This window comes from Pithys albifrons, chromosome 6, assembly GCF_047495875.1.
Source record: "Pithys albifrons albifrons isolate INPA30051 chromosome 6, PitAlb_v1, whole genome shotgun sequence".
NCBI classification, from domain to species: Eukaryota; Metazoa; Chordata; class Aves; order Passeriformes; family Thamnophilidae; genus Pithys; species Pithys albifrons.
This window is the reverse complement of record NC_092463.1, coordinates 24,625,213-24,912,227: the sequence shown is the minus strand read 5'-3', so window position 1 is coordinate 24,912,227 and position 287,015 is coordinate 24,625,213. Positions and strand designations below refer to the sequence as shown.

Genomic DNA, 287,015 nt, shown 5'->3' with positions numbered 1-287,015 from the left:
TTACCCAACCAAAATGGACAATTTCTTTGAACACCAGGGCTTTCCAGCATCCACAATAAGGAGAACTTTCTAGTTTGCACACTCACACAGTCAGGTGGGTAGTCAGGTGTGGTGGTTGTCATGCTGGGCTCAGGGCATGTTGGAGGCTACTCTTTAAACTGCATTTCACATTAATGGGTCTGTAATCACAGCTTTAAAGAGTACATGGCAAAAATATGTATTGTTGATATCAGGAGTGATAGAGATGTTGAAGACAGAAAAACAACTAATTAATTGCATGCAGATCCATTAATACTAGAAGACATATCCCTGGCCTGTTCCTCCATCAGCAAAGTGAAGAAAGTGCCTACACACAAAATCCAAGTGAACGGATGCAACATGCTGGTCATCTGTGACAGGTTAAGACAAGGAACAGTAAGGAAAAAAAATTGTACATGACACCCCCAAGTAAACTAGCAAGACTGAGGTCAGCTGCTATGAGTCACTGAAACATTCCTCCCCTGAAATTCTGGAGGAGATAGCCAGCTTCCCTAATGGGAAAGGGAAAGCACCTTTGTCTTGAACAGTTAGGGCCAGACCAATCACTTAAGGCTTAAGAATCTCGGTTTTAACATATCCAGAGGCCTGTGTTCAATAAATGCTGCTTTTCAGTGAGTGCCCAGCACACTAAAGGTTAACAGTGTTAGTGTCTTGTTAAGGACAATGTGCAATTTTCCTGTCTGAAGTTTCCTTACTGTTGGAGCATATGATATTAGGAAGGAGAGGGCGGGTAGACTTGTACTGATTAATTGAATTAATTTCCGGTTTAATTAAAATACATTATGTACTACATATTTTATTGCAGAACTACAGAATGACATACTCTCAACAAACACTCTTCTATTATAAGATTTCCTCCAATTAGTGCCAGCACAGCCAGCTTCTGAACACAATGTACAGCCAGAAAGGACTTGCTGGGAGGAAGAAAGGGGGAAAGCCAGGATGAAAGACACTGTGCCTGGCACAAAATAGGGTGATCCAGTGTGCCTCTGGCTTCAGGAAGAAAACTGAAAATGGGTGGTTGTTCATTGTAGGACTGACTTAGAGCAGAAGACAGTGCTGTGAAGCTATGACAAGGACAATATATTAGGGTGCTGGCTGCCTCCTGACTACCAGGTAATCTGAACATAAAATCATAACTTAATCCACAGACCTCATCTTTATTCTAAATGCCAGCAGTGCCTAGGTGAAAGAGTCAATTATTACATCCTTGTCCTAAAACTGTACTAATTCCTCATCATCAGATTTTGAGTCCTTCCCTGCTCCAGCTTCCCACAAAAAGTAAATGCTGAGTTTTACCTCAAGCTGCCTTCGTGTTCATGATTTCTGACACATGAGCACATACACACTGAATTAATGACTCCGTTCTACCATCCACACGAGCAACATTAGCATCCTCACCACATTATGTTGTTTGGATTTCGGAGAACGATATTCCCTCACAACTCTCGGTCCTCTGGGGATAACTTTTGCTTTTGTTGAACCAGTTGAATGCAGGCTAGAAAACAAGACTTGTAAACAAAAGCATAGTACTTGTATAGATTGCAAGAACTGGAAAGCAGGAAGGAACTGAACATCACTGCATCTCAGCATTTAAACACAGGAAACAAATGTTCTATCTGTGTAATTGCAGAGCAGCTACAGGCACACAGGTAGCAGACCAGGTGGTCTGAGCAATATGGGAGAGCAAATGGAGACCTGCCAAAGCACTATGCAATGCAGACAAACATAAGCATGAAATAATAAATCACAAGATGGAGTTCACTGCTACTTCTAAGCAAAAGAGTATGGCATTACTTACAAGTGAATTGCCCAGTGCAAACAAGAAGTTTTTATTCAAAACCACTCAGCAAAGGAAAAGTTCTGTTGTGCAGCAAAACCCTTAGACAAGAGGTAGCATGCCAAAGAACTGCGAATCTCATCCTGAAATTTTTAGTGAAGTTATTTTACAACCTTATGATATTCAACACTTACTCTTTTCTAATTTAAGAGGTTTAAAGAAGTATCTTGTATAGGTCACAACCTGACAGCCATGCAGTGGAAAAAGAAGTCATAGAAATATCGCAAAATTTTGGATTTTCGTCTAAGTACTACAAGCTTGACCCTCCATAGGTTCACATACTGTAATCATGTAGATGGTTATTCAACTTGAATATTACCCAGTTCTACTGGTTACCCTCTCTTCCCATACAGATGCAAATAACTGGAGACAGGGAAGAATCAGAGCCCTGTATACTTTAATGCCTGTGTTAGAGAACATATCCAGAACTGTTTCTGCTTTCACAAAATATTTGGAATTTTATTTAATTTGAAGATCCATTCTGTGAAAGTTGAAAATCTGAATGTAGTTATTGAACCTGTGCAGCCATCTCTAATTTAAGAATTATAAAGCTGTGAAAAGTTGATGCCAATCTTCCTTTCACCTATGCTGTTAAATAAACAGCAATTAGCATCATGTTGGGCTATATAAATCACAAAAGCATGTCATGTAGGAACAGCAGTACTTTTGCTTCCTCCCCTTAAATCAGCTCTTGCAGTGGTTATATTTTAAGAGCAGGCTGCCCAGAACAGAAAAGCAAGACAGTAAATGCTGAGACATCAGAAACACATGTAGAAAGAGTATACAAATAAGCACATGAACTTCTTCAATAGTGGGACAAATTCAATTCCTCTATTATGTAGCTGCACAGATCATATTTCATACTTAATATTATGTAAGAGAAATAGAAAAAATAACTCTGAGAGATATAAAGCATTAGATCTGAATGCTAATCCAAAAGGTGGGTGGGTTGTAAACCAGATCTCTGCACTAGCAGCAGAGTGCAATATTTCTCTGCTTTTTTTCCCTCTTCTTATTCAGCTTCCATATCCTTAACTACTTACTTCAATTTGTGTTTCTGACCCAAGGCATCTCACTCAAGGCAGCAAAAAGTAAACTGTCAGGTAAGCAAAAAAGGGCAGTCAGATTTAAGCCAAACATTTGCCTAATGAACCCAGATCACCTAGAATTTTGCTTTATATTATGTCTTTCACACACAGAGCAGCTATTCAATATAGAGTCACATCAGAAAGAGAACAGCTGTCTTCTGTAAAACCAGAGATGCTTCCTCCAGTGCCTACTCATTGCCAACAACCCCACAGTTGCTGCGTTTTGGCTGTCACTCAAAATTCTACCTTTGTAGTACCCAGGTTTTTTTACTAAAGCTTCAGTTCAAAGGCCCATAGCTCTCCTACAGACTACTATGTGTTTAGGGGTCTGAGCAAGCTTGAAAAGAATGCCTGAATATGAGATTTTTGCCTGGACACAGTCACATAAAGCTCTGGAGAGGATAATTTATCCTCTTTCTGTGATAAGCCTTGTGCTGATGCAACAAGATTTCTACAAACACCAAGTTTACCTCATTTAAAGCTAGGGTGGGAATCCATAAGCAATACTGAAATCTGCAGTCTCGGACTCAGTTGCATTTTCTTGGATGGATTATATACCCACAGTATCTAATTGCCAGAGGAAAACACAAAGGCAGAAAAAAGCTTCCATCATTAAGTATTTAAATCCTTAACAATTCTGTGGCATATTCAGGCCAGGTCACTCCAAGAACTCATGCAGTGAATTACAATTTTGCTGTTAAGCTGTTAAACACAAAACACTAAAGCCACAAGCAGGCTTCAACACTGCTGTCCTCTTGGGGAAGAAAAGTATTGGTAGTACTTAATGAATTTACTTTGTGTTTGAGGACTGAACTTTCCTTCTAAAGTCTGCCCATCTCAGTGTGATATTTAAACAGTAAAAAGACTTTCACAAAACACTTTTTTCAATCATGTAGCCTTCTAGTGCCTCATTCAGTGACTGAGGAAGGTAATTTTAATGTAACTACAGACATACACCTACACATACATCTCTGTCACATACACACACCTGTATAGGTACAAAATGAAAGAGACTGTAATTGCATCCATAAAGGCCCTTTGCTGCAGAAGTCAGTGGCAAATGCTGCAAATGCCACAAAGTGTACATTTAAATGTAATAGCGAGTGAGCAATTAGCTGCATATTGATGTCAGAATTCAAGCATATTTTTGTACAAAGGGAGTTTCTGTTTCATTTTGTTTTTTTAAAGACACAAAACTATCTTGTCAGTTTGCTAAGACCTTGCAAGTTCTCCTATGCGTTAGAAAGGACACATTCTCAAGCACTAAAGACCTGAATTGCCAAATACAAGGTATTTTTCAGAATAAGATGGTGTCATCCTCACAGATGAAAATATCAGTACCAGCAAAGTGTGTGGGACATAAATACTGTAGGGTATTATGCAAGGTACTGTAATATTTGCATTTTATATTATTTAGAAGTTCTTCGGAAACTGAATGGGATTTTCAGAAGTGATTACAATATACTTAGTCTGCTCTCTCCAAATGAAAATAATTATACCACTGGTTGTATTCATAACAGAACTAAGCTATGTTAAAGCCTCTTGAAAAATCTTTTAAAGCTCTTCCCACATACAGAATTTACAATCTTTTCGACGTTTGCTGCTGACAACACAGATTGTAAGAATCCCTACAACTGTTTCACTACATCATAGCTTGAAATACTCAGAAAAACAGGGTCCTGTGTTTGCTATTCTGGTAGGGTAAGACAAACATAAGCCTAATTTTTTTTCAACAAATGTAGCATCCCTCTGTTTTTGGTGACTGCAATAGTCAGGTAGGTGTTAACCAAGGAGCTGCATCATCTTGAGCTACTTTTTGAGCTGGAACAAAAGCCCACTGGTGGCTGTAATCATGCAGCATATGGTGGTTATGCATTCTTTGATGCTTTCCTATAGCATCTTCTTCAAGGAGATGAAAAGCATGGAGAAAAGCTCCTGCACAGGAAATCTTTGGCAGAAACTTTAAACAGAACTTGGAAACAGCTGAGAAGCCACAGCATGGAAAAAAAGGCTGCAGAGAAGCAGATTGTAACCAGGCAGCAAGAACCCACCTAAGCTTGCAAAGAACAGCCAAATTTAGACAAGGCTGTGTGAGTCTAAGGAGTTGTTTTAATCTTTTTGCTTATAAAACTCCTATGAAAAAACAGATCACATGCTGCTCTGTGCAAACAGTTCCCTGTGACTGTACATGGTGGTTCATGACAGCTCTGCAAGCAGAGCTATTGCTCTGACCAGTGAAAAGCAGACCAAGCAGGTCAGGAAAACAAAGGGGTCAGTCACAGAAACCCATCAGGAAGAAAGGGCATGCCTAGACCAATGCTAACAGGGTATACTCAATGAAGAGAGAAAAAGTAGTTTTACCTGATCTGTTTTACTGATTTACTGAAAGGCATGTCCATGAACACCATGGGAACCATCATGGAGCATCAGAGGTTAATTAAATTTCTCTCAGAATTTCTTTCAGACCATTCCTTATGAGAGTTCCCTTTCACAAAGTAAATCCTTCTTCCAGTAAACCAAGATAACAGATTTTCTTGTGATCTGTTTATCACCTAGGCATTGGCCTGCAGGTACAGAGCGCTCCAACAACAGCATTCTTTGTCCCTGCTTTGAAGATACCAATATCCTGATTAAGAATAAACACAGTGGGACTGGAAACAAAGGCAACTATCACACAGGTGACACTTCCTTGGTGGATGCTTCCATCACACTACAGCAAGCACTTCTTCCATATATGTAGCCTGCTGCTAGGAGGGAAACACAAAATTGTGTAGGACTTGAAAGCTGGGATCTCTTCGTAATTTGAAGTATTTATCATCACTGCCTGTAATTTCACACAGCAGTGAACTGCAAGACAACAGCACTGAACCATTTGCACTTTTATCTCACTTTCTGTCAATCACAAGTTTGGATTAATAATTTGACAGTTCCAAGTACCTTGTTACAAGCAAGAGCTGTGGGTGTTCATCATTGCTGTGAATGAGGCAAGTTTTAATGTCTTCAGTTTAAGATCACAACCTTTGGAATATTGAAGAAAGGAATTCTGTCCAGTGTGTAACACAGATAATGGAAGGCAAGCAAATCCCTGATGTCTTATTGCCATACTCATGCAAGTGACTTACCATAACTTGAGAGGGACTGACATAGAGCCAGTAAAGAAAGAAACAAGGAAGATGGCTGTAGTCCAAAGGACTAATTAAGGTCTTTTCTGGTTAATAAGAGAATGACATGAAGATAGGAAAATTTACAAATATGGCATTTAAAGACAAGAAAAAAATCCCAGCAGGAGCCACCTGTAAAGAGGAACACTTCATGCTGGGGTGTGGTCAGCATGACCAGCAAGCCAGTTCCACTGTCAGCTACTGAAGCAGTGATTGGTTGGAGAAAATAAAAACAGACCAGCAGCCGAAAGAATTCCTCTCTGAGGAGAAAGGAAGGAATACTCTGCAGTTCTTCTAATGCAGGTCTGTTCCTATAATAGCAGCTGGACTGTGACAAAGAGGTCTTTGCCAGTGTATAGCAATATTTAACTTTTACATTTTCCACAAACTCTTTGGCGTTTCTGAAAATTAGTCTAACATCAACCAGGATATTTTCCTTTTATAAATATGAAAAACTTAAAGCAAAGAAGAAGATGATTAGAATATAGTTATTTAAATGAATATATAAGTAAGAAAAAAAAGCTATTGTCTGAGATCCTCTTTTTAAGTAAAAAAATAATAATAATAAAATGTAAACCCATCTAACAGCAGCTTAAACTTAGCCTGGAAGGACAGTGCCCTCTGGTGACAAAAATGCCCTGTTATTTGAAAGTATGAAGTTAATCCCTTGGTTTTTAATTATGACCCTTCTAAGCAGCTTCACTAGATTTCTCAATTGCCAAATCTTTGGGTTTGAAATATACTTAATTAAGAAGCTTTCATTTGTAGCAAAGATATCTGATTGTGCATGATTGCAAAAATCTAAAAATTTAACATTTTCTTACCTAATGCAAGTAGCTGCTGACCAATTCTGCTGCTCTGCAATTCTCAAAATTCCTCAGAGTTCACAAAAATTTTATAGATGCAAAAGTTACACACTTTCTGGTTGTGCCATTTGAGAATGAAGAGAGGTCTCACACTCAGTCATTGATCTGCTCCAGTTCCCAGTAAGTTCATCTAGTTAACTACAGGAAAGAAGGCAAGGATATGGTCACATTTGATCCTATTTACAAAAAATTATTCTACCCTCTTAATGTGTTCCTCTGAATATATCACAAATTCATTCAAGTAGAAGTATATATGTAAATTCAAGTGAATAAAAAACAAAGGCAAATATTCACAATTTGAAGAATCTTGCTCAAGAAGTGCTGAAATAATGAACTGTGAAAAGGACTAAGATATTGATTATATTACCCGCATCTTATTACCCTCATCATATAAATACTAGCCAGTATTAGTCAGATATGCTCCTCCTAGAAAAGTAGATAGAACTTAACTAAACACAGTGCAATTGCTATAATCTTCATTTCACCTCATATCATAGTGTATTGTTCTCTAAAATACCTAGTTTGCTTCAAATATTCCTGCTACAAGTCTACATCCTTAAACAAGAAAGAAAAAAAAGGGGATGAGCTGCTGAGGGAAGTGAATTCCTTCAGACAGCAAGACAGATACTTTAGCTAGAAACACAGTGCCTCAGAAAGTATAATAATTTATATTTCTGACCAAAGTCAATAGATACAACATTCTACTCACCCATGACAAAGGAATTCAGTGGCCAAAAGGAAGAGAGCAGCAGGAACCTGACTCAGTTTCTCCCTGTAGACGTTCCTGCAGTTACTTGCTATCCCTTATATTGCTACATCGTACTTTCAAATGATGACAATATTATAAAAGTATGTGCTAAAAGAGATATGCTTAATATCTCTGCTATGTTGGAGGTGGAAGTTCAGTAGAATCCTGCTTAAATCTGATTCTCTTTTAGCATTTTCTACCAAGATGAGATTTTTGTGGCCAGTTTGGTCTATTTACAAATATTGGGAAAACTTATGTGGCCTTCTCCTAAGGCTGAAGACTAAAAATGTTAGAGAAAGAGCACACAGGAGGAAAGAAGCTAGTGAAAGTCTTCATACCAAGTTGGTATCTTAAGCCTATAAAAATATTGGAAGCACAGGCTAATTCACCGTATTGAGGTTCTCATATCCTAGTGCCAGGTATAAGGAAAACACATTTTGAACTCCTTATGCTAACAAGCAGCAGCAGCTAAGACACAACTATGTGAATGCTGATGTGAACCTGACTGCATTCACAAAGAGGGAAGCTGAGTGATGGAGAAATCCCATGGTCTGTGCCAGATATGACATTTCTAAACACTAGCTGTGTCTTATACTGAATATTTCCAGGTATTCAGGCTGCAATTCCTTAGAGATTTTTTGTTAATATTTTTCCATAGCTGTGTGCCCAGAACAAGAACCCTCCTTGGAAAAGGGTGGAAGCATGACAGTGAATAACAGGAAAGCCCTGGAGAGGTGAACCACACTGCCATGGCAATTGAAGGAAATATTACCCACCTTCTCACACACTGGAACAACAGCAGCAGCTGCTCTTAAACTGTTCAAGGACTACACACTGCCTGTACCAGAAATTTTTGCTACACAACACAATCTAGTGACCCTGTGCCTGTACTGTATCACTGTTGCTGGTTCTGTAGCAGCATGCATCAATGTAACAATGCAATAAATGGTCTAGAATGCCCCTAAAACCAGAATACATTCAAGGTCTTAACTACCTTCCCTCAGAGCAACACTTGACAAAAAAAAATAAACAACAACAACCAAACAAAAACAAAAACAGCAAATGTCCACTGAAATGAAAGGCGGTTTGGTCTCATTTCCCTTTCCCAATATGGGTCTATCCAAAATTTTGGGTAGATGTATCTGTCCTAATGCCTTTTAAGAACTCTGTGTTTTATAACAGGTTTAGTTTTGAGAGTTTGAGGACAGGGATAGTAAGTAAGCCAATTTTATCTAAATCTATGCTAGGGAACATCTTTAAAGTGGCGTTCATGTTCTATTTACAGTTTATACAAAATTAAATCATTATTAGTTAGTTATAGGACTTCCTGAAAATTGCCTATCAACATTGAAGCAATGAATATGTGGGGGAAGTGGACATAGAATGCAGTTTAAAAGTTGGAAATTAAGTTGCCAATAGAAATGTTTATACTATTCCCGGAGCAGAAAACTGTTTAAGTGAAATCTGCTATCAGTTAACAAGTACTTCTTAAAAATAATCTTTGTGAAGCAAGACCCAGTTCTGCAGCTTGGTCTGGACACTGTCTTAGATGTTTGCATTTTTATAGAAATAGTTGGGTAAGGGGTTTATAATGTTGAACAGTCAGGATCATAATGTTAAAAGATTTAGCTGGTCATTTAAATTTTCAGTGAGCATTTGGTATTACCAAAACTTCTCAATGTTGAAAGGATCAAGTAAAAATTACTGTCTTTCTCATTAAAATGAAATCAAGTACAGGAAAGAGAAGTATTTAAAATTAAAATCAAATCAGCAAGATCAAGTAATAAGCCCCAGAGCTACCATAAAGCTTTTTACATCCACCAGTCATTTTGCTGTAAGGACAATTGCTACATACTTCTGAAACCTCGACATTTGCTTGCATCTGCAGGTCTTCGTTTTGGAGTAGCTTGGATATATGGAACAGCAGCCCTTGCCAGATTCAAGCTACCTACTCCTAAGAAAAGGAACCATCTTCCCTTGGTCCCATTGCCAGCAGCAGAAACAAAGCAACTCTGTGTGACTCCTCTACTTGCTCCTATTCCCAGAGCAAGGGTACAGGTTAGATCAGGTCTTCAGCTTTGATAGCACTATAGCATTTTCCACTGACCCTGTTATTCGCTGGCCTTTGTATATGCTAAACAGCTAATAGTGAATAGCTGACAACTCAAAAAGAAGAGCAGGTCTCCAAAATTAAGACTCGATAGTGCAAAAGAGAACAAGGCTTGTAGACCTTGATCTCACAACACAGACAACAAATGTGAACAAGAGTTACCAACACTTTAAGCAGCATCATTGTATATTTCATGAAGAAATTCTTTGAAACAACAATTTTAATGGGGAAAAGATTGCTGTCAGTAAATAGATGAGTACACCAATAAAGGGTGTTCATATAGACAAGCTTCACTATATGTGAACATCATTCTGCAGGATTAGAAGAGCAGAGTAGAGTACTTGAAGCAATCTAAGAAGTTTGTTTTGAAAGAAGTACATCACTGACAGGATTGGTTTAAGTTACTATTTTTTTTATTTGTTACATCATTATCATCATCATCATTATGTGCGGTGGAATCACCATCCCTGGAAGTGTTCAAAATAACACATGGATGCAGCACTTGGGGACATGGTTTAGTGGTGAACACAGCAGCTCAGGGTGAACAGTTGGACTGATGATCTTAGAGGCCCTTTCTAACCTTAATGATGTTGTGATTATCATTCCACTCAGGATAACATTTGCATCAGATGTTATAAGATCTGCCTAAGTACTAATCTTCCAACTATGACCTCTATGATTTACTATGTCTCAGCATATCAAAGATTTCAGTAATACAGGACACATTCATTTAGACAGAAATCAGATTCATGGAAAAACTGAAGCATGGAAATTATCATAGAATTATAGTCCGTTTGATGTGCTACTTTAAAAGTTGCTACTAACTGCTACATAGTATGACTCGATAGCAAAGGAGATCAAGGAAGAACTTTCTGCTTGAAAAGTTATTTTGTTAATTTGAAAATGGAGATGGGAAGGAACTGCAGTAAAACTATAACAAAATATTCCTCTGGTGTAGTCTCCAAGAATGTCATAGGATACTAATTGTAGTTCTGGAAGATCAAGAAGTGTTGAAATGTTTATAAGCTCTACTTTTGAAATCTTAGCTTATGCCTCAGACTTTTAGTACCTGTCAATTCAAGCATATTAGAGTAAAAAGTGCCACTGCTGTAATACACACTTCTAGCAGTGGGGAGCATAAACCTCCAGAATATCACAGTGGAGATCTAAGGGAACAAGGTTTCTTTCCTAAGTAGGAATTGAACAAGTGAAGAGGGTGCCTAGAAATTTGTACCCAAAATACAGCTAAATAAACACATCAAGTAAGTAGATTCAACAAGAAGGAGATACAATTGAGTGTGCCTAATTTTTAGGTGCTCTCAGAACATTCTGCTAATTTGTCCAGTTTGTTTGAATTTATGCATTTGGTTTGGTTTGGTCTTTACAGAGAAAAAGTGTTGCAAGAATTAGCACTGCAAAGTCTCCAGACTGGTCCCAGAGGAGGACATTAGGCTGTGTGGCCCAGCAGGAAAACATGATACAGGATGAAGAGGAAGAAAGAAAGGAATGGTAATACTTGAAATTGTCAGGGTACCAAACAGCTCAGGACAGAGGTGGGATAGCATGATGTGGGAACAGCAAAAGAAGTGTGAAAAAGAAGTGGAAAGGGGGAAAAATGTATTTTTAATTATGGCTAGTAATTAATGCAATTAACATTTTTCTCTGCAAATGGAAAACTTTTCCAGCAACTGTTGGATGAAACTGCTTCTTTGGGAGTACAAGACTTCTTTTCTTCTTCCAATACAGGCATAAAACTCACTTTAGCCCTTTGATTCAATTTTCAAATCTGCAAAAGCCATCACATGAGTGTTAAAAGACATTTAGATAGCAAATGTTGATAGCTTCATCTGTAGATTACCACCAGCAATCTGTCCACTGTCTCACTACCTTGCACTGCACCAGACAAATATATTAACATGGATCAAAATGACTGCACATCATCATCATTCCACTCTGAAGATTTTTCATGCCACTTTTGCATGCTTAAGTAATACTTGAGGTTAATGATGTGTTCAGCTATTGAGGTTTTATTAAATTTCACTTTGTTTTGTTTATCTGGCATCAACATTACGTCACTTATATCTATGCTGGTTTTAAAACACCATTGAAGATTATTGTATCATTATATTGGATAGTTCTACTAAGTTAAGCTATGGCGCTGTGCAGTTTGCATATACTGCTATAACCATTGCTACAACACTCATCAACATTACCTTCAAATGTATTGTTTAAGGGCTATCACATCAGCAGAACTAATTACTCATTGTTTGAGGGTAATATGTGTGTGACTTTTACAGCAAATAAAGTAGAAAACATTCAACATTTTTAAAGGTTAAATACTACTCCAAGCAATTCTGCAGAAACTATAATTATGATTAATTTAAATTAAAAATATTGTTTAGTTATTTATGCCAGTGAAACAGCAAGAAACTTATACCAGCTTGGTTTCCTTCCCTGAAACTGTTTCATAATAAACTATCAATATTTACATATTTGCTTGTCATAAAAAGAGCATATGAATACTGATTTAATTGCTGAGAGACAGTATGTTCACATATGCTCTGGACCAAAACTGAGCTGTTTTTCAACAGAGACTATCACCATCAGTTTTCCATAGCATCCACAAACACAAAATGCTAAATTCTACTCTTCTTAATATGAGTCAAATGAAATTTTTTAAGAGATGATTTGTACTGCTCTGCAATCTTCACTAAACAAAATAAATCCTAAGTACGTTCTTTTAGGCACTTTCTGGTTTTTACAGCACTAATTGAGAGTATATGCATATAGCTAGCACAAAAAAAATAGATTGCTTTTATAAAAAAAAAGTTATATTCTCCCAAATATAAAACTGCATAAAAGAATCCCAGTGGCTATGCAAAAAGACAGAGATTGGATTGCCAAGAAAACTTCAGAAAGGAGCACTCTGCATGGAGTTGTGCAGAGTCACTGCTTGGCTCCTGCATCCATAGCTGCTCAGCAGACGCCTAACATGAGGCACAAGGGGCTGCCATTCTTCAGCTATAGGACGTACGTGCAGAGAGGGCATGCCACTGAAACAGCCAAAAAGCACTTTTCACACCTAGCCACAATAGTTCTGCCTATTGAGGTGTAGTTGCTTGCTTCAAACCTGTCCCTTCTTTTTGCTGTCCTTCGTGGAGTTTCCTTCCTTACATCTTGGACCCCACCCTTTCCCTGCCCACCATCAGTCTTTGGCACAGCAGCTCCATTTTTACTGTGTGTTTTTAAGTGAGCAAATACTCTCCCTTCACATTCAGAAAACTATTTGATGTTTGTGTGTCATAGCCTTCCTCTCCCTGTGTCATATCAGGATAGTCTGACCTCAGCAGCAGTATCTGGCCATGTCCAGGACTCAGGGGAACAAAGGAAGCAAGCTATATTATGCAGTCATAGCAGCAACTGTGCTTTGCCTCAGTGATAGGCAAAGGTACCTGCTGTGTGTGCTAAGTCCTGATTCAAAACCTCAGCCTGCTGAAGGTGTTAGAAGTATTGGAGAGCAGAAAACTAATCTTTCCTCCCTCCTGATCCCAAAGCCCATTTTCCACTCCTTTTCAACAGCCTAGGTGTGTAAAAAGAGCAAGCAGAAATATCCAGTGCTTTGGATACCCTTTGCTCTGGCAAGAGGTGTTTCCCCATCTGTTCTGTAAAGAAAGGAGAGATAACAGTTGGCTGTACTGCCCAGCATCTGCATTGCAGGGCTGGGTGTAACAGTTCTAAGCTGAAGGAGGCTCAAGTTTCTTCTCTCTTACCCACATACTTTACAGAAATGCAAATGTCCCGATGGATTTGGCCTCAAAGAATAGGGTTGTAATGTAAATTTGGGTTTGTAAACACAAAAGGTACAAGTTTGCTAGAATTTAGATCGACTCTTTAGGAAAAACTTTGACGCACACAGAAATATACATGCAGATATAGGCTTTCCATATTTTCTAAGATACTTCTGCTGTTTCCTTATAGGATAAAGCACACAAAATTGCAGATAAATAGGAAATACACTATCTGGCTATAACATCCTCACACTCTGTTCAGCTTAACCTGGAAGATGCCCATTGTCTCTGTGACAGCAGTATTTAGAAAGAATTTCCTTCTATCACAGGATCTATGAAGTAGGACAGGGTGGTGTTCAGGGGTTTTAAACATTTTCCTCAATCTTCTTTCACCTCAATTCATTAAGTGGAGATGAACTGATTCACCAGAAGCCACCTCTGACCACCAGCTCCCAGGAGCAAGTGTCTGTAAGAATACAATAGCTAAATGATATCATTTTGGTTTGCAGGCCAGAGACTGTAGCATTGTGTTAAACAGAATTTGACAAATCTTTCTAATGTTGATTTTCAGGATTGCCCTTGCCTCTCCTAATGCCGGGAGTCCTGTGGAAAATCTTCCTGAGATATCATACGTAAAAATTCTGCTTTACTCTTGGTTATTTAAACCTGCTGTTGGATAGTCCTTATACTCAACAGTGGAAGATTACTGGTTTCACATCTTCAAAACACACAGAATTTTTTTATCCCTTTCCTGTATCTACCTCCTCTTTCTTCCCTCATGGAAGCCTCATGGAAACGCGAGAACTATACTTTTTCCCATAGCTTGTCTTCCAACTAATAAGAGTTGCTGTGGTGTATAGCATAAAAAATGAAAGAAAATAAGCCTTCTTATGGTTAGTAGTCAGGTTTCAGTAAGGATTAAATCTGGATTACAGTAAATCCTATGAATATGAGCAAACAAAGTGGAATTAAGAAAAATGTTTTTATTTAATTATAACCCCACTGTCCCAGATGCAAGAATTTGTGGATCAGGGATTTTCTATACCAGAGATAGTTTCTATGTATTTTGTAACTCCACAGGTTCCTCTTCCAATAATTTGTCTCATATCTCCTTAACTTTAAAGCCTCCAGCTTCACATGAAGATTGCAGCTTTTCCAGCAAGTTTTCCATTCAAGACATGTGTCCAAGATTGTGGATGACGTTCAGTGTGTCCAGTACAGTAATGCATGACAGACCTTTTTAAACTGCTTATAATCTAGGTAAATACAAGGCCAGTAGGTCAGCAGAACAGTAAGAGTGTAATGTTAAATAAACAGATGTCAAAAAATGCTAGAATTCATATTGTCAGTGCAACAGAAATTCATTACCTCCTCCATCAACACATAGTGTCCTCACAAAGAGATAAATTGGTTCTATGGTTAAAGTAATTTCACTGCTGAAGTGTCTATCCCTGCCTCTAACACAGATTAACCAGAAAAATCCTAAAATACTGAAGTCAAAATATTATTTCTCACTTTCTAAGTGTCTGACTTCAGACATATATATACACATATTTCAGAAGAACTATGTGTTTCAAACTGAAGATAACTGAATATGTGGTTTCATGTATCATACCCAATATAAAGCCTGAGGCTTTATCTCATGCTGGGTATGCCTGCTAATAGATATTAGACTGTAATCAAAACTTCCTAGGAAAGATTAAAAAATCCCAAACAAAAAAAGTTATAATGTTGATGATACTAAATTTCTGAAATTGCTAATTATCAACAGAAATGAAAACTCTTGTGTCAGGTTTACACAAAAATTTTGTTTCATTTCTGCCTCACTGTGTATCACTGTCAGTTGCTTTAGAACTTCTACCCCAGAAGTTTGCATAACCCTGCTGGGGCCCTTTGAGTGAACAACTGCTGTCCCTGGTGCAGTCCCACTTCTTGTGCACTGCAGGCAACTGACTCACACTACAAAATTGCCACAGCCTCTGACGGAGGGAGAATAAGTGCACATAGGCTATGATGTTCATATGTATTAAACACAGTAAGGATATACAGAGCTTTCTTTGAAGTTTTTTTTTCCAGAAGACCTTTCAAATGAGAAGTCAAGAATTCAATGATAAATTCATAATTTCACTAACCGCAACAATCAGATGTTCTCAGTCTCACAAAAATTAGATCACTCTCTTTGTGATTCTAAAAATTTAAAAACCTTTCCTGGATATTGAACTATTTAACCTAGACTAAAATGCAAGAAAAGACTATTAAAATCAATCATTACACTAAATAACTTTCAAGGCCACTCTTTGTAGGAATGAGAGATGGAGAAATACAACAAATAAGATCTACAATAGTAAAGCTAAACAGAAAACAAGTCAATATAATCAAGAAAGGTCAAAACCAGCATTTAGTCTACAAGCAAATGTGTTACATCTGAAAGTTGTTGCCCTTCGGAAGAATATTGTGTCTAGCTAAATACATGAAGTGGGGGAAAATAGAATGAAGAAAGACTAACTGAATACATAATTTAATTATCAATTTTCAATTTTTTTTATTTAGGATTAGTCTTTTGGCTATATAGAACATATTGTATCTCATATTACTGTGAGAAAGAAGAAAGGGATAAAACATGATAAAATTTACTTGCAAGATATGGATAAGTATGCCTTTCCAGAGAATAAAAGAATCCATTCAGATTAAGTAATTAGCTTTTCTTTACTTTTCTCGGTAACAAACTGTGCAATTTTTAAACCCATCAAATACATCTGGAATAATGTTTGCTTTGTTGGGTTTTGAAACTACTCATATTAAAGACAGCAACAGGAATTTAATAGTTGTTATGCTTAGATTGAAATACATCACCCCTGGGTTCAATCTCACTCAACCCCAATTCTCACATGTTGCTTCCATTGCTTATCAGCAGGGAGTCCTGTAAATGTAGCTACAAAACTTCAGTAAGAAAAGTGAAAATTAATCCTTTCTATGCAATAAGGCAGGAATCACCTCAACCAGCCTAAAATTCTCTGAAAATAGACACCCTAAAAAAAGCACAAGGAACAAACAGTAGTTTGGGCTCTGAGAAAGCTCCACTACCAAGGGCGGGGTACCCTACATACCCATACACAGAAGAGTGTATTTTTCCACATACAGAAAATTACCATTTTCTACATGTTCTCTTAGCAGAGCACTTAATGTTTTGTCATTTCTCCACTAGTTTCGCTCTCCCTTCTTCCTTTGAAGGATTTGTTTTGGTTCTGCCCAGACAGGAAGGCGTGTCCTGCTAATGGACTAAGATCATGAAAGAATCACAATAATAATCTTTCTGGGGGAGGAAGTTGGGGGAGGTGGGGGGGAATCCTCAACCAACAACTTTTGAGGCTGAGAACTGTCTGAATGGCAGATCCTGTACGGTTGTAATCAGTGGCACAGGTTCTTATTGGAGGCCTGTCATGAAGGTTCAATGCTGGCCCCAGCATTGTTTAACTTATTCCTCATTGACTTGGATGAAGGGGCAGATGCTTCCTCAGCAAGTTCACTGATGACACAATGCTGCAGGAGTGGCCAGTACCCCAAAGGGCTGTGCAGCCCTTCAGAAGGATCTCAACAGTTTGAAGAGGTGAGCAGGGAAGAACCATCTGAAATTCCACAAAGACAAATGCAGGACCCTGGACCTGAGGAAGAATAACTGCACACCAGTAAAGGCTGAGGACTGACCTGCTAGAAAGTAGCTCTGCAGAGAAGGATCCTGGTTGTGTCCTGGTGGACAACAAGCTATCCATGAGCCCACAGTGTTCCCTAGTGGTCAAGAAACCAAATGACATCCTGGAGTGCAGTAGGAAAAGCATTGCCAGCAAGCGAATGGAGGTGATGAGGCCTAATGAGTCCACATCTGGAATGCTGTGTCTAGTTCTGGGCTCCCCAGTACAAGAGAGATGTGGAGCTCCTGGAACAAGTTCAGCAGATGGCAACAAAGATGATTAAGGGACTGGAGCATCTCTCTGATGAGGAAAGGCTGAGGGAGCTGGGCCTGTTGAGCCTTGAGACAACTGAGAAGGGACCTTATCATAGTATATATGTATCCAAAGTGAGGGTGTCAAGAGGAACGATCCAAGCTCTTCTTGGTGGTCCCAAGCAATAAGACAAGAGGCAACAGGCAGAAAGTGATGCACAGGAAGTTCCACCTGAATATGAGGAAGAACTTCTTTACTGTGAAGGTGATCATACACTGGAACAGATTGCTCAGAGAGGTTGTGGAGTCTCCCTCACTGGAGGTACTGAAGAACCATTTGGACACAACTCTGTGCCATGCGCTCTATGATGATCCTGCCTGAGCAGTTGGTTGGATCAGATGACCCACTGTGGTCCCTTCTAACCTTAACCATTCTGTGATTCTGTGATCCTGTGATTCTGTGATTTACTTTTATGATTTTCCATTATACAACTATCTTTTTTTCTTTTTTGGGGGGGGAGGGGGCAATTACAGGATAACTAGTAAATTGCAATGAATTTTTCATTAATGTCATTAATGCTATGCTTTTCAGGGTCTTTGCTGTCTTTGCATAATCTGACTAACATCAAGTGGGCCATGTGTAAGTTATAAGAAACACATATTCAAGTGTCTTCTGTTTCATATGATACAGTATCACTGTCTGTGGCTATGATAAGAAGATCTTCCCTTATTATATTACCATTTTCATGTATGCCTCATTATTTCTTCATGCTGATTACTCAGTGGAAGAGTTGGATTCTATTTAAGGCTATTGAAAAGGTCACAGACAAAAGGGAGCTCGAGTCTTTGCTTGCTATTTTAAAAGAAAACTGCCACACTAGTGTTAATATTTGCTTCACAAATCATGGTGGGCAGTGTGAATGAAAAAGTACTGAGGTAAAGTTACTGATCTCAGAAGAAGGATGTAGACATATAGTGATTGATTCTTTTTTCAACAGAAAGCTCTGAAATATTTGGGCGTTTCTTGTTATAGTTAAAAGATGTTGAAAAATCAGTTGCTCACTGCAAAAAAGAGAAATGGCATTTTTTGGTATGTGATATCCAGAGAAGTAGAGTAAGTAATCAGAACATGCAAATTAAAAAAAAAAGGTTGTTACAATAACTTAAAACTGAATGCAAAATAAAAGCTGCTATAAACAAAACATCTCTTTCAATTAAAAAATTACATTGACACAGGACATGAATGACTTCTGGGTTTGATCAGCTGGTTAATTATTTTTGGTGGGCAGAGTGAAAGCATTTTGAGAAGAATTTTAGCTGCAACTTCACAGTCTTCATTCACCAGACAAGCAGACATTTCTAAATGCAAATATTACCACTGCTTTCAAGGATGGTGCCAAATCAGGTTTTTTAAGAGATGATAAAGGTCAGGATTTGAGGTTTGCTGCCTAGACTTAATTATAACGTTTCAAATGTGTTTTATATTGTGAAAAATTTTTTGTTGAGAGACAATATTTCATAACTTGTAGAAGTGTTTGCCAGCTACAAGTGAGAGTTTGCACAGTCTGTAAAAAGGGCTCAGTCAGGTCAGGAACTTCAAAGTAGCCACTGACAGACACAAGTGTTACTATGTCTGCTCTGCTTTGACATCTGTCTTGATTGTCAGAAATTATCAGTGCAACATATCCCTTCCAGCATGAGACTAGAGCCTTCCTCAAAAACTTTCATCCTTTTACCATCAAGGTACTGTCTTTAAGAAAATTGTGCAGTTCAGTACACAGAATTAATAATTTAAGTCATACTAAGTGATGAAAAAGCACAGAGATGGTTTTGAACTCTGCAGAGCAAAGGTATATAAGTTGATTTTACTAAAGATGCGACATTATAAAGTCTGGTATCTTTGTTTACAAGGAACATAAAAATACCTGTTTCTTTAGATTACCAGAGAACTCAAAAGGAAACAGGAAGTCTTTTCTTGCATCTTCAGCTTTTTATCCATTAATCAACACCAAAGCCTTAACATTGAAACCCAAAATTTCTTTCAGAGGCTCTGTATTCTGTAGGTATACTTTAATTTTTCCTTTGTTATTCCATCTGTCTCTTACCCACACTTTCTTCCACTTCTACAGCAAAGTGCCTCTGCCTATACATAAATAATAAATAACATAAATAATAATTTTTGGAAACTCAGGTTAGAGAATGAACACCTTCTCACCATGTTTTTAGAACAGTTCTGCCTTAGATAATAAATACATCATGTCCATTACCTGTTTGAATTTCTACTTAGGAAACATTGGCAGTGAATTCAGAACTCATTTGATCACAAGAAGGTCATATGAGAATTCTAGGAATTTATTAGCTTATTAAACATTATTGTACCAATAAGTTCCTTTAACATCTGTTGTAAGCTGAAATCCTCATGGTGCATCATTGAGCTACTTCTGTTTCATTGCATTTTTGTTTATAATATGAGGCTGTATTTTCAAGTTGCAGCTGAGTCTAGAAACTCCACAAACTAGAAGAAAACCAAGCAACATAAAACACTGATTTAAAAACAAACAAACAAAACAAAAACCCCTCCCACTGACAGCACAGCTCAGTTTTCCCTGTCTCTGTCACATAATATTTATTGATATCTTACCAAATTCCTTCTAGATATGACAAGTTTCTATAAGGAAATACGTACAAGCAGCACTCCTTAAAAACTAATCTAATCCTATGTTTCTCAACACAGGGCTATTTTTTTCCAGAAACCACTCAGCACTTTTTCTGCACCATAACAGAGCTGCTTGGTACAGCATAGATGAGATAAAAGCCTCTGGAGTTGTGGAGCACTTCTGAAGGCCCGACGTCCTTGTAGAGGACATTCTGCAAGTCTGTTTCAGCAGCAGAGTTATAGAGTCCTAGGGAAGTGCCTAGGACAAGCTCTTCTACAGTACTGCAGTTTGCCCCTCATGTTTTGCTGTAACCCTGGCACAGTTCTGACAGACTGGAGCTAGAGCTTCCCAGTACAAAGCACAGACATAACTCGGAGCTGGCATATCAATGCCAAGATCCACTCTCAGCTAGCAGCATGGACAGGCTGCATTAGGTTTGGCTTCCTCCTCCTCTAAGACTATTTCAGACAGCTTTGCACTCCAAAGCGTTACTTGTGTGGCATTTCAGACAGCTTTGCACTCCAAAGCATACTTGTGTGTCCTTGTGCCAAGTCCCGTGTTTTCATGCTACAAAGACATGTCACTTCAGAGGCTTTGAACTCATCACTTCTACCCTGGATTATGTTTGAGCAGAACTGAGGCTCTGCTTGCGAGACATTTATGGCAACTAGTGCATCATCCAAATACCTCTACACCATGGTACTTGGCCCCAGTTCACCAGCTCAGCTCCTGGCTCCATTTCACCTGGAACAGGCATCAGTTCAGATTTCTTCAAGCTTGTAACAGAAAGGCAAGAAATTCAACAAGATTTGTCTCTCTTTCAGAGGTACCACCCTCATTCACACCAGTTTTCACCTACACCCTCAATATTTGTGAAGTATGACAGACTCCATGTTTTACCATCCCTCATATTTCCACCTTCATCTATGTCATGAACTGCTTTGACAGGTCTCAGGTGAACTGTCACAGTTTTGCACTGACCAGTACAATTGCCTTTACCACAGTTATCAGCTCAGCTATTCATTCCCTACAGGAATAAACACGTATGTGCGTTTTGTCCTTTACTCCATCAATTGGGATTTTAGCTGTTGAAGCACTCCTAAAACCACATATAACAAAATGAAGAAATTTACCAAAAGCCTTAAGGCACAATCTCATCATATGTAAGAAATGTGCCTATAAGAAAACAGGTTCACCACCTGCAAAACAGGCAACAACACTGCCAAAACAAAAGGATCTATTGTACCAAATAAAATCATAGTAAGCTCCAGTTACATCCTTTCACTGAGATTAAGTACAGCACTGGCAAGCTAATACTTAAAATGCCAGCATGAAAAGTGCATAAAAGGTTGGAGTACTACTTTTAACAGGAGTTTTTTTAAGAGAAATGTTTTCCTTTATCCTCACATGAGTATTTGACATCCTAAAACAAAGTTGGAGGAGGGGGAAAGAACACAAACACTCAGGGAGAAGAAAACCTGCCACCCATCTTCAAAAAGGCATAAATAAATCTTGCTACTTAAAGCAAAATATGTTGGGGAAACATATAGCTGAAAACCTTTTCAGTGTTAGCCTAGAAAAGAAGTCTGAGAAGGTCTGCTCCATCTAGCACTAGCTAACCATATAAGGTTCCATGACTTCAAACAGGTACCTCTGACTGATCACAGTGGAAGTGGGGGAAATGTACTCATTCCACCACTTCTACCAGAATTGACTGAACCTGGCACAGCTCAGCAGTACTGGGGCATTGACTAATTGAAACAAATTAATGGTGATTTTATTCCATTTTCTACAGCTCTTTTCAATGGCTTGCTTCCCCAGGTTCTGCAAGTACATAGCTCTGCTTTCTAAATTAAGCAGTTTTATAACACTATCCCATAATAATTCATATTTTTAACACTGGTTCCTATAAAAGTTGGAAGGAATCATTACATAATCATTTAGGCTGGAAGAGACCTCTACAATCAGAGTCCAGCTTTTGACTGAACACCACCTTGTCAGCTAGACCATGGCACTGAATGTCACATCCGGTCATTTCTTGAACACCTTCAGGAATGGTGACTCCCTCACCCTCCTGGCCAGTCCATCCCAATGTTCAACAACCCATGTCATGAAGAAATTCCTGATGATGTCCAGCCTAAACATCTCCTGGCACAGCTTAAGACTATGTCCTCTCATGTTGTTGTGCAACTAAATGCCAGGAGACGAACAGGGATGGCCAGAAAATACAAACCAGCTCATTTTACTGGCAAGTGCAGAGGGCAGTTGGTAAAGGAGGCAAATGCCAATCATACCTAACATCCCAGAAACTCCAGCCCCAGAGGTCCCCATCAGCAGCACAGGGTAATCTGTGACAGGCAGAGCAGGTAAGCCAACATGCTTGCTCTTACATGGCGCTACATGGATGTGCAGTTCCATTTCTGCTGGTGCTTTGACAGAAGGGACCTACCTACCTCTGACACAATCCACAGAGCACACAGTCATTGCCAAATGCTTACACAATCTTATCAGCCTAGTTACAAGCAGAAAGGTCGTTTCTGTTTAACAAAGATAAAACCAAAGCTGTTTTTAAGCGTAAGTGAAGGGAAAAGAAGAAGTAAATACACCTTTTCTCTTTGCCAAGCTAGGAAATAAAAGACGCTTGTAACAGCATGATTAATAGATCGCTTTTCCTTGTATTTCTTGGGGGAAGACCAGAAATAGCCACAAATAGATTTATAGACAGACTAGCCCATTTAATTGTTAAATTGCAATCCAATCTGGCATGAGCTAGAACATTAACACCTGGATTTCCTATCAGTTGACACCTCACACAGCAAAATCTTTGAACTATTATGAAAACATTCACCAGTGCTAACTGGGGGCTGTACACTGACATGAGCAAACAAGCACAAGTCTGAGGAGTTTCTGTGTCCAAAGAGCCTTCTCTGCCTCTGTCAGTGTTACACTGGGGACAATTATTCTGTTCACCCTACATGGTGAGTTTAATTTGGGCTATTTCCTGGACTCACATGCATACCAGAAAACTCAAGAGCTGAAGAGCAGCCATGGCTCAGGGTACAAAAGCACAGTAAAACAATTGCCCTTTTTGGCAATAAGGAACTCTAAACTGCAAAGAGTAGCAGAAATTTACAAGTTGTAAAAAGTCAGAAAACTTCTAACATTCAAGAGAGGGACAATTCTCTTAGGGTGCCTGACTAACATTCAGGATATGAGAAAGCCACGTCTGGTGACGCCGTGACTTGACATAGACTACTGGTTAAGCTTGTTAACCCCTTGTATCCCTATCTGTAAAAGAAGAATAAGACCTCTTGGAGTCGGAAGGAAGTTGCAACACACACATCAATGTTCCTAGTATCTTCAAATGCAGATGGTATTTTCTGTTCACTGATCTTTAAGGTCCCTTCCTACCCAAGCCATTCCATGATAACTGGAAGCTGTACTCTCACAATGTCTTTTAGCTGGATGTTGAACCCGTGAGAGAGCTCAGGAGTCTCCCCTTTGTCTTTCTAGTGTCATTTGGTGACTAGGACAGAAATTCTCAAAGCACTATAACTAAGTGGCATTTACAAGCGAAAACAGAACAATAAATACCAAAGTACTGAGCCATAACAGCACCTACTTTTAAGTGTCTATTCCACCAGTCCTTTTGCTAATCTTACTAGCCTGTAACTTCATTTAACTCAATAGGATTCCTTAGGTTAAAACAGTGACAATACAAAAATCTAGCACTGGGTCTCTTGAAAAAGTTGTTTCTGTGAGCACTCAGCTAGGTAGAAAGCAGTAAAAGTTACTCAGAAAACAACTATAGTTTTTCCTAATATTTCTACCTTTTCTTTATTTGGCCTCACCTAAACTTACAGCTTTTGTTGTCAAAGCACAGGATTACTGCATTGCAGAAATGGCTAGGCTACTGCCCTTTTGCACAACCTACTGGGAAAAATTAAATGTAAATTAAGCTTTTATATAATCAGTTTTTGAGCTAATCACATTTAGAGTGGGTTACTTTTTCCCTTCTGCAACAGCTTTTATTATGTAAAATAACAGTGTGATAACAGAGACACATTTAATAAAGGTTTGTGATATGTTTTAGAACATATATTTACTGGGCGGGGGGGGAAAAGAGAAGACTGATGCAACACAGAGGTCAACACTGTAAGCCCAAGCATTCTCTTGTTTAATCATATAAAATACTTCTGTGAACATGCAGATAAAGAATGTATTTAGTAAATATAACATACGCATTTTAAAGATTTAGACTCTTTCAACTCATAGTGGTAAATCTAAAGAAACAAAAATACATCCCTTGAGCAGTTATTCCAATGTGGAAGTGCTTTACAGCATTCTACAATTTGAATCTGGACAAAAAACCTCAATTTTAAAAAAAGGAAATTAGTACAAGGACATGACTTTTGAATTTAGCATCTACACGTTACTAAAATAAAAACTGTGTCATGAGAACATTAACAGATCCCCAGCAACAACTTAGTGTCCTTGGTTATTCAGCTAGTCTTAATTAAAAGATTGCTGTAGCTTCCTAAATCAGAAACTTTGAATAAAGCTTCTCCTCCAACAAAGAACATTCGCTGGCCTTTCTCCCAAAATATTTCTGATCAACTGTGACCACACAACAAACAAATTCTATAATGTAGAATCATAGTCCTTTAACCATTTCAGTAAAACAATATACCACCACAACAAATAAATATCCACATTAGGCCCAGAGACTGCAATGCCAGTCTACTAAGATATTTGGCATCTACAAACCAGAATTCTCCAGATAACAGGCTTTGGCCTGTTAGGAAATAATAACTCAAACTCATAAGCTGTTTCCAGCTCTGCCTTGAGAAAACAGTTTTGTATCTTGTCAGATCATGAAAACAAATCTACTGCCAGTTTTGCCCAACACAACTTACAGAATTCTGCTGAAAAATTTATGTGCACTGTGCTGCCCAACAAAGTCAACAATGTCTACAAGGGCTTTCTGGCTACAGATGCGTCTGGTGCTCATCCACCTGGAAAAGCCAAAATAATAATGTATCACTTCATAGACTGTGTGCCCGCAATTAGTTAAATTGCTTGGAGGAATAAAAGTAATCAGGGAGAAACATATCAGTTGGCCTGACTCATCTCTGTCTGAGACCTCATGGGTTTTCAGTTGCTTCTATGTTTTACCATAAAATAATGTACAGACAACATAGCATCACTTATCTCCATTAATTTTTTGATCATCTATCTGTATTTCCAACTCATAGACTGCTTAGGGCAGTAGTTTTAGGTAGGCAAGAGGTCTGTAATCCTAGATGCTTAGTTTTTTGATGTATTGTCCTATTTATTTCAAAAGCATCTTAATTCCTGTCATTTATGACTGGTGAAAACCTTAGATAAGGGCAATTCAGACCTCCATTGCACGACTCTGCTTTTTATTTCATTTAAAGAAAGGACTGGTCATACTATATTCCCAAAGCCATATACTCAATTTACAAGGAAGTAGATGGCTTTGATTTTAACCAGCACGGCACTTTCAATATGCCCTCATCTAACCCCCTTTGAGGATGCAGTCACACTGAATAAAGTGCTCCTGGAGTGAACAGGGGACTGTGTTTGACTCCTGGCAGGGCCCCCCAATGGCTTTCCAGCAGAGAGGGCATTTTTGTGGAGCCCAGGACTTGGCTCAGAGCAGGAATGTACCCACTGCAGGCCATGCTGAGGGAATGGGATTTCCTGCATTTCATTGTAGAGTGGAGAAGACAAATACCTCGTTTCTGACAGGATGCCCTGGCAAATGCTTCTGCCAGAAAGTGAAGCTAGAGCAGCCAGGCCCATGCCATCCTCCCAGCGAGGAGGAAGGTGACAGCAGGGTCATGTCCAGGCCATGGGAAGGTCAGGGCAGGCGCCTGGCCAGGCTGAGCAGGAGCAGGGAGACAGGCTGGGCTTGAGCAAGGCAGGGAAGGTTGGCAGCAGCAAAGCTGAGAGACCAACAACAGCAGACATGTCTACAGCAAGTTGATTGCAGCAATCATGGCCTGATGCAGGGAACAAAACTTTCAGTCAGCTCAAGTGCCCACTTGAGCAGCCACAGGCCAGTAGAAAACTGCATGGCTTCTAAAATTCACGATCCTTTTCTTTTTAATTAAAAACACACTAATTCTCCAGTTGTCTGTCACTGAAGTTGTCCTTACCTGACGCAGTAAAATTCTTGCAATTGTCTTGAAATTTCCTTTCCCATAGTGTTGAAGAAGGCTTGTCTTCTCTGACAAATGAACCTTTACTGGGAAATAAAAGCATATAAACAGCTCAATTTCAAACCAAGCTCTTGATGCAATACAGTAAACAGAAATGAGGTATTAGGCAAAGCAAGTGTCTTACTGTCTGTTCCCAGAGCTCTGTGGTTGTTCACGGCTCACTCCTTCCAACAGATGTTTCATGCTGTAAGGCCAGCCTGAGCCTCTACATCTGCAGCCACAGCTCATAAAATCAGCTGATTCAATCACACAGTGGGAACTGCTGCTTCATGGCGCAGCAACTCCCTTCTGCAGTTCAACCCTTGTATGCAATAGATGCTCGGGAAGAGAAATCAAATCCTGCCCTCACCAAAGTCATCATTGGATGATCCTGTAGTGGAAGGTACTTTCACATTTTCTGGGCTTGGGTGGCTTTTTTATTATATCATTTTCTCTGTTTTGAATGGAAAAGAAAACAAACAAACAAAACAAACACACAACTTTTCAATCTATTTCCCAAAACAGAGTCAATACATTGTTATTACTAGCAATGAATTCGAAAACTAATTCAGTGATCACAAGTTACCACTATTGCCTTGTTCACATAGATTTTTCCTTCTGTCAAAACCACTCTTTTTTCACTGCTGAGCCCAATTTCCCTATTACTTTTATTGTATGGAACAAGTCTTGACTTCACACTACTCAGTGTGCTGACCTTCAATGCCTCTTTTCCCCCCAGAAAAATCTTCAATTCTGTTTGACATGGGAAGAACTTAACAAGGTCTCTGTAGTCCTCACATACATAAAATCTCCTGCCAAAATGAAGTTCTTGTGACATAAGCCTTCCAAGCTGATGACAGACACTCTGAGATTTGTGGAAGAAAGACTTTATTTTCCCTGTTTGTGCAGCTTGAGTAATGTGTTCAAAGATAAAAACATTGTTTTATTAAAAACTGAGTCTACCAAAAGCTATACCCTTATGCAATATGCATGTACAATAAAGACATTCCACAGTGTATGACATCACGGACTTAGAAATATTGCAAGTACGCATTAGTGATCTGAATAAAGATAGGTCAGCTGGATCTGAGCTACATTTGCTTCTTGCAAAGGTTACAACAGAAGGTCATCTTAATTACATTAAGACAAAAATTCCAAAGAGAAGGATCATTCAAATTAAAAATGGTTCCTGGAAGGCAGGATTGTCATAAAAACTGGGTCACAAGATCTGTGAGTTGGCAATGGCAGAACTTAGACTAAAAATAATAAAAAGATAAATGTACTAGTAAAATATCCTTGAATTCCAATTAAAGACTGATTTTGTATGCAACCAAAAACTTTGGCAGAAGGCCCAACTGGCAAAGCAAGGACTTGTTAATGAATTAAAATGGAGGGGGAAAAAAGAAAGAAAAAAAAGAAAAATCCCAAGAAGCATAAACAAGGACAGGCAACAAAGGAGGGGTATAAATTATTGTTTAGGCAATTAGTGTTCGTATTAAGAAAACCAGAGCCCAGTTGGAGCTCAGGTTGCCAAGGGGCATAAAGAGTAGAAGGAAAAAAATTCTGTAAGCAGGCTAGTAGTAAAATGAGGGCAAAAGGAAATGTGAAATTGATGTTGAATGATGAAGACGACTGGAGTCAATATAGTGAGTGCTGAAATACCAACTGCCTTTTTTCCTCAGTCTTCAAAAATTTTCAGACCTCAATACACACCTGCAGTTTGAGAAAGGAGGAAACACAAAAGTAGGAGAGACATTGGGTATATTCACATCTACAGAGATAGATGAAATCCACGGGAGCATGGTGAAAAAGCTGGGTGATGTGATTGTGAAGCCACATCATCCTCAGAACATGTGATGATCTGAGGAGGTCCACAGAAAAGGGTCTAAATTTTGCAGCCCTCTTTAAGAAGGCTTCATAAGAAGACCTGAGGAACTAAATGCTAGCCAGCTTCAACTCAGACCATGCAGCACAACTCCTTAGGAGTTTCCAGAAAATGAAGCACAAGTAGGCAGTGACGAAAAGTGTGCATTTACAAAGAGCAGATCAAGCTGACAATCTGATTGCTTTCTTTAATGAAATTACTTGCTCTGTCGAAGAGGGGGCAGTAGTGAATAGGATATACAGGCCTCAGGGACTCCACACGTCAAAGCCACTAGTTTTACAATCAAAAGAACTTCTCACATAACACCTACAAGTCAAAAGTACCATACCCCAGCTGCAAAGACACCTGTGGCTGCTCAAGCCTTCCGCAAACATTTGTACTATGCCTTTCCTGATACTGAACCTTCTTCTCAGGTTTGCCTGTTCTCACAGAACCACAGAATGGATAAGGTTGGAAAGGACCACACTGCGTCATCTGGTCCAACCTCCCTGCTCAAGCAGGGTCACCCTAGAGCACATGGCACAGAATTACATCCAGAAGGTTTTTTTTAATATCTCCAGTGAGGAAGACTCCACAACTTCTCTGAGCAACCTGTTCCAGTGTGCAGTCACCCACATAGTAAAGTTCTTCCTCATACTCAGGTGGAACTTCCTGTGCATCAGTTTCTTTCCGTTGCCTCTTGTCTTATTGCTTGGCAAAACTGAGAAGAGCCTGGCCCCATCCTCTTGACATCCACCCAGGGATATTATATACTCCTCTCAGCTTTGTGTCATGAGTGAACTTGCCAAGGAGGTGTCTGCCCCTTTATCCAAGTCACTGATGAATAAGTTAAACAATACTGGGCCCAGTATTGAACCTTGGGGGACACCACTAGTGACAAGCCTCCTACTAGATGCTAGTTCTACCTGTTTCATGCCATGAGACAGCTTCCAGCTACCCCAGTATTCTGCAGAGCTGCTTAACTCATTTGTACAACACCTAGGACAGTGATTAGGTGCATTGGTTCTCTTGTTCTCTGAACTAATAATTCCTTATATATTCCTTGCAGGGCATTTTTCCCAGTTAATGAACCTGGAGTTATCAGAAGCTTTCATTCAACACTAAAAATCCTAACTTAACAAGTTTTCTTCTAGTCATTTGACATCACCAAGGTAATTGTCTTCTCACATTAGTTACATTTGGGTGGGCATCTTGGACAAGTCTTTGTCCAGCCACACAGGTAAAACAAATCTCATTTCCTTTAGTCAATCACACCCTGCTTTCCTTTTTTACAGATGAAAAAAAGAAAAAAGAAAGAAAAATATGTATGCAAATCAGTGTCTACGTATTTAGTTTCTGCTGATTTTGTATAAATTGCCATGGTTTCAGCCAGGATAGAGTTAAATTTCTTCTTAGTAGTGTTCTGTTTTGCATTTTCAGTGTGAGAATAATGTTTGACAACAGAGTGATGTCATAAATGTTGCTAAGTAGTACTTAGCCAAAGTCAAGGACATTTCCGGGTGCACAACAAGGCAGGAGGAAGCATGGCCAGGACAACCCACTGAACTGGCCAAAAGGATATTCAATACCATAGAACGTCATGCCCAGCACAAAAACTGGGACAAACTGGCCAGGAGCTGCCAACTGGTGCTCAGGGCCAGGTTGGGCATTGGTCAGCAGGTGGTGAGCAATTAGACTGTGCATCACTTGTTGTTCTTGGGTTTTATTCCTTTCTCTCCCTCTCCTTTTCATTACTATAATAATTTTGTTGTTATTATTGGTTAAAGGAAGATGTTATCTTCTGAGAAAAATATGAGTACTTAATGATAACAAATAAACTCTGGCATTTCCTGCAATTACGTGTTTTTACAGGATTGTCAGAGCAGGCCAATTTCCATTTTATTTTTTTTCAATTCTTAAACTGTTCTTACCTCAAACCACAGGTTCTATCTTTCTCCAGTTCTCCTCCCCATCCCACCAGGGCCATGGAGGGCTGTAAGCAAGCTGCTGCCTGATACTTAGGTACTATCTGGGGTGAAACCACAACAGGATGTAAAAGAGGAACAGAGACACTTGATTACACCCGTAACTAAATGGAACCAGAATCAGGGCAGAAGTCTCATGCATCTACTGCCGTCTTGAGGTTTGCCAAAGGTAATGCAGCAATGAAAATATTCCCACTCACTGGGAAGGTGCAAATCCATACTACTATTTTCTCTGCAGTTGACCTGCTACTGCAATCCTACAAAAACATGGAACAGTTGCCAAAGCGCAGTAACAAGGGCTTATCTGCTAGCATTAACTAGTGATACTCATCTCAGAAGACAACATTTCTTTGTAACTAAAGCTCTGATTCTGCAGGAGATTAGCACACACATTAAATCCACACAGAGAGCAAAGTAACTGCTTATTTCACTGGGATCAAATTTGCAAAAGCAAATTATTCAATTTCTTTGAGAGACTGGAGGCAGAAGCTGTAAAGTGTTCTTTGCTTTTGGTAAGGACATGGGAACTACCAATTGCAATGTGCAATGCAGTATTTCAAAGCATCCATCTTTTTAATATATATTTCTATCAGTAAATGAGATGGTTGTGTCTAAGATTAACACATCGCAGAAATCTGACTAAAACAGATGTCCTATTTATTCTGTTCAGCTTAATTCCAAGTTATTTCAAGCTCTGCTTTGAATGGCATTATGTCATCCATTACCAAACATAGTACCTCAAAAAATAAATCCAGACTTATTTGTACCTATTACTTATCTAGGACAAAGGATATTTTTCATACAGATGCAAGTGGCTTACTCTGAGGACCTGTCACTTTGTGCTTTTCAGATACTTATATACAGGGAACAATTTAAATTTTTGTTTAATCTGCAATCTACTGATTAAGATGTATTTAGTCACTGAACATGTCCTGCCCACATGTTATCTTTTCAGTTAAAATCTTCTCTCAAAAAATACTCTGTGTTTATGCAAGTAGTTTTGCACAGTGTCAAAAAGAACACAGGGAGCAGAGAGCTTTTGGTCCACCTCCTGCAGTTTATGGGTGGATGACTTCCATTTGGCCTATGATTGAGCTAGAAACAAGTAGCCTGTGGAAGGACCTGCCTTTAAATTTGTTAATTTTCAACTCCATTTCAAGACAAAAAAAGCCATCTATAGAAGGTCCTGGGCAAACAGCTGTATGTGGGCCTGTTTGATCAGGGGATTTGGACAAGATGGTCCTTTCCAACTCCACCTTTCTGTGATTCTATGAAAAGCCACATAAACTCTCTGTCCTGTAGCAGATCAGATGCAATTACCAAATCCACCCATTTTCTATAGTTATCTATCAGGGTTTTATTCTTCCTTTCTCAAGGAAAATTCATTCATACCACTTAGCCAGAAAGAGGGTATTAGGTTAATAAGTCACTTAATCACTTTGATCTGAAAGATGCAGCCATCAATGTGTGCACCTCTGATCAAAAGTATTCTGTCAACATGTGACTAACATATCTCACAAGTACAAAGCAAAGCAATTTCAGTCATTCACAAATTAAAAAAAGTAACAGCAGTACACTTATGTGACAAAATCTCAGCACAACTATCTTTGTCATTGTAGTCAGCCAAATTATAAAAATAGCAATCACCGTATACTTGACTCAATTTGCTTTTGATGGGCCAAAAATCAGAAAAGATATTTGAGTCAAGATCTGTTTTCCATGAACATACCGGATCACCTATTCTGCAAGGGCTGCAATAGTCTGCTCCAGGGCACAGATTTGCTTCTGGGGCAAGAATTTTTCTGCTCCACTTAGATTGGCAGGGACCTCCAAAATACTGCATTTCACATGGCCAACTTGTTCAACTAAAATTATTTGCTATTGCAGAGAACCCCAGACACTGGCATATGCTTTAGAGCTCTGCTGCTTTTTCTCCCATGACACAGAGCAAATTTCAACTTGCATTTTTCAGAGAGCAGTTCTTCAATAGATGTTAAAATATCTTTTGTGGCTGACATCTCATTCACAGAAGAAACAGCACAACATAGACCAACCTAAGCCAAGTCTCTGTTATGCAAGTACAGCTGTGGGGAATTAGCTGACAGTGATCTCTCTTTCTAGACCTGCCTGCACTCCAGTGAAAAAACTCTGCATGTTCTGCAAAGTTTTAGCTTCAAGGAGACTGCAATAAAATCCTCATTTTCTAAAGAACAAAATATATATTCCATTGAGTTCTGCAACAAATTAGCTTTCTCATTTTTTGCTTTTACAGGGCCAAAAATGGAGCACAGTTCCATTGTCTGGTTCTGTGCCATCATTTAAAGGGTGTCATCTCCACTTATCTCCTCTTCTGGCAGGGGAGTGGGAGCAAGTCTGAAATGAGAATTTACAACCCCTCATGCTCAAGCACTGCTCATACCATAGAGCTAGATCCATCTGGGCTATTTTTCCCCTCAGTGCAATGTGCAAAACTAGAGCAGGAGGAAATATTACAGCAACTTGTATGGGAGGGTCACATTTGGATCCCAACTAGACTGGCAGCATTGCCTGAAACCACGAGCTCTGCCACAACTAATATCCCCAGTCTGGCCCATGAGTGCCAGCCTGGCCAGCTGCCTCACAGATTGTCTTGCACATCTGCTCTTGGACAAACTGGAGGGGAGTACAGCAACTGGGCTTCCATGCAGGCACCAACTATGGTAACAAGAAGAAATCTGAGGGTCATTCACTGCTCTTTTAATTCTTTCATGGCACACCAGAAAAACACAGCAAGTAGTATTTTGCCCACCTATAAACTTAAGTTTTCTAGAAAAAAAAATAAACACATGTCCTCTAACAAGCAGGGCTAACAAAAGTACACTCAAGGATAAATAAAGACAAGTAGTGCTACAAACCACTTATAAGACCAGCTTAGGAGAATGTCTAACCTACCAAGAACGGAAGAAATACTACAAGAAATGGGTTTATGAGGATGACAAGGAATCAGAGGCCCTGCGATCACCCAAGAATAATAAGTCTACTATGCTCAATGTTATGGATGTTTGAATAAGGACTTTGTGGTGGTTTCTATTGTACAGTTTTTGGTTTTACCGTTCACTGGTTGTTACCCCCCACCTCTTCTTTCAAAATGGATTCCATAGCTGTTTTCCCTTAGTCATGCTCTCCTTCCCATAAGCCCCTGGGTTATTTTCCACCTCTGTCCTGTACCCTGTTCTCTTTTTGGCCTGTTGACCACCATTCTCCTATTGGCCAGTTTGTTGTCTCGTTACACGCTCCACCTCTGGATTTGTTCAATCCCATCCCTGACACCTCCCAGTTTCCAGCACCTTCCCCGACCAACCTTATAAAAGCTTGTGTTCCCTTTAAGTTGCTTCTTTTCTCACCTTTCAACCGTGTGTGGAGTGTGTGACTGGGAGCCATCCCAATTGGTCAATGGCCATCAGACTACCTCATTTAGCCAGATGTGACAAGTCTGCAGATTAGGACAGCTCAGTTTTAACTGTGCACATTTCAATTAATAAATCAAGCCCTTGTGTAATGCTGTCATATCCAGCAGGAAGAAACAGAACTTTAAAAAAGGAAAAAAAATCCCTGTGTCATGGAAGGTCTTGTTTCAGGTGACACAGAAAAGGGCTATAAAAGGTTCACATCAATCCAGAGCCAAGGCTCAAACACATCTGCGGTGCTCACTACAGGAAACAGTGAAATCCACATAAGGCACTGGTGTTCAGATGAAGAGGAGCTCACAGTTGAATGTTATAAAATCCTCTTCTTTGGTACTTACTAATTACATGGGCTACTTCATACAAATCCAGTGCCACCTAAACTTTTCTGGGTCTCCACCAGGCTTCAATTTTTCACACATGGCTATGCTACCTTTCTCAACTTCTATTAATAACCCCATAAAAGCAATGCAGTTCCACATGCTATCTGTAGACTATAAACTGTGGCCCATGAGTCACTGGCATCTCTCCTCAGGTTGAAAGGTTGGCAACCACACAGAGGTGAGTTCTAACCCAGGAGGAAGTATATGCTCAGGAACCTCAGGGGCCATCCCCACACTATTTTGACCCTGCTCCAACAATCATTATGGTCCCAAAGTTTCCCTGATCACATAATTTATACCCAGGCTTTGGAAATAGTTAATCCCTCGAGGAGTTGTCTGTTTCCAGTATTAGGGAAGAGAGAATATTATAGGGCTGCCATGTTTAGATTTTGTGAGATACAGGTTCTTTTACTAGTATTTTATATTGGTCTTTGGCCATTCTGCAGCTAGAGAAATATCCCCTGAATGTGCACAGTTTCAACCCATTAAGGTGACTGCAGATCATGACACAATACATTTATTTGTCCCCAAGAAAGCCAAAGGACAGCCTACTGCTAGTTCCACACACATTAGCTTGAGAGCCAAGTCTTACGGCAAGTGTACCACACTGGATACCTCCAAGCACTCATAGAAGAGGATGGAAGGACACAAAAAATGGACAATCTACAGGAACTGGGGACAGCCTCCCTTGTTAAAGTATGCAGTGATTATTTTGCCAAAAATCAGTTTATGGACATTGATTTAATTGTTTCTCTTTTAGCATCACAGTTCTTTCTTCAGACAAATGCTTACACTATTAGGCACAATCTGCTGTTTTAAACAAGACTTTAAATTCAGAGCAGAGCAACAGCTTCATTAATTTTTGCATCTGTTCTGTTCAGCCCTGTTGGCTTTCATGTAACATTAGTGTGAACACAAAACGCCAAAAGCTAAACTGAGCTCAATTCTATTGTGCTTCACAATCTGACAGGGGAAATAGAGTCATTTGCCTCAGATTTGGTAGAACAGGATAGGCTCCTGGTCACTGTTCATTAACTATTCTTCTTAACCAAGGAAGAGAGGGAATATTGGGAAATGCAATTTTCCTAACACACCCCTGAATGTTGGTGGCAGACTCAGGACCACTCATCCATGTCTCAGTCTCACAGACCAAGATGTGAAGTTCTAGAAATTTGACTGTATTTGTACTTCTAGGCAAATCCACATGCCTTTAAGCAATTCAACATGCCTTTTATCAATTCAACATCAAGATTTGGTTGAGCTTGTTAAATCTGTGTCTAAACCTGAGAGTGATAACATCTAAGCAGGCAAAACAGTCTAAAGTTAACAATCTACTACCTTTTCCCAAGCAAGGGAAAAACAAATTATTAAACAGTCGACATTAAAAAACCAACCAAACAAACAAACCCACTAAACTCCACAAAATAGGAGATCCTCAAGCTGTATTGCACCAGACTTAATTACTGTCAAGTATTTCCAAAGACTCTTAACACACTGACCGTGCCTGTGCCAGTCCCAGTCTGTTAAGCAGGGGCAGATGAGAGGCCAAGCCAGGGTATTTGCCACAACAGCTCAGTCAGCAAGAAACCAAACAGCAGAGCCTTGCTGTCTTGTCAGGGAAAGACCAGAGTTCTGTCACAGTTCCGACCTTCTTTCCAGCAGACTTACATCTGTGTGTATGGCAATCCAGATAGAAATAATGAAGAGTTTCAAGGTTTTTATAACATATACTCAATCATCATCCACATTTTGGATGGCGGTTTCTATTGCTCTAAATGCCTTGTTCCAAACTAGAGCTTAACCACCATTTCTCTTATTGAACAAAAGGCAGGTCTCATGCTTCCAAGATACAAAAGTTTTACAGTTTTACCTAATCTTTAATACACTACCAATAAAAGTTTTGTGCTGTGGGCTGATCTAAACACATGAATGGCATGTGGATATAATAAATGGGCTCTAAGTACAGGACTTAAGGCACTGAAAGGAAAAATTTAGATGCTTGTGTAGCATATACAGCCTGAAAAGCTGCACAGAGACAAAGACAGCAGGCTAGAAATAATCACCTTATAGACCAGGCATTATGTAAGCACTGCCAATCACAATGTGCTTTTCTATATAATGTCCAAACACCGGAAACAAGAATATCAAAGAGCACGAACAGCTGTTACATTCCTATGAGGCTCCATCTGACTTCATGATCCTCACAAAACTTTACCCTCAGATTCTCACCGACGTAGCTCTCTGAGACAAAAGGGATTTTCCAGATGGCAATGCTTCAGGCCTATGTATGTCCAGTGAGGAAGTTTAAATAAAGAACAGATCTCGTACTGTTTTAACACTCAGACTGCGTAACAATGCGGAGAACACAGCACCTGACTGCTTGCTCCCATACCTCTAATTGCTCATGAATAATTTTCAGTTTTTAACTTGCCAGTTCTTAGCTGAACAGTCAGTAAATGTTTTATTCCTTTTTCTGCTGAAGGCCACATCTGCCAAGTCTAAGGCATTGTGTTTTTGACAAGAATGTTTAACCAACTCTGATTTCCAATCTGCCTCCAGCCAAAAGCAAACATTCAAAGCAATTACTGCAAGTCCTGCTATCATAGTTAAATAGGTCAATCTTGAGTGTCATGGACACTGTAGATTGGTAGATTGGTAGAAGCATCTCTTCACCAAGTGCACCAAGTAATACAGACACTATCAAGGACAGTAAATTGTAGCAATTTATCTTTTTAAAGCACTTGCTCCCATAGCACAACCCTACAACGTATTATTTTGAATGTTTACTGAACAAACAACTCCCTTCCCCTGCTGTAGCTCAGCTGATCTGTGCCAATGTGCAAAAGGTACTTGTTCAAGTAGAAGAAAGATGTTACAAGTTACCAGGACTGGATGGCCTTCACTAAGGAGTTCTGAAGGAAGTGAGATATCAAAGGGCAGAGGTGCCAGTGAACATTTGCAACTACCCTTACAGTTACCATGCCAGATGACTGGCAGAGCACGGCCCATGTCACTCTCATCCACAGAAAGGGCTGTTGAGGGAATCCTGCAAGTTACAGACAAATAAGCCTGATCTCAATCCCTGGTAAAATGGTAGAGGCTGTAGTAACACCTCGGAGCCTATGGATAGATATGGACTTCTGGAAAAGAGTCAGCATGGTTCCTATGAACAAAAATCCTGTCTCACTAACCCACAGTGTCTCTGGAAGAGGTGAATAAGCAGGAGGAAAAAGGCAATACATCAGACATATCTGGATTTCCAAAAAGTCTTTGGCAATGTTAAATACCCAAAGTTACAAAATAAGATAATGTTGCCAAAAAACTGGATTAAAAATATTATTAAAATGTGAAAGCTGGTTAAAGGGTAGGAAGGAAAGCACAAAACCCCCCACCCATTATCATGACTTGATGAATTTCTTTACTAGGCAAACAGTACTTAACTGCCAAATAAATTGGACATATTTAGTATTGAAAAAATTAAGCTGTTTATTAGCCAAAATAAAACAAAGTCAAAAGAGCTACTGAATTATTATCTTCTAAACTGCCACTAGCACAAACAGTGCAGTACCTCTGAAGTCTGATACCAATTATTACACAAATAAAAGTGATTAAGCTATTCTAAATTTTATCACTACTACCTTTATTTCCACATTTCAAGAGCCAACAGAAACCAGCGCAATAAATACAAAAGTCAGAGAAAAGCATGTATTTTATTTGTATTGAGGCAAAAGGAGCTCATCTCATTTAGATGAAAAAAATGGAGAGGAATTGATTTAATCGAATTTTTAAGAATTTACAGAAAAACCACCCTCTTGCTTATCACACCAGTAAACTTCTGAATTTCGTGTGTGAAAAATCCCTCTTCCTTTAAGCTTGGCACAATTTTTTACTGCCCACTACCAAAATTCACATCTTTGCTTGTCAAAATGTTACCTATGTGAACATGTGTTTTATGGGTAAACTTCAACAAGTAAATGGGAAAGCCTACTAATTTATCCACCAAAAAAAAAAATCAAGTATGAACTAATTATCAAATTAATTACATCGTATTCTGTTGTTTCAATAAGAACTACAGCCTGTGGAATTCATAATAAAAAGGATGCAGAAATAAAAAGCAGATGTGTGGTGTCATGCGTTACTGTAATAACATTATAAGGCAACAATAAAAAAGGAATTTTTAAAGTATACTTGCCAAGACAAAAATCAAGGCTGTACTCGTAGTTCATTTTGGAAGTGAAGGATTTATTCTTAACTCAAAGTAGAACTGTTAATTTTTGAGCATATTCACCTGGTAACTGTGTGTGACAAGATCCTTTCGTCAAAATACATGTGGATTTAAATTTTGTGCAACAGCAGATTTTTTATTTTTTCAGTTCAAATTCTTTATGTTGAAATAAAGAAAAACTCTGTTCCCAAAGAATCAAGTAGGGTAAATGGGAAGAAATATTTGGAATTAAATATCCCTAAAATAAACAATACATGAACATTAATATCTCTGGGAAATAAAAGTTCGGCAGCCTAAGTCAAAAGACTGAGTTACTATTACTTTTATATGCCTTTTATTGCTGTTTTGTTCACTTTGTGCTCAAATTAAGTAAGCAAAAGTAATCATGTGGCAGTCTAGAAAGCCCAACATCACCAAATATTTCCTTTATTGTTTAATGTGTCTCTGTAGTGCAGAGCAGAAACAACCCCAACCGTTTAAACATGAAACTGAAATCACATCTCAAAGTTGTTGCAAATTATTTCGAAGTAATTATAGTATCACAGTAATCAAAATGACTGTTCTTTTTCCTCTGCCTCTAACTTGATTTACTACCTGTCATTTTTACAAACTGAAGTTCACATTAAAACATTTGCTGATAAGAAAAGCTTTTCTTTGAAAACAACACTGCTTTACATCTTGTGCCTAACAGAGCATTCTGTCTTGTGAGACATGGAAAAGGGCAAAGGAGAAAAAGCTGAAATAGGACTGCAGTTTATCTATCCTTTTACTGCACTGCAGAATCTCAGGCAGCACTGGAGACAGCAAGTTTCTTCAGATGATCCATAAATACTTGCAAGCTGACATCATCAGTAAGAATGGGTGCTCCAGACTCCTATAAAATACAAGAAACAAGGAGAACTGATTATGCATATTGTGAAGAAAAAGCATTTTAAGACACAATATGTTCAACTGAATAAACATTTTATAAATTTAGAAAAACCTAAGAAGCATATTGTTGCTGTAATCCTCTCACAAAAAAACAGCAGACTGTACATTTACATAAATTTTCATATGTTTACATGAACTCAGGCATAACCCACAACTACACTCTTTCATATTAATGCATACAGAAATGAGCTGCTGTATAGCAAGGTACTTACATCAACCATACAAACTCAGGAGTTTTTGACAGCTGCCAAGTAGTAACTTACAAATTTTTAGAATTAAGTAAAATTCCAATGGCACAGCTCCTATATGATTTCTACCTCAGTGGAGCAAAGGGGAGAGAAACAGTATTATGCAAGGGACACAACTAACAAATTACTATCTGTCAGTGAAGCTCAGACATATCAAAATGATGAAAGAAGGAAACAAATCCACTAAGGGTCTAATTTGAAACCGAGTAAAGATCAACTGGCTTTCCCAAGGAGAGCTGGGCCAACTCTCTCCTCTGTGCCACCTCAGAGAAAGACCAAAAACATCTGAAAGTCATGAAAAATCAGATCACAAAAGAGTTGCAAAAACCTTTTGGGTAGATTCTTTCCATTTACTTTTTGGCCTCAGAAGTATTTTCAGAAATCCAAGAAGTTCATGTTTTAATTATTTTTGAACTAATTTACAGTCAAAATAAAACAGCATTTGGCAACTTTGCAAATGTTACACAGTAACTCTCTTAATACTTTTGAGACCAGTCTGCCACTACTTCCATTTATAGATGTAGGAAAAATCCCCATAAATGTCAACAAATCAACATTTTCAAAGGTACTAAGCACTCATATTTACAAATTAAACCAGAGCTGTCCAACCATTAACTCAGCACTGCCAAACCCACCACTAAACCATGCCCAAAAGTCTCTCATCTGCATGTCTCTCAAATACCTCCAGGGATGGTGACTCCACCAGTTCCCTGGGCAGCCTGTTCCCACACTGTTGACAAGACTTCCTGTGAAGAAATTTTTCCTAATATCCAATCTAAATCTCCTCTGGTACATCTTGAAGCCATCTTCTCTTCTATTGCTTGTTACCTGGGAGAAGAGACCAATCCCCAGCCTGGCTACAACATCCTATCAGGTAGTTGGAGAGAGCAATAAGGTCTTCCTAACACTCCTTTTCTCCAGGCTAAACAGACCCAGCTCCCTCAGCTGCTTTTCCTAAGACCTGCGCTACTGACCCCTCACCTGCTTCACTGCCTTTCTCTGAACACTTTCCAGCACCTCAGTGTCTTTCCTGTAGTGAAGAGCCCAAAGCTGAACACGGGATTCGAGGTGCAGCCTCACCAAGTACAGGGGAACAATCACTTCCCTGGTCCTGCCAGTCACACTATTTCTGATACAGGCCAGGATGCCACTGGCTCTCTTGGCTCCCTGGGCACACTGCTGGCTCACAGTCAGTCACCTGCTGACCAGCAACCCAAGGTCCTTTACTGAAAATTTCAACTGCATTTTCAGTGACCAACCAAATAATAGAGACACATGAGAAGTTTACCGCTATTTCTGAAAATACTTCCCATACTATTAAGGCACCTTTCTGCTAAAGTTTAAAGAAAATCTCTATTCAGAATATTAAAAACCAAACTAGGCAATTCATCAGCTCCCGAAACACAGTTTCTGTGGTTTGTGGGTGCCCTCTTCAGGCCAATGTAGACTTTCAGTTGTGCACAAAATAAAGTTACTTGAAACAATCCAGGGAGCTCATGAGAAAAAACAGAGTAAAATGCAAATCAGTTTTAAATTTTCTCCCAACAGTTACATTTCTCATTCATAATTTGTACTTGAGTCACTCTTGTTAACAAAAACCCCTGCAAGCACAAGAGCGTATTATGTTGAGCACACGCACTGCAGGAGATTAATGCACCATTTCTTATGTTACCCTAGAACTGAGTTCTTCTTAACATTAAAAGGAAAAGCTGTCTTTTGTAAGATGTATCAAAGATTCTCACCTGCCTAGCATGAAAAATTTTCTTACAGATCCGTTAAGGAATTGTTTAGTATTTGCATTTACATTTGGAATACTGTTTCCATTTGCTTACTAATTAAATGAGCAGAAAACAATTCTCCTGTATGGTTAGAAATGTGAAAACTTCAAAAATTTGCAGGTAATGTTTAGATATAAACAAGACCTTCCAAACTAAAGGATTTGTGTGTATGTTGTGGGGAAAACATGATGAAGAGAGCCACTAACAATTTGCTGGTTAGGTTACTGACTTTGGACACAAGGGAATTTGGGATTTGGGTTCAAATCATGCAATTTTTAAGTATTCTCACTCTGGACCTCAGTGCTCTTCACTGTCAGAAGCTTCATTAGAACCAATTCACCCTATGAAAATGCACCCTGATAAAACTTACCTGACAAAGATCACTGCCATGAGATTGCTACAGAGCTTTCTTACTCATGACTTCAACACTGTCAACTCTTTAGCAAAATACTCTAAGAGCACAGTTAATATGTAGCTTCAACTGTCTGACATTCCATTTGCGTGAGAAAATGGCACTGCACTAGCATTCACCCACAGGAGTGCTTCTCTTCCCACTACAGAAGCTGAATGTAGATGGAGAACATGGAATAGAGATGCAACAGCTCCAGAACATTTAACTTCTGAGCTCTTACATAACTTTCTTCCCAAAGACAAGTTCTGTAAACTGATTCCTGGTCACCTGGGCCACAAAAATTCTGGAAAAAATCAGTACACTGATGTTCTTGGTCATAACTGCCTTCAACATTTATTTCCCCTACGGCAAAAAGGTCCCTTAGTGTTTATGTGGGGTAAGCACTCTCATTTTCACAATTTTGAAGGTATTTAAAGGCATGAGGTCTAAGGCTCTATGAGACAGGTGGCAACAATATATGGCTGCAACATGCTGACTGAAGAGGAGGCCACCAGGTGAAGGTCAAATAGGCTACTAATGGCTCAGCTGCAGAAGGAAACAATACTAAGGTGTAACAGTTCAGTTCTGCCCTAGAGCAAGACATGCACATTTTCACCGGCATGCCACTTAGCTCAGCCCAACCAAAACTACCTAAACCCTCATTGTCCCTCATTTACATATGAAAAACACATTCACCAATATGAAATTATCAAGTGGCTCCCCTCCTAACATCTTTTATAACAACAACAGGGAACCAACCCTATTTGACTATAGGAGATATAAAATTGGTATTTTAAGCCCTCCAAGGTGTGGACAAGAATACAATCCTACCTCTCAGACAGGCTGATGGGCTTACTCCCCTCTCCTCCCCAAAGCAGGAACACCTCTTTGGGGCCTCTGCTATTTAGTGGATAATACTGAATGAAACTAAACAACTACTGATCAAGTTACAGAATCACAGACTATTCTGAGTTGGAAGGGACCCACAAGGATCAAGTCCAACTCTTAAGTCAATGGCCCATACAGGAGATTGAACCCATGACCTTGGTATTATTACAACCAAGTTTTAACCAACTGAGCTTAATTAATTTGTAAACATAGCTTAAACAATCATTGGCTAGCCTTAGCATATTTAGTGCTAAGGAAGCAAGTGCATTTATCAATGACTATTCCAAATCTTTCTAATTCTTGCCTCACTAATACATCTATTTTTGACTTTGAAAAACTGTGTCAGTGAAAGTCTTTGAGGGGATCTGTCAGGCAAACATCAAACCTGTACTGTTAAGATGACACTACCTAAGAAGGTTGGCTAGACATGAAAGCAGCCTAACAGAAGCTTAAAATAGCAAACCAGGTAATTTTTATCTGAAGAAATTAAACCATTTTCTTAACTTTTGTAATTTTGGTTACATTCAGTTTCAAAACTTGGTATTATTACTTATTTGTACACAACATAATCACTTCACTTCCGAAATAGAAAAAAAGAAAATCCTGTACCAGCTTCATCAGCAGATTCATACTGACCTGTCCCCATGCATACATATTGTTATGAGTCTGTGAGGGATTCACTTTTGAAAGCAGGAAGCGAGCCTTTAAAAAGGATAACAAAGACAATAAATTAATCCTATCAAATAGAATCTTCTTGCACTCAGAAAGAAGTTGCATGTGCATGAAATATGTAATTTCTGCTATTTGGAGATGCAGACACCTATTCAGAACAGCAAATAGCATCTCTATAAATAAAGCTACTCCCCAGACTCTCTAGTCATAATGCAGAACTCTAACAACTTTATGATGCAGCTGAAAGTAAGCTTTTGTCCTTTTCTAAGCACAGCAAATGAGAATATCAGCAAGATATTAATGTTGTTTTTAAAATAACACAAAGAATAATTTTAGTATTTGTTCAGAGACCCAGACAATTACTGTCTTTCCATTCTACATACGTTACTCAAACAGAGTCCAAGTCAGTATGATAAAAATAACTAACAGGATTCACAAATTAGAGGAAAAGCTCCTATTAAGTACCTGGCTCTGTAAAAGCTTTAAGACCAAAAACATTCACTTGAAATTTATATATATTTTAGCATAGAAATGCATGTTTACTGCTAAAAAAACTCATGACATTTCTAACGCACCATTTCCTAGATTATATAAAACATACTTCACCATACCTGACTTCCTCCATGCTCTGTGTCAATGTATCTGGGCATTGGAAATCTGGAGTGCAGAATTTCTTGGGCATCATCTATTGGAGCTTGCAGCAAGTGGTGAAAATTTTCATATTCTGGCATATCTTGGTACCCCGACTTACGCCACTGTGCTATGGTCTGGGGACAGGGGAAAGAAAGAAGTTTAGAACTGATTCACCAATCTTTCTTAAGAGGATACACAGGATTCTTCTGAGGAGAATGTGTCATTGCTGGACTTTTTTCCATCACTCATCCCTTTCTGCCCTGTAGTACACAAGTTAAATTTTAAAAGCAAGATGCGCAAGTGACATGACACTAGATTTTTTTTTTTTTACAAATTCTTAGCATTTTATTATCCATCTGTCTTTCCTTTTTAGTCATCTTTTGTAAGGTAAATACTTAGTTTGGGATACTATTTACACTTCTCTAATATGCAGGTCTATGACACATAAGAAATAAATATTTATACTGATATTTATCTTGTGGCACAACCTCCACACCTTCTAGGAGTGAAGCTTGGCTGCTCAAGGACAGCTCACTGATACAGGCTGTTGTTAGGAAAGACCTGGAGGGACCCTCAGGAAGGGTTCCTCCCTCCTCTGCTTGGCAGCTGCTTTTAAACTGAAGGTCTAATTCCTGGCACCTGGTCATGTACCCTGCTCATCCTGATATCCATCCAGGTACCTGACTGCCTGGCTAGAACTTGGACTTGCCTCATCCCCATCGACTTTGGTGACAGGGACTAAAGACTGAGACTGGATACTGACCACAACTGCTCTGCCTGCCTTGCTCAGGCACAGTGGGGCCAGGCCCCTGCCTGCCTTGCAGTGATGCTCATTCCCTTTCCCTCGTATTTTTATTAGTGCAGCTCTGAGGCAGAACAGTGTTTTTCAAACTCTCAGCTGTGGACCATTTACAGTTGCAAAGGAGTAAAAAGCAGCAGCTCAATTCCTCCAGAGAAGTAGAGAACTAGTAAGTCACAAGTGCTTGTATTTATATTACTAAGGAATGTCTATCTATCTACCTAACTGCCAGTAGTAGTTCCATTCTTCAGGACAGAGCAGATGAAGGGTGTGTATAAAACCTGGTGTTCCCAGTGAAAACTTGGGGGTAAAGGAGGGGGCAGGGAATAACACTTCTTAAAAGTAGGAAAAATACTGATCTAAAACAACCTGCACACTGAAGTTAATTCATCTTAAACTCATCTAAAGAAATAGGACTAAAACATCAAATAATGTCAGATATCTGTGTACAGGCATGTCAAACTACGAAACTACAAACATTAACTAGGACTCTGCTATCAGCCATGCAGGGGAGAGGGTCAAGCACTGAGGTGCACTGAAACTGGAGCCAGACTTCCTAATGTAGCACTCCTACAGAAAAGGAGTGTTTAGGGAAGCAATAACAACTCTTACCTCTCCATGATAAATAAGGATTTGGAAAAAGGTGTCCATAAGGAGAATGCGATCTGGTAAAATGCTGCTGCTATCCAGAAGAACAGGCTAAGATTTAAAAATAAATAAAAAATTACCAACTGATGCAGAACTGGGCAAGCGGCATTGCCAGCTTTTTGAATCAGTAACAATGTTAGGAACTTTTTCAATCACTTACTAAAGCTCCGTATTTGCTCCTTTTCATGTCACACATCTGCAACCCACACAATCTCATTCTGAAGTTATCCAGCCTGACTCTGAATATATAACTTCATGAAAGTAATAAAAATGTATTCAAGACCTGAAACTCCTTTCATTATTATGCACTTTTCAAGTACCTCTATATTTACCTATACAATGCCATTAATTTGAATTGTATTTCAATGTATAAAGATTCAGTAGATATTTGAGTGTAAGATTTGGAGACTGAGTTGTTTGGGGGTTTTTTAATCTTGTTTCTGCAGCTATTATTACTATGCCTATATGCCCCCCAATACTGTATATAGTAAATACTCATGACTTATGAAATCTAATGTAATATTTAAGGTTTTAATTCACCTTTTTAATGGTAGTGACACCATATTGGCACTATATGGTTTAATTCAATCAGTACCATATGATTTAACTGAATCAATACTGCAAGGGATACAAAAAACATTAACCACCTCAAGAATCAGAAAAATATTACACATTCTACAGTGAGACATCAGCCCCTGCTTCATCACATTTCTCCTTTGCATCACCAATGTGACAACTTGTTTTTCGCACATGGGAGAATGACTTTACACCAGTAAGCTGCTCTTCATAAACCACCTTATTAAATTAAACTCCACCTTTAGAAGTCTTTTTTTGATCCCCTTGAATAGTCTAAGAAAAAACCTAACAGAAGTCAGAATTCCAACCTGCCAAGATCCTTAGAACGTTTGTTTCACTGTCTCACTCTCTTTTACATAACAGGCTACTTTTGTTGCCTCCTATCTTGTACTTCTTTCAGACTACTTTTGTTGCCCCCTATCTTATAATTCAGAAGCTTGGAAGATCAGCTTTTTATTTTAGGTTTATACATAACATGCTATGACAAAGTCAGCTGGAAGGTTCTGTATCAAATCTACACATAATGCAAACCACATCAAAATTATAAACTTTGGATTAGGGGATTAAGATAGAGAAAATTTTGTACATTTCAAAAAAAACTCAACTTTTCTTTCCAGCTGGATAGAAAAAGTATATTTTTAAATAAAACCATTTTTGTTTATATTTACTTTCTGCCACCACCAAAATAGAAGCAAAACTGCTACAGCTCTCAAAAAATAACAAAACCCCACCATTCCTTTGTTTAAAACATCACCTCTTTAAAAAGCGACTTTTGTTCTCAGGACTTCTACATCACTATTCTGAGATATGCCTTGTTCATAGTATGCTCTGAATTAAATATTCTTTCTTATGAAAGAAATTATAAATGAAAATTTTATAACATGCAATAGTGAGGACAACAATCATCTTCATCTCTCCCTCAAAATAGCATCTCTTAACCTACTATGAAGTTATATTTCCTGATACCTCTGGAGGTCCATTGAAAGAGTAGGCATAAAGAATTGGCTGAACCATGATAAGAGACTGGGTTAGATCTTGACGCATAAAATGATGACGATAGTATGAGCTCTCATCTGGACTGTTGTTAAAAACTTGTAAGAAAGGGGATCGTCTCAAGTGAAACATAAACTGCAAAACAAAAACCATTTGTTTGAATTTTCATAGATAAAAAGGACAATTGTACAAGGAGAGAAATGTTTTCCACAAATTACATGAGACCAATGCCACAACAAAATTGAATTCCAACTCCTTTAACATTTCTAACTTGTATATGCAGCTTTGCCAGTTTTTATGTACTCCCTGACAGTAAGAGAGTAAGAGGGGTATCAGAATGGATGAACCTACAAAGCAGCTTTGAATTAAGAGAAAAATTTAATATTTCTTTTTCTGCAGTACTAACTGATAAATAGTATGACTGAGTATTGTCAAATCCTTTCTTTAAGTTAATCTGTTCCTGTGAGGGAGGTTGTTGTGCTGGAATAAAGTTATAGCATGTGTACAGAATAAGGAACATTAACCACAGCAAAGCTGAACTTTGCTAGTAAAATGGAAGAAGTATATCCTCTCATTGCTGAATCAAATTCTCCACATGCTGAATCAATCTCTCCACAACCTTAAGACAGACTGGTAGGTAACTCAAACAGAAATGTTATAGAGGTCTGTAAAGAGTCTCAAAGTGACGTATCTGGAGCTATCAGAGTGGAATAATTTATCAGAACGGATTATTAGCAAACAAACTATTCAAAGTTTAATATAGCCAAGGTCAAGTTCACTTCACAGGGGAGTGCTTCTTTTGTGGTATCATAAGTGAGAAAGAAACAACATAGCAAACCCATACATTTCCTTAAGTTTTTCATAAAAACTGTAAAAAAGTTTCATTGTATAAATTAAACTTCAGATAAGATGAAAATTTCATTATAGGAGAAACAAAAATATACACAGTTAGACAAAGTTTACCTGTAAAGGCAGAGGACAAAACGGGACACAGCAGCCCAGACAACAGAAGTGACATGCCTAATGTCACATGCCACAGTAGCTGGGGGCAGAGGATCTGTTCATTCTGATACCCAGTGTAGTGCCTTACTCTACTCTGTGCTACACGGCCTCTTTCTTCACTGAGTGTTCTCCTTTCATCACTTACAGACAAATCTTCCTATATACAAACTCACCTGTGGGTAAAGTGAAAAGGTTTCTGAGAATCTGAAAGAGTTTGGATCGTCCTTGTGATATTCTCCAAATTTCTGACACTGCAGTAAAGGAAAAATTATCTAAATTAAGAAATATACTTGCTTGGTCATACTATTACTGTAGCTTTGGTTTTATCAGACACATGATTTGTAGTGCTTACAACTCTGTAAACAAACACAAACCCAGAAAAAAGACTGACAGAAGTTCTCTTCTTAACAAGGAATGATTCTTGCTTATGAGGCCTTAATGGTCTGGTTTTTTAACTCTAAAATCACTAAGCAGAGTTAGATGATAAACAGCTCCAAAGAACATGTTTAAAATCTAATTATTAATAACTACTTACTCACAAGTAAAAAGCAAAATAGATTAAAAAATCCAAACAGAAATTTAAACTTTTGAAAATAAAATTCCGCGTGGTTTCCTCGATACTTTGTCTCCATTCTTTCCCCCTAAAAATATTTAAACTGCAGTACCATTATAGGCAGCAGAAGGAAGAGAAGGTTATGATTTCTGCAAATCTCATGCTACAATGTCTCTTAATTGCTGGAAATTACCATGTAATGAGGAAACATTAATGAATTAACTGAAAACACACCTTCTCATTTAAAATAGAAATTCTTGTTAATTCTGCATACCCTCATGTGGAAATGAAGCATTCAGTTCATTTTTTTGTTTTACTTTTAAAGAAACAATAAATGAACAGTAGTCATGTAAGAATTATGTATGTGCAAACAAGCAACCAATCTAACTCTTTCAATACAGCTCTTTTTACCAATCGTATAAGTTGTCTGTCCAGCCACCTAAGCACGTCAGGCCCCTCCTCTGTCTCTGCCCTGTACACTGCCAGTCTAGCCATGAGAATTGCAGCAGCTTCCTGGTCAAAAGAGGCAGCAATGTTTTGAATCTGGGTCTGTGCATCTGCCCAGCTGCAAAAGAAAAATACCAGGATTTTCATCACAGGGAAAGGAAAGATGTCCATCCTCAAAATATCCCTTCAAAATGAAGGCAAAGAAAGCAGTCTTAGCAGTTTGATAAACTCATACTGAAGCTTCAAAAGACCTGCTGCATGTAAACAAACAGCATCTCAGTTAGCCATTCTTTAATTAGAAGTGTTCTTTATTGTACAAATGTCATGAAATCAGTGAAATAAAATATGTCACTAAGACCAGTTATTCTACTTTTAAAAAAATTAACTATAAAAAGTTACAGAAAACACCATCCATGAAGCTTAGCCCATATTCCCACACTAGCAACTTTCTTGTGCCCCTTGCTTGTTCTTTTCAATTCACAAGGTGAACTATTAATCTGACTTATTATCAGTCACCAAGATTTTACTAATAGACTAATTTAAGTTAACAACATAGTCATATCAACACTTAGGGCAATGTTTTTTTCTATAAACTGAATTTTGAATCAAATTAACAAAGCAATTATATTCTTCAGCTTAAAGGAAATGTCATTGGATATTGAAAAATGCCTTCATAATATGAAACATCACTTCCTGAAATTGTGAATCAAGGAAACTGCAGGTAAAGGTTACATGGAAGAAGAGGTATTTACATTCCCCTAACCTGCAGCTAACCCTCTCAAGTTAAGTAATGAAGTGATTGCTGCTATTCCGTAAGTCCAACCATCTCCTCAGTTTAAGTCACAGAATTTCACTCAAAGCTTCCCCCTCATGTAAAACCACTTGGGTTACTTCAGAGCACTCCCGTAACATCAACCCCTCAGAGAACAAAGAGCCCACTGAACAAGAGAGGCAACTGTCTCAAAGGTATGTTCATGCCTTCACCGCCTGGGGCACTGCACATCCCAGAATGAGTGACTGGTTACAAAATCAACAGAGCAAAAGGCAGATATAGAGATATATAGATATGTACACACACATATCCCGGTTTTTCAGAAACAATTCCTCAAGTAAAACATACTTTCTGGCAACTGTGGTCACTCTGATACGTCTCTGTCCACTGGAATGCTGGTACTGAGTCACAAACTGGATTGCACCACGTCCTCCTTGAGGAATGGGGGCATTGTGCTAAGTACAGGAGGAAAAAAAATTGAAATGAAGGGGAATCCCAAGATTTTACAGTATAACTTGAAAATGTATAACTAATTACCAGAAAATCATAAAATTCTTTGCAATAGGCAGCCCAAGTTATATAAATGATGCTTTGATTATTTTGAGTACCTTTCCTAAACATGGCTAATAAACTTGATGATTGTTAAGGGATGTTAGAAGCAGCTGTGGTCTCCACCAGATACCCTTAAAGCAACCAATGTTCTCTCCTTCCACATACCCTTACAGAGACAACATTTTCCAAGGGGCCTTACAACTGCTGATTTCATTACATTCTATTTAAACACTTGGAATTACAGGACAAGAAAACTGATACTAGTCTAAAATGTTGAACAATCAATCTCCAAAAGTGCCATCAAAACACCTTGGAATTCAGGTGTAAACTGAAATTTCAAAACACTGGTCAATGTCTGGTCAGTCGGGTTACACACTAAGTAGATAAGTAATGCAAAAGAGAAAGAGTTGAAATCAATTACTACACACCATGACCAGGCCACTTTTAGAGCTACTAACAAAGTGAGATCAAAATAAATTAGCAAAACGTAAAATGAAATATGGCTGAGGTAGTTCAAGTTTTCAAACCTTTGCATAGATAACGAACTATGAAATACAGAATATTAAATATATAGAAACTACAGCCAGCTCACGTAGTTCCTGAGCTTCAAATATTTAGAAGAGAAAGTATGAGGAGTGGCACATCTGCTCCTCATATTTTCATCCTCTTTCCTAGCAGCCCCTCAGGGAAACAGGAAACCAGGCTTTATGCTCCTGAAGCATTACAATGACACCAATCTTTACTTGGAAATACTGAGCAATTAAAGCATAAAATAAAATGTAACATTATGAAGCAATTACCTTGTAACTAAAACATCATGGAAATACTGAAAAGCACATTTAAATATACAAATGACAGTATTTTCACATAATGCACTTGGAATACATTTAGTAAGTAACACTCTGAAAGGAAAAATTTGAGCTAAAAATATTATGACCTCTATCCAAAATTTGCAGAGCTCTTTGATTCTCAGTATCTTATTCAAGAAATTAGCTCATCATTAAGTAGTAAAGTGTCCATCTCTAAACTCTGACAACACAAAATAGCAGCATCATTTGTATCCCTACTACTGTGCTTGGGGGAACCACACAAAAAAATACAGGCTTCAAGAAGTACATAAAATAAAATTACTGTGTTTAGCAGACAAATATTTATTACCTGGTTTACCACCTCAAAGTACAGTGCAAGTGTTGTAGTAGGATTAAGACCACAAATCTTCCACTGACAAGTGCCTCCTGTTCCAATCTCCTGCAGAAAGATTTTATAACACTTTTACAAACCAGAAGTATTTCCTTGTTTGTGAAATACAGCACCCACCCATTACAGGCAACTGTTTACAACTACTCTGCCAAAAGCTTTCTTCCCTGCTCACTTTGTCACCTTTTCATACACTTTTGCAAAATAACTGCAGCACTGGATGTAGGAATAATGAAAGAAAGAGACTGCAGTTTTAAAAGATGAAAATGTTAGAAAGACAAGGCATTGGCATTAGAAAAAAATGAAAAAGCAAGTCAGAAACAGAAAAAAACCCCAAACTTTACTTAAACAGTCCAAAGGTTAAGAGGAAAGAAGCACATGGAAGTGGAATGACTCTTCTAAGGCACAGCAATAGAACTTCATGTAAGAGCTTACACAGTACACTGTATGTGTTACAGAGTCTCTAATAACCCACAACATAACTGTATACAGATAGTAACCTATTTCAACTGAGACTTCCTTTTTGGCATCAAAGGAACATAAATATCCAGCAAAGCCAATTAAAATAATCCATCATCCATAATGGACACGGTGACACTGAATAAAACATTCGAGGAAAATTATACTGGCAATATTGCTACTCTGCTTGTACTCATTTAAAAGCATTACAGCTACAGGAACTGTCCAGGTACCACTGAAATGAGCTGCATCAACTCATATGTTTTACCTCAACATTTTTAATTCAGGTAATTTCAACAAAAAGGTGTTTGGAATATAAATTAATCATGACATAACTGTAAGCCAAAAGAATGACAGAACAGGCATGAATTCACAACTGAACTTCCTATCATCTCCTATGAAATAGATATGCAGCTTAAATAAGGAGATGTACATTCACTTCTTGGGATTTTTAATTTTTATTTTAACATATGTGGTCTCTTCAGGCAGTGAAATAAAAAAACCTGTACTAAGAAAAAAACCTGCTGATTATATTGAGATTTTAATTCACAAAGATGCAATCATAAACACAAGGAAAATTTAAGGAATGAAAAAATGCTTGATTAAAGCAGGACACTTGTGAGGGAAGGGCTCTATTGTGCAGATTGTTCGGAACAAAAGTTAGACTCCTCAAATACAAGACATTATGGTTACTTGCAGGAATTGTTTTTTATTAGTAATCAGATGCTGATAATATTATCCAATAAGAAAATAAACAATGATTTATGTCTGTTATACTTGAAATTCTTCAGGAGCCTGCAATAGTTGGACCTCCCAATCAATTAATTAAATGTGCATTTGGTGAAACAGCCACAGAAATGAAAAGACAAAAATCAAGATAAAGGGGATGTTCACACAGTCTTGTGCCCTCTTGCCTCTCAAACCTTTCGAAAAAATGTATTTTTATGGTTCACTTTGGATAAAAGTACATAGCTGTGGTTTTAACAATAAAGCATACTAAGTCACTTTCTACTTCATTTCTGCTACATCAGCACCTTCTGTGTAATAATTTTAAAGGAACCGAATCTAAACAATCTGAACAGATGAATAAATCTAAACAAGTAACAAGGAATCTGCAAGGTTTAATACAATTTGAATCTGATCAAGTAATGAATGTGAGCTTGCATATATTGAATTTAAAACTGGTGAAAAGCAAACACTATTTCTTCCATTAATGGAAAAGTTTCAGCCTCTCTTCAAACCCAAAAATCTTAAATCCTACTTTTCTACAGTTGGATATTACCTTTATTTTCAGAGCAGTTTACTTACATTTTCTGAGACACAAGGTCCTTTAGCATTGAGAGAGACACAGGGTCCAATTGCTCCAGAAATCTTTACTTCTCTTGAAGTCTTCATATTTAGAATAAAAACATACATGAACATGCCATGCTAAAGAATTCAGTCTTATTTTATCACTAGCTAATTACAATCTCAATGCATATCAGATTATTGATACCTTCAGGAAAGGTTATACATATAATAATGCTTGATACACTTAGAGAAACTTTCCATGTGCTTATTTTCTACACTTAATTACATTTGTTTGCTGTACCAATTAGTACACCTGAAACAACAGCACAAACATAAATTAAAACATGGAGAAAAGCTGCTTTATTTATAAATGCAATAGCCTATAAAGTATGCTGGGTAAAGACTCTTTTCTAACCAAGTGATTAAAATATTTACAAGATTAAAACTGAAGACTGGTAAGATAAGCCTACACATAGCCCACAATGCATTTATCTCCTAAATACAGCAAAAGTAAGATCCAGTTATTTTCATCTTCCAATGTCATTTTCCTGTTTTGAAGCAATTCATACATCCCTCTAGAACTGGAGCTCCCTTTATACATTTCCCAGGATCTTCCAACAAAATTCACAAAAATAGGTATATGGGAAAAAAAAAAGGCTTGACCATTTCTCCCAATAGTAAAAATTTTTTAAAAAATTTTACCAAAAATTAAAATAACCTCATATTCTTCTACAAGGCAGGATTGCAATGTTTTGCAAGGAACATCATGGAAGACAGTACCTGAACCTACAGCACATTCAACTGTAACCTTCTCTCAAGGGTGGAAGTGAAAATGAACATTGTTGAAGTGCCAGAGTGGATTCTAAGAAGGATGGAAAATGATGAGAAATCCACCCTGGACTAGGTAGCAAAGCTGGACCTAAAACCACAAAACACTCACTGCTGACATAAAAATGTGAGCACACAGCATTGTGAGTTTTTAACAGAGACATTAATTTTAGTTTAGTCTCTCTTTTAGCTGCCACTGACTGCAGGGTAAGAAGGAATTACCCCGATACCTAACTCAAATTTACAGAATCATAGAACTGGAAAAAGATAGCTAGCCAGTGAACAGCTATATCCAAGCCAACCTTAACACATCTGTTGAGCATGTTCCTAAAAATTCCTTAAAAGGAAGAAGATTCCACAGTTTGTAGCCATCCTATTCAAAAGTTTCACTAACCGAATTTTTGTAGGCTTACCTTGATTTCTAATGTGCCACCAAATCCCATTTTAAATTGTCCTTGCATATCTTTAGTGAATACCCTCTGAAAGGTTTGTTTGAATAAAGATGTATTGAAAGAGTCTCCCATTACCATGTAGCCTCTAGACAACAACAAAACAAACAAAACCCTTGAGTTAAAATTGATTACTTATTATGAAGTACTTTAGCACATGGGATTCATATAGATTACTCTATTAAATACTAAAACTACAGACAGTTCATTGTGAGGCACATTTCTGCCTTCTTAAAATAGACTAATATTAAATTAGTATTTTGCTACAATGTTAGGGATGAGATTTTCAAGTGAATGTCTTGCCCTATGCATCTCAAAACCATTAATGATTATAACACGTAACAAAATCTTTCACTGGCAAAACACTACACTGGACTTCAACGCTACAGATGTCTCAAAACAGTGTCATGCAAAGTCAGCTTACTTCTAACATTTATTATTCCACACTATATTATTTTGTGTAGTTTACTCATTATTTCAGGCTTAAATCTATGCTCAGGAAGCATGATTTATTTTTATGCTTAGCAGTATTCTGTGGATGTAGCTGCAACATTTGCCACTTATCAAAAAATATACACTGCATTTAGAAAACACTTATTGAAGATACTATTTTCATTCATCCAAAAATATAAATTAAACCCTATTAGTAAAATATGCCAATAGGGTAAACACTATACACAAAAGAAGTTTTCAGGTGGATACTCAAAGAGGGAAAAGGATAGGCAGAATCAGAAACTTCTCTCTGTATGTAGGATGTAATCAAATAGAAAATAAGAACAGCTGTAGGAGAAACAGACAAACTACATATTAAGGTTAGTTTTGTTGAAGGAATGGAAATAGGATGAGTCACAAGAGCAGTCAGAAAGAAAAAAACTACACCACAGTATATAGAAAAAGCACAGCTTGAGCTTCATGCAGAAAAGAAATAGGTGTCAAATATGCACATTACATCATAAATTTAAACATAAAGATCTTGAGCAGTGAAAACTCACAAGTTAAGTCTATACATACATCTCTGAAAAGAAGCAATCCAGCAGTGACTGGAATGGCCAAAGCTGGCCTGAAACTCAGTGGCGTATGCTCATCACTACCTATGACTGCACTTCTCATTCTTGCTTGGTATGCCTAGATACGTAGCACGTGCTTAGGATCCTGCCATATAAATATGTTGACAGACAACTAAGAAGGCCTGTTACTCAGATATAACAGTTATTAAACTAAAAAACAAAGATGCTATTTTACCTGTGCTTCATACCAACCAAGCTAACAGCAGCAAGAAACAGGAATGAGTTTCGCACAGGAATCCAGACTGAATACAGAAGTCTAGCCCAAAACTCAAGTAGCACATAAAGCTTATGGCTATACCAGAAAAGATGAAGTATTCTAAGTGTAAAATAGGCTTTAAGAAGGACAAAGAAAAGACAGTATTTGAAAAACTATGGACAAAGACTTGGCAGGATTTACAAAATTAAAGAGGTATTTAATATGCAAGCAACAGCAAGAAGCTGTACCAGACTGTACAACTGTGTAACAGGAACAGTAAAGGTTTTACCCACAGTGACAGAAAATAGGGGAATGGTTTCATGGGAAGACTAGAACTTGCTCTGATCATATCAAAGTGAACTGATGGCAAGACAAGCTGGAGGGAATACAAGACTATGTCTGAAATGTAGATCTGACTATGAGGAGCAAAAATCAGGAGCAAGCAATGTACCTGATAATCACCTAAACCACTAGTTGACCCCATAAAAAACACTATAAAATAAAGTATGGCATAAACAAGACAGAAAGAATAACAGAGGGTATTGTACCACTCTGAAGAGCAAGAAAAGTAAGGATGACAGGTTCTCATCTTTACTGAAACCTGCAGCTTACATACACACACATTCAAAAACAGAAACAGTGCATATGATAAATTGCCTGTTTAAAAGACACTCATGTTATTTAAGAGCCCATTAAAGGAAAAACAGCAAACCTCCTTCTTAAACCCACAATTGTGGTGACAAATTTGCCAGAGGCTGAGAAATTCAAAAATTCCAGTAAAAATACAACCATCACAGCATATCAGAGTGTGCTTGTGCTTTCTTTCTTTTTTAATAGCAGATCATTTTTTGTAAATGCTTCCTGTTAGGCAATTTAAAAACCAAAAAAACTATATCTTCATATACTGCTTAAAAATTAACAGAGACATACCCAGTGTAGTTGGGACAACATTTCATCTCCAGAAGACCAGTCTGATCCAATGCACATGCATAGATGTCAATAACATGACCATTTGTTGCAGCCCGATTAGCCAGGGCTTCAAAATGCTAAATCCAAGATGAAAACACAGTTCATAGCAATTTACAATGTGAACTCTCCTCATCTTCATATTAAATCCTAAACCCCCAGAATTTTACTGAAACATTATCAGACTTTATTCACATAAAAGTGTATTTTTTTTAAAACTAAGACTGGAATTTTCAACACTTGGGGGTTTTTTTCTGATAAGTTGAGAGCCTGACTTACACTAGAGAGAGCAATTACTGCTATTTAATCTAAAAAATCACCTTGATCTTTTTCTTTTTAAACTTTGCATTTAGTACTAGATCCAACATAGAACTGAATTTACCATTCCAATCTCAAGTGTTTATAATGATAGGTGTCTACAACTGAGCTAATTGTTTAAGCTCCCATTATAATCAGTTAGGATGAATTCAACAGGTTTTGGATGCAGTTCACCACTCCAAATGTACATTTTAGATAAAAATACCTATGCCTATACTCCACAGCCCAATCCTTCCCCAATCACAGAGGCAGTTTTGAGCAGCTGTCACAGAAGTACCAGCCTTACATCACATATACCACTTCTAGTCACATAAATTTTTTCTGACTTAAACCACAGATATACTCCAAAAAACTTGAATGTAAGCTAGAAAAGTCCTACCTCAATATACTGAAATTTCTGAAGACATTCTTAAGACACACCACTATTCAGACCCAGGTAAATAAAACCACACAATTCCCATCCCCTTATACATTTGCTACTACTAACAGCATTGTATGGTGCCAAGCAATTTAAATGTTTATTTATTGGTGAGATGTATGAAATACCACTCATGAGCATCTCTTACCTTAGTACCCTTTTTAACATATTTTGCATTGTCTTTTTCAATGTCATGCCATGATCTTATGGGCAACTTCAATTCATCCCCAACAACCATGCCAGGTCCCTGAGTAGCTGGACCTCCAATGAACATCATTATACGTGCACCAGTATTGGGAAAAGTGCACTGTGGGAAATAAAAGACAAATAAAACCATCAGGTTTTGCTACAAATTGAACAAAATAAATAGCTATGTGGGTATTTATCCCACTGATAGGATTCTAATATAACTGCCCTTTTTCAAAACTTAATTCAAACACCATTAATTCAAAATCTCAATTTTACCTTATTAAAACGTCTACCCTAAGCTAGGTATGTAAGGGGTGATATCCATCAGATCATCCGAAGAATATAATACACATCAGCTAGTAAGGTTTTTATTATATGTTGAATGTGGCAGCTTTTCTGCAAGAAAATTATCTCCCTATTAGCACAGCTGCAGTTAAAGATATTACCTCAAGGAGTCCTACGGCTATAGAAAGAGCCACTCCAGAAGAACGTAAGGGCCGTTTTCCTTGTGGAACAGGCCAAGGATCCCGCTGCAGTTCACCCAAAAGATCAGTAAGATTCATATCAATTTTCTGCACTGGTTGCAAAAATCTGAAAACAAATACATGGAATTAGTTTAGATTGTTAAATAAACATTTTATCAGTTGTTTATGATGCAATATATTAGACATATACTAGCAATATTTAATTCTAGATTCTAGTCTGGATTCAGAGCAATGTTTTTGCCTCACCAAGATAAGAGTAGTTTGGAATTGCTACATACACACTCAGCTTAGTAATTTCAACAAAGAGCACGTAAAACTAAAACTTGCTGACTGATACCAACACTACCTAGGAAGAACCCTACCTGGTCAAAAGAATAGAGCAGGTGATGACTAATGAATCTCAAAAAGAAACTGAAGTTTCAATATTTCAGTGAAAATTCAAAGATCAGGAGAAAAGTTAACATATAAAGTATCTTTTGTGCTGCTGCAGGCAGTCTATAAATGTAGCAACTTTTTGGAGTGCAGAAACAGGAAAACTGTCTTTCTTATTTCATAAATTTCTTCTATGTCATATTGGAATATACAGGAAAATCAAACACCAGGCTGTGATTTCCAAATGAGACAGAAGGCGAGAGGAGTAGAAGAGGGAGTAAAAGAGAAGGCACAATTGGATATACACATAAGAAAGTGGCACTAAAGGAGCTATTAACACTTTCCAGAACACCAACCAACAGAAGCATTGTTATTTATGTATCTGTAACATGCCTCTGAGAACACTTCCAATTATCATTCTGATAATTTTACCATTACCCATTAAGCTGATTGTTTTCATTGTCAAAAACCACTGGTCTTCCAGTTAATCAGTGCAGTCAAGGTTTGCGTTTTAGATGTAGATTACCTGTTAGAAGGTGGTGGCTGCTGCACTTGAGGACCCCGACCGACTTGTGAAACAGCTACTTTTGTAAGTCCCAGCATTTCCTGCAAATACACAGGATTTTATTACAAAATTTGTTTACAGACTATTTCAACATCATCACCTCAATGATTTCTTTTTGTTTGCTTATGTGCATTACCTGAAGTTGTTTTGCAGACAAGTCCTTTGTTCCTCTGAAGACATAGCTTTTGGAAATTCCTTCACAGCCAAGCTCATGAACTTGCACCATTCGGCCAAAGGTAATGAGACCCACTAATGCAGTTGGTGGCAGGAGACTAAGTGACATCTGCATGGATTCCTTCAGAGCTTGCAAGTCTTCATCTTCCATGCATGTGTCCACAACATAAAGAAATATCAGCGGCATCTGAGGACCACGCTTTAAGAAACACAATTATAATCACATGAAAACCAAATCTTGCAATATTTACAGATCAGAAATGAACAAGGAAAGCACATTTTGTAAAAGTTTTAATTTTAATCATACCAAGAAAGCCAATGTTCAATATAACTTAAATCCCTCTCAATTAGTTATCAAGATTCAGAACAAAATCACTACTATAATGAATTCTGCACAAAAAAAGAAATGCTTACAACAGAAGAAAAAATCCTTTCAGGGTATCATGACAGTTTTGAAGCATGTGCCAATTACAATGAGGTTTCGCTCCAAATGAACGTAACAGTCATAAAGCTAGTCACAATCAAAATATTTCAAACTGATAACATTCCATGGCATTCCACCTCATGATTTTACTCTAAAGATCATCAGTTCTTTCTACTCTAGCCAAACTGGTTTTGCTGTGTTATGAGCCAACATCCCATTTACTTTGCATTGCAAGAGTTCACAAAGTACAGATTCCATTTAGTGTTCGCTCTTCTTTTGATTAAAATTTGTAAGACTTCAGTGAGGCAGTTTATAACCTGAATCCTCACCGAAGTCTCACAAATTTTAATCCTCTGTCCTAGTTCAGCAGCCAGGACTATTACCGTGTGGGTGTAACCAAAACTGTGTATTCTACACCCTCTGTATCATTTCTAACAAATTGTTAATAATGGATCGTTTGCAGCAGCTGCCCAGAGCACACCTGACTCCTCAGGCTACAAGCTGGGTGTTAGAGAACCCTGTGAGATCACATCAATTACTCAGGTGTGGTAACTCCCCTCTGGGGAGGCATTACACCTTCACACCCAGCATGAGGGGTCATGTCTGCTAATGGGCCATCAAGGATTCCAAAAATATCCCATGATTCACAGTGTAAATCACCCATTGTGAAACTCCTCACCCTGGGGGATGCACTGGGCATTCCCACTTGAACCTGAGCATATGTAATCTTGGGGTTTGGGGGCTTCTGGTACCACTTGTCAGATCCACAAGAGAATCAGAACCTCAACAAGACTGCGACCACCACTCTTGACCACTGTCACCACCATCTGCACCAACAGGCTTTTCCTGTCCTTTTACTTTGTACTCAGCGGCACCACGTGGGGCTCAGCACAGGGGCCAACAAACACCATTCAGTTTGTGCCCCAGGGTGCTGGGTTATTGTCCTGGTTTGAGCTGGCAAAACACCAGCTGTCCAGGACAGAGAGAAAAGGTTCCTCCTCTCCCCAACCAGATAAGGAAAAAAGAAGAGGGAGAGGGGAAAAAACTGTCAAAACCAGGGTTATGCTGAAACTAACTACATGTACTTATACAGAAAAGAGAAAATTAAGAGAAAAAAAAACATAAAAGAAAGAAAACCCGTAACAGTTATACATGTGTGTTTTGTGGGTTAAACCAATTTCTCTTTGTATCATTGCATTTATTGTAATATTTTTATTAAATTGTATTTTATTAAATTGTAACTGACATATAATCTCTTTTGAATTGGGTTCATTTCTCCTGCCAGTTTACCTTTAAACCAGCACATCCTCAAAACTGGAATTTAGAGATTACAAATTTGCAATTGCAAATGTTTGCAATTTAGGAGTTTGGGTCCATTTTTTATTTCTATTCAAGTAACCTCTATGCTAAAAAAAGGATAAATATTAAAGTTTACATACCTAAATTGAATATGTGTTAGCTGTTGCCTGTAAACCAGCTAGCCCTAAATCATCCAAATACAAACTTCAACTCAAATGATTAATGACAAGTGAAGGAACAGTCAGTCAAATTTGAACCACAACTGCTTGAGCAATCAACAGCAGTGGGCAGCCTCTTGGCACAAACACAAATTAAATTCCTTGTAAAGAAACAGGCCTAATAGACATATCACCTGTAAAACAGACCTCCCTTTTCCTTTTTTTTTTGTTTTAAACCAACTTTATTAGTCATCCTAGTGTTCTTCTACAATGTTATGTTTTCCTTTTCCAAATGATGGCATAAAAGTTCAATCTACTGACAAGCACACATATACTCACAGTCATTAAAAGGCAGTGAGGAAATAACATGGAAATTAATTCTTTTTGTAGATTGCAAGGTTACAGATGTTAAAGATTTTATTTAATAATTTTACCTGAACTACATATTCAATGCTGGAGAATTGAGGCAAAAGCTCAGCGGGCTGATTCATTTCAGATATGCCAGCATAGGTAGGAGGAAACTGCAAATAAAAACATAGAAATTAAGCATAAATAAAAGATTACAACTTCTAAAAAAGAAAATGCAACAGATGCTTACAGACGCAATGTCTGAAGATATAGTTGCACATTCCTGCTCTTGCTGTCGGTTTCAGTTTGCAATTATAATCAAGATTTTCATTTTACCTTATGGAAGTGTTTTCTATATGCTGAATGTTTCATTTTCTTACCTGATTTCTTTGGTAACAGAAGTTGCAAGCCCAGAGTTTTGCTCGATAATCCACTTGGCTAGAAAAATACAATAAGAAAAGTTTATATAGCATCAACAATTAATTTTCTTCCACTGTCCCTAGAACACATTTCTTTTAGTTTTTCAAAAACACACTGACTTTGAAAAGGCTTCCTTCTAATATACTTTTTCCTAAATACCCAAATGACAAACTCAAAATAAGTGTAGTCTTACACAGACGTATCAGGCAAATTATTGTCTTCAAGGAGGAGGAATGGTCTTCAAGAAAAAGAAGCAAATAAGAAACTTAAAAATACTCAGTCCCTGTATTAGAGACTTTCTCCATGGTTTTACTAAATCTTTTTAACTCTCCCTACAAAATGCAATATGTATAGTTCCAGAAAAATAACATCCCTAGTCAATAACTGAGTACACAGAAAAGACTCCTTAAATAAAGTTATGTCTTAGATTTGCATGGGTAACATATATACTTATGTGCAGAACCTCTCAGGTCTGTAAGTTTGAGCTGTACATACTCATGTGCAGAGTACTTGAACTTGCACACACCAGGTCTTTTGCACAGTTCAACTAGCACTATTCCTCAGGATTTTAAGGCAAAATATTGGAATAACATATGCATGAGGTTTACCATAAGGGATTCAGAACAGCTCGACATGTGGTCCTGCTGCACAAAACCGGCTCATACTGAATAGGAGGCAAGTCTGGCCGTTCCTTCAGTGGCGTGAAAAGGGCAGCCACTGGGACTACCATTCTTGTAGCTTCAAGACGACTTGAGGGCCAAACATTCCAGCTGAATCTAACTCCATCTCTGTCCTCATTCTGCTGGATAAATTCCAGGAAGGTTGTCATGGTCAGCTTCTCTGTTTATCACTAAAATAAAAAGATAACCATTAGCAGAATGTCTAAATACTAACTGCACTTAATAACAGTCACTGTAATTGAGTTACAACCAATAAAACATTAAGTAGTGCTTCCTAAAAGCAGCACGCAGAATTCTGAGGGGAAACAAAAAGAAATTAAGACTCCTAGGATGCAGCAACCTCATCAAAATAACAAATAGATAATATACTGCAAGTTATATAGCATTAAAATACTCATCTTCTGATCCTTTCTTGACTTAAGCAACAAACTCAGGCAAGGAGTGTTGTAACTAAAGCAATAATTCTAGGCTTGGTCAGACTAGAGATTATACAGTACAGTAATACCATAAAAAAAGACTTGCTTACCAAAAAATACACAGAACTATGAGGACTTTCACTAATGCATTTATTCATTCTGTTTATTTGTCAAGAATCAGTCATTCTTGAAAATCCTTTAATTCTCTAACTTTTTCTAAGAATGAAATAGCAAAAACTACTTCTCCTAAGAGTACTTGTTTTATGTCTTCTGATGTATAACATTTTGTAAGAGTGTTCTGGCCATATTTTCGGTAACAGAGGATGCAGCCTACATGCAAAATAAAGGAACAACAATGTGACACTCCACAGGAGTACTTTCCTACAGCAATGCTAGGAAATAACTTCATAAGAAATACAAGTGCCATATTCCAATACATTGTCCACCAAGGAAAACTTCAACAATTCTTCTAATTCAAATCTACCATTTTGGGCACTGACCTAAGGCTTTCAAAATTTGCAGCTACAATTACTCAGAAGCTGGAGCACTGGGGAACACAGATACATCTGAAAAGCCCAGCAGTAACTGTGAACATCTGGAAAAGTCAGCAAGGAATGCACTCCCTCCCCTCCAAGGCAAAAACTCTCAGCTATATATACACCCTCTTCTTGAATATCTGCTGCAGGATTCACAGTACCTTTTATACTACAGGTTTCTTCCGGAACTAGAATATCTCGACTCACACTGGCTAATAATTAAGAATTTACCATTAAAGTCTATATGGACCATCTAAGAGGAGGTAGAAATGCTCCTAAGTCTCCATTTAGACTGTACTAAGCTTATGAACAGCTATTACGAACACTGGAATCCTCCTAAATTGGAATTTAAATCAGGAATTTTCATAAGCACACTGAAATTCTTATCCCTGCCATTACAATATGCTACGGGAGACTCCTAGAAACTCTCCATTTATCAAAAGATACCTCTATTTACCAAAATTATAATAGCATTGTACCTTTAATTTCTATGACAGTTAAAAACTTTTCATATTATTTTAAATTCTAGTTTAATTTAACAGTTTTATTCTAAGGCTGACTTTTAAGAAAACAGATTAAGAAAACACATAAAACAAAGAGAAGCACCACATTTCACCATTAATATCTTTAGGAAATAATCAACTGCCAACATTTTAATGTGTATGTCTTACTGATACTAGGTGCAAATCTGCTCCTATCTACACATGTCATGGCAATTGCAACACAAGGAGCATGTAGGACTTTGTGCATAAGAGCATTTCCACCATCACTTTTACTCAAATTGCTGCAAGGCCATCGGGCAGGGGACAAAACTGAGCAAAAGCAAAGGGAAAGAGTTTCTGAAAGTTACAATTACTAATTCAGCTAAGAAAGGAAAGAACAGGCTGATAATTCGAAGAGGATATAGAATTTAATAAATTTGTCTCTTAACAGATCAAAAATCAATCAGTGTTTTGTAAAAAAGGTGAAGGAGCATTATCTCTGAAAAATTAGGTATTGATTCAAGAATCTGCATGAGGCAACTATCTCTGCTATAACCACAAACTGAATAATCTCTCCTTTTATAAAAATGATCTCCTGAGAAGACAGAGAAAACTGTAACTTAAAGGCAATTTCAGCCACTCACTGGCATCAGCTACAGAGTCCACCAACTCTAGCTCCAAACACTGCAAGGTGAAGTTACGCTTTCTGTACTGGACTTCAGACTGTTTTCTCCCCATTTTACTCTACCAATGTTAGAAATGGCTTGACACAGACATTACATTTACTACTCAGTTACTGCCCTTCAGAGGGCCACGCACAGCACCACTGCGCAGTGACTATTAATATGTACATACATACATAAAGGGTTTGTTGGATTTATTGAGTTAAATACTGTTACTTTCTAGTGTAGTAAAGCATTTTCTATTCAGAAGGCAAAACTTGCTAATAAGTCATTTCTTCTCCATCTTTTCTTCCACCCTGTTCTTCCTTTTCAAGAGCCAATAATGCTTACCTATTTCATCATTCATCACATGCGGAACTCTTGGTCTGACAAGTTACATTCAGTACCATTTTTATAGCTATGCAGGCACATTTTCTGGGATAGGTGTGGAGATGTACTGCATTATACAAGAACAGCAACAGCAAACCCTCTTGACCTACAGGGTACTCACCAAACTTCAGACACCTGAATGTCAAAAAATACACATTGACCACCTCAGAAAACCACAGAGAAGGGATTTTCAGAACAGCTGAAATCAACAGCTCCCAAGTTGGAGTATCATTGCTTTACCTTTTCCTGTAGGTTAGTATATCCAGACAAAACCAGCAGTCCTTTCCAGATTGTTTAGGAAGACCTCCCACTGCTAAGGATGAATGTGCCTTGCGTCCCTGCACCACCACAATCTCACTCTGTGTCACTAAAGAAGCCACACTTGCAGCACTGCATAGAAAGTCACTGGTTGACTACCAGCACCTTTAAAGATTTATACATCCCAGGTAAATACAGCCCAATACAGAAGACCCCGAAAACAATATCCACTAATGCTTGGAAGCACATACAAACAAAATCAGTATTTTTCTCTTCACAGCACTCTAAGAGTTACAGCATAGATGGACCTGAGCCACTCATATGGCCGTATGTTTAAATACCACTAAATCAGTGACAGTTCATTGTGCACTTTTCTTACAACACACCTATTTTCAGTTTATTATGCGCTAACAATCTTGTAAAAGAGATTAATAATAAACTTTCAATTATTTTTTCACATCCAAATCACACATCAGATACAAATCTATTTCAGTTCCAAGAAGGCACTCAAATACACGAGGAGAATGGCTAAATAGTTATCTAAAGCAACTTCAAGTTGTGAAACTGACATTTTCACTACTCAAACACAGTCATCCTCCAAGCCTGCTCTCCCAACCCTCTTACGGAGGACTTCTTTAACAGCCAAGGTATGTCATAACCCATATAAAGTGAAAAAGAAACATATCCAAATGCAGCAGGGCCTGCATTTTGTGCAGCTTTACCTACACCTGGGGGCACCCCCGCCAGCGGGATATCGCCGCGGGTACAGCAGAGCCGCGGCACAGGAGCCGGAACCAGCCGCCCTTTACCCCCGGCACAGCGGCCGCTGTACAAAGGCCGTGCCCGCCGGCCCGACCCGACCCGACCCGAGCGCCAGCCGAGCACGGGGTTCTCTGCGGCCGCTTCCCCGCCCCGGGGTGCTCCCGCCGCTCGGCAAGAGCGCCCGCAGCCCTGGTCCGGGAGGCCGCGGGCAGCGCTGACCCGCGGGCGGCGGTACTCCCGGACCCTCAGGGCCACCAGGGACCCCGGGAGCAGCAGGGGCCGCCTGGGGATCCCCCAGTGCCACGGCGAGGATCTCCCACCACGCGCGCCCCAGGCCAGGCAGACAGGCCGGGGTCCCCGCACTCCGCAGCGCGGGGAGCGCGGCTGCCGCCACGGCGCCGGCAAAGGGCTCTCGTCCCCGCGGCACACCCAGCTCGGCCGGCTCGGGCTTCCCGCACCCCGCGCTGCCCCCTTAGCCCTGCCCCGGCCGCTCACCCGCGTCCCGGCCGCCGCCGCCGCTCTCGCCGTGCCCGCTGTCCCCGCCCGCTCGCTCTGCCGTAGCTGCCCCGGCGCTGCCGACGCATCAACATGGCTGATGGGAGAGGCCGCGCCACGTCAAGGGGCAGAGCGCGGGGCGGGCCGAGCGCCGCTCCAGCCCCGGCACCGCCACTCGCCGTGCAGCGGCCTGGCCTGAGCCATCGCGCTGGGCTGGCCGACGCTTCGCCGCACTGACGGCTCCTGCTGCGCGTGTGTGGGGGTGTCTTCTCTCCCCTGTTCGGCTTTCAGATTTCTTCTAAAGATCGATCGTCTCCATCTCAATCTCAAATCCATTCAGGAAAGGAGGCATCGCGGCCATCGGGGCAGTTTCGCTTTCTCCACCCCCCGGCAGCGCCTGTGCCAGCAGCAGGTGTTGGGGCCGCCTCGCCTCCACCGCGGGATGTGCTGCTCTATCCCGCAGGGAATTCCTCGGGACCGAGCCAGCCGGGCTGCCGGGAGTCCTGGAGCTCGCCCGGCTCCTTGCCCATCTTCCACCATGTGTACTTACTGCAACTTACGGTAAAAAATTGTTTATAGGTAGTCAGCAACAGGACAAGGGGGCATGGGCTTAAGCTCTGCAAGGGGAAATTTAAGTTGGATTTCAGAAAAAAAATTCTTTCCAGAGTGAGTAATCAGGCATTGGAATGGCCTGTCCAGAGAGGGGGTGGATTCACCATCCCTGGAGGTTTTTAAACTGAGATTGGACGTGCCACTGAGTGCCATGATCTGGTAATTGGACTGGAGTTGGACCAAGGGTTGGACTTGATAATCTCAGAGATCTTTTCCAACTCAATCGATTCTATAATTCTATGATTCTATGTTTCTTTTCAGACTTCCTGGTGGAAAAAATATATTAAAATTATATTCCTGCTGGCTTTTAGCCTGAAACAATACCTTACTCACTTTACCTATTTAAAAGTACTTACCATACATGTTTATTTACCATCTGCACACTAACTTTTACACAGACATAACTGCATGGATTGTTTAGATATTTTTGTTAGTGTAGTTATCTTTTTATTCACCAAACCCAGGTTATAGAGATGCTTCAGTTTCAGGAATCGTTAACAAGCCTGCCACGAGTTCCTGAGAAATCTCAGCAACCATTTCAGACGTGGGGGAGGACTGAAAAATACTCTGCTGACTGACTACCCCATCCTACTTCATTGCAACTCAAGAACATGCTATGACCATCAACCAAAAATAAATGACTAAAACATCCTTAGCCTCTTATACGTCAAATGTGATTATGATAGGATCTCACAATAATTAGTCCGCATGCTCAGTCTTTCTCTTCATTTTAGTCTGTGGATTTCTCAAGTTGGTGGTCACAATCAGCCCCTGCCGGAATTACCTTTTACTCAGTCGGAGCAGAACCAGCACCGTGACTGAGCTGGCTTTATTAGTTTCTTTCTTATCTCGGGAGTTCAAGCAAATGGCCTTGTGGCCCATACATTCTCATTCTTTGTGTCCACTCTCAGTGGTACATCCTTGTTCTCGGGCTCTGTTAACCTCCCCCTAGGCCTCAGACGTCCAGTCCTAAACCTTAACAAGGCAATTCTACCAAGAAGTTTGCCTTTCTAACACCTGGGCATCACTTAGAGCTTGTTAGCTGCTGTTTCACGGATCAAATCTCCCTTCTTTTATGTTAAAATTTTACTTTCTCCACACTGTGCAACAGCCAGCCCGGTTCGACGGGCACTAAATTGGCACAACCCCTTTCTGCACTGCTCTTGGGCCAAATTTCCTTTATTTCCCTTACGGGGTTTTCAGGGCAGCCGAAACGCCCAGAGCGGGTCGCGACACGTCACAGCGCAGCGCAGCGCCGGGGCTGCCTCACCTCAGCGGGGCGCCGTCAGGGCTCCCCCAGGGCACCATCACCGCTCCGGGGCACCATCACCACTCCGGGCACCATCACTCCCTCCGGGCACCATCGCCCCTCCAGGGCACCACCTCTCCCGCAGGACACGATCGCTCCGCCGGGGCCCCATCGCCCTCCCAGGGCACCATCGCTCCCCTGGTGCACGATCTCTCCCCCAGGGCACCATCGCTCCCCAGGGCACCAGCTCTCCCCCAGGGCACCACCTCTCCCGTGGGACACAATCTCTCCCCCGGCACCATCGGCCCCCAGGGCACCATCGCTCCCCTAGTGCACGCTCTCTCCCCCAGGCCACCATCACTCCCCTAGTGCACGATCTCTCCCCCAGGGTACCATCGCCCCCGCCGCCCCCAGTAGCGACCTCGCCCCTCCCGCTGTGTCGCGGCTCTCGCGAGAGCGGCGCGGGGCGGAGCGGGCCATGGAGGGGGCCGTGGAGGAGCTGATGCCGCGGCTGCTGCCCGTGGGGGACTGGGACCTGACCGAGGACTTCGACCCCACGGTGCCTCCCAGGACGCCCCAAGAGTACCTGAAGCGCGTGCAGTGAGTGGCGGGGCGGATGGGCCGGGGCGGGCCCGTCAGCTCCCCGGGCCAAGCTCCGCGCCGGGGCGGCCGCCGGTGCTGCCCGCGCCGGTAAAGCGGAGAGTAAAGCAGGAGCGGCAGGGTCCGGTCTCCGCTCTAGTGACCAGTGACAGGACTCGAGGAAACGGCATGAACCTGAGTCAGGAGAGGTTTAGGTTGGATATCAGGAAAAGGTTCTTCCCGCAGAGGATGGCTGGGCACTGGAACAGGCTCCCCGAGGAAGTGGTCACAGCACAAACCTGACGGAGCTCTAGACGCGTTTGGACAACGCTCTCAGGAATAGGGTGTGATTCTTGAGGTGTCCCGCATAGGGCCAGGAGTTGGACTCGCTGCTGATAGATTCCTTCCAAATCATACTATGATTCTAGGAGTATTTCAGAGACATCCGGCATATATCCACCTGTTACAGAACAGAAACAATGCAGCCACTTGATTTTATTTTGTAGGATCGAAGCAGCTCGATGTCCTGATGTCGTCGTGGCAAAAATAGACCCCAGAAAACTGAAAAAGAAGCAGACAGTAAACATTTCAGTAAGTTTGAGAGCTTTTACACGTTTTGAGAGGGAAAAAATAAAGGATAAAAATATTAATATGATGCTTGTACTAATTCTGGGGAAATGTGGGCTTGACTAAACAGCACTGCTGAATTTTAAAAGCATCTACAGAATTAAATGTCTAGGTTAGAAGAAACACCTGCTCAAGTGCTGATTAACAGCAATCTTTATAACTGACTAAGTGGATAATATGTATACTATATGATACACAACAGATTATTTTACTGTCTGAGGAAATCAAATGTTGCATTAAATTTTACAAGTATTTAATCACAAATTTAAATTAGCCTGCATAAATTTTAGAGGAAAGATGTCTTCATGCCTATCTTTGGATTTAAATTTATATTTAGGGTAAGGGTAGTAAGCGCAGCTGAGCTTTACTAAAGTTAGATGAAATTCTAGCACCATTTTTTCCTTTTTGGTACAGTATTTATTGGAATTTTTCCTTACTGCCCAAGCAGACCTCTCTATTGTCACACTGACCTGCCAGCTTGGTTTTTAATCTACTTTTAAATAGTTCAAGAGACCAAGTTTGCCTTTCTCTATGTAATCTTAAATTTCACTAATAGATTGCTCAAGGAAAGTTTCTGGTAGTGACATGGCCATGTAACTTCTGTGACCATTCTCTTCATCTGTCTGTCTGTAGTGGCATTCTTAAACACTTGAAAAAAGATTTTAAATTTTTTGTTAACTCTTTCATGCTAATCTTTAAAGATCTTATATCTACTTAACTGTTAATTTCCTGGAAGATGCTTTTATGGTCTTCTGTCTTCCTGAACTGACTATCTTGACAAGTAGAATGCCTAAGATTGATAGCATCTGTCCAAGGTAAGGAAACAGCACTCTGCTTTTTATAATCAGGGAGGTTAAAGGCAGAACAATTTCTAAAAGAAAGACCTTAAATATTGACATTGTATTTTAAGTACTTTGTTTTCTTTCTTATGTACATATGAGAAGAGTCAGACAAAAGAAATTTTGTCTAAACCAACTCTTAAGTCAGTCTTGGATGTCATGAAATTACCTTTCTTAGATGAAGATTTAAAGGATATTATTTACCTGACAGCAAACATTTACTGATTCTCGTGTTCTTAAGGGTTCTTTTTATAAAGCTCTCTTTACATTATAATTATTGCCAGTGTCTTCTCAGATTTCTGGGTGTCAGCCTGCTCCTGAAGGATTCTCTCCAACCCTCAAGTGGCAGCAGCAGCAGGTGGCCAATTTCTCAGCTGTTCGTCAGGTACAAAGTAATGTGTGTGAGGGGTCTGGCACAGTCTAGATAGAACACACCTGTGCTTTATGGGGGGACAACTTTCCATCTAATATAGAAATACTATGACTTTGTGGTAGGATAGATGTTTGTAGGCAAATGTTTTAAGTTCTTAAAAAATAACTGAGTATATACTGTGTGGCTTTTAAACCCCTGATAAAACTCTTGAGAGTCACGTTTAAAAACATCTTCAGCTTCAGCAAAAATATCAGTATTTAGATTAAATATGCAGTAGTTGAGGAAGGACAAAAACCTCTATAATGTGATGCACTTGTATTAAAACCTAGTGCTAACAGGAATGTTCTGCAGAACTCAGATGAAAAAACAAGTGCATTCTAACCCACCAGGGGATTCGTAAAGTAGAACACAGTGTCCACTAAGGAATCTGCTGACTGGAGTGGCACTTATTATGAGGTGAAATATTGATTTGGTAAAATATATTTGTAAGGTTGTAGTGTTAGTGCAAACTTAGGTCTTTCCTAACACATTTGCACCCTGCTCTTAAATAACAAAACCAGAAAATAAAGCAGTCTCAAAGGGTAAAGGTTCTAAGTTCAGCTAAGCTTTACTAAAGTTTTAAACTGAAAGAGGATCAATTTAGGTTAGATATAAGGAAGATTTTTTTCACAGTGAGGGTGGTAAAACACTGGCAGTGGTAGATGCCCCATCCCTGGAAATATTAAAGGTCAGGTTGGACAGAGCTCTGAGCCTGATCTAGTTGAATATATCCCTGCCCATGGCAGAGGGATTGGACTAGATGGACTTTAAATGTCCCTTCCAACCCAAATCTTTCTATGATTCCATTAATCTCTGTTCACAGTTCAAACAGGGTGAAATGGAAAACATAATAAATGTAGGGAGAGATCATTTGTGTCCTCAGTACTGCGGGTGTTGATGCTGCACTGTAGGAATATCTTAAGTACTGAGGTATGACCAATTGTGCTGAAGTTGCTGTAGCACTGAACTCTGCATGAGCACATTACTGTGTTTTTGTCATGGAGGAAAATCAGTGAAGGTGGAGATGTGTACTACTGCATCTACATTGTAAACATTAACTGAGCTACCCCCCACTTCTGCGAGGGATCACATTGCATCCTATATATTAGGCATAATCTAAGGCTTTAGGAGAACTAAGGACTCTGATATTTAAAGGTGTATTCACTGTGTGGGATTTCTTCAATGCACAAATTATATTATTTCTTCAATGCATAATTGTCTTCTCATCTGTGGCAGAATTAACAATGTGAAGTAAGAGACCATCCTAAAAAGTATTTAAAACCTAAAAAGAGCATCAGAATTCACGTGTTCAAACACTGCATCCGCTGCTGTTACAGCGTGTTTAGCATTCTTTTATATGGCTACAATAACAATTGGATTGGGAGGCAAATTTCTTCTGTTACAGAACATTTACATCTCTCTACAGGAAACTATCAAGCAGGCCAATTTGTCTTACATGGCATCCCTATGAGGTAGAAGAAATGTGCTAAGAAAGCACACTTGCCTTCTTTCAAGCAGTCTGCAGACCTTCAATGCAGATACAGGCCACTGCTGGAAATAGGATATTGGCGTTATGCATGGTTTTGGATTAAATCAAAGTGGGTTTTTTCTTAAGCTTGATATACCAAGAAAAGTCTAGAAGACTGTTAAACCTTATAATCTCAGCTTAATATAGTAGACTTCCAAATTCCTTCAAGTTTAACATTACTTTCAAAAACACAGCATGAGCATCTTAATTACACTCTTCTAAGAGGCATGAGAAATAGCCAGTTGTGCTGGCTATAAATGCATTGATTCATAGAAAGTCATAAAATATACTTTTCATACATTTTAAGAATAAGGCTAGGATAAAACAGTTGCAGAGTTAAACTGTGATTTGGCTTTGTTTTGCTTACTCAGAGCCTGAACAGGCACAGAAATCACTGGCGGTTGCAACATTTGGACAGCAATGTTATTATGGTGAGTAGAATTCATAACAGTGCCACGTGGTTTGTGTTCCCCGTCATTAAATCTGTGGTTCATCTTGCTTTATTTTTTCATGCAACAATTTAGGAATATTATCAAGTCTTTTCTCCAGTGTCTCCAACGTAGCAGTATTAACACAGTTTTCTTTTTTTTTTTTTCCTTCAGCCTAAATCAGAAGATGAAGAAGGCTGGAAGAAGTTCTGCCTGGGTGAAAGAGTATACTCAGAAATAGATGCACTATCAGATAATGAAAGTATAGGAATTGATTACGTGAAGGTGATTATAGGACTCATATCTAGTTTTCAGCTGCTAATTTGTAGAACAACTGCTAGAAACAATTCTACTGTTTCTTACCACTTTGGTAATATGTGGTAATAATGTGGTAAATAGAAAGTAGGCTCTCTAGTGAGCCCAAAGTCCTGGGTTTGTTCCTTTTAAGCAGAAACTAAGTGAAGCAAAGAACAAGTCTATCTCTTCAGTTAAAAACTTGAAGAGTTCCCTTATCTGTTATCACCTAAAGTGCACTACTTTGTTGCTCACTGAGCTGAATGGAAACCTTTCTGCATAGTCTGCTTTAGTGTTATGTTGCACAGTGATACATGATTACCCTCCTCATACATGTTACAAATATGCCCTTCACTGCATTATTTTGGAAAAGCAAAACTTTAACAAATAACAGTAAAAGCAAAGTTCTCTGATGCCAAATTTGACTGGACCTTACCTTCAACTTGGAAGTGTCTGAATATCACCTTAAAATCTTAGTATGCTCTAAATTATAACAGAAATGTTTATAATAATGTTTGCATTTTCCAACTTGATGTTTTTCAGGTGGGCTTTCCCCCTTTGCTAAGTATTGTAAGCAGGATGAACCAGGTAAGCCCACCTCTCAGAATATGAGAAATAGTGATGTAAGCAATGTCACTATGTGATTATATCTGTTGCAGAAGTCTTACCTGTTTTTCTGTGCCTAGATTAAGCAATTGTTTATCACAATTTCTATTTATTGTACACTTAGATGGAAAACACATAATTGTTATCTCACCTTTAACTACAAATAACTTTACTAGGGAACATTTTTCATTACTAGTTCTTACACTGTTTTGTAGTTGTAATTTCTCTGTAGAACATTTAGTGTTTGAATTTTTGCTGAATGCTCCAATAGGTGTTTCACAATGGTTTAAGATTTCTTATTTTAAGTGCAGTCCTTCAACTTGATTGTGAACCTTTATGTACATTGCAAGGCTAGAAGAATCACACTTTCCTTTACTATGTTTCCCACTAGTCATCTTTATACAGAAAAACCAGTCAGTGTGATGTCTCTTTGCTAATCTGTAGCTACTTATCTGTAACCTTTTGTTAACATAGAAAATTACTTCATTTTATATAAAGTTCTTCCCAGGAAGTGGTGCTTTAACACTTACTTCACAGTTATATGTAACCTTGACCTGGAATAAATACCATGTAGTATCACAATGGAGTAGAAACAAATTTTATATCATAAAATCCTTCAGGTAGAAGGACAACAAAACAAAACATTGCAGGTATTGTATTGTGTCTTTCTGTTCCTCTTTTGAAGGCAACAGTAACCAGTGTCTTAGAATACCTCATAAGCTGGTTTGGAGAGAAAAAGTTTACTCCAGAACTGGTAATTTTTAATTTATTCTGACTACTTGCACATGAATTCATTAAATAAAGGATTCATAGTTTATAGTTTTAATTTCCAAAGAGTTCTCTAGATGGATATATTGAGTTGTTACTTTCAAAACTTTCTTGATTAGACATTTAAGTATGCACAGAACTTTTTGGAAGGCTAATTGCAAAACGTTAACAGGTACAGACCTAACAAGTACTGCCAAAACCCCTCCCCTTTTTATCGCTCCCCACACCAAGTTAAGCCACAAGGCTTGATGAGTATCAGCACTGGGGAGAGCAGAGGGTCAGACTGCAGCAGCTTCAGGTTGTCAGGGTGCTGCACACTGTATTTACCAACACCTCCATTTTAGTTTGGAGGTGTGTGACAGTGTGCTGGCAAAGGCAGATTTATTCCACATGCAGCAGAGACCAGAAAGCTTAGCTGCTTAGTGTGGGTCACAAACCAAACCTATTAAGAAATCCTGATTGGCAGAGTACATTGGCAGAGATTGGCCATAACTAGACTAACTGTGTAATGGCACAATATCTACCTCAGTGGATGCATCTTACCTCCTTCAGTGCCACAAAGCAAGAGAGTAATGAAAAATTATGTGCATGATACTGAACAGAGTTTCACCATTTTTCAGTCACTATAAGGCCTTTCATGTTGTCATTTTCTGCAGGCCTGTTTTCTTTTTAAGCAATATGTTGCAGAGAATGTGCACATTTTAAGTCCCACAATGTAAGCCACTAGACACTGGAATCAAATTAAGAAGTTAGACTGGTAGCAGAAATGGTGTTTGTGAGAATGCAGTAGAATTCTATGAAGTAAAACACAACATGTTTTTACAGTGGTATAAATCGTCAAGCAGATCTAACCACTAATTCCACAAAGTTCTGTCTTGATATGTTTACTCTTCAGTAATGTTTTTCCACAGATTGTGAAGTTAAAAATTAATAGCCAAGTAATAATCTTCAGATGTTACTAAAAAAATCCTTCCCTCAGACTGTAACAGTGTAAGTTGTATTAATTTATATCTTGGTCAGCACTCGAAACAATATTAGGAAACCCAGAAGTACTGCTCACAATCTTACCTAGAGGCACAAAACTCTTTACCATGTAGGGTCTACTTTGGTTTTAAAAATTCAGTTATGGCATGTAGCACTTAAGACAATTTTGTTCTGTGACCTACACTCCAGTCCTGCTCTGTATAACAGTAACAGATTGAATGTTCAAGGAAACAGTCATAATTAGAACTTTGTTACTTGAATCCTCACAGGGTAGGTGGCTTTATGCACTGCTGGCATGCCTTGAAAAACCTTTGCTACCTGAAGCTCACTCCCTTATTCGACAGCTGGCAAGACGATGTTCAGAAGTCAGGCTACTAGAGGTAAGATTATTTTAACATTGTGCAAAGGACTTGGTGAATTTAGCAGATTTAAGAGTATAATTTTTTATTCTCAATTATTAACTTCATTTTCAAGCAAACTTTTCCTAAGTTTGCTTGAGAATAAAGGGAAGACTACAAATACATATAACATGGCATGTAACAGGTTTTCTATTTGACACGGATAACAAAAGACCTATTCTGGTATTTATCTCTTTTTCAGGAGAACAAGAATGAAGAACAAATATCAGCTCTGAACTTGATAATCTGCTTAGTTAGCAGGTAATGCAATTACATCCCTAAAACAGTAATGTATGTCCAGCATAAATGTGTGATTATTTGTCCTAATCTAGATTGTTTTAAAAGTGAAAGTCAATGAAAGTACCCTGGGCCAATGTAGCAAAAATACTGAGCTAAAAGGACGCAAGATAAACCTAAGAGTAAAGTAAGCACATTCCTTTCCTCCAATGAGTGCCCTGAACTACAAAGCTATAATTATGATACAAACAGTAAAAGAAGAGCTGGAAAGCAAGGGTTCTAACAACTTCAAGTAAGAACTGTTGCACTAGAGGTTTCTTACCATATTCCACTTCATCCCACTAGGTACTTCGATCAGCGTGACCTGGCTGATGAGCCTTCCTAGGCTGTTTCAAGAATATCCAGTGTTTTGCATTGCCACAGTGCAAGCAGGACTATCAGAGTTAAAAAAGACACTGCACTGTTCAGACCTAAGTACTAAACAGTCCCTTCAAACACCCTCACCCTACTGTATTTGGAAGAGCTGTGAATACCTTAAGCTGAACTTTAGCATGAGATTGTTGTCTCCGATACCATCATCACCATCATCGTAAAATGGTAAATGAAGTGTCTGGCATCATCTGTCAAGCTCCTGTTTTTGTAAACTACATTCTTGGTTAGAAATTTCTACTGTCTGAGTAATCCTATGGACACTGCTATTAGGTGAAGTCTGAGGTTACATTACAATTTTTTTTTAACAGACCTGTTAAGGACTTTTTAAAATAAAACTAAAGGATTTAGAAGAGTGTTCTAAACACTGTGGTTTTTCTCAGTCTGTACTATTTAACAGCAGCCTTAATATAGAAATGTATACAGGTAGGACTGAAGGTGTTTTCAAGTTTTGGTGCTTCAGCTTAAGCACTGCTAAGCAGTTGAAGTATAGCCAGTATGTTACTGAAACAATTGTTTTAGTAAAATACAAATATTACTACTTCCTGAGTAGTAATACTATTTTTAGTAAACAGTTGCAAAAACCAGTGAAAATTACACATCTGTATTCAATGCTTTTAATAGAAGCATTTATTAATAAAATGAAGAAATTTATTTTCTGGATGGTTATCCTGACAAATACGTTAGCTCACTTATTTACATATGTATTTAACATGGAGTGCTTTGTCAAGAGGATCAGCATCTGCTTGGTACATACATGACTCCCACTAGTTCTAATTGTCTTCAACAATTAGAAATCCATCTATAAAGGAACTATGAATTCAGCCCATAGCAGCATATTGATATACAGTATTAAATGACATTTGCTTTCTATGTATTGTGGAATTTAAGTCTCTCCCCTCGCTATTAAAAATAATTACTAGCCATAACCAGCTATTGATACATCTTTAATATGTCTTTGAATTATTGGCACTTTTGCATCTGGAACGGTAGTCTTAATGTCAAGTGAAAAATCAAAACTAATTACAGTAACTACTAGTGTTGCTGCTGGAGATGCAAATAACAGATTCTGTACATGATGATGCCATGATGATCCCCACTGCAGATGCCTCAATGTGATGACATTGAAATATCCATCTATTAGACACACAGTGCAAATTATTTCTAATCTCTATAGTAACATTTTCAGCAGGTTGAAAGCAGAATGAGTTGGCAACTGAAAAACCCATGAAAGGCAAGAATACTAGTGAGCTAATTCTCTACTCCTTCAAACAAATCTGAGTTACAAAGGTGAACAACCACCACCACCTTCCTCTGAATTACGTCTAAGAACCCAGTGTTTTCAATCAAACTGCAAATCCCCACTGAGTACTGTATTACTGTACTTTCTTTCACCTCTGCCAGAAGTGGGATGGCATTCTGCTGGTTCAAATTCTGCTCTACTTGTTTCAAGAACTGTTATATTATTCAGCTACAACTGATCTGGACTGGCATTCACAACACCTGAAAAGATCAGAACTTAGTCACATCTTAAGCTCAAGTATAATGAACCCCTGGTTATCACATTTATAATGTCTAGCTTGCCAGCTTATGACAGCTTTCTAGAAAAGTCTCGATCCATTATAAGCTTTAGACCTTTCCTAGGACTTAGGGAGGAACAATTTCCACTGTTCTTGCCCACCATGCAACTGGACAACATATACTTCTCCCAACACAGAAGGTAGTTGTGTATCAGAAGTGCCATTTTGACGTGGGGTTTTCTAATTAGCTTTTTACTTACTGGTCTCAAAAATAGAAACTGAATTATTATCACAAGGCATTCTCACACTTGTGAATAAACACCATTTCTATTGCAATGCATTTGAAAGTAATTGTAAGGCCTGAACCTGCCAACAGAGAAGTTACAGCAAAATTCATTACACGTTGACAAGATATTTTCATGCTTAGCTACAGCAAGATATGTATTATTATGCAAATCTTGTAACAAGTAGTACCTAGCAAACCCCAGCGTCCTCAAGAGTCCTGGTGATACCTTTACAGCTTCGTTCAGGTCTAATCATCTTCCTGCACACACTCATTACAGAAGTGATCCATAGATAGCAATTAAAAACAAGTACATTAAGTTTATGCACAAGGTAGAACACATTGCCTTCTTTGGCCAGTACAGATAACCTTATGTGTAAAATCATTGACACAAAAAACAGCTGCTAATTCTAAGGAGGTAGGAGAAACTGCTCAGCTGTGTAGCAGTAAGTTCTTTTCTACTGCACCGTACCTACATTCCTATGTGCCACATGTCCCATGCCTTCACATGCTAATGGACTCCCTCAGAGAAATACAAAGGCAGTTGCTGCCTTACAGTTCAGAGTGGACAGGGAAAGGTAGCAGCTGGGCATTCACATTTGGCAACAAAACACATTAGTTTCTTATCCCAGTTTAGTCTTGGTCAGGCTTTTACTCTGTTCTTAAACTGTGCCTCTGGTCTTCCAGATGTGCTCTCTTGGTAATTGAAGTATTTTGATGAAAACTTCTGAGTACACAGTTCTTACCATGTGGAATAGAATAAATTTCATACCAAGACAGACACAAGAATAGTGTTATTTCAGTGAACATTTATTATATATTTTGGAATTGTGCTGCACACTGCTATAATTTACAAGTTATATACAAGACTGAGTCAAGATACTGAATCCATACACAACGGATTTTTAACATAGATATCCAGATTTGAATGTGCTCTACATCTTCTGTATCATCACCTGAAATTTACCTGCAAAAAACGCAAAGTCAGATCACACTATTACCATTAGTTATTTCTTCAAGTAACTATTTTGTTATAGTATTTTTTTAAGAAAAAGTAAGGGATGTTTCAATCTTATGGTTTAATTTTAAGCAATTGAGCCATTATTTACATTTAGCTTTTAACTGCAGCTTTTTCTTTCTTTTCTCTTTTTCTGTAAGTTAAGCCATTCCCACATCAGAGATGTTAGGTCAGCCAAATCTAAAATTTGTGCAGTCTGTGGCAAATTTTTCACGGAGCAGCTTAGGTAGTTACAATAAACTTCACTTACTTTCTTAATGACTCCTGCAGAGAAAGGTCTTCACTTACTCAAATAGCCTTCTGGACATACATCCTTATGCATTTGATGCTTCCAAATGTAAATATAATTTTTTAGTTTTGCGTTCCACTCAACATTATGAAGTTTATCCTTTGTCAGTATTTTCTAAATACTGAAGCATTTCATGGCAAGCCAAATCCTGAAGTTCATATAGATTCCTATAGCCCTGCACCTTCAAACTTATCCCACCTGGATAAATGCTTTATACAGCAATGAAGTCAGTCAGGAAAGTTACAAAGTGAGCTACTAATTGAATATTCCAAAAAGTACTTACATGCAGGCATTGATGAAACTTCAGCTGTTACAATACTCTTTATTCCCAAATTCGATAGGCCTCCTCTGATTAGTCCACAGGTAAATGCTAAATACTAAATATAAAGTTGCTCTTTAGGTAAGTGTCAAGGCTGAAGCTTGTTCATAAAGACTGAGCACTCAAGAACAAGACGTAATACTTGGATAATAGAAAGCCATGGAGGTTTTGTTACCATGCCTGCGAGACTTGGTCAGGTCTCTAATAGACAAAAGCTCCAGTATTTGGTAGAGCAGAGGTCACAACACAAATTGCTCTTGTTAGAGGCACTATTTTTTAGTTACTTGTTTCGATTTCCATTAAACCTTTAGGAACTTAATTTCCTTAGAACAGTATGCCCAAGACTTGGCTGAAATTAGCAACTGGCATTTAAGTCAGTGAAGGAGAAACAGTCCAAGACAGCATTTTTGCACAGGCCACATTGCAGAATACAAAGGCCTGCAGATATTCCAAATATATGTTGCAAAACAAAAGAAACATCTCCCCAAACACTGGAAAAATAAGCCCCAAGGGCAGTAGCCACTAATTGTGAGGGTTAAGATGATCAAGAATTAAGAAACCATAAAATGGAACTGAATGTCCCATTTCTTACATCCACCTGAACCAAAGTGCTCTACAATAGGATCTGCAGAGGCACTGATTTCACTTACAGGAACTATTACCCTAACTCAGCATCTGCACTCCAAACTGGTTTTAATTGGTGGAAGACCTTTCTGAACATTGCTATCATTTCAGAAGCTTACTCTCTGTAACAATAGTACCTTCCAAATATCTTTTGGAAATTTTAAAAAGGCTTCTGAAAGCACGTGCTCTCCCAAGACAGTTTGTGCAACAACAGCAGACAGTGGCAGAGAAACTTCCACCATGAAGTAACTGAAACACAACAGCAAGTTCCACAACAACCCTGACCATTCCTTGCATACATCAAATCCACTCTTCTGAAACAAGGTGCATTTCTAAAAAGCACACAGGTTCTGAAGACTAATCTTTAGCTTCCCTTTTGAAGAGTTTGTATCCATTCAATTACAAAATTTAAAGTTGTTATTATCAATAGATCAAGGCAATTCAAATCAAACTGGCAGACCCCCCACATAAAATTGAAGAGTACCTTTGGTGCATGTTCTAAATACTGCTTTCCTGCAGACATTTGGGTCAAGAGACGAAATTTATTGTCTTGAAGGACATAAATACCCTGTTTAAAAAGAAAAAAAAAATTATTCTTTTTTAGTTGAATGTGCAGTAATTTAAAATCAACATTTTATGTGAATGGATTTGATTTGTAAATAAGTGTTATCTTCTTTGTTTACCTTTGTTCTCAGGCTGAAAAATTAAATTCTGGATTAAGGCATATGTGATTGAAGTTTAAATTGTATTATTTACTTACAAGGAATATCAAACGAAAAGGTATTTATTTGTGAGTTTATAGCAAACCCCTAGATAATAATATGACCAGTTAACCCTAAAAAATGTTTATGTACATTTCTTCTTGGAAGAGTCCAAGAAGTCCAACAATAGTCCCATACTAGAAAGTCTTTGGTAATATATCAAATGCGCACTTTAGTTATCAAGTATTTTATCGAATTTATCAAGTTATCAAATATATGATTTTTACATGCAAAGCTCAATCCTCATCTGTATGCAATTCACTACTCTGATTCTCAAATTCAGTGGGAATTATCTTCCTTAAGTGCAGTACAGGTGACACCCAGCAGACAATCCAATTAGAAGTCTGGTATTTTCTACATTACAATTTTGTGCAACAGTATTAAGCTATTATAATAAACAATATAAACAAATATAATAATCAATAAATTACTTAATAAATTATGAACAGAGTATAGCTGTATCTACACCTGTCATTTTAATTTCTTTGTTATTAACTGTGCTACTTTGGAATATAACAATTAAGATCTTAAGCTCATTGCTGCGGCTTTCTTTGAATGAAAAAGATGTTAAGAGAGCAACATCAGTTTTTCCCTAGTTTTCTACTAACATTTAGAGATATATTAAAAAGTTCTTGTTTAAAAATGCTAATCAACTGTAACCACTACTGCCCACTCTGTAACTCTGCAACAGTGCATATGAAATTCAGAGCATTTGGTCTTTTCAAACAGGGTGATAATAAATACACCAAAAGACAAGCAATCATTACATTGTATTCCGAAGCTACGTGTGTTGTAGTTTGGGATTATTATGTAAATTCTCTCCCCTGCCACTTAACTGCCCAGGCCAGCAGTTAACAAAAGAAGTAGTTAACTGTTGATCACTTGGGTGGGGGCAGGTTTGTCTCTTTTGTTTTTGGGGTTTTTTTGATATTCTTTCCAGTCTTGGCTTGGCAGAACGCGGGAGTGGGGGTTCAGAGGAGGCAGGCTGCCCTGCTGGTTACTGCTGAGGTTTTCCTGGCTGTCTCGCTGCCGCTGTACCCGGACTGCTTTCCTGGCCGCGCTGCTGCTGCTGCTGCCTGCCCCTGACTGCTTTTCTGGCCGCGCTGCTGCTGCTGCCTGCCTTGGATTTGCTTCTGGTTGCTCGTACCTTTCTGCTTCTTGGACGAGGAACACAGGGGGAAGAGACTGAGTCCATCTGAAAGCTCACTGCTTGTCTGTCTCGCTGGAGAGGGACTGAAACTCACTCTGCAGCCAGCCGGGCTGTGACATTGACACTTAAGTATAACCTTTTCTCCCGGAGGAAAACCTGATGGGTTTTGTTGTTGTTTGGTTTTTTTTCTTTCTCTTGTGGTGTTGGGGAAGTGGGTTGCACTAGTCTGTTTACATACATATATATCCTTCTTGTATTAAAATTCCTTTTCTTAAATTTGATAGAGTGGTGTGATTATCGTGGAGGAGGCCCCTCCCCTGCTTGTGGGTAAACATTTTGGGTTTTTTCCCCTCAAACCAAGACAACATGCTAACACAAATATCACAAAAAACTGCTTTATAAACAAAACAAAGAACATTTTGAGATTTTTATCAGGTAATTATTTCCAGACCAAGGGAAAAAAAACATTCTTGCAACTCCAAACTCTTACTGATTTTGTAAGTTAAATCTTATTCTACAGCATTAGTACCTGGTGATTAGTCCTTAGGTTATCTATTTGTTTTTTGAATACAGTTGTCCAAAAATCTTTGCAAATGAACTTCATAATATCTAATTCATCCTTGAACCTGGCAGTATCTTTTGTAAACCTAAGAGATAAGTGAGAAATGTATCAGTAATGACGGTACACGCGACTTAACCAATTAAGCAGAAAAATAAATTTTAAAAAATGGTACCATGCAACATAATTTTTGAGGCTGTTATAGAAATTAGTTTTCCAACCATTGTACTGTATCATTCGAGCATCACTCTGCGTTCTTGAAGTACTTTAAGAGCAACACAATGTTATTTTAATATCCACAACACGACGGCAGAATAAATTGTTTTAATTCTATTATTAAAGACAACTAACGTACAGAAAAATGCAAAGAGCTCCATCAGGTTTATCTTCAAATAAATATCTAAATAGAAGATAAACAAAATGCTCACATTTATACTATTGCTTGGAAGGAGTCCTTCAAACATGCAAAAGAGCTATAATAATTCAAAAAAGCACCTAACACTTGTTCCTATTTTTCAAAAAGGGACATCTCCCTCTTGTGTATTTCAGATTTCACTCCCTTCATCCTCCTTGAAGGTCTTTGTCTGCCACTAAAGCAGCACTTGGATCAATGAAAGCTTCACTTCAGAATATCCGGAGTCTCCCCATGACCCTGGAACGAGGACGCTGAAGTTGCGTCGCGGGTCCCCAAAGGGTCCGACAAAACACGGCGGCAACGAGCTCGGTCGCCAAGTTCCAAGGACTGGGAGTGCTTTACAATAACGAATTAGGAGTAGCAGCCAATCATAAAATTATGTGTAAGAAATAAATCGGAATAAGATCATAAAACCTACCAGAAGCAGGAAACACGCAAAAATCTACACAAAGTGGTACTAAAGATGATTATAGTAAGTAATCTTACAACTTGACTCAGTTTTCTGATGGGAAGCACCTAAGAAAATACATACTCCAAAACTGTCCCGTGAAGCTCAAACACAGGTGCCCACAAGAATGGGATGCCAAAAAAAGATGCCAGAAGGGCTAGTGAGATGCGGAACAGCCGCAGCATCCCCCTCTGCCCACGGACAGCAGCGAGCGGGCGAACACGCCGGGCCCCGCCGGGTGTTTCACGGCCAAGGTGAGGAGTCCCGCGCAGGAGCAGCGCCCGCCGGGGCGGGACGAGGGCGCTGCCCGGGACTCACCTCTCGATGAGCCCCTGTCCGACGCGGAAGCCCATGCTCTCCAGCTTGGTGGTGCAGCGCCCGTTCTCCTGCAAGACACAACGCGCCGCGTCAGCCGCGGGCACTGCGGGGCGGCCCCGGCGCGGCCCCGGCGCCACTCACCCCTTCGCCCTGCTCAGCGGCGCGGTACAGCCCCGCCACCATCTCGCTGTGCAGCAGCAGGAACAGCGCTTCGTCCGCCATCGCCCCTTCCGGACCGGCTCGGACACGGCGGGAGCTCCGGGCCGAGCAGCGTCGGCCGGGCCGGCACTCCCCGCCGGGGAAGCGCTGGGAGCGGGACTCCCGGCGTACGGGTCTGCAGAGCCCGCGGGCTCGGGCGGCGTCAGCCCGGACAGGAGCCGGGGGAGGGGCAACGCGCCTCCTACTGCGGAGGTGGCGCCGCCCGCCCTGCTGCCGGCACCGGGCGGGGCGTGTCACAGCGCCCGTGCCTTCGCCTGTCTACCGCGGGGAACCGGCAGCGGCGCCGGCTGTTGCTCCGGAACAAGGCGTTTTAAATCCTCGCCACCGCCCCGGATGCCGGAGCAGCGCGCGGCACGGACCTGCCGGGCCGGACCGGGCCAGGCCAAGCCGGGCCGGGCCGGGCCGGGCCGAGCCACTCCAGCGGGGGGACCCGAAGGCAGCCGCGCATCCCGCCCCGGCCAGCACTCAGTAACGCCCCCGCCTATTGGCTGCCCGGGCCCCGGGGCCCTTGGTACGGCAGCGCTGATTGGCCGCCGCCCGAGCCCGCGCATGGCGGCTCGCGGGCCCGATTGCGAGCGCGTCCCCGAAGAGGTTTTGTGATTGGGCTACAGGAAAGGGACGCACTGAGTTCTCATTGGCTTTACGTCATGTCACTCTGGCGGCCCCTGCCATTCATTCGTGGCGCTGCCAGGCAGAGCCTCCCGTTGATTGGGTGACCGGGATGCCAGTCTGCTTCCAGCCCTGCGATTGGTGAGCGCCTTTGGCGACCCTTCCCCTCGGGGCGTGCCCTTTTCTCTCGTGCGCGGTGATTGGCCGTCAGAGGGGCCGCCGAGCCGCGATTGGCTGCGCCGGCCCGGCCACCGCCCCGGGTGGGCGGAGCGCTCCCCCCGCCTTTCCCAGCGGTGCCTCGCGCAAGGCCGGGCCGGGCCGCGCGGCGGGCGCGATGGCGGTGGCGGTGCGTGCGCTGCAGGAGCAGCTGGAGAAGGCCAAGGAGAGCCTCAAGCACGTGGACGAGAATATCCGCAAGCTCACGGGCCGGGACCCCAATGACGTGAGGTGAGGCGGGCGCGCCGCTGTCCCGGAGGGAGGGCCGGAGCGGAGCTGCCCGCGGGCCCTGCGCCTCTCTGCGGGCCGGGGGGACACGGCCGCGGGCACGGCGGGCTGGGCGGGCACCACTAACAGCGGCCGCCGTCTTTTTCAGGCCCCCCCAAAACAGACTGTTAGCCCTCACAGGCCCCGGTGGAGGTAGAGGGCGCGGGAGTTTATTGCTGAGGTAAGGAGGGGCACGGCGGGCGGGGGGCTCCCTCCACGCTTGCCCTGGGGGCGCTGCGTGGGCCCTTGCGCTGGGGGTTGTGTGTTTCTCATTTGTCCTCGTTGCTCGCTGTGTTGCTGTTCGGTGAGCACCAGAGCTGCCTCACAGGACTTAAAGCTTTGAATTTAAAGTGTCTTTTCATTCTGAGTTCCAGCAAGTTTAAATTGGTGGCCCAACACTTTTAACTGTTAGCCTTAAAAGTAAGGGGGAACATTAAGGGTAAGGGAGGCGTTGTGTGATGTCTGGGACTTGGCTCTTTGAAATCGTTCAAGATCGGTCTCTTGGTAATTAAAAAACTGGTAGGTGCTTCAGGAGGAATGCAAAAAGTTGAAGTGGGCAGAAAATTTGAAATACGTGTAGATGAAACCACTAGTCTTCATCTTCCATTGTGGCTTTTTCCTTATCTTTTTTTTTCTCTCTGTCTCCATCCTCCTTATCCCCCCAAGCAGAATGAAAAGGACGATTTTTGTTCAGCAGTTCTTAATGGAGCATGTAGTGGATTGTTTTTGAATTTCAATATTAAACCGCTGCTTAAGGCTTAATGCATTTTGAAAGTTGTTGCAAATATGATCATTTGAACATAATGAGGGTCCTTGTTTCATTGTGGCTACTCAGCAAGCAGCATGTTTGAACACGTTATTGCAGTAGCAACAGTAAATGTTGATAGAGCTGGCTAAAATTGTTGTTTATATCATGACCACAAAGACAAAATACAGTTTGATTGTGCAGCCTTAAGGTGGCCTTGGAGTTAACCTCGCCTGTTCTGAGATCACAAGTGTTTTCCTCTTAGGCGTGGATTCTCGGATAGTGGAGGAGGACCCCCAGCCAAACAGAGGGATCTTGAAGGTGCATCCAGTAGGTGAGTGCAAAAACTGATGCAGAGAACTTGCTTTTCAGAATAAGAATTTGTGACAGTAAATGGAAAACTGTTAATAACTGGTGACTCACTGTTTTCCTCAGAGATAACACATTCAAGACTTGTCAGAAATAATTTGGGTGATAGCAAATGATGGTGAGCAATATAAAGATGATGATAGCAATAATATAAAGGTGTAGTAATACAAAGATACTTAGAATTTTCTGGTTTAGTTGGTGTGCAATCTTCTATATTATAGTCTGCTTAGCAGCCATGTTTGTTTACAGTAGACACAACCTGAATTACAGCTGAGTTCAATAAATTGAATGCAAGCAGTGTGACAACGGACTCAAATTTTGAGCTTTCACATCTGCATGCAAATCCATCAGATGTGACTGATAATAGTGAGCTTAAGTGCTGGGTGCACTTAACATGCAGTGGTAATTCTTGATTAAAGCAAGGCTTGTTTTGGAATTTTTGAGTTAGTGGAAGATAAACACTGGGAAATAGGAAAGTGCAGTGCCACAGAGCTAAAATTTGTCTTTATGCCATAAAGCCAAATAACTTCTACTTAAATTATGTATTTTTATTTTATTTAAATCATTTATTTTGAGTTGTTCTTTGTTAAAGCCTTAGTTCATGCACGTTCCCAGATGCTAAGCACTCTGCCCCTCCTAACTCATTTTTTAAATATTTGGCCAGGTAACTTAAGTAGCATTTCCCATTTGAGAAGTCATACTAACCTTTCTACCTTGATGCATTTGAATCTGCCGAGTGATCCCTTGATACCAGTTGCCATTTTAGAGGTTTTGGGGAAAAAAAAGGTGCAAACATTTAAAACAAGAAATAAATGCCAAATGTATTCTACAAAGTCAGATATGGTAGTGTTGTGGACTCCTCTGTTTTGCTTTACTGTGCAAACTATCTTAAAGTTTAAACTGTTCTGTCTCACTGATTTTCACCAACAGTAGCATGTCACTTACTGGTTGTTGGAACAGTGGGGAGATTTTTACTGGAAGTGTTTGTTCTTCTAACTAAATATGTTGACTTGTATTTTTCTCCTGTTAGGAGAGATGCTCTCCTAAATATGAGTTCTCTAATGACCACTGACACTATTTCCTGCTCAGGCTGGGTGGAGAACGCCGGACAAGAAGAGAATCACGCCAAGAAAGCGACGCAGAGGATGATGATATTAAAAAGGTAATATATGATGAAAGGAGCTCTGCAGGAAGAAACTTATCTGCAACATGATGAATAAAGTAGTTTGTTTTTCCTTGTAGCCAGCGTTGCCATCTTCTGTTGTTGCTACCTCCAAAGAGCGAACACGTCGAGACCTTATACAAGATCAAAATATGGATGAGAAAGGAAAACAAAGGTATGCAGAAATCTATTTTAAATACTAACGTGATACTTCTGAATGCTAGCATAGAAGTGGCTTTAGATTTAAAAAGTATAATGCATAGGCTGTTACGTGTCAAAGATTATGCTGAAGAGTTACCATAATGATGTAAAATTTATTGTAAGAAATACTCTTTCAAAACACTTCACATCCTTTACTTCAGGTAGGTCACAGGGATTCTGCTTCTCAGGCCCCCTACAGGAACAGGATTGCTAGCACTGTTGTAACATCATCTTTGAGTAAAACAGAAATCATAGAATCAGTTGGGTTGAAAGAGACCTCTGAGACCATCAAGTCTAACCCTTGGTCCAACACCACTGTAATTACTAGATCATGGCTCTAAGTGCCACATCCAATCTCATCTTAAAAACCTCCAAGGATGGTGAATCCACCACCTCTCTGGGCAGGCCATTCTAATGCCTGATCACTCTCTCTGTAAAGAATTTCTTTCTAAATCTCCCCTGGCAGAGCTTAAGCCCATGTCCTCTTGTTCTACTGCTGGCTACCTGGAAGAAAAGACCAACCCCCACCTGGCTAGAACTTCCCTTCAGGTAGTCATAGAGAGTGATGAGGTCACCTCTCAGCCTCCTCTTCTCCAGGCTAAACAACCCCAGCTCCCTCAGCCTCTCCCCATAGGACTTGTGCTCCAGACTCTTCACCAGCCTCGTCGCTCTCTCTGGACTCGCTCCAGCACCTCAGTATCTTTGCTGGACTGAGGGGCCCAGAACCGAACACAACACTCAAAGTGTGGCCTCACCAACGCAGAGTACAGGGGAAGGGTCACTGCCCTGGTCCTGCTGGCCACGGTACTTTTGATACAGGACAGGATCCCATTGGCCTTCTTGGCCACCTGGGCACACTGTTGGCTCATGTTGAGCTTCCTGTCAATTAGTACCCCAAGGTCCCTTTCTGCCTGGCTGCTCTCCAGCCACTCTGTGCCCAGCCTGTAGCGCTACAGGGGGTTGTTGTGGCCAAAGTGCAGGACCCGGCACTTGGCCTTGTTGAACTTCATCCCATTGGAATCAGCCCATCTCTCAAGTCTATCCAGATCCCTCTGCAGAGCCCTCCTGCTTTCCAGCAGGTCGACACTCCCTCACAACTTGGTGTCATCAGCAAATTTGCTGATGATGGACTCAATCCCCTCATCTAAATTGTTGATAAAGCTGTTAAACAAAACTGGGCCCAACACTGACAACCTGGGGGACACCACTAGTGACCGGCCACCAGCTTGACACATCCTCGTTCACCAGCACTCTCTGGGCCATCCAGCCAGCTCTTGACCCAGCAGAGAGTGCCCCTGTCCAAGGCATGGGCTGCCAACTCTTCCCAGGAGCATGTTATGGGAGACAGTGCCAAAGGCTTTGCTGAAGTCCAGATAAACTACATCCACAGCCTTCCCTTCATCCACCAGGCGGGTTATCCCTCCTAAACCTGTGCTGGCTCAGTTTATCTCCTTGTCCATCCTGTAGGTGCTGTGTGATTGCACTCAGGATGATCTGCTCCATAACCTTGCCAGGCACTGAGGTCAGGCTGACTGACAGGCCTGTAGTTGCCAGAGTCCTCCTTGCAGACCTTTTTGTGGATTGGGGTGACACTGGCCAACCTCCAGCCATCTAGGTCTTCCCCAGAGAGCCAAGACTGTTGGGAGATGATGGAGAACGGTTTGGCAAGCTCTTCTGCCAGCTCCCTCATCACCCTGGGGTGGATCCCATCTGGTCCTATAGGCTTGTGAGGATCCAGGAGACTCAATAAGTCACTATTTCCTCCTGGAACACAGCAGGGCTATTTAGCTCCCTGTCTCTGTCTGCCAGCTCAGGAGACCAGTTGTCCTCATAAGTATATATGTAACTTCATTGGTCGCTTAAGATTCTGGACTACTACAACTGTCTTGGTCCATCGTTTATTTGGTTGAAGGAGGCTTGTGGGTATACATTCCTCTTACCCCCCAGCTTTTTTTTTTGTTTCAAAACACGGTAGTTCCATCATGTGGTTGGGGTTTTTTCTCTTACTACTTTCAGACTTACTGAGTGTACAATCTGACCATTTTCCCCACTGTTTTTTAGATTTCTGCTATATATATCTCCCCTTTCTCCTATATTTTATTAATCTCAGGGTAGCTTGTTAAAATTCTGGCTGAAATGCAGTTCTATTTGTAAGAGATGTTGGAGAAACAAATTTGCAGCTCTGTCCAGCCTCTTGGATTCCATCCACTTCCGACTGCAAGTCACCTGGTGCAATAGTAATCCGTAATTCAAATAAACAGAAGAATGAGACCTAGAATAAGGAACTATTGAAAGCTTCTCTGATAAGGCCCACAGATCAACTGGTACAGAAAATTGGCACTTTGCTTGCTTCTTTTAGTTACACCACCACTACTGGTCTGCCCTTGCTTCCATCACCAGTTTCTAACTGCTTTCCCCTCACAGGAAGACTTTCAGAATTCTTAGTGAACTTCCTATAGCTTCAGGCACTAAAAGTTAGTTCCCCCAGAATTGTAGTTCTACTACCTTTTATTTCAGTAGTCTCTATGGAGATGATAAAACCAGTATTGGTCTCTATGACTTGTGGTGGAAAGAGGTTCTTTAAAAGGGCAGCATCCGCTGACCTCTTGATTTTGTTCAGTGTCTTCTGGGATGTCACTCATATACAAATGCACTTGGAGTGATCTCTGGCTTGCTATTTTTCATTTGTTCCTGTTTCTACTGTTTAATATACAAGTATCTTTCCTTTTCCATTTCAGGTTTGTGTCACTGTAGTAGAGAGAGTGGTACTTAGTGAAGACACAGTATCATTTCCTTTCTCTCTTAATCAGGAAAAAGTTCAAGGCAAATAAGAGAGTCTGCCTCTTGTTAATTTGAGATTAAAAGGAAATAAATAAAAGGTGAAAGTCAAGAAGCTAGTTCTTGTTCAGAACGGAATTTGTTGAAGAATTTACTTATTTTTCTCAAAACAACACCTAATTGGATGAGAGCAATTCTGGCTTTATCCCACAGTGCAGCGTCTCATTGTTAGGCAACTGTGATAGATAAGCCTTCACTCCCCTGTGACTCCATTTCTCCTTAATCTTCTAAGCAGGTTGTGGAGAGAGGAGCTCATGTTTTTCAGAAAGCCCAGTGACCTTCCAGTTTACTGCCCTATTGATAGGTCATGCTATATTTACTCAATTTTTTTTTATTTCAGTACTCTCTGCTTGAGGATTTTTTCATAATATTTCCTTAGTGTCATTATTTCCAGATGAAAATGTGCAGGCTTCCAGTTTTCCCAGCTGTGCTGTGTTGTAGCTAAGAGCTGTCGTACCCTTGAGCAAAATGATATGTCACTGTAAATTATATCTTTGACTGCTGGCACAGTCAATCTGTCTTCTATTGCTAATGGCCCTGAGTAATACTGAGGCTTTAAAAATAAATACCTTTGAGGTGGAAAGTTTCTCTGATTGTTTATGCAAATAAAAATCTTAGTACTTGAACTGAATCCCAAATACCTGTTTGTTGTTGTTTTGTTTTTCCAGGAATCGACGTATATTTGGCTTGTTGATGGGCACTCTTCAAAAATTTAAACAGGAGTCCACAGTTGCTATTGCTTCTGAGAAGGTAGTTAATTTTATGTTCTATCAGATTGTAAATAAAAAAGCAAATTTGTGTGGTTAAGCTACTTCACTTAGGAATGAAAATTCCCTTGCAGGTGCAGCAAAGAGGTGAGAGTGCATGTAGATTTTTGGTTGGCTTAGGTCAGGGAATGAGGGTGGGAGGCAGGAAAGGGGCTCTAACTATGACTTTGTAACACTGCCCTTGCAAAATTGAAAAGGCAGTGTTTGGGTGATTCTTTTTTTTTAATTGCTGTACATTTTTAAAACATGTAAACCACAAAATAGAGTATCTTTTTTCCTGATCTTGTTATTGAGGGTAATTTCAAAGTAAATGGAATTTAATCAGGTAGCTATCTAAGAGGTCATAGGGTATGTGGGGAAATAATGCTGATGTGGTATTGCTGAAGCAGTGCCTTACCCTAGTGTGTTTCAGATATTTAAATTATAACCAAGTATACAGAAATCTGTGGTTGTATTATGCTGTCTGTTCGTGTCCAAAAATGCATTCCCTTTTCCAGTACAGATAACAAGGATTTCTGTTTTTCAAAATAAGTGTGTGATTGCACTGAAGCAAAGGCTTTGTGTAGCTTAATGGTTACCTCTAAAAACTTGTATATAGGATGGTGGTAACTTTCTTCCTAGTATGCCCTTTTAAATTATAAAGGATATGGTATTTGTTTCTGGTGCCCTAAATGGGTTATTCAGTTAATCCTAATAACTTTTAGATTAAAAAAAGTGTTTGAAAGTTCTCCTTTCAGCAATCCAGTGGAAGCAGGTCTTTAAACTTAAAGTCTTCTCTGTGTAGTGTTAGCATAGCTGATTTCCAGTGCTGGTGTTGATTATTTTCAGATTCAGTATTTGGGTGGTTTAGCTAATTTGTTACATGGCACATAACCAAAGTTGACTTTTGCCTGCTTGCTTTAGAACAAGAAGCTATTGGTTAGGATAGTCTAGAAACATGGAGTCCTTATCTATTTTATAGTAGTATGTGTTTTCACAAAAAGACTTTTGAGGAGTTCTTGTTCTTTGCAACATTTTTCTGACTATAAGCACTTTTCTCTTTGTACATATAAACTTGCTATAAATTGAAGTAGAGGCCTAAGGAATTTTATGACACAGCTTTTTGTTGTTCAGGCACTAAATTCTGGGGTTTATTAGACAACTATTGTACAATCTGAGTATATGGCAGTCTAGGGCATTACAAACAGGGCATTCCTGGATTATAGTAATATATCTAATTAGCAATTAATTTATCAGAAGTGCATACAAACTAATTTGTTTTGCTGGTCACAAACACCAGTCTACAGTCCTTCGTTTTTTCCTGTGGGAGTTGACTTTTTTTCTCTCCCAAGTGGGAAATCTACCTGGTTTTCCTGATACCTGAAATAAATTTCTTTTATTTTTCTGCTACTGGGAGTGAGGGTTGGGGACAAAAAAAAACCCAAAAAGCCACTAACAGTTTGTTGAAGATCACAGAATATTCTGAGCTGGAAGGGACCCACAAGGCTCATCTAGTCCAGCTCTTTAGTGAATGGTCCATGCAGGGGTTGAATCCACAGCCTTGGCATTATTGGCACCAGGCTCCACCCAGCTGAGCTAATCTCAGCTTATATTGAAAATAAAAATCCAAACTGAATGATAGAAAAGCAGACATAAATTCATAGGGCCAGATAATTATATAGTTAAAACAACAAAAAATTAGGTGCCAGCAAGCAATGATGCTCTTTCTTAGTGTGTGTTTAGGAATGCCTTTAGTGGTGTACATAATTCAAAATTCAGGTGGACTAACTAGAACACTTTCTTGATGTAGAAAAAAATTAACATATTTCTTTCGTTATCTTAGCAAAAGAGACGACAAGAAATTGAACAAAAACTTGAAGTGCAGGCTGAGGAAGAAAGAAAGCAAGTTGAAAATGAGAGGCGAGAACTGTTTGAAGAAAGACGTGCTAAACAAACAGAGCTGCGGTTACTGGAGCAAAAGGTTGAGCTTGCTCAGTTGGTGAGTTTTAGTTTTGTTCTTCATCTTTCTATTTTTTAAGCTATTCTTCTGTATCTCAGGGTTATTTACTTTCATTTTTCAGCAAGAAGAATGGAATGAACATAATGCTAAAATAATTAAATATATTCGAACAAGGACAAAACCCCATTTATTCTACATACCTGGCAGAATGTGTCCTGCTACGCAGAAGCTGATGGAAGAGTCACAGAAAAAGATGAATGGTATGTGATCTTTGATCCAAAGGCTCCTGTTCTTTTGTCTCGCTTTGTTTGCTGTTCAAATTTCTTTAAAGTTTTTGCTTAAATACATGAGTTTCATGCTTAGGACAAACTGCATGTTCTTACACAGATGTTCATCATAAGTGAACATTACTCTTTCAGTGACTTATTTTTATATTGGATGTGATCTGATTCTCTTACAAGAAGTGAAAAGATGTGTATGCATAATCTCAGAGGTATGTGTTTAAAACATAGTTCTTTATATTACCTTTAGTAGCCAGATGTATGCCAGTGTAGTTTTTGAAAAGGCAGATTCTGTGGATTGGAGACCCAAGGAATTGCAGGTGTTTACAAAGCATCTGAGAAGTGTTTTTTTAAGCACAGCACTGGAACTTCCTGATGATTTTTTTTTATCTCAATGTGTGTTAATTTCTCTTTCACAGGATGACTATATTTTTCTTTTGGAAAACAATTTAAAACACTCCAGTTGATGGTAGTCCTACTGTTCTTTTCTCATTAAACTAAGAATGTATTGGTTTTGTTGGGTTTTTTTCTTAGGAGCTTTTCTTCATTGTGTGGGATTGGGAAATAAGAGGAAGCTAGCTCACCTGTCTGAACAGCCTCTAGTAATTAAGCTTTCTTAATAACTAACCAGCTTTTTGCTAATTCTTACTGTCTTTCATTTACCTTAGGAAGTTTAACCTTGTTAATAGGTAAATACCAGGAAAATAGGATTATTTTGATGTATTGTTGATTGGATTGATTTTAATAAAGTTAGAACCTCTTTTTGTTAGCTCAGATTTAGGGCTTTATGTTCTGATACTCTAGATACTTTTGTTCTGATATTCCACTGAGCTTACTCTCCCCTTTGCTTTGTTTTCTTGAGGTAACTAGCAGTCTTTTCCATTATGCATGAATGACTTGCTACTTCAGAAGGAATAAGGATGCAGTATTTATAAGTTGAAAAATTTGATAATTTAATAGCTCATAGTTAAAGGGAAAATAGACTTCAGTGTCTGTAGATTATCTTAACTATTATTTATGCATTTATTCCCTAGCACTCTTTGAAAGCAGGCGAAATGAATTTGCAGAACAGATTAACAAAATGGAGGCCAGGCCCAGAAGACAATCTATGAAGGAAAAAGAACAGCAGGAGGTGCAGAAGGAAGAAAAGAAGCAAGAACAGAACAAGGAGCAGGAAGAGGGTAAGGTGGCTCAGCAGGTGGAAGAGATGGAGACAGGTAATCAGCACAATGATGTAGAAATGGAGGAGGTAGGGGAGGAAAAGGGAAAAATAGGTTCAGGTTCAGGGCATAGCGATGCAGAGAAAGAACAGGAAGAGGATGAACAGAAACATGATGTGGAGATAAAAGTAGAGGAGACTACTGAGGTGAGGGAGAATGACAAGCAACAGGATGGTCAGACTGAGGAGGTCTCAATTGTAAAAGAGGAAAGGGAAAACATTCAGCCAGTGGATAATGAGCAGGATGTGGCTGAAATGAATGAGGCAGATAGTGTAGAACCTGTAGAAAATGAAAATGGCAAAGAAGTAGAGACAGAAACAGAGTGTGATGCTCAGCCAGAAAAAGTGTGTAATTTTCCTTCTCCGAGGAAGGAGAAAGGTATCAAAATAGAAAATAAAGATGAACTTGAAGAAATGCAGGAGAAAGTTCCTGAAGCTCACACAGAGCCTGTGGCTGAGGCTCTATCTCAGCCACAGTCTGTGCCACTACCACAGTCACCTCAGTTGTCTCAGTCCACTCAGGATACGGAGCCTCAGGCAGACAAGGATGAAAGTGCCATGATGTCTGTAAAGGTGATTGAAGCACAGGCAGAGCAGAATCAAACACCAAGTGCAGAAAGTAAGAGTAAGACTGGGAGTAGAAGCAGGGGTAGGGCAGGGAACAAAGCTGGTCATGGCCGTAGCAGCAGCAGTAGTAGCAGTAGTACTTCAAGCAGTACTACGAGTGCAAGTAGTTCCAGCACTGGCAGCAGTACCAGTCGGAGTAGCTCTACCAGCAGCAGCACCACGAGTGGAAGCACTAGCAGGGACAGCAGCAGCAGCACCTCTAGCAGTAGTGAAAGTAGAAGTCGAAGCAGAGGAAGAGGGCATAACAGAGACAGAAAACGCAGAAGGAGCACAGACAGGAAGCGAAGGGATGCTTCAGGAGTAGATAGAAGTCACAAGTCCTCAAAAGGTGGGACTAGAGATACCAAAAGCTCAAAGGATAAAAGTTCAAGGTCTGACAGAAAGAGGTCTATATCAGAAAGTAGTCGGTCAGGCAAGAGAACTTCACGGAGTGAAAGAGACCGTAAATCAGACAGGAAAGACAAAAGGCGTTAACAGAAGAGACCAAGCTTCCTTAGCCTAATCTTTGCAGCAGAAGATTATTTGAGTGAAAAGATTCCTTGTAAGGAGGAAGAGAAGGCTGCCTTAAGAATTGCATGCTGTAAAAAATCTTTTGGAAAAATGCAGACTGTTTACCAGGCATTCTTGTACTTTTTACATAATTTTGTAAAAGGTTACTTACCAAAATTATGTGAAGTTCCTGAAAATGTAAAAATAAAAGATTAACACTTCTTTGCATCCTTTTTTTTAAAATATCCTGTACTCATTAAGATCTCCTGTATATTTTAATAGGTAAACCATTAAGTAGATGTGAGCATTTCTTCTGTATCATACACTTTTTTTTGTAGAAATAAATGTGCATTTTAAATAAATTCTTTGAGATGTCCTGTTGGCAATTAAATTCCCCTTTTTAGATCATATGTAGGGAGGCAATATTGCAGGAAATGTAAAATTTTGCCTTTCCCCTCTATTCCTTGCAAGAACAGGACTTTTAAGACCTAGTACAGCAAATAATCTCTCCAGTGCTGGTTAGGAAGGGAAAGTAATTGATTTGGATCTATACTTTTTGCTTTCTTCTGTAATAGCAAGCACTTAGTCAATTCTGTCTTACAGTTTTATAAAACTTTCCTGTCTATAGGCACGCAGTGGTTAAATGAGGATATTAACACTGGCCAAGATAGTTCAAGTCAGTCTGGAAAACCACTCTTACCTGCCTTCTGCAGGTGCTTTGGTAGTATTTACATCTATGTTCTGGATACAGTTAATCTGTTCAGTGATGATCCTTGCTTTGGTGGCCAGTGGAGGAAAGACTTCACCTTGCTACTCAGCCAGAGTTCTTTTTATTTTAGTTCCAGACTAATCTTTGATCCCTTCATACCACTAGGAATAATTACATTGCAGTGTTGGAGTTACCTGGGACTACCTAATACTAATGTTGTGTGCGTGCAAGAATGCTTTCTGAATGTATTTAATAAAATTTAAAGTGGTATGGTGTTATCTATGAAGGTGAATACTGTTTTTATATAATTTTGTATGGAAAACAATAACATCTGTTGCTTTGTTCTGTACATGTGCAAATAAATGTGGCTTTGTAGACTCCTCTCTGAAAGCCTATGATCTTTTCTTTTAACAGGTGAATTACCTTAGTCTTTCTACCTTTAAAGCATGAATCATAATTGCAGGTGACTGTACCTTATAAGCTCTGTATCCAAAATTATTCTTAAAGGCTTTAATTGTCTATTAACTGAGTCTGAAACATGGCTATAATCTGTATTGTCTTGACAGGAAGAGAATTCTGTTATATGCCAAATTGCAGACCAAGAAGTTCTAGAAAGATTTTTGTCATGAAAAGAACATGTAAGCTTATTTTAGTATATGAAATTCCACATATAGTCCATTTTTTTCTGGAACACAGAGCTGACTTTTGCAAAGTTCTAGTTTGGAGTGTGTCAGGTTTTGGATTTTTTATCTGAACTCAAGAGTAGTGACAGATTTATGTGTTCTGAAGTGCTGAATGTCCTGAGCTAAAGCTATCTAGCAGGAGATGGACTGTACTTTCAGCACAGATAGAGTGGGAAAACTCAGGCTTCCCCTTTCTCAATGAATTTAATACTTACTCAGATTCTTCAGTCCATATCCTCTCTGCCTCTGGTTCTCTGCAACAGAGTAGTTTTTCAGTTCTTGTCAGCAGTTTCCAACTCCTCTTCAGAGGAATGTTGTTTAATGTGCTGTCTTTTTGGAAGGACAAACAAAAGTTCAAATGCCTTACTGAACACGGTAACCACAGTCTTTTACCAAAAAACCCCACAAACTTTTATACTGAGTAGCTGAGTGAATGTTACTGGTTTGCATGTTTCGGTTAACTTCATATCTCAAATTGCCATTGGAAGCCCATTTTAGGTTTGTCAGTTAATTATACTTTTTTCCTAACATCGAGTATTTTTAAGTTTTCATATTTTGAGCTTGTGTGGTTGACTGCTGTAGTGTATTTACTGCAGAGGTTTCAGTGGCTGATGCTGCTCTTTATGTAAAGCTCCTGATCACTGTTTCAGAGCAGCATTACAAACAGGGTTTATAAGAACAAGATGGTGGGTCCTTGTCTTGGTTTGAGGGGAAAAACCAAAATGTTTACCCACAAGCAGGGGAGGGGGCCTTCTCCACAATAATCACGCCACTCTTCATCAAATTTAAGAGTAGGAATTTTAATACAAGAAGGATAACTGTTCTTAATTTATATATATATATACAGAAAAAAAAAACAACAACAAAACCCAGCAGGTTTTCCTCCTGGAGGAAAGTTATACTTAGGCAGTGTCAATGTCACAGCCCGGCTGGCTGTGGAGTGAGTTTCCAGTCCCTCTCCAGTGAGACAGAGGAGTGGTGAGCTCTCGGATGAACTCTGTCTCTTCCCCCTGTGCTCCTTGTCCAAGAAGCAGGAACACGAGCGGCCAGAAGCAGTCCCGGGGCAGGCAACCGCAACAAGACGGCTTCTCAACCCCGCACACACACACCACTCCCAGCCGTGTGTAGTTCCCAAGAACAAAAGGGACAAACCTGCCCTCACCCAAGTGATCAGCAGTTCACTACATTTTTTGTTAACTACTGGCATGGGCAGTTAGTGGCAGGGGAGAGAATTTACATAATAATTCCAAACTACACCATTGTCCTGGTAGCTGAAGAGGGATTGGATTGATTACATTGTTTCAGGCTATAGAATATTCAGGCAGTGATGTATTTCTGATGGTGAAAATACCGGAGTTTGTTGCCGAGTGCAAACCTAGTGATATACTTGATAGTTTAAAGTTTGTTAGAAGAAACTTACTGCCATGGTTCAACTGTGCCATTAATTGTTGGCATCTCTAAATCTAAGCAGCTCAATGCAACATTAACAGTGTGTGATAACTTCTTAATAATAAAGTTTTCTAAAAGCTAGATATTCCAGCCAATATTCCAATCAGAAATTGTATAGGATAGTGTACTATTAGCACAATAAAGCAGCAGTGTTTGTAGTAATTGTTACATTTTCCCTCTATTCTGAAACAATTTCAGAGCTGTGGATAGGAATGAGACTGTGCAAATAGCTGTCAACTTCAAGACTAAATTTGATGGAATAGTTTGTATTTTCTGAGCATTTAGTGCAGATAGCATAGGGGTAGGAAATTATTTAATATTTTTTAATTTACCTTCCCCAAAGTAGGGAAAAGAAAAACAGCTTGTTCTCTTTTCATTCAAGTGGGAAAAGAAACAATGGTTTTCCCCTTTATCTAAGAATGAATTAGAGATGCTTTATGTGAGTAGGGAGCACACCATGTATGCTCTATGCCTGTCTTGTGGAGTGCTTCCATCAGGTGATCCCTTCTGGCTTTATAACTTCAGAAGGCGGTTAGTTGGGTTTTTTACAACTTTCATACTATGCACTGACTATACCATTATATTTAACCTTTTCTTCAGTCCTGATGCACAGATAAACTGGAAATCTCCAAGAATGCATTTTTTCCACAATGCTCCACTAATATTCCTTGCCAGAATAGATTTTACACAGATTGTTCATTAACTATAAGCCAAAACATGACTTTGCATAAAAGGGATACCTCTTCAAATTCCTGCTCCTTTACTTAAGGTGCTGTCTTTGTACTTGGAAAACTTCTTTGTATTTTATTAAAAGGAAACCTGAACATAATTTTCCTGCAGAAAGCAGGTGTTAGTGAACTGAACACCTGCCTCCAGCAAAGTTAATTTCCAAAATCAGTAGATTTGCAAATAGATTCCTAGAGCATCTTTTATTTCTCAGGAAAGTAATGGTTGTAATTTTAAGATTCAAATTCAGCTGCTGATTTTATAGCAATTACAGTGGTATAAAGGGGACAAGGTACTCATTTTATGTATGCCCAAAATCTTTAAAATTAGTTTCCATGCTCAAAGAAGTACTTTTCGGAGACTATGGGTATTTATGATGGGATCATAAATACACCAATGGTGTATGAGTAATGTACAGAAATCTGTGTTTTGGAGGTTACAGTTTTGCTCTTTCAGACTTCCCCCCTAACACCCACCTCATTCAGGTGGTTCTTGCTAGGTGACAGTATTCTATTATATGGCAAAATGTGAGGCATTCAAAGCTTAGAAAAGTATTCTCAAGATTCAAAATACAAAAGTCACACGTTCCATGATTTTCTAGAAATGCACTGAGAGTTGCCACATTTGTAACGGGTTTTGTGATAGGGAAGCAATAGTGGCTTTTTCTTGCTATTTGTTATCATAGCTGAAAAAGTTGGTTTAAGTCTGGACGTTGAATTACTGTTACCTGTTTAAATTTTTTTAACTGGAAGAGTGAATTAGTGTTACTTTTTTCCTTTGATTTATTTTTTAAAAGATACTTGTTTAAAAATATCTTTTTGGCATGATATTTGATTCAATGTAAAAGTTGATCCATATTTTCAGCCAAATATTTAAGTAAAGAGAACTATGTTCTTCTGTTACTGCAATATTCCACATAGTGAAACTCTACAGTCTCTAAAGGGCTCTTTGATGCTATCATAAAAGTATTGCCAAAGCTGTATATACTGTTCTTATTATAAAATAAGTATTAGGAAAACTTCTACCAATTTACTGTTGGCTTTGGGATCTTTATTATTACCAATACAGATACTGAGTTGTTTAGGAAATGCAACATCTCCCTAACTTATACAAAGCCATGTCTTAAAACATCCATCCAGTGTGCCATGCTACTCAGATTGTTTAAACTACACCACCAATTCTGAGTTGATCCTTCTGTGAATTTTAGTATGCTGTAAGAGATGTCTACCTTTCTAGCTCAGTAGTTACTAGGGTGTCATTGCAAATAAAAGGTTAATAGTTTCATCCTAATGAAAGCTGTTGGAAGTAGATCTTACTTTTTCATTATTATTGTTTGTCTTCACATGTGCAATAGCACTTGTGTTTGTTGTTTCAGTTCTGCAGAACAGAAATTAACTGAACTCTCCCTCTGTCTGCTGTACAGCTTTCAACTTTGTCCTTTGGAAGCCAGCTGTAATAAACTCCATGAATCTTTGACTTTAGTTCAAAGGTGGTTAGAAGTTATGCTTGTATAGAATATGCAAGTATAGGATTTGCACCCAGAAGAAAACATTTGATATAAATATGATTTATTATTGAAGTTACTAGAGGAAAAAGTAAGAGCAGAGATCAGAGCAGCATTCATCAGCATTTAAGCCTTGAAGAATGGTTGCTGAGACTAAGCTACACAATGAGCAGTGCCCAGAATAACTTGAGAATTTCAGATGTGGATTTAACTAAGTATCTAAGATGAGCTATTATTTTACCTTTATGTAAAGACTTGAGACTAAGTTTGAGTATCCATAGGAAACTGAAGTCAGTTATTTAGAGCTATTTTCACAAATACAGTAATAATGTGCAGATGTCAAGGTGTGGGTCTAATTGTTCTCCCACATAAACCTGCTTAAGTATGTAAATTAAAGTGTCAGAATACCTGACTTTTCCATTATTAGGTGAATGAGCTCCATATTGCCAGGCCCAAAAAGGGACTGTTAACCTTTCTAGGCCCATTGTTGGGTTTTGTCCCATGTTCCATGTTTGGTGTGCAAGACTGTGAAAGACTTCTGACCAGCTGGATAAAAATGTTCTCTTTTTTTTTTTTTAATTTCTATGATACTTAGGATATAGACAGTTGCTCCAATATAAATGTCTTGTATATTCCTTCTTGCCAATCTGTCCTGTAGAGACTTGGGAATGAAAAAAACCCAACCAAACAAAAAAACTGTCCTACTTTTCTACTTAGCAGCTTCCTTTGCATTTGTCATCTTTTAGCTGCTTGGCATTTCATTTCTCTCCTTTCACATCCTATGGATGATTTTAGAGGACATCAGGGAAGGTCCCAAATCACTGTCCCCCTAAGCAACACAAGGTCCAAGAGAGAGAACGTTGTTGCTGGGGATGGGGCAGCATTAATGCTAGTCAGGATTGACTGGGTGGTGTTTATCTCCAGTGTATTTCCCTTGGTGCACAAGGCTCCCTGGTGCATTACCTAACAGCAGAGGCAGCTGCTGTACTAGGTCATAGGATAGGCCTGTCTGACAACCAGGTCATGTGGCAAAGGAAGGGGCCAAAGTGTTAGATTGCAACCAGAGGACATGTCATCTGCTGTGATGTTTTTGTTTGCAAGCCATTGCTGGTTAACCTGACCCTGGCTTGCTTGGGGCCCTCTATTTGCTGTCTCAGTAGACTAAGCACCAGTGTCTGGCAGGTTTGCGTTACAGAGCAGGAGAAAAAGGAAACTGTTGCAAGTAGGATACAGCTTAGGTTTGGGGAAAGAGAAAACAGTGAATTCTGCATGAGTCATGCTCAGGACTGAAGCAGTGGCAGGCCTACTTGGAACCATATGATAACAAAGATCAGATTGGGAAGGAATGCAGATTCTTGGGGTGCTATCGAGCAAGCAGGGAAGAGACTTCCTCATGCAAGAGAGTGGGAAAGGAAAAGGGGAAGCCTTTTTTGTAGGTAAGATATTTTGTGTTTAGATCATCAAAGAAGTGCAGGACAACAATGTAAACCCTTTGAAGCAAAGCTTGCTTCTAATGCAAAGAAGATGGAGATTCCCTTTTCTACAAAGAGTCACATGGAAAACACAAATGGGTTCAAGTTAATCCAAGGGAGATTCCAATCAGATAGAATAGCAAAATTTTCCATACAATGAGAACAACTGGACATTGGCATAATCTCCCCATGAAGATATCACCCAATGTTGGACACTTAAGATTCATCTAACCTAGACCATACTTTGCAAAGAAAGGTTGGACCAGACGATCCTTGAGGTTCCCCTCCAACATGGTTTTGTATGATTCTCTGCAAGATTTCATTTATAGCACAACTTCACACCTATATAATCAGTGTACAACTCCCTGCATAATTAATTTAAAGCATAACCTGTATTTGAGAAAACATTATTTATAACCTACAACGCCATATTGGATAATAGGTTGCCAAGAAACAGGGTATTCTTTTCAAAGCAGGAGATGTCCTTTACTTAGCTTTGCTATAGTGCTCTGTGATAGATGATGTAGGGATAGCATATAGATATTCTAGTTGTCTTATGAGCCTGTAAACTGCCAAGCACCTTTAGAAGACTTTAAAGTTGAGCAAGTATTCCCCATGCTAAAAGATTGTACTGCTCATCTAGTGCATGAGAAAGATCCAAAAGTATGTGGGAAAAAAATTGAGTGCCCAGTGACCAGCTACATAGTATCTAAAATGTGTCAGTGCACACAAAATAGTCTATTAAACGACAACAAAAAACAAAAAGCTAGAAAACTGTCAGGAGCAATATTAGCAATCATGCAAGTCAGTATAACCACAAAGCTGATAGTTCATCTGCTAAGAGCAGAAAAGTTTGGCAGAAAATTATCCCCTGCATTCCAACTGGTCCTTAAAAATCAGAGAGTCTGGATGTGTCTGGGCTTAATTTATGGTTACAATGAATTTGGCAGTAGAGGTCTGGTCATGTTCAGTAAGAGCTTTCACAAGCATAGATTCATGAATAGTGCAGTTTGCCAAACCAAAATTATGGGTCCAGTTGTGTTCAATAAGAACCTTTACTGTCCCAGATTCATACATAGTACTGTTCATTGAAAGAACAAAAACACAGATTTGGGATTGCTGTTGATAAATGCACTAACATTGATGGAGCTCTAACAATAACAATAACACGGTGTTAGCCTGGGTGATAATCCTACACAGAAGCCTCCATGCAGGCATCCCTGCTTGTGAAGAGGCAGAACAGACTGCCCCACAAAGTGACTCCAAGGTCTTTTGGGGCCTTCCTGCTAACTACATGAAAATTCTGCCCTCCTTATGTACAGTCAAATTCTCCTCCTCCTGTTTTACATGTAGCATAATCTAGGTGAAGGGTTGACTAATATTATCATGTATGTAGTAACATATACTTCATTAATCTTACTAGCATATGTAGGATATGCATTTTAATATTTAAATAACCTTTAATAAGGCAAAAGTTACTTTTTTGGCCACGGTGTCCTTCAAAGCTCTGGTCATATGACTTTGTTCTGTTCAGCTCTTCAGAGCCCTGACAAGACCTCCTCCTTTGGCCAGCTCATCTCTTCTCGACGTCAGGTCTGTAGAACTCCATTTGCAAAGATAATGTAGAAGGTCTGTGGTGCAGGCTGTAGATAGTAGGCTGTCTTAGCCCTTGCCTGGCTTCTCAGTCATCATCCCACACCATCTTAAAATCAGATGAAAGATGTACATTAAAAATGAATTCATAATCCAGTAAGAATCATAATATACAACACCTGTTGAATTTTCCCAAGCACAATCTTCTACAAACTCAGAAGAATCTATCTGAGAGAGGCTAAATTTTGATGTGACCAGAACTAGTTTCTTTGTATGCAAAACATCAGCCTAGCTATCAGAACATAGTTAATTATTAATGCATGTGTATAATCAGGATTCCTGACTCTGCAGATTGTTAGCAGGTTAGCGTAGTGTACTTCTGTTTAAACAGACAAGAGAGGGAAAATAAGATTGTAAGCTTACTTGCAATGGTGTGTTAGACTAAGAAAAATAATGTAGAATATTCTTGCTAACCACACATCTATGCAGTTTGCACAGTTTCAGTGCATTCTGGATTTAATCTAAAATGTCAAGGATCTTTGAGCAGAGAATTCTGTTGTTAGTAATTTCATTTTCAGCAAGTGTGCAGAGTACAAAGGTACTTTCAGAATGGAAGAAGTGTGGTGATCCGGAATGTGAGAGTAAGTAAAAATTTGCTTTTTTCCGAAGGTGTTTGTGGTGTATATACAGCTATCACAAATCATATTGCCGAAATTAACAATGAAACAGGCTCAAAATGAGTAGCCATAGCAAATGTTTGTTGTTAATATACTGAGTTTATAAGCAATAGGCCTAAACTTTTAAAACAAAAAGAGGAAAAAACATACTGGCTGAATTGTTGTGTAAGGATATACAGATCAAAGTTCAGTAAAAATGCTGTTGATTACCTACTTTTTCTCAGGTTTCCCCAAAATCAGCAGTATAAAACAGCTTTAAAGTATTTTAGCTCATTTTTACAGGTATAAAATACAATTAAAAATATATATATAAATAAAATAAAAACGGGCTTTAATCTGAGCAGGAAGATCCTTTATCATGTGTTTATAGTACATTCATAGCCTACTCTGCAACCCCCTTTTTTTCTACTGTAAGCAAACTGTTTGGTTTGGGACTTTTTTTAAATCCTTCTTACAAAACACTCTGTTAATATATCCTCTTTACTTATTTTTATTTCTTTAACATGAAGTAGGTGCTGTAACTAATTATGTAGTTCCTGAGGATTAAATAGCTCTGCAGGAGGCAGAGACACTGAATCACAAGTGGGCAGTGGCAAATAATGCCCCATTTATTATCCATCGATTACCATTGTGAAACTGTCATAATCATCCTTGAAGCTGTTTCGAAGCTGTTTCTGTTGGTTTGGCAGCCTTAAGGGCTGTATTTGCAATGTGGGCAGTATTTCCTGAAGTAGAAGAGACGTTAGATTTCCTTTGCTGATGGATTTTTATTTTCTTGTGGATCCATACCAATTTCAGTGGGTTCTGGATATACTGAGATGTCTATCTTTGTGCAACAGCATGTGGAATGGGCTCCAAACTGACCAGAATACATCAGTAGTGGTTTCTGTGGGGAGACAGAGGTGGAGAAAAGAAAATCTAAAATAATTCAAACTGAATTGAAAACTTTGGTCTTAACAATGTGTTCAAGGTTTATATTTACTTATTTTCTTCATAAGATAGATTTATGCAAAATAGATGACAAAATGTCTGAAATAATACTAGATTTAACTTAGAATTTCTGAAATATAAAATTAAAAATATGCTTGGGAAATATTTTTTAGCTGTTTAGATCTGGCTTTAAGAGCTGAATTTGCTAATTCTGCATACACATTTAAGCACTGAAACACCGGCTGAACAAACACTGGAAAATGTCTATATAGGACAAGAGTTTTCCCCTTGAGGACTGCAGTAAATAGGAAAGAAAACAGGATAGGGCTGCTTTTTGTATTAGCTGCTTTCCACTTGATGATAACATAACAAAGCACATACATGAAAATGTTTGCCATAATATATATCAGACTTCTTTAGTAACCTGACTTCAGACAAAATGGGTGGTATATTAACTTGTTTCTTCTTTTTCTATATATTATTCCAGAGGCAATGAGCCGAGTTCAAGCCACTACAGACTATTTAGGGCCTGACTGCCGGTACCTTAACTTCAAAACAGGGGAAGAGATAATGGTATACTCCAAACTTTCCAGGAAAAATGAAAACTTGTGGACAGGAAGTGTAAGTACTTCAAATGTGAAAGACTTTCCCTATAAATATTTTAGAAAGTGTAATAATAGCATAACAACTGCAGTCTGCTTGTTTCTAAGGATCTTCCGTCTCTTGTAACATTAACCAGTCACAGATGAATACAGTATTTGGGAGACTGGGTCACTGTTGTTATCTTTATATAGGAAGGGAAAATCAAATCTTGGCAAAGATCACTCATGGAGAAACAAAGTCAAGATCAGAATACAAGTTTTCTGTCTCCTTCATCTTTTCATTTGGCTGTAATGATTTCATCTGGTTCCCTTAAAAACACTCAGCTCTATCAGATCAGGTTCCTACCTGTAGGTCTGCAGGTAAGAGATCCAGTACCGGGATGTGACTTCACAGTTCAGTGCCTAAGGAAAGTTCCCAGAGAAGTTATCAGGCATATTCAATGATTTGGAACAATTGACAACAAAGTTGAAACAGCCATTTAAAAGGAATAGATGCATTGATGCAAATAAAGTTTTACTGCTTGTAAAACTGTGTAAGTGCTTTAAAAATAGAACATACTGGTAAACTTTTTTTTTCTAAATGGTCTATCACATTTACTGTTTAACAGTGAAATTCTGTCTCCCTTATTTCATTTGGGAGCATCTTTGCAGGTACCTCACTATTCCTTGCATTCCAGGATGTATTCCTCCACTAAAGGCTGCCTGCAATGATTCGATGTAAAGCCCGTGCTTGGTTTCTTGGCCAGAAGGACCTTTACTTGATTCTTTTGGCCATTACCATTAACTTATTTACTGCAGTGTTGCCATCTTCATGGCCATTTTCTCTACAGTTGCTTGTACCTGAATGTCATATCCTACTTTTCTTGTAACTTATTATGGGTCATTAGCTTTTAAGGCATGATTTTTCTCCTGCTTGAGACAATGGGAAATTTGCATCCAGTTTTAGTAGGAGCTGGTTGTGACCATCTGTGCACACAACACTGTCTTCAGATGAAACAGTATTAAGGCTACTACCTTGGGCCTGCACAAACACATTTATAAAAATAATACAGAAAATAGTAATATGGAGTAATATACTTCCCCTTGCTTCCTGAAACAGCAAGTGAAACATTCCTGTGAAGCCAATCTTCTGATGAAAGAGAACAAAGGTGATGGGGGGCAATTCTATAAACTTATTGTTCATCCATACGTTTCTAGAACGCATGCAAGCACCTAACATATTTAGCACTGAAGTTTAAGTGCTCTCATTCCTTTTATATTTTTTACAGAAAGGAAAGGATTTTGGATATTTCCCAAGAGACACTGTGAAGGTTGAGGAAGTTTTTATTGGAGAAGAAGTTGAAGTGCTCACTAAGGTAAACCAAAATCACCAGATTTTCCAAGGTAGTTTACAGCAATTGAAAATCTAATATCCGGTAGAAATTCAAATGTCGGCCATATTTTATTCCAGTTAATTCAAAACATGTGTTTTTACAATTTCTCCATTTGCATGTTTATTGTCCTCTAAATTTTTTATATAATTAATGATCTAGAACCCTTAGGGATAATATAATTATAGTTCTTTGTGTAAAGTTATAACTATACAGAAAGAATGAGAATATAGATTGCTGTGCTACAGAGTGCTATAGAAAATTACACATTAAAACATTTTAAAAGTTAGTATTATTCTTTTAGGAAACTGATTTCCTTTGTCTTCATGAAGATAAGAATGTTTTTGAAAATGAAGATAGCACATTATATGACCACAACAAAGAAAGTGAACACTCATTGTCTGATGCAGAACCAAATCTGCAGGAAAATGAAGCCTTAAATTATAGAAAAGACTCCATGCAAAATAAAGAAAGAATTGAATCAGTTTCTGAAAATGATTCTGAGGAATCTCAAACTCAGGAGTCTGTTAAAGAAAATTTGGTTAGAAAAGATGATACTGAAGAGCCAAAAATGCAAAACAGTCTCCCACTAGAACCCATTCAAACTCAGTCTAGTTGGATTTCAGGATGGTTCACCACAGAAAGTAAAAATGATGAAGAACCCTTAAAAGACATTACTGGATATTCAGAAGAAAATAAATACCAAGGCAAAAAAATAGTGGGAAAAGATGAAAATGCCTTATGGGAACCACAACATGAGGAGGAAGAAGAAACCCCAGCACCTGGTTGGTTTCAAGGTGGACTTACAAACTTTCTGTATTTTGGTGAAGGGAACGAAGATGTAGATTTGGCATCAGAAAAAAATGATCTACAAATCCATGATGTTTCTGGTGTGCCTGAGCATTCCAATACTGAACAGGAAACACCAGACACAGAGTTACTGTCAGAAGAAGACAAGAGTGAAAGCCAAGAATCCAACTCAAATTGGTTTAATTTGGGTTTAAGTGATGTTCTTAATTTTGGCCATGCTGAGAAAGATACACTTGCTACAGAGGACCAGAAAAGTGGAGAAACAAAGAATGAAGCAAATAAGAATGAGGAAGAGCAGACTTTAGACCAGAAAGAATCACACATGGATGAAGAAACACAAGGGACAGATAAAGCAGTGACAGATGAAGATAAAGAGAATTATGCACAAGAAATAATAGATTCACACATTAACAGGCCAAATTCTGGGGAGATACCACCAAGTGTACATACTCTTAATGACACCAAAAGCACCTCAAATAGCACAGAGTTATCTTTTGATACACTAACATGTGACAAAGAAAAGCTAATCAAGCCTTACAGTTCAGAAGACTTGGTATCAGAAAGCCCACTACTGAAAAACACTGGAGCTGAAAAGAGAGCTCAGGAGTCAGAAAGCAGACATGCCCAGTCAGGTTGGTATACAAATATCTATAATAGTTTTATTAATTATAATATGGACACATATGATAATCAACAGGGACATGAATCAATTACATCAGATCAGATTTCTTCTCCTAGCCTACCTCCGAATTACGATCCCTCAGACATAAAAAATACAGAAGAAAAGCCTGACATAGCTGAAGAACAGAGCCATTTCTTCTCTTTTAGTCATTTTGCAGACATACTGAAGTTTTGGAGTTCAACAGCCAAAGAAGAGCAAGAGCAGGGTTCTGGGGAACTACCAGGAACTGCAAATAATCATCTGAGCATCAAGCAGACCACATGTGACAGTGAACCAAGTCTTAGTCTGGAAACACACGAGAAGGACAGACCAGTCAAAGTTTGTGATGTAGAACTAAATTCAGCATCCAAAAGCCATTTCAAAATGGATAGTGATGTAAAAGAGAAAATTCACAAACCAGAGAATAAAAATGACCCACTGGGTTTTTATGAAAATAACATCAAAGATTTCAGTCAGGATATTTTTAATGATGAACATGATCAGAAATCTGGGGAATCCCAAGAACTGACTCCAGACCAACCTTTCTCTCCTCACCCCTCATCTAGTGGCTTTGGCTTAACAGGTACCAAAACTTCTGAAGAAACTGGCCATTTGGAAGACATGTGGAGTTTCACAATGGAAGGTAAAAACAGCTTACAGAGAACTACTAAGATTCCATAATTTAAAGGCCTTGGTAAAGCCTTGATTAAATACCACAGGGAAAAGAAACTGAGGCACTTCAAAACAGAAGGTTAAACATAAAGAATCAGGTAACAGTAATGCAGGTTCCTCCAAAGACAACGATCTTTCTCTTCAGCTACCAGTGATAAACAGGGCAGTGGAGGAAAAAAACTACAACAGAATCTACCAAGCTAATAGAAGACTGGACAGCTCTTGGTGCACTTATTGATAGCTTGTCAGAGAGAAGCAACCAACAGAATAAATTCCTATAAACGTGCAACACCATCAGAAAAGTGATGTACTAGAGTAACGCGAAAGGTTCATGTTCCCAAAATAAGCCTCTGGTACCAGAGAATGGACAATCTTAATCACAATCTTAGAAAGAAATATAACAATCACCTGTGATATAGTGGAAGAAAATATTCTTCTGTATCTTTAGATTTAAGCCCATCCATTCAAGCCATTATTACAATGCAAGATACAAAAGCATAGAAAATAGATTCAAGTTTTGGAAGTCATCCTCAAAGTCTACTTCAAAAGGCAAAGTAATACCAAAGTCTTCAGCTGAATCCAAGTTCAAAGGAGTATTTATAAAGAAAACTTACTGAAAATTAAAGCAAAAGTCATGTGATATTAGTCTGACTGAATGTGAGCTTTTACCCTAGAAGCTCTCTAAATTAGAAACATTTTTAAAGAAAAACCCCCCACAGCTAATGTCTCCTAAAAGCCTCAAACTAGAAAGTCAGACTGCTATTAAAAAACAAACAAACAAACAAAACCAGCTTCATTAAATCCCGACAACCTGGGGTTGCTCATTCATAAACCTGGCTGACAGAGTATATGTTGAAAAAGAAGATACTGTTGTAACCAAAAAGACGGATGATACTGAAAAAAAAAATGCAGCCACTAAAACGAATTAGGAGAGGAAAAGAAAAAAGAAACAATCTGAGAATCAGAGAGTAAAAGTCCAGAAATATGAATAATGGCAATTATATTCTAGCAGAAAGGGTTCCAGTAGTATTTTTACCAGACTGGCAGGGCTCTTTGCCAGTATATTTAGCAAAAGTAATAACTAAACCTGTCAAAAAAAGTCTAAGTATACATGTTTTGTCAAAAAAACTTAATGAAAATATAAGTGATGCTAGGACTAGTATTTTTAAATATTGTACAGAAGAATGAGATGGAGTTAAGGGAAAAGGAATCTGAAGAAGAGAACTTACTACTAAATGTGGAGAAGGAGCAGAAAATGGTAAAATCAATTTAGAAACCATGAAAGAAAAATTTGCAGAAGGACAGCCTGGCATTTTGGGAAAAATACTGGAAAAAACAGAAATTGGCAAAATCACAGTAGGGCAGACAAAGTTCATGTTCCAAAAACCAAGAAAAACCAGGCAAATATTGTAAGATAAACATATTTACCAAACCCATAAATTACACTCCAACCATTTTATTTAAGGTTAAAACAGGATGTTAAGCAACCCTTAGAGCATCTCTGCAAGTGAAGCAAAGTGTTGCAGCTGCACCAGCAATTTGAAAAGATTCATTATGAAATTGCAGCTTACTCAACTTAATACTATGAAGAGGGAACAGATCATTGTCTCTGCACAAAAAGGACACAATTTTGAAGCTGGACAGGGAAAATTTACAGAAAAAAGGCATGTTCTTCTAGAGCTGGCAGAGCTTTTGTCTGCTATACAATTAAGTGTGCTGCCGAAATTGCAGCTAAAGTTACTAGACTAATGTTTCACTAACAGTGATTTAGCAAGAACAAACTATCTTTTGTTTGCAGAAAAAAATACAACAGATACAATGCTGTCTCCTTCTGGTGATTTAAAATGAAAAGATAGTGAGCCTAACTCATACCAGTTAATGATTGATTTATGATATTTTAAGGATCCGATAATAGAGGTTGAGTTAATATAGTGGCATCAGTTTAAGAACCAATTATCTTGAATTTTGACTACTGGACTATTTGTAATGAAGATCTTTGGCCTACTGTCTTGAAGCATAAAATTAAATTAAACAATTTGTAATTTTATTTTTTTTCTTTGTGGGTAAGCAAAGTGTGCATTTTTTTTTGAAAGCACTATTTTATTGGCCTCAGGCAATTTAAGCCAAGTGATTAAAACTGGGGCAGCCAGTCCTACTGGTCAGTCCTACTGGTCAGTCCTACTTCTGCATGAACGTGACTGTGGTTCCTTGTATTTTGCAGTGAGGGTTGTTATCTTGTGGGAATTAATTAATCTTTAGTCCTACATGGCATTTTTAAACTGTTCTCCTTCTAAAGCCTGCCCCTCTTGTATTTGGATATAAGAAAGAGATCGACTAACCCTGACCAGGCAATCCATAGGCTATCTATCAAAACCTGAATTATTACAACACACGTTTTGTGTAAACCCTGAGATCATTATTTGAATAATATTTCTTAAATAATTTCTTAAATCCTAACTCTATAGCAAATTTACTCTAGTGTGTACTTTAGTGTTTAGCTTTGAGAAAAACATAAATAAAAAAATTTCAATCTCTGTAGACGTTAGTATCTTACAGGAGTATGTGTGTGTATCCTCTGAAAATAACCATGACTGCCCTTCACCATTATCTGCAGGAGTAGGCAGAAGAAAGCTACTAGAAGAAACACCAGAGAAAGAAGATGAAACGAATGTAGCTGTAGACAGTGAACATGACATTGACCAAAATTCAGAAACAACAGCCATTGCTTCAGTAAATTCTGAAATAAAAATGGATAGTTCTGTATCTGACTCCACATTTGATATCAAAAAACCTTCCTCAGATGCCATCCAGAACTATGTTCCAAGTAATGGTAAGTGTTAAGTTTCTTAATTGTAAGGAAAATAAATTTGCAATATTAAAAAACCTCACACCACTAAAAACCAGTTGGAATTATATGAAGCCAACAATTGTGATGTAAAACCTCTTTCTTTCTTTTTCTCCCCCCTTATGATCAAACCAGAAGGAGGCTGGATGTATCAGATACTTCTGTGCTTGAATGCTCTGGAGATCAGGGAGTTGATGAATTCTGTGTTGTCAGCAGTGATGAGTATTGTCAGGAAGGTAAGAAATCTTTCTCTGATACAGCATTGACATTAGTGCAAAATTAAGCCAGTTACAGGTTATGTTCAGCAATGAAGCTCCTAAAAAAAGAGAAAAAACAAAGAAAAAATCCTTTTAAATAAACCCTCTACAGTTTCCTTGCTCCCAGGGTTGTCTGATGCCAAATGAGACAAAGATAGCACAAGAAAAGGTCAGGTCAGCTGCTGCTCATCTGCCTCTGTTATCTGCAGTGCAGAACCTTAATAACTTACGGTGTGGGGGGTTTTTTCAAAGAGCCAGGAGACACCTCAGTGGTGTTTTTAAATTTTTGAGTGTGTTTGTTTGTGTTTTAAATGAAAATAATAGTTCTTTGTAGCTCCCATGACAGTACTGATTAAATTTGCTTGAACTTAAGAGTTTGGGTTAGGATTACTAAAATAACCAGAATACTTTCATTGTCTGTCTTTTAAAAACATTTTCAAATACTTGATTCCCAAATATTCCCATAGTTTGCAATTGCATTAAAATACTTTTCTGAGCAAATATATAGAATACAAAATGGGGCTATTATTGCTATGGGAATGTCTTAAATATCAAAATAAAGGGCAGAGTGAAGGTGAGCCTTAAGGGACAGAACTGCACAAGACACAACAATGACAGAGAGAAAAGGTAGATGGTGTTGCAGTGTGTCCTCTAAACAAAAAAGTATTGGGTAAAGTGCTATATGGTAAACTTAATTTTGGTGCCTTGGGTTAGCTTTGTTTAGACTGGGTAACTTAAGAACCACGTAAACTTGTTCCTGATTTCCTGTGTACTTACACAGAATATGGTTGAATTGCAGCCTATGATTACGAAAACTGAGGGCTTTGTTTCTCATGCCCCAGACTGGATTGCAGTGCACACTGACACTTCACTGCTCCGGCCAAACTCCTTCTTGCAGGGCTTGATACAGTTAAAAAAAAGTTGCTTCCACCTCTCCCTGCCCTTTAGGTGGTACCTGCTGCACAAGCAGGTCACACACCCTGCACTGAGAGTTGAGTTGGCACGTGTTAGGGAAAGAAAAGACAGAAAGAAAAGAAAGGAAGGAAAGGGGGAGAGAAAGGGAGGGAGAGGGAGAAAGGGAGGAAAGAGAGAGAGGAAAGCGAGGGAAGGAGGGAGGGAGGGAGGAAGGAAGAGAGAAAGAAAAGAAAAGAAAAGAAAAGAAAAGAAAAGAAAAGAAAAGAAAAGAAAAGAGAAAAAAGAAAAAAGAAAAAAGAAAAAAGAAAGGAAAAAAGAAAAAAAAGAAAAGAAAGGAAAAAAAAAGAAAAGAAAAAATAAAATAAAAGAAAAAAGAAAATAAAAGAAAAAAGAAAAGAAAAGAAAAGAAAGAGTTAGTTAACACAGAGAACGAGGTGAAGTAGCCCTGGCCGTGCGGCGGGGCCCGTCCCCTCACGGGTGAGCTCCGGAAGCCCCGGGCCCCCTCCCCCCGCCCCCGCCCCCGCCCCGGGGGCAGGCACGGCGGGCACAGCAGGTACAGCGGGCAGCGCACCGCGGCTACCGGGCCTCTCCGGGAGTTGTTTCCCTGGGAGCCCCCGCTGGTACTCGGGCGCACATGGAGCCCGCGGGCGCAGCGCGGGAGGTGAGTTTCCCTGCGCGTAACTTTAGGCAGGGACAGGAGCGGCTTCCCGCGGGGCCACGTCGGTGCCGCAGGACGGGAGCAAGGGAGCTGCCGGCCCTTGTGGGCAGAGGCGCTGGAGCCGCCGCTGGGCGGGCGGGCAGAGCCGGTGCCGGTGCCGGTGCCGGTCCCGGTCCCAGTCCTGGGGGCCGTGCCGTCCCCCCTCCGCTCCCCGCAGCCGCAGTGGCGCGTCCCGGCCCCTCCCGGCGCGGTGGTACGGGCCGGTTGTCAGGCGGCGGCCGGAAGGGCGCGCGCCGCCCGCGGGAAGATGGCGGCGGGGGAGCCCGGGCCGGGCACCGGCAGCGACACCGGCACTGACACCGGCGGAACGTGGCCCGAGCTGCGGGACAGCGCCCGGCGCTACTGCGGGCTGGCCTGGGAAAGGGCGCGCAGCGTGAGTGAGGCGGTGACTGCGGGGCCCGCGGTCTCGGGCAGCGGCGGTGGTGGGTGGCTCAGGCCGGGCAGAAATCGAACTGTCCAGCACAGTAACGTGTTGTTCTGCACGGGTCACGTGTAGTAAATGTGAGCTGCACTGAGCTTGGCGTATCTGTGCGCAAACAGTGAGGTCCGTTTACCAGTTGAGTGTGAGTGTAGTCAGGTGTTTAAAATGCGTTAAATCAGTGACGTGCTCAATATGTTATTTTAGCATGAGGTTGGTTGAACAGGTTTTTCTACCAGAAAATGATGAAATACTAGTATTGATTCTTCCAGCTGTGAAACGTGTAGACAACTTAGAGAATTTACCATAGTAAATTTTCAGTACCTAAAGGGCCTACAAGAACACTGTGAGAGGCACATTTTACAAGTGCATGGAGTGATAGAACAAGGGAGAATGACTTCAAACTGAAAGAGGGAAGGTTTAGATTAGAAAAGAGGAAGAAGGACTTTACTGAGAGAGTGGTGAGACACTGGAGCAAGTTGTCCACAGAAGCTGTGGATGTCCCGGCCCTGGAAGTGTTCCAGGGGGTTTGAGCAACTTGGTCTTTTGGAAAGAGCCCCTGCCTATGGCAGAGGGGTTGGAACTAGATGATCCTTTAGGTCCCTTCCAACCAAAACCATTCCACTATTGTGTTACAGTTGGTACATTCGGAAGGAAAAGTTTTCAGAGCTTTATCTACTCATTGCCATATCTTGGAGCTTTGTTCTTCTTTTTTACTCACTTGGTAAATGTATAATTTAAAAATTAAATGTTTCTGTTAACCATTTTCTTAGATCTTTTGGGAAAAAATATATGTAGAAGCCTTGGAACTAAATTAAGTCAACCTGTAATGTCTATTTCTGTTGAAAATATTAACCCCTTTAGATGAAGTTTTTTACCTTATTTTTCAGGTGGTGGCTTCACTGCCTGAAGATGTGAGGCCAGGCTATGATCTGTATGGTTTCCCATGGGAAATAGTGATTTGTGCCGGTGTTGTTGGAGCCTTTACAATTCTGTTGTTCCTGTACAGAAGTTACCAGTCAGTAAGTGCTGTGGTTTAACCCTGGAGGGCAACTCAGCACCACACAGCTGCTTTCTCACTCCATCCTCTGCATAGGCATAAGGGAAGGAATCAGAAGAGTATAAGTGAAAAAACTCATGGGTTGAGATAAAGACAATTTAATAGGGAAAGCAAAAGCCATGCACACAACAAAGCATAGCAAGGAATTTATTCACCCCTTCCCATGGGCAGGCAGGTGTTCAGCCATCCCCAGGAGAGCAGGGGCCCCATCACGCATAACAGTTACTTGGGGAGACAAACTCCAAACATGCCCCCCTTCCTCCTTCTTTCCCCCAGCTTTATGTGCAAAGCACAACACCATATGGTGTGGGATATCATTCTGGTCAGGTGGGTTCAGCTGTCCTGGCCATGTCCCCTCCCAGCTTCTGCCACCTCACAGGTGGGGTGGGGTGAGAGCAGAAAAGTCCTGGATTGTGTGTAAGCACTGAGCAGTAATAACTAAAACATATATGTTTTACCAGCTCTTCTCAGCACAAATCCGAAACACAGCTACTGTGAAGATAATTAACTCTGTCCCAGACAAAACCAGCAGAGTAAACAAGTTATGTGCAGATATGTAGAGTACATTAACAGTTTGCATTGAAGTTGTTACCCTGTTCAAGATACATAATGCTTCATATATATAATGCTGTTATGATTGAATTTAGAATCCCTCCAAAAGAGAAACTGAAGAGTCTGTTTTGTCAAGACAGTAAGTGTTCAGACATGTCCTGAGTGACTGTTGTCCCTAGGGTGTATGTATTACTGTGTGTATTGATATTTCTGTGGCAATCTATGTGGTTTAGCATCAAGGGAGGCATTTTACAACTCACTGGACAGAGACCTTGACTCTGTTTCCTGGAACATTGGAACACTGAACCAATTTTATTGCATGCTGGTTGTAAGCAGTAATTTGATGACTTTGAGAACTGCAATAATGAAACCTTTTAATGCACAAATCAGATTATATTTTTGAGGTAATGGTTTTCTTCTGTTGTAAGTAAGGACCTGAGTAGTAACAGCTGCCTACCATACTTTCCCCACTAAGGCAGTGGAGTTGGTATCCATAACGCAGTATTTAAATTTCTCCCCAGTTTTTGCATACTCTCAAATAGACTGTGATTTTAGTTGTAGGTGGAACAATGCTCAGGTTTGAAGATAGGTTGCAAGGCCATTTAGTTTTTCAGATGTGAGCAACTGCATTTTAGCGTTCTAACCTCAGCTAACAGATTGTCTGTAAGGGGATCTGTGTGTAAGTTAATGTAACTATAATTTGGATAATACTTTCTGTTTCTGGCAGCATCCCTTTAGATTATACAAAAAGCATTTCAACTGAAATCACACAAGCAGCAGCTCTGGTGTTGTTTTCCTCCTGCATGTCACTTAACGCATTAGATATCACAGAAGTTACTGATTTTTCAGTCATCCATGCTTAGAACTGCACTGACCAGTCTTTGAGGACTTGATGGCTGCCTAACAGTAATGGGGTTTGGTTTTGGGGATGAGAGATAAAAGTATACTGCTGACTTTCTTCCCCTTTTTTGTTGCTTGGACTCCTTGGCCATCCTATAGCTTTAAATGAGGAGGAAACAAGGAGGATCTGAGGGCGCCATTATCACACAGGCACATGATCGAGGCCCAGCCATGAGAGAAAGGCTGTGCTGTAATGTTTTTGTGGGTCCAGTCAGGTTCCTCATCTCTTGCACAGGCTGTTTGTGGTAGATTTTGGTTCTAGGGCACTAGACCTCACATGGCAGATTCCCACTGAGCTGCATCTGGGCAGGATGGCCATCATGTAGTACCCTTACTGCAGCTCTAGCTGTTCTGTGTTACAATGTGAGGAGGCTTTTTTCCCAGTAGGAATTCTGAGCTGGCATGTGGAGCTTCCGTCTTCTCCCCTTTCCCACTCTTTTGACTGTGCATGACCACTACCATTTTGTGTTATCAGTCGTGGTTATGTGGGGACTGTACAGGGGTGTGTTATTAAAATGATCCAGGTGAAAACCAACCTCCTTTCCCTTCTCTCTGATCAAAGAGTGGGAGAAGGACAGGGCAAACACAGACATAGTGAGGGTCAGAGCAGAGGATATGACTGCCTATTTTTAATAGCAGCCTGTATTTATATCCCTTTTTTAAGTTCCGTAGTTAAACTGATCATGGAACCACAGCTTAAAAGATGAGTTTTCTGTTACTATGCAAGAGTAATTGATAATTTTCAGTATTTATTCTTTTTTTTCAGGTTAGAAGTCGACTTTATGTAGGTAAGCTTATTTTTCATACTATTTCTTTGGAGTATTACTTTATTCCTTTTTTTTCTCCTTTAACTGTTTGGATGTTTTACCACTTAAGTTTATTTCTCTTTTCAGGAAGGGAAAAACAGCTTGCCAATAAAATTGCTGAACTAATTGATGAAAAATGCAAAATTCTTGAAAAACTCAGTGTTTGCAAAAAAGAGGTAATGGTCTTCATTTATTCTTTTAGTTGTGTCACAGAAATAGATTCAATCAAGTGAAGCATTAAACTTCTCTAAAAGTATGATGTTTTAAAGCTTATAAAGTTACTCTTAAAATGCCTTTTTCTCATGGTGCCTTTAAGAGCAATTGAAGTGTTAACTCTTAATAGAGTATATTTCACTGGAAGCAACTTTAAAATGTCTTTGGTTTATGTCGCTGGGGTGATCTAGTTGGCTTTCTTGATTTCCAGCAAGGTGCATTTGTGCATATTTACATGGTGGCTGTGTTTCAGACTAGAGCATCATAAACTAATGCTACTATTTAATAAATTCTTTACATGCATTCTGACATAAAGTAATTCTTTTGCAGTTTGAAGATTTAGAATTGTCCCTGAAGGATGGTAACATTACGAAAGAATCAACAGACACATCTTTTTTTGAGGTGAAAAGATAAATGGAAATTGTTATTTCTATAATTTAAGACAGTATTTTAGGAAAATCCTGCTCATAATAAATAGAAAAGCTCATGTTAAGAAAAGCTCCAGCAGCTAAAAACAGTGGTAAAATCTCCCAGAGAAAACCCCAAAACCCCCCAACTTAATTGTTTTGAGTTACTGAAAATTACATAAAATCAAGGCATTTAAATTAGGAGAAGTTTTTGTTAACAATTCCATTACAAATGATTGACGTAGAATAAATGGCATATTGGACAATAATTTTTTAAAAGTGAGTTGTTCCTGTTTCTAGGAGAGAGAGCAGTACATGAAATTTTTTTCCCCATCTGATCAAATATGTTTTATAGGGTACTGGATCAGAGTTGTAAAGAAAAATTATGGCCACATGTTTTATGTCCACCAAACTGAGAATATATTTGTAAAAAAGTAAATCAAATACCTAATAGGTTCTATAAAATTTGTATAACCAAAAAGCAAACACATTTGTTTCATTCTGCATGTCAGATCCTGTGGAGCTAATTCTTCCAGGCTTTTTTAACATACAAGAGTCTAGAGTACTTGATATGCTGAAATTTGTTAAATGTACTTTGCTGTCATATTTAAAACATACTTCTTTTCAAATGTAATTAATATAAAATGTTTTGTTAAATGTCAAAACAACTTGATTTAGGAAATGCATGAAAAACTGAACAAGTCAAATTTGGAACTCAACCAGGAAATAGAGAATCTGGAAAAAGAATTGGAAGAAGAAAAATCTAAGCAATCAGAAATTGATACCTTGGTAAGAATAAGTAGAATCCTGATTTTGTTACTATTAATTTAAAAAAAATTCCCACAGTAAAAAAGTCTCTGTGGAGCAGACAAACCATTGTCTGTGTATGTTTTGACACAAAAATCACATTTTCCATTTTGTCTCCCCTCATTACATTCCAATTACACTCATAAAGGAAAATATAAACTGTTTTTACTGATTTGGCAGTGGAACTTCCTCAGTTTGAAAATTAAAATAATTTTATTTTAATTGCCTAGACCTTTTCAGTCAGATGTGTCAAAGAAACTATATGACAACTAATAATTTTCAGGTGGCAGAGATTCAGGAGAGAGCAGAGTCTTTAGAGAATGAAGAAAAATCTATCCAGTCACAAATTGATGAGGTATGTCTACTCTTCATAGTTGCTGTTTTCAAACCTTTGTAATTTCTCTATTCTTCATGTAGTACTGGTTCTAATTTTTTTATGTTCAGGGTGCAGAAATAATATGTTGTGTAAACCAAAAGACTTTGTACACAGCTTAGTACTTTGGTGCGACTTGATTGAGCCAGTTTTATTTTTATATAGTGATTGGCATTTATTGAGAAGTAGTCACCTTATCTTTTCTTTGTCTTCGTAGTCCACAATACACAGGGTTGCAAAGTCACAATCAGTAAAACCTGATGTGAGGATAAATATATAGCACAGCTGGAAAACCTAAGAATAGTCCAATAATACCATCGTGGACCCACTTACATGTTTGCCTATACCATTTAAACAACATGTATTTTATTTCACTTAGGCCAAGTCAACTCTAAAAGTATATCAGATTAATACAGAGAGACTCAAGACATCTCTTCAAGATGCAGTAGATGAAAACAGCCATCTCCAGGAAAGTGAGAAACAGGTAGGTTCTGCCTAGTTATTCTTAGAAATACTGTATTGTCTTACGGTACTACATAAATATGGTTTCTCCAAGGAACTCATCCTCAACAAGCTTGTTTATACCCCTTGTGTGTTCTAGTAAGTGGAATGAGGAAGAGGACACAGTTTTTAAACTTATTTTATGTTGGAATAACTCTGTCTAGAGTAGTCCTGTTTTAAAAGAAATGTTAATAGTTTGTGGAGAAACTTGCATAGAGTTCAGTGGAAAGAGAGCATGTGATAATGAAAGCCTAATAAGAATTTTGCTGAGGCCTGGAGGAAAGCAGAAATATTTGAGCAAGTCCACAGCTATGAATCTCGACAGAGAGAAAATTCTTATGTGTTATCCAAAAAAACCAAAAGAAATTGAGAAATTGCAAAAAGCAGGCAAAAGTCTTACCTGTAATACTGCTGTAGATGTATTAGTGGAAGGTCATGTAAGTAACACAGGTAAGGAACAAAAAACCCTCAGTGCCATGGCCAGATCCCAAAGAATACTTGTTGCTCTAAAATGTTCAGCAGGTGCAGTAGTTGCCCTGTGCAACAGGCAGTTCTACAGTGAAGTTACTCATTGTCTCTTCTAACAAACAGATATTTGTTCTGAATATTTAATGTTCTGAAAAATGTTTTGGGGATGGTTTGTTGTGTTTTTATTTGGTATATTCTTATTTTCCTGACTGACTGATGATCTCTCTGGTGTCCGGGGAGTAACCTGATAGGTATCTTGCAGGGGAGGGAGTAGTGGTGGGAGTAGGAGTACAGGCCTGTTGCTTTTTAGCAGTCTTATAGAAACATGGGGAGTGCTTTAGTCCTCTCTCTGAAAACATTGAGTATATCAAACTTAGTGATTCAGGGGGAAAAAAGGTTACTGGAAACAGAAAATTTTCTGCAGGAGGAATATTTCAGTTCTGCATAACTCTGGTATCAATAAAACTTCAGCTTTTTCTCTAATTCTAGAAGGAGTACATGTTTGGAAAAAAAAGGAAGACAAATGTATTAGATGCTCTGAGTGGAGAGGCAGTATATTTGGGTGTTGTCACTGTGAGATGAAGTTGCTCGAGAATTATTTTTTTCAGGAGTCTTTTGTCTAATCTATACATCCTCTTTGTTTCTGTGAGGAGAAAGAGTCTGGTCTCAGTGCTTTATTTCAAATGTGACAGTGTTCTTATGTAACCAATTTTAAGAGGAAATACACAAAGTTTTAATAGGGAGGGATTTTCTATTTATTTTCCTTTCTGGTAATTTCTTGGGTTCAAACAGAAATAGTCCAATTATTTGTGTGTGTGGCAAGAATCTCTTTTTTTCATTTTACTAAAAAGTAATACTTAGAGAAAGGTAATAACCAAGTGTCGGCAATTACCCTACATTTCACAGGTAATCATTTTATATCAAGCAAAACTAGGGGGGAAAAAAGTCAGTAAAAACAACTGCCAGGGTTTAAGTGCCATGTTTCTAGATGAAGAAAAATGTTGTTTGTATTCCTTCCAGATAAAATAACCCAAGTATATGTAGTTCCTTAACCCTATTATTTAGAATTAATTACTACACTTTTTTGTTAACTGATCTTTGTTGCAGTTTTTAGTAATTTGAGAACATATATGTATATTGTATAAATAGAGATAATACCTGCTTTGCCTATGTGTGTTCTCTTTTCTGAGGTAGTTGCAAGCATGTGAGTTAGTTTGTTGTATTAGGATATCCATATCCCTCTTATTTTTTTCTTACTTTTTTTTTAAAGATGGAATTTCACTTAAACTCAAAGGTAACAAAGGTGTTACTTGTTCACAGAAACTTGAGTACTTTCTTCCTCTGTCCATTTGCACTAATGGAACATAATCTTCTGGCAAATCACAGTTTAAACATTATAACAGATGTGCTGTTTCAGGTTTATGATGTGTCAGAGAGAGCAATGGGCCTTTTAGGTGGCACAAGGGAACTGTTAATGAACTCCTGTGCTTTGGTGGGTTTTTTTTTCCTTCAGGAGCATTACAAATATATATTGCTTTAACTTATTGCATATCCTTGCTGTTTATTGTAATTCTTACAGGTATATAAAGACATGTAAGTTTATTTTCTCTTGGGCTTCATGAAGAAGGACTCTCTTAAAGCTTAGCTTCCCTTTGTGGATGAACATTAATGATAGAAGTAGTTGTCTGTGTGTGTCTTCTAATCCCTAAGATGTCCTTCGCATGATGCTGCAAATTCACATGTGGCTTTTGCTGCTTGCAAAGTGCAGTTGTGTGCCAAGGGGCAGTGTATGGTAATCCAATTCAAGTCATGTACCTTTTATTTTACGCCTTCTAGTTTATCTTTGATAAGTAGTGTTCAGGCTTGCTTGTCCTTTTGCACAGCAGTTCTTGTGTTTAACTATCATTTTCTGGTTTTATTTTTAGTATGACTGGCTGTTACGTTCTCATTGCTCAACCTGGTGAATCCTTTCTGTGCATTCACTGCCTTTAAGCTGATTGTCTGTTGTGCAACTTTAACCAATACTCTTTTGGCAGACTGTGAAGACAATTTTTTTGTACTTTATGCCATGTTGTAGTGTATGTTTTGTCATAACAGAAATTTCTATCAGTTCAATTTTGTTCTAACAATATAAAGACATGGTTTAATTAGTAAATATGTTACATTGGTTTTTTTAATGGGCTGGTGCATATGTGTTTTAATCCTTTTACTGTGGTAAAGTACTGTTGTGAAATTAAATTTTATTAGGGAATGTCTGCAAAATGTAACCTTGGGAGCAACCTGTCTTTTTAGTTAAGCACAATTAGTTACATACAGTTGCTGTGACTTTCATTAACAGGGAAGCTTTTTTAGAACAAAATTTAAAATTACTTTAAGACATATGGAGAAGAATTGGAGAAATAGTACAGTTTTGCAAGTCCCATGAGTTTAAATACCTGTCTAAAAAGCTCCCTGTTTTTCCTTACTTTGCTGACCTTTCCTAAGCTGAAAAGACAAAGGCACCACTTAGAAGTGTTTGTGTGCATTCGGGCAGGACTGTTCTCTGTCCATTCCCCAGTGTAGCTGTTACACAAATTACCACTATTTATATTCATTGCTATGTCACATCAAGGTTTTTAAACTGAGTGGAATCTTAACTCTATATTCTTATAAATGTTTAAAATATCATAATGACTAATGACAGTGGATAGCTGTAGCAGCTAAAGCAACTGAACAATAACATAGAAGTCTTAATTTTCAACTTTTTGACTGTCTTGTAGTCTCTGTTAATTCTTACTGATAGGTGAGAGGTTTAAATTCTGCTTATGTATAGATGGTACATGTAACAGGCTCAGTACTACTCATCCTTGGTTCTTGTTTGTAGTAAACAATCTCACTAATCTGGTATTTCCCTTTTTAGCTTTTACAAGAAGCTGAAGGATGGGGTGAACGATTTAGTGAACTCAATGAACAAAAAAAGATGTTTGAATCGTCTAAAGCAGATGTAGAAGATGTTTTGAAAAATAAAGAGAGTCAAATCAAGGTAAATTGTTACATTTAGCATTGAATCAAATTATTCAGACTGATACTAATCATTGAGTTACTGACTTCCAAGAAAGCCTGATAACTTCTCCTTATCTTAATATACATTAAGATGTTTTGAGTTTTTGTGTGCTGTCTCCATTCTCTAAGATCTTGTTTTCTGCTAAGCAAAAAAAGATTGCTTAGCAGCACAATGGAGTAGTCTGGTAGCCTGGAAAGCCAGCATGACAAATAAGGAAAAACTCTTTCAATTCTGGTAGAGTTGGATTTTTCTTTTTGTTTTTGCTTGGTTGGTTTTTTTTTCCAATTTAGATCATGAGAACTGGGTGGGGTGTGTATTCTTGCAGTTCTGTACCTTGCATACACAAGCCCTGCTAAAATCATGCATGTTTGTCTATCTGAAAATGCTTCACAAGGACATGCCTCTTGACCTGCAGATACCTGTTTTGATAGAAAAAGTAGTATCAGACATCTAGGAGAAGCCTGTATATGGGGCTCACTTAATCTACTAAGGGAACTAAGTAAAGGACAGAAATCCTGAAAAGTAATTGTAATGATAACTACATTTCCTTACTTATATTTGTTTTATTGTTTATGGGGTTTTTTATGGGCTTTTTCTTAGTCACTTACACAGTACATACTGAACATGAAAGACTGGAGTGCAGCAGTAAGAGAAGATGATGACACTGAAGACAATCACTGGGATGCAGATATAAAGGGTGAAACAGAGAATGGAGAGCACTTAGGTATGGTTTTTGTAACTTTCCAAATTAAATACTTAATAGGTGTTTTAGAAATACAGAACCAACAAACTTGCAGAAAAGCTGAAATATTAGCTTTGTATAAGTTGGGTATTTAAACTTCTCCCAATATTATTCATGTTGGATAGTTAACTGATGCTTAGACACCTCTGGAATAACAACCTATCCTACTGTTCAGCAGTGTATGGCATACATACTATGTAAAGACTCAGTGTTCAGTCTCTTGCAGAATGACTTTAGGCTGTGTGAGTATTAAGTGGTGACTCTGGCATTTTTAGGCTGAAACCTTGCTTTCATTTCTTTGCCAAGCTCCTCCCAGCACTGTGGGTCCTTGGAGCCTGATTTCTGCTGCTTTGGCCTTACACAGGAGTTATTTGTTGCAGGCAGTGTGGTAGCACCGGAATTGGATGAGTGTAGATGTGGGTCCCCTTAAACAGCAGCACAGAAGAGCCCTTCTTCCTCCTGTTTCTTGCTGCAGCTTCTTTTTACGCTGGTGCTTACTGTCCCATAGGGCACATCCCTGTAAAACTTAAAGTGTTTATTCCAGATCTTACTTTTAACATGAGTAATCTTGAGTTGTGATTGATTGGCAAACAAAGCACTACAATACAGACATATCTCCTCCCTGTCCCCTGCTTTTTTTTTATCCCCAGGGTGTGCTGTGCCTATCATGATATGTTGGGGTTGCTTTTGTAGAAAAACAAAATAATAGCAGGAAGCTCTGTCACAAACCTTTTTGTGCTTTTTATGTGACACGTTGTTCTATTCTTTCCATCAGATGATGAGCAAAAACGAACTGTAAAAAAATTGATCTATGCAGCAAAGGTATGTGATTTTAAGAAACTTGTGAATGTAAGGGGGGAAAGTAGAGGAAATATATGCAATTATGGTAATATCAGTATCAGAGTTCAGCATCTTTTAATGTTTAATTAGATATTCTTGCATGCAAAGAGTTTCTAATAATCTTAAAATGCTCTCTCTTTTTGAATTTTGATTGTAGTTAAATGCTTGTTTAAAGACCATGGAAGCAGAAAGAGATCAAATGTATTCAAAACTGTCTGATGAAAGTAAAGCTAAAGGAGAACTTACAGGTAGTTAAATGTTGTTTTACCTTTGAGATTAATAAGATGCTGCTTTTGTAAAATGGTGTTACAGGCTGTATTACTTTCCATAAAAACTGTTCACATTCATAAGTACTTGATCTTCAAAATTTCTGTTTAAGCTGCATAGCTATTTTAAGTATATTATTTTAGAGGTAAAGCAATGGAAGTTGCAAATTTTGTTGTACTGTGCTGGAATGTTCTGTAGCTATTAAGTTATAGAATCTTAAAATATGTGGGCAAAGTGTTGTTAGAAAATATATAATACCTCCTTTACATGATTTCTGGACATGAAACAATGGAGTTGTAATCTAAATTTTAAAACTATCTGTTAAAATGGTAGCTTAATTGTAGTTAGTTGGTAAAGGTTTCAAGCTCAATACTTCCTAAAATACAAAATACTGCATTTGGAGAATTGAACTTAAAAGCATCTTGCTCTGGTGTTTTTCCTTTGTTATGTGGGACATGCTGAATTATACCTTATGAAATGAAAATGCTGCCACTCTAATTAAAATTAAAACCTGTAATTAGCTATTGCTTTCATAATCATAACCAGCAGAGTAGCCATCACATTTGGATATACTGCGCCTTGTTATGTGGGTGATGAAATGCTCTGTAAGACTGAACTTGTCAGTTTCTGATAGGCCTCTAAACATACTCCTTGTGCTGATGTGTTTTCTAAATTGATTGTAGCTCTGTCCCATAAAGATACTCAAACTTACTTGAAGCATTGTTACATTTCTTGAGGTGCAGAAATAGTATATAGGAAAAAAAAGTGACTGAATTTAATTTGGAAAGATAAGTGTAGTTTGACAAATTCAGCAAGACTTTATGGAGTAAATCTGCAGGCGTGTATGATGGTGCCCATTCTATTTCTTTAGTCAAATAATTACAATAATAAGAGCCCTAAATGAAAATGTACATTGTGAATTACAAAACTGTGTTGTTCTCCAAGAAGTTTGGAGCAAAGGCTTGATCACACCCAGAGCTGTACTTTGTCACAGGTAGAGGCTGTAGTTGCTGATTTCTCATTCTGTATAATATATTGAAATAATATTAACATTATTTCTTATGCTGTTAAATCAACATAGGATCAAAGGTTTTCACAGACTTTTTGTACGCTAAAACACTGCAAAGGTGTTAGCCCAATATAATTATATATCTCTAAATTGACAGAACGCATCGAAAACCTTCAAAGTCAACAAGCTGCCTTGCAATCTGAAAATGAACGTTTTGAAAGTGAAGTTCAAAAGCTTCAGCAGAAACTTAAAGTAATGACTGAGCTTTATCAAGAGAATGAAATGAAACTACACAGGTGCTGGTTCCTCTTTTTATATTCAAAGCTTACTGTTTTATTTGAATGTAATTCTTTGGGGGACTGAAAATTATTGAAAGTTTGAATACTGCTTCTGAGTTGCAAAGACACAATTTCTTACACCTTCAGGGACATTTGTGATCACAGTAATTTTATAGAAGTTGTTTCCATGAAATAGTGGCATATTATTTTAGGATTTTTCCACAAGCAAGTACAGAAACAAGGAAGTAACAGATTTTTTATCTATGAAATAAGGTAAGTAAAGTAGGAAAGCTTGATTGATTTTTTAAAATAAATTATTGGATGATGTAATACAGATGTCAAAGTTGATGAAAGAAATCAGAAGGTACTTTAAGGTATATTTCACATAGTAAAGAGAGGTAGTAATGTCAGGAGTGATGATATATGTAAAATTAAGAGTGAAAACATAGGCAAGCTCTTGTCAATAAGCGATACAGAACCCCTGTGCATCAGGCTTTCCTCACCAGGAAAAACAGAATGTGAGGGCTGTACTACCTGCCTCATGGTCAGGATGATATCAGAAGGATGTTTAGGACTAAGAATAAAAGCTGATTGGTCCAGGGCATGTAGTAACCTTCAGAACTGTGTGTGTACTGGGTAGGGTGCGATCAGGGTGCATCATTGTAGGGCATGATGGTAAAATCACAGTTTTAGTAGCCAGAAATTATTTCTTCAAAGGGAAGACATAATCTTGAAGGCATCAAGAGAATCATCACAAGACTAGATCTTGTACTGAGCAGTATGCTGGATCTTTTAAAAGTATTACTTTCAGTACTTTCCTCTGTGATATCTATATTTCTGTAGATATTTAGCATCTTTGTACATACAAAAAATCCTAGAAATCCACTAACATTTGATTTTTAAAAAAGTTCAGAGAGATAGTGGGAAGGAACCCGTTGAAAAGAAGATATAATAAACAGTTGGAAAGGAAATATGTTTGCAGACTGTGTGGATGATACTTAAGAATACTCAGTAAAGCTCAGAACAAGTGTGCTGCTTACCAAAGAATTTTCTAAAAGCCAGAAATAAGAGGGGAGGACCTGGTGTGGTAAGAGAGCAGTACAGAAGAGGCTACTGGTGTCAAAAGGGTCTGTTTAAAAAGGGGAAATAGAGAAGTAGGAAATGAAGACTGTAGAAAACAAGTTTAAATCGTGTTCACAAGATCCATGATTTAGACAACTTGATTGCTAAGAATTTTGTTTACGGGAAAATGGCCAGTTTATCCTTTTAGGGCTGTGTGCACCAGTGGCATCTGTGTTCTTCAGAATTACCTTGTCCATAATCTTGAGTGGTCTTGAGTATGGATTTTCTCTTTTGTAGTGCCCAATGAGGCATAGAAAAAGAGGGACATAGAAAGACTTCTTTTTTAAAAAAACCAAAACAGCAAGTAACAACCTTTTTTTTTCCCCTCCAGAAAATTATTTTTAAAAAGGACCAGAACAAATTGCTGACCATTAGTGTAGTTTGGGTTTTAGGTGTTTTTTATTTGTGGCTGCTTTCAAAATTGTTGAAACACAATTAACCACAGTTTTTGAATTTTTTTTAAAGGAAGCTGACAGTAGAAGAGAGAGAACGTCTACAGAAGGAAGAAAAGCTTTCTAAAGTAGATGAAAAAATCAATCATGCTGCTGAAGAACTAAACAGCTACAGGTAATTTCAGATTTTAGTTGCTGTAAGAGATATGTGAAAGGATATCCTTTATACTGGAAACATCACAAACCTCTGAAAAGTTGCGAGATATTGGGGGTTTGGATTTGTTCTTCTGTTTACGTTCCCGTTTGCACGAATCTAAGGGCCTAGAATTTCTGCTGCTACTAAGATTTGTAGGTATCCGATGACCCTAAGTGACAATACTGTCTTTTGGATAAAAAAATCTTGAGACTACCATTGTGTTTGCTGTATTTAAAATTACTTTTCTGCACATTTTATTACAATGTCATAAATCTTCATTTTGTTACAGAGAGCGAGCAAAGGATCTTGAAGAAGAGCTTGAAAGAACCATTCGCTCTTATGAGAATCAGGTGTGTGCTCTGTGCTGAGTAGGAGGGATGTTGCTGCAACTGAAACACTGTACTTGGCTTGGTTTTGTTGGGTGTTTCTTTTTGCCTCCCCCTTCCTCTTCTTAATGTCATCTGGTTTTCACTGACATGATTTCACCAGATAACTATTAAAAAGTTAAATTTGAAGTTTGTGTGTCGTTATAAATTATCCACACATATTAAATTTCTAAATAAGAGCATATAATCCTAAATTTCCTTTTTTTAGATGAATAATGAAACTCTCTTTCACAGATTGCTTCACATGAGAAAAAAGCTCATGATAATTGGGTAAGTTCCAAATACTGATTATTCTGAACTTTGTGCATCTTCATTTTTCATTATTTGAATAGCTTTCTTTATTACTTTTTTTGTTTCCTACTGAAAACAGATAATCACAATTATCTCTAACCTATCACTTTTAAACATACAGATTTATTGCAGAAATACACAAAAGCATGTTAAAAATACTTCTGTTATATAAAGTAGTTTGAATAATTAAGCTGGATACTTACGAGCACAGTAGAATGACAGTCTAATATTATTTGTTATAGCAGTAAATCTGCTGGAAGAACATGACAGCATATAAAAAATATGTGACATTTCGCTAATAATAAAAGCTTTTAGCCTCCTTTCAATGCCATTTTGATATTTCCCTGGATGTACTTCACTTCCTTTGTCTACTAATAGAAGATACTATGTCCTGTGAGAACAGTATGTTCCATTGACAGCTTCCTAAGAGTGTTTCTACAAAATCCATTTTTACCTTTATTTTTCCAAACCGGAAACTTTAAAATATCTCCTGACTAATAATACATTATTTAGTTTCACAAAATTATCTGTCTAAGGTAAAATCCTGCTAAAAGCTATAGTGCTTTGTGGTCATAATTCTAGAGTTTTTAACCATTTGTTTTTAAAATAAAACTTCCTTACATAGAATTTGAGACTTTAAATCTTGTGTAAATGCTTCAAAAAAGCAACTACAGCCAATGAACTTTTATTTCTGAATTCAGGTTTAAGAACCTGCAGGAAAGCCTTACCATTCCTCAGAAGTTTGGGTTGTAGAGCTGCTAATATCATTTGCTGATGTACATGAGGCTCCATAAACTAGTCATGTCTTGTGAAAATACAGTCCATGCACTTCACATAGAATGTCTTCGATCTGGGAAGTGTCACATTTTAATCAGTAAATTGAAGCATCTCATGATCTGATTTCTGTCCTTCCCCAAAGCTGACAGCCCGAGCAGCTGAAAGACACCTCAATGATATAAAGAAAGAAAATGCACATAACAGACAAAAGTAAGTGCAGTCCTGATCTACCTCAAAAGAAATGCAGTTTGGCATGTGAGCATGTTTTGGATTTGTGCAATTTGATGTTTTCTAGACCTGTGTTAGTGAACTGTGGCCCAAACAGGGCAGAGAGATCACAGCATTCCATTCAAGTTCTGAAAAAAAGGGAGTCATTTGAGCTTTCCTGTAATTATGAAATGCAAGAAAGTAAGAACTTAGGAAGTATGTGTTACCTAATGATTTTACAGCTTATCTCAGAAGTTAATACTGGGCTAACAGATCAAGTGGTAGTAGTTGAGAGGAACCTCTAGGTGTGAGGGTAACTAATACTTGGAATGCAATTAGAGTGATGTCATACTAGGAGTGTGACATCTAAAATGCCACTTCAACTTCTGAATTACAGTTTAAATACAGCAACATAGAGAAATACTTTCAGGCATTTTTAAGTTAAGAGTTCTGACATCCTTTGTCTTTTTTCTTTGTATTTATTGATTAAAATACCTTGCGACATTAACCAGTTAAGTAGAAAGCCTAGCTGTAAATAGTGTGGTCTGGTGAAGTTTTTGTACTTTTTGGTCATTTACTACTTACTTGATGTTTATTTGCAGATTAACTGAAGCAGAATTTAAACTTGAACTTTTAGAAAAAGATCCTTACGCTCTTGATGTTCCAATTAGACCATTTGTCAGAGGTACAGTATTGAATTGTAAAATAGAGCCTCATTTTTTTGGTTTATGGTTTTGTTTCCCAAGACCACACATATGTAATTTTTTGAAAACTATCTTGGCCATGTGTATATACAAATACCAGTCATTTTAAAGATAATGGGGCCAGAAGTGACTCTAGGTTATGTCTCAAGTATTTTATTGAAATTTAAGAGCATTTTTAGTATTGATGGGACTAGACTTGAGAATATGTTACATGTGGTAATTATAGCACAATTTTCATTTCACTTACACACTTTAGTTTTTAACTTCACTTGAGAAGTTACTTATACAGTTTGCTAAACTAAGTATTGTGAACTTGAGTATTTTGTTTTAACTGTTCCAGAGCATTCCCCATATGGACCCTCACCAATGGGCCGGCCTTCATCTGAAACAAGAGCTTTTCTTTCCCCTCCAACTTTATTGGAGGGTCCTTTAAGGCTTTCACCTATGCTTCCAGGTGGAGGAGGAGGAAGAGGTACAATTCTTAAACTTGAAACTTTATCTATTCTGGTTTCTCTCTCCTCTCCTGTCAACCTGTCACACCTTTTCCTCTTACTGGTCACAAAAAGTATTAAAACAACCAACTCAACATAAACAGTTAATTGGACAAACTCTTCCTGTTTTTCAACTTGCGTCTAAAGCTGTTGAATACATACAATGGAAAATCTATTTGTTACTAGCGAGTTGGTCAGTGAATTTGCTTTAGAAGCATAAATTAAGAAAAGTGAAAAGCCAAACTTAATCAGTTGTTTTTTATTTCTTGGACAAATGGAGTTCTGCTGAAATAAACATGATTTTAAAATGAACAGGAGTCAATTAGTTTTCTGTAGAAATAATGCTGCCACTGCCGTCTCATTGATCTATAGTCAGAGATGGTTGTCAAAAACATGAGGCAGTTTTATTGGGGGTAGTGATACTAGAAAGTTACTGATTCAGTAAATTGTCTCCCTTCCCTTTGTTCTTAATTTGAAGCAGTCATCATACAGCAAGAACATTTCTTCCCTAGTGATAGAAGGGACCAGGAAGGTCCTGTGTAAGGAGTACAATTCAGAAATTGAGGAGTAGGTGAAAGCAAGCTGGGTGTCATGGGTTGCAAAAACACTGTTCATTCATATTTTTGATCTTGATGGAAACAGGGTAAATAAATGCCAGAGTGGAGTTCAGCATGTGTTACAGGTAATAAACAAGCTGCTATTTAATTTACTACTACCATTACACCCATTGAAGCCTGTACTTAATTAATGGGAAATATGCCTCTTCTGTAAGGATTTCAATAATCAATACTGATTTTTAAAAGACTGGAATGGACTATTTATTTACTTTAATTCTTTGTAAAAACATCCAGGTGCTTATGAAAGTTGATTCATTTTTTAAGTCAGAAAGGTTTGAGATTGAACGTTCAACTTACCTATACCACACACAAGCAAAACTATACTTGACCATGTATTTGTATAGAGACAGTGGGTAATGAAACTGATCTGCCCAATTTATCAGCTCTTGCTGATGAGAAATAGTTAATACTGGATTTCAGGATGCAGCAAGGAAAGAGACCATGCACAGGTGAAACTGCTGCCCAGTTCCCAGTGGAGCACTAATGTAACTCAGGCCGTTTGAACAAATGATGTGTTTATTGCCAGCTACAGAGCAGTCACAGTACTCATCTGACAGTGCACAAGACACACAATGGCTTCAAATTGTAGGTTGAATTTTAGCATTGAGAATTAGAGAATAATACCAGAATTGAGTATTTCTCTCATTTTTTCAGACCCAGTCTATTTTACAGGAAGCTTGAAATTTAAAATCACTCATTTTTAGTTTTTATTGCACTTGGTTATATGTTGACCTGGTCTTATCTTTTTTTTTCGGTTGGTTGGGTTTTTTTCCTTGAATAACGAATTAGAACCAGAAGAATATTGAATGTAATGTGAGTATTTTACAATACTGGTATTAACTCTCAATGTGCTAATTTTTAGTTTGATAAGCAGCAGGTTTTTATCACTGAAAAGAAGATTAATTGTGAGGATACTGGTTTCTGATGTGAGTGAACCAAAACCTACAAAATTACTAGTTTTTTTAAAATCATTGCAGGTCCTCTAGATTGGTGCTTATTGAACTCAGACTTCATTGCAAACTTTTAAACCCTTCTAGTAGACATAACTGATCATCAGCAAACAGCTGGAGAGTCCTGTGGAGCCATGTGCCTCTCATGTCTTGACAGTGTTCACATTCCATGATTTATTTTACTATTTTCAGACTTAATGAAGAAAGCCATAATAGAGGATTTAAAATACCTGGGTAAATAACTATCTGATTTCTTTGAATAGGATCCAGAGGACCATCTGCCATGTATGAAACTGGTAGCGAAAGAGGAGAGCTGAGTTCCGATAGATTAACTGATCCCCACAGGCCACCATCAGATACTGGATCCTTGTCTCCTCCTTGGGACAGAGAACACAGGATAATTCTGCCTCCCCCAGGTATAAAACTTCTTGGTTACTGTATCCATGGAAAAATGGAGTTACTGACTTGCAGTATATATATTTAAGTATTTTTCTTAAAAATATGAAATACTTTCTCACACCTGCATGTGCAACTGCCCGGGAGGGGTTTTTTAATAGTCTTTTTTTTGTCCTTTTTCAGCAGTGCGGTTCACTTGCACTTCTTCTGTGCTCTTTTAAGCATATATTGGTGTTAGCAGGGTTCAGTCAACTCTTGGTTTCATCAATTTACTGGGAGTTTACTTAGTACATCAGAAGACCTCTCTGGGCTGGATAGTTAATAAGAGATCTGGGAAGTAAAAAGTCTTAATTTATTTGAATAAATAAATAGAAATAAGGTAATGTTGAAAACCAATGTTTTTAAAAGAAAACATTTATATTAATAGTACAGGAGTACCATGTTACAGTCATCCCTGTCTGGCACATATTTTCCTGTTGATACTGTCTCTGATGATTAACAGCAACAAAATCAGTCTTCATGCTCATCTCACTTCAGCTGAACATCTCTGTTGTGCTTTACCATTCAGCGAAGGCAGAGATGAGTCAAAGAGGAGTCTACTGATATTTCTCAAGTGAAAACTTGGGCAGGGAGGCCGTCTTTCCTGTGATAAAGAAGCAAAAATGTTACAAGTTTAGAAAAAATAAAAATCTAGGTAGTGTACACAGATTTAAGTACCTCAATTATTGGATGGAGCAAGCAATATTGTAGTTGCTACTCATCTGTGTGCAAGCCTGATGATAAAAGTCAGTCTGCTCAGCGTGCAGTTTCTCATTTGCCAGATCTGATCTGTTGACAGGATACTGCAGGGAGGTAATCTTGTTTCCTTGACTTGAGCTGTGTTCTTAAACCATCTTTGCACTTGGATCTCACTGATTCAGTTTGTGTGGGAGCTGCATGATTGATTGGTAGATCTGATGTCAGCAAATTGGTGGAAACACAGCACAACAAAACATAATGGTACACAGCAGTCTTACTGAAGAATGGCTTAAAACATAAAGTGTCTTATTTTACTTTTGACCTTCTTTGCTATGGTGAATGTTTGTTTCAAGTCCCCACTGTTTATAGCATAGGGAGTCGTAACTTTGAAAATTCTGCTGTATATTAAACCAAAAATCAACAAACTCTCTTTTGCAGCTCCTTAGAAACCAAAGCTATTATATGTAGTTGGTGGGATTCCTGTGTTTGGGTTATTAAAGATTTTTTTCTCACCCTGATAAATAGACACAAGAGACAGTTGCTGGTCTAAAATTGTGTGGAATAGGAGAAATAAATCTTTACTGACCTGTGTCATGATTTTTTTTCAATGATAGGTGAGCCTTATGCTGACCCAGTTCTTCCTCCTCGAAGACAAGAAAGATTCTTCCCTAATCCTCCAAATACTGGACGACTTTCTGGACCAGCAGAACTACGAACTTACAGTATGCAGTCTTTTGATAAAACAGGTGGGAATTGCTTCCATGATACTGTCAAATGGAGAATCTCAGTGTAAGCTGACTGTGTGTGTAAGCCATGGCAAGAGGACTGCTTTATAGCTACCACAGGTCTGCAGTTCCCTTGTGTAAGAACTGCCGGCCTCAATGCAATCTTTCCCTATTGCCAGTAGCCCTTCCTGCTGCCAGGTGGATGGGGTTCTGTCAATGATAGTCATGAGGTATTTTTTTGGTGCACCTTCAGTGTTCTGTATGTTAACCATTCAGGATTGGCTTTGGGTCAATTTTGACCCCTCCCATGAGGCTCCCCCAGCATTAAATATCACCAACTACAAAATACTTGTATTTCCTTGACACATTGAGTAAAGTTAGAAATAGATAGAATCACTAAGAGTGAAAGAAAAATGGCAAACTTTTCAAGTTTGGCACATGAAAGTAGGTCCTGAGGCCTCTTGCTTTGAATTGTTGACCATACTGGCAGCTTTTTGTAGTTCATAGTGCAGTTGCCCCCAGCTTAATCACACCTTTCACTGACCCAAGTACCACTAGTTTTGAATTGGCCAGTTACGTGCATTCTCATTTGTGACACTTAGCAACTGCCAGTTGCAAAGTTTTGGTGACTGAAACAGTTTTAAGAGCTTAAAACTTATTAAGCAGTTTCCATCCTTATGTAATGCCTGGTAAGTCACATGTATCTGATTCGTCAGTGAGGTGTAGCCATTAAACTCGCAACAGAAACTTCACTACCCAGGTACTCAGTTACTGACAGGATTAGTCGTGAGTTACCATCTTTGTTGCACCATTTTTGGCAGTAGGAGAGAGAACCTTACTTACTTGGTGTCAATTGTGAGAACTGGGAATGCTGAATTTAGTTTCAGGTTGAAAGTTCAGGTTTTACAGTGAATTGTTCTGTACTGGAAGACAATGCTGTCCTGTGGAGCTACTCACCCTCCTCTTCCCGTCTCCTTTATGTTTCACTTCTGGTTTCTAATACTTTGTGTTCTGCTGAGGTCTTTCTTTTAGCACCTGGATGCTGAGTGAAGGACAGGAGAGGTGCTCTGTCTTTGCACTTACTTATTGAATCCATTTTTACCTGTTTCTTCAGTTGCTGCCAAGCAACAATCAGTTTTTTTAAGCGATGTTTTTGGGCAATTCAAAACCTCTTTAATGGAAACAGGGGTTTGGATAACTTTGCTGACAGAATTTTTCAGGTCATTAAGCATGTGCGAATGTTGCTTTTTAGAGACATAATTTCACTAGACTTGGGTGAGTATTTGTAAAAAAAAAAGAAAAATGCCTTCAGTTAAAAAACAAACCAACCAACCAAAACCCAGCCCAGCCCATCCAGCACATACCATCTTGACTTCAGAACAGCAATGTGTCTCACAGTATGGAAATCTAGGCCCCAACTCTAAAGAGAGAATGAGTTACACTTACTTAGGAAGATGATTAAAATGTTGTTTTAAGTTAACAAAGTAATATGTGTTTTCTTGAATGGAGTAGCAAACTATCTACAAACTTTCCACTTGAGGAGGTACCTGGAGCAGGAAACTACTTTATAGAAAGAAGAGTTAAAGGTTGACAGAGTTTGTGAGCAACTTCACAAGGACTTAAATTAAAAAGTGTTATGCAACCTAAGTGTCAAGGTATGAATATTTTGTGTGACATAAGAAGTTGAAATGGTTCATATGGTTAAGTAACAATATCATCAACAAAGGCAGGGCCTGCTTGAAATGACAAGTAATTTAGATTTTTTTGAAAATATCTATCTGTTCATTGAGGAAAGAGCGTTGTTTGCTTTCAAGGAGTAGCAATACAACATGTGCATGAAAATTCTGTTACTAGTTAGAAGTATTGTTTTGATCTTGCATTTTTTAGTATAATCATCTCTATTCAAGCCAAACTATAAGAAAGCAGTATTTTTCAAATCTTTAGGGCTGGGGTTTTTTTGGGGTTTTGGTTGGTTGGTTGGGGTTTTTTTCAAGAAAGTGCATTTAGTGTATCTAGTTAGTACATTTATATCCTACTCTCTGATTATTCCCTTTAATAATTTTCTCCAGTTGTTACTGAAAATACTTGTTCTTGAAGAAGTATAAAAATAAAAACATTGAATTTCCTATTTATCTCAAGTTATAAAGTGAGTATAGCAAATGAGAGGATGATTATTGTTATTTCTGAGTGCTGATGTAGTTCTGAAAGTTTCCTTGATATTTTGCAGCCCTGGAGGGAATTTTTTTTTGTCAGACTTTGATAAGATTGGTGTTGAGCTCTATGCCAAGAGTGTATCATAGTGCAGCCATTCCCCCAGAGTGGGACTTACCAAAGAAAAAAATTATTAGTAGGAGAGAGCAGGGGAAGTGGAATGCTACAGTAATGCTAAGATGTATTGCTAGGAGAAGGCACTTGTAACTTCTTAAAAAAACCTTATTTGGACACAATAAACTTGGTAAAAGCTGCAGGTCTGAGTTGGAGAAAATAATCAGGCAAAATGTGGTTCCTCACTTGTCCTTGAGTCTGCCTGCACAGCAGGTGCTTGGTACAGCGCTATTTTTGTTGTTGTTTTTGTTGCCTGTATATCCTCATTTCAGAAGAAAGTGATGAAATCAGTGTTGGAGAGAAAGGTCAGCACTGAGTAACTTATTTAACTTTTGTGTGCAGATGGACAAACATCTTCAGAACACAGTCCACGAACAGAACCAAGTGGAGATGGGATGAAGGATCATTCTAACGTAAGTACCTTAAGTGAATCTTGAGTAAAAGACGCTTTAATTTTCTGTAAAATGTTTAAAAACATTTATCTTTAGTCCATTGGTCATGTTATGTTGCACCGTGCAGTCCAAATTATAAAATTATATGTATACTTTTATCACAACACTTAGTGACTTGGGAATTAATTTTGATGTATTACTAATATCATTCTTGTTGATGGTCAGTGCTCACAGATAGCCTTGCTCAGGATTATGCTGCAGTTTAAGCAAAGTTGGAACTAGCTTTAAGCTAGTGTCAGTTACAGCCTACTTGACAGTGGCCTGATGGGATTGGGGATGTTCCCCTTCCCTGAGCTAACTTCCCTGGTGTCATTGTGTTGCAGACCTCGCTCCCTGATCAGTCCCGGGCGCCGGAAAGTGAAGCTGTCAGTTCAGGGTTTGGGCCCCCACCTTTCCCTCCAGTCAGACCTCCGTTGATGCCTGTGGATCCTAGAGCACCACCAGCACCTTTCATGAGACGAGGACCTCCTTTTCCTCCCCCTCCTCCTGCTGGCATGTACGGGCCACGGGACTCTTTTCCAGTACGAGACTTCGGGCCTCCACGCCCCCCATTGCCAAGTACGTGGTGTTTGTAAGCATTTACTTCAAGCTGATGAACATGAGTGCTTTGTGCAGGTAGTGAGTTACTACACTGGGTGAACATGTACATCTGTATTTGCACACATGACTTCTTGATTCAGCTAATGGGGAGCATCTTTTCTGATTAAGGTTAATTGTGTTGTACACTTCCTTTTTCACAACAGCTCATCTTGATGTTTTTACAAATACTAGCTTTGGCTGGAAAATACATCTACACATCATGTGCAGCATTTAAGGATTCTTTTTTGGTGTATGAAAGGAAGTAGCTGGCTACCTCCTATGAAGTTGTATCTTAACATTTTGTCCTGTAGCTCTGAGGCATGCTAGTGTCCATGCAAAGGGACATACCCAAACCAACTGTTTTCCTTAGCATTTGCATGAGTGGAGCAAGATGTAAATATGAGACTACAGGGCTTCCTTCTGCCTCCTGCTGTTTTCAGAGTAATCAATGAAGAACTAAGCCATTTATCTTCCAAAATACGTGTAAGGTGTGGCAGGCAAGGGCTGCCACAGACTGAAGGGGATGTTGGCAGCAGCAGCCCATTAGCAGGCACTGACTGGCTGCTGCTGTGAGTCTGCAGTTAACTACTGAGAAAAGTGATAGTGTGGTGCTCCTCCTTCTTGGCACCTCAGTCTCTTCAGAGCATAACATGTTGTGACTAGGTAGGTAGGTAGGCAGGCCTAGCTGAGCAGTAAGAGCTGGGGCAAGAGGAGCAGGTGTGTGTTTACTGTTGTGATTAATATTAACTGAACTATTCTGACTCTCTCACAGTAAGAAATCCATTTCCAATGAGACCTTATCCTCACTATCCACCTCAACGACCTGGATTTTTGCCTCCACCACCTCCTCCTGAAAATAGAGTTGAACCACCTCAGTCAAATCCATCAGCTGTAGACCAACCAGAACCACCACAGCAGGAGACTTGACAATCACTGGGGGAATGTGCTGAACCATTTCTGTGCTCTCTTAATGCCATTTTTTCTTATGTTAAGTAACCATGGTTACTTAGGTATATAAACTACTTTGCTCAAATTGAAGCTTAATAGAAAAAATTCTCAGGATAGTACTTTGTAAATAAAGAGTAACTATGAATACTGTGAATAAGTGATTTCCACTGTACAATAGTTGTTTTAAATTAAGTATTTCTAACTTGCAGAGGTGTATAAAATTAAATCCTGTGAACTGTATTGTAAAAGTGCAGCTGCTTTGCCCTTGTTGAGCTGTACAGGGAATCTCTCTGCATGCCAAAAGTCATGCTTGCTGCTTTATGGCTATGATGTAAAAACAAATAGAAACAGTTAATAAAAGTCTACAGAAAATGAAAGCAATGTCACTGGTAAAATGGTATAATAGAAGTAGTTGAAGAGGAATCACCATCATGGTCCCCTACAGTCTCATTAATGACCTTGTAGGTGATCTTTCAGCTGTCAAGAGCTTTACAAAGTGGCAGTCGTCCTACCTCCACATGGGGAGGGAAGGGGAAGTGGAATGCTGAGCAACTCTCACATTACTCCTCAAAAGCTGGAGTGACATATTGTTTTGTTGAAGATGTGTACGGGAGGTTTTTATGCCCTGGGAGAAAGGAGTCATGGCTAAGAAGTGCTCCAGCACCCCCTGCCCCTGCCTCTAAAGACATGGCTGCAGCCAACTCGTATTAGGGGAGGTTTTACTGTTTCAAGATTAATTTCGTTTATTAGTCTTCAGATTTTACCAGTAGCGTTTGGGAAGCTGGGCAGGACAAAAGTACAAGAATGAAGGGCCAAACTGCAGCATTAGTAATTTGTGTCTATAAAAGGATTTGGTGTGTCACCTTGCTCACCCTTTCGTGTGAGGTTCCCGTTTGCTGCTTCTCTTGCAGGAATGGTTGTCACAGCAGGCACAGTGCACTTACCTGCAAGCAGGGCCCAGCCTGTCCAGGGCCATGCTGGGCCTGGACAGAGCACAGTTCTGTTTTTACTGATGACTGTACAATCTAAAGACTTCTGGTAGAAGCTGTTGGCTGTTCTGACAGTTCGACTTCAACTTGAAAACAGTGTAAGGACTCATTGCAGTAATTTGCTAAGGGACCCTTTAAGATAAAGAAGCAAACTGGTTTTAGCAAGCCCCCCCTTCAAGTAGCAGTTCGACCACCAGCCCCCATTCTCTGCATGTACACAGACAACTGTTTCACCCATTAGTATAAATAAATGCAGCCACCACACCCCATAATTAGAGGTTGCTAAAAAAACCTCCAGCCCACTTTTTTTTTGTAATTGCTTAGGTTGTCTGCCAAGGAAGCCTTTTCTTTTGCAGCTGAGTACTCCTCCTACCATTATTCGAACATTGGCTTCTTTCAGTTGCAGAACTTTCATAGCTCATTCCTGCAGTTTCTTCATCCTCCTTTCTACTTATCATAGAATCAATTGGGTTGGAAAAGACCTCCAAGATCATCAAGTCCAACCCTTGGTCCAACTTCAGTCCATTTACTAGATATAGTTTAGGCCTCAAAGGTAAGATAAGCCTTTGTACTCAAGCGATTCAATGACAAATTCTGATGACATTTTTAAGCATCATCCATGTTAAATTAACAACTTAGTATAATTTGGTTGTTGAATCATTTTTAGCCAATTAGTTGTTGCTCTTAAGTTTGCCTGAAAGACTTCACCAGGACTCTAAAAGCAATTACTGGGTTTTACCCTTACCCATGTCATCAGCCCTAGGAACAACCAGAATTGCCAACTAGAAGGCTTACCCAAGCACAGAGAACCAGGGGATAACATAGTCCTGGGCTGATAACACTACCATAACCCTTTCTCATTGTTTCCCCAACTCCCCTGAGGGTGTCCAAAAACTACTTAGGAATGTACCTAAATATTCTGAGAAAACAGTATTTTCTCTGTGTGGGTCAAATATTTGTTCTAGTTCTGAAAAAAACAGTTCTTCTTCCACCAAAACTATCTACTCTGCCCACAATGGTACTGGGAAGCTGCAGGCAAAACAAAAGATAGCCAGACCAAGATAATGCAGGACAAGCATGGATTAGATCATCCTGCAGAGGGAATGGCATAATTTCAGACTTTTGCTCCCCTCCAGTAACAGCCCAAAATTTTACTTGCAAATTTGGAAACACGCTCAGGTTTTTGCAATAGGAAGCAGGTAGATAGTATCCTGTACGATGTATTCAGGTATAAGCGAGAAGTGTATGTGGGGAAGTCCCTGTTCCCCCTCCCTCAAAAAACCAGCAACCTAGATTTTAGGTGAGGGCTTGTGTTCCAAGTTCCTGCAGCTAAATCTAGAACACAGAAGACGAACTTGACAGTGCCATCTCTTCAGGAAAAACAACAAAAGTAAAATCCCATTTGAGAGTATGCAAGCTGTAATTTCACAGTGCATAAAGGTCCCAGTCCAAATGCAAGTGCACTTCGCACATTAAGACTATCTTAGTTTCCTAACACTTGATTTCAGATTGCTTCATCTGGAATCCCTTCGTCCTGCTATCACTAACACAGACTACTGCTGAAAACACAGGCAGACAAGAAACCCAACTTTTATCTAAGACGAGAACAATCAGAGGTGCATTTCTCCAATACTGCTCGTGGTGTGGCTTTCACCACACACTCCTGGCCTTACTGTACTCTCTATACTTGTCAGTTTAAGTACTTTGACTTCTTCCCTGGAACACAAGCCAAAACCAGTCAGTAGACTTCAGACTGTATGAAAAAAATCAGACCTGGAGCACTAACAACAGACGCCCATTGTAAGAGCTGGTATTACACATTCTGGCTGTAACTGCAGTAAGTGAAAGGGCTGCACATCTCTCTACTATAGTCCAGTGAGCTGCTTCTCGTGCTCATCTCATCTTTCAAAATTAATTAAAGCAGAAAATGGGTTAGACTGAATAGAGAAAAAATTTGTTTATGTAATGGAAAGGCAAAGAGGTTACTTCCAATTACTTAGTAAGGTTGTTACTCGTAAAATGCAGTAGATTGCAGAGATAAAATTACCATCCTACAACTCTCTTTAAACAAGAGAATGCAGCATTTACTTCATTGGCTTCAGGAAGCCATACAGAAAAAGCCAGAAACCTTGAACCCTCTACAACTAAACTTCAGGCTGCGATGCTGCTGAGCAATCACTGCCAATTTAACTGCTACATAAACCTCCCTCCTGAGGCTGAGCCCTGAAAAGAACCGAGACCACGCCCCATTATTTCACTTTACTGGAATATGAAAAGCTGTAACTGCATTTATCTTATTACCCCACAGCATCTCTTCAGTATGTTGGTAAATGATCTTACCAAATCAGGAAGATCTGTGAGACTGCTTAATAAAGCAGTGCAATTCTCACACTTGGCAGCAGTTTGGACTATCATAAATGAAGTTCAGGAGCTCGGATGAAGTCTGTGCTTGGCACACACACACGGAACAGCCACTCTGACAAGTCTTACAGCACAATCAGCCACTGCAGGGCACAGCAGCTCTTCGACAGCTGACCAGACATCTGCAGCTTTCATTCAGAATGCACAGCTGCGTCCTCTGAGTATGGATAAAATGTCAAACTGAAGCATTGCAGGTATTCATAATCTATTTAATAGTGGGACACCAAGGAAGTACTACACATTTTTCTTGAGCACATTAGATTTTGATTTAAGCAATTTCAATGGATGCAGTAATTTCTCAAAAATAGTCTTCTATATTCTACAATCCACAGTTTACTGTATCAGTCTAATAGGTCATATAATGATATACTGTTTGTGCTAACTGGTCTGATTTGAGCAAAGCATCCTTCCCCTTCCTCCATCACCCCAAAAGTTGTTGACAAAATTCTGCCAAATTAAAATTACTGTATTACTTATTTTAGATTCTTCTGCTGACCTAAACACAATGGGAGCTACCAGTTATACACAGCTTATGAATGATGTTGCGTTTTAATTCTAAAAATCTTCATGCTGACAACAATAAAGTATTTTATACAGCGATCAATTTTTAATGCTTTATTCATTGATTAAAAGAATATAACATTTAACATAAACCATACAACATCAGTCATCAATTCAAACATTCAGCTGGTTTCCTTACATTTTCTGTCAGGAGTTTTTTTTATATCTGATCACATTTATAAGATAAAATCTCACCACATCTGGCATATACACACACTGTGCCAGTGGATTCACTCTACTGATGTACATATAAAATCCGCATGGTATGTGCTCACTGGAGACAAAACAGCGCACACCTGTCAAAAGGTCATTTTAATATAAGATGGTAAAACCATTTGTAAAACACATATAAACTTTTTCCATAAATAGAATCATATCTGGACATCTGTTGCATAAATTGTGTTTTCCAAAGCTTACAATATAGCAGCCAGGTCTCAGCACTGCTGGGCACCCACGTTGGCCACTTACTTTATTATTGCAGACTGTCCTTTAAACATTAAATGCACAACATTCGTACCACTTAAAACTGGGGTCAGGTGGAAGTCTCACAGAGACCACGTCTGTACCGCGGTTGCCCTGAAACAGTTAAATCGGCTTCTAAAGCCTCTCAGATATAACAAGATTTTAAAACATACTTCATGGAATGTTCTTCATGCATCATAGCAGCTCATACCTGTGATAGAACAAGCTTTGTATTTGTTTCCTTTCCTTCCTTTACATTCACTATTCACAGTGAAACAGGTGCATGTTTGTTAAGAGTTCTGAGGTTGCTGACTGAGCCACAGCACAGCTGTGTACCACAGGTCGAAATTCGACCTTATATATTACAATCTAGCAGTATCTGGCTGGCCAAAAGTTGGCCTGCCCCTGCCAGCATGTGGGCACTTCTTCGTTTTTAATCTATTCTTTGGCAGCTGACACAGGCGCTGACAGAGAAAATCCAGTGACTTGGTTGTTAGGGATTTCACGACTAATGTTTGTTTGCAGGTGTAGACCTTTGTATTGAAGTCTTCACTGTTATGTGTTTACCTCATCGGAGTGCACATTCTTGCTTTTTCCTTTTAAACTTTGGCCCAAAGCTAACTTTTAAGGAAGATGACAGAACACAAGAAGAAACAAGGAGGAGTTTGCAAAGAATCCAAAAGACTAGAGCTTATGGAGTGAATCTGTCAGTGCAGGTACCTGAACGCTAGTGTTTCACACTGTCGCTTAACAGCTAAGGAAAGCCAAGAATGGAGTTAAGTCATGCTTCAGAATCCACACATGAAATAAAGCAAGGTAAGAGTCTTAGAGTGAACAGCCCTGGATAGACTTCTCGTCCTTTAAGCCTATTAAGTAGCATGCTACTGGTTAAGCACACAATGACAGCACAGAAATCCACTGGGCTATGGATATGGGTATTAAAAACAGTTGGTTCCCAAGCACAGGACTCCAATATAATAGCAAAATAATTCAAAATGCAGTTACTCAATTAAAGTAAAGTTAGCCGGCAACCTCAGACAGCCTTTGGCTGTATCTCTTAAGGTTTGGTAGACAAGTCCATTAACCGTGAAAACCCTAAACACTGCCACTTTCAGCTTCTAAACCAATACCCGACTACGTTCTTTGATCAAGAAGTAGAATACACATATATAATTCTATATAGCTAATACTGATTAAACACAGCACAAAAGGGGTTAATTCACACTACCGAAAAACATAATAGGACCCTACTTGCATATGTAACCACAGGAATTGTAAATAATGAGCTAAATGCCTTCACTGAAGCTCTGCATCTCTCTGTAGAAGTGGCGGGTTGGCTCAGTGAAGACACTGAGCAGCTCTATGTCCATGACGGCGTGCCACGGTCGGCCCAACCCGAGAGATACTTGCTCAATGAAATTGTGTACTGGATCCACATCCTGATCAGCCAGTTCTCCTTGGTCGAAATCAATGCTTTCTTCTGTGACTTCCAGTACTTTCAGGTCAGAGCCACGAAGACGAGCGATTGCTATAAGATTATGAGCCCAAACAGTGTAACCTAGGGGGAAATGAAAACAAAGTGACTCTGACACTTTGCTACACTGCATTTTCTTACTGCAGCACTTAATACCTGACCATCTCAACATACTTCCCATCTATTCTGTCATATTCAATCTGGCCGCATTCCCCTAGAGCACAGTGGGGGGTTTTTGATTGCATTGTGTTAATGCCCCATTTTATACTCTGAATAAGAAAGTATAAAAATATTTCAGTTAGTTTGAGCAAGCTTTTCTAGATCTACTTTTTTCACCACTTGCAGAACAGCGGACTACTTTAAGTTACATATATGATTTCAAACCTCCTGTGATCCATTTTGTAGTATAAATAGAATGAATAAAAGGGAGTAATCGATTTTTTTAAGTGAATGTATAAAAGGACAGCTTTAAACTCTGCTTACGGTAGAAAAAACCCCTAGGTTTGCTTTTGTTGTTTTAGAGGTAGAAAAAATACCATCAAACAAACAACAAACCAACACACACCCAAACCAGAAGCCTCTCCAAGTCACATATAAGAAATAATCTACATATATCTTGTTATTCTGAGATTACATAATTACAAACTTTACCCTCTTCACATTATATATGGGCATCCCTCTTTATAAATTCCTACTCCCCAGTCACCTGTTCGCTTTCTGCACCCTGGCTAAGGCAAATGCTGAGCTCCTCCATATTCAGATGCAAACCACAGACAGTTTGGGAACTTCCCTGTTTGGGAGCTCTGCCAAATCAGCCCTTCCACTGCAAAAACAAAGGCTCATTTCTGCCTTCATCATCATTCTCACAGGTGCTAAGCCTCTTAGTGAGATGTCTGCTTAGATTCCAAGCCAAAGTCCAGCCTGCATAGTACTGGAACTGGGAAAGCCAAGCTGATGAGAGCTTAAATCTGTGTTTTGTTTTCCAACAATGCAGTTAATGTGCTCTACATCATAACGTATCAAAATTAGACAAACAGTTAAAGAATGAAGAAAACTGATGTCAAATTAATAAATAAAAGAAAATTTCCTTCTGTTTTCTTTTATGTTTTCTATTATGTCTCTAAGTATGTTGCTTGGGGTAGGTTTTCAACAAAGAAGCCTGCACACATCTGTATGGCTCATTCCTGGTATATAACCAACAGGAGTGCATGAATTCCCACAATTTTCATCTGCTGGAGACTTCACCTCCAACACAACTGTCCAGATGAAACAGTCAATACGCAGCTTAATTTAATGTCCCTTCCTTAATAAGGATATTAAACTCAATAGAAAACTCTTCCCTGCACGACAACACTATCAGGATGTGAAAGACATCACGACTTCCAGTCATCTTGATCATAAAAGAACTTAACAATGACATTCTTGAAAGAAAGTGCAAGAATACAGGGAAAAAAACCCTGCAGACTAAGTCCCCTTTACCATCTGGTGGTCAGGTACATGGCTTTTCCTGTAACTTTTCATGTTAGATCCTCTATGCACTCGAATAACCATCTTATTCTCAACTTAATCTCATTTTAACTTAAGTCTCCTTTCAGAAGTTCAGCCTGAAATTTCCTAGTGACCTTCCAGCTGCCAACAAGTCTCCATCCAGCTAATTATTCAGAGCAAACAGGGAACCATCACTTCACTACCAGTATCACTGAACAACAAATTCACCATGAGGACACCGTATTTTGCTCTTCCTTGCTTGCAAAAACTTCGATTTTAGTTTTGCTCATGGACAGAGTAAGACATAACTAGTATGTTTACAACACAAAGTCATAGAAAAGTCCACATGAAGTGTCCTTCCCTTGAGGAGTAATCATAAAAAAAAGCTTCTACTCCCACAGATGGACCACGCTTCTGATCAGATCATCCCACTGTGAGTATATCCTACTGTCTCGATCCCACTCTTTACAGCCTTTCTTTATTCTGTAAGAATGTTAATTAACATCCTTCAATCTGCTTTCCTTTGCTCCTGAACACGCTACCTTGATGGAAATATGGTATGACTTCCCAAGAAAGACAATCTCGAAGCACCCCAGAAAAGTGTCCTCAGCATATGCTTCCCCTTTCCTCTTTTGGTCAGTGGCAGCCAAAACTAGATGTAAATCAACGCTTTTTCCCAAACAAACTAATACCAAAAGAGGGAATGAACACATTTAAAAAAAAAAAGCCTGAGAAGTACTGCAAACTGAAGAATAACCATTTCAGGAGACAGGGAAAGAAACTGGAGTACTTAACAGTGAATTATGGCACCTTGAACAAAACAACCACCTCTTCCTGAAGGAAGTTTGACAGTGTAGTATGACAAGTGGAGCCAGAAAACATTATATGGAGAACCTCAGAAAATCCAAGCATGAAGCTTCTTAGCTTCTTTGCTGTACTGAGGCATCACAGCATTTCAGATACTTCTTCCTAGAGTTGCTACTCTCAAAGAACGATGCTCATGCTGTACTACTAGAGAAGTCATATATTCTCAGCTTAGAAAAGATCACGAGGCATTTCTAAGCAGCTTAGCTAGTTTCTGCTGCAAGGAGGAGGAAAAAGACAGGTAAAGAATCTGAGTCCCAACATAACAGCAAGGCAGTATTTGGCCATCCTCTCCCCCTGGCAAACACAGCATCTCTCCAAAGAAAGAAGATGTAGCAACAACCATGTGCTAGACAGAACTGTCAAAGATGTTTGCTTTCCCAATGCTCTGCACAGACTGACACCTTCTACTGAATAGACATATGCTGATACTAAATGGTACTTACACTGGCTTATATTTACATGTCTTACAAGATTTTAAAGTTAGATAATATATTAGAGGACCTCTCTGTAGCAGGAGGATAATCTAAGCTAACACATTTTCTCTAAAAAAAGGTCCTCAATCTTGTATCGAAATGTCAAAAGAAACTACTAAAATCCACATCTAGAGTGGTATGGTCATGTACCAGTATCTAAAAATCTGTCACTCCTGAAAACTATAGAGAGACAGCTGAATTGATCATCATTTCCCACTCCCCCACCCCTGCAGTGATTTTTCAGTATAAGACAATGAAAAAAAAAAGAACAAATAAATACAGCAGGACCTTCTGACTCCAACCAATGCCGAAAGTCTCTCCTGTTTGTGCTGAGTAACTGGAGATTTACTCCCCAGAGCAGTCTGAAGAAACACATTCATCCTCAGGCAAACTACAGAGTCATCACTTTTCTCCTTCAAGTATCAGCAAACTTGGTCTTGGTAAGCTGATTCCAGCACAAACAAAAAGCATTACTCTGCATTATTTCAGTTTCAGGTGTCTTAAAATTTGCCAAACTGCTTGCAACTTCTAGCAAGTACTAGAATTAAATACAAGTGCACAATTTAAAAAAATTTATTTCCAATTAGGTGGCAAATAAATAGGTGGGATAAACCTAGCTCTGGTATTACTGGTGAAACCAATCCACTCAGTGAGGCAATCTCCTTCAAATAATATTTTCTTAGCCTTTATCTGCTAGTAAAGTCTTACCAAATGGGTAAGAAACTTCCTCTCCTCAGCTTTGGGGCACTTAACCCATGTTGTTTACAAACATGAAGCAAAATCATCTAATCTTGCCAGCATATGAGCTCAGAGTAAAACAGCAAATGTTTTGACTATTCACATTCACTTGATCAGCCACTTAGCAGAACTCGCTCAGTGCAGACTTCTAAGCCTCCTGGAATGCTCAGTTCTTAGTTATCCTCATTTCTGTGTGGATATGTCCAATAAAATCCTATGTGACTTCTCAACAGAAGTTAGAAAGCTACATGTATAAAACTCATATACAATAAACACCTTCAGCAACAGCATGTACAGCAAGTGTGCATCAGAGTGTTGCACTGCACTAAACCACACCATGATCAGGGTTACAAGCATTTAGAAACTTACACACTACACCCGTGCGATGCGTCACCTACCATGAACAGCCAGGAGAGACAGCCTTGTGCACCTCCAGGCTAGTAAGACAAGTGGATCTTCATTCCGGTTGTCACTAAGATCTGGGAAGGCAGACATATCTATCACATCATTCATTAGAATAAAATGAGTGAGGAACTTGTCATACTGCCTGGATATGAGGTCAACAACAGCCCCTGAAACACAAGTGACATAGCTGTCAAAGTGAATCCTCTCTAGGGGGATACTGGGCTTAAGAATCCTTAACATATCATCACTCTTGACATCAAAAGCCATTATATAGACCCGAAGATTAGTGCTGTTGCGAGTCAGCGCCTGCCAATTCTCATCTTTTGGCATATTGTCCAATGACTTGTGCATTATGGAAACACTGTGGACCAGGAGAGACAGTCGATGCAAAGGCACATGGTTGCTGTCAGCCAGGACTCTTGCCATTTCAGCTGTAAAATCACAGAAATCCAAAGCGAGCGAACGCAGATTCACAAAGCGCTCCAATTCAACCGCAGTGATAAGAGTGGTATTACCAGGGATGTGGTTGTCCAATAAGCTCAGATGTTCCATGGTGTTGGCTATGGGGTTGGATAAGGAGGACAGTGATGTGGGAGTTACTATTTGCAGCATTAACCCACAAGACAGCCATTTCAATTGCCTGCTATTGCCTAATATCTCTTCAAACAGTTGTTGGATTCTGCAAGTAAACAAAACAGACAATGATCCTATTAAACATGGTTTAGTCTTACCAACTGCATACCATTCCATTTTTTTATTCAAGAATTATTCTTCTTTCATTTACAGCCTTATTCTGCAGGAAGGTGCTATTATTACGGTTCTTATGAACTACAAATATTATAACCTGACTGGAGACCTCCCACAGCAATTAAAACCTTCACTGCACTTAAAAGGTTAAAGCTGTAAACTAACTTGAGAAAAATTACATACTTTGTCTTTCAAATACAGCGGCAGACTATGAACCTTCACTTCATGTATTTTCCAGCATGTATTTAACACCCTCCCACATACATTTTAGGGTTATGCAAATAAGAAAACCTGTAATGCTTTTAGAACATAGCTCTTGTTTTTAAAAACAACTTTTCGTATTTGGAAACCTCTCTAGAACTGCAAATTCAATATAGAAAAAAAGTAAGTTTCAATGAAATGTGGCAGAAACTTGACTTTGAGCATAAGTTAGAATGATCTGAAACTACTTGCTTGACTTTGCTCATTAAATGGCAAAGAAAAAACACCTAAGATGATTCTTTCAACAATTTCAAATATGCAGCTCACTGAATTTTCAATGCCAACAAGTTCAACTTTTACCAAAACAACTCGGACCCAGTAACATTGCAATCTCAAATGATCAGTGCCAGATTATCATTAAGCACTTATCCTGATGCACCCTACCTCTGCCGCTCCCTTTTCTTTTAGTGAGAAGACATTCTTCATGTTACATATTTAAGAAGGCAATGAAAGTATTTTAAATTTTGAATATTAAATTCAAAGAGTAGAGTCGAACTTTGCAAACTTTCTCCATGAAATTGTTTTTTCAGTCTTCATCCCACAGCTGCTAAAGCCCAAAAGAGCCCTCCTGCCCAAAAGACAAGTGCTCTTTTAGCACATTAGGACACGTGTAGGTAAGTATTTGATCTCAAGCCCTGGTCAGCCAGAATGGAAGATCAGCTTTAAAGGGAAGTGGTTGAGTCAGGCTATGACAGTGCCGTGGAACACCAAGAAATAAAATGTAAACACCTTCAGTACAAAACTAACAGAAGTCCTTGTGCCTTAAAACAGCTAGTGGTTTTGCACAGAACACTTTCTCCTTCACTGCTATATCTGTATACTTTATACATCTAAGCAAAACATTACAAAGTTGTTATTCTCATCCATGTAACTTTATTCAAGGTAATGTCTAGACAAAATTAAAAGTTTAGCCCAATATCCTGACAGCAAAGAAACACAAACATGTTAAGGTGACAGAACAGGGAAAGCACATAGGGATATTTCTCAAATATCTCTCTAGTTTCCAAAACTTTTTAACTCAGACCTCCCGAGACAGAGGCAACTTTATGTATTTTGCAGCACTCAGGGACTTCACTTTACAAATTTAGCCGAGTATGCATTTAGCAACTGTAACATCCAATAATAAAGAACTTTGTAGTGCGCATCCCCCCTCTTCTTGCTTGCTCTGAACCCTTCACCTACTACCTTTGATGCCCCATACTCCATCTGTTGTAAGAAAGTTAAAAGATTAGTCCTCATTCATCCTCTCCCTCGGCAAATCTGTATCCATCCCCTCCCTTGCCTGCACGTGCTTCTTCCCTCTGTGAAGGTGCTGGGTTTGTAAAATCTGACTTCTCCTAAGCAGAAAAGTTGGTGTGGTTATTTTATTTACCTATTGTACACCTCAGCTCCCAGGGCTTTGCCTAGTGTAGTCCTCAAGTCAGAAGACTTCCATTTTTTCAATTTCTCCAAACATTTTATTTTGAACTGAGGACTGGCAACTGTGACACAAATTAAACAGTTTGAAACAAAGGGCAAGAGTCACACATGGTGTACTTTTTCTACTTATTGCTCAATTCTTGTACAGTTCAGATGAGCCTTGTTTGATCCTGGCAATGTTTGTTTCATGATTATTCTTGCCAATGCTTAGTACTGAAGGCAGATTCTCTCACAGTCCCCCCAAAGGAAAAGATTCTACCACAGCAACCCCTCAAATTTCTTCTAAACACCCTTCCCCACCTCTCTCCCCATACACAGCAATGAAAGGTGCTGCAATGGCTGCTGCGATGGTGGAACTTATACTGCATTAGCCCAGGCAGTCAATCTTAATAGTGTGCTTGTGATATTTTACAGAACTATTGAAGACAAATCAATTTTGAGGTGCTCAGTAAAATACTACCATCAATGTGCCTTGCTGCTCCAAAAATCTGCTTAAATTGTGGTGCTCATACAACTTAAACATCTGAGCTTAGAAGAAAACTATTCTAGGACTTGCACAATTTAATAAAAAGAAATATGATATAGAACTCTGCAGCTGTAGGGTGGGTTCTGTCCCCAGTGGGAATTGCACTAAACCTTTTAAAAGGGAGAAATTGATTTAATGCAATCTACGCATCACCTTTTTAGTGCAAGCACCAAAGTGTTTGTACACATATTTAGATTTGAGCTCCTAGTCCTAAGAAAACTTTCTCCAGTTTAATAAAAAGAGATCAAACGTCAGTAGAGAGTATTTAACAACAATAATTTCTGGATTGTTTTTAATATGTGTCTCATATATATACACACTATATAATCCACAGGTCATTCCTTTTAACATATTTCAAATAAATTTTTTAAACTCCCCAACAGACTTTTTTTCCCCTGCAAATTTTTATGTACACTGTATTTTTCATAAACAGATTGGATCTAACTGGAGTTTGCAAAATTAGTCTGAATTGTGTTCTAGAAGTTTAGACACGATGTGAATTCTTGGAAATCACACCATTTTATTTTCACATTAACTATCACTTCAACTGCCTAGTATGTAGTGGAACATTTATCTAACTTAGTTATTTCAAAGCTCACAAATAAAACTGGAGTTTGAGCATACAACAGAAAATAAAAGCAGAACTCAGCATATGCAAAAAACCAACATAACCTATTGATGTCTCAAGTGCAATCAGTCCCCTTTGCTTCCTGTAAGCAGCAACTGTGGATGTTCAGCATCGACCTGAAATCTACAAATTACTGTACTGAAGTAAATTATTTAAAAACGAAAAAACTCAAAACAATTTGCTTTCACAATTAATGTCCCAAATGGCACTTTCATCCAGAAGACAGACTAAAGCCTGACTAGACAGACTAAGTTATGTTAAAGCCCCCAAACCAGTCCCAGCCAGGACTGAGGCACATCCATGGCCCTGGACAGGATGTAAACACATTAGCAAGGTCCATATAATTTGTTTAATTGAAGACTATCATTCAAAATGCTTTTTTTAACAGAGGCTAAATTGGTTCTTTTGGAAACCAAACTACCTGAACCACATGAATCAATCACAAAAAGCAGATTTCAGAAAGCCAAAATTTTAAACAACTACCCTTTGTTCAACTCAAGACAAAAATATTGTTTGCACTGAACTTCCCAGCACTGAGGAACAGAGTTGTAAAGAGACTTTTAGAAAGTACCCAGGGACACACAAACTATACAGAAAAAGAATAAGCATCACAAACTCATGCTGATCACCACAAAAGTGTATTTTTGAAAACACAATCCAAAGCCTCCTCAGCCTCAGGACAACCCCTAGTCCTGGGATTTCACCCACAGTCTGTTACACCCAGCTCAAAGCAAAAGATTTAAGGAGACATCACATTTTATTCCCTGACTGCTTTAATTGCAGGAAGTTCCTGAAACAGCTAGTAAATCCTCAATTACCAGTAACACTGTCTGCAAAGGTTGCTCATCACTTCCACTGTTAGTTATCAGCATCCATGTTTTGCAATTTAACTGATCAAACCTCAAGTGCAAAAGACATGACCAAGAAGCCATAAAGATTCATCTTCTGAAGTCAGTCTGCTGCTAGTGCTGATCAGCTTCAGAGAGCTGAATGTAACACCGCCAGCTTTCCTTTAATTCAGACAAGGACTAGCAGGTCCCAAGTACATTGTTTTATTTTAGAAAAAAACCCAACCAAGAAACACAAACTATCAACTATAAAATAAACACCAAAACGAACCAAACAAAAAGGAGCTAGGCATTTGTTTGCTCATTCCAAAAGATGTAAAGTTAAATATTCACCTCAAAGACCAACATCAAGTTAGATAATGAATTTCAAAGGTGTTTATGGCTCCAAAATGTGCAGATTTGAAGGAACATTTACCATGCACTCAGCTGAGTAAATATCTGCTTAGATGTCTCTCTTTGAGCTCCTTGGCAAAGATTTGATTATATATTTATGTTTTCACAAAGGATATGAAATAAAGGAGCTTTTACCTAATCAGCCAATTAGCAGCACTACCTTAATCAGAGCTGCAAATTGCTCTGAGTTCTGCAATCTAAACACAATGGGTAACAAAGACAGTGTGTGACTCCCAGCTGTATTTGCAACGGTTTGCAAATTTAGGTTAGGACCAAACATGAAAGTTTGATGGTTGTGCTCACATACATATGTTGGTCTGACAATACACCTACACTGGTACTAAAAACCACTCAAAACAAAAATATAGTTAAGATCTAGACTGGGTGTACTTATTCTGCTCCCAAATTACTGGGAGAAAGATGTTTAAACTGTCACAGAACGATGGTATTCAGTTTTTATTATAAACTTTTAGGAGAACTGCTAAAATAGTTAAGTTTGCATCATTCCCTCTGTGGTAATTTATTCCAGAAGTTGGTAGCTTTTTACACTGTATTTCACTTTTTCCAAACGATTCTAAGTGTTCAAGGACTGTACCATAATATAACTATGGCAAGGTAAAATACCCCTCTGAACTAAACAGGCGCATTGTGAGCTGGGATCTTTCAGGAATTCTGCAAATTCAGAGATGAAACTATAAATAAGTTGGAGCGAGTAAACTTGAAAGAGAACATAAACACAAAGCTATTTTCAGTTCTTCTGCAATACAACAGATTACTTCTTTTTCTAATTTTTGTCATGTACAGCAATAGTAAAGGTGCTGGTAACAACCCCCCACTCCCCCTTTGTGCAATAACATAATATTGTTTCTACAACACAATGGGAAGAGGAAATAAAGGATTCTCATCCTGCTGAAAAGGGATTAAAAACAGCCACAAAACCAGACTACTTCATGTAAATAGCAGGAACAAGACTATAGATTCGTATCCTGTTAAAAAACTTAAAGCTCTCCCAGTCATGTACTTCAGGAACGAAAATCCGCACTCCGTTATCTATTTTTATTATTTTATTGTGTTTGATTATTTACAAATATAACTTACTGCTTAATCTTCTTGCCATCAGGGTCAACCTTTCCAAGGTATGTATTTGATATACTTCCATGTTGCTGCAGAATGCTTATATCCCCAAAGAGACTTAACTTCTGGAGGTTCCTACAAAACAGCAAAATAAAAAAATAAATCTGTACATAAAAGTAGAACAGCATAAGGAATCATTCCGGATAAGACAATAGAAGCAGTAAGATCCCACTAATACATGGAACACAGTCTGCATTGGGAAACTACCTACTGTCCTGGAACACAGGCACGTATGGAAGTACAGAAAATGAGACTGAAGTGTAAAGGAGGAGGACAGGAACTGGTGGCACGAGCTGTGATGGCAAATGCTGGTTTTCAGTCACCTCAAGAATATTTTCAGCAGGCCAGCAGCACCACAAAGAAAACTTCCAGCAGTGGTTTCATGAAATTTTTAACCCTTGAAATACGTGTGTTAAGTGCTACAGATAATTTTTCCTTTTAACATTTCACACTGCATTTAATGCCCTAGTAGAACACAACGACAAAAAAAAACCTTGGAGCACTTACATAGATCAGCTGGTTACAAATGAGAGCCCAAACCTGCCTCAACTGAGGCATCAGAAACCACACATAGCAAAAGCAAAAGCTCCCCACACCCTAATCAATGCCTAATTTCTGTTAGATGAAGGTAGGGGAAGCTGCTCTTGTACTTCCCATCAGTGAGGGTTAATGGTCCACCACGACACACAAGTTTTACAAGGGATACCTAAAAACCTTCTAAAGAAAAAAAAACCTCTAAGTATATGCTGGACATGACTCTGCACTAGACAGTCATGCTGCCTTACCCCATCGCAGTTTATTTTTCTAACTTGCACCTTTTCTATTCCTAAAACAGACCAACCAACAGATATGAAAACAACTGCAGTTTTGGAGGAGTTTTGTTACATTTGCTTTTAAGATTATTATTTTTTTAGCTACTAAGTTTAGGGTCAACATTTCTTTTATTTATATATGTTGTAAATTATGTTTACTCCTAAAACACAAGAACTGGTCTACAGTTGATAACTAACCTGGCAGGAACTCCAGTTTAATCACAAATGGGTACCTAAGTTACATTAATCATACACAGTAGATGCCAATTAATCTGTAGCTGTCAATTAAGTGAGTTACCACATGTTCTTATTTCTTCTGCCTTACAAATACTTCAGGACAGCTTTGATAAAAATGCAACACAATTACAATGCTCAAAGCATGGGAGAGCTTTGGTGCAGTTCATCACATTCACAGCACAATCTCATAGTCTACCAAAAGTAGGGGGGAAAAATATTAAGAAGCCAAGTTTTACATTTTTAAGTATGAATTGCAGTCTGTAGTTTGTATCTACCAGAAATCATAATTTACTTGTTTTGAAGTCCCAGTATTCAATAACAGGACACTGATTTCCTGAGATCTCTCCACCACTGCAGCTGGTGCTCTTCTTCTATAGGTGAACAACAATTTAGTAGCACAATCCATGAGCTTCATTTAAAGTCTTACAAATACTGGAGCAAAATACCTACAATTTACAACTGTTTCTGAAATTCAACAACTTCATATTTATTATTTTTATATACAGGACTACTGTACTGATGATATACTATAATAGAATCATAGAATGGATTGGGTTGGAAAAGACCTCTGAGATCATCAAGTCCAACCCTTGGTCCAACTCCAGTCCATTTACCAGATCATGACACTCAGTGCCACGTCCAATCTCAGTTTAAAAACCTCCAGGGATGGGGAATCCACCACCTCTCTGGGCAGCCCATTCCAATGCCTGAGCACTCTCTCTGTAAAGAATTTTTTTCTGATATGCAACTGCAATTTCCCCTGGCAGAGCTTGAGCCCGTGCCCCCTTGTCCTATTGCTGAGTGCCTGGGAGAAGAGACCAACCCCCACCTGGCTAGAACTTCCCTTCAGGTAGTTCTAGACAGTGATGAGGTCACCTCTGAGCCTCTTCTCCAGGCTAAACAACCCCAGCTCCCTCAGCCTCTCCCCACAGGGCTTGTGCTCCAGTCCCTGAGCCTTTACCACATGATCAATATTCTATGAAGTCTGACTAAGGCAATGCCTGATCAGACTGAAGAGTAAGCTTGGCAGAGAAACCTAAAACACTGGCACTACCACCAACAGTATTTTGGACTCTTTTTTCCTCAAAAGCTGTAAGAGGTAGCCTGGTGTGACAGGCAAAGCAGCAGAAATCTCCACCTGGTCTGAAAAGCAGAGCCATGCTATCTTCTGATGTCAATGACTTAATACCTAGAGCTGAGCCAAAATTCGATCTTCAAAACAGTTTTCAATGACCTCCATATTCACATCACACACAGGTCTTGCCCGGTGCTACTCACACTCCCAGCAAATGCTGCCACAGGCAGGTATTAATTTGAGGGCCACCAGACTGCAGGACACATGGAACACTAATCACGGGTATCCCACACAGTTTTACTACATTTTTTGACTGCCATTTCATGCACTACAGACACAGGGAAAAGTTCTCTGCCTGAAAACTTAAGCAGTAACAACATCCAATTATTTTTCCCTTTACGGCACAGTTATTACCATCAACAAACCTAATCACAGTTCAACACAATATTAAGACTTTTGCTACTTTTTGCAGTCTCATACAATCTCTGGGGCATTCTGGTCACATTTCATCTTTATTTCAGAGAGTCAGTAAAGTGATTGCTATTTAAATAACATTATTCAGGAGTTAACTGTCATCTTTTGCTAAAAATCATATAACATTATTCAGGAGTTAACTGTCATCTTTTGCTAAAAATCATATGGGATCTTAATCCTGTGTCGTATCCCAGCTGGGGAAGAATGTGTTTCTAAACCATTTCTTTTCCACTAGCTCAAGGAAGGCACTAGAAGTAGAAACTTCTTACCAGGTTCCATCTTCAATTTTGGTTGGTCTTTTTGAATATCCAATTAAAAAGAGAACACAATGTCCTCGCTTACATTCGAGACAAACAGAGTAGTAAGGCACATATTGTATTATTATACCAGTTTCTGCCAGTTCCAGCTGCCTGCCCAGACCAATGGGAGAGACATCAGAAAACCTTAAATACAGATGCAGTCTAATGTTTTGAGCAATTCACTGATTTTTGGCAATTCCAAGACACATACCACACCTCACCAAGATACCACAGCTTTGCAGTAATCTGCATTTTTGTTTCCACAGCAAAAGGGTGTCTGCGTGTCACCACTTCCCCATTTTCCTTTGTAAGCAAGGCAGGAGGAGTAGAGGATAGGGTTGGGATTTCAGAGTAATATAAAAACACAGGATTTTCCTACTGAAAGATCACCAGTTGCTTCTTAGCTGCTGGATGCACTTAAGTGGCTCACAGAGAGTTTGTCTCCCTCTCACCTGCCTTCCAGAAATTAGTTTTGTAAGATCAGTTTGAGGAGGTGTAGATCAGGAAGATCTAAGAAACAACATCACCACGCCCACTCACAGCCTTTTTTAAATAAACAGAATGTCACCTGTTTAAACAATAACACACTTTGTTATTTTATTTACAGTCATAAACATAACTCATGGAAGAGTTACAGATCACTAGAAACACTACTTTAGTACTTTTTAATTAAATAAATGACAGATTTTTAGAGCTCATCAAGGTCCCAATGCTATTAAAGCAGTATTTTGGGAGTAATATGCTGCCACACACAAAATTAACTTTATGGTAACTTGAGCTCTACTTCGAATGAGATAGACTTAGAATGTACCTTTCTGGATGGCAACTGGCTGCCAGTAGGAATATTTGTCAGAAAACATTATCAGTTGTTTTTAAACCAAGCTGCAGGCAAGTTGTTAATTCCTTAATTCCTTCAGAATTAACAAAGGCCACCCCAAAATATTTTTGAAGTGACTAAACAGACAGATTTGCTCAGAAATTGGCAATTTTGTGTTGTACAGAAAATGCTTTTAGTAGCAAACCCACACATCATTCTCCTCTGTCCAAGGGAGCATTTAGAAATTGCATTACTTTTAGATATTACTTTTCTTAGGTCCAAATCCTCAAGGAATTCTAGAGCCATCTAAAGTACGTGTCTTTTCTTGCAAGGGGGAGGGTTGTTACTGTATTGCTTAATAATAAATTTAAAACCCCACAGCAAAGCTACACAGTTAAGAAACAGCATCACAGATTTCTCTCCAGTTCTGAAGTGTAAGATGGAAGCTTTTCCGAGCTTCTCTGCCAAAAAGTTATCATAGGGGCTGACAGGAGTTATGAAAGAACTGTCCTGCTCTAAACTTAATTACAGAAGAAATGTATTTACACTGATGCAGCCACTGGAGAAGTTAAAAGCCCTGCCATTTCCATTATTTTTGAAATTACAAGAGCCATCCCATGTATAGGGACATGCAGTGAAAACAAGAAGAATTATTAATTATCCTTGAGTTACACATAAATAAAGAGAAGCAGAGAAATTAAGTGCCTGGACTGAAGTCTTTCCTTAGACAAAACTAAGCATTAGGCAGGTGACAATGCCTTCGGTTTAGAAATCAGGTGGTCCAAGTAAGAGCTAAGCAGCGATTTGGCCTAAGTTAATGCTCCTTCCCACCTCATTTCAACCTCAAAAATCTACTTAAAAAACTAAACCCCAGCGTTCCACACGCAAACTACTTACTGGCAGTTACTCTGAAAAAAAATATCCAAACAGTTTGAGGGAATAAAAAAGCCTAATCTGAAAAAAATGTTAAGTGTTTAATGTAAATCCCCCACACACACACTTTTTAAATCCTCCTTAAAGAAAGCCTGCTGTAATAACCAGGTACCTTGTGTTCCCAAATCATGCATTATTCATTTCCAAACAAAAGAGTAGCACGTAAATTATATGCAGACAGCAAGAAAGTACAGCGACACAAAATTCTATCCAACTTGGTAACTTTTCACCTCTGGCTTACCACCAAAATTATACTGATCTACCAGGTACTGGAGGAACAGCTACTTCTGCACAGCATTCCACTGCGGTCCTGAGTCACACCGTGCATACAGAATCTGTGAAATGAACTCCATAAAGCAAATGTCCCTGTACAGTTTTCAGATAAGGCCACAGAGAATGAATCTTTTTCCCAAAGAAAAAGGCAACCAAAAGCCTTCTCACAGTGCTTTTAATTTCAACAGCCTCTTGTTTTTGAGAGCGGAAAAAACGTATTTAGTTTTTCAACAACCCCCACTTGGCAACATCTCCTGCAGATACCACTTATTTTAAAATTCCAAGCCCGTGGAGTGATATTTGTCTTATATTGGACAATCACCCCCATCACTGCAGTGTTTTTATCACTTATGATACTAGCAGGATTTCCCAAAGATTCAACAGTTAAGTGAAAGCTCCTGAAAGGCAAGAGAAGACCAATCAAGGCAGATCATCAGGATTCGCTCACCAAGGATTCACAGGGCAAGAAATAAATTAACATAAAGGTGAGCTGGGACTAAGGGGCCGTTTTCAGAAGTGAGGTCTGCAACTCTCACCCATCGCAGCTGCACCACAGGAAGTACCTGCTGGGCGCAGCAGAGGGAGGAACTGAAAGTGAGACTTCACACACCACATTTGCATTCATCTGAAACCAACGAGGAACTGCATTTAAAGTTCTCTTGCTACAATTTAAAATAAAGAGGCAAGGAAGGCCTCAAGCTGCTCTCTAATCACCCAGGAATCAAAGAGGGGCGGTCACAAGGACATGAGTCAGATGCAGACAGTTTTCCGAAGGCCATCCACAAGGTTTAATTCATTCTAAAGATGCCCTGGAGCATTCGCAGGTTTTCCCCCTCTTGATAGGAGAAGCTCTATGCACGCAGAGGGTAAATAACATTAACCATTTCCTATCCCAAAATCTTTTCAAACTCATCACAACCTAAATGTAATAGTTCTGCTTTCCTGTCCTAGGTGTTGACTACAGGCCATATATGAGGGCATCTGATTACCATCTTTAAGAGATACATATCTCGATCACACCCATGCACTGTAAAGAGAATGCAAGTATTTTCATTTTGAAGACCTCAAAGCCGAGGAAATTATCTAAACTGCCAAAGTAAGTCTGTTGAAAAGCAGGATCTAAACACACCTTAACTACAAACCACAGGAAAATATATCTGTAATATAGATTCAACCTGGCCAAGTAAGTCCTACGTGTGAAGCGCTTTCTCAATAAACAAACTTAAAAATATCTTCCCAGTTAAAACCCAGTCAAACCACAGCTTAGCAGGTAACCCGAGAGCTGGAATGAAAAGCTCAGCTTTTCTACGGCAAAAATCCTCACAGCTGGGGAAAGGTGAAAGTATTTTACTAGGGCAGTAACTCGGTACACCAGTAGTGTAATTTTAACACACAGACACCACCCCCCCCTTACTAATTTCTCATTACTTTTCTTCAAACATGCGTAACGTCTAAACCCTGTCTGTAGTTGTATTTTAAGTGAGAAAGGTACCTTTATTAGGCATCAAACTCCCAGCACTCCCTCGCTCCGCTTAAGCCGCATTCCCCCTTCCGTCAAAAGGACGAAGAACTTTTTATTACTGCAGCTGTATCTGTTCAGCGTATTGACCAGCCGATCGCTAGCTGAACTCTCATCGTTTATATTCCCCATCAAACTACACTATGTGATAAAATGCGGTAGTTAGAGCCCCGTTCCTTCTCAGCTGGAGCACGGAGCGGGGTCCGGGCGCAGCCCCGGCACGAACCGGCCCGGGTGCTGCTTCCGCCCGCAGAACGCGCCGGGACGGGCCCTGCACGGCCCGGGGGCTCCGCCTGCCCCTGCCCCTGGGTACCTGTTGTTGCGGACGCTGCTCAGGACGCACAGCACGAGCTCCAGGTAAGTCCTCAGCAGGTCGAGCCAGCGCGGGCTCAGCGGCGGCGGCGCCTCCCCGTCCCCCGCCGCCCCCGCCGCGGCGCCCTCGCCCGCCGCCACCCCCGCGCCGCCGCCGCCGGTGGGGTAGTTGTCGGCGGCGAATTGTACACGGAGCTCACGGACGAACCAGCCGCACTTGCGCATGAGGAACTCGAGGCGCGGGCGCTCGGCGGGCGAGACGCGGAGGCTGAGGCGGAGGCGCGGCCAGAGCGCCGGGTAGAAGAGGCACTCCCGCCAGTGCGAGCAGGCGGCCGAGGCCCGCAGCCGGTCGGGGGCCGCCAGGAAGGAGAAGATGTGGACCACCAGCTCGCTGGGCAGGGAGCCGGCGCCCACCGCCTCCCCGCACACCGACATGCCTGGCGCCGGCCCCAGCCCCGCGGCGGCGGCCCCGGGCGGCGGCCCCGGCCTGGCCTGCGGCTCCTGCGACACAAACAACAACATCAATGACACGGCGCGGGGGGGGCGGGCGCCGGCCGGGACGCGCCTGCTGCCGGGATGCACCACCCGCGCCGCTGCCGGGGGGGGGGGGGGGAGACGGGGAGGGCGAGGGGGCGCTATCACCGCACGGCACGGCAGAGAGAAGCGGTCCGGACCAGCCAGCGCGGAGCGGGGCTGCGAGGGACGACACCGGCGGCGCCGCGCTCTGTTCCCGCGGAGCGGCGGGACTCGCCGCCAGGGAGGGAGGAGGACTCCCCCCGAGGGCGCAGTGGAACGTGCCGGCGGTGGGCTGGGAGGCGGGGCCGGCGCGCCCGCCCCGCGGGGACGTTGTCCGGTCACCCCGTGCCGGCGGCGCGGCGCCCGCGCCCCGCCCCGCCCGCCGCTCCCAACGCAGTGCGGCGCAGCTCCTGCTGCCGCTCCTGCCCCTGCCCGGGGCGCGGCTCTGGCGCCACAGCCCCTGCGAGCTCCACGGGGGGAGCGCCGGGCGCTGCCGGGGGCTCCTACCCCTGCGCCCGGTGTTTGGGAAACTTGAGGAGAGTGTTGGGTGGCGGCGGCGCGGGGGCCCGTCCGGGAAGGCACGTACGCCTTTCAGCCTGCGAAATTACCTCAGCAGCATTCCTGCTGCCGCGGGAAACGTGCTGACTACGCAGGAAAGGCGGAGCGCGGCCAGTGCGACACGTGATAGAGCGGGTGCGAGCCCGGGGGACCCGCAGGAAATGCTCCAAATCTTAGAGCTTCTTAAATGTTAGCCGCTTTGAAACACCCGTGCGTTCAACATACGCGCTAAGTGTGGAAAGGTGACTTTTCCTGTGCATACAGACTTGTGGAAGAATTTAAGTCTGCTACATGCTGATGCTGCAAAGGCTAAACATCAAAGAGATGGTACTTGCAATAGTACATGTAAGTTTTATAATTTAAAAAAAACTTGCCGAAATAAAATTGAGTACTGCCAGTATCTTGGAATAATGGACATAAGTTTATATATAAACAACGTTATATCTGAGTGTATGGAAATGTACACACAAAAGAACAGATGTGCTAAGAGAAATAAAGCCTAGACTCTTTATATTCGGAGGAGGGCCCCATTATAACCAGATTTATCAACAACCGAGTCTAAAACACCATTCCCCCTTACTCCATGACTAGCCATTTTGACTGTCTCACAGCAGGGGTAAAAAACCAGTGTCATTTATCTTGTCTTCAATCTAGTCATGGGGGAAATGTGACTGAGTGTTCTATTTGCCCTTGCTTAGAGAGAAGGATCATGAAGAGGCAGATGTTATTGAGAAGTGAGACCTTAGGAAATTCCCAGCCAGCCAGTTCTCCCATCAGGGACTGCTGTGGCTTCACGCACCTGCCTGAGTGAGTTGAACCAGCACAAACAACTCAGGTAAGTGTTGTGCTACTCCCACTGCAGATTCCACCAAAATTCCCCAGGCAGTCAAGATGCAATTTCTAAAGCAGCCAAACTCATCTGGCCTGGAACGATGCAAATGAAAGGAACTTACGCGCCTACATGTCTCAGTATTTTAATATCTACTCAGCAATTCCACGTTGTTGAGCTGATGATGAGTCAAAGGACTTCTGAGATTACTGAGTATATTAATGTAAAACAGAATCAAGCTTTACAATTCAGTGCCCTGGGATTACTGAAGTGGCAACAAGAAAAAGTGGTTTATGAATTTAGCAGTTCTGCATTTCTGGTTACCTTTGTTGAATTGTTTTGGATCAGCAAAAGTGGCATGCAGGGATCATGCCTGTAATAATAAATGTTAAGGAAACTTTCCTGTCTGAGCACGCAGGAACCACTCTGGCAGTACCACTCACACCACCTGAGCTGGGGCCCAAAGGCCTTCACAGCAGCATCTCCAGTCAGCCCAGCCCGACTCCCCACACACACCACACTCACACAGTCAAACTGGGTTTCCTTACGGGCTTGACTCCGGGTTTCCTTTAGCAGAGTCTCAGACATCCCAATCCTTAAAATAATTTAATCTTGGTGCAGTAAGTAAGTAACAAAAACATCCCAATCCTTAATTTAATCTTCATGCAATAACTAAATAACAAAATAACAGCTTGAGCTGGAACCCTGAACAGTGGTACCACTGGGCTTTTAGACCCTCACAAGTCTAAGCACAGGGAAAATCTCGGGGTCCTCAGCTCCTGCTGTATCTGACTGTCAGTCACTTGGCTGGGCCCCAGGTCCCTGAGCCTTTTGTTGTACAAAGGGTTGGCAGTTCATGGCCTTTGGCCTCAGGCTCCTGCCCCCCCAGAGCTCACACTGCAGCTGTGCACCGAGCTGCCTGCACTATATGTATCCCTCAACAATAAATACAGTGAAATGATCTTTTACTGTGACCATTACATGGCCATTTAATCAGCTCCAGCTTTTTGTGGTAATGTTAAAAATCTATTCAGTCTCAGGAGTTATTCCCTTCAGTTTTGTAGGATTGAATAAATGAATCTGTCTAACCTTTTAGGTCACCACAACTATGGCCAAGTGGTCCAGCATGATAAATACCAGACTTTGTAGGTTCCCTGATACAATCCAGTGGCAGGGCCAGTATGGCACTGATGCAGCCCAGTCTGAGGCTACACATTCTGGGTGTTGAATCACAGTTTTCTCTGCTTTGGACAACAGAAATGTGCTTCAGCTTGACCAAAAATTGATTTCATAGTGCAGGCTTTTGTTAATAGTAATGCAATGCCTGCAAGTTGTTGGATAGTATCTTGGAAAAACACGTGCATCTAAACTTGCTTGGCAACTTCATGAAGTTACCAGGTGGCTCCAACAGGTCAATAGTCCTTTTGCTGACTGTCAGTATGACTTCAGTGTGTTGCCCTCTGTGAAGCCACTCTGAGCATTTAAAGCTGAGGGAGATAACTGTGAATCTTTCAGCTGCAAATCAAAATTTTCAAATTTTCTAGAAGGCCGTGCAGCCACACTGCACATCTTGGAGGGGCTGGGAAGAAGAAACCATTCCAAAACAGTTCACAGGCAGGATATTACAGTCATTTACCAGGAAGTGACCGCAGGTTTTTGCACAGTCCATTGTGGATCAGAACAGACTATGCTCCTGGGGAGCCTCAGGAAACCAGGCTTTGCCAGCCTCAACAGCCTCTGTTGGGTTCCTTCACTATCACCAGGATTCTCATTGCTTAGCAGCACCAGCACTGTACCAGGAGCAGTCCTTCTGGCATGGGAGTCAGGAGTCACATGTGGCTCCAAAGCTATGGGCTAGCCATAACAAAGTTAAAGTGTACTGGACCTGAAGGTCACTGGTGAGCAGACAATGTCAAGACCAGAGGCTGTTGAAGTCTTCAAGTGCGCTCTCTTGTTATTTAGAGACACCAAAATAAGGCCAACAAGCTAAAACCAAAGCACAAGCTTTTCAAGTTAGTCAGGCCCTTCTTGGGTTTTGGGTACATTTCAAAGACATGTATGTTTCTGTAATTACTAACTTGGTGTGTCATTACTGAGCTGCTGTGACTGGAGTTTTCCATCACTCCAAGAACAGGCACAGCAGAAGGCGAGAGCAAAGCAGAAACAGAACCCAAGTACTAGCAGGAAACTGGTGTAACTGGACTAATGTCTCTTCCATGTTGATTTATGTGGAAGAGGAGCTGGAGGTTGACCACAAGCTTCCTGCATAATCTTCACCTGTGCATATCATAGAATCACAGAATCGATTGGGTTGGAAAAGACTTCTGAGATCATCAAGTCAAACCCTTGGTCCAACTCCAGTCCATTTACCAGATCATGGCACTCAGTGCCACGTCCAATCTCAGTTTAAAAACCTCCAGGGATGGGGAATCCACCACCTCTCTGGACAGCCCATTCCAATGCCTGAGCACTCTCTCTGCAAAGAATTTTTTTCTGAAATCCAACTTAGATTTCCCCTGGCAGAACTTGAGCCCGTGCCCCCTTGTCCTATTGTTGAGTGCCTGGGAGAAGAGACCAACCCCCACCTGGCTAGAACTTCCTTTCAGGGAAAAAGGTTATTTGAAGGATAACTAGCTGAAAGCTGCAGCCCCGCTAATGATCCCCGAGAAAAAAACCAAGGACGGAACTGCTGCGGCCCCTCGTATGCGTCGATCAGGGAATGCCGAGGCTGTTCCGGGCGGAAGCGCCGCCCCACGCGCGGCATTTCCGGCGGGGCGCGTCACTTCCGGGCGGCGGAGATGCCGGTAAGGCGGGCGGGGAGAAGGTGCGGCCGCTCCTCCGTGACTCGCTGCCCTCTGTGGAGCGATGGGGGCGGCTCGGCTCTCCCCTCCCGGGAGCGGCCCCGGCGGGGGGGAGGGGAGAGCCGGGCCGCCCTTCATGGCCGCGGCCGGACCCCCCTGTAGGCGCGAGCGGGCGCCGGGCCCGCCCACGGCCACGGCCACAGCCATGGCCATAGTGTGTGGTGTCTTGTCCCTTCGCGGCAGGTGAAGTTCCCGTGCGGCACTGCTGGGTGTCAGGGGTGCTAGAGGAACGCTTTCGGGTTCTTTTTTTTTTAGCTGATCTGATATTCTCGTTGTTTGTTAACATAATAGATTGGTACTTGTAATGGAAGGGGGAAAGAACTGCACGTAGTTCACTTTCTTCTCCCACTGCCCGTGTCTTTGAGTGCTTTTTCCGCAGGCAGAAATAGAATCATAGAATCGATTGGGTTGGAAAAGACCTCCGAGATCAAGTCCAACCCTTATTCCAATTTCAGTCCGTTTACTACATCATGGCACTCAGTGCCACGTCCAATCTCAGTTTAAAAACCTCCAGGGATGGTGAATCCACCCCCTCTCTGGGCAGCCCATTCCAATGCCTGATTACTCTCTCTGGAAAGAATTTTTTTCTGATATCCAACTTAAATTTGCAGTGGCAGAGCTTAAGCCCGTGCCCCCTTGTCCTATTGCTGAGTGCCTGGGAGAAGAGACCAACCCCCACCTGGCTATAACTCCCCTTCAGGTTCAGCTTGTTGTCATTTTCCCCTTTTAGCTCAAGGAAGAAACATTATATGGGCGTTTGTGAAATAATTTCTGTTTATCTGGACTCACCAGGATATTTCACAGAATCAGAAATGTAAGGTCTCAACAGACAGGAAACTGAGGTTTCCTGCTCACAGGTTGTTTGTATATGGTTCCTCTTCATTAGCAATTTGGATAATTCCACTCTTTTGTGGGCTAGGAATTCAGCCTCCTTGTCTCTTGCATGATTAATGGGTTTTGCGGTTGATCCCATAAGTTTCCAGAACAAATAATGCAATTTTTCCATTAAAAATGAGTGATTGGAAAGAAAATGTGGCCAATAGTCTTTAAAAATAACTTTCACAGTGTTTTAGGATGTTATTTTGTTGATTCAGTGAAAACAAATCCAGGAGCCTCAGGAAATGAATTTTCCCAGTACCTCAAAGTATATTTTACAGTTGTGTGCCACACATGTTCACTTGTGTTTGCTTTGGTCTTGCTCTTCAGTTCCTCTTTCTTTATATTTCCTTTTCTGTTGTTTTAGGTTAAATTGAATATTTGCAGAGCACAGCTTCTCACAGAAGGATCGCCACACTGGTTTGCACTTAGGAAAATATGAAAATAAGCAGGGAGCATTGTTCTCTGTGAACTTAAAAACAATAAAATTGTGCCTTGCTGAGGACAGCTGCAAGAATCGACACTTGAATCAATGTTATCGGATGAGTTAGAATCTAAACCTGAGGTGAGCAATTATGAACTGGGTTTGATTTCCAGGAACATTTGTGGACTACACTTAGAAAAACTCAGTGAGTTTCCTCTGTTTGCTGCTTACATATTAATTTTCTAAGTGTTTTCAGTGACATCTTCTAATGCTTCCATGTTTTGACTTGACTGGTAAAAGATTAAAGAATATTGCAGCTTTTTTCTCCTCGTTTCAGGTATCAGCCAATACTCTTGCCTGTTCTCGGGTTACATTTTCTTTGACTATTACAGTGTTTTCTGTTACAAGAGTAAAATAAATTACCAGACTGACCACTTGTTTCCCTCAAACCAAATGTACTTTACTTGGTTTTGGGGAGTCTGAATTATTCTGTTGGTATCATCCAGTTCTGTTGTTTAAAGTACTCCTGTTTCCATTAAGCAGTTGGCAGGAGTGGTGAGGCAGCAGCACCCAGGGGATAGTGGCTGCTCTGTGTGAGGCTGCTGGGCCCTTCCCACTTCAGCCATAGCACACTGAGCATGATTTGCAGTGATGATGTTTGTGTGCAGGCATAGCTGGCCACAAACATATTCTCACATACACGGGTAAGGTACCTTTAAGAGACAACATTAAAGCGTGAGCAAGTTTTCTAGTGGCCTATAGATCATGGAATCCATTGCATTGGAAAAGACCTCTTGAGATCATCAAGTCCAACCCTTGGTCCACTCCAGTCCATTTACCAGATCATGACACTCAGTGCCATGTCCAGTCTCAGTTTAAAAACCTCCAGGGATGGTGAATCCACCACCTCTCTGGGCAGCCCATTCCAATGCCTGATTACTCTCTCTGGAAAGAATTTTTTTCTGATCTCCAACTTAAATTTCCCCTGGCAGAGCTTGAGCCCGTGCCCCCTTGTCCTATTGCTGAGTGCCTGGGAGAAGAAACCAACCCCCACCTGGCTAGAACTTCCCTTCAGGTAGTTATAGACAGTGATGAGGTCACCTCATTGCTCTGCACTGGTGCATACTCACATTCACATATGTCTTTGCCAGGCCTGAAGTCTTTATGCCCAGACCCGGGGCTTTTTAGCCACTTTCTGTCTCAAACACTTTTGTTTTTTTCCAGACTATGGTATCCTCCTACTCACCTTAGTCACCCTCAAGTTCACCAGCAGTGGACTCACTGGTGGGTAGAATATTTAGGAATACATTCAGTAAGTTGGTAGGAGGGACTGCAGTGATCAGGCACAGTGTTCTGACCAGCACTACTGAACATACGATAGGAGACTCTTTTTTCCCCTCTACCTCTGGTTCTTCACTTATCCACCTCGAGTCATCATTTTATCCTCCCCTAAACAGTGCATAATAAGCTTAACATGTCCTGCAGGCCCTCTTATATTGGACAGTAAGTTTGTTCTTTCCTATAAGTCTGATAACCCATTTTGCTTTCTTACCAGTGAAAATTTCTGGCTGAATCTTTACAAGACTTCAACAGTAGGCCATTGATCAGTTTCTGAGGAGTTTGGGGTTTTGTTATTCTTACCTAATGTGCTAGGTACAAGTGTCTGCAGTGTATTACATTCCACACAATCACCTGCTGCCTCTCCTGGTTCTTACCTTTATCTTTCAGGTTGAATGGCCATTAGCCAGCTTTCTGTACGTTCCCCCACTTAAAGGTGCACAGGATTGTATTGGTTGGTGTCCTTGTTTTTCTGGTTCTCAGCTTTACCTCTGCAGGTGGCTAAGGTCCTAGAGCAGAGGACATAGTACAGATCTGAAGTACCTTTTGGGGAAGTTTGCAAGTGTAAATTGACTTGTTTTTATTGCAGCTTGTTTCCATCCCTTTTCAGTAAGCAATACAGCATGTATATTAAAATGGTACTCTAAAAAGAGTGATGATGACATGCCGGTAATTTGTTACAGCCCAGGTAATCTGGTAAGGCATCTGTTTCTTAATAGAGCCTCCATAGCTCTTGCAATCACACTATTTGGGAAAAGTAGCTGCAAATTCGTAGCCCTGAGTAGTTTTGGTATGAGTTGCAAGGAGTTTCTTGCCTTATTGTTGATATCACACTTTCTATCAAATATGTTCCCCCCACCTTATCATTCAGAACTGGGAACTTTGTCACTTCTGTCTTTGAGTGGGTTCCTCAAATAGGAGCTGTAACAGGGCCTTGTCTTTTCTCAAGCTGAATGAGGTATTTGTTAATTGACCTTGTTTACATAATAGTCCTATTTCCCCATAGCAGAGCTGCATTTCCTTCTCAGCAAGCCCAGAATAGGAGTTGGCCATTCTCCAGTAGAAACAGTCCTGATGCATGAAAGCTTCAGTGATTGTTGCAGAGAGCATCCTTTCTGTAGGTGCTGTCTTCTAAACCATGTTCTCAGTCTTGATCAATGCTATTTTATACTACAAATTTTGATCCATCTATACACACCCTCTTTTTCTGATTATGAAGGTTGAGCATTAAGTTAGTATTGTTTTCTACTCCTTTGAGGTGAAACTGGTAAATACCCTTTTTACACCCTTCCCAAATAGCAGTTCAAGTATCCCTGAAAGTCAATCCTGATTTATTGACATTTGCTGGCATATTACATGTATGTTCTCACTTGGCTGATATGCATGTTCGTGGTCATGCATCTGTCTAGTCTTTGCCAAAACTTGAGTCCTTCCGGTCTGTATCTCCAGGCCTTGGGCTTTTTAACTCAGCCTCTGGCTAGGGTCTTGGGTTTCCAGGTTGTGGTTTCCTCTATTCACAGGCTGGTCCAAAGTGAAGTTAACAAGATTAATGTACTCAGAAACTATTCAGGAGAAAAAAGCATTTTAGAAGATGGGATAGACCACAGTGATGAGACAACAGCAACCTGCAGCCTGTAGTTGACCGATATTATCTCCCATCCTCTTCCTGTTTCCAATGGTTGTTTCTCTCCTATATAGATATCTCAATAAGTGTTACCCAGCCCCAGAATTTCCTCTGTATCCCATAAGAAGTTTGCTCTTGCCTATGAGATGTGTTCCAGTAACCCATGATAATATGTTCTTATTCCTTAAAAAGTTTCTGATTGAATTTTTTCAAGGTCACTCTGAAGTTGTTCCTGTAATGACCCATCCGTCTGTGTTCCCAGAGTTCTGGATTTTGTTACTCTCTCTTATCTGTTAAGATAAGTTTGTTAAAGCTTGTGTATCTGTACTTTGAATTTATCACCTCTTCTGTTCCTAGATTTCTGTGCTGAATAGCCAATTACCAGATAGTTCTGTGGTTTCCTATTTGCTTTCAGCTGCAAAATCATATTAAAAGAATCTTGAGAAAACATGTCACAATTTTTATAGTGATTTCATTTCTGTATTCAAGTTGCTGTAGTTGTCCACCAAGGTATTGAATGATATTAAACAGGAAGGTTTATGAAAAATCTGTCAAGATAAAACTGTAGCATGAAATCTTCTATTTTCTTTGGCTTGTTGGAGGCAGAGTTAGTGATTGGCTTGCTTTAGTTTATGTGAAGAGTTTTTTATTCCAAAGTTTAATAAAAAGAGTGATTCACATACTGTTGTTTCCTTCTTCTTCTTTTGCCCCCTTTTAATTAAGCTATTATTCTTTAATAACTAGCTTGTTATTATTTTACAAAGCAAATTAAAAGGATCTCTCCTGAACATGTGTTTGTGCTGCTGCGTGTTGCTTTTCCCTAGTGGCTTAATGTTGCCTGTTGAAGTTTTAAAGCGAAGCTTTCCTTCTGTAGGAGGCAAGTTTCATCTACGTCTTTTTGTATAAAAATAGACGAGGCCATAACACAAGTGTTTTATGGTAGAGTAAGCAGCAGTAGGGCTCATCAACAGCTTTTAAATGAAAGACAATCCAGTAATTCAGAACTATCTTACTGCTCATAGTTTTTAGTCCCTGCTTCTTTTTTCTGCTTGCTTGTTATTCCTACGTCTCTTCTCTTTTTACCCCTCTTTCTCCTATTTTTTAATCCTAAATTAGAATGCATGGGAGAGGGACTGCCTCATATTGCCCAGTACTTTTTTGACAACATATAAATAGTTCTGTCTTCTTACTGGGACCTGTGGATAATGTTGTATCTAAGATGAAACAATTCTAACGTTTCAAAATGGGATCTGGATTGTGGCCTAGTTCATGTGGCATGTTGCCAAGTGAATGACTTCAGGTCTTAATTTGTACCCTTCATAATTGTCAGTGATGACAGGCTGGTCCTGAGGGAGTGTGAGCAGGAGGCCAGGGGTGACCCCAGCCCAGGCAGTGCCCCTGCTGACCAGGGCACAGTCCTGCAGCACCTGAGCATGGACAGCAGAGACAGGTGCAGGAATCCACAGCCCTGGAGGAGACAAAGTGATTAACCAGGTCCAGGGTCTATCCAAAGTCCAGTCAGGAGCAGCAGGAGATGGGGCTGGAGGCACATGCAGTAAAAATCTGAAGTTCACCCAGGAGACAGAACTTGAGACAGGTAAACACAGCTCAGAAAGGGAATGAGTAGCCCAGGCTGAGCTTAAAAGGAGCCCCTGGGGAGAGGGTGTGGGAGTTCCAGGTGAGACCAATCAGAGCTGTTAAGGCTTCAGTGCTCTGTCGACTGTAGCTGAGGTAAAAGTGTTTCAGAAAGCCTCGGTATTTTTAGTGGTTTGAGAGGAAATAAGCATAAAGAAATCAGAGCACAAACTATTAAGTTTTCTATACAGTTTCTTTGATTTAATGCACCTTGTCATGATGTCCTGTATTTCCTACAGGAGTAATTTGGAATTGGGTGCCAGTAAAAAAAATAAGTACTAAGACAATCACAATATCCAAAATAAGAATCAAATTATTTGTGACTGCTGGGTTTTAATATAACCACGGGCACATCATGATTTTTTAGTCTCTTTCTTTTGACATTGATGAACCATCTCACTGTACAGACAATTCCATCTGGGTTATGTGTGAAATTTCCTTTTAAATGCCAAAGATAGAGGAAGTTTACTAAATAAAGTTGTTTGCTACACAGCAGCAGAATCAGCAGAATGCAGGATCTTTATGTTAAAGAGCTTCCTAGAGATAAGTAACAGTGACATGAGGGCTAAGTTTATGATGTATTATTTTCCATATTTCTTTGTTCTGTGTTTTTTTAAAAACATTGAGAATGTGTGTGTAGGAGTTACGTCTGTTTGACAGAACTTAGAAGCAAATAAACAGATCCTACATACAGTTTTTGAGTGGCATTTTCTCTGAAATGCAGAGTATGTGTCTGGGTGTGTAACAACTGTGTAACACTGTTGTGTGTTACAACTGGCCGATTTCTGGTTTCCAGAAGTTTAATTCCATGCAGGGGAGGGATTCGAGACTGTGCTTAAGAAGGATTGTGCAGGTCACAGAACTTGTTCAGTCCAATGCAAAAGTTGGACTGTGTTATAACTCCCAACGGCACTTCCTTTGTTAAAGCAGAGTATTTTAATATGGAATGCTGTGGCACTTGTAATAGAAAAAAGAGAGTCTGATTTCTATGCCTATGCCTTGGAAGTAGAGAGCAGTCCAGCTTTACATCTAGTACTGTGACAAAAGCTTGAGATCTTATAAAGGGGACAGAATGAATAAGTAAGGCATGTGCTTTGGTGCTCTGAACTTGGTTAAATAAGGGAAGACTTTCAGGGGTGAGAAAAGGCATTTCTCTGAATTTCTGTTCCTTTTCAAATTTCAGGTTCCTTTTTTATAACTTGAGATTTTTAGAAGTTGGGTGGGAAGTAATTTTTGCATTGCCAGAGCTGACTGATGTTAAGGATGGATGAAATTACGTGGGCCCCTCTCACCTCCTGGGCCTGTCAAGAAACATGAGGACAGCTCTAATTCTGATCTTAGATCCAGCCACTAGTGAGGTTCAGCAGCTATTTGAAAATAGGTGCACACACATAATACAGATGTGACTGGCGCCAAACAGATGAACACAGGCAGAGTGCTCGTAGCTTTACCTGCATAAACACAGGTAGCACAAGGTGCCTGATTCTGTGTTCAAGGGTTGCTGCATAGAGAAAGCCTTCATGGATTTCTTTGAGATTTAACCCCATGCTGCTTCTTCTGCTTGCCAGCTAGTCTGGCTTGGAGTTCATTGGCATATGACACACACTGAAGATTAGTGTGTGTCACTAGAGACCCACTCCAGAGAGTAGGATCACTAAAGGAAGTATTTAGGAGTGGAATGTAAAGAAGACAGGATAGAGTGTGATGTTTAGGCTGCACCAGACAACTAAATTGACCAACTTCCTGTTTATTGCAATGGGTCTCTTGTCCTCCCTTCTCCATTTTCCTGTTTGTTTTGCCCTGTTCCATTTTGATCCCTTCCTTTTCCTGCCCTTGGCCTTTCCCTTAAAAAGTGCCTAATAAAGTCCTGTACAATCCCCCCAGTCTTAGATTCAGTCCAAAAGTCCTCCCCAGGGAATGAGTCTCAGTTTAAGTACTATACCCCTTTCTGCAATAGTCCCCCTTATTTTGTGTAGTATTCTGGAATGTTTCTTCTGTTAATCTTCTTAGTGGGCAAGTTGGTTATCCGTCTTTGATAGTTTTAGGAGTAGCTGATATGGATGGCTAAGGCTGTCTGTTTTCTCCCTTTTTTCAACCCAGCCTTGGTTCTCTGATCATTAGATATCTATTTTGAATAGCCATGAACTAGACATCTTTGTAACTAGCCTTTTGATTGCCTTTTTTTTTTTTAAATTTAAAAAAGGCGAACTTTCAGTTAAGTATTTAAAGACAATGATTAAAAAAATACCTGTACCAAAGGCTGAGTGTGGAAAACATTTACTTGAAAGGTTAGAGCATAGTAAAATATCAAGTGGTAAAATATTAATTAAAAAGGAACGTAGGAACCTTCAGGTTAGTCTGCAATGATCCAGAGGTGTTGTTTGTATGTTAAAGAAATGAGAATTTTTCAGGTATTTCAGAGATGACAAACAATTTCTTCTTTGTCATTAATGTAAATTGAAAGGCTTTCATTTACTTCTATGTGTATTCATGGGATTATATTCACTGTCTTCTACAAGACAGCAGGGACTACTGGACTGACTGTATTTAGTACCTTTTTGAATGATTTTTGCTGCTCCTGACCTAATCTTCAGTATCTTTTTTCAGCTGCTGGTTCAGTTTGTTCAGAATACTTCTATTCCCCTGGGGCAAGGACTGTCGGAATCGGAAACAAAAGACATCACCTGTCTTTCTCTCCTTCCTGTTACTGAGACCTCAGAATGCAACAGACTGATGTTGCCAGGTAAAATCTATGTGGCAGATCTTTGTGACCCTGCCCTTCTCACAGCTCTTTACTGTGCCACTCTGCCCCACTGCCTCCTGCTGATAAGACTTTCCAGGGACGAAGGAACAAGTTCAGAAGAGTGACTGAAACTTCTCATTTAATAGTGAAGTCTGACTAGTTAGAAACTTCCTTCCTCCTCTGTTCTCTATCAAGTTCTACTTTTTTCTAAAAAAAAAAAAAGTCATAGATATCATTTAGTCATAGTGTACTTATACTTTTATTTACTTTGGTTTCAGTTTCCTCACTAGATGATGAAAGAGATCTCACTTCTCCAAGTCACACTAATCCTTCCAAAGATGTTTCTTCGTCTGCTGTCTTGAGAAGTCTCCAGGTAAATGTGGGCCCTGATGGAGAGGAGACAAGGGCACAGAATGTACAGAAACCATCTGAACTTCTGTCAACTCCAGAGACTTCTAGTTTATTGCAAGACCTCCAGCCCAGCGACAGCACTTCATTTATTCTTCTCAACCTAACAAGAGCAGGTAATTCTCCTTCTGTTTGTCCTCTGGCTGGATATGTCTCAGCAGAATGCAGGAGATACAAGTGCAACTCTGTCCCTGCTGCTTATGAAGAGGAAAGATCATGAAATTTGCTGGTCATTATTGGATATTATAGGAGCATTTAGTCATCAACTGCTTTCTACAATATAGAGGTCAGTGGAGACTTTTTCAGTGCAGCTATTCCATCTCACCAGCCTCTGAGAAGCAAAAGAAATTTCCCTCTGTTACATTATCCTTCTGTTTCACAAAGTTGTCTTCTTTTCTAGGGCTGGGGTCTCCTGCAGAGCACTTGGTGTTTGTTCAAGATGAAGCAGAAGATTCTGGGAATGACTTTCTCTCTCATGATAGCACAGACAGCAGCACCCCATGGTTCCTGCGAGTGCAAGAATTGGCCCATGACAGTTTAATTGCTGCCACACGGGCACAGCTCGCAAAGAATGCCAAAGCAAGCAATAATGGTAGGAAATCCCTGGATTGTGTCTCAAAAGTTCAATGTGTCTTAAAAGTTCAATGTTCCACACAAGGCCTCTAGTTTCACGTTGTTTCTTCCTCTTTCTCGCTTTTAATCAGTTCTGACATCTTAAAATCATCAGGGACAGAATTATACAGGACAACCATGCTTTTTATTCTGTAATATAAATAGGCTCCTTGTTTTTTTTCAGGGAATGAACTTTAGTGGAGCCAGCTGTTCCATTTTAGTCTACCTGTTTTCTGGTAGCTGGAAAGAGTATCTTCTTTCTGACTGGAGCTGCTTGTTTTTCAACTTTTGTTTTCTCTTTCAAGAGCCTGTTTTTAATGCATACTGTAAATGATACTTTCTTTTTAGTTCCACTGAGTTTTCTGGATAATACATAATTGGATTTAGTCACAAGGTTTGGGACATCATTATTTTAATAATGGCAAAACAATGAAATCTCTCTTATTTTAGCTAAGGTATTTTTAAAGAGTTATCCTGGCTTATACTTAAAATTGGTTGGTTGATATTGATGTAGAGACTATTTTTACAGTTTCTGGTGCATTGGCTTTCTATTCTTTTTGCGATAAGTCTGATTTGGCAGCAGGTGATCCGATCCAGGTGGCTTGTTGGGAATAGTTTATGGGCCTGGTAAGGTTTGCAAATCTGTCTCTGATCCCTGTTACGGGCTATGCAGCATCAGGTGGGAACATGGTAAACAGCCAGACACATACCTGCTTTACAATGCTGTGTCATATATGATGCTGTTTTTTCTATTAAATTTGACACATTATAGTAATCTGTATCATTTTAAGATTTTGATGGGCTTTTTTTTCCCAGGTGAAAATGTTCATCTTTGCTCAGGAGATGGGCAGCCAAAAGACTCTGGCCCCATTCCTCATTTATCTCGTGTGGAGAGGAAGCTGAAGTGCACAGTTGAGGGCTGTGATCGGACATTTGTGTGGCCAGCTCACTTCAAGTATCATCTGAAAACACACCGGTGAGCAGAGTAAAGATATATGCTGTTATGACTTTGAAAAACTGTGCTCTGTATTTGAGATAACATCAGGTTCTGACATCGAAAAGCTGTGCAAACATGGTATTATTCTTATAACTACTAGGCCTATTGGTTGCTTTAAGTAATTTATGTTGAAGCACTTTGACCAGATTTAGATTAATTTTGTGGGTTCTTGTTAGTGTTCAGTTTAGAATATTTGTATTTTTAACAGGCGCTCACATTTAATAAAAAAAAGAAGTGTTCATGAAAAAATACATTGCAGTACTGTAGTGGCAATGAAACAGCTACTTTGTTGCTTTCCAGGAACGACCGCTCCTTCACCTGTCCAGCAGAAGGTTGTGGAAAAAGTTTCTACGTCTTGCAGAGACTGAAGGTGCACATGAGAACTCACAATGGTGAAAAACCCTTTGTGTGCACAGAGCTGGGCTGTGGCAAACAGTTCACAACAGCTGGGAATCTGAAGAACCACCTACGAATTCACACCGGTGTGTTTTAGACCTCACCTGTTTGTGGTCTGCAGAGGTGGGGTCTTTCCTGAGGAATAAGCCACTTCCTCCTCTGCCCTCAAATTTCTGAGAGTATTGTGTTGTTTACCTTTGCCCTCCATTAATGTCCTTTCTCTGTCAATTCACATTGATCTATAGGTCAGATAAATCAACTTTCTTACCTCTTTTACTATCCTGTGCAATTTCACACAGGTTTCACTCTTCAAACACTGTATGGTGATGCTATACTCTGCTCAGACACGTGTTCTGAAGATTCCCTTCCCCCTTCCAGTTTTGTGATAGAGTGAGGGGTGTGTGTTGTTATGAGAGGGAAACTAGACCGACAAACAGAACAGTTGGTGAACATGACTTCTCTAATGGTGTTTTATAAAGGGCTAATTGAAATTCCTGAAAGGCTTAGTGACTTAGATACTTCTCCAGTACAGAGTCCTTGTGGACGCTGTCGTAGCTGTACTGACATCTGCCTGACTCTGCCTAGCTTGTGTTACCTGTGCTGCTTTGGGACATGTAGGGAAATGAGGAATACGATGGAACAAGTAGCAAAGAAAAATAGACAAATGCATTAATTAGAAGATGTGTCAGGCTAGTGCTAATTTAAGATGTTCCCATATGCTGAAAGCTGTGTACTCTCAACTCATGGACAGCTTTTTCTAGTAAATAAAATGAAAACCGTTATTTCATGTGCTGTATTTTATACATGGTTTGTTCATGCTCTCTCTTCTTCAGAATTTGATCCTGCCTTGTCAGTATTTTTAGAAGCTGATGTAGGAGCCAAAGTCTTGAGAACCTTGTACAGTGCTTTAAGTGTTTTTGCCCTAGAAAGTTGTTTGAGGGAGGCACACAAGTTATTCCTGAAATGACCAGTAATTTAGTAGTTAGCAAAGTTCATCGCAAATATTCTGGTGATTTTGTTTATTTAGTTTTTTTAAGCCTCAAGGTTATCACAACACTCAAACAAATGGCCCAGTTAAAGCTTCTTGGAGTGTTGTTAGAGATTCCCTGATGGCCTAGGAAGGTAGCATTGAATTACAGTTGGTTAACATTTCAAAATAACCTTGGCAACTGTGAGAGCACAAGGCCTCTGTAGTAAAATGAAATGGCAGATTATGTGGGCTGCCAGCAGCTGTTTATGCCTTCTGCCTTACTTAAACACGACCGTATGGTATGTGTGGTTTGTAGACACACATGGAAAAAGGTTGCTATTTTAAAGAATGTGCAGTCTAGCTAGAACACATGGTTTGGGGGCAGATGTTGGGATGTAGTTAAAAATTAGATATACCAAAAATAAAATGTTGAATGTGTAGTAACAGAAGCCATATTTTTTGCAGTTTTGTTTTGCACTTTAAGCTCCCAGCCAAGGTGCCGATAAAGTTAATAGGCCCAGCTGACACAAGCACAATCCTCCCTGATAGAGATAGTGTTATGGAACCAACAGAGCAGGAGCTTCTGGAGGAGTAAATAATAACTTTCTAAACTGAAAATGAATAATATGCAATTAAGAGTCTGATTAGACCAAAGGTGTTATAAAACTGCAGGTGTAAGTAGCCCCAGGGTTTCTTATAGATGGAACTGTGTGCTGTTACTTTGGTCAATGGTAGCTTTTCTTCGGTTTTTCCAAATTTTAAATATTTACAAAAAGCCAGGAAGTACAACCAGTGTTTGAGACTGCTGCATAATCAGCTTTGTAACACCAACTGGAACATGCTGTGTTGATACCTTTTGCTCAGAACTGTCAAATGCTGTTGTAGATAGGAAGCAAATAAATAAGCTGTAGGGAGAGGACTCCTAAAAGGCAAAATCACAGTAGAAACATCTTTAAAAAGTTTACTCTGAAAGAACAATGTGTATGTTAGACAATAAAATAGTTAAAATAGCTTGCTTAATCTCCTGCTTTATTAAGAGAGTGTTTAAAACGGATTAATTATATTGCACTGCATTAGTATAATGACCTTCCAATTTACCATCATTTAGACAAATCAAAACCAGCTGTGGTATAACAAATTTCAGGCTATGAGAAAAAAAATTTGCCTTGGATTACATTTTCTCCACATAAAACAACTGATACATCTGTCACACGATTTTGGCAAGTTCAGCCTGATCTGAAATAAAGTATAGAATCTGGTATGAAGGGAAATCTTTTGGCACTGAGAGGCAGAAAGGGAACAAGGTCCTGGGAGTGTGTGAAGCAAAGAGCTGGTTGTTGAGAACTGCATATAGAAGATATATCATAGTTCAGGTGTTTTTATTTTACTCCATTGCTATTTATGTACTTGAAAGGTCTACATAGAAACAGTGGTCCCTTGTTTCACTTTCAGTGAGTGATGGTCTAAAAATATTTAATGCCAGTGTTTCCTCTCAAAAGCTGGTGAAGAGAATGCTTTAAAAGCATTGGGAGGCGTATATGTAATTTCCATGCAACTCTGACACATGTAAGACCAAGAGGGAGAATGAGTAGAGACATCCAGACTGTTCTCAGAGACTTGAGTGATCAGATTAAGTTGCAATCCCAAAATCTAAGAATTTACTTTTCCCTTGTAGGGGAGAAACCCTTCCTGTGTGAGGCACAGGGATGCGGTCGCTCCTTCGCTGAATACTCCAGCCTTCGGAAGCATTTAGTTGTCCACTCAGGTAAGAGTCTTCATCTGACATTCTGTGAGCTGTCTGAGAAAAGATCTTTATTGTAGGACTTTGATTTGATTTCCTAAAAAACAATCCTGTTTTTTCTAGAACTTCTAGTTGTAGTGTTTCATGACTTCCATTTTGTGGTGCCTGTAGTCCATACACTTTAATCTTTTAGGTTGTTTGTGGTTCTAAATTCAAATTGGTTTTCAAATTATTTTAAAAAAATGTTTCTAAAATATCATTAAATTGAATATCTGTTTCATATCTGCCATTTTCTTAGAGAGACGCTATCACCTCTATGTATTAATCACAGCCATTCGAATCTGAAATCACTCGTGAGTGCATTTGTGCCGTAGGGAGGGTTTTCCTTTCTTTTTCCTACTACATACTTGTAATTGGACAAAGCATTAGATGGAAATGTATTTCACAAGTGTTTCAAAGCTTCTGCCTTCTTTTTTGATTGATCTACCTTGAATATCAGCACATGATGAATATGGTGCCTTTGAGGAAGGAGAGATTTTATTGGGGTAGTAATTTGGGGGATTGAGTTCTCCACGCTTTTTCTTTCCTGTCTCCTTGGCTTCCAGGCCATTAAGCTGACAGGTTTGGACAGCGTACTGGTTGTATTGTGAAAATGATAGACTGGTCTGTAAAATGGAAATCCTTTCACAGTGACAAGTCATCATCAATTCTCTGCTCAGTAATGTAAACCAGATGCTGCAATTTATTGTGTGATGGCAGGAGCTAGTTTCCTTGCCTCTGCTTCCTTGCATTTGGTCATTTTATTCTAGGTGTAGGACTCCAGATATTTCCATGTCGCTAAGTGATTTCAAATAACTTTTTCCCTCTTATAAATCAGACTTGAAGGCTTTACGTTACTTCAGACTTGAGTTTTCCAGCAGCTGGCAATACTGATGTTTAAAACTCTTCTGTTCTAGAAGCTTATTGCTCTCCAGAAGACAGGAATGTTTCTCATTTGTTTTTGTACCAATAATTAGCACCAGTGGTGTTAACAGCCATTTAAAAACAGTATTATTAGTTTCTTGGTTGATGAGATCTTTACTCCCACTTTGGTAATTCTTGGGGTATTTTTTCCCTCTTCTACCACAAGGAGTGAAGCCCCATCAGTGCCAAATTTGTGGGAAGACATTTTCCCAGAGTGGTAGCAGAAATGTGCATATGAGAAAACACCACTCACGCATTGGAGCAGCTGGCAGCAGGGAACGAGAACAGCCAGGTAAGGAGGGGAGCACACTCACTGAGGGAGGGGAAAGTGCAGGAAAAAAATCAGTGCTGGTCAAAGAGAAGGGATGATGTTTGTCCTGAAAATATGAGACCACAAGCCAGTAAGACACAAAAGTCCATTCCCCTTGGAGATGAGGATGGATTGCTCACCCTCCACTTTTCTAGGACAGTAGACAAAGTTGCATTTCTGTTTTGTGGTCAAGGAGCAGATAGGTTTACTGTTTTCAAAACCAGCATGAATCTAGTTGGGGTTTTCTATGTGGATTTTTTTCCCCTTGGTTATGTATTCTTGTAAGCAGCCTGGGTTTTCATGCAAAGTGAATTATTTAAAGAGAAAGCCAATCCTGCTTAAGATCCTGCCATAGTAAGCTTCAAAACAATAAACATAGTATTTTCCATCCATTGAAGCGCTGAGTGCTCAAAGAGTAGAAATCGATAAAGAAGGTGTTCAGGGAAGTCTGTGTGACCTGAAGAGGGACAGGGATTGTATCTTATGTTGCTGTACTACTACATCATGAGAATTTTGTTTCACCCTTTTTTCACAATAGAGTCACTGATGGGCAGCAGTTTGCTGGAAGAATCGACAGTGCATAGTAAGAATCTCATGTCCATGAACTCTCAGCCCAGCCTTGGTGTTGAGTCTCTGCACCTGCCAGACACTGAGTCTATTATTGGAGTAGAGGAGGGTGAGACCAGCTGCTCCTTTTTCCGCCCTCTTATATGTGGTGACTGAAGTGGGATTGATCATTCCTCCTGGAGGCTCACCACATTGCAGTGGAATGAGTGAACTTTAACTGTGGACAGAGTGGGTGGGTAGATGGAGGATGAATCGTAAAACTGGAGTTGGAGAAGATCTGCTGGACCAAGTTACTCTTGCAGAGCTTAAGAGGTGAAGTCTGCTGCTTAGGTGTCATTTAGCCCATGTTGTGGAATGCCATTTCAAAACTGCTCCTGCAGTCCATCTCCTAAAGCCTAAAGTGTTTGTTTTGCTGGAGCACCTAGGAGCCCCAGTTCAGGACCAGGACCTCATTGTGCTAGGCACTGTACAAGCATTCAGTATCTTGAGCAACAGGCCTTCCTTCCATCCTTTACCTTCACAGACTATATTCTAACACATCTCACTGTCAGAAGCTGACTTACTATCCAAAATAAATGTACTACTTGATATCATTTGGTTACATATGCTGTGTTCTTTTCCTGCTTTTCCCAGTCACTTTTTCCTACAAAATTTGTTTGGTACATCAAGCTCTTATTTAAATGAGTCTGCTCTGTGGTGGTGTGAATTCTTTGTTAACTTAAAGACTTTCTTCAGAACTGGCATTAGTGAGAATGCAGTTTTGCTAGGGTACTGTGTGTCTACCGTAGCTTCTATGCAAAGAGAATGCTTGGAGTTTATATTGCTCCCGGCTGAATGGAAAGGTAGTGCTGCTGCTGCTAGTAAAGGTATTCTAACCTGGAGGTTCCTGGAGAAGCTCCACCAGAGAATCAAGGTCTGTTGATGCAGCTTGGCTGTCATCTCACCACTGGATGGGAGACACTCCAGGGAGATGACTTTTCTACGGTGTTGTTATAGGTTAGCTGAACAGGCTGTAAATCTAACTAAAAATAACTATTTTCATAAAATGCAAAAATTCAGAGGCATAGCTGAAACTCTTTGTTTCCATACCCTTTTTGAGATATGTTAAGAGATGACAAATCTCTTTTAGGATTACAGAAATGTAATCCTGCTTTCAGAATAAAACTTTGTTTGGCAAGAGAGATGTTAGTGAGTTTTACTTACTGAGTTTGATGCTTTTGCTTTCATCACCATTGCAGCAATTTCAATTTAGGGACCAATATTAAGGCTTTTATTTACCTGCTATTATATTCATGTATGTCACCTTAGTGTTTGTTAAAGGGGTATGGTGTAATATCATCTATTAAAGTCAAACTTTTGTTCCTCCTTTTTTAGGGTTTCCCCTCATACTTCACATACTTGGAACTTACTTTTTCTAGCATCGTTAACTTATTATGGAAATTAGCAATCAATTTTAGTAAATACCTCTTAAAATGTATGTATTAAAATTTCAGTCTCACTGTTCCAAGTATATTCATACAAGCCTAGTAGGCTTTAAACCACAGACTTAGAGCATGGGAGTAATCTTTCTTCCTTCCTCTTTCAATCTGACAAGGCATCAGGACAATATAGTCAGATCACTGCTCTTTTCCAGCGGGTACCCAGAGAAAGAACAGCCTCTCTATGTCCTACACAATTAAACCCATGTATAAGTTGGTACACTGGTAACACCCTTCCTGGAACCCTCCAAGGACCTTAAGCCTGTTCTCAGTGTGGAGACTGAGTCAGGAAGGAGAAATGCTGCAGTCCAGAGCGTTTAGCCAGGTATTGATGTCTGTAACACAGCAGTGTGAAACCTCATGGTTGGGGCACAAATTCTTGGATTTAGTACTTTGTTATGATTAAAAATGTCATTATCTGTTTTATACCTTTGTCTAACGTGGTGGCTCTTACAGGTACTGTATTTCTGATTGATGATGGCGTTGTTACAGTGTAAGGAGAAAACGACTGAGGCGACAGAGACAGCTTCTGTTTAAAAAGTGAGGCAAAGATGATCAATAAGGAAATTGAACAATGTGGAAACATGATAACCATTTGAAAATATTTTAATCTCAAAGTGCAAAATTCTCAGAAAACATTCCACATGGTAAGGATTTTTATTTTTGAAATGATTCTTACTGTTAGGTAAAGGAAGCTCACTAATGTGTGAAATATACCATTCAGATGCACCAGGCATTTGAGTGCAACATGCTGACAGGTAATACCTAATCTTCCTTCCACCAAAATTCATCTTTGATATCACAGTAATAGAATAAGGACAACAGCAATTCAAAGTGATGTCCTGTTTAATTACAACCTTCTTTATAATTTTGGTGGCTTTTTGGACCAAATGAATAATCTAAATTGGTAAAATGTTAAAACACTTTCTAATAATGAAATATGGGAGATTTTTTGCTTCTTACTAATGGGAAGAAGGAAATAGAGCAGGTAATGAGTGAATGAAGAGTTAACACCAGAGAAGGACTTCCTTCTCCCAAGGCAGGTCAAATCCTGGTATGTGTTTTTGTAGAAATACCATGTTTGAAAGCATTCTACCACAGATACACCTAAACCAAGGCATTCTCCCCTTCCTGTGTGCTTCTGTGGCCTGAATGCAAGCGGCTGACAGTAGAGGATGCACCTTTTCAATCTTTCACATCTCCTTTTATCCAAATACAGTGCTTCAACCTTTTCAACTTGTTTGGTTGTCCATTAAAGAAAGGGAAACGGCTCACACAGAAACACTTGGGAAGACTAAGGAAGGCTGCAGGGTTTGCTGGGTTTGACAAGACATGCTCTAAACATCAGTTGGTCTTTTCCTTTACTAAATTCTCCCATCTCACTTACCCCAGGTGTCAGCTTAAACCATTGAGTTCCTGTGATTAACCTGGAGAATCTTGAATTTAAAAAATCGGGAGATGATCAATGGATTCTTCAGCTAGCTCTTACGTTGCTGTTCCTTTCTGCTGTGTTCCTCCTGAGGTACTCCTTCCTCTACAGCACAGTCCTTCTTTTCACCCCGAGGCTTAGGCAGTCTGCAGAAACAGTGATTGTCTAATACTGGAAATTGTTTGCCCTGTGCATATGAAATACAGTGCAGACATAGGAATTCAGAAAAGCCACGATGCTTAATAAGAGCAGTGAAGTTGATTTTTCCTACACGAGATGATAGAAACCGGAATGCTTTCATGAACAAGGAAAATACTTTAATTCAAAGACAAAAGAGCTATACTGCATTGATTTTCTTACCTGTGAACATCAGATTCTTTTTCCAGCAAGTCTGTGGCATCTTTCCCTTTTTTCCTTACAAATTCTTCGCTCAGGCCAACCTGCTGGAGAGTGTTTCTGTAGCGACGCTCTGCTCCTTGACAAGCACCATGCTATGAAATTGAAACTTAGAACGGTAAGCACATAGAACTGGGATTTCCCCTTAACAGTCAACTTGTTTTAAAGTGCGCAGCTGACAGTCCTCATGGGGACAAGAGGACAGCAAAAGCTCCTCTGCAAGATTGCTGTAATCCACACAGTACAGTACCAAAACTGAGTACTAGGATAATGTCTTATATCTCTCAAAGCCAGGGCTTACCTTTTCCTGCTTCTGTTCTTTTTTTCTTCTTTATCCTTTGGCTGCATTCCAGTCTTACCAGACTAGCATACTTTTGTCGGAGTCCTAACTCTGACATTCAAATTGAGAATACATGCAAAGAAGAGTTGTGGGAAATCCTGAAGTGTGTTTGCTTGTAATTGGTAAGAACTAACAACAGTGGAGTTAATAAATGGAGAACCCTGTTGAATAGCATCATATCAGCTCAACTGAAAACCAAGCATCTTGCATCCTGTATCCTCACTGTCTGCAAATGAACCTTGCAAATCAACAGAGTCTGAGATGGTGGTTTTCCAGAGGGGCTGGCCATTCTAAAGATTAAGGTGTTCAATATGTAAGGATAGAAATCTAGTATCAACATGAGTGATGCTATTGATACCAGTGAATTCTTTCCAACCTCACACACAGAAATGTTACCAATATGTGTCTTCTGCCTCCATTATGAGAACAGAAAGCCTGACCCAGAAGGGTACTTTCTGATGAGAAATCTTAAATCAGTATATTCTCAATGTGTTTTGTACACTGACACATAATTTAACCAGCTGTCATCTTTTCAAAGATGTGGAACTGGAAGAGAAAACCCAGGGAAAAACATAATGGAGTATACTAGAGAGTACAGATTGTATCTACACCTCAGGTGCCATACAGATTTGCAGATGGTAATGGATGAAATATGCTGAATGCAGCCCCAGATTGCAGAGTCTGCAGGTGATAAAAGCAATGTAACCGTCATTAATGTTCTTCTTGTAGCAGTAGAGGTACAAAGAAAAAGCGCTTACCTGGAGAGGGTTTTAAGAAAAAAGTTTCACATTACTAGACTGTAGTCTGTGGCACTGAGGTGCAGAATAGGTATTCATATAATGTCCATTGTAATAAGGCCTTGATTTTGATTGTAATGTATACTAGGACCTGGCAAGCTCCTAGAATAAAGTCTGAGTGTTTTTCTAAGAGGTGGGAAGGAATTTAAATTCTACCTGGCTGGCTCTTCTGCATATCACTTTGAGTGCAGTCAAGAGACTAAGCAATCATTTGCACCTTATCCATGAATTAACTTGAGACTAGATTTCTTAATGCCTGTCTTAAATGAAAGACAATGTATCCTGTTGCTCAGAAACGCTTTGGGACTTTGACCAGTTACCTTGGTGACCTGTTCAAAGAGGTATGGTCTGTTCTTGACTCGCAGCTGCATTTCTTCCAGCTCCTTTTTGTATTCTTTTGTTCTCTCTCTCATATTTTGCCTGAAATGGAAAAATTCCCTGTGTAATACAGTTTCCCTCTGATGGTAGCTGATCAGTAATGAAGAATTCTCACTAACTTTCATTCTTTATATTGCTTTGGGAGTACTCTTGATTCTGGGCAAAAAAAGATCCTATTGCTGGCAAGTTATGAACTCATTAGCAAAGCTCTTCCATAAGAATATAAGTGAGGAACCAGTGTTCACATTTTTAGAAAACCTTAAGTGTGCTTTACCCAGTTACACATTACAGTTGACTAGTTTGTACAAATTAGTTTCTACAAATGTTAATCCAAAGGAAACTATTCTGTATGGAAGGAATAGTGTGGAATTGTCAAGAAATCCAAATGAATGAGGAATGGCTACAAGATTCAAAAAAAGTTAGGCTAGGAATGTTCTTAGACCCAGTTTCTCCTGAAGAATTATCTGATGATCCCCAGTAGGTGGAGCAAACAGTTGTTTCTGTGCAGAATAGGATACTGACCGGTTCTGTTTCAGCTTCTCCTTGTGTGTTTCCTCCAGACTTTTATGAGGATCCAGTGCTTTTGCTCGGCTGTTCACTGACCTTTGCATAGCTTGATGTTTCACTTTCTGTTTCTCCAGCCAATGAATTCCTTCTTTGTCCCCTTCCTTTTTGTTAACTTGGGAGCATCTATATAGAAAAAAAAAAGTTACTCATGAGCTCACTGCAGACTGCCAGACCCCATGCTAGCTGGGAATTTCACTTCTGTAGTCCTCTAAGGAGAAAAGCTAAATTTCAGCCATACAAGTGCACAGCTCCCAAATCAACTGGGAGGTAGAGCAAGACTTAGCAAAGAAAGAAGACAGAAAAACTTAGGAAATGTATTATTGATATAGTTGATGTGATGAGGGAAAATACTGATGTTTTTTCTTCCATTTTGGTCATTAGTTGGTGTATGGTCTTGCAGATAAGTTTTTCTACTTACCTAATAGCAGATTCCCTTCTTCTAGTTGCATCTGTAATATACACTGGAAGGGTGTTGGAAGAGAGACAAGAAAGTCCAGTCAGAGAATGACTTTTTTGCACTGAAACCTTGGAAAGCTTCTGAGAATCCTGAAAAAGATGGAACTTCATTCAGTGTATTTGTTCACAGTACAGAATCTCCTCTGTTCTTTGCCTACCAAAGAGAACAGTTGGGGTTTGTGGGCAATGCCCTTATTCTTCTCTCTTCCACCAGCAGGGACTTACATGTGGAGGGGCCGAGTGATGAGGGGAAAAAGGTATGATGAGGGCTATGAAAGAGTGGCTGAGCCTTAGCTGTCATAGTTTGTCTCTCTGTGCAAAATGTTGTTCTGTGGTTTGTCCTAGGATTCTGCAGTACTCCCAGTACAAGGGCAGAGGTCATGGGACATTAACCATCCATAACTAAATGCTATAAATTTAAGAAGTTGGTATCTTGAATGGAGAAAGCAGTACCACAGAAATATCCAGGTATCTCACCTTTATCTTTTCATTAGCCTGCCTCTGCCTGGCATGGAGATTGGAGGTTCTTAGCTTGAATGGCTTACTACGAGTTGGCTCTTTGATTTCTTGTCTCCTTACTGCTTCTTTCTGAAATGCCCAGTAAAGTTCTTCAAAATCTGGTATTGTTGGATTAATCCTTGGCGTGAAGCTGAAAGTTTTGTCCTGCAAGAAGCCAAGTATTTCCTGCTTGGTTCTGGTGGCAGTTCGGGACTGAGGCTCCCTCCGACAGTTGCTCGTGTCTATGGGAGCTACAGAGCTCTTGAGCAAATCCTTTGCTCTTATTTGAATGCGGATTTCTCTGTAGAGTTCAGCTTCTAATGAATGAAAGGGAAAGCAGTGAGAAGAGTATGATATAAAAGGCTGTGAAATTACCACTGCACAAGTCTAAACTTTCCTTTATGATGCCAGCTGACATAAAGGAGAGACCAGATATCCTGTGCTCTCCTTCCCTTTTCTGCCCCCCTCTCCTCTGCCTCCCAGGGAAAAATAATTCAAAGATACCAGAAAAAACATGGTAGAGTTTCCTTCTTAGGCATTAATTTCTAGATAGGCCTTTCAGTTATTGAACCAAGCTATTGAACAGGTCTTTCTCCTATTCTCAGGGGTACCAGGTAACTTGTGCCCCTTTGTCTTGCAGAAGATTCTACTTTTCATATGGGACTTTAGGTCATTATGTTGACCATGTGGTCCAAATGGGCTGTTCAAGTATACTTGTAATGGATGATGGCTTATCTGTGTAATATCCAGCAGTAATTGTCTATATTGGAAAAGATTTCAAGTAAGGAACATTTGATGGATAGATCATGTCTTGTGACTTCCATGACAAACTTACCATAGAAAGAATGTGTTTCAGAGTATAGCATCAAACTCAAGTAATTTCTTGTGCAGCACTAAATATTTGTGAAAATGTAGACAAACAGTTGTCTGAGGTTGACTCTTTGCTTTAAGAATAAAAAGATCAATATTGCTGTTTGCAAAATAGGACATTTTTCAGTCTATTTGTAGGTTTTAATTGACTGAGGTATGAAATATTAATTTCTCCTGTCTTCTCACACACCAGAGAGAACAAAAGCTTGTTCTTTGCTCTCTTTCACCTTTCTAATCTATTTAGTTTAGTAGACCCCAACAGAATATTTTCTGATGAAAACTGGTGTATACTCATGAAGGAATCAGTGGAAAACAGTAAAAAAAAAAGGGATAAAAAAAGCCATGAGAATTATTAAGGACTGGTTTAGTTCCCATATTCAAGTGTGAAGCCTGTATTGCTTACTTCAAACTTACAACTGTGGCAGCTTAAGCCATGTGAAAACAAGCAAGCATCAGTAAAATTGCCTTGGCTGTCCTTTTGACTAGAATGGTCCTGGCACCTACTTTCCCTGTTTTAGCACTTAAGCAAGTGCAAGTGAGCAGGTAACTGAAACAATCAGGGAACGGCAGGAGAGACTGGACTACTGCACTGTCACTTAGATCTGTACTAATTGCTAGATTTGGGCTCAGGAAATACTTTTCTCCTCTCCTGGGGGTTTTGTGCAGCAAGGATCTCTTGGCTGAGAGTAACTGTCAAAATCCAAGATACCACATGGACCTTGGACATTTATGGCATTACATCTGTCTTCATGTTTGTGCCACAAATCATCTCAGTCCCTTTAGTGTGACCAAAGGTATGGAATCCAGTGCAGGGAAGGGTTCCCAAGCCATCATGATTTGCAGCAAAACAGGTATGGAAATATGTCTGAAGAGCTCAGTGTTTGCTGGTGACTGGAACAGAACTGCTGCTGCTGCCATTGATACAAGACTATTGAACTTGACTCTGCTGTAAGGGTATCTAAACAAAATGTACTGAGAACAACACTGGCCTTATGCTCCAACTAACACCCTGTGGGCCGTGACCTTACCTCCCAGCATGGAGACAGTGAGGGACAGGCAGGGAGGTGCTTTTACAGAAAGAGCCCTGGCATGTTACCTTTGAGTTTATCTCCAAGAAGTACGTCATAAGTAGATTTAGGAACTTTTTTACTGGTCTGCTTCTGTTTGGAGCTCTCATTTGGGGTTGCTGCTGACAGGAATTTTTGTCTGATAGCTTCTTTCTTTTTCTCCTCCTTCTCCAAGAAACTGAAGGGCCGCTGTGTTGCAAGTAGCAGCTCCTTTCTTTTCTGTGTTGCTGTTTGCCTGCGAATCTCATTCTGCTCCATTATTTCCTGATAAAGGGGCAGAAACACATGGGCAGGTACAGGCTGTGCCCGGAATTGTTTCTGACATTCAGCTTCATCCTGGCTTTGCCTTTTGTCTCTCTGTTTGTCTAGTTCAAGAAACATGTATGACTTCATCAGCTCAGACTTTTTGCGAGCTTCCCGCAGTGTCATTTTGAAAGGCTGAGGGATGGTGATGGAAGGAATCCAGGGAGATGAAGCACTTTTTGGCCTCAAGCGAGACTTAGGAAATAAGTGAGGCTTTTGCTGATCCCAGGTACTGTCCGAGGTGAGGTCGGTCAAAGAACTGGACTGCCTTTTGTTACCAGATGTATGACTAAGACAAAGACATTATGAAGGGGAAATAAGTGAAGTTATTAAAAAGTAGAGTTAAAAGAAGGGAAACACTGTCAATTAAGAGAAAGACACCGTAGGCTGAGCTGCTTATTAAATGACAGGCCTAGGGTTTGTCATTCTCAGGCTCTGTATTTTGCTTTGCTACCAAAGTTCATGAGCAGAGCTTTGCCTGTTCTATGTTTCCCATGTATAAAATGGCAGTTATGGCTCCTTAGCTTTGTCATGCAATTTATGATGCTGCTGGCACTCTACTGCCAGAAAGGCTGCAAATAAAGCATCAAGTTCCAGCTTAGGCACAAATTCTAACAAACTACCAAACCAGCATTCCTGAGACACTGATGGGAAGGTCATTACAAGAAATTGCGTTAGTGCCACTCATAAGAGGTTCAGCTGGAAACTCAGCAGTGGAGAAGAAGATATAATTGATAAAAAGCAAAAACCACCCAAGACTATCCTCGGTGTCATTAAAATAGCAAACTTCTCACAGGATGTTTGAGGGTAATTGTGAAAGCAAGTAAGCCCTATGAGATTTCAGAGAAGGAATAAATGCAGGCAAATGAAGGATCAAGGTGAATCAGAGTGGACCAAGAACAGGAAAAGGAAAAAAAGAGGGGGGAACAGAAGGTGCAGATCATGTGTGAACAGGCTTCTGGTTAATATACTTGCCTGGTGATTGAAGTCTTCTTTTTCATGAACTATTTCCTTTATAAGAGCATGCATGTGTGAGGTGCTAGTGAATGTCACACTTGACGAACTACAGAGAAAGACATCTGAGAGCTCGATGTTGGAAAGACCACAGGTCTGAAGAGTGGATGCTGGACAGAAATGTGTGTGATGTGCTGGCAGATCTTGAGCATGGTTAACCGATGAGCAAGAGGGGATTTGTGCTGTTTTATGTGAATGCTGTTTTATGTGGGCACCTATTGACCCCACCGTCCCATCTGTGAATACACCTGTGGACCGTGTTTTAACACCGTACACGTGCGTTTGGGGACATCATGCGTTGCCTCGTCACTGGCCGGCAGCAGCAGGAATCCTCCACACCATCCTGACATCCTTACCAGGTACCATCCTACCTGAGAGCCTCCCTCAGCTTCTCACGCAGAACTTCTGCCTCTCGCCTGAAACCCTCCAGCTCCTCATCCTCTTCGAACACCCCGAGGTCACCCCATAAATGTGCCTCGCACGGTACACCCGGTTCTAACGGAGACCGTCGGCCTCCCATCCCGAGAGGCTGTTCCCAGCTCCCTGCCCGGTGGTGGGAATCGGAGGACTCGGCGTGTTACAGCCTGAGGGAGGTGTGGCGTCACCTGGAAGAAATGGAATAAATCGGGAAATGCTCCTTTCGGGGGTGCGCCCCCGACCCTTACCTGCCCTCACCTGCAGGCCGCCGCCTCAGCGCTCCGCGACACCTCTCCCGGCCTCCGCCAATCACCGCGGGCGGCAGCGCTTAGGCCCGCCCTTTTGGCCTCAAGGAGCCAATCAGACACAAGGCCGGCGGCGCCCGGGCAGGCGTTGTCATGGTTTCCCGGTGCGACTTCCGCCCGCCCTCAGTTCCGCGGCGATGGCGGCCGTGCGGGCGCTGCTGGCCCCGCTCGGGGCGCGGCTCCGGCCCCGCGCTCCGCTCCGCTCTGCAGCCTCCGCCGCCGCCCAGCCGCTCTACGATGTGGTGGTGTCGGGCGGGGGTATGGTCGGGAGCGCCATGGCCGCTGCGCTGGGTAAGGCTGTGACTTCTCGCCCGCAGTGTGAGATAACTGGGTAGTTGCCATTCAGGATCTTAATGTTCAGGATCCTACTGTGGAATCTCCTTGTTCCTGCATCGTCGTGTGACAGAGCTCTAAGGCTGATTTAAAGCTGTTTTGGTGAGCTGATCTCTGATGAGCCTTGCCCCGTCTGCGTGTATGCATTTTTGTTGATGTGGCCATTGCTTTGAATTCTGTAAACTGCTTACAGTGTTTCTCTCAAACATGGTCACTCTGAAATAGCTGATGGATAATTTCAGCTGTAGCTGAAAGTGTTTTCTTATCATAGAGTGGTTTGGGTCAGAAGGAACCTTGAATACCACCAAGTTCCAAGCCCCTGCCATGGGCAGGGACACCTTCCACTACCACGCTGCTCAAAGCCCATCCAGCCTGGCCTTGAACACTTCCAAGGGTGGAGCAGCCACAACTTCTCTGGGTGACGTGTTCCCATGCCTCACCACCCGTATGTCAAAGAACTTCCTCCTGTTGTCTAATCTAAATTTACTCTCAGCTTGAAGCCCTTCCCTTGTCCTGTCACTACATGCCCTTGTGAAAAGTCCCTCTCCATCTTTTCTGTAGGTTCCATTCAGATACTGGCAGACTCCAATTATGTCACTTCTAAGCTGTCTCTTTTCCAGGTTGAAGAAACCCAATGCTCTCAGCCTTTCCTGAGAGGAGGGATGCCCCATCTCTGTAACCATCACTTTCTGATCCCAAGTTTCATTCTCTAATCCTGTATTTTAAAGTTAAGACGGATTTGTGCTTGCTTTGTATCACCAGAGATCCTGAGAGTACTGGCTGCTCCTTTATTTGCAACATGGATTCAGAAGGGTGCAATAGTGACAGAAGCCTGAAGAAAATAGTGCAAGAAAGAGCCAGAGATTCTGAGCAATAAGTGTTTTGCAAGTATAAGGGCTTACCTTACAAACTGGTTGTTCTGCTTTTATTGATAAATAAGACCACGGTGGAATTGAGACAGCACAGAATCCCCCCTCCAGTGGGATATCTAAGTCTGACACACAGGGCTGGGACAGGTCTCCTCAAAATGGAAGGTTATTGTTATGCATAATCTAGAAAATATGTCCAGGATACCACTGTCTTTAGGGCTGCTGTAGTAGCACACTCTGGATGTTACAAGGACACCATTTCTGACCACAGTACCTTCTGCAACCATAGCACTTGGATGCAGCCACCGTGGCCAGCTCAGCTGCAGAGTCATTTACTCTTTACTTGAGTCATCTCTTAATTTTTTTTAGTTCTCTTTAACTGAGAGTTAAAGTCTAAATTGCCTGTGCTATTCCTTGTCAGCTTATAAGGACAGAGAAAACATTAATGTAATTGCTGCTTATCAGAGAAGTTTTATTTTGATCTCTTGTTCTAAAAGGTGAGTTTATGGTTAAGTGCTGGAAAATGTGTTCTGTGCATGCAGTAAACATTGCAAGTTTCACTTGTTAATACTCCAGTAATGAAGTTTCGTAACAAAATGGCACAAATTTGTACAAAAATGTAAACTTTATATAAAAGGAAAAATGGGTAATCCTTTCTTTAACTGCAGAAGGGTTGTCCATCTCAGTAATAGGATTATAGTCATAAAGCTTTAAAATACAAAGTTTACCTGCCAGGTCAAAACCTGTATTGTAAATATGTTTCTTTATTAAGTTTTGCATCTACTCTGTCTTATAACAAAAATGCATAGGTGTTACTGAGACAGAAATATGAAACAAGATTTTTGGCGAGAATGTTGTAACAGAGGATGTATTTACTTATTTTAGGGCATGATATCCACTTCCATGATAAGAAGATTGCTTTGCTGGAGGCTGGTCCTAGGAAAGAATATGATCACATGCCAGACAGTTACAGTAACAGGGTTAGTTCCATCTCCCCAGGATCAGCAACCCTCCTAAGCAGTAAGTATGGTTTTGTTGTTTGCATTTTTAATATTTAGATTTGAGCTGGTTTTATTTTGTTTAAACAAAACCCCTTTGAGCACTTGCTGCCTTCATCCTAAACCCAACAGAATTATTTAGCATTGTCTCCTAGTATTGTGGTGATTGAGTCAGATTTCTCCTGATAACATGGATCTTTGTTCTGGTGTCTTGGTCTGATTTATTATTATATAAGTATTTGTGACATTAGATTAGTGTCAGGTTGTAAGGTGCTCTACTCAGCACCTGTAATGTTCTGTTCACAAAAGCATGTTCTTAGTGCTTTGTAGTCTGGTAATGGAGCCCTCAATTAATGAGGATTAGTTGTCATTGCAAAGAGAGATTTGAGTCTTGATTCCTTATGGAGAAAGAAACATTCTAAACACTGATGCTGCTGCTTTTCTGTGTCTGTTTTACTACCCAGTGATGGGACAGTGAGAGTTGTCTGTGAGGCTGGATGTTCATGGAAGGCTCTTGTTTTTTCGTGCTGGCTTGTGTTAACAGTAAAACAGTGTGATGCTGGAGCTGGTGCAAGCTGAGCCCGAGCATTGATAGTCAGGGAGGGTAGAGGAGAGTGGGGAGTGACCTTCAGTTTTGTTTTGGTCTCAGTGTCGCATGTGAGCCTGTGTGTCCATTCATGTTCTTTTATCTCTTTCAGGCTTTGGTGCCTGGGATCACGTCTGCAGCCTGAGACTCAAACCATTCCGACGAATGCAGGTGCCTCAGTTCGGGCTGCAAATACACCCTGTGTCTGTCCACTCTGAATTCTCTAAAGTACTTACATCTGTGATACAAAGGTTTTTCTTTCTTTGGCAAGGGGCAGGCCATGCTTATGTTAATTCCTACTGGGTAGCAGTCTGCTCAGAAATACCTGTCCTCAGGGTCTTGATGTTACTGGCTGAAGGGTGGATTCCTAATGGAAGCTGTAGATACTGAGGTGTGGATTCTGGCTGGATAATAGAGGTCTGTATTGGTTTTGGCTGGGTTAGAGTTAGTTTTCTTCATAGTAGCTTGTATGAGGCTGTGTTTTGGATTTGTGGTGAAAACTGTTGATAACACAGGGATGTTTTAGTTTTTGCTGAGCTAAAAGCTTACCCTGAGCTTCAGCATCAGTGCTGTCTCTGTTTCTCACACTGCCCTGCCAGTGGGCAGCCTGGGGGTGCACAAAAAGCTGGGAAGGGGACACAGCTGGGACAACTGACCCCAACTAAATACCAGGATATTCCATACCATATGGTGTTGTGCTCCAGCAATAAAAGCTGAGGAAGAAGAAGGAGGAAGGAAGGGAAATTCAGAGTGATGGCACTTGTCTTCCCAAGTAACTGTTACACGTGATGGGGCCCTGCTGTCCTGGGGATGGCTGAACACCTGCCTGCCCATGGGAAGGGGTGAATGAGTTCCTCATTTTGCTTTGCTTGCACATGCAACTTTTGCTTTTTCTCAAAAAAATTGCCTCTACCTCAACTCACAAGTTTTGGTTTTGCATTATTACCCTTCCAGTGCTCTTCCCCATCCCACGGCAGAGGAGTGAGCGAGTGGCTGTGTGGGGCTGAGCTGCCTGTTGAGGTTGACCCACAGCAAGCTGGGAGGGAACTGATATGTTAATTGTGTAACAGGAAAGTAGGGATAAAAAAACTTGACTTGCAATTACTTTTTGAGCTGAAGGTAAATCATGTAATGAAAGGAATTGTGTGATGCACTTTAGTAGGTGGGAATGAAGGAATGGACAATAATCCAAGATGTTTCCTCTATATTTCTAGATTACCAGGTCCTTTTGCTGTTAAGTTCCTGTAAGTTCATGTAGCTTCACGCAATGTATTTTTTCTTTGTAGGTGTGGGATGCTTGTTCTGAAGCCATGATAATTTTTGAGAAAGATGACTTAGACGACATGGGTTACATAGTGGAGAATGATGTCATTATGTCTGCTCTCACAAAACAGTTAGATGCAGTAGCAGGTAGTGGACAATTTCTTTAATATTTTATTTCCTGCATAGAGGTTTCAGTTACTTGCTTTCTGTTGTGTGCACCAAGTTTTGAGAGGGAGAAATTCATTTAACTAGTAACCCTTGAGACATGGGCAGCTTCTTGAATTGGGGGGTAAGGGAGAAATTTCTTTTCCAAAGGCTACACAGCAAGAAAGCAGTTGCATATGTAGTTCTCCACAATGTAGTCTTTCCAAAAATAGACTTAAAACATCTGTAGTTTCTTGTCCAAAGCAGGCCTTGCAGTGACAAGGAGTTGTTCAGATCTGTTCTTTCAGCATGCCTTGATAATTGTAACGTCAGCTCCTACAGTGCTGTTAAGACATGTGTGGCCTTTGCTGTTGTAGTGATGTTTCTTTTTTTCCTGTCTGTATCATGCTGTGACTGTGGTACTTTGTGTTCCCATCAGACCGGGTGGAGGTTTTCTACAGGAGCAGAGCAGTCGGGTATACCTGGCCCCTTCCCTCTCACAGCTGTGACACAAGCCCTTGGGTCCAAATTGAGTTAGCTGATGGACGCAGACTTCAGACCAAGCTGCTGGTAACTAAGCTCTTTATTTCTGTTGATCAGGCATCATCTCTAACCCAAGTCCTTTCCACTGGATTTGGTTCTGATTCCATGTGTGCCGCTCCACCCACGTGGAGTGCTTAAGTGAGGTGAGTGGCTAAGTCTGTCAGAGATGCTGTGGGACACAATGCCTTTTCTGTATGTGGTGCAAGGATGCTGCTGAACTGGACAAGAGCAGAAGGGGCCACCTTTTCTGTGTTTTGAGGAGGTTTGGGTTTTCTTGTGAATGAACAGAAAATGGGTACATGCAAGCTGAGGTTTGCAGAGTGAAAAACTGGCTTTATAGGAGGTAAAGAAGTTGTTTTGTGTCTTTGTTTTGCAGATTGGTGCAGATGGTCACAACTCTGTAGTTCGGAAGGAAGCTGAAATGAAGAACATTGAGCATCAGTATGACCAGTCAGCTGTGGTGGCAACTCTCCATTTATCTGAGGTAAAAGTCTGCTAACTGACTCTTCCATAAGCAGCAGAACAGCTTGATCAGGGTGTTCTGGGTCACTAATTCATAACTGTCCACTTGCTTCTCTCCACTGTAGGCCACAGACAATAATGTAGCATGGCAGAGGTTCCTTCCCACTGGGCCAATTGCACTTCTTCCGGTAAGGTAACACATGGTCTCTGTAATGTTTTTAGATGTTTTTTTAAAATTCTGTAATCTGTTATTTTCTAGTAACTTTATTTCTGTCTGTGCCTTTTCCTGTTAGTTCTGTCTCTTAAGAATTTGCGCATCTGCCCTTCACTCTTCATTTATTGCCTGTTTTCCCCTCCTGCCCTCTTACTTTGTCCTTGGTATTTCCTACTTGCAGCAAATTGGGCTGGAAGAGTAATTTGCATAGGGACTGGTGCAGGGCAGGGCAGTGGGGAAATCTTTGCACTGAATATTTATTTTTGCTTCTTTTTCTCTTGATATTTACCCTTGACATTCTCTTAAATTAGCTGTCTGACACTGCCAGCTCTCTGGTCTGGTCCACATCTCATGAACATGCATCAGAACTTCTCGCTATGGATGAGGAAAGTTTTGTGGATAGCATCAACTCTGCCTTTGTGAGTATCAGCCCAGGTATGAGGCTTTAACAGAATGGAACCTTGCAGCTTAAAGTGATGGTGATGGGAGAGGTGGATTCTGAAGTTCCTTCCTCTGGTGAGGATGATATTAAAAAGCCACTTAGCAAAGGAAGGGTGATCCCTTGGGACTACATTAGGTTAGTTCTGAAAGTCACAGAGGTTGACCTAAATTTCCAAAAGGTAGGAAGGGTAGGTTCATCCTAGTTGAAAACTTGTATATCCTGAAACCATGAAGATAGTTTTTCTACTCTATAGTTTTGTCCAAGTAGTTAAAATTCAGTATTTGGAACTGATTCAGATTTTTTTTTTCAATTGGATTCTTTTATATGTCTAGTTTGGGTCAACATCTAAAGATTTGTCTTTTTCAGTGGAGCAACATAAACCACTCTGACTTCATTGACACTGCTGCGGCCATGTTTCGATCTGCCATTTCACTCCTGAAGCCCTCAGGGACTGCAGTCCGTCAGCTGCCCCCAAGCATTGCTGAAGTAGTTCCCGACAGCCGAGCCATGTTCCCTCTTGGAATGGGGCATGCGACAGAGTATGTCCAGCACCGTGTGGCTCTTATCGGGTAAGATGCCCAGTGGTAGCCCTTGGGTGAGTGGGTGGCATGTGGTGAGAAATGATGCAAGGATAGCAACTCCCTAGTCAACAAGCCAGATGATTAGAAATAATATATCATTTCAGTTTGACTTTATATAGGCCCACTTTGTACTGTGTGCCTTTGTGTCCTTTTGCATGAGTAGCTCTCTCTCCATTATGTGTGTAAATTGCAAGATACTTATTTCCCTTTTCTGGTTTGTATAGTCTGATGAAACAATCCAGTATTTCATGCTGGACCTGTACTTCCCCAAACATTGTAGTACCCATTCTGTGTACCAGTTTAAGTTTTAAACACCTTTCTTGAACACAACTGACAAAACTTCCAAATTATTCCATGTGGGATGTCATAGGCTTTTGTGTGGTGGCCTATTGAAATAGGAAAATGCCTCATTTTTTACATTCTAGGGTCATGTACTTGTTTGTCTGCCACAGCTGCAGTATGGTGGTAGCTTTTAATAATGCTTGGATGTTGTACTACACTGCAGATCCTTTTTACCTTTCCAACTTGTGAGCCACTCTGTGCTTTATAGCTTGGTAAAGTACATGATCTTGCATTTTATACCAAACTTCATTTAATTTCTCTAACTTTATGACTCCAGTATCAATATGTCTGGCTTTGTCCTTTACAGGTAAGTCTGCTCATAAAAGAACCTGATTTTGTTTCTATTCAATGATATCCCACTTCTCCTTTATGTTCATGACATCTGTCCACTGTGTGTTTGTGCAGTGTGCTGTTGTTGTGCTAAGGTCACTTAAAAACATTAAGGCCTGTTCCACGCATGATCCGAGAGAAGACTGGCTAGTCACCTTTTTGTAACTTTTCCTTTCAGAACTGCTTTTTGTTATCTCCCCTTTGTTTTGCTTCTTAAAACTGGAGAGGCAGTCAGGTAGTTCAGCATAGCGTGCAAGGAGGTACACTGGAAAAAGTGCACTCTAAGATGGTGTTCATTGCAGAGGTGAGGAGTGGAAGGCTGATCCCTTCTGGGGTTTGTCAGCCATCGTGCCTTTCCTCAAGAAGGGAAATAAATTTCTGTCTTCTCTTGCTCCAGGGATGCAGCACACAGAGTCCACCCCCTTGCAGGACAAGGTGTAAACCTGGGCTTTGGCGATATTGCATGTTTAGCTCATCACCTCAGTGCAGCAGCCTTCAATGGGAGTGATCTGGGTAAGGATCCAAGACAATGGAATGACAGTAAGATAGATGATTAGTCTTGCAGATCTTTGCCGCTGACAGCAGGACAAGCATTACCTCTGTTGCAGGTTAACATGCTGCTGTCTTGTGTTTGAAAGGCACAAGCTTTGTTGTAGCAAAACTGTTCTGAAGTCCATTTCTAGCCCACAAATTTCAAACCTGCTTTAAAAAAATAAAGTTCTGCGGGATGCTAATTAAAGAGGTGGTGAGATGAAGAGCAGTAGCTGGTGGAAGGAAGTCTGTATTTGATGGACCATTCCTCTGTTCTCTTTCAGTTGCCAGGGGAGACTCCTATATAGATCAAGTGCACAATTGTTTGTGGCACTGAAGTTTAATAGAAGCATTCAATTTTCTCTTCCAGGCTCCTTAAAACATCTTCTAAAGTTTGAAACAGAACGTCAGAGGCACAATATCTCCTTGATAGCTGCTACTGATGTGCTAAAGAGGCTGTACTCCACGAGTCTGGCTCCCCTGGTGTTGCTGAGGACATGGGGATTGCAAGTAACTAATGCCCTGCCTCCTGTCAAAGTAAGGATCTCACTTTAGTGAGGGCTGTAGAAATTGTCCAAAACTATTTGTGAAATATGCACAGGCTGTAAAGATTTTCGTTTGTTTCTTTTAAATGAAACCGTTTTGTTGGAAAATGCTAAATGCTACTTGTTCAGCTGGGGGTTTTGCGCCCTGAATGAGCTGAGGAGTTCCTAAGTAACTGATGCCTCAATAGTGACTGTTTTCCTGCAGCGCAAGGGAATATTAGGGATCTAAGTGTCTATACTCTGTATCATTAGTTAGGGGTTAGAGGTCATTAGAAGTATTTGGCTTTCTTTTGCTATGGAATTGGAATGTCAGACCTTGAACAGCGTTCCAGCAATGCACAGAAAAAACAGCCCTATGAAGACACATCTTCACTAAGACATGACAGATGCCGTGTGCAGCTCAGACTTAACTGTTTCTGTGCTGTTTTGCCCTGTGAAATTGCTGCCACGTGGCAGAAATCCAAGTCTCTATAGTGGAAACTGAGGAAGGCAGTGGTGAGGAGGTTCTGTATTAAACACAGATTCTCTGTTACCAGCATATCTGCCTAAGTTCCTCACCATCATGACCTAGTTGCTGGATTTTTGTGAGGTTCCTTAAGCCCTCTGCTCTCAAAGCTCCCAAGCAGCAGCACATTAGATTCCTAATTTCTGAATTTGAATTTTTATTCCACAGATCAAGCCATCTTTCTATTAAATTCAGGTGCCCTGTTTCCTTTGTGTTATGGTCACGGTTGAGACACTACCTGAGTTGAAAAGCAGTACATTCCTATGGCAGAGCAGCTGCCACTGGCATGGTGTCTTTATTAAGGAAAACTATGCTGTTGCTTCAGTGCTCAGGATTTGACTTTCTCTGTTTAAGCAAAAAAAACCCCAACAAATGAATACCTGTGACCACAGAACCTGCTGATAAACACCAGTTTTATGCTACTTGTGATAGAAAGGAATGCTGCAATCTCTTCAATTTTCTAGCACACAGGGATAGGTACTCTGCACTTGGCTAGGAAAACTGGCCAGGAACTGTTGTTCATTTGTATAAAAGCGAAGGCACCTAGAGCTGCTTTCTAGAACACATTATGTTTACGAATTACTTCTCTTTTTCTTCTCTTATAGGAGCAGATCATGGCTTTTGCCAGTAAGTGATCTGTTGTCAGTCTGGAACAGCAGTTTGCCCATGAATACATTGCTCTTAAAAGGACTGTGACTGCCTTGAATCTTTGAACTGTGTAATTTTAATTTAACAATAAAACTGAGGGATTGAGCTGTGTATTACATCATCCACTGGTTATCTTATCTGCCCTCCTCAAGATGATTTAGAGTTTCTTCCCATAGTACCATGATTTCTTCAGCTACAGAACTAAATGTACAATGTGCTTTTAATTTGGGCCTCTTGAATTGAAGACAGAGGTGGAAACAGCTGTCTGTCTTTGCAAACACACTGCTGAACTTTGGAGCTACAACTTTTGCTGCTTAGTTGTTTTTAGTTTTCTCTGATGTGATTTCACTCCTGGGTTCTTGGCACCCCCTCAGCAGAAGGAGACAATGCATAGTGGCAGATATATTTTAAACCTCTGTCTCGTTCTTTTACCCTTTTCTCTGCCTTTCTCTTGGTGCTTTATTTAATAACGGTGGTTCTTGTGGAATTTGCTAGTTTCAGGCTCCATGAAAAAGATGCAAGACAACAATAATATCTAGGAAAGAAAACTGCAGCACATCTTGAATATTATTAAAAATGCTTTAATTACTAAAATATACAATTCAGGACACTCTGTCTTAGGTTCCAAACACAACCCTCTTGCATTAGACATTTGCCACTCGCAAAATCAAGTAAGCACTGCTCATGGGAACAATTTACACATATGGTTGACCAGTATCAGGAATTAATATCAGAAAGAAAGAAGGAAGGAAAGAAGGAAGGAAGGAAGGAAAGAAGGAAGGAAGGAAGGAAAGAAGGAAGGAAGGAAGGAAAGAAGGAAGGAAGGAAAGAAGGAAGGAAGGAAAGAAGGAAGGAAGGAAAGAAGGAAGGAAGGAAAGAAGGAAGGAAGGAAAGAAGGAAGGAAGGAAAGAAGGAAGGAAGGAAAGAAGGAAGGAAGGAAGGAAGGAAAGAAGGAAGGAAGGAAGGAAGGAAAGAAGGAAGGAAGGAAGGAAGGAAGGAAGGAAGGAAGGAAGGAAGGAAGGAAGGAAGGAAGGAAGGAAGGAAGGAAGGAAGGAAGGAAGGAAGGAAGGAAGGAAGGAAGGAAGGAAGGAAGGAAGGAAGGAAGGAAGGAAGGAAGGAAGGAAGGAAGGAAGGAAGGAAGGAAGGAAGGAAGGAAGGAAGGAAGGAAGGAAGGAAGGAAGGAAGGAAGGAAGGAAGGAAGGAAGGAAGGAAGGAAGGAAGGAAGGAAGGAAGGAAGGAAGGAAGGAAGGAAGGAAGGAAGGAAGGAAGGAAGGAAGGAAGGAAGGAAGGAAGGAAGGAAGGAAGGAAGGAAGGAAGGAAGGAAGGAAGGAAGGAAGGAAGGAAGGAAGGAAGGAAGGAAGGAAGGAAAAGTTTTGAACTGAAAGCCTTGACTTGTGCTTCTGCAGTCACTCATATTAGGTAGTTCCTGTTAGTGGCTGACTAAAAGATTACAAAGGAACAGATAAAAATCAGGGCTGCAAGTAGAGCTCTTCTCTTAAAAAGCTGTTTAGTTTAGCTAATAAATAATCTCATTGCACTAGGGTAAGTGTGAGGACTTGACTGGCGTCTCTAGATCCCCCCCACTCACCTGAGTAGTTCAGATGTAAACAACAGGGGCTCAATTCTGCAATTTCTTGCAAAAATAAAACTTTGACCAGAGTTTTTGTTTCTCTCATAGCTGAAGGATCAGGCCCCTGATAGAAAGCAGCAGTTTTGTTTCAGTTAATGAATTCTGCCACTGACAAAAGAAAGGCCCTGAGCATTCAGATTTAATGCAACTTTGGTACTGGGCAGCAGGTGCTTTGCCCTAGAATTTGTAGTACCAGAGTCTGAGGCAAAGAGTGCAGAAAAGAAACTTCCTCTGTGTGGTACTCTTCTTCTATTACATCCTCCCTTCAGACAAAACCAAATCCACAAATGCTCCTTGTGTCCGTGTGTGTCTATGCAGGTGCCAGATGTGCTGCTGCTTCTTTGTTAATACAACAACCCACCTTCCCTTCCTGTCTGAAACACAACCTCTCTGTTTCAGCTCTTAGCCCTGAGATGTAGGAAGAGTTTGTCACAGCACTGGCTTAGACTGAAAGATGACTTTCAGATTACTAAATTAGCTAGTTCTTAGGATAACACAACCTGGCCAGTAACCACTGCATCCAACTTTTTATTCTCTAAGAATAAAAAAGTGTTCATTGAAGACAAAATGAATGCATGTGCAGTCATCTTTTGCAGACTAGACCATACACAAAGTTTTGCTAAACACAAGGAAGAGGAATAAGAAATATTTATGGTTGAGAAGAGACCACAACTACTTTCTTCATGTTCAAACAGAAGCTCCTAGTGAGGAGGGAAAAGAAGTTTGGTGTGACACTGAGGAATTTCACAACATAGATCTCAAACAGATTCTTGTAAGGAGTACACATGTAGGATGAGCATTTCCTATTTCAAAAAACCAGCCTCAATTTACAGCAATGTGTCAGTGATGGGATGAGTGTGAGTGCTCCATCCCCAACACGTGGCTTCTTGTTGCTGACTGAACTTGTTCAATCAAAGTGTGCCTTGCACCTTACACTGTAAAACCTGAGTTATGAGAAGGAGTAGCTTAATCAGCCACAAGCAAACTTGCACTGCTAACTAGAGGAAAAGGGCTCATCTTCACAGTAAGGCAAATTTCTGTCTCCAAACTGCTTGGCAAGACCATTGAAGACATGAGTGCACTACCTCCTCCCCTTGCTGGGAGTGAATCCAGTTTGTAGAGAAGGTAAGAGTGAGGGCAGTCTTTGGTTTGACAGAAGTGGGAAAGGTGTTTATTGCAAACAGGTAACAGCAAATACCCAACAGGAAAGTGTTCATCACAAGAGATCAGTGGATGAAGGGTTCCCTCAGTCACATGAGTACCCTACTACAACAAAGATGTACTAAATTCATCTGTGCCTTACACCTTCCATGGTGAGGAGAAGACAGTAACTTTTGATGAGCAAGCTGCTAATTATTTCATGGGGTGGAAAAATTGTCTCTACAGCTGTTTCTACTTAGGGCAATCCAAGGTAAAGCCTTGAGGTATTGGAGCAATCTTGATGTTCTTTATGGTCAATTAAACAAGAAAACCAGGCTCCTACAGCTCCCCTTTCTAGCCTACCAGACAAGATGATTTAAAATACCGATCTATCACTGCATCTATGTGTTTGGTGTGAAAGATGGCAAGATTCACTTTATTACTTAAATAGCTTTATGCTATCCTGACAGTAGTCTCAGGGTTTCCTAAACAGCTGCAACCCCTTTATTGAATGCACTCTTCCTAAGGGGCTGCTGCACATATTAATTCCAGAGCAACACAGAGCTGCATACACCATTTCATGGGTTCAAATCCACTATATTTAATTTTAAAGAGAAATGAAGTTCAAAATAGTTTGAAATGGATAAGGGATAAACAACAGATAAGAAAGCAGAGCTACTTCTGTTCTCGTTCTCTCTGTTTCTGATGCTAATTTTACTCTATTTTCATCTATTAAATGACGATAAAAGACTTGTTTCACCACAGCTCTATATTCAGAGGAGGTTCCTAAGGACAGTGTAGGGAGTGACATGATCTGTTTCAGATGGGAAACCACACTTTAGCCAACAAAATGGGCGGTGGTGTTCTGACAGCTCTCTGGCCCAGCAGGTGTCCCCAGGCTGTGCAGTGCCTGCTTCCCTTGTGCTGGCACTGGACTTGACTCTTGGGTGAGCTGAGTTACCTCAAGTTTGGTGTCATGAATTAGTTCACCAAAGAACCTGAGGAGCACCAACAGCAGAGGAAAGAAGGCTGTGGGAGCGCCTTGCTGAGAGCAGAGAAACAGAACTGCCTCTCACAGCAAAGCAAGCTGTTAGATCAGCCATTTCATCTGGCTGCAATTTCCTTGTGGGTGTAATGTGACATAGCATTTCTTCTGGCAGTGGAGTTTAAATAGCAGACACTGCTGCCTCGCTGTGCCAGCACAACTGTGTGTTATGACTACATGCTAAATGAATCAATTTACCAAGTCTGGTAGTCAGAGCTATGGTATAGCTGCATAGACTTGTAAAGGGCAGCAAAAAAGGAGGAGTCAGGCACATGTTCTGCTTAAACAAATGCTTGATTAAGTTACTATGTTTTAACCAACACCTCTTCCAAAACCATGCCCTAAGTGTGCTTACATCAGGCCATTCTTGAAAGACTGGAGTCTTCTTGCCATGTATTACCTAAGCTAGCAGCCAGATACTCAGAACACTGAGGTTGGCAGCATCCAGAGTTGTTCACTTTTCTCTATATGACTGTTGATGCTCTTTTATTTCTGTATTTAATATTTCAAAAGCAAATTTAAGTTACATATGTTTAAAATAGAAGGGGGTAAGGGAAGTCATGTCTATAGTCAGTCACCACATCCAGGTATTCTGTGCTTCTAACAATCATGCTGGTGAAAGCTGGTTTTGAGCCCCTCACGTATTCTCTGCTGGAGTTTAGGCCTTTTGAGTTTCTGAGGGCAGGTTCTGGATCATTTATGGCAATCACAATTACAAATCATATTGTGGCAACTCTCATTAGGCACAATGTCAGTCCAGGGTAAAGATTCGTATTACATCTTTGGTCCATGTTCTGCTCTGTGACCAGTTCCAGCTGAACAACATACCTGGAGATTTCAATTTGCTTTCTCAGCCTTTCAGAAATGCTGAAGTCCACAGTAGTATCACAGGTCAATAGGTCATCCCCAGAGACTGCAGCAGGTAAAAGGTAGCACCCAAAGTCCAGCTTGTCTCTATGTTGTTCACCTTCTTTGTTAGCTACAGAGAAAGAATAAGAAGTTGTTCCTCACAGTTCTCTAGATTTGTATGTTGCACAAATGACAGCAACTACATATTACAACCCTGGAAAGATTCAGTAGATAATTAGCCAGAAAAAACAAACTCACCTGTGTTGACTGAATACAGAAATTGGGAAGCTGGCTTAGGGATTTAACTGGTTTTTTTCTCACCTGTAAGAGTGTGTTGTCCCTAAATCCAAACCCTTCCTTTAACAGAGCAGTTATGTAAGTGAGATCCATGCAGAGGAAAGGACTGGCTGACTTGTACCTCTCCATGTTATCACAGACTAGAGAAGAAAAGATAAAAAAAGGGATCTCAGCAAATTAAGAGCTTTTATTCACATTGTACATTGGAACTGGCCTCAAGCCAAAGCCTACTAAAACCAGCCACCCTCTTCTATTAGTGGATATATACAGTACATGCTACACAGCTGTTCAACAATGTTGGAGAATAAAGCATACAGTACATCCTGTTTCTCTTAACTCTCCTTGTAAGGACTTCTTTTTTTACAGCAACCTAATCCACACAGCTCTTGAAGTCTGAACCTCTGCTGAACTGATAACTAGCAGGGCATTGGTACACTGCTTATTTTTTCAAGAACGCAGCGTCACTTGTTTTCCTCATCTAGTCTTTATGGAGGGCTCCAGAAATGGACCCAACCTTCCAGGATGGCAGCTTCTTTTATCTTTGTCAACCACAGATATCCAAGGATATTGAAGAGACTACTGCTCAACCAACCACTTCCTTGCTGCAGCTAAGTCAAGATTTCACAGTAAGTGTGACAGTGACTGGGAAACGGTCTTCTACACCTACTGTTACTGCCTTGTTCTACAAGCAGCAAGAGCAGAATTCACTTCCTTTTAAGAAAAGCAGCATCCTCCTACTATTGAAATGAGATAGAGGAGCATTAATTTAGGATCACAGAATTGATCTCCTGATGCTCTAAAGCTAAATAAGTGCTTTGATGGTTTTAGGTAACATCGCATCTTTGGAAATATGCTCTCTCACTATCCAGGGAAAAAATAACAACCAACCCACACTCAAACTTTTGAGCCTAATACCCCTATTCAAAATCATCCCAGTTTCCAGGGAGATTAAGTTTAACTGAAAAATCATTAGAATTTAGGTCCTATTTTAGAAAAAAAGTCAGTCCTGAACTACATAATTAAGCATCTTCTGGTGAAAAATATAATCTACTAATCCTCATGAGAGTGATCACAGGACAGAGGTAACTTGCTTTTACCAAAGTAGCATGGCAAGGTGGGAGCTTTTTATTCACAAGAGGTAAAAAACTAGAACAAGCATTTGGGAAAAAAGTCATTACAAGGGAAAGGAATGCAGAAGAGGTTGTCAGACTTAAACAACCTCTACTCTCTCCTTCCATTTTGTTAGAGATTAAAAAGGATTTAAGGTAACAGACTTCTAGAAGTCAGCACTCTTAAACTCAGAGTTGGCAGTTTGACAGAAGGAGCTTTTGATGCAGCAAATTCACTTTCTTTGTACTGACATTTATGAACTATTTCCTTCCTCTCCTGAACAGACCTGTAAAGCCACCAACACTTTTTTCCCCTCACTGCTCTGTCAATATTTTCTTCTGCATCAGTTACAGGTGATCAATAAAAGTAACATGACACAGGTTTAAGTGAAATAAAGGTTAAATAAACTTCCTCTTTTTTTTTAAATCAAACTCATATACATTCATTTTTTTGTTATGTCTTGTCCACACCAATTTCCCAGCTATCAAGACAATTACCTTCTTTGGCTTTTCTTTCAAAATCTTTCACTTCCAAAACACCTCCCTGCTCATAATCTGAAAGAGAAGAGGTGAGGAAACATTATCACAGACCTGAAAGCATTTGAGTTGTATCTCTGAGCTGACCCTAGAGTGCACCCCTCAGCAATGCTGTGCTAGGAGTGAGATCTGTCAGGAACAGAAGGTAGAGCTGCAAGTATAACTGGAGCTCAGAGCACACGTTTCATCTGCTGAACTCTGAACATCGAACTGCACTGACGCATCATTCCCTGAAGGCATTTGGGTATTTCCTCTTTTTCAACACCATTCCTTTTCTCTGCTCCCCACTGCTCCATCCCCCAGGGTTCCTCTGTCTACCTTGTGGTTAATGTGCTCAAATGTAGTAGATTATTCCAAACTTACCAATTAAGTTGGTATCAGCTGCTCGATCATAGTAATAGGAGAAAGCATAGAAGGAACTTCCACGAATCTCATCTGGTTGGTGAAGTTTCCCCTTGACAACCTTCAGTACTTCCAAATAGCAAGGCTTGAATCCTGTTTCTCCTGTCAGGAAAACCACAGATGGGGCGAGCCAAAGAGCATATTGCAGGAGATGGAAGAATTAGTGACAGTAGAATGAAAAAGGGAAGAAGCAGCAATCAAAGCATCAGAAGAGGTATGAAGAGCTTAGATATCCCTTCTGTAACCAGCATGTCACCTGCCCGCAGGCAAGGACTCTCAAACACCATCATCAAGTGGAACTGGTTAGAGCAGATCATAGCTGTGTCTGAAAGGTGCACTGTGCAAACTACTTCCACATCAGGCAAAACTCCCATTGACATGTTCTGTGACCAGCAGAATCTCATTTACATTTTACTACCATCTGTTAGATAAAACCTTGCTTTTCCTCCCCATCACATTTTAACTTCATCAACCCACTCCACACATGCCAAATCTGCAACTCAGCTCTCATGTTCCTCACTCTGTTTAAGTCACTGATGGTAGCAGCCTCACTCTCTGTTTCCAGCATTAGGGACTTACTGTCAGGGACTCTTAAGAAATAGTTCTACAACTGAGATCAACTGGTAGGCCAAAATGTTTGTACCCTAACACAGACAGAGTTTTTGCACTTTGCTCAAAGCCTCAGAAAAAACTCTTATTATTTGCACAAGTAATTTTCAACATTTCCTATAAAGGTAGCATTTGTATAAGAGATCACAGTCAGAGGACAATGAGTACAGGTCAGATACTCTACAGCTTCAGATTTTAATTTGGCTTTTGCAAAAGCCCAGCTCTATGACTGGACAGGTATCCTTCATGTCCCAAGTAACTGATGGAATACTTGGCAAAGAAAAACTCAAATTTTGGAGACAAGACTTTTATACAAGGAACAAATCTCCTCAGTTTACCTTCTTTGTTGCCACCATACTGGTATTTCACTCCCCCAAAGTGCCACTCTGCCTCCAGCTGCTTTGGCAAGCAAGAACTGCGGAACATTTGTCCATCCACAACTGAAATGAAAGTTGAGAGGAGAGTCAGAAAATACAGAATTTAACACAGCTATCGACCGATACGCAGAACCAGAAAAGGCTGAAATAAACAAATGGTACAAGGATATCTGGATAATGGCTATTCACAACAAAATAAATGAGAGGTAATTAACACACACAAACCCTAACAAACAGCAGATAGCCAAGACAAACAAAGCAGTTGAGCAATGAAGACAAAACCGCCTAAGACAGCAATCAATGGCCACTCCAAGATGCACTGAATGTACGTTTGAAGGGTTCAATCAGAAATACTGTAAGTGGTAAGAAGAACACATGATGACTGCAGCCCACACAGGTCTCACAGAAAAAGCAAACTTATACAGAAAGATTGAGGGGGACTGTGGGACTGCAAAATTTACTATGGGGTGCTTAGGGAGAGGCTCAAAGGCAGGGAAAGGGGGGAATCAAGGGATCAAGGAAGTGCAACTGGCAATCCAGAAGGGACTAAAAGACAATCACAAGTAAGCAGGTAGCTCGTCAGTGCACTTTTCTGTCCAAGCCTTGTGACCAATCAATGCAATCTGTCCTATCTTCTACCCCATTCCCAATTACTTTTAATTTAAGTACATTCAAGTAATTAACACAAGTCCAACTAGCTGGCAAGTAAGAATCCAGAAGGTGGAAAGATCCCAGGTCCTGGCCAGAGACTGGTCAAAAGGCCCGAGCTCTGGGTCAGAGACTGGAAAGACTCAGGAATGTGAGTATGCATTCAGGACAGTGAGCAGGAGTGTGTGATGTGCTTGTGGACTTCAAGCTAGACAGTCTGTGCACAGAACAGGTCTGGAGGAACCTCACAGGCCAGGCAGATACCAGAGAGACCTACAAACTGGGTTTGTCCCTAAGCTATCCTTAGGAAAAAGGTCTATTATTGCTATTTATGCTTCTGTGGATACTTGTAAAACTGTGTGTTTGTGACTGGCCATGTCTATATAGTGTTTGTATGTTCCCATGTGGGCATTTCTGGAATTTGCATTCAAGTCTCACTGCTGGTGGATCTTTAAAATAGGAAAATGCAGCTGCCTCACAAGACAACTCCTTAACAAATGATAGCCTGTTTTCAAACACATCTACACCATCAAAAACAGGAAAGCACAAGATATAGAAGTGAAAACACACAGGAAATGGGCTGCTGGCACAAGACTAAGTCTAACCATCTCTTCAAAAATCTTGGATGTTTTATCATATGAACATACCTTCCATATTCAAAGCTCCAAGTATTGCCAGTCTGGCAGCTTTTAGTCCAAACCCCAAATAGCTGTGAACAACAAAGATAGACATTATATTAATTCCGGCACATCTGGTATGCTTTACCCATACCCTCTTCCTGAGTCCTGGAAAACCCAAACCAAGTATCCTTCCTCTGCTTTCCACAAGGTTCCCCTCTCTAAAACAGAGGTTCCCTTTGCCAGAACAATCCCACGTGCCAAGAGTGACACAAACCCAAGAAATACAAAGAGCTGCAAAATGGGTAAATCTAAAAGTGCAGAAAGCAGTCAGAGCTGATGTGACATTTACACAAGATGATCATGAAAAGCAAAAATGCACCATCTTAAAAATGAGAGAGAAAAGATATGTGCTGAGTGCATGGGGAATAGGATGGCCATTCTTATGTAACACACATAAGACTATGTGCTCTTAGGGCAGACCTGCAGAACCTCACACTAAATGGGAGCTATGGCTTTGTGTGAAATTCACCTGTTTAACTCCACATATAACTGCTACACTCCTTACAAGCTAGGGTGTGAACAATGTTTATGAGAATGTCATTAAACATTCCAGTGACACAGCTAGACTAAAATCCTGTTCATCTTTCATCTCACCTACGTGTTTGGCTACTTACCCCTTCTGTCATGTCAATATAAATATTTACAGAATAATCAGAGTTAAACTAACCTCCAGCCCCCTCCATTTTTAGGAGATGATTTTCAATCCCAATTAGTTTAAGTGATCTAATGGACTGTATTGGTAGATACAGCAATGAGTTACATCAGCAAATTTATAGAGTAGTAGAGTGGGACTATTAGTCCAGCTTTGCCATCAAGTAAGTATATTCTGTAACTGACTGAGATGATAACATTCACTCCACTAGTAATGGGCTAAGACCATGTTATACATGGTCAAGTTCTCACTGGACTGTTTTACTCTTTGTTCAGCTGCTAATGTGCCACTTTGAACTAAGACAGAAAAAGTCTTAGGACGGTCCTTTTTCCAAATCTCTGATCATGTTTGGGTCTAACTACTAGCACAGTATCTACCTTTCTTCTTCTTTTAGAATATTTGGGTTGAATTCAGTAATAAGAATTCTCCTTAAATACAGTGACTCATAATGCTTCCTCTTCATTTGACAAACTGCCTAATATTCCCTTGCAGTGACATTAACCATGATCCTGGAACACTGCCAGTCAACTAACGTCATATTCCACTTCAACTAATGTTTGAAACAGATAACTAGTAAAATAGGTCGTGGTCTCAGCTGCTGGTACCAGGATGATATGGCCATTTGTGGTTAGCTCAGGGGCTGCAGAAAGACTGATTTCCCCAGTGGAGACAGCAGTCTTTTTGCTCCTCACCTGTGGGTATAGAGCTTGTAGGTGCTATTAAACATTTCAAATGAGGTAAGAAAATCCCCAGGGGTTTCCTTCAAAGTTTCCTAAAAGTTAAGAAAAAAATCTTTTAGTTTATATTATGCAATAAAGAATAACCAACTTTGATGTAATAACACAGATATACCCATAGGATTTACTGCACACTCATCTGATCTGCTTTGAAAATAAAGAGCAGTTTTCCAATGGTGCCCACTGCTGTAATATCTGTAGCTTTTAAGACTGAGTTTATATATATGCATCTTTCTGTTACTTCAGTGCATAACAGGGGAAGCACAACAGATCAGAATGAAAACACTTCCTAATTCAGGATATCTGAATTTTTCCAGAGTATTTACACGCTAGTCTACATGTACAGAGTCCCCATTTAAATCAGCTGCACTGGAAGTGCTGTGAACTTTAGCTAGTCAGAAGAGGCACCTAAACTGAAGAACTCGAAGAATTGAAATGCAAAGTATAGGCTCCATTTTCATCACATCAAATGTCTTGCCCATACTCAAGAAAACACTGTGACTGCTCCCACTTAGGGCTGCTTTACCTTCTGGTTTAAGTGCTTTCATCTAAACTAACCATTTGTCTCACCACCTCCAGTCTTCCCTCCATGTGTACCTCCACTCCACTCCTACCCTGCCCATTCTTCTTGCCAGGCTCTCACACTCTTGCAAATCTCAACCAGTCTTGTGCTCATTTACTGTTTTTTTGTTTCCAGTCCCTGAGATCACAGTCCCAGTTTCTGTCTTTCCTCTCCTCATGGCCCCATTCTCCCATCCCTTCTTGGCCCTGTGCACTCACACCAGACACTGTTACTCTGGGCCAACCAGCAGAATCTCAGTCAGAACTGAAGCTGCATAGTCTGTAGTTACCATTCAAGAAAGGAGATCCAGATCTGGGTTATTTTTGCTGTAATTGTAAAGTCCTAGACAGAAGCCTACTTGCAGCTGAAAGGAATTTGGTAGTATTCAGCTTGAGCTTCTCCTGGACAAATACAAATCAAAATTGTTTTGGGCCTCAGGTTATCACTGAAATGGCAGTCACATCCTTGGCCCCACACACCCAGACTGTCATATTTTGAATTCTGTTCCTAAACCTTCCATCACAAAAACTTTTAAAAAGCAGAGATCCTGAAAAAATACTAGTTTGGAGAAAACAATTGTCTTTTTTTCATGACTTACTTTCACAAAAATGAGGCAGACATCAGACAGACAATTTCATAATTATGATTGCTTTTCAGTTGCTTTTAACTTCGGCAATAATACCATGAAAAGCATAACCTTAGCTTAAAATCAGCTCCATGCAGTTATCATTGTATGTTCTCTATTTGCTTGTAATGTATATTTCATTAATGAATCTCTTACTATTGAAGTATTTTGTTCAAAACTAATGAAAGAGCAAACATGTGACTTGGATTGCAGGAAGGAAAAAAAAAACCCTCTGCAAATCAAAGGGAGGTCTCCCTGCTAATTCTGTCAGATAGGGAAAACTTCCAAACACATACTATGCTATGTACATGTTTTTTTATATGAACTTGACAACACAGGCGAGAAGCAGACAGTGTACGAGCAGGCACCATGAACCTTGACTCCACACTGCCATACACATTTACACCATTGGTCCTGGTCAGCAACAAACACTCGAGGCCTTTTCCTGCAAGGCTCTAAGGAGCCGTTTTAATACTGAGCTGCAGTTCAGACTATTTCACAGTTCTATTTATGCTCCAAAACCCTGACACACAACACCCTTTCCTGTTGGTCCAGTGCCCACTTTAGCAGGTGTTATCTACACAAAACAGAGGACTGGCCCAGAGTACTTGATGCTCTGCTGAACAGGATAAAGGTTGCACATCATGTTTCCACATAACACTGCAGAACTAAAGTACCCTGACGTGAAAACCATGCGTTTTGTGATCACCAAACACCCTTTGACAATCAAGTTCTATAAACACGAAACATTAAACAAATTACTCCTTCAGAAAGAGCGACATAACATTACAGTATGAAGGTACAAAAGGCTATAGTGCCTTTCTAATACCATGTAAATTTCTCATGCAAACTGCAGACTTGGGTCCTAGTTCAAAGCTATAGAATGACTGAGAAATCCAGCAGAGATATCCTGAAGGACAGAGAGGAAATTCTCAAAAGAAATGAGAAGAAATTGACAAGAAGACAGAGGACTGACTGTGCTATTATTAAAGACCTTTGCCCTATATGACATTCCCCCTTCCTGCAAAATTTAGTGAGGATCTGATATCAGACTGGAATGGTAAAAGAAAAAAAAATATAGATCACACCATACGTTTCTTGTAATATCCAAGAATACTCCCTAGAAATGTTTTACATTAGTTGAATACACAGCAATATCTACATTAATGAGGCTTTCCCAGCCTGGGTCTAGAAAACAAAAGCTATTTCTTTCTCGATCTACTAATTTGCTTTTTTTCTTTTTATTTCCATGTTATCCAGTCTCCTTTGTTTGCAAGTGCCTACCAGCCAACTGCTGATCTCAAAGGAACAGAAATACAGATGTTGCGTAAGCCACAGATGTTCTGCTTATGCCAGTGCTGACAAAGTGGTATCACAGAACGCAGCAGTGCTCAGGTCTCTCCGCTGGCCTTACAGTCCCAACCTGCAGAGTTTTAATCACCCCTCACCTCAAACTGTGGCAGGAATGTGATTTGGGTTGAGGCTCCTCCCAAGTCCAAAGTCCCAACAGTTTGCCGGTTCTGGCCAGACAGTTGCCCTGCAAACAACATCACGCTCAGAACAGCCCCCATGTGCACAAATGCTAAAATGTGGATACTGTGTCTGTGTTCAGGCAGCCACCAGGGGATCACAGCATCACAATACAGGAGGGCCCTCAAAATAAAAACCTCATAGAGAAAAGATAACCAAACAGAAGGTATTACAAAAAGATTTCAGAGACTTTTTCTTTGATTCCAGTCTCACTTCCAAAGATACAAAAGCAGATAAATCTAGACATATCAAGCAAAAACTGAAAGTAAGCGACAAAGTATCTCCTGCAGCAGACTCTCAGGGGCAGTACATAATTCTGTAACAACAATATATACAGCTTGTCAAAAGCAGTAGGAGAGGAAGCGTGGTAAGAGCAGAACCAGTTAGTATAATTTCTCTTCACCCAGAGCAGCATTTTTGTTTGCTTATACATCTACTAGAGTACTGATTTTCTTTTCACTAGATTGCATTCCCAGGAGCTCTTAGAGCCAGTAGTGCTAAAGCACTATCCCCTACTACACCATTGTAGTTGCATAGTTCACACTGGGATGAAGAAGACTGCAAAACCTTGTTTCCCACCTTCTAATACATTAGCAGTACCACTCCCCAACGCACATCAGAGAAAGCAGCTTGCCAGTGGCTCCCAGACCTGAGTAAATCCTGGCACCTTCTGGATTAAGATGCCAGTCTACCCAAGACAATCCAGTGCTTTAGCACTTGTACCGCAGTGCGGAGAAAAAGCAGGACATGGCAATCAAGGCAGAGGAACTTCGGGTGATCATCTTTGCAGAAGAGACTCAAGTTCATACTTAAGAGAATTGTTATACAGAATTAACTACCTGTCAAGAAGTTCACAGTGATCCAGGCTAAAATTCCTGCAAAGAGTGAAAAAAAAAGAAAAAAAATCACCACTGAATACTCCCACAATCTCCTGCTCACTGTTACCAGCCTCCACATGTTATTTATCTAGAACTCATTACTAACCTAATCTAACTGCCCCAGACTTCAGAGATCAATTCAAACCTATAATTAAATCATATGACACATTATTGATTCACAGAAGTCTAATAAGCTGGAATAGGTAGAACTTTGTAATATCCATGCAACTGCAGCATGAACAAATCATAGCTATAATCCAAACAACATACAAAATAATGAGCTGACACAATACACAAATTTCCTTGGGCACTTTTTCCCCCCACAGCATTTCAATTCCTAATCTGGAAACTGCATTCACACCACTCTGTGTTTTTATCTTTTGGTTTCTATAATTACACTACAGACAGAGCAGTTCCATTGATTTCAGTGGCTGACACTGGCATGATTCTCACCCAAACACAGGCAAACACCTGACAGTATAAGGGGTAGGAATTTTAAACAAATTTGGCAGGCTACCCTGTGCTCTATTATGCCTCATTGGTCCTGCTCCTTGTCAATAAAACATTTGTCCCTACTGTGTAATTCACCCACTAATCCTAGTGACAAAAATATGCATTGCACTGTACTTTTAAAATACTTGCAGACTTTATGTTACTTCCCCTTTTCTCTTGGTCCATCTGGACAGATTTTGCTCTTTAAACTTCCTCCGTTTATTAGTTATTGCAACAGTGTGATAATTCTTCTTGCTTTCCTTCAACACCTTCCAAACTGGCAATTTATCTGCCATAAAGAAGTGGTTCTGAACTGAATGTAACATGACAGATGGCTCTTTTAATCAGTCATCCATACAGAGGATTATTACCTGCCTATTCTCTACTGTAGTATGTTTGGATAGGTAGACAAAATGTTACAGTGGTCTGTTCTGCATGGCAGAATCAACACTCACTTCAAACCTACAATGTATTTCACCTTTTCTTGTATTTTACATTACTTGCTACTGTACTATCTGCATTTTTCCCAACATTTTTAATGAATTATTTCATTATTAAGTTATCTATTTTTTAACACTTGCCAGTTATCATTCATTCTTCTCTAATATTCACAATCCTTCCAATTTTAACCTGCAAATTGATAAGCTAATCATAATAGGTTATTTTTAATGCTGATATTACAGAATTTACAAGGCACTTTCCCCTAAGCTTCCTAGCTTGCTATATATTGTCAGGTAGCCTGTCACAGGTAGACACAATCTCTTTTCATCAGTTCCCAAGAGCAGGGTTCATCTGGTTAGCCTGTATTAGCCTGTATACTTATTGCTGAGATGAGGTTTTGTTCTGAAACCTCTGCAATCTCTTTGTGTATCCACATTTGTAGTCTAACAGATGACCAAGTAATCAACACCTCCTAGGAAAGATAGGATTGCATTGTTTCAAACAGGGCTAGGAAACTTTTATTTTTCCCCCTTAGTTTAGTGATCATTTCACTTTCCCTCTTATTTGTAAACTCTCTCTCCTCCCATTTTCTCTTTGCTTTTACTTTTTACCTATTCTAAAGCATACCTTCATGAGACCCGTCCATGATGCCAACACTGTCCTCTGGAACAAGAAATGGTGATTCCTCGAAGACTTCTTTCACCTGAGGAGAGAAATAATGATTAGATTCCTTGGTCTTAAGACTTTTTCTGCTTGGGGTGTGACAGAGAACATCTTCTTTTATACAGCAGTAGAAAATAAGACAAGTGGGTGGAGAAGACAATATTCTTCCTCTTTCAAGAGCCAGGAAAGAAAAAAGTATCATTGGTCTCTCTCCATGCCTTCTATCCACATCAAGACAGAGGATTTCGGGACCCTACAAGACATTCTGTGAGTTTCATGCTATCATGGGATTACAGTCTCTTTCCACAGATGAAATTCTCTTATGCTAAGTAGAATGGAGAACTAGAATGAAAAAAACAATGAAACAGGGAGAACAATACTAGTGCATCCAAAAGACCTTAGTACCTCTAAAAGCAGAGCCTGAGCTTTCTCCTCTGACAGCAAGCGAAGTCCAGCTGTAGCTTTTAACACTACTGGGGTCTTCTTCCAGAGATGAGGTGGCACAGCATCTATGGCCATGTCCAGCAATTTTTTGACAGTTTCAGCACCCTAAAAGGAAAAGGATGTTTTTGTTATGGTTTCCTTCTACAGGTCATCAGAGAATATGACTCCCAATTTCCCCTCAACACTAGTGAAAACAGCAGAAGATAACTCACCCACATCCAAGTATAAAAACCACGTGAGACATCTCGTTAGAAGCTTAAAGAGAATGTCTGCATATGAACGAAAGGTGTATTCAGAAATGTACTTTAGGGAAGAGAAATATTCCCTGTGGAAGGTATTTTTTGGAAAGGACGGAGGGAGGTGAGGGGATTGATTACCTGAAAAACCTAAATGTCTTGCATTATGATGAAACTAAATGGTGCAATGACCCACTAAGGCTACCAAGGCCAGGGGGAATATCTGCAGGTTTCACTAAATGTGATATAAGAATTCCAAGTGTGTCCATTGCAAATATTGTAATTAAAATGCCAGCTGTAGAATGGTTACCCCACAAGTTACAGGCATCACTGCTGGCTTTCAATTATTTACACTGCTCTAACAATTACAGTTTGGCATTAGCAATAAACATCCTCCTGTAAAAGATCTAGAGATTTCTTTAGGTGAGCATTCCTCTTCTACCCAACAAACCAGATTTAGTGAAACCATGGGTAGTCTCATAGAAGTTTTAAAAAAATCCCAATGCCATTCACTCTTCCATAAAGCTTCACACTCAAATTTCTGTAGCATGGACTGACACTGAGCAAAATGAGAAACCTGAAACCCCCACGATGCCAGTGCACAAGCCAAGGCTGCTAAAGCACACAGGGTACTGTATCTCATCTATCACTTTTTTGGCACCTCCTTTAGATTGTGAAAGAGCTTACTGTCTATGCAGGGGGTTTGGAAAATGGCAGCTTACTTCAGAATTGTCCCTGTCCACCACCACAACAGGTTTATTTTAGCTCTCTCTGTCCTGTTGCTCATTTCCAACTCCTGATCCAATAGAGTGGCATGGAATGAGTGTACTGCACATGAATTCACAACAATCCACATTTGAAAATAAAAAGGATGCACTTAACTTTAATTTCTTATTAAAATTATACATTTATATGTTAATTAATACATCTGATTGTGGAAGATGTAACTGTCCAGCTGTGCTTCAAAAAACCCTGTATATAAACACAACAGCAAAGGTCCTGAGGCAGTGGAAGAGTAACTGCCTGTACATAAGTCATTATTCAGCTAAAACTGTAACCAGATATTTGATCTGAGCATGACTGAAGTGAGTCCTACATATCCCTGAGCACTGACTTACAAGCCATGGTTCCAAAGATAACAGCAAAGAACCAAAACGAACAGTCTGATGAAAATCTGATGATAAGGCCTGACTTAACCTGCTAAGTTATCTTTACTCACAAAAACTAACCTCTGCAGATTTGACTTCACACATAAAATTAAACATTTTTCAGAGTCAGAGAAATGAACCATCTTTGCTTGTCAGTATAAAAATGACTAAAAAGAAAACCCCTGCAGCCTTAAATCCTTACTTTTTAAACTAATCACATCCAAGCAAAAATGCCCTTTTTGAACTGTGACCAAAACTGAAAGTTTTGATTGAAAAGAAAACCTGAGAAAATGATTTGTAAATGATATTTGGGGTCGCTATAGGGGAAATAAACATTGAATACGGATGCTGTTAGAGTCAAAAATCACTTTGCCTTTGAAATTCTAAAAGGCATACAGTGTAGTTATACATAGCATTTAAGCAATTCCATTGATGAAATATGTAAAACATCAGCTCCAATTTCACTGTGTAGAAATTAACTCACAAAAGTAGAGGAACAGATGTAGAGAGCCAGCAGTAGAACTTCTACATTTCTTCTGGACCCTTTGCAAATACAATCAGGAATACTTAAAGTGCTTGGTAGAATCCAAGTGATATCAGCAGAAGCAGGACCAACTCCCAGGGAATGAAGGATACCCTTACCTTTTCAGGCTGATCAGCATATGCAGACAGACCTGGTTTCACAGACTCGAAGATTTCCCCTTCCAGCTCTGGAAGGTCTTCTGCACAAATGAAACATTACATGATACAGTCAACAACTCACATCTTTTTCTTTAGTTTCAAAAAGGTTGCCCTCAACTCCTGTAAAAAGACTAACCTTGATTTCTCCTTGCAAACAAAACTATTCCCCTTCTAAAACAAGCCCTGCTCCTTCACTTCAGGAGCATATTTAGCAGAATGTTGCCCTTCTATCCTTCAAGTTCACAAACAATTTATTAATAACATATTGTTATAATTAGAATTATGTTCATTTAGCATTTGTGGACTACAATGACTTACAGCAATGTAGATAACTGTAGCCTAGTCTTAAAATTTCTGCCCCCAAGTTAATTGTGAAATATTAGTGTATATTAAGACACACGCAATCGACTCCCAGTTATCCTTAGGGGATTCATCCACCTCACAAGCACAGAACAGAGCTGGCTGGGCTCAAGCACCCGGCTGTGAAGCCGAACAAGTGTGACCGCTGCTTCTGGAGCAGCTGAGGTCTGGGAGCTGTCCCTGAGCATGGCATGTTACACAACAGCCTGAGTCCATCAGAGCTGGATGTGGACCCAGTCCTTCCAAACTATGGGTGAAATCATGTGAAGACACAAAGGTACTCTGCATGGCCCTGAAGGGCTTATTAGCTGAGTCCCAGCAACCAGCCTTCAGCCACTTCAAACCTGCTGGCTCCCTGTACCCAAGCTGAGTCACCCGCCTGAATTCTGCTGCACGTGCAGCCAGCTCGGGCACCTGTGCCCCACGTCAGCAGCAGATACACTGGAGCATCTGAGCACAGGAGTTCTCCTGGGAATGGCTCAGACCTTCAGTACTTGCAACTCTTTAATTTACTGATTTTAATTTGCTATAAAATGTTACAAAAACATAGGCAGAATTTAAATATCTCTTGATATAATTTAAGGTAATATGCAATTTGACAAAAACAGCTTAAGCATCCTTTCATCTCAATGAAATATTCCTTTAAAAAGCTGCATAGGTGAAAATGTTTGAACATTCAACTATTCAGTATACCCAGAATTAAACTTCTGAGTTTCAAAAGACCTACAACAAAGACTAGGGTTGGACCAAGGGTTGGACTCGATGATCTCGGAGGTCTTTTCGAACCCAATCGATTCTATGATTCTATGAAAATACCACCACAAATGAACAATAAACATCTGCAGGAGGACCATTTGAAGGACAAACTAGAAATCTTCAGCTATCCCCAAATGCTGCATTGGGGGAAAAAAACCCCAGAACTGTTTTGAAAAGTTGGTACCTAAGTCAACATACCCCAAGTGCACAGACAGACATGGGGGTCTCACCTGGGCTCTTCTGCACAAAGGTGTAAATATGAATACGTGTTCCAGTGCTTCCTGCATCAAACATGATGCCATAAAAAGTGTTTTCTTTGGCATTTATAGGACACACGTTAGATGGAAAGAAATCCTGAAACCACATTGCCCTGTTTGAATGTGAAAGAACAACGGACAAAGAGGAAAATGCCAATGCTATAAGGATGGGAAGTCTGGAAGATGCCATCTTGCAAGGACCCCTTAAGGTAGTTGAGCATGTATCAGCAATCACAGAGCTGCAGTACGTCCTCTAGGGGAAAAAAAACAGGAATGGAAATTACTATGAGCTCTCTCTTTTAAAGTCAGTAAAAAATCAAATAAGTAAATCAGTCTGCACACATATATTATGCCCTTTAGGTGCATTTCAACACTTCATCCAAAAAGATGCACTTTACTGCACTTAGTGCTACAACTACATCTGATGACATAGTTTCTTTACAGTATTTCTAGTTTTGACTTTATTAGGGCAATTTTTTTCCTTTTATTTGTCTTGCAGGTTCTCAACATTTAGAGTCCCTAGAACCTCTACAAAGCCCAGTTTTGATCTGAAAAGAAGCATCACTAGAGGGATACACTTGAGATGTTGTGGCAGAACACAAGTGTTTGTTATTCAGAGTCACAAACAAAGAGAATTTCATCTTGGGCTAAGAACAGCTGCTGGGAGAGATTAGCACAAAGAGAGAATGAAGGCATATCCTTCCAGCAGCATCCTCATCGTTGAGAAAAGCCTGGGCTGCACAAGAGGGCCTGAACTGTAAAGTGCACCTGGGCTCTGCCTCTCTATTTTTCATATTTTTTGTTCCTTTGTTCTGCTTTTTATTTTCAGAACTACAAAAAAAATCCAGCAAAACCCCCAACACACTCTCACACTTAAGAGCAGTTGCCTTGAACACTCAGGTCGCTTACACAGCTTGTCATAACAGTTTCAATAAGCCAAAGCCCCGGAGCTGTGTAACACAGCACCACACATCAAAATACAAATGCATCTCCCCTTAACACGTATCTCTTTGCATGTATTTTTCCTAAGAAATGCTAATAAAAGAAAGACACAGGCACAGAAATTATAGGGTGTGCAGGTAAAAAGGAGAAAAATATATAGGCATGTTTGTTATTTTAACAGCAGAAAAGAGCATGTGGCCAGATGTCCCACCATATGTGGTATTGACTGCACCAACCTACAGAGCACTCAGCACAGAGAGGGTGCAAACAGCTCCTCATCACTTTCCACACACTTGGTAACACATCAATCCACCCACAGCACTGAATGTTCTACTTTGCACGGCTGTTTACCTGCTCTGACCCAGCCCCTTGCCCACCTCTTGCTCTTTCATTTGCCTTTTAGCAACCTACTCAGCCCCACTCACGACGTTAATTCTCTTGAAATCTTTATTTGCTGTCTCTATCCTACAGTTATTAATTTCCAAACCCCGACCCATCCCCTTTCCTTTCTATGTGAGCTTGACATAACCTCTATTCCACATACCTTTCTCCCACACCCAAAGGGCTCACTTATACTCCGCTACCTTTTATCCCAGAGACTCAGCCCTTTTAAGACTTTTATTTCCATCCTTCACCTTTGTCCCCAGTTACAGCAAAGTCAGATTAAGTTTTACCCATACTCAGCAAAAAACACCACACTGGCTCATTCCTCAGATGTGTCTAACTCACTCCAGCATTCATCCAAGTCTAGAGCCAAGAAATAGCCCCCTGCAGATGAGTAACCACACCTGTCTGCTGTGACCTTTATTTTTATCCTCTTCCCTATGGGAAGAAGCACAAGCTCCTGATCCCCTCTGCCTTAGAAGCACGCTCTCAGAAGAGAAAGAATTGACCTAAGCTCCACAAACTGGCAACAGCCCTGGCCAGTCTCTGTGACAGATCAACTCCAACTGTAGTAATTTCTAAAGTAATTTCTGTGGAAAGGAGTAAAAACTTAGTTTTGTAACAAATTAAAAATCCTATCCTGAAGAGAGTTCATGAGAAGTGCTAAGCAGTTTGGCAGTTTCATAGCTATGGATTGGTACTAAGGTGCAGCTGGCCATTACCCTTGTTTGCTTCATCACAGCAAGGAGGGCTACTGAAAATCCAAGCAGCTGTGCTATTTTCACAGAACATAAGCTGCATTAGTGAGTGCCACGTTCCAGCAGGTCGGAAGAGGTGTTGTTATTCTCATGCGATATAAGGATTTTGCCTACTGAACCATCACAAATACAACCTAAGCACCTGCCTTAAGAACAAACTCGAGTCCTATTACAAACAGCACATGCGACATTTACATAAGCCTCAGAATCTCTGATGATCCGAAAATATCTGAGCAACTGCCATCATTAACTCATAATTTTCTTGCCAGATCTATGAAAACCTCAGCCTCCCTTCTCTATCACTTCTCAGACATGCACTACCATTTCACACTTTCTGTTTTCTGCTTTTCCCTTACTTCTTTCCACCTTCATACTTCCAAGAACAAAAAAAACAAACAACAAACAGCAAACCAACAAACAACAAATCATCTTGTGATTTTATTTTAGTTCACCCTCATTAAGAGTGAAAAAGGCACGCTGAGCCTCTTCAATGAGTAGTGAAGTCCATTTAATCAAACGCGCCAGCAAAACAATGTCAGTGAGAAGCATGAAGACAGATGAGGTGAGTAAGAAATCAGAGACAAGAGAGAGAAATCTAGCATAACAAAAGTGGCGATGGAAAAGGACTTTGGAAAGAGTCAGAAGAAAGAATGGAAGTAAAAGTTTAGGGTAAAGATAGACAGATTAGTTACTGAGAAGGCAAAATATTTTCTAAATAGTTCCTCTCATACAACTTAAAGTCCTCTCTGCTATCAGAATACAACAGGATGGAGAAAATCAACAACAAAGAGAAAGGAGAAAACAGGGTAATGGTAATGTGAGCACAAGTTCATTACTATAATCAAGCAGTACAGCAAGATAAAACATACAGATTCCCATCAGTAGGCTCAGTTACTGTCTTTCAAAATGAGCAGTAATAATCAGAATTGATCATGAACATGTTAGGCACACACCTGAAACAGGGTAGGAGCAACAGCTATTCCACTCCAGACACTCCTAACGAAAACCACCTCAGATTCACATGCCTGATTTTCAGATACCAACTCAGATAAAACTATAGTGCTAATTATACCACTCCAAGGCAAGCAATGTCAACTTAACCTGGAGGAATAAGTAGGGCGGAGTTCTGGCATGCCACCTTTTCAGATATAAGTCAGTCAAGCACACAAGCCCAAATGTAACAGACGTCAAATTACCAGATAAAGTTCATAAGTAGGAGACCTGGAGGCATTTATATGGAAAGACATGAGACACCTCCCTTGGAGAGGCAGACTGGCCCTCCCTAAAATGGGAGTGGAAATGAATTGGAGCCTTTTTTTTGGCACAGACAGGAAAGAAAGCCTTCAGAAGTGTGTCACAGTGCCAAATTCTCAAAGATGGTTAAACCATTTTAACATAATTTTTGGACTTAAGAGTATTAAATAGCTTTGAAAATCTTGAGTGGATTGCCCTCTACGGAAGAGATAATTTTTAATAGGATTCAAATGGCTGACTATAAAATTGTATTTTAATAGTTAATTTATTATGAGATACTTTATATTAGGATTATACTTTTGTGTCATATAGAAGATACATTTTTTGCTTATTTTTATAGCCAATGTTGAAATAAAAAGGAGAATAAACAGATGGGTGGAAAGTAGTAACAGCAGTGAGATGAGGCAAGTACATCATGATGGTCAGCATCTACAGCTTGATCTAAAAAGGCAGTTCATTAATTACAAAAAGAATTTACAAGATTTGTGCTTCTAGTACAATTATTTAAAACTATCTGTTTAAAAATGCTGTTGGAAATGCAGATAATTAGAAAAGATATTTGCACACAAATGAAAAGTTCATACAGGTGTCTAGAAGGTATCTGGAAAAGTGCAGGGATAGTCCTGCAATTCTTCAGAGAGGAGGTAACCTTGATAATAGACTTTTTTCTTACAGGATAATATGGATTATGGAATTTCTAAAGGAATGATATAATGGGTTTTAATAGGACAACAGAAAAGTCAGAATAGCAATGCTAATTAGGGAGAAAATTAAGGTGTTTTGAATGAATTGTAAATAGTCTTGGAGGCTGTTAATTATTATTCCTTTCCCAGGCACATGGATGAATGCCAATGTCTTAATGCTGATTTACCTCCAATATTTTACCTTTGCAACAGAGAAAATACTTCTCCCAACCTAATAATCATTATGCAGTAGGCCACATTATCGGATTCATCATCTTCTGCAGTGAACCTTCCCCCAGTTCATATACACATGTCACATGAACAACAGCCAGCAACTAGCAATTCACATGCACTTTTCATTTTGGAATTTAGCTTGAGTAAGGTCACAACTTCTAGATCCCCTGTCTGCTGCACTGATTTCACTATGTGTTTGAAACTGCATCTGAAACATACTTGTTTTCCTCCTTCTTACAGACCTTATTCTTTCCCAAGTCAGGGGCTTGCAAGACCCTACACAAAGCACTAGGATTTGGACTAGTGGTTAGAACTTTGTATATAAGGGTTGCTGTAACTTGATGAAGATGGATTTTCAGTTTGTAATGAAGCCATTTACATGAAGCTTAAGAGTTTCTGTGATCAAATGGTGTGTATGTGGAAACAGAAATAAGGCATTCCTTAATGTGTTGGGTGAGGAAATTGGCAAAGAGGTCACTGAAATACTGTAAAAGGAAGATGTATACACAGGTTACAGGAGTTGCAGACCATCCCCTGTGAAGGGGGGAATAAAATCACACCTCTGTAAAGTCTTATCAAGGAACAGTCATATTCTGTAGAAATATATTAGCATATATTTAATTTGTAATCAAATTGCAAAGGGAGAATTTCCCTCTAATGTATAGCACAGGGAAAAAACCAAGATACAAACATTAGTGAATGTACAGCAATTGCATTACAAGGCATCTTTACTAGCATGAAGGATACAAAGTGTTCACATTCAGACACTGTAATTAGACCCTGTAACAGTTGCAATCATTAGAATAACACTATTTTCCATGGGTGCTTGAATGAGTTCCCTGGGGATCCCTCATGGCTGCATCATCTTTCAGGAACCAGGAGTAAAAATATAGGTTGTCCAGCTCCAAATGGACAGATCCTTAAAAACAGGGTGTATATACCAAGCCTGACTCTTTTCTAGTAATGGGACCCTGCAGTCCCAAGAGAACATGACTGAGAAAATGTGACAAGTAGTCAATCAATAAACACAAGAAATAACAGCTACAATGAGAAAAAGAAACCAAGAGGAAAGGCCTGGTTGCTTTGTGATTAAAAAACGTGTTCCTTGTTCCTACTGACCTGTCTACTTAGTCTCCTTTCCAGCGGGACCCACATGATGTTGGGAAACAAAGATACACACATACATGGTTATATTTCTGCTTCCACAGTTTCATTATGTTACAGGATGTGTAGGCTTGTATCTGTTACTGCAATAAAAAGGCACCAAACAACTTCCAGGTATAATGGAATTGCAGGAGCATACAAGCCACAGACACAACAGGAACAGAAGTTTTCAAGCTGTCAGAGGCAGGTACAGTGACAGTCACTGTGCTACATAGAAATTGTTTTCATCCTCAGACATGCAATCAAATATGCTTGCCTGAAAAATCCTAACAAAGCTATTTCCCAAGTATTTTGGAAACTGCTCAACAGATGAAAGACTGACAATTTGCTGTCTTCATATGCATAATGTCACTTCTATGAGACACCTAAGGTGTCCCAGTTATGTCACTCAAAATGACCACTAATCGAGTAAGGTGAACTCAGAATCTTAACATGTAAAGTAAAAAGGTAAATAAAACTGCTACAAGATGTAGCCAGGAGTGAGTCACCAAGGCTAAAGATATTGAAGTGAAAACCAGAGTAATGTTTAAGTTCTCTGGGTCTGGAAAGAAGCACAAATTAAGACAAATCTCACTGGCTACCCTTTCAGTTAGGTAGGGTTGTTTACTCTGTGCTAGGCTGTAGGAAAAAAATTAGTTCAGCTAGCCAAAAAAACACTGACAACAGCAGAAAACCTAGACCGTGAGTTCCATGAACCTGCACAATCTGCACAGAAAGAGAGATCCTTGAGAAAAGAGCTTTCTGTTGATTCCCAAGTAAATGATGATAGTCAGGACAAAGCTGCAAAGTGCAGGATAGGAGAAGAGCACCAGGAGCAGCATCTGCAAAGGCTGATTTAGTTTCCCATGGTTGGCATAACCACAGCAGGCTTGGCAATGGTGGCATCTTCCTCTTTCCATTGAGAAATTATAGTTTTCAGCTGTGTATAGAACTGTACTCCCTGGAGGAAAGGAGAGACCCACAGATCAGATGTTTGGCCTTACAAATTCTTCGGGTATACACTAGTTGTGTATCAGTTTTTGCTTTAGCTACACAGGGTTGAGTTTTCCTCTATGGGAACAATTCTTGTCACCTTGCTCTTTTTACCTGTTCCCCAAAGATTCTGGTTCTGTGAGAAAGCTTGCTAGTTCTTGCTCTCTTCTGAAATCTCCTAAAAAGACTTGCATTTTTATACTATGAGGAAATAAAGAAAGAACAATCTACTATTGTGACATGCATTATGGTGGCTGTGATCAGTGGTGGTTTTCAGTTTCCTGGTTGAAATGGCTTCAAAATCTCCTCACTAATGAGGTCTGATGACCATCTCCACATTTCCATTTATAATGTGATCTATCACAATTCAACCCAATAGAGTTCTCTCAACAGTAACTTACCTGTTTGCCATAGAAATTGGTGTCCCCTCTGAAAGAAGCACGAGAGCCAGTGAAGGAGAACATGGGCAGAGGTACTGGGATTGGAACATTGACACCCACCTAAACCAAAGAAAAGCTCCCATATCAGTGACAAGAAGTAGCAGATCACAGAGCACCCTCCAAAAGTTCATGAATTTTGTTTCCTTAAATCTGAGGCAAGGTACTGATGGCTGAGAGGGCAGTGATTAGTCACTCCAGCTGAATGGTTACCCCCTATAAATGGTGAGTGCTAAAAGCAACAATTCTAGCTGGAACATACCTGTCCCACATCTACTAAGTGAGAATACTTCCGAGCTGTGGCTCCATTTGTGGTGAAGATTGCAGTTCCATTTCCGTAGGGGTTATTGTTCACCATCTCAATGGCATCATCCAAAGTGTCCGCTTCCAGAACCACTAAGACGGGCCCAAAGATTTCCTCTTTGTAGCAGGTCATGTTTGGCTGCCAAGACAACCAGCAGAAAAAGCAGGTTGTATGAAGGATATAATAAAAATATCCTAGTAAATAGGATATAATGAACATGCATATTGTTAATGCTTATGATATTCCTGGGATTACTGATCATACTGCATTGCCACAGGCCATGCTTCAGTCCTCCTTGACTTTTCACCATTTTCCATGCCCTGTCCTCTATCTAGTCCACTAAAGAAGGAACCACTTTTCATCTCCAGAGTGCTTTCTGCTTTTACTGCCTGCCTAACCTCACTTACAGGTCTACTCTGACTGACACTAATTCAGACTGGGATTAATCCAGAATAGTTTACTAGAACCTGCTGTCCTTTCTGACTCAGTATCCAGAATTTATGTCTGACAATTAGCAACATCTGATGAAAAGCCACCCCCACAACACTATCTGGAGAGTACTTTGATTACTAATAGCTAATGCAAAACATTCACTTGATAAGCTGTAAATTTTACATGGCTAATCATATTATTAAACACTGTATAAGAAAACTATCACAAAGTATCTGTGGAGCTCTTACTTATGAATACCTAACAATATTTATGACCCACAACAGGAAAGTGAAGTACTTTAAGATATTTAATAAAAATAAGTCAAGAAAATTCTGAGGCAGATCAAAAGACTGAATTATACAACAGCATAAAATCAGTAAAATCCCAAGAATACAAAGTACAATAGCAGAATTATCAGTATTGGTTTGTTATAATGGAATTACTCACCAAAAGTCCCACAAGAAACTGAATGCTTAAATATTAAGGAATTTATATCAACTAATTGCATAAACATAAAAGAATGGCTGTAGGTATGGAAACTCAGATGGATGTGTACCAGTGTCCTACTGATACTCCCCTATGGTATTGTCCATCTGTTGCACACCATGTATTATATTGAGAGGCCAACTCAAAAGAAGTTTTGAATGTATTCAATAACAAATAGATTTTGTACCTCATCCTATATTATTCTCATGAAGATTTCCACAAATAGTTGTTTCTGCAAGTCCTTAAATTACAAGCTGCAAGAATGAGTAACAGAGGAGGGAAAATTGCCAGTTTGGCTGTTCATCATACTCTTCCTAAGGCATCTGCTGCTGGCCATTACTACAAATAATACACTATGCTCAACTCGATGGTCATTTAGTTTAACACAGTACCAGCTGCCCAATCTTCTTTTAATTGGCTGCAGTCTGTTCAAGTTAAGATCATTAACTTCATTTAGAGTATGTTGCACTACTACAAATTCTTTTATCACCTCCCCAGCAGCATTATAGTGAGTACTTCACTGGCACTGTGTGAGGGAAGGCTGAGCCATTTATGGGTTTTCTATCTGGTGATTATTGATTACTGACTTATTTGGGTAACCCATTTTTTAGTTAAGCTTGCAATATAAACTATCAAGCACTTGTTTTGGTCATCTTACCTTGACTTTGCCCAGGATCGTTGGCCCAACAAAATTGCCATTTTCATAACCCTTCACTTTAACATTACGTCCATCCAGGAGGAGGCTGGCACCTTCTTTTACTCCTTTCTCAATCAGATGGCAAACCCGTTCCTTAGCTTGGGGACTGATTAGAGGCCCTAAATCTGCTCCAGGCTGGTCTCCTGTGAAGAGACAGAGACACCAGGTTTTTATTTCTCACAGGCAGCTTCCTCTTGATAGGCATTAGAGATATAACTACACTGTCAGGAAAAACCTGGAAACCCTGATGTTTCTGAGACAGAGAACAAAGATTTGAGATATTGATGAACAGGAGTAATAACCTGCAGCTCTCATGATCAACAAATAAGAGAAGTCATAAGCATGATTTTAGATCACCAGGAAGCCAAAATTCAACAACAGATTCATTTTGGAAAGGAAACTTTTCCCCTTTTGCAGGATTTTATTGGATACAAACAAAAGATAATTCTAGAATTAACAACAGTCTAGCTTTTTCAAAGCACTTGTTTCCATTTTTTTTATTGTATGTTTACCACAAATTGGAAGGATCTTGAAATGAAATTCCTATAAAAATGGCAGGTTTGAGTTAAACACAGGAAGTAAGCTCAAATCTCCAGTTAAAACCAGAGTGATCCTATAAGCATTGCATCACAGTTCCACTGGCAAGCTGAATATATATTCCTAACCCCAAGTCTAGGGCTGGGTTTCCCAATCCAGACAATCTGTTAGCTCCTATTCTACCCCTACACATCAAACCTACAGTGCCAACAGCTCCAAGATCACATCACAGTATGGCAGAGAAGCTGACCTAAAAAGCTACAGCTGTACAGAAGCAAAGTACTTTGCAAGAAATTATCCCAGTTTGTACCTGCATTTACACGTAGATTTTTGGCTCTATCCACAAGCTCTGGCAGCCATTTCTGAGCTTCTCCCACTAAAATTGCTGTAGACAGGGCCATGCAGCGTTGGCCAGCTGCTCCAAAAGCAGCTCCAACCAGCTGGTTTAGGGTGTTCTCTTTATTGGCATCAGGCATCACCACACCATGGTTCTTGGCTCCCTGAAACACAACATATACAGTCTCTAGTATTAACCACTCCGGCCTGCTTCTTCTCTAGCCCTCTGGCAATGACGTCACACAGCCATGACTCTGCTACCAATAGGCTGGCAAGAAGGGCAGCCTCATCACTTAACTATCAGCAGCAAAGTCAGCTTCTGCTGCTGAGTGGTGTGGTCTCTCAATATTCACAGGAGACAGAGACAGTCATGTGCTGAAGTGTGCTTCATTCAGAGGTATTACCATGTTGGCCTGGACTCTCTTGCCATTCCGGGATCCTCTCTCATAGATGTACTCGCCAGCCTGATTAGATCCCACAAAGCTGATTGCTCTGATATCCGGATGGTCACAAATGAAATTCACAGCTTCAAATAGGAAATAATACATTATAACTGTGGTCTACAAATGCTTCCCTCTGTTCCCATCCCCACAGTGCTAAATTTATGTATCTATCCTCTTACTGAAATTCTTGCCTCTGTGTTTCCTACACCTGAGTTCCCCCAAAGCCTCTTTATGCATCTTTCTGCTAACTTTTAGGCACATATACTCTGGTCCCTGTCTTCATACTCCTGGCTCGCTGACATCTCTTCATGCTTTGGTCATCTCCCAAATGGCAAATCTCCCCCACCAAAAAGCCAAAATGTCTGAGCAATGCCAAAATGAAGTTACTGTTGTCTATTTATATCATTATGTTCTGAAACTAGTCGTGTGCTGCAAAAAAATATGATGTTAGGAACCAGAATACTGGCATCCACTGCACATTTAGTGAGGAATTTAATTCTTGTTTAGGCTGCCTTGGGAAATCAAGATGATTTATCTACTTATTTCAGTTGGACCTTAGGTTGCTAAATAGCATTTGAGCATTTACATGCCTTGGAAACTCTGACACCCCATCCCAATGTTTTGTCCACCATACCTCCTGAAAGATCTATTTCAACGTGGCAGAGAATCTCCCACTCACCTCCTTTCACCTCCATCAGTAGAACTGAAGCATCTGTCCAAACCTATCTAACAGCAGCAGTCTCAGACTCTCCAACTGGTACCTGCCACTGAGCATACACCACAACACTTAAACACTCCAGCCATCTCCTGGGAAGGGCCATTATTACCTTCATGTTGTCCATGGATAATATTCAGGGTCCCATCGGGGGCACCAGCATCCTGAAAGAGCTTGGCAAGGAACATGAGTGCTCCTGGTACACGTTCAGATGGTTTCATCAGGAAGGTGTTCCCACAAACCATAGCCATGGGAAACATCCAAAGAGGAATCATGGCTGGGAAATTGAACGGTGCAATTCCAGCACACACGCCCAAAGGCAGACGGTAGGTGTAAGTGTCCATGTCTTTAGTGATGGAGGGCATGGTCTCTCCCAATATGAGGGATGTCACACTGCAAGCATGTTCAACCACCTCTGCAGCAGAAAGGGCAATACACCACTGGATGATCTGTTAACATTAGTCCCCAAATCCCCTTTTCACCACTGCCTTGACCCACCTCTTTCTTTCACCTCTTCTCCCACAGCTTATACCTCATAGTGCTCCAGAAAATCCCTTTGCTCTGCCAAGCTCTGTGAGCAAATTATGAATGGATTCTCTCTGGAGTGCATTGTATGTCATTGTGATAGGAGCACAGACACAACAGCCCCAGTAACTTAATTCACAGGTACAGTATTATTGTACAACCTGGGACTCAACCTTAGATATCTGAGCACAAGCAACAAGTTCTTATCCTTTTCAGTAATCCGTAATAACTCCTAGAAGAAGTAAGGATCTAAAACTTCGAAGTGATGGTACACTAACTAAGGAAACTTTTCAGCTTAGAGTTACAATTGCCCCTTTTCTTTCAGCAGGGGGCTATAAAGGGAGCAACAGGTACAGATTCCCAGAGCAATCAGTTGCTCAGATGACCTCATCCCTTCCTATGGGTTCTCCAAGCCCCTTTTTTAACAGAAGAAGCCAGCAGCTTACGAAGCCCTCGGAACACATCTCCCTCAGCATCAGCCAGAGTCTTCCCTTGCTCAAAGGTGATGAGTTTGGCAATTTCTTTCTGAAAATGGAAAACACAAAGTTTATGAATATTAGAAAAGTGCCTACTCATGAAACAGAGTGCAGAGATAAGACAGTTTAACAGAGTTGAACACCACAATGAAGAGACTGAGCAGAGCCCAGAGAAGCCTATACTGACCAATTTGTTCTTTGTACACAAGAAGCCAATAACCTACACAGGTGACATTAAAAAAACCCAAGCAACCATGGGCTGGCTTGTACTCTAATGCTTTCAGGTATCACAACACACACACAACAAAAAAGCAATCAGGGAAACCCAAAGACACAGTAACGTACTTGTCTTCATCAACTGGCACATTCTCCATTTGTGGTCTCTTGGTAAATGGACAAGTGCGGAAAATATTCCCTAAGAAGCACGGCCTCTCTGTCCCCATTTGATGGGGAGCGTTTTTGCTGCACCTTTTGACAGCGTCTCAGTTGTCTCCTCAATCTGGCAATGCCTCATCAAGAACACTGTAAACCTCGAGTCTCTCAATTAAATTCACCACAATGCATTCAGCCGCAGCCATCACACACAGCCATGGTGTCTCACCAGATTGTCTTTGATGAGTTGCTGATAACGCAGAAAGATTTGCTGACGGCTCAAAACAGATGTTTCTGACCAGTTCCAAAAAGCCTTTTTGCAAGAAGCCACAGCTGCTTCCATCTCACTGGCTGTGGCTTTTGGTACACGGCCAACCACTTCATTTGTGGCCTGAAAGAAAAAATAAACTGCATCAAAACTCAACTTTTCCCATCTGTCCCTGCAACCATTCACCAGTCATTTCACAGCTCACACCTAATATCCTTGTTCTAGAAGGAGCTGTGCTTCTGAGAGGAGAGTACCTTCCTTGGTGCACACAAAAGGCCTGGGCTACAACTGGAGTAATTCTGAAAACCTGCAGTCTATATATCTCAAATTAGGCACCTGGAAAACTGCAAACCCAGTGCTCATTTCCAAGCTGGAGTCAAAGAGACTTGTCTATATGGAAGCTTCTAGATAGTATAAAGCAAAAGTTTCTGTGAACTGTGGTCTTTACCTTCTGCATCATCTTGGCTCATCTGCTGTGTCTCTTGCACATTAAATGAGGCAATGTTCCTTTGGGAAAATCAGTACATGACTACAATTGGCATTGATGTTAACTTACCTCTACCCCTAGGCCAAAGTAATATTTTTACAGCCAAGCTTAGTTCTACAATATTTTAACTTTAAAAGCTTGACTTTGATAGTTTAACCTCCATCTGCTGTTCTCTTAAAACTAAATCTGCTTTGACATGACAAAAACTTTAGGTATATCACTGAGAGAGAAACTACTTGAAACAAGAGAAAGAAAATTAAACAGGAAGATTGGTTGCCACATAGAGACCAAATGAGCTACATGAACATGGCTTGCTGCTCTGATCACTTCCACAAAGCAAATCAAAATAGAATTTTATACAGAAAAGATTTAGAAACTGCTGTCCAAATGCTTACTGGGGGGGTCAGCAGGGTCAGAATTCTGAGTGCAACCTCATTTCCGTTTGTCTTTGGTGGAGTACTTAGACAGGTAAAAGTGCTGCTACTCCAAGATGATTTTACACTGCATAGCATCCAATTTCTAAATTCTCTGTGATTACTGTGGCTCACAGATAGAAGCTCTCTGAAAGGAGAGGAGCTTCAGCTGTCAGGAGTTTTCACCTTGGTCTGAGAGTGCTATCAGTCTCTATCAGGACTTCACATTCAGTGGGCATCAAATCACACCCAGCTGATCTCACATACAGGGTGAAAGCCACCCTTCAGAAACTTCACATATTGAACAGAGAGCATTGCTATGAGAAATAAAAATATCTAAGCAGAGTTTAAGCTTCCTTTCTGGAGATCAGGGGATTACTACATGGGGGAGGTAAAGGAGGTAGTAACTTCTCTGAGAATGACATTTCATGTGAAAAGGAATCTGAGAAGCAATAACCCATCTGAAGCTCCAAATCTAAACCTTTCTCAAGAAATGTACATACTTTCCCCTTTTGCTACATCCTTGAAGAGTGGCACAGACCTTTGTTGCGCAGTGATCACTATTACAGAAGCTGAGACCATTTCACTTACCGGGTTGTGGATATCAATCCATTCAGTAGTTTTGGACTCAATAAACTTCCCATCAATGAGGAGTTTGGTTGTTGACTGTGGAGCACAAAACACTGGATGGTGAGTTATTTTTCCCCAAGGTGCCTAAATATCAGTGTGCTGTATTGCAGGCAAGCCTGCACCATTTACTGCTCTGCAAACCACTAGAATCCAGATGCATTCTTCACAGCAAGACCCAGCTAACTGCTCTCTGCCCCATACTTCCCTCACTTTACACCAAAATGGACAAAATTATGCCTAAAAACAGTTATAGAAATAATACATTGCTATGCTTACATTCAGAATTATTTCAATCTACGTAATCAAATCCTGAAAAACTGCAATTCATAAATGTTCAGAAGAAACAGTTAATAATTCACCTTGTGAGAATTCCATGAACCCAGTGCACACTGTACTATGTTCTTGCCATCAAGCCACTAAGTCCATCTTTCCAGTTCATAACCACAAACATAAAATTGGACTTTTCCCGCTCCCCACTTGGTCCTGCAACTAAGAGCAAGGAAGCTGCATCTGTGGAGCTCACAGTGACTGTCCTGACAGGCAGCACAGAAAACATAATCTTCCAAATCAGATGCAGAGCAGGGAAAAGGAAAGTTCAGGTAAATATAGAGCAGAAGGGAAAGCAGATGGGGAAGCTGTAATTAGCAGTAGAATAGGTAACAAAACAGTATCATGCAGAAAAACAGATTATGACTGTATAAATTGATAAACTAGAAAACAGGATTTGATACTGGGAGATAAGGAGAGAACTAGGAGAAAGCAAGAACCCGTTAATCATGACACAAACTGTGGCTTGGGGAGAATATATAAGAGGAAGGTGATCTACTGTATGAAGATCAGAAATGGGACAGATCAACAGCACTGGGATATAAATCCAAATGTATCAGGAAACTGAAGAAATTAAGATGCGGAATATGAGAGGGAGATAAGGACTGGGATGTTATCCGAGGTGTGATGAGGGGAAAGAGATGAGAGGAAAGAGATAAGAAACAGGAATATAAATGGTGTTGGTTGGACAAGTAATGACAGTGAAAAGTGGATGAAAACTAAAAAAAAGTGAACAACAATGAGAGGAGACACACTGAGAAAGACTGGAGATGAGAAAGCTAGGATGAAATGAGTAACCTAAGTCTGTTAATGGATAAGCAAGACCTAACATCAGGAGAGAATTAAAAAGTTGCAGCTGATTATGTAGCTGGAATCTCACTTTGGGAAGAGAGGCATAAATCTGTGCCTATGAAAACACAAAACCCTCTAGAACCTGGAAGGAAGCACCAGAAATCTGATCTTCTTGAGATTCCTGACTGTCAGAAAAGGTGCTGGTCAAAAGAATGACAAACTCCTATGGCTATCAGTCACTGCATTAGCCCAAGTGCCAAGTATCTGCAATGGAGCTACAAGCTCCTGTACTTTATGACCCACATGGGCTTCAGTGCAATGGAATTCATGTTTTTTTTTCAAATTGCTTAGTACACACTAAGTGAAAGGATTGCATATACAATAAAAAAATATTTTAAGCAAGCCAGGAAATGCTGAGTTAATATTGACTGAACGTTTCCCGTAAGATCACCTTTTCTTTCTGTAGAGAACGCACCTGCTGTGGGAACATGAACGGTAGTAAAGCAGACTACTTGTGGATTCACGGGTTGGCTGTTCAGAGCTTGGGGAGAGGGCAGCCACGGATATCGGAACTAAAAGGCACTACAACCACTAGAGCTGTTCGATACTGCCCGAAGGACACCGGATCCTCTCTCTGCTGCAAACAGTGCCATGAGGCCACTGCACGGCCACGGGGAGTGACGGGGGTGACTCCCTGCGCGGCGGGACCTGCCTGGGCGGGCACCGCTCAGCTCCGGACTCTGACAAGTCGCACATGGAACTTTTTTCCATCCCTCCCGTCGAGCGAAGGGGCAGTTTCCATGTTTGTTGCAGAAATACCCACCCGAGGTCACCGGGCGGGGAGGGCTGGGGAGCAGCGCCGAGCCGAGCTGGGAGGGACGGCCTTAGCAGGGCAGACCCGAGGGAAGTGTCCGGCCCCGGCAGCTGCGCCCGGGGCTCTCCCGCGCCCCCCTCCCCCGTCCGCCGGCTCCGCTCCGCGGGACGGGCACTCACCACCGAGGAGGAGGAAAAGGAGGCAGCGACTGCGCTGATCCAGGGGGCACCGACTCTCCGTGGCAGCTGGACGGGAGGGAAGCACAGACCACCTCAGGGCTCCCGTGGGTCCGGCAGCACCCACCTCCCCCCGCCCCCCATCGGCTGCTCCCTGCCCGGCACCGCCCCACCCACGGGGTCCCGGGGCCAGGTGAGCCGCGACCCCCCTGCGCCCTCCGAGCCGCGGGAGCCGCTGCGGGCTCCGGGGTCGGCCGCCTCACCCTGAGGGCCACCTGGCGCCGCCCGCCCCATGCTCCCCGCGCCGCCGCCGCCGCCGCCATCCCGCCCCGGGTCGCTGCTCCGCGGCCCCCGACGGCGCCCCCCGCCCCGCCCCGGTGTGCGAGGACCCGCCCCCGTCCGGCCCGCAGCCAATCGCCGCCAGCGGACCGTCCGGCCACGCCTCCCGCGGCCCCCGCCCCCCGTACCGCGCCGCGGATTGGCGGAGGCGGGCGCGCCGCCCCGTGAGCGGCAGGGCCGGGCCGCGCAGCGCCGCCCCGCGGCAGCGGCGGGAGCGACACGTGAGGCGGTGGGGCTGTGTCCCCGCCCCGGCGCGGGACCGGCCGCGAGGGCGGCGTCGTCACGTGAGGCGGCGGCGGGGGTGACGTGGGTCGCGCGCGATGGAGGCTCCCGCGGACGGTGAGGCGGGAGAGCTTCGGGCACCCCCCGCCGCTCCCGCCCGCCCTCACACCCCCGTCTCTTGCAGGCGCCGACCTGGAGGCCTCGCTGCTGAGCTTCGAAAAGCTGGACCGCGCCTCCCCGGACCTGTGGCCCGAGCAGCGTAAGTCCGGCGGGCCCGCGGCCCCGAGTGTGCCAGCTTGGGGCGGGATGAGCAGAGCTCGGCCCGGCCTGGCGCTCCGTGGGGCGGCTGCGGGGCCGGGCCGGGCCCGGGCAGGGTGGCGGTGCTGCCCGCAAAGCCTCTCACTCCCCATCACCCTCCGCTTTCTCTTCCCAGTGCCCGGCGTTGCCGAGTTCGCCGCCTCCTTCAAAAGCGTGAGTGGGCACCGCTTTGCCTTTCGCGTTCTCCCTTCCCTGTGGTGGCAGATCTGCATGTTCTCTCTGCGGGCTTCGTTCTGTAAACCGTATCTCAGTTATAACTCCAGTCTGTACTGGAATAAGGATCTTGTTTTTAATGTATGTTTTATATATGTGTATCTTTTTTGTAGCTTGTGCAGTTTACTGTGAAGGAGAATTACACTTTGGAAAACAGAAAAGGTTAAGCTTTAGAAAATCCTGTTTTCTTACTGACTTTGGCTTGTGTATGGTAGTATGCCATTTTTACGATTAGAATGTCCAGGTAAAGCTAGAAAATAAGATTAAGGAAAAAAAATCTCAACAGACCACATGAAATTCTCATATTTTTGCTGTTAGTGTAAGTAGTCTTCAGTACAAGATCAGACTTCTTTGTATAATTCTAAAAATGCTCTTGTCTGAATATGAACTTTTGGTTTTTTTTAAATAGCCCATTACAAGTTCTCCTCCCAAGTGGATGGCTGAATTAGAAAATGATGATATTGATATGTTGAAAGGTGAGTATGGACGTTGTGGGCAGGAAACGAGGCTGCCAAAGCAGATGAGAATTCAGTACTTACTTAAGAAGCTTAAAACAGTTACTCTTTAAGTATTTGGAGGTGGCCTCATGGCCTCAGATCTCTGGCCATCACATTTGCAGAATTTCCAGCTCAGAAGTCTCCATCTTGTTAATGATACATATTTTTCATTAAACCTGTTATTTCCTAGAGAATATCCAGATGTTGGTGGCAGGCTGAGTTTTCAAAACAAGCAGTGTAACGTATATGTTTCTGTTACCTTCCTTAGCCTTTTTTATCACTGCATAAGTATAGTGAGTGTCTCCTTATTTTGAGAAGTAGCATGAATATTTTGGAGGGACTCAGCTGATCACTTGGTGAGTGGCTTTGACTTGTTGGTTGATCAGAGATGCTCTACATGTGTGTCTTCACTCAGAGATCCAAGAACTCTGATGGCAAGTCACAGAGCGATTGGCCAGCATGTAGATATGCTGCATGTTGCAGCTGTTAGGTTGCAGTAAACATTCTTGGTTGTGCTCTGCCCCTCATGAATTCCTGATGGTGACAGGTGATCATGTCACAGTGACATCTCACTGCAACACATTGAAAGATGAATGAGCTTTGACTTGCTGCAAGGAATGTGGTTTAACTCTAATATATTATTGATGTAAAATAAGTCCATTTGTTTGCTTACTTTTTTTGTAGCTTGTTCATGTAGCAGTGTGAACTTACAGAAACTTCCAAAATACAGGTCAAGTTACTCTTTGCGGTAGTGGCAGATTAAAGCATGAACCAGAGCCATGGCTGTTTTTCTCAGTATGTTAAAAGTAGAGGTGAATTCTGAACATTCACTGTTGACTGGAAATAGATCTTTTTAGAAGTATGGCTTGAAAATGCTCTGTGAAGTACTGAACAGGTGAATTGTCACTAGAGGGCTATAGACAGCATTAAAATTCACACTTTTCTCTCTTCATAGAACTGGGGAGCCTCACTACAGCTAACCTGATGGAAAAAGTTCGTGGCCTGCAGAACCTGGCTTATCAGCTGGGACTAGATGAGTGTAAGTGCTGTACAAAGATATTTCTGACTGCACTGCAAACCTTCCCACAAAAGCATGTGCTTGTGATGCATTTGTAGCTGGAAGAGTGTGTTGGTGCATCTGGCAAGTGTCTGACAGTCACAATTAGTGACATTCCAACACAGGATGAGAAAATGAGCTTACATCTCCCAACTTGTAGCCTACCTGCATGGGGGAAACAGCAGAAATAACAGGTGGTTGAATGTCAGTCTGGTGTATGTAGTGGCACATAGACTTCTGTTCCTGACTTAGCAATGCTTTATGTAAATGAGGTCACTTCACTTCATTTCCCACTTAGATACTAAAGCTACTTCTCAGAATATTTGTGGCAGTACTTCTCTCAAACTTCATGCACTAGAGTGAAACTTTCACTTGTGTGTAGGATTCTCTTGTCACTTTGTATTCATATTCTTGCTTCTGTAGCTGCTATGTTTTTTTTACAGTCAATGGTGGCAGGAGGTGATGTCATTGAGTACTAAAGGTGACCTTTATCCCACTTACAAACAGCCATTTTTATTGTGTTTTTTTGAAGAAAGAGCTGCTTTCATCATTTCATTTAGCACTCTGTTGTTAAGATTGATCCAGCCTTGAGGATTTCAAGAGTATTGTGGGGTTGTTTAATGCTATCTGAACATACTGACATATTTACTTTATTCTGTTAATAGTTGCAGTTACTCTTGGGCTACACAAAGCACTAAAAATTTTAAGTCACCTTCCTTTCAGTGGTTAACAACAAGTGGTGATAAACCTTTTAGAGTCCTTCTGACTGCAAACCTAGGATAGCCTAATGCTTCCTCATTAACAAATCATTAAGCCTGTTTTAACATACTTGTTCAAGCTTATTTTACTTTCAGTGCTAATGTCTGTTAAGACTCTGTAAAGCGTTTGGTGGAGTAGAAGTTCAAGTATAACAATGTAAAACTGAATCAAATGCATAGATTGGCTGATGATTGGCTTTCTCAGTTAAGTTGTAGGCTTTGGTGTGAGACAGCGTTGTTCTGCCCTTGTTCTGCCCTTGTTCTGCCGAATGGAGTTTACAGTGAAGGTATCAAGGTTATTTCCTTAGCAATATTTGCTGCGTGCATTTCCATTGATTTTTACTGAGGGCAAATGAATGTGTACAGAAGACAAAGTGAGTGAATAGTGAAAAATGTGAAACCCAGCAGTTACAACCCTTAGTCTCTAGTAACTGAAACCTTGAATTTTCAAGCTTTATGAAAGGTCTCCATGCTTGCAACTTCTTATCACTGAAGTCAGTTTTCCTTTACACTGTAATACATCGAACACTGTGTGTATCTTTGGAAAATTTTTACCAAAGGTTAGTTGTGGAGTTTGAACAGAACTTCTTAGGACTGTTTTTCCTAGTATTGTCTTTAGGTTGTTTTCTCTTATGGACTTAGATAAGAGAGAGGAAAAAAAAGAAAATCCAAAAGATCTGTTTATTAAAGTTAAGGGAATTGTGGTTTTGTCTCAGAGATGCTGGATTCGAGTATATCTTTGTGTTTCGAATTTAATAGTCCCCTCTTGGCTTGGCTGTTTAATTGAAACAAGGCTTTCAAAAGGAGGGTGAAACCCGCGGCTGACCAGTCTCCTCTAGATGGCAGCAGGAGGCCTTCCGTAAGTCTTGCTTCTTTTCATTTTATAAAACTGCGCCATTTCAGTCGTGTTTGAAGTTGTTCTTCCCAATATTGTTTTTGGGATCTATTTTCTGTTCAGAATGGGCAGTGTCTTTTTTTACAGTATTTTCAAATGTTTTATTGTCACTGAGTGTGATGGACAGTTCTCCTTTGTTATGTTAGCAACTTACTTTTCCTTCCAACTGTTCTCTTTTACATCCCACCCCAAATCTTTCATTTTTCAAAGACTTTTATTGTCATCCAAGTAACTAGTAAAATGCTGTGTAGGACCAGGGTGATTCCTGAAGCACTAGAATTCGTTTTTGCACTAGAATTCGTTAGGCCAAGTGACATGTGGGACAGTTTATCTTTTGAGAAGTTTATTCATTGAGGTACTATTGCAGCACTGACACTGAAAGCTGAACAATTGATTTGACATGACATAGTTTGATAAATGAATAATTACTGAATTACATGCCTTGTTTCTCAAATTCATATGAACTCTTACTGTTTTGCCTATAAAAGTGGGCTTTCTTGACAAATTTGGAAGAATTGTATTGAATATTGTGTCCATTTTCACTGCATTCATCTAGGAGTGATTGAATAATATTTTCTGGATTCCACATTCTTATTATCTGTAATTTCAACTGTTCCTAATTTTTTGTCCATGGATTTCTCAGTTCCTCTTTTGATTGCTTGCTTCTCACACATTTCTTTTTGTGCAACTGACTTCCTCCCCTCCTTTCCCCATAGGGTTACCTTTACTTTCTGTCACCGTGGCTGGTTTTGTTGACTGTCCTGTGGTTTTTGTGAATCAAATTAATTTATTAACATATAATTTATCATTTCTTTCCAGCTTGCTTGACATCTATTCTTCCATTCTCTTCCTGGCATGCTAGTAGGTGGATTCTTGCTCAGAATATTCCTTGCAGAATACTCTTCCCTTCCTTAGCACAGAATTCACATCAAAGGGTATCTTTTCTCAAGTGAAGCAGGATTTTTGTAGCATGAACCAATGATCTATTTTTTTTAATTTTTAGTTTCCTTCTAAAAGATCAGCTATCCTTTGGTGTCTTTTTTGTATTTATTCTTTGCTACAAGGTGGTTCTGGAGTTATCCAGCAGCTTTCAGGCTCAGGACCTTGTATCAATAATAATAAAGTATTTTAAAATTAAATTATTTTTCAGCACCTCTTGTGAGGTCTCAGCCTGTGCTTCCTTACCTCCTTTTTAAGCTGTGTAAAATCCTACATTGTCCTTTTGCTTGTTGCCACTTTTCTCTTTTTACTTCAGTTCTCAGAATCACAGAATTATTTACGTTGGCAAAGACCTCCAAGATCATCAGGTCTAAGCTTCTTGCATTAGAGTTTCTATTTTCTTTCTATTAATGAACTATTTTATTGGTTAGAATACATTGAAACCGTTTTTAGTGTTAAAAATCCCACTTTGTGTTGATTTTGCTGTCCCTGCTAATGTGAATATTGTAAGGGTAAGAGAAGGAATTGGGCTCAGTGAACACACCTACTTTTAATTGTTGTTGTAGTTAGGGTGACTTTGGGAATCATAGTATCTCTTCTGAATGTGAGCTACAGCCAGTCAGGGAGTTTTATTTCTGCTGCTAGCAGAAGTTTTAGGGTGAAAAAGGTATAGGCTTATGAGCTTTTTCCTGCTCTCAGTCCCTCCAGCTTTGCTTGCAGTGGAGGAGTGAGCACTGTAGGATGAGGAGACCCCAGCAAGAGAGAGATAGTTCTTATTTGGGAACCACTCAGTGTTTGTGGCCCACAAAGCAGCAAATTTCAAAACGCTTAATGTAAATAACTGCAAATTCAGATTGCTGCCTCTGTTTTTCCACTGTATGACCCTTTGCACCTTTCAGTGCAACTGAGTCAGAGTTGACTTTAGTAGATTTTTGAAGTCTTAGTTTCATGAACCAGCAGCTCTGGGAAGTCCATCCATTTAAAGGTATGCCCCATCATCCTTTGGAATATATGTACACAGAGATGCATCTGAGAACTACATACACAGAGAAAAATGGTTTTCTTATTAAAAAAATTAAAATAAAAAGTTAGTGTTTTTCCATACTTTGGAACAAACCTATGTGTATAAAAGAAACAGATATGTAGAATGGGGAAGCAGGAAAAGCACTCTGTCACTGAAGGAATGTGGTTGTCCAGGGACTTTCTGAGGGTCCTGCTATTATTTCCTGATAATCTCTGGTATTTTTCAAGTAACACCTGCTATACTAGTTCAGAAGTCCTAAAATGTGAATATAGATACTGGGTATCACAGCCATATTTATTAAATCTCACTTATGCCAGGGAGATTATCTGGCTGCTGTGCCATGACAATACAGCTTCAGTGCTAGTGCAAGACTTCCTGCCAAGCCCATTTTTTTAAGCCCTAATACCTTTGTAAAGGTAATGGTGCTTTGGTGCTGTCTGTGCCTTAAATATCAGAAAAGATAGGATAACTGACCAAAGAGATAGGAATACCATTTATAATTTCCCTGTCTGTGACTTTTGCTAGTCTAATCTCTTGTGTTAGATTAAATTCTTATTTGGAGTTGAAGCTACTTTGTGATGTTCCTGCTATAAAATTAAGAATGACTGTATTATCCAATATCAAATCCTCATGCTCTTTCAAGAGCAATGAGAGGTGTTCTTGAACATGCTCAACCAAGTCTCTCTATAGTTTCCCGTGGTTTTATGTGCCGTGGCTTTCACTGGACTCCTGCAACTTGCTGCTATTGTCTTTGTAATGCTGATTTATTTTCCCATAAAGACCAGGGATGCAGTGGAAGATCTATTTGATGCTGGTTAACAAGGGCTCACAAGTTGGACTGGATGACGTGGGAGATTGTGGGTGAACAGCAGAAGTTTGGTCATCTTATAGCACCAGACTGAGAGGAAAAGTCAGCCATGGTTTAGTCAGTCTGTGATGGTTTCCTTAATATAAAGAGTAAGTAAATGACTAGGAGCTTTTAGCCTGGGGCAAAACATCTGATGCAGTATGTGTAAAAGATGTGTAAAACTGATTAAGGCAGAGAAAGTGTGAACAGGAAGTGACTTTTCACACTTTCTGCTAGTGCAGAAGCCAGAGAGAATAAAAGTGTGTCAGAACAGACAGGAGGAGATCCTTGTGCTGCACATTAAGCATCAGGACTCATTGCCACTGGATGCTGTGAGAATGCAGTTTATCTCAACAAATGAGATAAATTATTGAAAGATAAATCCATCAAGGGTATCTGACCCCTGGGAAGTCACCAGTGGCTTGGACATCCTGGGAGATGCAGAAAACAGGGAGAGATCACTAGGCAGGTACAGCTGTGTGCTTCCCTACTCTTACAGTCTTCTATAGGTGCTTGCCATTGGCATGTCAGTCGGGGTGGTGGGTTGGAAGGTCCTTTTGTTTGACAGTGGGTATTTCTGTTTATTTATTTTAGTAATAGGCTGGACTGCTAGTTAAGCAACCTCTACTAGAAATCACTGAGGTGTCACTGTAATGGAGAGACCTTTCCAGAGTCAGCAGTACAGGGATGGGCACATGAATGAAGAACTTGCTCCCAAGTTAAACTGTCCTTGGTTGTGAATTGTCATCCTCAGCAGCCTCTGAAATTTCTGGGAAATCATAAAGAAGTCCCGAACTCCCAAGTTACGTACAGATTGCCGCTCTTTCTTAGCTTGTTAGTCTTCTGTTTTTCATTTTTCACAGATAAATGCTGTCTGTCATGATATCTGTCCTGCAAGTTCAGCTTTTTTAGTAGATTTGGAGGGGCAGAACAGTTCCATCTTCCTTCATCAGGGTTTGACTGTAGCATATTTTAAACATACACCCTTATTTCTGCTGGTGATCCTTGCAGGTTACTCATCATTGAGTTTTCAGTGGTTTTTTTTGACACTGTTCATAGATGGGATATGTTTAAATCAGGGGCTCCATCTTTGGTGGACTGAACTTATATCATCCATTGAACTACAAAACAGGGCATAGCAGTTACTAAACTTGATCTTTGTATGTCTAAAATTGTTGAATTAGAAACAAAATAAGGAAAGGAGGGAAGACAATGTATCCTCTTCCTGAAACATCTCTTTCTTTTGTGTAATGGATTGTCTTTCCTAGGAGTGTCTAGCATGAACATGCAGCCTTTTTTCAGACTCCATGCAAAACACCTGCCCTTTGTACCTAACCATGCTTCTATCTGTGATGTAATGGAACAGATGAAAGTATCTCCTGATCATAGCCACTTTTTCTTTAGGCCTGGCAACACAGAGGCTTTTTAAGCTCAGAAGCCTTACTTTACATTTGTGATAATGGCCTCGCTTCCTGCATTGTAGTTGCCTGGTGCTCTTTCTGGTCAATATGTACAATTGTTTGTAACTAAATGTTTCAGGTTCTCACATTTGTAGGAAACCAACATATGAACAGATACGTGTAAATAAAGAGTGTTTTAATATGTCTCATGGTATCTTCTGAAATCTCGTGTTGGTCCATTTTAGTAAAGGCTGTATGTCCACTCTGCAGTCTGGAAACTAGCATGGAAAAGTGAATTGAATTCTTACCTTCTTTTATTAGCCAAAGTGAGGTTTTGGAATCCATGAAAAGAGCGGAGTCTTTCCTGAACATGGACTCTCCCTATTTCCCCTGAGAAATAAGACTATCTATAGTGTTGTGGTGGAGCTGGAGAAAAGAACTATCTTTAGGAGAAGGATGAAGGAAATAAAGTGAAAGAGGGTCATGTAGTGTGGATTGAAAACTATATCCCACAGGAGAAGTCTCAGTGCCAGTTATTAGAGAGATGCAGCAAAGTTCTTCCTGACTTGACTGCTGACAAAACAGTAAGGAGGATGCTTGCTTTGCTGAAAGCTGGCACCTCCAGAAGTACAGTGCTTCTAGCACTACTCTGTCTGTATAAATCTGAAACAAGAAGATACGTTTGGGAATCACCTACTTTGTTTCACATATGTTGAACATGGGAGGGAACATTTTCTGCCAAGTCTAGTGCTCATTATGTTCTTAAAATATACAGTTTATTTACTTGGAAGGTGAGCTGCTCTGCACAGGAGGAAGTCATTTGAGGTGCATGTGCTTCACTTATTTCTGCTCCGACTAGAATTGTCTTTGTAGCAACTATTTTTTTGATTAGTTTTCTATACTCCCTGCCTCACTGAATGAATCTTCATCATGTTTCAGGTTTGCTTAAAAGCCTATTTCTCACTTACTTTGTAATTTAGTACTGAGTTTGGCAAGGGGTTTTTCTGAAATAGTATACTTCATGTGCTTAAAAGCTCAAAGGCAGAGTTTTACAGCTGGACAACAAAATTATGCTCTTTGGACACTGGATTTCTGTATTATGCAGTTAGGCTGTTGCTTAGCGGAGTCGGTGGACTTATCCCGGAAAATGTCACATTTTGGGTGGTTCATTTGTGGCTTAGGAGATGATCATAGAGATTTTCAGGAACTCAAAATCAGCTAAAATGGTTGGTTTAATTTTTCTTAGTAGGAAAAAACATGGGGGGTGTTTTCAGTTTACATTTATAATAATATTTCATCCTTATTTGTTTCACAGAGGTGAAAAGAATGCTTATATTGTCTGTTAAGATGTTTATGTGGCCCTGTCACTATTATGATCAAGATGCCGTGATTTCCATGTGAAACCTTGGCCTTTCTCCCAATTCTTTTTATACTCTCCTCCCACACTGTAGATCTGCTTCTTCATTTTAATGCACAATGCTGTGATAAGAGGTACTCTGCATCTGCAGAGGGACAAGGAAATCACCTTTCCTTATACTGTTTGCTGGGTGACTTATTTACGGGCAGGATTTTTCCGGGGCACTGCCGGTTGGAAGAGCAAGACTAGGATGCCAGCTTGAAATTGCCATTCATATGTGATCTGTGAATTGGCTAATTTTGACATGTAGGTAGTTAAGAAATTATTACAGTCAGAGGAGTCATGACCTCAACTTTTCATCATCTCCATTGGCTTGTGCCCCAGTTTGGAAGTGAAGAAGGTATAGGAAGTTTTAATTGTACCTGTGTGATTTATCCTCAGTCAGCTCTTTAATTTCTTCTGGCTGTCTGAGGTTTCCGACATGCTGTAAATTTCTCCAACTTTTTCATTATCTGCAATTTCTTTATGACTCATGAATCGGAGTGGAGAGAGAGTGTGGATTTACAGCAGAGATAAACATGTCCATAAAGTCTGTATCTGTGTCAGTAATTGTACTGCTGTCAGTGACTGTCCTGTTTTACAGGTCTCTCTTGGGAGAGGAACACTCTTTGCTACCAGTGTCAGAGAAGTGTTCACTTTGATTTGCATTAACTTGCCAGGAGATTAGGTTGCAATGGTGAGGATGGAAATTGAGTCTGGACCTTGGCTGCTATTGTTTTTTTTTTTAAACAAATGGGTGTGTGGTTGAGTTGCCCTCTGTGTGCAGAAAATAAAAAAATAAAGCAAGCAGATTCAGGTCATTCTTAAATATAAAATCAGGGAGATACAGTCTACTGATGGTATCAGATGTGATTCTACCTGTATGCATAAATTGTGCATTCTTACCATAAAACAAATGCTGTGTCTAGGTAACTGTCACATATGGGAAAAATACTGCATGGATCCTTAGGGTGTTCTCTGTCTGCTGGTATAGTAGAATAAATATTTCTGTAAGTTTCAAGAAATTTCTGCATCTTTGCCTTCTTGCCCTTCCCTTACTCCAAAGGTAAAGTGCAATTGTGGATGTCAGTGGTGAGTACTAATACAGCATCACAGTCTCCAGGAACTGATGACTCTGCTTGCTGCAGGAGGTGTATACTGTTGGAGTTTGAGAAACAAGAGAAAACAACACACCTCCTCCCTGCAAAAAAAACAATCCCAACAAACAAACAAAATAACAAAAAAACATCCCAAACCAATAAAAACCCCACACAAAGCATTAGTTATACCCTGCTATTCATTCTAAAAATGTCTCTTCTGAAAGTCCCCTTTGGCTCCTATAGTTTGTTCAGTAGTAGGAAGAAATGCTGCAATCGTTTGATCCTTTCTGGAAAAGACTTGTTGAATTTATGTTGATAGAGTGAAGGTTGATCTAGATACTTCCTGTGGTTAAGAGAAGGAAGCTTTTTCAATGTTAGTGGGCAAAAGAGGAGGAATCTGATTAATCTGAAGACGACCAAAGTGCTTTGAAGATTGAAATCATTCATCTGGTGCATCACCATTAGCTTTTGCAGGATTTTTGGTATGCTTCTCGGAGCACTAATTTTTGCTTTGTTGAAGACATCTGGAATTGGTCAGTCAAGCAATGGAACACATTGTGCAGTCACCTGGGTGGTTGTGCATTCTCTGTTTTTGGAGGTTTTCCAGGCCTGGCTGAATAAAAGCCTTAAGCAACATGATCGGACCTCATAATCAACTCGACTTTGACTAGGAAGACCTCCTGAGCCCTCGTAACCCAGATTGTCCAGTGGTTCAGTATTTCTGTGCTCTAAGATCCTTTCTAGAACTAAGTTCATTCAAAGCCTTCATTCCCCAGAACACTAAACTGTTCAGCTTATGAGCTTTAGGCAGGTGCACCTCCATGGTCTGCCTCTCTGAGCAGCCTGAGTCGGAGCAAGAAACATAAGAAATCTTGTATTGCAGTGATGGCTTTTATGTGTTTGGGGGATGATGAATGGACTTTCAGATACTTCCATCCAGAGCTGATTATGAGTCTGTGCAACGTGGGCTGCAGAGCCCATTTTACTGCACAGAGAGATACAGTCCATTCAGTTTAATTATTTGAGCAGTGGAAGAGAATGGTCCTTAGCATACACAAAGGTTCTTGTGTGTCTTGGCTGAAATGAACAGTGAAACCACCTTCATCTGTCTAGACAAGGAGAGGGTCAATGGTGCTTGACTGAAGAGCTTTTAGCTACAAAAGTGAAGGAATGGTCTGTCACATTAAAGCATTTCTACCTGCCAAGTTCTCAGCACAGAAAGAAACATGACTACAAACAAAATATTCTTACATTATACTGTCAGAAGCCTATTTTTTGCTACTCTCGTTCTGACAGGATAACTTGTAGAGTACTGTCAGTGGAGGAATTGAGGATGGAGAAAAGTTTGATCAAGCATAAGGTTATGTGCATTTTTCTATTATCGTTTAAAAACACAAAAATGCCAAACAAATCTCAGGGAACACTCTAGCAGGGACTCTCAAACCTTTACAACTGATCTCTATTTATTATTTAAAAATCTTTTGCAGTCTATGCCTTTATCCTATTAAAACTTTTTCTTCTGTGTTAATAGAATATTTACTCTGTATTTACAAATACTGGAAAGATTATCCCTGTGCCATCTCTGTCAGAAATGTTTTTCCATAAATTTTGTCTTCTGGCAGGAGTAAGAGAGGATTTTCTTCCCCACTGTAGGTTGCTAGGCCTATTTGGAGAACAGCAGCTGATCCTAGTGAACTTGGTTCCATTTCTGGCACTACCACTGTTCTGCTTGGTTGGTTTATTCACCTTCTTACATGTGCCTTCATATTTCCCCAGCTGGAAAGTGGAGCTCATGTTAACTTTCTTTTGCAAGACATTGGAAAAATCACAGATTTTAACGAAGAGCATTTAAAACCTTTATTGTTAAGTATCCTTTCCTGTGTGCTGTGGTTTCCTGCTGCTGGCTGCTATTATATGCCACAGGAAAGCATCATTAGAATATTGTGTCTGTCATCAGTAGAAGTAAAATGAGAATGTGATGATGAAACAGATTGCAGCATCAAAGTGCTCTTCAGCCTGGGACCCAGGCAGGATAACTAAGAAAAGCAAGGCTGTTCTCAGCCATTTACAGTCATTATATATCTAAAAGGATTTCTATTTGCAAGCAGCATAAAGGTTAAATATTACTAGTATGTACTCATACTAATGCCAGGGATTATTGACGTGTTTGGTGCCACAATTGCTACATTTCTTTTGAGTTTTCTTTAGTTTGGATCTTTTGTCTCTTTATTGAATGGTTTCAGTTGTTCTAAGCATGAAGTCTTCTGTAAGATCAATAATGAACTTGCCACCTTACCTCTTGCATCTCCAGTAATGCAACTTTGAACATCCTATATGTATAATGTTGCTAGACCAAGTCCGATAGTATCTGTCTCTTATTGCCTAACTTGTGAGTATTAGAACAAGATAAAAATGCCCTAAAACCTCTTATCTGATGATTGTTGTAACCTTCTGAGTGCCATTAGTTTGTTTGCAAACAAATGCTTCCCCTGAGTATGAGGAGCACTGATTAAACCTGAAGCATCCCCAGAGGCTTTTACAGCTGTCACGGGGCGGTGGCTGTCCCTGCCCAAAAGGAGAAGGGGGGCTGGAGGTCCCACTGGGGCGACCACTCTGCAGACATTCACGTGGCTGCCCCAGCTGTTCCACTTTGCCTAATGAATTGTTTTACAAGGAGAGGCTGGATATTGTCATCACAACCTGCCTTCCCTGGGGGTTGGAGCCAGCCTGATAATGACTAATGTTAGTGATAGTAATTGAAGTGTGATGGCTCTCCAGGGACTGGCACACGTGCAGAGCTGTCAGGCACTTGTGGCTGGTACAGTCCCATGAATACCTCAGAAATGCTTTTTAATTGCTTGACTTTTGTAACTAGTTCCCATATATCTCCTGTAGGAATACCCATTTTATGAGGGTAGGGAAAAGGAGCTGAGAACTTTGCTATAACCCTTGGTTTACACATGTAGTTCACTGTCCTGACATGTTTCTAATGAGAATGGCTGTGTGTTCTTGCTCCCCCCAGTCTTAGTGTGGATCTGCTTGGTGTGTGCACAAGCATGTACAACAGATTTCATCAGAACGTACCTTTTCTTCTATATTTAAGCTTTGTCTTCTGATACTGATTCTTGATGCACAAAGATTCTACTTGATTGAAAAGAATGCAATAACTTTATTTCAGAATGTCAAAGGATCACTGCTATTAATAGTATGGAAGCAGTGATAGCTATTTGCATTTTGTTAGGCATTGAAAAGTGAGTGTAAGATAGAAAAAAAATCTTGTAAAAACATAGCATATCCACATCTCCCAGCATGACTGGACTTTATAGCCATGAGCTTTTGGGGAGGATTAGAGCAGAGAGTAACCAATTTATGTAAAACAGAGGGATTTTTGTTCTGAACATTTTCTCCTTTAGATGTGCATTGTTGAATGTAGCAGTGGGCCTGAGATAAATAGAGCCCCAATGGGGAGCTGTGCTCCTGACTTCCAGGATCCTAACAGGAGTTTGTTGGGGTGCTGAGATATTTTGGATTTTCTCTGTCTGTACAGTAAGGTTTTGCTGTGGCTTTTTGAGTTCTAGCTGGAGATAAAAAAGGGTGCTTAATGCCGTTGCCTGCAGAGTAGACATACTACCTCTTCTCATCATATTCATTGCAAGTTTGTTCTTCACCTCCCCCCTCCAGTGAAGTGTTGGCTCTTAGAAATTTATTTTGGTAATAAAACATTACTTTATACTTGCCCATGAAAGCATGCTTGAAGGCTGCTTGTGGATTCTTTAAAGTGTCCAAGAGATTGTTGTTCCCTAAGCACATCACAAACTCCTGTCATAATTAAGCCTGATGAATTAACGTGCAGGAAGTTAAGCTCATAACTTTCAGTGGTTAACTTAGGCTCTTAAAATGCGGAACCAAACCTGTGGTTAGTGTGCTGTAATTCAGTAGTTGGTCCCCAAATGTTGTATTTCAATGGGGTTTGGCTCTGAGAAAATGGGGGTGTTTATTCTTGCTAAAATTTTTGGTCCTAATAAGGTGAAAATAAAGTTGTGTTTTACTGCTTTTCACAGTTATAAGTCTTAACAGTAAAGCTACAGGATATAGTTCAATTATTTTCTTGTAATTTATAACTTTAATTGGGGAGGTGGAAATAGGAAAATCCATGTTGTATAACTAGAGATTTTCACTTCATAATTTAATTTTAATGATTGGTTGCTACAGTGCAAGCACAAGAGTAGAGGTAATTGAAAGGCATCTGATAACTGATTAAGTAGATTTTGCTTACGTGTTGTTCTGAGCACTATTTTAGTGAAAGCTTGTAAACCCTATAAGTGCAGCAGAATGTATTTTCTGTGTAGAAATTACTTTACATTGATAGGGCATTTCCATATGGAGAGCTTTCTGTGCTGTAAGGAGGATATCCACATATTGTTTAAACTTCACAAAGTGCCTTTGATTTCACTGTGCCCCAAATTGTGTCAAATTTGGCTTTTCAGGTGTTTGGTGATGCATTACAAACACTGTATTATAAATAAGTATCTCTTTAAGTCCTTGCACAACATCCCTGAAACCTATTATTATATTTTAAATCTTTCCAAATTCACTGACAATTCAACAAATATTAGCTCCCATAGTCTTCAAATTAAAATGTGACTTCTGTTGTCACACTCTGGGGTTTGATCTCTGTTCTGCTGAACCAGGTAAAATCAGATTTGGTCAGTAGCTGAAGGGAATCCATGGAGAGCCCAGGTCTTGCAATAAACTGCATTAGTGTCCTTCTGCTGGAGGGTTGCTGAACTGTTATCTTGTGGTAGCTCTAGAGGGCTCTCTGCTGTTGAAAATGTCACATTTCTAATGAGTTACATGACAAAAGTCCTAATAACCTGTTGGTTGTTAAGGAACTCATAACACTGTTTTGCAAATGCTAACCTCATTGTCATCACAAAAATACAGCATATGCAATTAGAATCTAATTTTCTCCAGTGTCAATTAGAGATTCTCATATTTATTCTGAACTGTGTTGTGCTCTGCATGTAAATGTCTGTCACTTAATTTACAGCACTTAGGTAGTGTAGGAGGTAATTCTTGTATGTACACTTTGTGACATTCCATGTGTAAATCACTAGAAGTACGATGTTACTGGCAATGACTGTGCAAGAAAAACAGAAACTAATTGTGGTTTTATTGTATTCATGCAGTTTGTTACTGTAGTTGCCTTAAAAGTATATGGGCATTGTTTCAGGAGCACTGGAAGTCAATGTATAAGATGGAGAACTAGATGGGACAGGATGAAAGTATGAAGAGTAATTTTCAGCAGAATAATTGGTATTTGTCATCAAGTTCTATCAAGTGGCATTTAGAAAGAAAGGAGTACCCATATAATACCTTTGATTTTTATTTTAAAACCCTTTGAGTATTATACAGGGACATGAATCCCAGTTCTGCCTTGGTGGGTGGGCAGAAGCATGCTAGGTTTGACTGGATGTCTATATCAGACTTGGTTGCATTAAAATGAACTTTAAAAGGGTTACTTTGAAAATGGGTCAAGCAGTTAAGGATTGTAATGTTGTGATCTCTTTTGTAATACTAAATTCTGTTCTCTTACAGTTTTGTATGTTCTTTTCCATATGCATGGTAGTGTAGTGACATGCATGTGGCGTTAGGCTTAGGGAAGCTGGCTGATGATGTTAGAGGGGGTTGACATGTGGGCAAGAATGCAAGGCAGTTGAGTAGGTAACCCAGCTTCCACTGAGTCTATGTGCTAACATAAGGAGGAGTGTGTAATAATTTCAATACAAATGCTGCTGTCTTAAACAAAGTCGAGTAAGAAGCATGAATTACAACACTTTGCTTCTCCTGGACCAAGTGTCTTTGGTTTCACTTGGTTGTGTTTTGAAAGCAGTGAAAATTAGAAATAACTAGAAGTAGCATCTGTGAAAACTACAAGATGAGTAATAACATCTATGTAGACTAGAAATAAGTGCAACATGATTACAGCTTATATTCTCCAACATTTGGGCAGCATGGGTTGGACATCAGTTATGGAAGTGCTGTAGTTTTCTGTATGATAAGAAGCTTATGTGTTGAGGGAGTGAAAATAACGTTGAGTTTGATGCTCACTGAGCTTCACAGTGAAAACATGTATGAGTGTCCTGCTTTAGCTGCTTCGTGGTGAATTCGGTGTTGTGTATTCTGCAAAGCCCTCATTTGAAATCACCCTTGTGAATTTATTGCTGAAGGGGGAAAAGATGAAGTGTGGCTAGGCTCAGGAAAGGAACAGGTTGTTTTATTTTCACTGGTAGCATTTGCAGTTCCCTACACAGTGAGGGCTGGAGAAACTGGCTGTTGAGAGCCACATCTTCATTAAATGTTTGGCTCTACTGTAAAATTCTGTGATCTCTGCCTGTTCTGCCAGTGTGGAAATCATCCTTATACAGTGGAGGAAAGGTATTGAGAAATCCTTTGTGTAAATTCTGGGTCTTTTTCCTTCTTCCAGGAACTACATTTCATAGTAGGAAAAACACACTGAATCACTCTTAACTCTGTGAAACACAAGCTAGTAACAATTAAGGTATTGATTATTTTTTGGGAAATGAAAAGATGCTTCTTCCAGGATTTGTTTCCCCATGCCATCCCTGACTTCAAACACCTGCAACATACAAGTTCTGGTCGTAGATGAATTCAAATGCTTATTCCTCCTAGAATTTCAGATGTATTTACTGCATGTACTACATCTTTTCATGTCTGAGCACTGTAATATGAGAGGAAATCATATATTTTGTATTTAGGTTATGGGTTGTACTAGTTTAGTTGAAGTGGGGATTTTGTATTGGTTTTAACGCACTAGTGCAATTTTTGCATAACAAAATCTTAAGAAAATTTAAACCTTTTATATAACTATTGAGCTTGTGCTTGTAAATTTAGAAGGTTGTAGGTGTAGCGAGTTTTAAACTACACAGGATTGTTTTTTAAATACATGTTCAAGTAATGATTGTACTGAAATAATTCTGTGAATTACAGAATTGTGGAGTGTCATCTGCATCCTCTTTATGCTTTGGCTTGTTAGTTTTTAATATTTTCATAGTTAATAATCAGATCAGAATACTGAAGGCAATGAACAAAATGTCTCATAAGTGTCTCAGAATTAGTTTTAAGAGATAATGCTCTTAATATGCTTAAACATGCCTCTCTCTATATGTCATAGAACACTGTACATTGTTAAATCCTGTCAGTTTTGATATCTAAATTATTGAGGAAAAAAATTAGCAAAATACCCTTTTGGCTACTGCATCTGCTTGAGGGATAACCACCTTGTTCGGAGGATTTGAAAATACAGTATCTGTTTTTACCTGTGTTTGCTTCCCTGTAGAGCTATTCAGGGAAGTCACTAAATACAGAGGGGGATAGAGTGAAAGTTAGTTGGCTGAAATTTGTATTGAAAAGAAAAAGGAAATAAACGTTTTACAGCCTTCGATTCGTTGTTTTCTGATTAAGTAAATATGGTGGGTAAAATTCAGGTGAATGTGAGATTTGAAGATGAATACACAGTTGACAGGGATAGAAAGTTTTTTACCTGTGGTAGCCTTGAACCTTCAGAGGCCTGTGTATGTAAGCTTTATATTATATGAAGCTGTATTCTAATTGCCTTGAGATGTATCAAATGTGTGTATAAGTCTTTTCACTTCAAGGTCTGCATTTTACTGAGTACTCTGTGTCTCTGTTCAAAACAATAGAGAAGTGACTTTTTATTGTTTTTAGCCATTTTCAGTTTCTGATAATCCAGCAGCATCACTGAGCTTCTGTGTCTTAGTTTGAAAGTACAGTAGTGGTGTTCCATTTTAAAACCAGTTCAATTGAAATGATTATAGCAGAAATGATGTAAAGGTTGTAACAGTCTGCAGTTTTCAAAAGGCTGAACTTTGTGTAAATGCATATATTGGTGTTACCTGGAAGTTGTTTTCAGCGCTGTTCTGAATGTTTTACTGGAGCTTTAAAAAATGCTTCCTTTATTATTTTGACCTTGTTTTGTCACATTGATGGCTCTGTTCAGTGAACTTTTTCCAGCCCTTCCACCCACTGAGACATTGGGATAGTAATTCTCTAGTTGCAGTGGGTGGCAATGAAGAGCTGGCTTGTGAATCCTTGTCTGACGTCCTGGCCTTAAATCCATTGATCGCGGTGGGGTCACCGCAGTGCATTTCCCAGGCTGAGGTTGCAAAGTCCTCAGTCTCCAGGTTGCCTGCTGCTTCCCTGTTAGAATTCAGTGTGCCAGACCCATGGCACCCCTGCCTTTCATGAATGGAATTCAAAAAGACACTTACATTTCCATAAATAAATTAGGAATTCAGTGGCTCCTTCCGGCTAATCAGGGCAGGCTGATAAACCTTGCTAGCTGTTTAATAAATGAATTGTGACTGATTACCTATTAATATGGACGCCTCAGGAATTCACCCTAGGGGAAGCAGAGCAGTGAAATAGAGAGAGGCATGGCCCCCTGGGAAATCAGGGCTTCATGTTTGCAGCTTAAATATCTCTGTGAAGTATCAATAAGGAGGTAATTGAATTTTGAACACAAACATGAGCGCCGGATGGATGAAGGAGAGGGGGGCTCTGATCATCTCCTCATGCCCCTTCATACTCCCCTCCCCTTTCCCTTAGAGACCACTCTAGTGAAGATAAATGCTAAATCCATTAAATAAAGATTAGACTGTGTCATGGTAGAAAATGGCAGCTTAGCTAGATCCCTGGGCAAATTGGAACCTTTAGCAATACAGAAAATTAAAATATACATTTTTAACAAGTGTGCTGTCGACACAGTAATAATGACCGTGTGGCTTGTGGGGTTTGCTCACCTTTCAGATCTGCTTTTGTTTGGTTATATCACTTGCTCTTGTTTTGAAACCAGCCTGCTTGGTCTCTCTGAAGCAGAGACGTAGGGGAAGGAAGATTATTTTCCCACCTTGCTTTCTGTCATCAGCACTTTTTATTGGCTCTTATGCTTGTAACAGTATAGAAGATTAGCACTCTTGTATTTTAATATGGAAATAATTAACTTTGGCTCCATCATGCTCAGTCACATGTTCTGAAAAGTAGTTGGAAATAGTCTAGAGGAAGCATGAAGATGATATTGGAGGAATGAAATGTAAATGTGATTGAGATTTTTTTTAATGGATTTTATTTTCTAAGCACATGGCTTTGTTTCTTACTTAGTCCAATTTTTCCAAATTCTACTCTTATGGGAAAGATTAATATAGGAGTGTGCATTGAAGTTCAGTTTTCTTTTTTGTCTTGCAGTGAACTGTAGAAAAACAGCTGAAGTGGCCTTTAAGAGGTGACAGTCTTTCTTTATAATACCATGCTAGATGTAGAATACAACCAGGCCTTCTTCACAGCTTCCCATTCCCTATCCTCTGTTGCAGAATGTCAACAGATCCTCTTGGTTTTTGCAGGCAGAACCTCATCTGCCTATAGAAGTAGGGGACTGATTAACTTACTAGAGAGACTGCTCCTACTTTACAAGTAAGCTGATCATTCCACGTAACAAAGTTCAAAATTGTTTCTGTTCAATGTTTTGGAACAAGGACTGAGTCTAACCCAATGTGTTTCTGGGGATAACTGCTGTTCCTTCCATCTAGATATATTTCTCATTACTCTAGATAGCATTGAGAATGGAGAGAGTCAAAAAAGGATTTATACTTTGCTGAATTACAGTGGACTGAGACAGTAGTAACATGGGGATTTCTGTCTGTTCTTCCACGACATCTCCCTGATAACACCACTTCCTCTTTTTCACACTCCTCTCAAATTTTAGTAGTTATGACTGGAAAATCCTTGATTCTTCATCCTCAGCTTTAGCCGCTAAGAAGAGAATGCAGCATTGTAATTTTTTTGTTCAGGAAGAAAAAAGTAGATATTATTTAAGTGTAAGGAAAGTATTAACAGACATGGGTCCATTCAAGAGACAATAGTGAGCATACAGGGAATGTTTTGGCTTCTGCTAACTCAGAGCTGCTGCAGACATGGAAAAGGTTTTCTATCTGTTTTCCAAACTATCATCTGCTTCCACATCCCAGCAGTGTAGTCATATGTCTTTTTTGACAGGGGTTTTGGGATGGGAATGTCTGTATCCTTTCATCCAGCCATGCTTCTAGGAAGGTAAAAGTTTTCTAAGCTGGCTTAGCCTCAAGAATTCTCTTTCATGGTGTTGACATCAAATTGAAAATGAACAGGTGCCACCCCTTAGCTAAATGGCAATAATTATTGTGTATGTGCTCTGGCCTGTGTCAGCTGAAGGAGCTGGATCTCAAGCCTCCCTTGGTAAGGTAGATGACCCCGTTGGGTTTACCTTTGGCCAAAGATGTTTATCATGGACTCCTTCTTTTTTGGGACTTCTGGCCTTTGTTCCCTTGCAAGGGAACTGTTCCTCTCCTGAACCCCACCCCTCTCTCTCCATTTCTCAGTCTGCAATTTATAACATATCCAGTTTCTTTTAACCTTAGCTGTCCCCTTTCAAAGGGCTGACCAGTACCTTCATCAGCCTCTATCCTTGTCTGTTTACACTAGTGGCATCCTTAGCCTTTATGTACCACCTGTCCCTGTGCCTATTTTGGAGGTTTTTCTTCTATTTTCTTCACTGCATGTAGACTTAGACTGATTTTCTAGCTCAGGAGTCTACCTTTGTGTGTCCCAAAATTAAAAGGAGACTCTTGCTAATTTGTCCTGTAGCTTCTTCTAAAGGCAGGCATGTGCCAGGAACCTCACAAGCTTAGGGCTTTCCACATATTAAGGCACTTAGTGATGCAGCATTTTAATTAAATTAACCAAAATTCGTAAATTGTAGATAGACAGATTTTCCAGATCATCTCAATATGAGCTTTTAGAGTGATCAACACTCTGCTGGTGTTTAATCCATCAGACTGCCATATGGAGTGTTGAAGAGTAGAATATCTGTTTATTAACAATTGTTGTTTTTTTACATCAGCAAGTACAATTTTTGTATTTGAGGACCTAGGAGTGCAATCTGTTGCTGCATCTCTTATATGAATTATATCACCCTTATGCCAGACCTCATTTCATGCCAATCCCTTGGTTTTTTACGGAATTTAGGTGATCCAATAGGCTGTCCAAATGGCATGATAGAGCAAGGGAGTCATTCCACCGGAGTCTTCATAAGTGCTTTTGTAACACTATCACAAGAGTAATGTGTTCCTTATCAGAATGATGAGAATTATGTCCTTTATGAGAAATTACAGATACTCATAGTGTCAGTGATTTCTGCAAACAGTTGGGACCTTTAATGAAGCTTTGTAATTTGATTGATCAGAATATAAGTTATAATTCACAGAAGTCAGAAAGTTGTTCCTCAAGATCAAGCCAACCTTGGTAAGAGATGATGATTATAGATGGAAAACAGCAGGGTTTTGCCTTTATTAGAGTTGCCTGTCTTATCCAGCAGGTGGCATTGAAAATGTACCTGCTGCTCTCTCTTCTTGCTAAGCACTGCCTTAAATGAAATCTGAAATCCTGCAGGCCAGACTCTTCCCTTTGGTGCATAGGTGCAGATCACTTCCTGATGAGGATTTCCAGTGCCCCCTGCCCACTGGATAAAGCAAAAGACCTGCTGCTGGATTCTCAGAGAGGGCACAGGTCCTTCCAGCCAGTGGCAACATCTGTCCTGGTGAAGAGCATTTAGGCTGGTGACAGTAGGAGTTCATTGGCTCTCTGCATATGGGTCACTGGGAGGAGGAGAAATTGTGAATGTTGATATTTATAGTGGGCATCACTTAGCTTCTAATTAAATCCTGAGGATAGTGGAATGTAGCTGTGGTATAATGATTCAAATGGTAACTGATTATGGCAATGAAACCGAGAAGTGAAAAATCTGTATTATGAATGAAGAGAACATCAGTTCTGTAGGACTTTATCTGTGTTTCCTGTCTTTTCAGTAATTCTTTTATCTTTTTTCTATTTTCAGTAGATAATGCTGATAATATAATTTCTGTGCAAGCATTACAGTGCAAGGTAATGTTTTATTACTCCTGAGCAGATAGATAATTGGAAAAACTGATAAAATTTTTATAGATGAAACACAACTATCTTCTGTAGGTAGTGTGAATGCCCATGTCTGAACTATGTAATATGGCTTTGGGTACCTCATATTGTTTGTATGTTGTTCTATATTGCAACTGTAATTTAGCAAATTACACATTTCAGAGTATTTAGAGCACACTGGGAACTAATGAACAATTGCTACCTTTCTAGAACCTATGGGATTAAAAATGCTTCCTCACAGCCCCTTTGTTTCCTTTATATCTGAGGACATGAATATGTGTTAAAACTGGAGCTTTTTACTCTATCCTCTCCTGTGCCAGACAAATTGTCCAGGATCTGTCTTTTGATGATGGTGAGCTCTGCTGCTGTTCTGATGCTCACTTAGCCCTTGTGACCAAATATAATGTTTGATTCTCCACTAAGTCCAGGCATCCAAGCTATAATATAAATCTTCTTCCATTTTGCAATATAACACCCATGGAATGAAATATTTATCTATCCACCCAGCTCTTATCCAAGTTCTTATAGTATTACACCTTTTCCAGAATATTTTAGTCTGATCTTAGCAAATCTTGTTCTGCTTGAAAAGACGAGCTCCTTATTTTGACTGTGATCCAGATCTCCATATGTTTCTACACACACTTCACTGTTGCATCAAACCATTTCTCCATTTCTCTTTTTCTTCATGTTTTTTCTTTGTTGTTCTGATGTATGCTGATGGTTCGTATATGATTTTTGTGTTTTGGAATTAAAATCTTGTTCTTTGGCAGAATTTTCATGGCATATCTATACAAACTTGCTGGAGAATTTACTCAAAGTAACTGGAATTTGAGTGCAGTTGGTGAATATGGCAGCACTTAACCATATTTTTTGCATGTGCCCTTCAAACCTCCTGAGCTCCTGGGATGGTCCAGAATAGCCAGGTGGAAGCACAAGCCCCAGCATGGTGAAGCTGAGCAGATTGCTGTGTGCCTGTAAGGCTTGAGTGAATCTCCAAGTCACAGTGAATTATTATGCTGTTTCTCAACTCTTCTGCTTGAATTTAATAATTGTGTTTCTGCATAAGGCCTAATAATCTTTTTCCAGGAAGGAAGGAAATCTCATTCTCTGTTTTGTAACTTCAGATACTCTATCACTTTGGACAGTCTTTCAGTAGGAATAATTGAGATAGTGTGAAATACACCATTGACTTCTAGAGAGCTGCTTGTGAATCAAGAGTTTTCTTTATGAAAATGCGGAGGGAAAAAAGATCTCTTTGATTTTGAAAGGTAGCGCAGTTGTTAATTTACATCTTCACAACTGAGAACATAAATTGCAAATTCCTCTTGACTCCCAACCCCAAAAATAATCGGGGGGGGGGGGGGGGGGAGACAAAATTCAGGAAACAAGTAATAGAAGCTAGTCAGATTAAAAGTATCAAAAAGGAATGCTTTTTACATAATGAATAATTTGATGTGGAACTTTCTACCACACTGGGATTATTTTTTTTTAGACCAAGTACTTAGCAGGTATTGAAAGGGAATCAGGCAATTAAATGGATGATGAGAACATTTCTAGTTAGAGCAGAATAAAACCTAAAATGAAGTAGGAAATGCCAGCTGCTTCAGGATATAAAACAAGCACTTAAAGGAGGAATGTTTCAGAAATAATTATTCTCTATGTATTCATAATGTGGTTCCTTGCTTTATCTTTTCCTGTGATGCTTCTGATCTTGGGTGCAGTCAGACAGGATACCTGACTGGGTAGATTGCGGATCTGCTCTGCTCTGTCCATTCCTGTGCTCATTTACAGTTTTTATGACTACAGACTGGACAGATTCTTGTTTGATAGGAATTAACATTTCTACAGTCTTTTTTAGCAACTTAGTCTTAGATCCTCTCTATTTGTAGGATTTTATGTACAAGATTTTAGTCAGTGATATTGAACGTAAATTCAGAGCATGCTCTGAGTTACATCTCTAGAGAGAACATCATTATTAAATCTTTTTGAGTGTGTCCCCAGTGGCAGCTCCATAGAGCAGGTGGCCTGCATGGCACAAGGACAGAGTCAGGAGCTTGTGTCTTATCAGAGCATATAATCTAAAAATCACTCAGCCTGTTTCCGCCTCCTGGGGAGATGACGATGATGACATAGGACTCTTATGCTAAAAACTAATTGTTAACCTGCAGAAGACGTCATTCAACGCAAATCCCAACAGAAAAGGGCTGGGTGATGGATGTTTCTGGGTAGCAGGCCAAGCTCTCATTTGGTTTTCAACAGATAGTTCTCTCTCTTGCCTCAAGATTTTCATGTGTAGTACCTTGCTTACTTGAAAATAGAGATCATATTAATTAAAAAAAAGGGGGATTACAGTATGTTTACTAATATATACATATAAAACTTAAAGGAGCACACAGTTCCTCCCCTGTCTCAGGGCATAAAATGCCCTCCCTCTTGACTGTCATGCTTGGGTTTTCTGGACCAACAAGCAAAGCAGTGGGTAGGTAGAAGGTTAAAGGCTAGGAAACAGTGTTGATAAGGAATACAGCAAGTAAGATATGGGAAAAGAATGTGGGATTGCATATACATCTGTTGATTGGAATGTGGCCAGTTGACCCAAGGCAGTGATGGTCCGCCTCAATTCAGCAGTCAATAGATCTGCAGTACCACACCCAGCAGTGACCTCTGTGCCCGAGCAGGAAGAAGACATTGGTAAACTGGAGTGAACTCAGTGGAGGGCCACCAAGATGACTGGGGGCTGGGACGCTTGCCCTGTGAACAGAAGCCAAGGGAATGGAGAAGAGATGACTCCACAGGGACCAGATAGCTGCCTGCTTGGACCTGCAAGGAGGTCCTTTGAGAAGATAAAGTCAGGCTGTGCCCAGTGCTGTGTGATGGGAGGACAAGACACAACAATCATATATTAAAGCAAGAAGGTTTCTGACTGAATTCCAGTGAAAACTTTTTCAGTGTTGAGCAGTCAAGTATTGGAAGGATTACCAAGAGAGGTTGTGCAGTCTCTATCCATGGATGTTTTTATGACTTGAATGGATAAAGCCCTGAGCAGCCTGTCTGTTCTGAACAGAAGGTTAACTGGAGACCTTGCAAAGTTCTCTCAAATCTGAATGATTCTCTGTTTCTGTACAATTTTCCTCATGTGCTAGTGTACTGTATATCTTAAAATTTGATCTGTTCTCTTCTGGTAGATTAAACTCTCCTCACTAGTCACTTTTTTCTTATATCTGCCTTATACTTCTACTCTGCTGTGCCTTTCTACCTCTAAATGTGTCTGATAGTCCCATTGTCACTGGATCATGGAGTCTTCAGAGTTCTCCTGACTTCCAAAGTTTCTTCAGTGCCCCTTAACCCTCAGAGCAGTCTCTCCAGTCACCAAATCTGTGGAGATTCCTCATGGCCATCACCACTTTCTGCTTCACTTTCTGAGCTGTCTTGTAGATAATTTGCCATCTGCTTTGTTGCATTGCCTCTGCTCCTTGTTTCTAGTAATGGATGAAGAACACTTCTCATTAAAATATAGCAATGTCATTGTATTCAGCTTTCACAAGAGAAGTAATGGTAGACATGGTCTCAGACCAGTGGACTGTGCATAAACATGAAGAAATTTTTGGAAGCCAGAGTACCACAGCTTACTGAGCTACTCTTGGTATACCTTCTTTAGCAAAAAATAATGTTGTTTTGTTTGTTTTGGCTTTATTTCTGGGTTTCAAAAAACTGGTGTTTCTTCTGGACTCTCATCTCAGGAGGTGTCTGCAGACTCCAATACCTCTGTATTTTTTGTATTCTTAAGCATTTCTTCAAAACCCATTGAGACTAGAAGTCTGAAGGTGTTTATGAAAAATATTCCCACATTTTCTTCTGAGTCTGGGAGGGTGTATTTTTGGGTGTATCTTTAACATTTCCTTTTACAGCTGAGGCTTCCCTACTTGCCTTTAAGCTCATTAACATCTAAATTGTAATAACTGTAGCAGAACCTACATTGTTTATATGTTAATACCCATTCCAAACAGACCTGAGTGGTACTACAATTTTGGAATCAGGTAGGTGAGGTTAATACTAGGCATTAGTCATAGTTTCTCTGAGTAACAACAACTTTTCTCTATTAATTCAAGCTTGACCCTAGTAGCATTTGGATACTGTAAAAAGTGTAATGTTTCTGAATCTGTGTATTTCCTCAAATGTCTTGTAAATAACTTGGAGTTGGTAAAGATGGTTTTGAATTCCCTGAACCTCTTCTGGTCTCTCAGATACTCCTCAGCTCAGGGTATCGCTGCTGGAAGAGGATTGTGGCAGGCAGAGCGCATGAAACTAAGCAGCAGTTCAAGTTAAAATGCTGGAATAAAGCAAGCAATGAAGGATGAGCATAGGGATAAGGGTAGTTGTTAAGTAAAGTCCCTTTGAGTCATGCGAAGAAAAAAACAAAATGATGGAGACAGTTGTGAGGCTTTTCTTTTGCAGCCCACAAACTGCATATTGCTGCTTTTCCATAATTTGGTTTTAACTTAGGTTGACACTTTGACCTTGGAATACTGAGATTTCAATCATTTGCTTGTATTTGGCCATACTTGCTGGAATTTTTGGAAATCATGAAAGTCCTCTGTAATTTAAAGTGTTGTATCATACTAATGGCAGCAGGAATCTTGGTTCAATTCATGTGTAAATCAAACAATATTTTTCAGTCAAAAAACATGAATCTTCTTTTCACAGAGGCCTTCAATATTGATAATTCATTTTTTGTCAAGGTCTACAGTTATCTAATTGGAAAAATGTTTCAATAAGGAATCTTGGGATTAGAAAACATTTTAAAGATATAGTCTGCTTTTTGAAGTAAAGACAAATAAATACAGACTACTATACAGACAAATAAATACAGACTACTATATTATGAGCTTCTTTCATCTAGGTATCTCTTCCCGTGAAGTTTGTTGACAGAAGTTAAATTTAATAATTCGGTTCTTCATCACAGCTCAGGCTATTGGCTAATGTACTGACAGGGGCTTGTTTCTGCATTTGGGAGGTTTAAGAAGCCATACTGTTCTTGATTCAGAGCTGCAAGCCTCCCCATAAACAGGCCTTGATGTCTTCTGATTGGATTTGTGTTCCCTGGCTTGCATAACCATACAGCTTGTATCCCAGTGTTATTAGCCAAAGGGAATATAGGGTCTTACATAATCATTACGCGATTATTTTTCAGTAACTGTACTGTAAATATGTAATTCTCTCTACTCCTAATAACTCTTAATCCCTTTGTTTCTATTGGCTCCTGGGCTCACATTTGGCCATGGCCTCCATGCCCTGGCCACTGATAAAACTTGAAAAAATTGTTACTTTCAGGGTTCACCTGCTTTGCTCCCAGCCAGTAAATACCTGCTCCCCAGTGTAGGCAGGGGCACTGCATCCTGGTGCACTGTGTGGTGGGAGCACGGGCAGCACTTCCACCCATGTGCCTTCTGAAAGGGTTCATTCACCTTCAGAACCCCTTCATACTTGGCTGTGTGTATCTGTTCAGTGCAGACCTCTCTGCCGAGCCTTTTCCTGTGTTTTATGCCCCAGGGTTCAAGAGCAACCAGTTTTGATCTCATTTCTCCATGCTGATCGATAAAGATTCTTCTTTGAGATACTTTTGTGAGAAAACCTAAATTATCAAGAATTCTTGATCTTCTGCAGGTGTTGAAAACTAGAAGAGATTATTTTCCTTTTGATACAAGCAGGTAGAAAGAGGCCCTTTAGAGTGCTTATTGTAAAAACATGTCCCATTTCTATCCTGCTGTTCCTCTCTGACATCTGTGGGATTTGGTGGCCAGAGCTGTCCCAAGCACGAGCTGTTCCAGTGATAACTTATGCTAGTGAAGTACCTTCCAGGTATACTCGAAAATATCCTCAACTTTGATATGAAATCACCTCTCTTACTGCTTTTGGTATCAATAGTGTAACTATTTTTTTATTTCAGCCTTACAAAATACTTGAACATCATTGTTTTCTGTGTGTAATTAGCTGCATGAGTCAGCACCTGGTCTTGGGTCTTGACATTTTTGGTGTGTGAATTTTCTTATGTATTTGACCTTGGCTTTATTCCAGGATTAATATTTTAAACTGCTAGTTGTGTGTAGTTTTTTTGTCTTTGGTCTGAGACTAGGGGGCAGACACAAGGAGCACTGAGAGAAGTGAACTGTATAAACCACAATTAGAATTGCAGTGCACAGGTGTCTGTAGATCTTACACAATTGCCAAGCTATTTGTTTCTCAAATGAGAGGGGCTTTGGGAGTGTATTTTGGAGAATAAAGGAAGCAGAAGGCCTTCCATTTGCATGTTAGGCTTGTAGTTTCAGATGGTTGGGGGTTTTTGTGTGTTTGGTTTTTTTTTTCTCAAATCCTGCTTTAAATTCTTCCAGACTTGATACATTTGATATCTGTACAGAACCAGCATATTGAATGGTTGGAAGTGATCTACTCTATTTGGGGATGTAATTTGTAACTGCCTTCAGATAGGAATCAGCATTTAAGAATAAAAATTTCATGCATGATAGCTTTTATTTGAGCATCAAATTAGGTCTTGTGGCTTAAAAATCTGAATGCCTGCATTGAAAGTAAGATGACTTGTAATGGTATTAAAGGAGAATTACTTTAGCATCAAGGTTATGGGTGAGTTCTGCTGCAGGCACTTGAGGATGTTTTTGGGCAGGGAGGCATCTTAAATCTCCATGCTAGTCATACCCGGAGTATCATGGCAATGAAAAAATAGTGAAGTGAATGAACAGCAGCTCACAGTACAGGACACTTGATGTATCTGGAGTCCCAGTGTTCACTGTATTTTGCAATCGAATACACAGTAGTTTTGTATTTCTGTATGCTCCACTGTGTCATATCTGTATTCTTGGGATGTGAGTTTCCATTAAAAAATAAATAATAATCACAGCCCCCGCTCCCCCCACGTACACTCATTTTCTATAATATGGTAATGATATCACCGTAGCAGTAATTACGGGTCATCTTCATTTCTTTCATCTCTGCTGGTTGTGATGGCTTCATTCCTTTGACGGAGAAGATTTGGCTCTGGGTGCTGTGATTATTTTGTTAAGCATTATTCGAATAGACAGGAGTGAGAGAAATTAATCAATCCAAATGCAATTAGCATCATGTTTAACCCAGTGATGGACGTCTCAAGGTGAAACAGCCAGGGGAGTTTCAGACATTATTATTCAATCCAGTGGCTCTTATCTAAATTATAATCAAGAGAGGTTTTTATTGGCTTTGCAGAGAGATGTAACTCTTTCCCTGCTAGGGGGGTCAAGGATCGGGTCTTTGACCCCTAGAATTGGGAGGTACTGTAAGAGTTTCCTATATTACAGGTGTCACTCAGAACAAAATACTTGCACATCCTAATATCTGTGGCCTGCAACCTAAGTTTAGTAGTTCCCTGGGCATTGGCAGGGTTGTCTTTGCCCCTTGCTTTGAGTGTTTTTATTGACTGACTTTATCCATCTGTATGTGAGTGAATACTGTGTAGTTTCCACATTCAGAGCTCTGTGAGCATTAGTGTTTGCAAGTGAATGCAAACAGAATGGTACTGCCTTGCAGGGTAGGAAAATCTGGGTAGGAGGACAAGGTGAATTATTCTGCAAAGAAGGAATCTTAGGGTTTTTTTAGAGTGGATATAATTTTAGTGTTTCTGGAAAGCCACAATAACATTTTTGAGGCTATATTATTCTGCAGCAGATCTGTTGTCACTGTGCTGGATAATCCTCAACAATCTCTGAGATTTTTTATCAAGTGTAAGATAAAACACCACTACTGTGAGTGGAGAAAAACAAGGTGGAAAGAGGTCACGTGAGAATTTCATAATTCAGGAAAGCAATCAGTATTTGATTCCCATTCTCAAGGCTCTAGGTAACACTCACTAAACTGTTTGAGTGGTGTAAAACTTTATCAGTCTCAGCTATTTACCACTTCTCTGTTCTCACCACACACTGCAAGGGGAGTGGTCCATGTGCCTCACCTGCTCTGATTCACAGCCTGGTTTTTTGCAAACTTTCACCATCTCTGGCATTTCCAAGCAAGTCATGCCAGACTGTGAACTGCAGCCAAAATAAGGGCACATTCCACTGTCTCATTCACCAGTGGAAGGATGGTGATGCTTTGTACCAAGGGGATGTTCATATTTAAAAATGCTGCAGCAAGACTTGACAGAACTCATCTTTCAGAGCCTGAATTCAAGCACAGTTGCTGACTCCTTTTAGGATACATCTTAGCACTTGCATTAGTGCTGGTTTTGGCTGGGGTAGAGTTAATGTTCTTCACAGTGGCTAGTATGGGGCTGTGTTTGGATCTGTGCTGAACACAGGCTTGATAACGCAGAGATGTTTTGTTACTGCTGAGCTGGGCTTGCACAGAGCCAAGGCCTTGTCTGCTTTTCATACTGCCATGCTGGCGAGGAAGTTGGGGGTGTATTGTAGGTTAGGGGGAGACACAGCTGGAACAGGTGGCCCAAAGTGACCAAAGAGATATTCCATACCATATGACATCGTCCTCAGTATACGAAGTGGGGGAAAAGAAGGAGGAAGGGAGGGATTTTGGGGATGATGGTATTACTCTTCCCAAGTCACTGTTATGTGTGATGGGGCCCTGCTCTCCTGGGGATGGCTGAACACCTGTGTGCCCATGGAAGCAGTGAATCAATTCCTTGTTTTGCTCTGCTTGTGTGCGCTGCTTTTGCTTTCCCTATTAAACTGTCTTTATCTCAACACATGAGTTTTCCAACTTTTACCCTTCTGATTCTTCCCTGATTCTGCTGGTGAGGGAGGGAGTGAGCCTTGGCTGCTGGCTGGGGTTAAACCACAACAATCTGTACATCACTCCTTACTGAGGCTGTTTCCCCAGCTATAAGGTGGGAATTAAATCATTTTATGTCTGAAAGGTGCCATGATAGTGCCAGCTTGTTCTACCTGAAAGTTTGTAGTGATTCTGTTGTCTTACCTGAAGAATGTATTTCAGGAGTGCCAGGTGATTGCAGTGGTCTACAGTGTCAGTGTAATAGTTCCTGAAACATGGCTTGGAGTACCTGCATGTGCCAGTTACGCCTTTACTGACGGCAACTGACATTGCTTTTGCTAATCCCTGCTCTCCTGAGATGACAGTCCTCCTCTTTATGAAACTGGGCTTGGAGTAGCATTCATTGATAAGGCCCACAGTCTTCAAGTAGCAACTTCTCTGATGTGTACATTAGGAAGTACAACAGATATCAGAGTAATTAAAGCTCTTTCTGTGAAGAAAGGAGCAAGCTGGTGCCAGAAGGCATCCAGGTGGTGCTAGGATTTTGGACGTCTGGTTTGAGATAGAAAGTGGTCCATACAGATCTCTCTCTGGTAGAAGTTCAGATTATGTTGTCTGGATAATAATATTCTCTTGGTCTTGTCTGTCTTAAGGATCTTTTTTCTTTGAGGGCTGTTCAGTAATAATGTTATTCTTAAATATTTTTACTGATTTTAATTACCTTGTTGCCTTCAACCCTCCACCCTGACTTATTTTTTATTTTTCTTCTAAATGCAATATTAGTTGAGTTGTACTAAAAGATGTATCTTTGAGAGTGGCTTTCACAAGCTCAGTCGAGCAAAACTCCTGTGGCCACTCACAGGAAGATTCCTCTAGGCCTTTTTTATCCCTGCCAATTAAGAAAAAGAATGCTTGTGTCTTCTTATGCTAACATTGTATCTCAATACATAAGAAATAATTTTTGATGCAAGACTCTTTTGATAGAAGGTTAAAAACCAGAGAAGTGTTCTGCTGTCTCTGCAATTCACATTCTTTGTCCTGAAATGGTAATTTCCTTTGATAGTTCTTCAGAAATAAACCCTTTTAGTTAATTTTGTTTTCTGTGTTGTCCTAAGACACAGCAGTAGTTTGTGCATGATTCATACTGTAAAGGATCCTTCCATGTTGAAAAACAAGTTTTTTAGTTAGCATAAATACAACTGAATGGGAGAAATAACTGATAAGCTAACAAAGTATGATAATGTTTAAACCAACCTTTTTGTCCTCAAGAATGTAGCATTCAAAATGTGGTATTACAAGACATTTCAGAGCTAAGAACATTGATTGTATTTCCAGGGGTTTTTTAGTAGCAAGACCATTAGATTTCAACAAGGCAGCATTTTGAGGTCAGGGGAGGATCACAGTCAAATTTGTCCCATACATTGTACATTTGGGAGAGAGGCAGAAAAGTGCTTGTTTAGCAAGTGACTTCATTTTAAAGTATCTGTAATTTGAAGATGCTCACAGGCTTTGTTTGGAGATTTTTAGATAAGCCCAGAAGTGGTAAGCAGTGAAGGTATAATGTTCATGATGAATGTGTGATAAACACAGTTTGTCACATACACCTTTTACATAGACTTTATCACCAAGTGTGTTGTGCTTCTGCATTTAAGCGTATATTATGTTTTAAAAGTCTGTACGTATGTTTAGGGATTCTCCTGGATGAAAGTTGCTTATGTAAGTGTAAATCACTGTGTTCCTTGCTGATTTTAAAGCAGTAAATCCTTCCATTATTTCCTGGCTATCCAGACCTTATGACACAGTTTGTCCTGTGCTGTCATATGTGTGAGAAGGCTTTTTATGGGGAGCAATCAGGCTGGACCCCAATCTCCAGTGCAGTTTTTTTCTAATTAAATTGTCACTGGAAGGAATATCCGGAACAGCAGTTTTCATTTTCAATCAAGGAAAAAACATTATGAGTCTTTGTCATTTGATTAAAAGTTACTTAACCTTTAAATTGCTACAGATGTAAAGATAGCTCTGAGTTTCCAATGTAATCGCCTCCAAGTTAAAATCAGGAAAATCTTTGTGTAATGAAACCCATATGTCATAGTGAAAGGATGCAAAGCACTGGCAGAGTAGGCTGCTCTAGCAGGAGATTCTGCACCCAATCTTGTTAACCAGGACTGCTTTTGGTAATCCCTCATCTCCTCACTTGTAGGAAATCAATCTGTACTACTGAATCTTTTCAACAAGCAACTACAAAATTTACTGCAGAGAGGCAGCTTGGGGACAATTGTAGTAAAAAAGGAGCCCAAGGCAACAAGGCTAAATGTGGGATTGAGGGATTGGAGTTCTAAAGAGGAGATTATATTAAACCTTATTCTGCTCCCTTATCAAATAGAAATATCTCCTTCTCCTTTCAGCCCCAGCCTTTCCTACCCAGTACCTGTTCTTGAGATCTGCTTGGCAGATCTTGCCAGGCAGCAAACTTAATTCCTAGAGTACAGCATTCTCTATTAATTATAGTAGCTGATACCATTTTTCAGTACATTTCTCTGAAAGAATCTATTCAAACACTACTTCCATTGTAACCAGTGCTGATAATATCTTAAAGTGGCTTTTCTGTGGAGTTCAGTGTCTTCCTTTTCCCTAGTAGGTGAGATTAATTTGTATCCAAGCTATTGCGATCCCATTTATTGTTGATTTTTTCTATTGTAGTAGATACACTGCATAGGCAAGGTTGTAAATCATGACCTGTCATGCAGATTCATGTTTCTGTCCCATGCTGCGCAGCCTCCGTAGTGTGTGTCTGCTGGTACAATGAAACCTGTGCTCAAGTCCTCTCTTCCCTTGAAGTCTGTGGTTTAAACAATCATTGTAAAGAAAAAATCCCTGAGGTTTTCACTACAGTTTTGTCCAACCTTTTAATTAAAAAATCCACCTCTATCTACCATTCAACTGGTTTCTGCTGCTCCCTTGGGTAGTTTCTTAAAGCTGATTTTACCATCTCTCTTAGTCTGCAATCATATTTAGAATGTGGATGATGGTTTCTTCATTCACAAGCTCTTCCCTCACTCCAGCAAGCTCCATAAGACAATACTGGAAATGATGTTTTTTATTCCCATTATTAAGAGTTCATGTATCAGAAGCAATACAGAGCAGAAAAGTTTATTATTAGAGGCTTTTACTGTACAAAATCCAAGCTCAAATCATACTCCAGTGCAGACTAAAGAGAGGCAAAGGGAAAGGAATAGCCAAGACGTTTCAATGTAGTACCATGTAATAAAAACTTGGTCTCTGTTTACCATTGAACTCTTGGGCAGATAGGGGAGGCATCTGAAGCAGGGAAAAGAAGATTGTTCATGTTTGTGGAAACTTGCCCTTAGTTTGGCTGTGATTTTTTTGTCATACGAGGATGTTATTTCCTGGCCATTTTCATACATATACACAGATGTAAGGTCCTTTTTTGTTTTCAGTTTGGCATCATACCCTTAAAAATGGAGCCCTGGTGCAAGCCTGAGTCTGTGAGAAGACGAGGAATACAGAATAGCAGAAGGCTGTCTCCTGCTCCTAATGGGATTTTGTAGCAGCATGTGCGAGTTTGTTTCAGAAGTCAGAAATGAACAGATGTTGGTATAAATTACCTCTGTGTCTGATGTCTTGCAAATTAAAAGCGCGGTTGGCATCACTAAACAATTTCACCAGGTTGGGGGGGGAAGCGGGTGGTGATTATTGTAGCAGGTCGGTAAGAATCTTTAAGCTGCAGCAGAACAGGATAGCAAGGATAAAGGAATGAAGAATAAAATGAGAGGTCTGTGAATTAATCAGAAATGTTAACATCTCCGATGACAAGTGAACAGGCGGCACGTGCTCTGGAGCAACCTCCAACCCACAGTAATTTCACTCAGCACACAGAAGGAGTCTATGCTCTCTGCCTGATTTATAGGGTGCAGCCCTCTTTGGGGGAACAGAATTGTCATGCATTCGTATATCTCCTATATGGGACTTGCACTCTGGAAAACTTTCCACTCTTATCAACTACAGTTCAGCTTTGTGCTTGCTCTGCTAAGAGTGTTTTAACACCATACACTGTTGATGGTGCAAGGCAGGGAGGTGTCAAAGAACGGGTAATGAGAATTTGTTCCAAGCTGAAATTTTTTAAATCTTGCAGTTTTACTTAGGCATGTTCTTTGTGCATAACAACTTGGTTCCTGACAAAATAACAATCCACTCTGCTCTTCTGTGGCACCTTCTATCCCTGTGTCACTTCAGCAGCACTTTAAACATACAAGTTATCTTGCAGATGGGGAGGCAGAGGTACAAATGGGGACTTTGTGGTAGTTCACGCTGTGAATCAGAAGCAGAGTTGGAAATGGGTCCCAGGTGATATAACTCACAGCTGAAGGCAAATAAATAGTGCAGTGATCTGCTTAAATCTGCAGCCAGTCTGAAGCATGTTCCACTCAGGACAGTGGACTTTTGCAGCCTGTGAGTATCAGGAGGTAACAGACAGATTACATACTTATACATACATACCATTAATTGTTTTACAGGAGTTTTGTTGGTGACAATACCTTGTGATAACATTTTTAGCAGACAAATTAGAATGTCATAATTTAAAGAAAAGGCTTTAAAATACAAATTCTAACTTCTATGTAAAGAATGACAAAATGTTTTTATGTGAGGGTGCACATGGAATATTTTAAGCTGGACATTTTCATTGTATTTTATTTCTGTTCTGACAGATAATAAAAAATGGCAAAAAACCCCCAACATCAGCAACAAACCCACCACCGGTTTTTATGCTAATTGTAATTTCTGTTGTTCCTCTCAGTAGAGAGGTCAGGAATTGAATGGATAAAACAGAAAATTAATTCCCATCTCTTTCTAGGCCATCTTTAGGCTTAGTTTGAGAAACATGCATGCTTTCATCATTTCTGTGAATAAAAGCCTGCATGTTTTGATGCCTGTCAGTCCAGCACAAAGCTTACGCCTTTATTGAAAAGAAATGGAGAGGCATCAGTGGGAAGATTGTCTTTCTCCAGGACTCAGTTGCTAATGATGTCTTCGGTGCATTGTATTGTTATTGCAAGGCAAGGATAATATGAGGACTGCTCTGCTCTTACAGGTTCTCAAGTCAGAAATGTGTAATGCAGGAAAGTGGCTGTGTAAACCCTGCTGTAGTTACAGCTACCAAAGATTGATGGTACCAAGAGTGAGAGAGAGACATATAAACCTTGCCTTGCTGTATTAAACATTGAAGGACTGACAATGCAGAAAGAGAGAGAAGACCAAAGCTCTATAAACTTTACTTTATTACACTATCCATAGATGAACTGCATTGAAGGAATATAAACCCCATTATATTACAGCATCCAGGGACTGACAGTACTGAGAGAGAGAAAATGCTGTCTAATTTCTGTTGAAGATCATAGCATCCAGGGACCAATAATCCTGAAATGGAGAAAGAGAGAGTTCCATAATCTCTGACAGATTATGGCATCCAGGAACAATTGCGTGGAGATAGAGTGATGGAGATGTGGATTTGACCATTCAGAGATGGATAGTACAGAGAAAAGGAGGTGCTGCAGGAGCGTAATGCAGTAGGAATAGAAAGCATAGATTGTATGTAATGAGACAGCCTGTGGGAATTATTGCTGAGTTTAGAAGATTCCAGGCCCTGCCTGCATTTCTAGAATGTCAGGAATTCATGCTGGAATGCAGTTTTATTTGTTTTCCTCTTAGATAAATAAAATCATCCTTACTGACTTTTGGTACAAGCACAAATCTAATTTCTTATCCTGTGGTTAAAATACGTAAATTATACAAGTGTTTGGGTTTCTTTGCTTTTAAAAAAATATTGATTTCTTTTTCCTCCCTTGTGATTTCAGCTAGAGAAATGACTCGAGGGAAGTTCCTGAACATCTTAGAGAAACCCAAAAAGTAGCTGCTACCTCTAGCGTTTGGACGAAAATACACCAACTAGCTCCTCTTATGTACTGCAGATACGGATGAAGCCCAGAACTTTTAAGAAGAAAAAAGCTCTTGCTCCAGACCTTCAGAAGCAAACATCTGTTTTCGCTTCCATAGCTCATCTCTTTATGGGGGAAAATGTACAGCATACACAGGTCACAAAGACTGCAGGTGGTTGCATTGGAATTTGGACTTCATCTGACCACAGGATGTGCAACCTGACGTGCTGTGACCCAGTTACCTGTTTTAATCAGCTGTTCCAAGTGAACAGTCAGTGTCTTTGTGCATTGCTCTCAGGGGCAGCCCGTTTGAAGTACACAGCAGATCTGACTGTGGCTGGTATGCATCATGAGGCATTGACCCTTTTGTGTGTCTTTTGTCTCAGATGCATTGATTTCCTATGTGCAACTTCTGTCCTAAAGGATTTGAGCACAGTTTGGGGCGTGGATTGACCAATACTGGTTCAGCAGGAGCATATGCTTTTAGTGTAGAAGCCAAGTGTGGCCTCTGTATTATATTCCAGTTACTCACTGCCTTCAGAGAAGCATGTCTGGTACTCCAGGGCAGACCTTTGGTATGCCAGGAGCTTCATTTCCCTGCTAAACAGTTCTCCAGTGAAATCGAGACTGACAGACCACGGTGAGTAAAAGGTGAAGGCTGTGTCATAAAGGAAAACATCCTCACAGAAGCTTTGTCCAGTACACAAAGAAACAGCTTTGTCAGTCTGCTGAAATACTCTGCTTCTTACAGAGGTAGAAATTAGAAAGAATTATAAAATTCAAAGGTTATAATATTTTCAGTTAGCACTCCAAGAAGTGGCAACAGGTTTTTTCTACCTGTACAGAATCTTAGCTTTTCTGAAAATAACATGTTGTGGTATTTTTAATGACTTACAGGCCAACATCTCAAAATTTTCTTCTACAAAACCAGAATTTTTAGGACAGAAATTTCTGTGATCTGATTCCTTTCAGCACACTGTTCTGGGTTCTATTCATCTTACAATTTAATGCCTTTTCCATCTGTTCATGCACTTTTGCATGTTCACCCCTTAGAAGAGGTAATGACCATATTCAGACTTTTTTTATTTAAGAGAATAATTTCTTTTGTTTCATCTTTTCTCCTTTTCCTAGAAAACAACATTTTAAGCATTAGTAAATATGTTCTTTTTAGGGTACAACATAACATGGAAATGTTGGATGAAAAGCAGGGGTTTTTCTCTGTGTAGAAATGTTATTTTTACGATGTAGGCTTTTCAAAACTTGTCATTTCTCAGGCTGTAGTCACATATGAGAAAAGAAATTACTTGTAAATAGTACAGGGAATAAGCTGTCCTTAGACCACTGTGTTTTTCTGGCTTTGCAGAGGGGAGACTGTTTTCAGGTGCATGTGCAATAGAGAGGGGGAGATTTTTTAAATAAAATAGAGTTCTCTGAATTTTTACTCAGTTGCTGGTGACCCTTTAGTTTGCAGTCTGTGGTCTTGGTTATTGCCAGTCAGAACTGGGCATGTTTTGGACAGCTCCTGTTAACTAAGTTTAAGTAGTTAGATCCCACATGCTGCAAAGACTCTTGACAAGTACTGAATATTTAGAAATGTCAGGAGTCTGATTTCAAAGTGAACAAAGTTATTTCTCTGCTTCACAGTTTATGCAGGGCTGATCTTAACAGGAACTTCCTCTCTTGAGACTGAGAGTTAAGGCAAATGAATGAGAAGCTGGAAGTGGTAGTTCCAAAACAAAGAAAAAACCCTGATGATACAAACTCATGTTGATGTAGCTTTAAACATTGAATTATACATTTTGAATGCAAATTTAAGTTTGTATACTGTATGTATATATATATATAATGTACGTACACATATATGACATAATGGAGTTCTTCATCTGTATCATCAGTATGACTTTGTGCATTTTATAGAGGTTTGTTGGTCCAACACATGACTTGAGATCTGAAAGGAGACTATATGAAACCCTGTCATGGAATTATATGTGTATTTTCCAGTATATGCTGTAAGGAATTTCAAACTTTAGGCAATTTTTAGTAACATACATGTGTTTTTAAAAATAAAAAAACAAAGAAAAATCTCCTTTTAGAATATTCAGTACTTACTTCCATAGGGCTGTTATCAACATATGCTCTAGAATAGTGAAATTTTCTGGTTTGTACTTGTCATCTGTAGAGATGAGTCAGTGATGTATTTTTTAATTGGCAATATTTATATGTATTTTTGTGTGTTAGCCAGAGAATTTTTTTCTGTCTGGCATTGCTCTGTGGTTTGATAATAAGCAAATGCAAAGCTCAGTGGTTTGTCTGGGTTATCAGAATAGCCCTCTGAGATGCAGAAGCTTTTGCCTGGTCACCTAGGCAGTACTCTCTTCCTTGGGCTCATCTGTGCTCATCTGTGTGCCACCACCTCAGTGTTTGGCCTGTGGATGTTCTATTCCCATCAATAAATATTTGTCAATATCCAAATGGTACTAAGGGTTTTCATACCCTTTTAAACTCTGTGTTTTCCTTCAAGATATCCTTCCTGACACCCATGCAGTTATCTATCTATACAAGAAAATCTGAGTGACTTTTTGTTACTGATAACCTTCTGTATTTTGAAACAAAAATTAAGTTTTGATAAATTATGGGACTGAAGAGTATAAGAAAATCAAGATTTGGTCATATTAATTAAGCTAATGCACTGCTTTATAAAGTCTTTTCATGTATTGGTATGTTAAATGCTACTGTGAGATTCTTGGAAGTATATATTTGGTATATATAACTCAATATATATTTGGTTCCTTTTAAGTGCCAGTGTTACATATATTCAGTTACAAAGGCTATTCACTTTAGTCTTTGCTGTCTAATCCAACTGAGAAGAAATTCTTGTTATGTTAATCATTATTAAAATAAAAGTCTATGTGCACAGGCAAGTGGAAAACATAATACTCCATTTAAGTCAGTGTTTTGCCACTGTGAAATTAACAATTTTGTAACAGTCCTATAACCCACAGTTCTTGATTTGGCTTCGTATTTCCTTCAAGAAGTCACCTAGAAATGACAGAGTAGTGAAAACTGACTAATCCAGCTTGGAGGTAATGTTTGAATCTTATTCTGGTTTGTTTTACTGATTTTTATGTTACGTAAAAGTGTAAGGTGCTATTACAAGTCAAATCACAAGCCCGTCTTATCTATAATCTTCTCTTTGCTTATAAACAGTTATAGAAGGATAGGGAAGGATATAAACAAAGGGCTTACACAGTGATTTTGCTTTAGGGTAACTTATACAGCATCCAGCATCTGTTTTAGTTGAATCTGGTCCACAGTAGACCGTTCCCTCCACAAATTTTTCTTAGTCCTGATTTGTCTATTCTTCTGCCCTCAAAAGTGCCCCTGGACACTGAGTTCCATAATTAAGTTATCCTAAGAAAAGATAATTTTTTTTTTAAAAAAAGGGGGGGAAAGTAACTGCTTGTTTTAAACCTGTTTACCTGACAATTCCATGTCAAACCCTTAATTTCTTTTATTGTTAGAAACAGTTTGTTTGGATTTTTTTCTTCTTGTCTATCTGTGCACTGCTTGTGATTTTTCAGGTTCTGTGGTTATGTTCAACTTCCTTATGTCCACACTGTCTTCTATTATAGCCTGAGCTGGCATAATCAAAATTGCAGAGTATTCAGAGTGCAAGCATACTGTAAAAGCATGTGAGTCCTAATTACAGTTTGTATTTTGTTACTCTAGTGTTTTCTCCCACATCATCAAGGGCTCAATCCTGTTTTGAGTATCTCTAAGAACAGGATCATCAGTTAGATTTGCAGTCTGTGTATGCAGATAATCCTGTCCACTTCTTCACCCACAGTAACTTGTACTGGGAAAACAACACTTTTTCCAAATCATGATGACAGTGATGCCAACCACTCCATGCTGGTGAATTGACACCTGGCCAAGTCCATCATCAGCCTATGCAGTATGTAAAAAAGGTAACTTAACATCTTTGTTACATGATCTGAAGTCCTGGACTCCTGGCTTCCCACAAGTTCAGTAACATTTCATAAACATTTCTGTAATACTTCTAAACTAATACAATTTTTTTGATACACACGATCAAAAGAAAAAGACAACTTGCAAATTACTATTGCAGAAAATCCACATTGATACCTGTACTCTCCTAGAGGTGGCAGTCATCCAAAACACCAGATATACGATCTTGCCAGAAGCCTTTCAAGCATCCTAAGCTTTACTCTGATGTTCTCCTAAGGAAGCACCTCAAGCAACAAGGTATTTATAATAGGAAGATGTGTCACATCTTTGAACTATCTGAACATGGCATGCAAACTTAATATGGCATGAAAAATCAGACTTTAGTAGAAGGTGATAATTCATTGAAAGACAATTCTCTAGGAGGTCATCTCTGTATATTCAGCCCAGCAAAATTATAGTTGGACAGAAACTTTCTGTGGACCAACAAACTCTGAGCTGAATGAAATGACTAGAAGAACAAGTGCAAACGTTTAAACACATTTCTGTAATCACTGTAGCAAAAACTTCCCACCACAGAAATACCAAACCCCATAGTTTCTACGTGCACATCCAAGTATATACATCAGCCAGGGTGCCAGATATGTTCAAGAGATATTGTATGTGTGATGCTAAATATGCATTGCCCTAAGAGATGAACCTGAATCTTTTCAGAAAGCAAGAAAAGAGGAAAAAAAAATCTAAAAAGAGAAAAAGAAAACCAAGGAAAAGGAAGTAAAAAAGACTGGATCCTTTTGGGGTTTTTGTAATGCTGTGATTCTTGGAATCAAAGCTATTCCAGAGACATGTTATCTCTGCATGCCAATCTGTACATCACTGCTTAGAATTTCTTTCAGAAGAATGTGAAATGCAAAATTCTGAAGTCAGTCATTGTGACCAATCATAAAATCCACGTAAAGACAGTTAAAAGGTTAAGTGGCCAGAGAAGTATGGTTGATCCACTTTCTGTACAGTATAATCCACATTCTTTACAGCGTTACATGCAACAATGCCAGTTTTATTTCGGTTGTGCTAGATTTTCAGCATGGCAGGATCTCTTCAAATTTTGACTTCATCATCCACTGAAACTGCCGATTTTTAGACTTGACCTTTTCTGCCATGTCCCTTTGAGGAGGATGACTGACTCCAGGCAGCTGATGAGTGTACAGAATAGTCGTTTTCTTGTTGGGTTTGTGTGGCTGACCTCTGGCCTGCCTGCTGATTCCTATAATACAGATCAGTGACCAGTGAAGCCAGAACACTCCCTGCCTGCCTCTGTTATAGACACCTCAGTAAGGAACAGAAAAGAGGAAGAGGGCTGAGCTTGAAAGCCCTTACTTAATTGCTAGTAGAAAAAATGGGTAATAAGAATGACCTTGCACCTTATTTATTGACCAGATCTCTGGGAGGACAAAGTACTTGACTTGGTTCTGTATCACTTGAAAGGCTGGCTCTGTGGCCCATAGCTGATGAGCAGGCGTAATAATATAGGGTAATTAAATTTTGTGCTTGCAGGCACTTAGATGCCACAGAGGATTTCCCTCCCAAAAATACCAGGCACACCTAATCACTTTTCTCATAGCCACAGAATTTTAAAGTATCTGGAAGCATCAGAAATCTGCCATTTGCCACCATCCACTTAACAGCAATAGCCCAAAATGAAGCAGGAAGAGAGCTCATCAGCTACATGAGAATGAGGAATGAGACCAGCAGAGCAATACAACTGGACACATGTTCAGGCTGCCTCATTCTGTGGGCTTCAGTTTGTTTTCCTCTCTCTGTATTAAAATAACTTGTTAGCTATGGCTAGCTTTAATATATATATATATGTATATATATGTATGCATTATCCCAAGAAAGCACTGGCATCTGTCTTTCTCCTGTACTCTGCATGGATCAACTTGTCACGCTGTCTTAGGTTTCTCCCCGTTTAGCACACTGAAGCCAAATAGCACGTGTAAAACCAGGGAACAAATTACTTCTCTAGAGGCCCCTTGTTGGAGGAATCAGGGTGAGCCCTGATTTGCAAGAGGGATCAGTTTGTAATCAGATGCACAGGAGGCAAAGGGATCTGTGCTCCATGAGTATCCTTAACAGGATCAGCTGGGATATTTTGCTCAATATGAGGTTGTGATCAAATATTCGGGAAAATGTTTTGCTGAAAAATATTTGGTTGATGGTTTCTCAAGAAAGTGTCAGGTTGAAAGTTGGAGGGAGTGTGTGTCTTTCTTTGCCTTGTTTTTGATAAGGGAGCTTGAGCTGGAATTCTCCTACCCCCCTCACAACTCATGTTTTTAATCCTTTTGTGGGCATCTTTAGAAACCTGTCCTGTGAGACCCAGAGCATGTTCCCTTCCACGAGAACTTATAGGAGGGTCTTGTTTGCACATGTGCTCCTTCCCAACCTGAATTCTGAGGCGTGGCCTCGCTGGAGAAGAGTGCATTCCAGGTCCTGCTTTTCTCTAAGGGTAGTCCTCAGCGAGTCTTAGCAGAGACTTAAGGTAAATCTGTGCAGTCAGACGTTTTGTTTTGGTGGTGCATTTCTGCATAGCAGGGTGAGTGCCTGTGTACCGCTGGCGACAACAGAGCACGCAGGCCAGAGAGCTGAACATGGGTTTCTGCCACGCAGGTGGACAGTGGAGATGGAGTAAGGATGGAGAAGTCCCATGTGCCCAGCACCATGTGGCTGCTGCCCGGCCGCTGGCCCCGTGCCACGTAGCTGGGCCCCAGTGCCTGGACTGCTTTCCTGGCCGTGTCTCCCCGTCCCCTTCTCCTGCCGGTGCCCGAGCGGCGGCTCCCTGTCCGTCTGAGCGCGGGGAGCGCGGGCTGCCGCTCGTTAGGAGAATTCCCCCAAGTCAGACCTATGGTACGAGCCGTGTGAAGCGGAAGACAATTAGGGGCTTATTAGTGTCCTGGGGAGACGTGTAACTTGTGTTGCTGGGACTTACCAAAACAGCGAGAGTCTTACCGGCAAGCTCCAGCCGAGAAAAGACTGAGGGATTGTCTCACCTAATTACAGGGAATGGGCCTCTTTGTGTTTGTGATTCGGTACGGTTGTCCGATCGCTTTTCTCTGGCTGCTGGCTCAGGCCGAACTGGAAGTGTGCTAATTAGAAGAGAAATGGACGTAGTGATCCTGTCAGCTCTCATTACCGGCGTGGACAAAGCCGAATATTATTCTGGGGCAGTGTTTTGTGAGTGTCCCCCTTCCAGCTCTCATTAAGGGCAAGGTTGGTGGACAGGGAGGGGACTTGACCACATGGGTTGGCTAATGGAGCACAGTTACCGTTACTGTGCTAATTAACAGGCTCAGGAGGCAAATGTTTCTCCAACCAGTGGTCTCGGCAGCTGCACCTGGTGCTTCCAAAACCCAGCTATCTCACTGGGCAAGCCAGGCAAACGTGTGTACAAGCAGAGACGGGGTTATGTATGACACATCCATGCCATCCAAAAGTACAGAGTAACCATTAAAATAGTCAATAGAGAGAGCGAGAGGGCACAGTGCTGCAGTAGCAGCAGGTCCAGCTCCCGCAGCCCCTCCTCCCCAAATTACCCTTCATACAGAGGGCAATGTGTCAGCTTCTGCCCCTGGAAAGTGGGTAACAGGGAGAGGCTTGAGGAATTGCCAAGGCCTCCAGGTGCCATCAAGAAATACATCGTGTGAATGGTTGTGATCATCACAGGTCCCATTGTGGCCAGGAAGGAGAATGCTGGAAAGATGAGACGTGACATGGAGGTGAATCAGACTATCCCTTTTTATGCTGATGATGGGACAGACACTTAAGGTCTGAGGTGGCAAGATGTATGTACGTATCAGGATGTTTCTTTTGCTCCAAAAGGCAGTTAGGCATCATTGAAATAATTCACATAGTAACGGTGGGTGAAGATGATGACCAAAGGAGCCATAGGAAATGCTAAAAAACCCACTTACATACCACTAGCCTAAAACTACTACAGTGAGAGTAGAGGGAGTGACAGCAGAAAATGACCTACTACAGAGGGAGTAGAGAGAGACCGAAGACAAAACAGGAGCCAGAGCAGCTCTGTAGAGTCACAACAGCTGAGAAGAACCCAGCAGAAGGCAAGAACAGTGTGTGCTGAGGAGACTCAGTGGAAGTGAGTAGTTTTATTAACTTGTCACACAGACTTTCATTTTAATTGCATACATGTTTTACAAACAGTAACTTGCACGAGTTATTGCTAGTTGATGTTTCCAAAGTTATGGAATAACATACTAGTTACCAAGTCTGATTTGGATGTTACGGTCATTCTAAAGGTCCTTAATTAAAGTCTATGGCTTAAATGCAGTAAAACATATAGCTGTGTCTTAAAACTTTCAATTTGCTTTATCTGTTTTAACAGTGTACTCGTTGCATGCACTCATGCATGCTTGAGAACTGTTTTCAAACATATTTGGTCAAGGGTTAAAGTTCCAAGAGATTCCCTCTTCTGTTTTTTTGGATTATTTGTCCCCAGTGGTGAAGCTGTTCCAGCAACAGGGTTAGCTGTGTCTTCCCAAGGCTCCAGCAACACTCTCCTGTCATCATGGATGGAGCTTGAACTTTGCTTTCTGCTTGTGCCTCCTTATTTTTCTGTCTCTGATAGCTGTCAACCTAGCAAGGACCCTTTCACTGTGGTAGGACATAGACTGTCCTTACCCTGCAGTCCTGCAGGGCTTTAAAAGCCTTTCCCTTTCATCTGGAATTCATTTCCTACTGGCTTCTGTGATGGCTTGAATCTTAGGAGTCGTGATGTGGAGACTGATCTTCAAAGAGGGCTTGAGAAGTATCTTCCCTGCAAAGAGGTTTATTCTAAAAGGAGGAGATACGTAATCCTCTTACTAAAACCCAGAGAGGAAAGGAAGAAAGGTTTATTGCTCATGCCTTACCCCTGTGAGCTTACCCCAGTGAGCTGGCAGCTTCTATGCTGCCTCACAAATGTAAAGAGGCAGAGAGAAACACCTGAACACAAGTATTCCACCTGACCTGAAGCTCTCCAGTGGATGCTTAGTGAAACCCCTGACTCTGCTTCTTTCAAGTGTCCCAGCAGAACAGGTCTGTAACCCTAGTTTCTGAAAAGGAAAAACTACTGCCTGTTACACGGCATGGCCTGTCTTCCAGATGCTTCAGTCTTGGTCTAAGGAGGAATCCCAAATCAGTGACAGAAACTTGAAGACCATCACACCCATCTTAATTTTCATGCTCTGGAAGTTCAGGAGTTGAGTGACCTCCCTGAGTAACAGTTGGTGACACCTCCCATGTCAAGCCTCCCTCAGGAGACTGGACATCACTAGCAGACACAAGAGAAAAGTCTTCAAGAAAACACATTACTGGTTTTGCCAATTTATCTCCACTTCTTTGTCCAAGGAGGTATTTGGGTCCTTGCTTGTTACACTTCTGTTTTACTGGCCTGTCATCTTGCTGTATTGATAATATGCCAAATGCAGATAAGGATCAACTGAGTATAAAAAAGTGTTGGTTTTGTGTCCTTGTGAGGAGGACATTCTGATGAAGAATATCCTTCTTGCAGATTAGCAGCACTCCAGAACATTGTGAAGACGAGTGAAAAATATGCAGATAGAGGGAAAGGTCGCAATGGCTTCATGTGGCCTTCACTGAGACCTCCTGGCATTCATGTAATGCTTACTAATTGTACAGTACCTGGCCTGTGGGCTGGAGTGGTGTTTGGAGGACATCTCTTCAGCAGTTTGAGTTATCAAATGCACTACAGTAGTTACTTAAGTCGTGATGACCTCAACAAGTGTCAAAACTTTATTGTGCTGTCAATCACAGATACTCATAATTAGGTGAAGGTCTCTGCCCTCAAGAGATTATAAGCAGAAGAAACAGTAAAAGAATGGGAGGAGAAAAGGAGACATCAAGATCTAAAGAGCCTTGTTAGAGGTTATCCACCACAGTTCAAACCTTCAAACTCTCTAACTTTTTAGCCACAGTCCAGGGGCCCTTCCAATGCTTTGCCATCTGCCTTGTTTCATTAAATAAATGTGGTTTTTAAAGCAAATAAATAAATAAAATGCAAATGCCTAAGCAACCAAAAGGCATTAGAAATTTAAATAATAATAAATTACAATGCAATACCAGACATTTTAATCTTTTTTTAAAGACCTGTAAGAACTACTCTGTGAATTTAATTTTTTAAGTCACTTATGCAGTGCTAAAGATTGAAAATTAAAAAACACTAAAAATGAAGGGTTTTCATAGTGCTATTAACTGCTACAGTGTGCACAGTGTACACATGCATTTAGGAGAGAGGTATGAGCATTACAGAGATCCTAATAATAATTGTAACATCTTCACTGATGTATAACATTTATTCTGACCTTACTGAGCCTGTTACACTCATGCAGAGAAGTTGTAAGTGCTGCTTTCCAGATTTCATGTAATTCCAAAGTTGCTCAGTCCAAATGTTTGCCAACAGACCAGGGTAGGAAAAATGTAATTTTCCTGGTTGTACCATGTTGAAAACCTTGCTCTTGCTCTGATGCTCTGTGAGTCTGATCCTGCCTTAACAAAGATCATTATTAAAATGATCCTAGGGAGCTTAAAACTATTTGCTCCAGCAAAAGAGAGATCATTTCTCTCTTTCACTTGAATAGTTTGAAAAGGGAGGAACTTGCTACAATAAATATTAGTGTACCCCATTTGTGTAATGCATCTGGGTAAGGTTTACAGACTTTCTCTAGCAAGTATCAAAATACTATTAGCAACTTTTTTGGTGGCAGAGGACTGTGGAAATGGAGTAATATGGAATACTGAAAGAAAAATACAGGTGAGACAAATTGAAAAACAGGGTCTTAGAGAATAGGAGACCAAGAGAGGTAAAAAAGAAGAGTTTGGAAGACAGCAAAGCACAGGCTGGAGGTTGAAGCAAATGCAACAGAGACAGACAGTTGCAAATGCAATTTAAGAAGAAAAATAGTGAAAAAACACGGGGGGAGAAAATAGGAATAGGTGGTGGGTTTTGTCAAGAATGAGGTCAGAGAAAAGCAGAAAGTTTCATGAGCAGTGGAACCAGAA

At 40.1% G+C, this 287,015-nt stretch overlaps 11 protein-coding genes across 27 annotated transcripts; 6 read left to right on the top strand and 5 right to left on the bottom strand.

The window, feature by feature from the left end:
* Positions 1-37,827: 37,827 nt before the first annotated feature.
* SEC23A (SEC23 homolog A, COPII coat complex component) lies at positions 37,828-66,667 on the bottom strand. Its single transcript, XM_071557892.1, has 20 exons — positions 66,547-66,667; positions 62,474-62,715; positions 61,826-61,883; positions 61,532-61,618; positions 59,179-59,415; positions 59,004-59,083; positions 58,067-58,211; positions 57,580-57,738; positions 56,660-56,775; positions 54,431-54,554; positions 53,208-53,288; positions 51,402-51,491; positions 50,040-50,146; positions 48,884-49,037; positions 48,093-48,170; positions 46,891-47,052; positions 45,313-45,399; positions 43,880-44,035; positions 43,233-43,298; positions 37,828-39,235 (listed from the first exon to the last, which is right to left on the bottom strand). Exons 2-20 carry the CDS (start codon positions 62,692-62,694, stop codon positions 39,146-39,148), a joined length of 2,298 nt encoding a protein of 765 aa, XP_071413993.1. The 5' UTR covers positions 62,695-62,715; positions 66,547-66,667; the 3' UTR covers positions 37,828-39,145.
* Positions 66,668-68,874: 2,207 nt separating this feature from the next.
* On the top strand, positions 68,875-81,313 carry GEMIN2 (gem nuclear organelle associated protein 2). Of its 2 annotated transcripts, XM_071557889.1 has the most exons (10): positions 68,877-69,007; positions 69,493-69,577; positions 70,748-70,837; positions 72,764-72,823; positions 72,995-73,105; positions 73,658-73,702; positions 74,406-74,474; positions 75,742-75,852; positions 76,073-76,131; positions 76,453-81,313. In XM_071557889.1, the coding sequence occupies exons 1-10, from the start codon at positions 68,886-68,888 to the stop codon at positions 76,490-76,492; spliced, it is 792 nt and encodes a 263-aa protein (XP_071413990.1). In that variant the 5' UTR covers positions 68,877-68,885; the 3' UTR covers positions 76,493-81,313. The 2 variants fall into 2 exon arrangements, with proteins under 2 accessions (XP_071413989.1, XP_071413990.1); XM_071557888.1 differs by lacking the exon at positions 74,406-74,474 and having other exon boundaries at positions 68,875-69,007.
* On the bottom strand, positions 79,114-84,902 carry TRAPPC6B (trafficking protein particle complex subunit 6B). Its single transcript, XM_071557891.1, has 6 exons — positions 84,382-84,902; positions 84,241-84,308; positions 83,030-83,147; positions 81,074-81,157; positions 79,930-80,023; positions 79,114-79,306 (listed from the first exon to the last, which is right to left on the bottom strand). Exons 1-6 carry the CDS (start codon positions 84,460-84,462, stop codon positions 79,275-79,277), a joined length of 477 nt encoding a protein of 158 aa, XP_071413992.1. The 5' UTR covers positions 84,463-84,902; the 3' UTR covers positions 79,114-79,274.
* A 435-nt stretch (positions 84,903-85,337) lies between these two features.
* On the top strand, positions 85,338-97,280 carry PNN (pinin, desmosome associated protein). Its single transcript, XM_071557887.1, has 9 exons — positions 85,338-85,515; positions 85,661-85,732; positions 86,562-86,630; positions 87,755-87,827; positions 87,908-88,002; positions 91,535-91,616; positions 93,456-93,611; positions 93,694-93,832; positions 94,888-97,280. The coding sequence occupies exons 1-9, from the start codon at positions 85,403-85,405 to the stop codon at positions 96,171-96,173; spliced, it is 2,085 nt and encodes a 694-aa protein (XP_071413988.1). The 5' UTR covers positions 85,338-85,402; the 3' UTR covers positions 96,174-97,280.
* Positions 97,281-104,676: 7,396 nt separating this feature from the next.
* Positions 104,677-140,171, top strand: MIA2 (MIA SH3 domain ER export factor 2). 7 transcript variants are annotated; one of them, XM_071557881.1, is made up of 30 exons: positions 104,677-104,965; positions 106,419-106,552; positions 107,802-107,888; positions 108,208-109,345; positions 109,958-110,017; positions 112,661-112,876; positions 113,027-113,127; positions 116,090-116,221; positions 118,478-118,499; positions 118,605-118,693; positions 119,061-119,132; positions 119,816-119,926; positions 120,228-120,299; positions 120,697-120,801; positions 124,186-124,308; positions 124,930-125,053; positions 125,847-125,893; positions 126,069-126,159; positions 127,345-127,483; positions 129,053-129,154; positions 129,465-129,525; positions 129,796-129,831; positions 130,772-130,839; positions 131,439-131,521; positions 131,881-132,012; positions 133,862-134,014; positions 135,347-135,478; positions 138,125-138,195; positions 138,558-138,792; positions 139,586-140,170. In XM_071557881.1, the coding sequence occupies exons 1-30, from the start codon at positions 104,851-104,853 to the stop codon at positions 139,738-139,740; spliced, it is 4,206 nt and encodes a 1,401-aa protein (XP_071413982.1). In that variant the 5' UTR covers positions 104,677-104,850; the 3' UTR covers positions 139,741-140,170. The 7 variants fall into 7 exon arrangements, with proteins under 7 accessions (XP_071413982.1, XP_071413980.1, XP_071413983.1 ...); XM_071557879.1 differs by having other exon boundaries at positions 108,208-110,017; positions 139,586-140,171; XM_071557882.1 differs by lacking the exon at positions 109,958-110,017.
* Positions 140,172-143,771: 3,600 nt separating this feature from the next.
* On the bottom strand, positions 143,772-162,906 carry FBXO33 (F-box protein 33). The gene is made up of 4 exons (XM_071557873.1): positions 162,348-162,906; positions 155,560-155,670; positions 149,633-150,318; positions 143,772-145,752 (listed from the first exon to the last, which is right to left on the bottom strand). Exons 1-4 carry the CDS (start codon positions 162,866-162,868, stop codon positions 145,481-145,483), a joined length of 1,590 nt encoding a protein of 529 aa, XP_071413974.1. The 5' UTR covers positions 162,869-162,906; the 3' UTR covers positions 143,772-145,480.
* A 509-nt stretch (positions 162,907-163,415) lies between these two features.
* ZNF410 (zinc finger protein 410) lies at positions 163,416-186,028 on the top strand. 4 transcript variants are annotated; one of them, XM_071557875.1, is made up of 11 exons: positions 163,416-163,765; positions 164,119-164,255; positions 168,354-168,551; positions 175,615-175,750; positions 176,029-176,274; positions 176,559-176,750; positions 177,587-177,746; positions 178,068-178,249; positions 180,809-180,898; positions 182,004-182,129; positions 182,686-186,026. In XM_071557875.1, exons 3-11 carry the CDS (start codon positions 168,519-168,521, stop codon positions 182,868-182,870), a joined length of 1,350 nt encoding a protein of 449 aa, XP_071413976.1. In that variant the 5' UTR covers positions 163,416-163,765; positions 164,119-164,255; positions 168,354-168,518; the 3' UTR covers positions 182,871-186,026. The 4 variants fall into 4 exon arrangements, with proteins under 4 accessions (XP_071413976.1, XP_071413977.1, XP_071413979.1 ...); XM_071557876.1 differs by lacking the exons at positions 163,416-163,765; positions 164,119-164,255 and adding an exon at positions 167,060-167,293; XM_071557878.1 differs by lacking the exons at positions 163,416-163,765; positions 164,119-164,255; positions 168,354-168,551 and adding an exon at positions 172,898-172,969 and having other exon boundaries at positions 182,686-186,028.
* Positions 184,506-193,022, bottom strand: FAM161B (FAM161 centrosomal protein B). Of its 2 annotated transcripts, XR_011698026.1 has the most exons (10): positions 192,983-193,022; positions 192,679-192,912; positions 191,020-191,582; positions 189,033-189,370; positions 188,518-188,645; positions 188,055-188,222; positions 187,475-187,574; positions 185,982-186,112; positions 185,580-185,767; positions 184,506-184,721 (listed from the first exon to the last, which is right to left on the bottom strand). XR_011698026.1 is itself a non-coding variant. In XM_071557872.1 (9 exons), the coding sequence occupies exons 2-9, from the start codon at positions 192,825-192,827 to the stop codon at positions 185,671-185,673; spliced, it is 1,674 nt and encodes a 557-aa protein (XP_071413973.1). In that variant the 5' UTR covers positions 192,828-192,912; positions 192,983-193,022; the 3' UTR covers positions 184,793-185,670. The 2 variants fall into 2 exon arrangements, 1 of the variants encoding a protein (XP_071413973.1); XM_071557872.1 differs by lacking the exon at positions 184,506-184,721 and having other exon boundaries at positions 184,793-185,767.
* A 135-nt stretch (positions 193,023-193,157) lies between these two features.
* On the top strand, positions 193,158-202,478 carry COQ6 (coenzyme Q6, monooxygenase). The gene is made up of 12 exons (XM_071557870.1): positions 193,158-193,320; positions 195,117-195,251; positions 195,928-195,986; positions 197,102-197,225; positions 197,662-197,792; positions 198,142-198,249; positions 198,353-198,415; positions 198,753-198,860; positions 199,250-199,452; positions 200,534-200,649; positions 201,038-201,204; positions 202,323-202,478. The coding sequence occupies exons 1-12, from the start codon at positions 193,167-193,169 to the stop codon at positions 202,350-202,352; spliced, it is 1,398 nt and encodes a 465-aa protein (XP_071413971.1). The 5' UTR covers positions 193,158-193,166; the 3' UTR covers positions 202,353-202,478.
* A 2,660-nt stretch (positions 202,479-205,138) lies between these two features.
* LOC139672999 (ectonucleoside triphosphate diphosphohydrolase 5) lies at positions 205,139-238,580 on the bottom strand. 4 transcript variants are annotated; one of them, XM_071557866.1, is made up of 24 exons: positions 238,472-238,580; positions 238,212-238,277; positions 236,061-236,135; positions 234,531-234,692; positions 233,900-233,978; positions 233,041-233,343; positions 232,175-232,296; positions 231,745-231,934; positions 230,859-231,040; positions 229,241-229,420; positions 228,943-229,041; positions 222,124-222,403; positions 220,739-220,818; positions 218,674-218,817; positions 218,233-218,308; positions 216,634-216,669; positions 215,713-215,801; positions 213,033-213,112; positions 211,656-211,717; positions 210,322-210,423; positions 209,336-209,476; positions 208,934-208,990; positions 207,351-207,466; positions 205,139-207,159 (listed from the first exon to the last, which is right to left on the bottom strand). In XM_071557866.1, the coding sequence occupies exons 1-24, from the start codon at positions 238,529-238,531 to the stop codon at positions 207,073-207,075; spliced, it is 2,868 nt and encodes a 955-aa protein (XP_071413967.1). In that variant the 5' UTR covers positions 238,532-238,580; the 3' UTR covers positions 205,139-207,072. The 4 variants fall into 4 exon arrangements, with proteins under 4 accessions (XP_071413967.1, XP_071413969.1, XP_071413970.1 ...); XM_071557868.1 differs by lacking the exons at positions 228,943-229,041; positions 229,241-229,420; positions 230,859-231,040; ... (6 more) ...; positions 238,212-238,277; positions 238,472-238,580 and adding an exon at positions 225,188-225,244; XM_071557869.1 differs by lacking the exons at positions 228,943-229,041; positions 229,241-229,420; positions 230,859-231,040; ... (6 more) ...; positions 238,212-238,277; positions 238,472-238,580 and adding an exon at positions 223,637-223,679.
* A 176-nt stretch (positions 238,581-238,756) lies between these two features.
* Positions 238,757-278,896, top strand: LIN52 (lin-52 DREAM MuvB core complex component). Of its 3 annotated transcripts, XM_071557863.1 has the most exons (7): positions 238,757-238,886; positions 238,954-239,028; positions 239,203-239,240; positions 239,710-239,776; positions 240,753-240,836; positions 242,372-242,471; positions 275,895-278,896. In XM_071557863.1, the coding sequence occupies exons 1-6, from the start codon at positions 238,868-238,870 to the stop codon at positions 242,422-242,424; spliced, it is 336 nt and encodes a 111-aa protein (XP_071413964.1). In that variant the 5' UTR covers positions 238,757-238,867; the 3' UTR covers positions 242,425-242,471; positions 275,895-278,896. The 3 variants fall into 3 exon arrangements, with proteins under 3 accessions (XP_071413964.1, XP_071413963.1, XP_071413966.1); XM_071557862.1 differs by lacking the exon at positions 242,372-242,471; XM_071557865.1 differs by lacking the exons at positions 238,757-238,886; positions 238,954-239,028; positions 239,203-239,240; positions 242,372-242,471 and adding an exon at positions 239,267-239,381.
* The last annotated feature ends 8,119 nt before the right edge of the window (positions 278,897-287,015 follow it).

Bases quoted from the DNA above. Each gene is read 5' to 3' on its own strand.
- GEMIN2 (XM_071557889.1), top strand. From the start codon at position 68,886: ATGGAGGGGGCCGTGGAGGAGCTGATGCCGCGGCTGCTGCCCGTGGGG. The intron at 74,475-75,741 runs GTAATTTTTAAT...GAATCCTCACAG, and splicing joins AAAAGTTTACTCCAGAACTG to GGTAGGTGGCTTTATGCACT. The intron at 75,853-76,072 runs GTAAGATTATTT...TCTCTTTTTCAG, and splicing joins CAGAAGTCAGGCTACTAGAG to GAGAACAAGAATGAAGAACA.
- LIN52 (XM_071557862.1), top strand. The intron at 239,029-239,202 runs GTAAGTCCGGCG...TTCTCTTCCCAG, and splicing joins GGACCTGTGGCCCGAGCAGC to TGCCCGGCGTTGCCGAGTTC. The intron at 239,777-240,752 runs GTGAGTATGGAC...CTCTCTTCATAG, and splicing joins TGATATTGATATGTTGAAAG to AACTGGGGAGCCTCACTACA.
- ZNF410 (XM_071557874.1), top strand. From the start codon at position 175,371: ATGATCCAGAGGTGTTGTTTGTATGTTAAAGAAATGAGAATTTTTCAG. The intron at 175,419-175,614 runs GTATTTCAGAGA...ATCTTTTTTCAG, and splicing joins AAGAAATGAGAATTTTTCAG to CTGCTGGTTCAGTTTGTTCA. The intron at 177,747-178,067 runs GTGAGCAGAGTA...GTTGCTTTCCAG, and splicing joins TATCATCTGAAAACACACCG to GAACGACCGCTCCTTCACCT.
- TRAPPC6B (XM_071557891.1), bottom strand. From the start codon at position 84,462: ATGGCGGACGAAGCGCTGTTCCTGCTGCTGCACAGCGAGATGGTGGCG. The intron at 83,148-84,240 runs GTGAGTCCCGGG...CTTATCTCTTAG, and splicing joins GGACAGGGGCTCATCGAGAG to GTTTACAAAAGATACTGCCA. The intron at 79,307-79,929 runs GTAAGTACTTTT...CGTTTTTTGCAG, and splicing joins AGTTTCATCAATGCCTGCAT to GTAAATTTCAGGTGATGATA.
- SEC23A (XM_071557892.1), bottom strand. From the start codon at position 62,694: ATGACAACCTTCCTGGAATTTATCCAGCAGAATGAGGACAGAGATGGA. The intron at 47,053-48,092 runs GTGAGTTTGTAT...TTTGTTTTGCAG, and splicing joins CCTTTTCACTTTACCCACAG to TTTATGTTTCACTTGAGACG. The intron at 45,400-46,890 runs GTATCAGGAAAT...TTTAAATCTTAG, and splicing joins CTTTCAATGGACCTCCAGAG to CCTGTTCTTCTGGATAGCAG.
- FBXO33 (XM_071557873.1), bottom strand. From the start codon at position 162,868: ATGTTGTTGTTTGTGTCGCAGGAGCCGCAGGCCAGGCCGGGGCCGCCG. The intron at 155,671-162,347 runs GTACCCAGGGGC...GCTGTTTTGTAG, and splicing joins AGCAGCGTCCGCAACAACAG to GAACCTCCAGAAGTTAAGTC. The intron at 145,753-149,632 runs GTAGGTGACGCA...ATTTCCCCCTAG, and splicing joins GTCTCTCCTGGCTGTTCATG to GTTACACTGTTTGGGCTCAT.
- COQ6 (XM_071557870.1), top strand. From the start codon at position 193,167: ATGGCGGCCGTGCGGGCGCTGCTGGCCCCGCTCGGGGCGCGGCTCCGG. The intron at 193,321-195,116 runs GTAAGGCTGTGA...TACTTATTTTAG, and splicing joins CGCCATGGCCGCTGCGCTGG to GGCATGATATCCACTTCCAT. The intron at 199,453-200,533 runs GTAAGATGCCCA...CTCTTGCTCCAG, and splicing joins CACCGTGTGGCTCTTATCGG to GGATGCAGCACACAGAGTCC.
- PNN (XM_071557887.1), top strand. From the start codon at position 85,403: ATGGCGGTGGCGGTGCGTGCGCTGCAGGAGCAGCTGGAGAAGGCCAAG. The intron at 86,631-87,754 runs GTGAGTGCAAAA...TTTCCTGCTCAG, and splicing joins CTTGAAGGTGCATCCAGTAG to GCTGGGTGGAGAACGCCGGA. The intron at 93,833-94,887 runs GTATGTGATCTT...TTTATTCCCTAG, and splicing joins GTCACAGAAAAAGATGAATG to CACTCTTTGAAAGCAGGCGA.
- LOC139672999 (XM_071557866.1), bottom strand. From the start codon at position 238,531: ATGGCGGCGGCGGCGGCGGCGCGGGGAGCATGGGGCGGGCGGCGCCAG. The intron at 215,802-216,633 runs GTAGTTAATTCT...TGTTGTTTGCAG, and splicing joins CACTGTGAACTTCTTGACAG to GGCAACTGTCTGGCCAGAAC. The intron at 208,991-209,335 runs GTAAGTTTGGAA...CTTCTCTTTCAG, and splicing joins AGCTGATACCAACTTAATTG to ATTATGAGCAGGGAGGTGTT.
- MIA2 (XM_071557879.1), top strand. From the start codon at position 104,851: ATGTCAAGGATCTTTGAGCAGAGAATTCTGTTGTTAGTAATTTCATTT. The intron at 125,894-126,068 runs GTATGTGATTTT...TTTTGATTGTAG, and splicing joins AATTGATCTATGCAGCAAAG to TTAAATGCTTGTTTAAAGAC. The intron at 127,484-129,052 runs GTGCTGGTTCCT...TTTTTTTTAAAG, and splicing joins AATGAAATGAAACTACACAG to GAAGCTGACAGTAGAAGAGA.
- FAM161B (XM_071557872.1), bottom strand. From the start codon at position 192,827: ATGGGAGGCCGACGGTCTCCGTTAGAACCGGGTGTACCGTGCGAGGCA. The intron at 189,371-191,019 runs GTAACATGCCAG...TTCATTCATTAG, and splicing joins TCTTGGAGATAAACTCAAAG to AAGCTGAACTCTACAGAGAA. The intron at 187,575-188,054 runs GTCAGTATCCTA...TTTCCATTTCAG, and splicing joins GAGAAGCTGAAACAGAACCG to GCAAAATATGAGAGAGAGAA.